This window comes from Ambystoma mexicanum, chromosome 8 (genome assembly GCF_040938575.1).
Source record: "Ambystoma mexicanum isolate Mex_15411 chromosome 8, UKY_AmexF1_1, whole genome shotgun sequence".
In the NCBI taxonomy this organism is placed as follows: domain Eukaryota; kingdom Metazoa; phylum Chordata; class Amphibia; order Caudata; family Ambystomatidae; genus Ambystoma; species Ambystoma mexicanum.
The window spans coordinates 406,543,553-406,831,910 of NC_090929.1; the positions used below are offsets into that span (position 1 = coordinate 406,543,553).

The 288,358-nt window shown below is 47.2% G+C and overlaps 1 protein-coding gene across 2 annotated transcripts; it reads right to left on the reverse strand.

Annotated features, from left to right (window-relative positions):
• Window positions 1–16,240: 16,240 nt before the first annotated feature.
• Window positions 16,241–174,036, reverse strand: MIIP (migration and invasion inhibitory protein). Of its 2 annotated transcripts, none has more exons than XM_069609904.1 (9): window positions 173,911–174,036; window positions 111,891–112,421; window positions 55,643–55,745; window positions 55,361–55,472; window positions 50,568–50,635; window positions 40,192–40,318; window positions 25,304–25,400; window positions 18,161–18,277; window positions 16,241–17,495 (listed from the first exon to the last, which is right to left on the reverse strand). In XM_069609904.1, the coding sequence occupies exons 2-9, from the start codon at window positions 112,293–112,295 to the stop codon at window positions 17,364–17,366; spliced, it is 1,161 nt and encodes a 386-aa protein (XP_069466005.1). In that variant the 5' UTR covers window positions 112,296–112,421; window positions 173,911–174,036; the 3' UTR covers window positions 16,241–17,363. The 2 variants fall into 2 exon arrangements, with proteins under 2 accessions (XP_069466005.1, XP_069466006.1); XM_069609905.1 differs by having other exon boundaries at window positions 50,568–50,632; window positions 173,911–174,018.
• Between the last annotated feature and the right edge of the window lie 114,322 nt (window positions 174,037–288,358).

Here is a 288,358-nt window from a genome sequence, read left to right on the forward strand (position 1 = left end):
CCAGACTAATTTCTTCTGGCCTCGCGTGACATTGGGCCTCATTATGAATGTGACGGAAAGGCAACAATGGCGCCGGTAGCACTACCAGCGCCGTTGTTGCCTTTCCACCACATTCCGAGTTCTGCTTGTGGGTGCCGGACTGCATGCCCGGTCAGACAAGGCATGCAGTCTGGCACCCACAAGCAGAACTCACGATTGCACCAGCACCGTTATTAACGGTGCAACCATGCTCCCGACCCCCATTCTGCCCTATAGGGCAGAATGGGGATCGGGAGGCCGGCCATATCGGCACCTGCAAATGGGTAATTACCGGGTCCGCCAAACTCAGCATTACCCGGTTCTTGCCCATTCGCGGTTGACGGAAAAAAAGGGCACGGCTGCCCTGAGTTGTAATGAGGCCCATTGACTGTATAAGTTAAGTTTCCCCCATGACCAGATCACTAATGTGGTGGCGGTAGTAATGAAATCTCAACTGGGTGAGAGGGCCATGTTGAACTCAGTTAAAGAATGGTGGTAGAAAAACCAGGAAGGGGTTAGCTTAGGAAAGGGCGGGGGCCAAAGGATGGGGGGGGGCAATAAAAATCTAATCTGGTCACTGCTACCAGGAATCCTTACTGGAGGTCTTCCAGAAGCTGAACTGTGTTGAGGAGTTACTTTAGTGGAGGGGATGTTGAAATTCGTGTCTTGGAATTTGCTGGGCCCCAGTTCCTTTAAAAGGGAAACAGTTATGAAATATCTCTTCCAGGACTATGATTTGATCATTTTACAGGAGACATGGCTAGGGGAGCCCTTTAATCTGGGTGGTTTAACAATCTTAAATCAGTTAGCAACCAACACGAATAGGGCTAGGCCCTCTGGCCCTCTGGGGTGGGCTTGTGGTTGCTGTTCGTAACATCCTGGCAAGGTCTATAAAACAGCTTGCTTCTAAAAGACTAGCCATCTTGCCAGTTAGGATATGTTTTCTGACCAATTTATATGTAAAACTATGATATTGGTTAATTTATACTGGAGCCCTGCGCACTCCTATTTGGAGGTCTTCCTGGGGGATTTAGCGGATGTATTGTTTAATATAGGCTCCACTTTCCCAGATGACAATGTGTTAGTGGCAGGTGATTTGAACTCCAGATGTGTGGTGGGGGCTCAGACAAGCTTTTTGGTGGTACTTCATGGCTCAATGGATAAAGACGGTGTCGTTTTTTCGAGGAACGGAGTCTCCGTAATGGAAGTAGTTGCATTCCCAGCGATATTCCGCCGGCCAAAAACATGGAGAAGTGGAGCGTCTGCGACCACTATTGACTATATAATAATGTCGAAGCCCCTCTTTAGGGGAATGTTTGGAGTTACGGGCAGTTGACATTGGTACAAGTGATCACATTCCGCTATCGGCAGTCTTTGGTCAATATAAATCTAGTCTCACAAACTAGCGTATTCAAAAATCAATGGTAAACCAGAGAGGGAACCGATTAATTGCATTCAGGCGAAGAGGGGCTCACCTTAATGCCAAACTGGAACATTGATTAAAGGGCTCTAGCGTCCCAGATGAAATCTTCGAGCCTAAGTTTTTGGTTGACCTTCTCTGGGACATAGATAAACCTGCTATCAAACAAGGTCTTGCAAGGAAAACGTATCCCACGCTTATGATTTAGAGACTGGAGGGTAAAAAAAAAAGTACTGTGTAGTAGTATTAGGAGATTGGAAAGATAGGGTCTTGATCTGGGGACATTCGAGCGAGAGAAAAAGAACACTCCGTAATCAATATAGAAATTGGTCAAGGAGTAAAAAGTTAGAGTGAAACCATTTAGACGGATTGTCCATGCTAAAAGTAGTAACAGAAGGTAGTCTGCGTAATTTCTGGGTCATCATAAATCAGCAAACCTAATGCCAAGGTTTAGCCCAGTCGAATTGAACCTGGAATCGACTTGGAGAGAATACTTCACTGGAATTTGAGGAACCAATCCCATGTGGATGCGGATTAACCGCCAAACTGAAGTGGGAACTGAAAATTATGGAAATCGAGATGGATCACCTTGTACGTACCTCTTTGAGATCAAAGGCATCTGGGCCTAATGGCCTTACAAATTATATGTTACGATCTGCTGTGGGACTTTGGACCTCCATCCTTCTTAATCTGTTTAACAATATGATAAAAACATGTGAATGTCCGGAGTCTTGGCGCTCTGAAAAAATAATTGATTTATAAGAAGTTGACTGTGGCAATCCACTTAACTATTGTCCTAAAGCCTTAATGGACATGGAGAGCACGATTTTTGCACAAATCATTCTAAAGGACCTGGTGAAATGTGCTCTCCAAGTTCCAGACCGGCTTCCAAAAGGCACTTTCAACTACAGTAACAGCCAGGTCCTAAATATCTTAAACACTAAGCAAGACAAAGCTTTTCGTCTCTATGGGGCTTGGATAGATTTGTCCAGTGCCTTTGATACCATAAATCTAGGGACATTGTGGTGCAAGCTAAAAGAATGATGAATCCCTGCCGGTCTCCTGGCTATCATAATTTACATACATGATAAAACAACGATACAGGTTAGATAACATTTTGCAGGTGACCCACTGCTAAAGGTCTAAGACAGGGATGCATTGTTGCACCCTGCCGCTTTAACCTTTTTCTGGCTGATCTGTGGAATAAACTCGCACCACACTCAATGGCACTGCCAAAAATTGGTAATCTTAAAGTATCGCGTTTGGCCTATGCAGATGATGTGGTCCTATTAGATTGAAGTCTGATGGGCCTAGAACGTCCGATTGTAGCCTTCGAAAACTACGTCCGCCAGAATGACCTCATTATTAATCCAACTAAAACCTTTGTCATGAGTTATAACCATCTAAATAAAAAATAAAAAAAACGAACAGGTGCCGTTAAATGGAAAATGACAGACAAGACCCTACCTGTAGTAAATGAAATAAAAAATGTGGGTTTTATGATAAGACCAAACCCCTCAATTGCAGCGCTGGAAGGGGACATAGAGAGCAAGATTAATCAACTTGTTTGCCAAATGAAAAAAATCATCTCTGCCTATTGCAGATTCAACCTCTTACCCCTACTTAAGTTCTATAAAAAGGTATGGCGATTCCCGTTCTTATGTATGGAATCGAAATTGAGACATTGGCATTTAAAATCAATTGGGTTCGAATAGAGGGTTCAATTTGGATACATGTTTTTAACTTACCTAGATCGCGGACTATGGCTAGGCTCAGGTACGAGTTGGGTCTGCAGTCCTTAAAATTCCATGCAGACTGGAGAAGGATTACACTGTATAGGTCAATCCTGCCTATAAATTCCCTCTACGAGGACATTGATGGGCTAATGATAATAAAATACCAATGTCTGCTTACAGGAACTGAAACGTGACGCATTGGGCATAATCACCAAATGTCAATCCACAGAAAGAGAATGAATGGACAACCCATTAAAAACGAAAAAAGAAAAAAGTCCATGCGTGAAACCGACTGGATTGCAACAACGGCGTCAGTTATCAACATGAAATGTTTTGAGAATTTCCAAGGAAATGACACCTCTGGGTTACTTAATGCATTATCTGAGAAGGTTCCAGCATCCTAGGAGGAGGATTAATTTTTTTAAGGTTTTGTCTAAATTTGTACACTACAAGAGTACAACTGACCATCAGGAACAAGGGCACAGTGAAGGCTAGTGTTTGTAACCTCTGTGATACAGGTGCCAAACAGAATGTAAAACATCTTCTACTAACATGTGTCAAGCAAAGGGTTGACCACTTCTCACGTTTTGTCCATAAAGTTCACTGGCTGCACTCAGACGAATTCTGGAATCGAATGTCTGTGGGAAGAGAAACTTTCTGATTGGCGGTCCTTAGATTTCTGGAGGAAAGCAAGTCACTGATTAAGGTCTAAAAATAACCGGGGGTGTGGCTAACTTGCCATGTACGAGGACGTGCCTGATGAGAGCTGCTCCGGTGATCCGACGCTGATCCGAAATAACATGCATTAAAAATGGACAATCCGCCCTAAGTATGGAAACATGGGCGTGTGAATAGATGCCCAGCCACTACCTGAAATATCGAGCAGTTTGTGTGCACTGCGGAGGTGAAAGTGACATCAGAACGTTCGGCAGCCCTGGGACAAAGTATCCAAAATGGCGGATAACAAAGGGCAAGCAGCCGCGAACGAAGGATCAGAGGAATAGACCCAGGCGAGGCAAGAACAAGACTACACTGTTGCCGGGAATGTGTTTGGACCCCTGCCGACGGAACGGTGAGCGGCGACTGAGGTCAAGGTCGCGCTACTGTGTGAAGAACGAGGGAGCGGATCAGCCCAGGCTGTGAGCGCGGTGCGGAGTAAGTGGGGGGCCGGTGACTGGAGTCTGCGCGGCCCCCCACAGCTGCGGAGGGATTTTGTGTGAGTGGCTTCCTGCCGCCCGCGAGTGCAGAGAAACAGAAGGAGCAGGTGCCACACTACGAAGGCGGGCGTATGGCGGACGGCCCGGGCAGCGAACAGCTGCTGTGAGTAATGAACACGGGAGCAGAGGTCCCATTTATGCGTGCCGGGCGCCGCATAATTATACTGGAGTACCTGCGTGGGAGAGATTGCGGGGACAAGACTCGCTGAGTCCAGCGATTCTTGAGGTGCTGGGCCACCTGAACAGAAGAGCTGCGCGGCTCCTCTAAAGACACTTTTTTCTTTCGTTTTCTGCACGAAAAGCGAAAAACAGGCTGCTGCCTTGGAACGAAGCGCCCGGGTGAATGCAGTGCAGAGGCCTGCTGCCTCCAGTGATTAGCAGCATTAAACCGCATGAAGAGAGGAGCTACCTTACCAAAACGAAGCGCCAGCAACATGCAATGAAGGCACTCGCGCTTGCGAGAATGAGGAGTGAAGGCTTGCTGCCTTTAGTGATCAGCAGAATTTGAACTGCATGAAGTGGAGACAGACGCTGCTTGCCGGACACTTCTCCCACACGACAGGCTGAGGTGAAAGGGGAATGATTAGAACAAAGTGCTCTTAACACGCAAGGGGGGGGGGGGGGGTCTATCCTTGAAGTACATGAGGGACTTGGAGTCTGGGGCCAGAACTAATTGTGGCAGCTATTATACATGAAAGATGCCTATAAAGCACCTGACATAAAAGGATTGTACCGCTGGGCTCAGAAAGTAGAAGAGTAGGGGGCAGAGGAAGAGAGGAGGCCTTCCTGCTCCATCTGGACATACAACGGCGTGACCTCTGTGTCACACGACCCCCGAGGCGTCGGGCGGAGGAGAATAGCCCGCAAAACACAAGGCCTGCGCATCAAGAGCTGATACCGGAAAGCACAAGGTACGGAATTGCGCCGAGTAGCAGATGGGAGGACATGACCCACTATAGCATATAGCTTGGCGCACAAAATCCACACAGGACACCCCAAGACAGCAGCCAGGACCAGTAGTGACCCACGAACATTACGGCGACACAGAATAACAGAATTGCTACACCACAGAAGCAGCGGTGTGGGTCACTTGTCCCAGATCACAAAATGACAGGGAGAGTGATCAAAGGCAAGTGCAAACAATCCACGATGGATGCGTTTGCTAAGACGGAGCAGTCCCCAACGACACCGGCGCAGGTGAGCACAAGTGGGCCCACGGAAAGCTCCCTGAAGACTGAAAACCACCAGATATTTGCAGCCATAACGGAACTAAGATTCTTGGGGGATAGCAATGGCAGACTTAAGGACCTCCTTGGAAGCTAAAATAGACGCGGTGGGGATAGACGTCAACCTGCTGCGACAAGATGTCAGGGCGTTGGTAGACAGAACGAGCAACCTGGAAAGTGTGGTCAAAACCAACACGACCACCAGCACTGATAATGCTAAGGAAGTCCATATACTAAAACAGCAGGTGGCTAACCTGGAGAAACGCAGAGGAAACCGAAAGGCGTGCGAGAAGAAACAACATTCGTGTGGTTGGCCTGCCAGAAGGAGAAGAAGGCCAGGATCCCACGGACTATGTGGAGAATATGATCCTGCAGGAGATAGGAGCGGACAAACTCTCACAAGGATTCACAGTAGAGCGAGCACAGAGCCCTCACGAGGAAACCGAAACCCGGAGCCCCTCCCCGCGCAATAATTGCCAAGATTCTGAACTATAAAGATCGTGAAAAGATTTGAGTATTTCAGGAAAGGGGGAACGATAGACAGAGCCTCGGCTACTATTACAGCTTATCCTGACTATACAATGCTGGTCCAGAGGTATAGCTACGTAGCGGTGAAGAGAAGGCTGCGCACGGCTGGCATCAAATATATGCCTCTGTACCTTGCAAGATTGAAAGTGTTGCACAAGAGGCGAATGTTTTTCTTTGACACACCAGAGGAAGCTGCTACATGGTTGGACCTACAGGGCTGCCCGGAACAAGATGCTGAACGAGCCCAAGGAGAACAAGATAAGTGACTAAGACACCCTATGCATACCGGTATATCACGCTGTGAGGTATATTACTAGATGAGTAGGGATGGGCATTGTGGAAGCCAGGTCGAGATATCCCTGATTTTATGGAGGTGCATTGGACTGGAATATAGAGCCTTGTATATAGGAGCAAATTGTATATTAGTATGTGGTTGAATTGTAGCAAACAGGAGCGGCAGAACACAGGCACCTTACCTCCCCGGCCCCCCTCCTCCCCTCCCCTCCCCCTCCTAGTCATAGTCATAGTAGAAGTAGCAGGATAGCTATTAGGGCTACCTCACCCTGCTGAGCTTGGAGTACAGGCTATTGCCAGAAATTGCTAGATGCGGGGGTGCCTGAGATCCAGGGATGGAGCTAGGCAACAGTTGGGGGCTGGGGGGGGGGGGGGGGGGGGGGGGGGGTGAAGTAGGGAAGGGTGGCGGGAGGGAAAATGCAGAGGGGTGTTTGTAGTTGAGGGAAGTTTGAACTGGAGGGGGAGGGTGAAGTTGGGGATGGGAAGGGAGGAGGGTGGGAGAGGGGAGAGGGCGTTTGTAGTTAAGGGGAGTTTGAATTGGGAAACAAGCCTATATAGATTAAGATGGAAGTGGGAACTGGACTGCACCGGTGGGAGGGGGATTCTAATGGGTCATGGGGGACCTTAAAATAATGTGGAATGTCAGGGGACTTAATAGTTATCTAAAAAGGAACAAGGTAATGTTGTATTTGCGCAGACAAAAGATAGATATTGCACTGTTGCAGGAGACACCTGACACGAGAAAAGATGGAGACGGTGGTGAATAAATGGAAAGGGGTTGTGGTGGGCTCGACATACTCTGCTTATGCTAGAGGAGTACTCATCTGGGTGCCGCCGCATGTCCCGTTCCAACTGTTGCAGGTAGTGGCGGATGGGAGGATGGTTCTATTGAGAGGATTAGTGGAGAATAGAGAGATAAGCATTGTGAATACATACGCCCCCAACCAAAATACGGCAGCATATTTCAGAACTCTGTGCCATAACCTCGGCATATGCATGGGTGGGGCGGTGATCTGGGGGGGGGGGAGATTTTAACTGTGTGTTAGACCCCAGGGTAGACAGATCGGATGGGAAGATTGATAGACCTGCCCCAGCGGCTAGATAGGCAATACTCACACTACTCTGCCCCGCAGCACTTACATACGAGGCTGGACTATGTCTTTGCTACGTCGGACGTGGTGACAGAGTGCACTCAAGCAGAATATAAAGTGAGGGTCCTTTCGGACCACTCTGCCCTGGCCATAGGGTGGCAATACTGCCCCCCCCGCCCCCGAGGGCAAGGATTCCGACATGGCGCCTTCGGCAGAGGCACTTAAGGATCCCGTTTTCAGGGAAGATATAAGGGAGGAGATTACTAACTACTTTGAGACAAATACGGGCAGCGTCGACTCGGCGCGCACATTGTGGGAAGCTATCAAGGTGGTGATGAGAGGGGTAGCTATAGCAAAATCAAAAGGCCTACAAGGTGGGATTTTGGCTGATATACACGAAACAGAAATGGAACTGGAAAAGGCATTGAAGGCGGGAGGAGAAGATATGGAACCGATACTGAAACTGCAGCAAAAATGTGCAGAGCAATGGGAAAGATTATGTAACCTCTATTATAAAAAATTGATAGAGAGACAGCATGCGGGAGGGGATAAAACAGGAAGGCTTCTGGCGTGGTTATACAAGAGCGAAACTCCCAGACCCACGATTAGAACGATTGTGAGAGAAGATGGTAGTGTAGCTGACACCCAGGAAGGAGTTAATCAGGAGTTTGCAGAATATTATAGGTTACTATATGGAGATGAGGGGGGGTAGTAGTCTTGGGGAGGTCACAAACACTGGAGGATATAGGACTGTCGAGGATAAGTGTGGAAGAAAGAGAGGAGCTGGATGCACCGATTACCTTGGAGGAGTTAGAGGAGGTGGTGAGGCAGCTGCCTATCAGTAAGACCCCAGGGTCAGACGGGTTCCCGAGTGAATTTTATAAAGTATATAAGGAGGAAGTGCTCCCCCCAATGCTAGAAATGTTAAATGAAGCGTTTGAGGTGGGACAGCTGCCGGAGTCACTCAGAGAGGCGATCATAATACCACTACCCAAACCCAACAAGCCTGGGTATAGTTGCGGCTCTTATAGACCTTTGTCAATGTTGAACCAGGACAGCAAGATATTGACGGCTGTCCTGTCGAATAGACTGCGCAGTTATTGGTAAACTAATACACCCCGGCCAGATGGGCTATGTCCCGAATAGAAATATGATGCATAATCATAGACGACTCCATCGGGTGGTTGAGTGGGGGAGCAAGAACGAGGGCGAATTGGCGATTGTGTCCTTAGACGCGGTGAAGGCATTTGATTCAGTCAAATGGCCATGGCTGCTTGCCGCCTTTGCGAGCTACAGAATGAGGCCTGGATACATAAGGTGGGAAAAGATGCTATACAGTGAACCGTTGGCTAGGGTCAGAACAGGATCGGTGATATCTGAAAGATGGCAATTAAGCAGGGGCACTAGACAAGGGTGCCCATGGTCCCCAATGCTCTATATACTAGCCTTAGAGCCCTTAGCAAAGGCAACAATATGACACTATAGGTATCGAGGTGAGTGGAGAAAGACACCTGATCTCCTTGTATGCAGATGACTTGCTGCTGTACTTGAGGTATCCGGAGGAAAACCTCCAGTACATACTAGAAGTGATGGATAAATATCCGGAGCTGTCTGGCATAGCGGTGAATACTCAAAAATCTAGTATCTTCCCGCTGGGTAGTTATAAGGGAATCCCTGTGGGAAGATTACCGGTGCTACAAACACCATGGGCGGTAGGCACATTTAGGTATCTTGGGATAGATGTGTACCACACGGTGGAAGAGGAGCACAGATACAATACTGAGATAGCCATCAAGAGGATCGAGAAATGTATGAAATTCTGGGAGAAGTTGCCTCTAGCAATGATGGGACGAGGGGCAATGCTTAAGATGGTGGTCCTACCCAGGCTCCTGCACTATTTTGGAAATATTCCAGATCTGATACCCAAGAAATTTTTCACCAAACTGAATAACATGTGCAGGGATTTCCTTTGGCATGGTACCCGGAACAGAGTGGCATTGTGGAAGCTGCAGAACTTTTACGAAAAAGGGGGAATAAAACTGCACAATTATGAGGTCCATTATGTAGCGAGCCAACTGCACTATGTAGATAAATGGCTCTCAGATGAACTGACCCCTGAATCCAGGTTGTTTGGACATGATTGTGCCCCATTTTATCTGAATGAATTGATCTGGCTGCCCAAGACAGAAATGGAAGGGCGCCCCAAGATGATGAAGCTTGGGTGGGAGATGTGGCGCCAAGCGTGCCAGATGATGGAAAACTCATTCCCATGCTCCCCGCAGGTACCACTAGTCGCGCTGGCGGGGGGAGATAAACAGTTGAGGATGACACTTAGGAATCATTGGGAGGCGGTTGGGGTGGTGACAATGGGGGATATTTGGAGGGAGGGGACCAACACAGACTTTGAAGTGCTGGGGGAAGAGACGGGGTTACACACGGGCCAGTATATTACATATCACAGGATGGTCCAGAGAATGAGGAGAACATGGCCCGAAACGGTACTGGAGAAAGAACCAGATGCTACTGTAGACATGATATATGATATGACAGAGGGGGGGCGTGAGATCTCCAGGCTGCATGAGATGATGTCCAAGGTTGGGAAGGAGTTAACACAATTGAGACTAGACTGGGAAGCGGAAATGGGTGCCCCGCTAGAGGATGGGATGTGGAGCGTGCTTTGGGATACCACAAGAAGGTGTCAAGGAATGCAAGACTGAAACAGATACAGCTGTATATTACGCATAGAGCATACATGACACCAGAAAGGATATCCAGGTTCAAGGATGCAGGGAGCCAAGCATGTCCCAAATGCGATTAAGAGAAGGCTGGCATGGTGCACATGTTCTGGGCATGCCCAGTAATTGAGCGCTTCTGGGGTGAAGTGGCACAGAAACTGGAGGAAAAGGGGGGGATCACGATGGTTGTAAATACAGCTTGGGGTTGCTTGCTGGGGGGGGGGGGGCGTTCCCCAGATCGCAGAAACTTAGGCATGTTAGTAAATTGAGGGATTTAGCATATGTGCTCGCAAAAAGGATTGCCATGGGATGGAAGACATGTCATAAGCCACGGGTGGATGTGTGGTGGAAGGATTTGCAGAAGTGGGTGGAGGCAGAAACCATGGTATGGCAAGAGGCGAGTAATGTAGGGGGAGAAGAGGAGGCGGGAAGCTTGATGGCATGGAGATCATTAATAGCAGAATTGTTTGGCACAGCACAAGACCTGACAGAATCCACGGAGTGTGAGACCCCACCACGCGAGGCAGATACAGAATATGTGGAACAAATAGGCTTGTAAGGGGGGTGGGATGGGGGAAGCAGTGACCAGAACAAATTGATGAACATATATATTGTTGATGCACGTACTGCGTGTGTGGTTTGTATGGTTTGTTTTTGAATATATCAATAAAATCTTTTTAAAAAAAAGGCTAAAAATAACCCTTCATTGCTGATTAGGCTGGGATATTGTTTTTTCCTTTGTGCTTTTTAATTCTTTTTAAAAACAAATATTTTCCCTCTTTTTTCTTCTAAGATTATGGATTGTGAATGTGTATTTTAATCATGATGGATTTGATTATTTTAATATTTCAATATCTATTCTTTTGTACTGTGAAAAGTCATGTTGACTAAATAAAAAAAGTAAGCACAGCAATTTCAGGGTAAGAAAATATATGTATTGTGATCAATTTCAATATTTAAAGCTTTCACAGGATATGGTTTAAAAACGTATCCTTTCTTTTAAAAATAGAAATAATCAATAACTATACAGTTGCCTAAAACGTCAGTGTCAACAACAAGCTGCTCTTAGAATTCTAAAACTGAAATTAATACAAATAGAGTTTTTAAATAACAAGGTATATAATCTCAGTTCAAAATCAATCATTGCAATAATCAGCAAAACTTAAAAACCTAACCTAAATCTGCCCCAGATGACCTTGGTCGAAATTAAAACGTCTAAAACATTAATTCCAATACTCGCATCTCTCTACAATGCAGAGCGATATGCTTCAAAAGTCTCCAACAGACATGTCGATTTATGAAGATGACAGAAACGCATAATTTCCAAAGTTAAAAGTAAATTAAAATGAAATCTCATATATATTTATCACACAGAAATGTGCATATGTATAGAAGGAAAAGGTTTTTCAATAGAATTGGTTGCATAACTGCCATGTCTTTCATAAATGAAGGTTTATTATTATAACTTCACAATGTTCCAGAAAAAAATATCCCTGGCAAGAAGCTTCTGTCTTTATAAATCTGATGGGTCAGCAAAGAGTATTTGGCCCAGTTGCCACAATCTCACAATACAATATAATAAGTGTCTTCCAAGAAGTAAGGCCTAGTTCTGCTCTGCTCAATGTGATTAGTAAGGCGGAATTCCCAAGTTAATACCTCAGGAACGGAAAGCCAACTCCATTCTTTGAATACATAAATCTTCAAACCATACTCAGGACTACTTTAAATTTACAGTAATTAACAGGCACGTGATAAGCAGACAAATTTGCGATTTAACTTTTTCATTTAGGCTATTAAAAAAGGAAAGATTTTTCAATGTTACCCTGTGTTTAAATGCAGAGATCGAACACCCACAATCCTTATATTTCCTATTCTGCTTAAAATGTATGGTTTGTGAATTTGTGAGATTGGTTAATCAATGAATTATTATATCTCTAACGATTTTAGGCTCCTTTGTAATCCAAATGTCTTTGTACCCAAAACAATTATGTCGGCATAAGCAAGCCAGTAGAGGCACAAATGGCCCAATGTGAGTGAAAATGAGCTAACGGCTTCCTGTACTTCCAAAATACATAAAATTAAACAAACCTAGGGTGAGAACACAGCCCTGCCGCAAGTGTGTATGTCCTTAATGAGTGTTCCACCTGCATCCAAGCTGCCCTGTAAGCGGGTATTTGAGTCACACAATGTTTTGAGCAGGCCATCTGTGATGCCCCACTTTACCAACTTGGACTATACTTTCAAATGGGTCCATCTAGTCAAAAAGAAAATATTGCTTAATTTAATCGACGCTGGCCTCCACCAAATAGCACCTGCTGCAGACACCTTTGCAGGTCCCTAGCTGTTGCCGTGGACGACAAAGGACAGATGCACTTGTGTGGCCTAAAGAGGCTATGTTCCCCTACCTTGCTCTGTACAAACTACAATCACCTTTGTGGCTTCATGGCCTCCATAAGATGCCATCGCATGCGACCTCCATAAGATGCCATCACATGCTAAGGTATCCACAAGCCATGCACCACTACAAATGCTTGTATAACCCCCGTTTACACATGCAGGGATGGAAAATCCCCATCGAGTTTGTGTGCAAACCTGCAGCAGGGAGGCCGCCTCCGGTTTAACTATATTGGTAGCAAATAATGTAATGTAAACACGTTAGGATTAGGTGATGAAGGCATGAGGCAATGAATGAGAAGACGATATCCAGTAGCAGCCCCTGAGCCAAACCAATCAGAGGGTGTGACATAGCTAATAGTAAAATTCCCTATGCCTCAGGATGGAACAGATGAAAAAAATATAGGAGGTAAATGAAAGTTAATCAACGTGATTTATGGGTTATCTGCTTAGAAACAGGGGCCCAGATTCCTGTGTTTATGTGGGGAAAACATAAACCGTTGGGCAGTTTATTATTGCACATTCCTCAGTGCTGAAATAAGCTCAGGCCAGGGCTCCCACCTCCAACATGGTTGCACATGGAACATTCTGAGCTGACCACCAGGAGGCGTTCAGTTGACAGTTGGGCGAGTGTATGGTCAACTGAGAGGGAGAGCGTAGTCCTGGGAATCCAGTCAAGCCTAGATCCCTCTTGTGTGCCAATAAATAGATGCCATAGTAGTCCTCAAGCCATCCTCAAGGTATTCTCTCCAGCTGCCGATCTACTCCCAATTCAGAGTCTTTAAATACTTCATCCCAACGAGTGGTCTGCTGGTGAGCCACCAGGGAAGCTGTGAAAGCAAATTCCGCGAAACAGTGATATCTTTTGAGATGACCCCAGAGTGGCAGAGTGGTGCTGCCATGTACTCTGAAGCACAGTGTAAGGGTGCAGAAGGAGGAGACTGATGCAAAGGTGGCATTGTTGTTGATATATTTGATTAGTAAAGAAAATACAAAGAAAACCTATCTTTCGCTACATCTATGAGGCATTTCCCTGCCTCAACTAAAGTGCCTATGGATCAGTCAGGATGTCTTAGTAACTTAAAGGGGCCACTGTCCTGTGTCAAAATGGCCCTATCTCTGTCACTTACACTGGTACAACTGTTTATACAAGTTCTTGGTACAGAATGACTCCATCCTCCTGGACCAGGTTGCACAGTTCTGGATGAAGGTTCTTCACCAGGTGGAAATTACTCGCTTCCCCTGGGCTTTCTCAGGCTCTACTTTACAGGTCGCAACACCAGATGGGAATGGCTACCTTTACCGGCCTTTCTTGCAATTTAGTTTCATTCAGTGAGCGTCCCAGACCCTCTCCTGATACTGGTTTTCATCGCCTGCCAAGTACACCCTTGTAGGGGGTGGACTTCCAATATCCTTTTTCGTATGCATAAAATCTTTGTGCAGCCTTTGTACCCCTACCGGTTCCCACTATACACCAGTTACCTTGGGTTGTTATGGGAAATTGCTCCAATAGTTCCTGGGGTCAGGCTTCTCTTCCTGTAGTGCAAGCACCTCTCGTATCTTCTTCTCCTGTTCCGCAAGTCTCTCTCGCATTCCATGGGCCGGCGGGATTGCTCTTGTGGTCATACCACAGTGTCCACCTCCTGGAAAGTCTGATTCAAGTCTCCAGCATCTCCTCGGGCTAGCTTCACACCATTGGATGAAGGACTTTTACTGCCCGCCCTTTTCTCACTACATCAGGCGGCTTTCGCCATTATGAGCAGCATTTCTCTTGCCTTCTTTGAAATTCCCGGGCTGGAAGGGATCCTGTGCATGGCTTTGTTCCTGCCACTGCTTTCCCCAGCGAATGCAGCCGACCACCAGCGCTCTGAAAGCTTTGCCTCTTTGGTACTTCGGTGCAAATTTGAATCTCCCACAGATGGAAAGCCACACAGCTGCAGACTCTCAAGACTGCCTGTGACATACTCTCATTCAGTCCATCATCAAGTTTTATTATGACTTAACATGGATGACTAGAATGCTGATTCTGGGTCTTGCTGTGGCTCTGCATTCCTCCGGAGGGCCTCTTCGTCTCAGTAGTTATCTGGTTGGTCATCTGTGCCTCTTCTTCGTGTAAGTACTTCTAACACCAACCTTCTTTGAGTAGTCCAAGCTCTCCCTCATTTCACTAGATGTCAAGTCTATGGCCCTACTGAGGTACATGGGTTGGTTAGCTATGGGATTCTAATTTGTAGAGTGTTGGGTGAGGGGTGTTTTACCGCGGTTCCCATAGTCATCCCTGTCCCGAGAGATCCTCCCGCTTAGTATAACCCCCAGGGAGACTATCGGGTCCCTGGCCTCATGGGAAGGGGCTCTGCCAGAGTAAGAAGTGACAACCTCCAAGGATTTGTCACAACAACCAATTCCAGCAATGCCAGACCGGGTTGCTGTCCACTCGTGAGGAGAGCAGAGCTCCAGGCGGAGCCCACCTGAGGATATTTGTCATTTCAGGGCACCTAGGTCAAGAGAACATGCAGGCTGGAGTGCCCAAAGTCACCTTTATAACTGCAAGCAAGGTGAAATGTATTATACTGTTAACTATTTTGAAGTGTGCAACATCCACTTTGTTGTTGCCAGGCAAATATCCTCACAAGCTGCAGCTGCGAACCCACTTTGTTTTGGGCCTTTTATATTCCTTGGTAACAGGACCCTAGTTTTACCCATCAGTGGGTGGAGTTGTACTGTCTTGCCTGAGTTGAGGACATAGCCCCCAAACCATAACTGTACCGAAAACTGTAAAAGCAACGAGTTGTAGTCCTGGAAAAGGGATGCAGAAGGTGACGCAGATTTACCTCAAATGGAAAGGGTGCTGCGAGTTATCAAGAGCCATAGTCATTTTCAATGGAACCTGTATATATTTGTTATTAGTTATACTGCAACTACTTTGTTAGGGGTTGTGATATTGAGAGAATAAAATATAACTTTTTTAAACCATGATTCTGTGCAAGTTTACTCATGAGTCAGACCATCCGTTTCTTGCCCAAGGGGTACTGGAAGAGTACCTGAAAGCTCCAAGTTGAGGTCATTAGCTCACTGGTGCAGCGCCAGACCATATCCCAGCCACCAGCAATGGATACGTCAAAGGGTGATGGTTCAAGCAAACCAAATGATACCGAGGGGTTGCAATTGAGCAAGCTGCGTTCCATTGCTGTGGTTTCTATATGTGCTCAAATCTTTGGTACGACTTCCACAAGCCACAATCATTTGCCATGATCTCTACCAGATGCCATATTTTTTGCTGTGAATCCTACATACCAACATTCATTTTAAAAGCCTCCATAACAGTCTCTATGGATTTACCTTGTGTAACATACAATTCCGACTGTGGGAGGCACAGGCAAACTCCAGCCACACTCTAACCTGTATTGGAAACAGTCTTTTCCTAAGGGTCTGGAAGAAATAAGACAACCCCTGAAAGCTAATCCTAACAGCTAAATCCCCTTGAGTGCCAAACCTTGTTGAGGAGCAAAGTAACACAAGATCATCAGAAAACTGTTCATAATCCATAGCCTTCGATTTACCTCAACATTTCAGGAAACTGCTAATTTAGCATACATTTTATTTAACAATATCCATAAAAAATATTTTGATCTTCAATTCAAAACTTATTCAATAAAACAATAGAATGCTCCCCTGTGATAAACATCCTTGCAAACATTTCATAAAACCTTCAAATCATTGCATATTTTCAAACTTATCCCTAAAATAACAGATGCAACATGATTAAAAACAAGGAAAGAAATTCACTCCAATGCATTATAGGACTTTTGTGGCTATGCCGAATTTTGTGGCTATACCGAATTAGCCAGAAACATAGTACTCTGGTAGCTCTAGTGCCAAATATGGTTCTCTGTCCCACTCCCTGCAGACTGCTGCTAACCACTCCTTAAAATTCATCTCCCAACATACTGAATCAAATCATTCCTAGGCAATTCCTGAATGTAAACCCTACCTTCAATTTTAAGCCCAACTCAATACAAGTCCACTCCCAAACACTCCCTAAACTTCACACCTCCCCTCATAAGCAGTTTCTCATTGTACATCCCCAATCAGAGAGGATCCAAACACATGCACATTATGGTTCTAGACCCAAACCGATTCTGAATGCATTTATATGCACCCCTTACCAGACTGAACGGATTCTACATGCCTAAAACATTTCACTAGCTAGTTTGCCAATAGCCAATTGCTAGTCACAGTGAATTGAACCCCGCCAGACAACCCTACCTCGCACCAGTACCCAAATGGCCCTTTTCCCCTCTCAAATCCTATTGATGGTTTGATGACGTCTGCTAGCCATTTCCCATACTGCATCCATTGTATCCTACAGACATCATTGAGCTAATTTCCCCACAGTACCCCTTTATCTTTCCACCATTTATATCCCAATATTCATGCTACCACACGGATGCCATCTCAGATCCTTTCAGTGGACTAGACAGATTGGCCCAGATTGCTCATCCAAGAAGGGCATCGTTTCCTGTGTCTTTCATGGGTAAAAAAAAGTTGGGAGTTGTAAAATAAAGAATTTGGGGGTTCATGATGGCGACTGGGAGAACAGCTGCTACAGTGCAATGTTTGAGAGGACAAAGTCCCATTGTTTGAAGGTATGCTCCACTGATGTTGAGAGAAAAATGATACACGCCATCCAGCAGGATAATCAATTCAAGCCACAGAAGAATTTATAGCTGGAATAAGTCCTGAACGAGTTGCCTTGTTCTGCAGGAAATATGCAGATCGGGATACATTCAGAAGATGGTCTGATCTGGCACTGCCAGATACCCGGGAAACCAAGTCCTAAGTAGAAAGAAAATTACAATGTTAGTTGATCACGTCTTGACTAATCAGCACAGAATGGGTGCTAATGATTATATTTTTCCTGCATTCCAAAATATCACACCTAAAGGCTACAAGTCAAAACCCTGCATTCCACCACAATGTAAAATTGGATATTTCTTCCCCTCATGAGACAGTACGCTGGGCCATCAGATTATTAAAATCCAGTATCACGAAAAAAATCTCTCACTCTCTCTCACACTCTCTCACACTCTCTCACACTCTCTCACACTCTCTCTCACACTCTCTCTCTCACACTCTCTCACACTCTCTCTCTCTCACTCTCTCACTCTCTCTCTCACTCTCTCTCTCACTCTCTCTCTCACTCTCTCTCTCACTCTCTCTCTCACTCTCTCTCTCACTCTCTCTCTCACTCTCTCTCTCACTCTCTCTCTCTCTCTCTCACTCACTCACTCACTCTCTCTCTCACTCTCTCTCTGTTTGGTTTAAGCTCCTTTAATGGTGCCAATATTCCATCACTTCATCCCTTTATTGTGGTCCTTGCTGGGCTGCACAGTCTGTTAAGTGCACACCACTTATGCACACCTTCCCGCTCAGACAGGGACATGGCGATGACCCTGGTGTACTGCTATGCCATATGACAGTTACCAAAAGAAAGAACTTACTGTGTTATGGAGACTGATGCCCTCCACAGGTTTTGGTGCCAGCGATGTCCGCAGGTCCAGGCCAGTAACTGTGTGCTCACTGGAAGGAACTGTCTTTTCCCAGCCAGCTAAACAGTGCTGAGGGCACGTTGTAAAGAAAATGGTAATCACTGTTAAAAAGGGGATGCTCACAGTGCAACAAACATCTACCAAAGAAAAGGAGCACCCAAGTTGGTCCCACAGACAGATATTTCAGAAGATTCTCAGTCAACACTTGCAAATCCATTGGTAAACTGTAAGCTGTTGGTCATGCCCGATGTTCTTCCAACTTCCAAAGCTTCGTACATACTAACTGTCTGGGTAGTATGGTATGCTTGGTCTTCCAAATGAATATGTTCATACTGGCATGCATCCACGTAGCCTTGGGGATGGAGGGATATGCATACAGCTACAGTCATTTTAGTAAAATTCATCCCTACTCAGGCAACATTCTTCGGGCAGCTGAGTATATCATATTCCAGATATATTTACTGGCAAGCTATCAAACCTGTAGCACTTAAATTAGGTTGTAAAATGTGGCACACAAAAAGGTATGCACGTGCTGGCAACATAAAGATGGCAGTAAAAGGACTTCAGAAGTGGTGGGAGACACAGCATAAGAAATTGTATCCTATCACATGCAAATTATGGTGCCCATCTGCAATGGCATATGCAACATCCACCTTATAGAAGATTTAACTCAAAGTTTTCCTTTGCTTTATAAAAAAGTGAACAAAGTCTGTACCATCTTGCAAGGTCTTCAGAAGCGAGACAAGGTCACCTCTACTGCCACCACTAACATGGGACAAGGAGGTTTGTCAGCACTGAACCCAGGGAAATACATTATATCTTCATGTTTATTGCCCAGTGTGATAACAACTAAATTGATTCTTTTGATGCAGAGTTGATTTATACCTTCTTATCCATTAAGCAATGTTAGAAAATATTTCATTTTGCTGCTTTCCCCTCCATAGACATCTATGGAACCCCTACCCCTTTTGTTGTGTTTTCTGCCCAGTCCCGACTTGGAGGCAAGTGGAGACTTGCCTTGCTAAGCTCATCTGCTTTGGGGGCACTGATCAGTCCCTATGGCTATCATTGCAGGACAAATCTGTTCTCCATTGTGAAATTCTCTGTTTATTTTACACAACACTCTTCACGCTACAGTGAAGTGCAGTAGGGATATTTTGTGTTGTTTTAGCTTTGCTTTTGGTAACTTGCATGATGTGTCCAAGATGGGCTGGTAGCAGCGACTATTTTTTTACCAAATATTTTTTCATTCTCGCATGCACATTTGCATTTTACTGCTTAATGCCCTTTAGAGTAGCATCTTGAATATGGCCTTCTTCCTGCCCTGCTAGTACGTATTTGCTATATATGGTAAGTGCTTTCCTGGGCAAAGCCTTAATTTTACCAAGCAAAGCAGTGGGGTGGGTTTGTTGTTGGATGTGGAGGCTATGGCTGTCCGGCACCAGACCACATTCATGTCAAAGTGTGTTTGTTGCTGAGCAGATGTGGTGAACAGAAGAGATCTTTGATTGGACAGCCCCTGCCAGCTTGAATGGTAATGATTCCTTCCTTTGTTGGGCTTGTGGACATCTCCAGCTCAAATCCTGGCTAAAGGAGGGCTTTTGCAGCCATTCATCAGATCCTCATTGGAGCCAAGACCCCTACGAATGAAGATCTCTCTCGAGACCCGGATCTCGTTATTACAGCCAACCAGCATTGTATCGAGCTTCCCGGCGAAGGCCTTCATCACTAGATCAACCCCTAAACTAGTGGAAAGAACCTGTCTCGACTCCTGCTTAAGGAGGGATAGGGAGGTTCCTTTGCTGCACTTTCCATCGGAGAATTCATCCCACTTTTTTTTAATGAAGCTTTGCTGCATATGTGGGTGGGTTAGGGTAATAGAAAATGTTGACGGGGATGTGCTGCAGGGGTCTCCCCCTGCATAAAATTGTGGCAAAATGATATATATATATATTTTAATTAGTTCTCTTGCGATGAAAAAGACTTGATGGAATCATATAGAACCCTTGAAGATCCTGCCATTATTAACATTCCTAGTCGTCCGGAACCATCATGTGGGCCAACCAGCTTCCCTCTTGGACTACTTGCTGCATTGAACACTGTCCAGAGTTCCAACTTGGGACACCACAGATTCGTGCCTTGTGAAACAAAAGCCCCCCCCCCCCCCGGCAGCTGTTGCTCTGAAGCATAAAGAGGGGTCTTGCAGGACCAGCTTCTTTGTTTAATCCAGATCAACTACCACCATTACTTTGCAGTGGCCATTGCAGATCTCCGACCTGCATCATGTAATGGGATCCTCTCAGGTAGTCGACAACATGGGGGTCCTTTCCTCATCACGCAAGGGTTTTCCAGCTTGACAGTGCCAGGAACCTTGTCACCACAGCACAGGAACTGCCAATAGCTGGACCTAAATGCTGACGCCAAATGTAACCTCTGCAATAGCGACACCTATTCCCTTTCCAACTGAACCAAGACATGAGACACGGGGGCCCCCCAAATTCAAGAACCCTGGAGTGGTCCCCCATTGAAGTGGTGAACAGGGTCTGAGTAAACATACATGTTTGTCTCCCCTCCCGCCCCCCACAACTACCTTTATAGTGTTGAACAGACGTACAGTCCTTGCCCTACCTCTGCCTTACCTCACCTTGATCAGCCGAATACAGGTCAAGGATCCACCCCTGGGCGTTCCCATAACTGGTTGGATTGTGGAAGTGTCTTCTAATTTCCTGAATTCGTTTAAACTTTGAACCAATTAAAAACTGCCTGTTGGCTTTGCCAACACTTGTTCAGACTACCTTAGAGACTACTTCAAGGGCACTAGTCCCCCTTTCTATTAGCAAGGAAAGGACTTTTAAAGTGTAGAACTGTATACATCTATGGTTGTATATTGTTCTTTAAATAATTTCTTCTTTACATATTTCTCTAATTTGATTCTTACTTTGTCCTTTATTATTTTTGTTTTGCTACATCACAGATGCCTTAAACTGTTCTAACAAAATTAAAGTGTTACAGCTCTGTAGCCAGAGTACTACCAAAAGTGAATGTATATATAATAGTGTATATTTAGTGTAATACTTACCTGTGTTTTTTAAAATGAACAGAGTGGTCTACAGCCTAAATAAATAATTATATTGTCTGCCTAATTTGTGTTCTTAAGCGATCTCTGTGTGCTGAACTGAACCCTTCGCCACTCTCTTAAGGCTACGCCTTACTGCTCAGTCACACTACTTTCATAGAGTTTGGCAAGACATTAGAGTCTTTCCATGTTCACCAGAATCGGGTGGCCTCTCAGAATATGTCCATGGGGTTGATACTAAAAAACATCTTAAAAATAAGCAAGGGAAAAACATTTTCCATAAACACTTATGGTATTATAAAACCAATGCTGGTTATGACAAAGAGGCAGTAATTTGCCTATTGCCCGAAGATGATTAGAACAAGCTAATTATAGCACTATCATACATGGAGCTAAACAACATTACAAACATGAACCTTGGGAGCATACTTTATATTTGAGTGACCTCCCAGGACTTGAGGAGACGTGTTGATTCAGGTACTGACACCAACATGTTAGAAACATTAGTGGGAATTACAGGCCGTGGACTGGTATAAATGCTATAATCAGATTTTTTTAATTCCTAAGAGTACCCCTTTTACAGAATAACGTTGAGCCTAAGAGACCCTGTTAATACATAAACCTTAAATTGCAGAAGCCATTAGTGGCTTGGGTTCTTTGTACGCCCCAGGCAAGGGGAGATACAAACTATTACATTAATTCTGGTTGCCTTTACTCTTCCCATTACTAGGATACTACCCATCCGCATGTCATAGTAGCGGTATGGTTCACATTTTTAGGTATAGTTAAACATTTTTAAGAAATGACAGATCGGATCCTAAACGCGTTACTGCCCAATATAGCCAAGCAATATTTTGCTCAAGATCACGGCCAAGGTCTTAAGAAGCAGACTTCAGGATATGATTGTTATCCACAGTCTTTTGTAGGATTCCTAGTTCAGTGCATTGCCTTGGCCCGGAGACGCTACGTCTTAATTGGCCAACTATAAGAACCATGGAAAAGGCATATTTTTTTTTTGCTTAATGAATCCGTTGATGGCCTTTAACAAGGTCGATAGGCAGTCAACCCAAGGGCGGCAGAGAGAGGGGTGTGCGGGGTGGGGTGGGGTGTCTGTACTAAGCTACATTATCTATGCACAGCCATGTTCTGAAGTGCTACACTGAATTAGGCTTGGTATGATGATACACTGCGTTATGTTATGCAGGTTCCACTGGTTTTCTCTGCTATGAAGCTGCACATTTGCATTTTGGAAATGCGCTTTTCATTACAGTAGTTCCTTTTGAAGGCGGGGTCTGCATCTAACGCACCACCTACGAGCTCCCAATTGCCCCCCAAACACCCAGCACATATATGTTTAAAAGAGAAAGGCCGATGAGGGTAGCCGAGGTGGGGGCTGTGTGTTCAGGTGTACACGTGCAGTTTCATGGTGGCAAAAACACGGCATACCAGGTCGTGTTTTAAGCTGTAGAAATAGGTTTTGTAATGTCTTACTCTGCTGGGATCGTAGTGTTATTTTCCCAAAGCTAAATGCATGTTACTTAGAATAAACCAGAGTGCTACTGTACGTACTCGTTCACTTCTTTTGGGGCAGAGGGCAGGAGAATATGTCAGTTTCCACACCATTTATATCATGTTGAGGTTTTCATTATAATGTTTCGCTTTTAATGTCACAACATTCACATGATGCCTTCTATTAACGGTACATAGTATCTGCAGCCCAGAGTGAGAAGTCTAGTCAAAGGCTGGATCAGGTAAATAAATTAAAGCCATGTTGAAATCCCACCCTCAGTTAAATGTGCCCATATTTTCCTTCCAGCTTTCCTATATATAGAATCTGGTCGTTAGAGGGCCTCAGGGAGTTACTAGGTAGAGGGGCTTCACACACTGCTTTTCTTGGGCATGGTTTTCTGCATGCCTTAGTACAACACTGTGGAAGGCTCAAGGTCTAGCCATAAGCACTTTGCGCATAAACCTAGGGTTTTGGTTAGGGTTTTGGTAACCATGACATAAATGAGGAAACCAACAAATGTGAGATTTGTTGGCTTGCTTTTCAGGGTGCTTTTGCAAACTTGGAAAATTCAGATTTCTGACATGCAACCTTCAGATTTCTGACATGCAACCCCTCCCAAATGTTGTTGGGTGCCTAAGGAAGTAATCAGAAGGGCTTCGCCACATGTGTTCTCTAGGCTATGGCTTTAACATGCCCCGGTTCAACATGCAGCAAGTTATTTCCAGATATACCCCCTTGAAATGAGAACACCTGCTTTCCAGTCATCTCTTCACTTGGCGCTGCACCACAGAGAATACAGATGAGCCCCATGATAAATTCAGTACAATTGTACACATAGCTCCTCTACCCTTTCCTTCTCATGCCTTCCTGTGCATGTTATCTATTCCTGGTCCACATCCCAACTATACTTTGCTTTTCCCTACCACTACTGGATGTTCCATCAAACTCCTCCTTTGCCTTTCTGACAGGCAAAGCGCTTCAAAGCATTGAACCTCGGCAGGAAGCGCAATACAAATGCAGGGCAACAACATGCATTGGTCAGTCTTGCTGAGCTTCAGAACAGCTGAACAGTTATTGAATAACAACATGCTGTTATGCACAGGAGCAAAGGATTTTGTATTTCATTGAAAGGCAAGAGTGTACACTGAACTGTTCAGCAGTCAACAGAGTCCACCAAGATTGAGCAATGGCTCCTTTGTTGTTCAATCTTTATGTGAATTGTTCAGAAAAAAAACTTTAGATGTACCCTAGGTTTCTGGACAAACCAGCCCTTATTATGCCAAAGATGCAGTATTGATCAGTTTCGCACGTACTGCCCCTTCCCCCTTCAAAGCAGACTGATGGGTATGTCAACTTTATTAACTGCATTCTATGGTGGGGAACACTGGAATCAGCTGTGATATTTAATAGTAAGAGTAATGTGAGTTTGTTATTAATAAATAAGGATACAAGGTTCATTTTTTTTTTAAATTACCTGTGATTTATGTTTTGAGATAACTTCCCTACATTCCAGGTTCATAAAATGTCACCATAAGTTAAACTGGCTACTTCGGGAAATCTCATTTTAAGCTTCAGCTGTGGCAGAAGGCCAGTATTGCCCATGCTCAAAGTAGGAGTATAAAACCTGTGAATTGGCCATTCTGCTACATGAGTCTGGGCCAATACTTCTATATTTCTTCTTGAGATAATGGTGCATACGATCTGTTCTCGGGTAAGTTCCCATCACAGCATGGAAACCTTTGTTTTTGGAGTCAAGCCTTTGTCCTTTGGCCTTTATGCTGAAATGAACCCGGTTTCTACTAAGGCTTTCGATTTGGTTAAAGGATAAACCTTGTCACAGAGGGTTGTAAGGGATTTGTGCTTGCGGGATAATGATTGAGGCTCTCAATGGCTAGTTGATTCACGGACTACATGTAATTGTAATAACTTATATCTGGAAACAAATGCATTGCTCTCGTTTTATCCTTGGTATCAATATAATTTTATAGAATACAGGTGGGCGGGCAGGGGAGGATATCTGTATACAAAATATCTACCCGGTTATTGTGTATGCTGAGGTTTAGAGACATGTATTCTAGTTGCATTACGGATTAGGATGACTAAATGGAAACAGTGACAATGTATTACAGAACAGATTTTAAGATTCTGTATGGTTGATCATTCTGATGATGAATTTCATTTGACATGTGATGGCTGTATTGTAATTACAATGTAATAACTATTGCTTTGTTCTGTTTTATGAATTTTTATTTAAAACAAAGACTGCTACTAGTAAAAGCACATATGTGCCAGGCAGTTTGGATGCATCACCAGCATTAAAGTACTAAATGGGACAAAATTACAATTGTTCCTAAAGGCAGAATGCTGGTATATGACTTGCAATTGAATGCATAGGGTGGGAAAGCGCCACAGAGAGGTGGGTTCAAAGTGGAGAAGAAAGTAGTGATAGCGAGGCATGGCTAGATTAACGCAGATTTCAAATACCCTTAAATTAAAGTTGGTACATTACCGAGGGGAGAGAAAGGCTGTCCGAAGGGTCGAAGCTCCTGCGACGATGAACTTTATATTTATGAGGAGGAAGGAGGGTGGACCTGGGAATGCTGACTCTGCAATAAAATGAAGAATATTTAACTGTGTGCCTTTCACCGCATTGCAGTGTATAATCCAAGAAAAAACAGGTTTCAAAGCAGATATCCGAGGAAAACATCTCCAAGTTATGTCATTCCCTTTGCATGCAAGCAATTAAAGGAGCACACAAGAGAGAAAAAGAAGCTGCACACAAGAGAAAGAAGCTGCAAACAGAGCACACACCACTAGTGACATAAACAGCACAACAGCAGTCACAGGGTGCAGATGTTTCTAAATAGGCACCATTTTTTTGTAAAACTTTAAAAGTACACGTTACTCATTGTTGCGACTCTTGTACACCTAGTCCACTGTGCTGATAAGACTTTTGCGAAAGGCGGAATTGGAACATTATGCACCAATACATTTGAGAAGAGTAGAATTAGTATGCCAAAGCATGCAAAAGGATCCAGGACAAAGTGCCTTATTAGCGGTGATTGCAAATGTATTTTAATTTCAACTGTAGTAAGACAAGTGCCCTTCTAATTACACGTGTTTCGGCCCCTATAGGCCTTTTTCAAATGAATCAAACTGATACAAAATTAAATAAACAGAACAATGTATTTTGTCATACATATTCAAGGCAAAAATATAAAGGAGAAACAATAAATGCATTTTAAAATAACATAGCATAAATATTTTAAAATAACATACAACTGTATTGTTTTATTTATGCTATAAGTATCAAATCACAAAAGTTCATTCGTCAATTGTAAGAAAAAGGTTGTGCGGGGAGAGGTAAAGAGGAGAGACATACAAACAAAACAGGAGACAAAAGGCAAGTAATGCATTAGTCACGATTATTCTATCATTATGGTGTACATAAAAAACCACGGCTACTTCTTGTCAAAACTTCCCCACACCGGGGGTCATTGACTTCTCATTCAGGACTAGTATATTGGGTCAAATCCCATTGTTATCTATACAGTTCCCAAGAGAAAAATGTAAAATTCTCTTTAAGTTCCTAGTTGTTAAAATTAAAAAGATTGCACCCAATACTGTTGGGCTCGAAGTTGCGTTTCATTGTGCGTGTCATATTGTAATAACAATACAAACGCTGTATTGCTCCTCCATTTTATGAGGTATAATGCTGCGCTCTTGTTGGTTTCCATATTAAATGCTGCGCTCAAAAGTACGTTTAATTACGTGTGTCATATTGCTGACACAATACCAACGCGGTATTGCTCCTCCATTAGATGAGGTTTCTGTTAGATTCAATCGCAATAATGCATCTAGTCTGAAAAAAATCATAATTTATCATCTGCCAATTACATGTCCACACATCTTCAAACCCCCTAATGTGAAAACACTAATATGCCCTGGCAGCAAAAACCACTTACTTGGAAAGAACAGTAATCTCTCGCGCCGGCTTCACTGGTCCAGTCGAGCGCCATCTTGGAACTTAATTTAAATGTCCCCATGGCTACCCGACGCCAACGGTGTCGCTTCGCTCTGTTTCTTGGCAACAGGCGTGCAGATACTCCAAACTAAATGCACTGATTGCGATTGCCTGGATTGACTCGTTTTGCTATTCACTTGGCTGTTCCCATGTACCGCTTTGCCCAGTTTCTTAAGAACAGGCGCGTGTGTCCATAAACTAACTACACTGTTTATCTTAGTCTGTATTTGCTCATTTACCCAATTTACAAGTGAAATTACCGACTATATCAATAATTAGTTACATTCTTCAAACTACTTATGAGCGCATTAGAACAGGTGCGGTTTCATTGTTATTATATAGTTACCTTAAAAGGTATAGACTCACTGGTTTATGTATGCTAACACGGACATTGTGTTTCTTGTTAATTTGAAAAGAATCTAGTAGTAATTGTCAATTCAAAAGCTATAAGAAATGTATCAGAAAAAAGAGAAAACATGTTAGTGAATACATTTAGTAATGAATACTGTTACAGTAGGAGACAGTAAGTTCCCTTACAGCTATGCCAAAATATATATATACTAATGCCTATACCATAACAAATCATTATTCGCATATCCAACTGATTTTAACAACATGGGTGAGGTTAAATACATTAAAGTCATTATAAAAATGATGCCATTTCAGTGTCGAGATTTAAGCCGAGTACAGTTGCATTGAAGAAAAATACATTTTAGCTTTTGCTTGGCGTAATGCACGTACACGATCCCCTCCCCTCTTATTCATAGTAACATGCTTTAAACCAATAAAGTGTATATCAGCCTTATTGTCCAACTGGTGATTCGGTTGTCCATGCACTGCCAGGGGTAGGGTCGGGTCTGGGCTCCCAATTTTTTCAAGATGTCCTCGAATTCTGATTCTAAGCTCTCTTTTGGTGCTACCTATATACAGTTTTTTTGCACGTGCATTTGACAGCATAGACAACATACTTTGTTCTGCAGTTAATTGAATGCTTAATCAAAAATATTTTTCCATTATGGCCCTCCAGGCTTTTGATTTTATCTCCCGCAAATTTGCACATTGTGCAGAAGCCACATTTCCTGAAGCCTGGTTAATTTTAGTCAGCCACGTCGTTTCTTTATTTTTTGCTGCATCTGGTAACATGGATGGGCAAATGATGAGTATTGGCTTTCTTGAAAATAATGTTCGGACTCCCATCAATAAATTTGGTCAAATGTTCGTCTGACTGTATTAAGTACCAGTGTTTTTTTAGTGTTTCTGATTAGTTGGTGATCTTTATTGAGTTACAAACATAAGTTTCTTTTGATGAAATTTTGAAACCACGAGCGAGTTAAGTCAAATCTTACTTATGGGATTCTTCCAACCTAATACAGATTCTTCAAACATTAGTTTGGCAGAAATCTTTCTTACTAGCGACACGATGTCAAAGAAATGTATACGTCTATACAACACAAATGGGCATTAGCATCTATTGACTATACCTTCAAAAATGATTCTGCATCATATTATGGCCAAAAAGAAATGGTGAATGAAATGCTTCAGATAACTTTGGACTCAAATTTATTTACTTTCAATAATTGCCTTTTTAAACAACGGAAAGGAGTAGCAATGGGGACCAAGTATGCCCCTTCATTAGCAAACATCTTTATGGGGATGTTGGAGGAATATATAGTATATCAAGACACAGCATTTCAAGATCAAGTCAAACTTTGGACACGCTATAATGATATCTTTCTAATTTGGGAAGGGTCTGCAATTATACTACAAGAAAACACAGAAAGATTGAATCACAATCAATTTGAGATTGAATTTACAGGAGAATCCAATGTACAATCCATTAACTTTTTAGATCTTACCATCTATGTTAAGGAGGATCACCTTGAAACAAGCACATTTCGAAAGCCCACGGAAGTAAATTCGGTGTTACATGCACACAGCTGTCACCAACGCACCACAATCCATAACATCCCCTTTGGTGAATATATCCGTGCAAGACGTAATTGTAAAGATGATCAGGGGTTCAAACAAGAATGTAAACTTCTGAGGAGTAGATTCAAGCAAAGAGGTTACCCTAACAAGTATCTACAAAAGGCTTTTGAAAGAACAAAGAACTTGCAACAAGAGGATACATTGATCACTAAGAAACCTTCAGAGGATAAACGAAAGAAACTTATGTTTGTAACTCATTATAATAAAGATCACCAACTAATCAGAAAAACCCTAAAAAACCACTGGTACTTACTACAGTCAGATGAACATTTGACCAAATTTATTGATGGGAGTCTGAACATTATTTTCAAGAAAGCCAATACTCTTAAATCTATCATTTGCCCATCCATGTTACCAGATACAGCGAAAAATAAAGAAACAACTTGGCTGACTAAAATTGAACCAGGCTTCAGGAAATGTGGCTTCTGCACAATGTGCAAATTTGCGGGAGATAAAATCAAAAGCCTGCAGGGCCATAATGGAAAAATATTTTTGATTAAGCATTCAATTAACTGCAGAACAAAGTATGTTGTCTATGCTGTCAAATGCATGTGCAAAAAACTGTATATAGGTAGCAGCAAAAGAGCTTAGAATCAGAATTCGAGAACATCTTGCAAAAATTGGGAGCCAAGACCCGACCCTAACCCTGGCAGTGCATTGGCAACAGAATCACCAGTTGGACAATAAGGCTGATATACAGTTTATTGGTTTAAAGCATGTTACTATGAATAAGAGGGGAGGGGATCGTGTACGTGCAATACGCCAAGCAGAAGCTAAAATGATTTGTTTCTTCAATGCAACTGTACTCGGCTTAAATCTCGACACTGAAATGGCATCATTTTTATAATGACTAATGTATTTAATCTCACCCATGTTGTTAAAATCAGTTGGATATGCGAATAATGATTTGTTATTGTATAGGCATTAGTATATATATATGCATAGCTGTAAGGGAACTTACTGTCTCAACTACTGTAACAGTATTCATTACTAAATGTATTCACTAACATGTTTTCTCTCTTTTTTCTGATACATGTATTTCTTATAGCTTTTGAATTGACAATTACTACTAGATTCTTTTCAAATTAACAAGAAACCCAACGTCCGTGTTAGCATGCATAAACCAGTGAGTCTATACCTTTAAGGTAACTATAAAATAACAATGAAACAGCACCTGTTCTAATATGCTCATAAGTAGTTTGAAGAATGTAACTAATTGATATAGTCGGTAATTTCACTTGTAAATTGGGTAAATGAGCTAATACAGACAAAGATAAACAGTGTAGTTAGTTTATGGACACACGCGCCTGTTCTTAAGAAACGGGGCAAAGCGGTACAAGAGAACAGCCAAGCGAATAGCAAAACGAGTCAATCCAGGCAATCGCAATCAGGGCATTTAGTTTGGAGTATCTGCACGCCTGTTGCCACGAAACAGAGCGAAGCGACACCGTTGGCGTCGGGTAGCCATGGGGACATTTAAATTAAGTTCCAAGATGGCGCTCGACTGGACCAGTGAAGCCGGCGCGAGAGATTACTGTTCTTTCCAAGTAAGTGGTTTTTGCTGCCAGGGCATATTAGTGTTTTCACATTAGGGTGTTTGAAGGTGTGGACATGTAATTGGCAGATGATAAATTATGTTTTTTTTCAGACTAGATGCATTATTGCGATTGAATCTAACAGAAACCTCATCTAATGGAGGAGCAATACCGCGTTGGTATTGTGTCAGCAATATGACACACGTAATTAAACGTACTTTTGAGCGCAGCATTTAATATGGAAACAAACCAACAAGAGCGCAGCATTATACCTCATAAAATGGAGGAGCAATACAGCGTTTGTATTGTTATTACAATATGACACGCACAATGAAACGCAACTTCGAGCGCAACAGTATTGAGTGCAATCTTTTTAATTTTAACAACTAGGAACTTAAAGAGAATTTTACATTTTTCTCTTGGGAACTGTATAGATAACAATGGGATTTGACCCAATATACTATTCCTGAATGAGAAGTGAATGACACCCGGTGTGGGTAGGTTTTGACAAGAAGTAGCTGTGGTTTTTTTACTGTACAAAAGACTTACCTGATTACCACAGGGGGGTACTCACCTCATCTCGGGTCGGCGCCAGACATGCCATTACGGTCATCACTGATCACCGCAACTTACAATACCTAAAGGTAGCCAAGGCCCAATCTTCACGCCAACTCCGTTGGGCATTGTTCTTCGCAGAGTTTGATTTTGTAATAACCTATCGACCAGGTTGTAAAAATGGAAAAGCTGACGCCCTGTCCCGAATTGGAATGGGAGAAACAGAAAGAGCTTTAGAACCTGTACCCATAATTCCCGAACAGAGGATCCTTGGTCCGACATCTATACACTCTCTGGAGGACATTCAAGAAAGGGTCCATCAACTCTTTGATTCCGATGCCTTACAGGGCTGGGCAAGGAAAGGTCCAGAGTATTCTGTCACCAACAATCTACCTTATTACCAAGGCCGGTTATTTCTGCCACTAGAGGAACTACAGAAACTTGTAATTTCTCATTACCACGACACCTTGATGGAAGGGCATCCTGTCATTGCAAAAACTGAAGCCAAAATCAAGAACCAGTTTTGGTGGCCCACCTGGCGAAAAGATGTCAAGTTGTTTGTCATGTCTTGTGGCATTTGCGCTCAAAATAAAGGGGAAAAGAAAAGACCCGCTGGATTATTACAACCATTAGACATACCACCTACTCCTTGGCATACCTTGTCAGACTTTATCACGGATTTACCCCCGTGCAACGGTTATAACACCATTCTAGTTATTGTAGATCTTTTTTCTAAAATGGCCCATTTCATTCCTTTAAAAGGAATACCTTCAGCTTCAATCCTGGCCAAGGAGTTCCTTGAAAATGTTGTCCGCCTACATGGCTTTCCTTCCGTGTTAATTTCGGACCGGGGAAGTCAATTTCACATTTTTGGAGGAAGTGCTGCCAGCTGGCACAAATTGATGTTAGGTTTTCAACCAGCCACCATCCCCAGACCGACTGTCAAACAGAGAGAACCAACCAGACTCTTGAGCAATACCTACGTTGTATGCTACATCAATCTGAGGGGGATTGGAAAGACATTCTTTGGATCGCCGAGGATGCATACAATAATTCTGTACACTCAGGAACTAAACAAAGCCCTTTTTTTACCATATATGGTCACCATCCTCGAACCTCAGATTTAGATTCTCCCCAGCATTTAGAGATGCCCGCGGTGGACCATCTCCACGCTGTTATCACACACGCCTTTAAAGAGGCGACTGCACATTTACAAATGTCTAAGGATAAATACAAGAAGGATGCTGATCAACACAGGAGTGAAGCACCGCAATACCAAGTAGGGGACCAAGTATGGTTAGCCACCAAGTACTTACCACTCAAGGGAACACAGACTTTTAACCCCAGGTATTTGGGATCTTATTCTATTAAGGCTATAATTAACCCAGTGGCCGTCACGTTGGACCTGCCTGGTCATATGCGTGTTCATCCTGTTTTTCAGGTGTCTCTTTTGAAGCCTGTGCAACCAGGAACTAGGCTAACCACCCCACCTGAACCTATCCTCATAGACGGAGAACCCGAATTCGAAGTCAAGAATATCTTGGACTCTAAAAGGGTGGGATCAAAACTCTATCTCATCGATTGGAAAGGTTATGGTCCACAAGAAAGATCTTGGGAGCCTAGTGACCATGTGCATGCACCTCAATTAGTGAAAAGGTTCCACCAAGAATTTCCAAACAAACCTAGGCTGAGAGGGGGAACAGCTTTAGGAGGGGCCTTGAGGCGGAGTGCTGTCACAATGCCTGCCCCCGGAAAGCCAGACCAGGCCCAGCAACCCCGGAAGCAGGCATCATGCCACTTGAAGCATGCCCAAAAACCCCAGTTAGGGGCTATTTGGCTACAGTCCTGGCGCCTATGGCGCCAGGCTCATAAGAATAAAGTCAGTCCTGGCGCCATGGGCGCCAGGCTCATTACAGAAAACGTACCCAATGCAGACCATGCTGCATACCTCCCTGATGCAGACCATGCTGCACGAAGCCACAAGCCAAATGAGGCTTAGAGGGACTATTTTACCTCAGGGACTCCTTTTCTCTCGGGTGGGGCTGTGGAAGAATACTTACCTGGGACTTCTTCCAAAGCTATTTAAGCCACACCCGGACAGCCACACTTGCTTCGCGTTATTCTGCGTGCTGCAGCGTAACGCTCACCGTGTCTTCAGCAGCTCCAGTCTTCAGCCACGCCCGCTTCAGCCCTGGAACAAGAAAAGGAAAATGAGAAGAGATCAGAACAATACCCTTACCTGAATCCTTGATCCAGCACATCGTCGATCTGGAAGAGAGAAGCCTTCACAGGTGCGTTGCCACGCACCTCGCAGCGCCGCGCTGAACTCACCATCCGGGGCTGCATTCCTTTACTCCATCGCGAACCAGCATCTCCAGGCCATTCTTCAACACCTGGGGGAGACAAGAACAAATAGGTGAGCAAGGGCAATACAACCTACCCCCAAAGACTTACCCGATTACCACAGGGGGGTACTTGCCTCATCTTGGGTCGGCGCAGTCAATTCAGCATCACCGCCGCACCCCGGCCCTTAAGGGGAAAACAAGGACAATACAACCTAACCCCAAAGACTTACCTGATTTACCACAGGGGGGTATTCACCTCATTTCGGGTCAGCGCAGTTATTTCTGCATCATCGCTGTACCCCGGCCCCAAAGGGGAGAACCATAATAGACTTACCAGGATCTTACCAATTGCCACTTTTAACTCTTCTAGTGGTTTAAATCTGCACCCTGCTAGGAATCTGGCAGAGTGAAGATCAGACTTTTGAACTCTTACGAATGATTGGACTTTAGAGTCAATACTGGAACTCGCCAATTCCTCCACGCCAGTGAAGTAACTGGTCGTCTACGCGCCCCTGCGCTCGACACAGGATGGAGAGCTCATCTTTCCAAATCATCAGGTGAGATTAAGAGGGGACTTCAGGAGTGTTCTGTGGGCAGACAAGGGGAGTGGGAAGGCGGGTTAACGCTCAGATTACGGGAGGTTAATTCCCCTTCTCCATTGCAGAAAGATATTCGTATGAGCCCAACAAACGAAGCTAAGTGGGTCTGTCCAGCCTGTCATCTCGGCTCTACGTGTTACTCTGGTGGAAGCAACAGCAGCCAGTCCAGATCGACGCCCCCGTGGGAATCAGGTGAGCGTAACAACACCATAATGATAGAATAATCGTGACTAATGCATTACTTGCCTTTTGTCTCCTGTTTTGTTTGTATGTCTCTCCTCTTTACCTCTCCCTGCACAACCATTTTCTTACAATTGACGAATGAACTTGTGATTTGATACTTATACAACCGTATTGTTTTATTTATACTATGTTATTTTAAAATGCATTTATTGTTTCTCCTTTATATTTTTGCCTTGAATATGTATGACAAAATACATTGTTCTGTTTATTTAATTTTGTATTAGTTTGATTACACCAGCCCTTATTTGAAAAAGGCTGATAGAGGCCGAAACACATGTAATTAGAAGGGCACTTGTCTTACTACAGTTGAAATTAAAATACATTTGCAATCACCGCTAATAAAGCGCTTTGTCCTGGATCCTTTTGCATGCTTTGGCATACTAATTCTACTTTTTTTGACGGGTTTTTCTGTGGCTCACCGTCGGTCCAGTGACTAGCGACAGATCAATAATTGTGAGAAACAGAGGGGCTATTCCTGTCCCCATTTTGGATTTGGTTACAACCTTATTTTACTTCTAATTGATGCTGAATGAGTCGCCCAACAGACCAGCTGTTACTGTAAGCCCAGCACACTTTTCTTCACATTTGAGAAGAGCACTGGCAATGCTGGTGTTCCTGTGATATAACGCCCACACCTGCCCATGCTCCTCACACACTGTGCAGTTTTGCCCAACAGTCCATTTCACCCATGTAGACGATTCAATGGACAGATGTTAATCTTCCTTACTGGGATATTTGGAGGAAAAAGGACAATTGGCCAGGAGTCTAAATGTCACTACCCACTGTAAATGGTTCCTACTCCTGTGCGATGAGAGAATACATAAGAACTCACAGGTGAGGGAGGAATCCTCGAAAAACTCAATAGATTTTTCAAGACTGCTTGCTCAATTTGAACATCATACCTCGACCTTGAAAGCAGAGTAGTGCATGCAGAAGATGCAAGGGGAAGCACATGTGCAGATTGCATCGAAACAAACAAGTCTCTGAAAAGTAAATGACGCTGCTTTACCTTGGACTGACTGAGAATTAAGTCCCCTAGAATGGGCCAATTTCCTAAATGTTATGATACTCCAAAATGCAGACGATGACCCAGCACGCAATAGTCAGCGACGGTCCTGCGACCAAGCTGAGTGCCCAGGTGCACTCAGATGAGTCAGGGATCACCGACATCCTTTATCAATTGCCCTCGTAGCAAGGGCAGTCCAGAATGGAATAGAAGCAAGGAAACGCAGACATCAGCTTGCTTCCGGGTCGCCCAAAAGATCAGTGTCTTGATGTTAATTATGGACTACAAATTCACTTTAATGCAGGGTATGCATCCCAGTCTCTGGTGAATTTCTCCCCCTCCTACTCTTTCACCCACTGTGCTAAATTCCAGCCCCATGAACCGACCAAACCCGCAACCCGCTCTTCAAGCCTACATTCTGCTAAAAATAGTTTAACAAACCTTCGCCAGCCACTTTACACAGCCATCAATACCCAGACCAGATGAACCAATTTCGAGATTCCATTTTGTCAGACTTCAATACTGCTATTGCTGAAAGCATCAACATGTTTGCTTCTGCTACTAAAACACACCTGAAACCCCACACAAACTTAAAGGCATGGAAGACATGAAATGGAAAGGGCAGAAAACTCTAAAGATTATGGATTAAATCACTTTTACAGTCGGACGTCCAACAAGTCCCAAAATTGTTCAACATAAAAAACGAAATCACAAAAAGAGCCAGAAAAACACCACCCAAACACAAAAGTGTGGAAAACGAACAGAAAAGCTTTGCCTCATTCCCGATGAGATGTTATTGCTTGCAGTGCTTCCTTTCCTTGATCCAGTGGGGATAGGTGAATCCCTTCTTCACGGGCCATTTTTGTAACTTGTTGTCTACATCAATGCTCGCACGTGCTTGGTGACCACCTGAACCGAACACGGAGTCCTCCTGTTCCCCTTGCATGACTTGTCTCTACATAATCCTTTACTAAATTACTCATCTGTGTAGCCAGTCCCCAATACCATTGTCCCTGGAGTGACCCATTGCACTTTGCATGAACTTCGACCTGTGATCCGTTGCTGATCTTCGTTCTTCAAATCCCTGAATCACCAGTCCACTGCTAGCACTTCTTCATGGAGACCCTCGGACTGCAGCTGGGAATCCAGGTCTGCTCCTTCAGGGTCAGAGTTCTGCTGCAGAGCTTGTTCCTCCATCTCTGGAAACCACTGCATTCCAGGCTGCTGCTCCAAGGGATCCCTGCAGGTTCTTACATTTGCCAGACTTGTAATCAGGATGTTCTACTCAGGGTCCTCCGATTCACCTGTGGGGGTCTGATCATCTGTGGCTGCAGGGCACCTGCGCTGAGGTAGGACATCCACAAGAGCACTCCGCCAAACACTGCTGATGGCGTCCCATCCTGAAGTTTGGCGAGTACAGCCTTGAGCTGGACTCCCTCTGGCAAGTCATTTGCTCGCTCTCGTGTCTCCTTTTGTTCTGAACTGCTTTTAAGGCCCTGTGTGACGTCCATTTACATACCTACATAGGATAATGCCAGTTGCTATTTTTCTAAAGCACAGACTAAAAATGAGGATTTGGCTGTGTCCCATCTGAACATTCTATTTGAAGTTCTATGAATTGTGGTAACATGGTGCGAGACCACTGTGTTTGTATCCATATTCGGCAAAGTTATTTTAGATAACTGTAGATATCTAAAATAATTACTGTACTATTGAAAAGGTTCCCTCCTAGAGGGATACATTGAATGCTCTGGCTTTTCTACTATTGGGAGAGTCAGAAACTAAAAGGAAAAACCACTGTAAGCCAAGTAGAGGGATCTATCTGGAGCCTAGAAATAGACCGGTCCTCCTGCATTCCCCCCAATATGGATGTCCAACACATGAGGTCTACCACGTGTTTTCAAAGCTTGCTCTCCCGCTCTTGCTGTCCTCAGCACTGCTGACAAATATTACTATTACACTGATGTATACCCTCGCAAGCTATCCATGACCCTTTATGCAATGCTTTCCCTGTTAAAGTTCGCTCTATTTCCTCCTCCCTTAGAGTCAAAGATTTTTCCGCCCCCCCCCCCCTCCTCCTCCTCCACAATCACCAGTATACAGGAACACCCCATCTACCTTTGCACTCTACCATTCTCTCCTACGCCTTTAATCTCTACTATGACTTCTCTAGCCTACTTCTCCCCACATCCATGGTGAGTAGACACCGATCCTCGACTCAGATAACCCATTCTGAACTTCTACTTGATAGCTATGTACCTCAAAAAGCCTGCTCCTGCCACCCGCGTGCCCCGCTGTTTCCTCTTGAAACTTGGTCTATCAGCTGGCATACAATGTGGCCATAGTCATACCCGGTTACATGCGATTTTACTGAATTGAAAAAAATAACAAAAGCTTTTTTAACTAAACATTTTTACAGAAAAAAAATACTGAATTTCTTTATTTTAACCCCATTTTCCCTTAGTTTACAAATCCTACCCCAACCCCCTCCCCACACGTTTTAACCCTATATATAAACTTGTTTTTTTTTCCTGCAAAAATGATTAGATAAAAATGATTTGTTATTTTTCCTTCGGTAAAATCACTACATACCGTCATAACCACCTTGAGAGCCGTCTTCAACCTCTGTCAACTGCCCTGAGTACAACATGCTATGTGATTTCCCCCCCCCCAGCCCTTTTGTCTGGTCTGGGTTTTCGCAAACACTCCAAAGGAAATGCTCTCATCCATGTTTCTAACCCTATTACTAGTGCTTACCAAGTCCAGCTCTCCACCATGCTCAGTCTACTGGATCACTCTGCCACAGCAGATTATCCCTCAAGCTCTCTCCTCCCTAGGCTTAAAGGGCATAGTACTAGATTAGGAGCCTTTTATAATCGCAGGCTGCTTATTCATCTCCTGGATGTCCAGTGAGCATCCTGTAACAATCAGTGATGATTCCACTTCTCTTCACTGTATATAAATCCACCATGGTAAACTTATTTCATCCTTTGGTTCCTACGACATCATTGCTGCGGACACCCTGATCATCTTCTTTTTCCTCCTTTTTCACCAGGCATCTCTGAGCCCATGACCAGCTGCCTCTAAGCCATCCATCACTAGATTGCAGCACATTGCCGGATGTTAAACTCCTCTTGGATAGAAACCATCTTCCTTCTAGCCTCCAATGACAACCCCATTCTCCCATCCCTTTTATCCTTTCCCATGGACCTCCTGACTATCACCAAAATCTCACAAACAATCAGGTACTCCATAAACTGACGTACAAAAAAAAAAAAAGAAAAAAAAATCACTTCATCGCTTAGTCCAAGATCAATCTAATTCATATCAGATCTGCGTGCACCACCCAAAACACTAATCTCCACCCTGGTCCTCAGCAAATAGGACTAAATGACACAAGCATCCTCTACAACCTAATGTGGTGGCATCATGAAGTACGACTCGGACAACAGATTCAAGAGTCAAAATAAAGTAATTTATTAACTTAAATGTCAGGATGGTATAAAGCCCAACTTGCCCTATGCCAAGGTGGGATTTCCCTACCTGAACGAAATTAAGGAACGTCTGAGTACCTTACAATAAGGGATGTAGTGAAAAACAAATACACATGAGTTGCAGAGACCCAGCCCCTTGGTAGAGAATTGAATCCAGCGTGTGCAAACAGTCTGGCACTAATAAAGACAATATTCTACCCAATCTCATGTCCGCACACTTTTTCTAGTATGGTGAAGTGCTACCTCAACCTTCCAAGTACACCAACCTTCTAGCTTTTCGGCAGATGTCTGAAAAACAGATGCATTGAAAGGTCAATTTAACAGTCCAAAGGCTCCAGTCGCTTGGCCTTTTTCTCCTGGGCCGACTTGGTCAATCTCAGAGGATAGTGTGGGGGACATCCTCTACGCCAGTTCAGACTTAAGCACTGCACAACGCACAAGACCGGAGGATTAACACAAGGCAGAGATTGTAAGAGTCTCAGCCCTAGAGATACAGAGAAGCCCATGGGAATGTGAGTAAAGAATTTGTTTTTTGCTACAATAGATATTTGATAGTTCTGGTTATGCACAGTATGGTTTCCGTGGAACTTCCACAAATTAGTCTGGTCCCTCGCTATTTTATTGCACTACTAGTTGAAAAAAAAAAACTGAGTGCTCTGCCCATTTGTGTGGGTGTTTTCATGTGCTGCCTCAACTAAGGCTTTCGTGGCTTAAGCACTGAACAGAAGCAACAGCATACATGAACCATTGATGTACCTTCATTATCATCAACCTTTTGGCTTGAAGAGTCCACAGAGGTTGCAATACATAGGTTTGGCAGTCTAAAGCAAGTTTGTGTTACAACTGGGACAATACCTCAATGGAGGGTTCACCATCACTAGACAATTCTGATTTGAAGGAAAGATCTGACAGAAAATGGAATTTGAAGTAAATGTCATAAGATGCAAGTGTTAACATGTGTTTCTCCCCCACTCCCCACACATTCCTGAAAAACATCAGTGCGCTTTTTTCAATTTTCCTTCTGGTCTTCGCTACCCATGTTTGGGGCTGAATAAGATGGCGGAAAGAAACTGTGTCCAAGGTATGATGCATGGTGTGATATCAGGTTGGCATTACAGAGTCAAGGAATGCACCAGAGGATAGCAAACACCTAAGCAAACCTTTATAATAATATGCAATTTCCCAACCCAACAATTAGAGGATATAACAAAGCATGTACTATAACAGATTCACGGAGCAATCATGCTTAGGTCCATGGCAGATATACTAATCCAGATGAAATAAACTCTCAACTCTATGATCCACATCATCAATTATTAGAGCGATGCCTATTCCTACATGTACCACTACCACCCATTTCTACAAGTTCATGAACATACAAGTCTGTTGAAACAAAGGGTCGATTGGTCACCTGCACTCAGATAAATATTGTGTGTGAAGACAAATTTACCCAAAATAGGGGGATGGTTCCCCTAGGGAGCTATGTGAGGAAATGTTCCAGCACACAAATCTTATGCTGGGCCTTGACAAACACATACTTACCATGGTTTGGCAGAGCTGTGATACACATACAATCCAGGTTAAGCAGGCCAATGCATCAAACGTACCTTACATATGCTGGCTCTGCTACGCTGCCAGACTGTTTGGATCTAGGACTTTTGCAAACAGGGCAGGCACCCTCTGGATTCAGTGGGACAGGAAACAGGCGTTTGTTGACTCGGTAACAGAAAACACCTGGCACACCAGTGGAGGAAGAAAAAGTCAAACTCTGTTCCAAACAGTCAAGACACAAACATTATGCATCCTTTGCCGGCCAGAAAACTATATTCCCAAATTCTTGCCTGTGAAAAAAATCAACATTCAGACATTGCTGGATCACAGAACTAACTTCATTCTAGGGACCCCATCACTGAAACAGAATCATGCTCTATGTTCTAGTGTACAGTACTTGTATCCTGCTCAAATATAAACATCCCAGGGATTGAAATAACTAGCAGATTGGAGCAATTCAGTGCCCGCTTGTAGCCTTGAAAGCTCAAGGTAGACTACTGACCAGAGCTACTTTTGACACCATGACAACTGGAGAAGTTTGTGACATTAGATCTTTTTTTGGCCATTTGGGAATCCCCATAAATATGCACCCTAATCACATTTCTAAATGTTTTATTAACTTTTTTCATATGATTAACAAGTCGCAGATGGTGCTTTTTGAAATGTACAATACAGTAGTTAGATGTTGATCATAGGCACACAAGCAGATAGCTACTTTTTTCCAATAGGTTTCACTGTGCAGCATTTCTAGAACTGGATTAAAAAGTTTGAACTTCACATAGCACATGGCTTTTAGTACTTTCTAAGACTCGAAGTCTAGCATTATCCCAATAACTAATTGTAATTAATGCATCCTGACAATGCACACACACTTTATCTTACTAGTCAATGTCTGTATTAGTGGAATCGGTAGCAAAAGTTAGAGAAATAATCCTTTCGGTTGAGCAAAATAGTTTTCCCCAGACACACTGGGCGATGGAACCTCGAGATGAAGACGCTGTGGGAAAGAAATCTACATCTGGAAGACCACATCTTTGGGAAAGCAGTGGTAATAGAAGATAATCTAGCTTCCAATCATGGCAATCTTAATACTCTGCTTATGTAACCTGTGTTGAAAGGCTGGCTTTTGGCCAAGATTCTTGAATGCTCAACAACACAGGGGCTGACACTACTGTGACAACTACAACAACCAGGTTACACTCTGCTTGCGGACGTACTACAAAGCCCTTGCATGGCCTTTCTGTAACCTGACCGTTTTTACCAATGGGAAAAAGGCTCCAACAGATCACTCTCCTATAACACGTCAATATGAAGTCCTGCATTCCCGTCTGACCGCCAGCCCAGAATCTGATGCCAATTCAAAGGGGCAATCCAACCTAACAATTATGAACTTTTCACTTCATGATTTTGCTCCTGAAATGTTAAAGCTTTGATCAGATTGAGTTTGTGAGACCAACGGGTCAGTCGCTTTTTCAGTTGACCCAATATAATTCCATCTTACCAGTCTATGTCCACCTTGCACCATTAAAGCTCCACATGTTTGCACAGGTCTCCTCTATAGATTCAGAAATGTATCATGGGTGAAGAAGAATACATGAGCCCCAATAGGCCATACTTGCATCATTTCCCCTGACATTTGTTATTGACTGGACCTTTTTTTTTTAAATCAAAAAACACACCCAAGACGAAATTCTGTAGGATGGCTCGTGCCTCGACATTTCCAAGTTGATAGATAATCCCACCCAAAACAAAAAGGTGCATTGCCTCTCAAGCCGCTTTTACTGTACTTCCACTGGTCCGCAAACAAACTATTAATTGTCCAGGTACTAATACACAAGTACACTCAGATTCCTCTCAAATGAGTAGCCAAAAGGAGCAAGACATTTGTGAAAGTCCTTGGAGCTTGTGTTAAAATAGCAGCACCCTGATCTAGCAATGTTCTCCCAAGAACTTGTTCAAGAACTTTCAATGCTTCTTTATAACAGGCACATGAAAATAAGCATATTTTGGTCCCAGAGCACATAAGTAACCTCCTTCCTGAATCAAAAGAAAGACAATGTATGTCTTTTCTTTCACAATACACTCGTTTAACGCCCCCCCAAGTTCATACTGAGCTCATATCTATTTTTTCTTTTTCTTATCATGAGAGCAGTACCCCCCCCCCCCCCCCCGTCTGGCCCTGCACCAGACATACCCAGTTTCGCTCAAGGACAACAGTTACGGGACTCGACAAAAGGCTCCTCCAGTAACTTTTCTCTCATCATTGACATGAAAAGGAATTCCTGGCCCATGCCTGGTGATTAACGTTGGTCACGCTCCAGAGATGAGAATGTTACTTCCTCCACTTCTGGTGGATGCTCAGTCAACTTCACCAACAGTTGTTACCTTCAGCACAGGGCTTTCTCTAAGCAATTGTGGATGGGACACCAAACTCTTCTTCCTCTCTTCTCTGGCAACGCCCCCTCCCAATCCCCCGTACACTCCCCACACCCCCTGAAGGTTGGATTTTCCATACACATAACAAATTTCAAACGCACCAAAGATTCGGACAAGGTCTATAGCCTAGTGGTGACTCATTCTTGTTGAGGACAGATGTTTTCTTCTCTAATACCCCCCCTTATTACTGCAGCGTTTCTTAGGTTTGGGTATGTTTGCCCAAATTGCTTTTAATCGCGGCAAAGTGACCCAAAAATAATTTGATCGGGACTCAATTTAAACGCACATGCATTTCTTTTTGTTGGCCACGCCTCCAATTTTAAGGAAACGGGGGACACCCTTGGCCCCCCCAAAATTGCAGAGTACCAACCATGGGGAGCAGGGGACACCCCCGCAACCCCTGCCCTCCAGGGTTGGTATTTTGCAATATATGCAACCAAATTGCCCCAAAGGCCAAATCACCCATGCAAAATTCAACCAAATTGGCCATTATGTCAATTGTTTTAGGTCAAATAGACTAATACTGTTTCTTAGGGTCCATCTTAGGAGTTTAGCATCTTTCTAAAGAGCAACGCAATGCCTACTAGTTTATGCAGCCATAGCAGATGTCTCCTTTGCAAGCCTTTTCTCATGCTGGTACTCCTTTTACTTATTTTAATTAATAAATGCAGAACCCACAAATGTTATTTCGTAAACACTTTCCACAGGTCCTGAAAAGGGACATTTCCACAGCTTATGTTAAGTGGTCCAACTAGCTAAAAAAATAAAATAAAGGAGGACTCAAACCGACTTCCAAACACTGGAACAGCATGACGGACAAATCAACATACAAAGAAATATTCTACAAGCTCAGTAAATATTTTGGAGCAGCAACTCTTAGAGGTTCCTCTCCTACCGGACAACAAAAAAAAAAGAATTCGAAAAGGCAAACTTGGCATTTGTAACAGATAGCCAGAAGCGATTAGTTAGCGAGGGTCTGGCTGAGCATGTGCCCCTAGAGCACGTTTTTCATTTACAGTGATTGTTGATGAATGAAAAACAAAAAAAATAGGGATTTTACTATGTTAAGTGATAATGCTCATGCGTCAGGGGTTCTCAGCCTCGTAGATTGGCATATATTCAAAAGGTATAAGTCAATATTTCAGTTTGTACCATGTAGATTTACCCCACAGGCCATTTCCCAGAAAGTGACCTAGTCATGCCAGTTTGGCCAACAAGAATATGTGTCCATGGGGGATTCCAAGATGGCTGCCGACCACAGATAGACGTGTCGGCAGCCACTCCTGCTCCTGTATCATTTTAGAAGTAGTTCCACCACCCCCAGAGCACTGGATTATAAGGTCGATATGAGCGTAAAGGAGAGCAGGGCCTCTCGGTGCAACTCAAGGAGCCCGATCGTGGCGATCCAAAAGGGAGCGCCGTTGCAAAGGCGGAGTCAGCGAGAGCCCAATAAGGCAGACAAAGGACAACAGACGGCCCGGGAGGGAGAGAACGGAACATCGAAGGAAGATCAAAACCAGCAGCAGGGAATGATGGATCCAGACCACGGGCCGTCAGAGCACAGCAGGGCCGGAGGGAACTCCGAACAGCAGCCAGCAGTGCTGAAGGGCTAACCCGGAGGCGGGAAAGGAAAGCCACTGCATGCCCTGCCAGAGCCATTCAGGAGGAGGCGGCAGCGTAGGAACCGGGCAGTAGGAGGTGGAGAGTAGAGACGGGAACAAGCAGCAGAGCCGAAGGCTCGACCCGGAGACAGGAGTTGGAGTTAACCGTCCTTGCCCGGCAGAACGACGGAGGAGGAGGAGGCGGCAGCGGTGTCCCAGGAGTGGCACACACAGATAGCTGCACGACTAAAGACCCGACAACAGCCAGTACTGTGGTGGGCCCAAACCGGAGGAAGGCGACTGTAGAAAAAGGCGCTTGCACATTATGCTGGTGCCACGGAGGAGGCGGATTGGGAGCTGCTCAGATAGAGGAAAGGAAGAGACCCGCTCAGGAAAAGGCAACACGATACTACAAGCAGTAGGGAGGGTGTGAGAAAGAGGACATAAATCTCCAGAGAGGGACACGGACCCCGGGGGACCACATATGAAGGAGCAGCTGGCAGAAAGATAGGAAGAAGGGCCCCAAACGGCACAATAGAGCCAGGCATTGAAAATATCACTAGCCACATAAGAAGAAAGCAGTATGCCCCAGGCCCCACGGAAGGAGGTAGCAGGCCTAAGCCCAGGGAGAGGCCTACAATCATTAACCAAGGATAGTAAGAAGGGGCAGCTCAGGGAGAGGAGGCTCCTGGGGGTTGCAACAAACCTGCAAAAGAACTGATGGGGTGTGCCTAAAGGGACGAATCACGGTCATAGTAGATCAGAGGGGTCTGTTGGAATAAGTGCGGAAGCCCCCCCCCAGAACAGCAACATCGAAGGGAGCACAGGGCAAGAACATTTGGGCAAGATGTCATCTAAATTCAAAGTCAGGACCACCAAGCAGATCCCAACAGCGGGGGATATGATGGCCACCCTCCCCACATTGTAGGCACCAAATGAAACAAGGGACTTGGGTAAGAGTATGCAGGTGCTGACGGACCACAGTGACCCCATGGAACTCAGACAAGTATCCCCAATGTCCAGACGGGACTTCCAAAATGATATGTCGTCACTCCAGACGACCCTTAATACAGTTCAAGGTAACGTGCACCGATCTGAATACAGCCTTGGTGGAAAATAACGCAGGAGGTGGGCCGACTGGGTGAAAGGACCGATATCCTTGAAAGGGGCCTGCAGGAGGTCTATAGAGACACCACGTTGAATAGTGAGGCAATTGAACGGCTAAGCGTGGCGACCCAGAACTTATAACTGCAAATGGAGGACATGGAGAACAGGTCAAGAAGGCTTAACATAAGGATTAAACAGTTGCCGTAGGATAGAGACCTGAAGTGGGTGGCACAGAAGATTTTCGTATACTTGATTGGAGGATCGGAACCCAAAACAATAGAGTTGGATCGGATACGTAGAGAGGGTAAGCTAATGAGGGGCTTGAATGCAAGACCGAGGGACATATTGGCAGCATTCACCAGATATGGACAAAAAGAAACAGTCCTTTGAGCGGCGAGGGAACAGGAGCCAGTATTGTACAACGGTCACCAGATTTCCCTATATCAAGACTTGGCAGCGAGTATTCAAGAGGCGGCTTAAGGGCCCAATAGTTAAAGAGCTGGCTAGGCGGGGCATTCGATACAGAAGGTCCTTCCCTTTTGTCCTGTGGTTTGAATGGGAGGGGGTACAAAGGTGCATTGTGTCTCCAAAGGAAGGGGCCGACATTCTACACTTGGACATGGGCCAAGAACGGCAGGGAGAAAGCTCCCCCCAACCGGAGAATCGTGCAAGGCACAGGCCATGGGAATGGGTCACGGCAGGGCGAAGGAGAGTGTAACTACGAGGCCCATGCCCGAAACAAGGTGAAGAGACCAAAGGAGGGGGCACAGTGGATGAATAACAGTGGGCATGACAAGCCCACGAGAGGGGGTGGTGGACTGGGCAGAGGAGAGCAGGTGGACGATTCATTTTGGAACCAGTAACGGTGGAGGGTGCAGGGGGGATTAAGAGGATGGGTTGCGAGATTGATTTTTAAGGTGGGAGGAGTGAGGAACATCCCGAGGTTGAGAGGGGAGGAAGAGGGGAAGGTGGTTAGGGTGGTTGAAGGGGGTCAAACGAATCGGGGAGGATCCATGGGCAAGGGGAGATGAAGGAAGGTTGAGGGCATGAAGTGGGGGGGGGGGGACCACGGGTTACCAGAATGTGGAGAGGGCCAGGAGGGTTATTGCACAGGAAAGGAGGCAAGGGTAAGCATGGAACAGAGAGTCACCCAAATTCAAATGGTCCACACATAATGTGAGAAGGGTGAATACCCCTCTCAAGAGGAAGAAATTGGAAACATTCACTAGGACTTAAGGGCTGGATGTACTGGTGATTCAGGAGACTCATCTCTTGTAGAAGGACCAGGCGAGGCTTAAATTGCAGAGCTTCTCCCAGATATTCCACGCATCTGGACCAACAAAGTCAGGGGGAGTAGCATTGGCTATTAGGAATAGTCTAGAGTTTAGAGTTTCTGGATCCAAGGTGGATAAAGGAGGAAATAATAGTAGGGCACCACACAAAGGCATCTCATATACTTTGGCCTCATTGTACACCCCAAATACCAGACAGGAGGGCTTCTTGAGAGAATTCCTAAACGTGTTGGAAGGATTTGTGAAAGACACATGGTCTTAATGGGTGACTTTAACCTGGCGTGGCATAGGAATCAGGATAGATCTGGGAAAGGAGGAACAGGCCGGGGAGCGGTAGCGTCGGCTGCATTACAGAGAAGGTTTGAGAGTTTGAGGTTATGGGACGTATGGAGGGAGGGGGAGGGCTACACGTCATGTCAAGTGTTCGCGGAACACAGTCGTGAATCGATTACATTTGGGTATCTGCTTGCTTGATGGGGGCAGAAGAAGAAGTAGAGGTGGGTCCCATGGAGTAGATGACCATAAAGTGGTACCAATGACAATCTATGGGGGTCCATACCAGGGGTGTGGAAGTGGAGGGTCCCGCGGGAACTATTGTGTGACCCAGACATAAGGGAGAACCTGGAGGGGAAGATTAAGGCCTTCTTCGAGCAGAATGAGAGATCCGATACGGAGGAGAGCATCCGATGGGACGCATTTGAGGCTACAATGAGGGGAGAATTTATTGCAGCAAAAGCGCAGAGGGAGAGACAGTTGAGGGCCCTCGAGGCTCAGCTTGAGGAGGAGGTTGACAAAGCAAGAAGGCGTGCAGGGGAGGCCCCCTCCAGGAAATCATTAAGGGCCTATGGACAGGCAGTGGGACAGCTAGGTGTCCTCAGGACTAAGGGAGCATTGTTTATCCACAAAGGTTCTACGCAAAGGCTAACAAGGTGGACGCACTACTGGCAAGGCTATTGAGAGGGGGCTGCAGACACCAAAGTAATTGAGGCAGTAAGGGATGATACAGGGACCCGTCACTCTCACACGGAAGACATCGAGGAGTGTTTTTCCAGTTACTACACGTTCCTATACACATCGCAAGACCTCCAGAGTCAACAACAAATAGAATGCAATGCCTGGAGGGAATGGTTGCATGTCATTTCATCTCGGGATGTTTTTAACACAGACTTCACCCCGGAAAAAGAAAGAGGGGCTTTTGGCAATGGCGGGAAGGGGGATGTAGGGCGATTTGAGACATGTACCAAGGACCAACCATCAGATCGTTTGTAGAATGCAAGCAGGTGTTTGGGGTGGATGCAAGAGAGTGGATACGTTACTTTGAACTACAGCATTGGCTGCTAAGCAAAGAGATTAAAGCTGCGGCCAATAGACAATTTACTCAATTTGAACAATTCTTGATAACCCATGATGGGACCAAGGGCCTGGTTTCAAACCTATATAAGATACTGGATGATACCACTCCTCGAGCATCATGGGCATACATGGCTCATTGATAAACGATGATCAGGAGGGAAATTAGTAGGGAGGAATGGGAGAGATTGTGGAGACCGATACCAAAGGCGACTAAGACAGCTCAATTACAAGAAGTGTGGTATAAGATCTTGTACGGTTGGCATCTGAGAATGTTGGAGGCAGTGGGAGAAATAGGCACCGGGTCCCATATATGGTGGCAATGTCCAGAAACTAAACCGTTTTAGAGCGGGGTTCGGGAGGCACTGGGACAAGCCTTTGGGAAGGGAGGGGAAGAGTTCCCTGGAGCTGGTTTTGTTAGGGCTGGGTGGAAAGGCAGAGGAGGGAGAAGGTATGGGGCAGATCAAGGCACGGATAGTGCGAACATTGGCAGCAATTACACTCATAGCCCAAAGAAGGAAAGGAGCCATGGTTCCTACCACACACGATTTGCTCCGCAAAGTGTGGGAGCTGGTGGCGTTGGAATGGGCTACTGAAGCTATGAACAATAACCTCTCCAGATTTGCCAGAGATTGGGGGACGGGGTGACATTCTTGAAAGATGATTATAGAACCCTGTGGTTCCCCCAGAGCCTCAGACTTTTGGACTCGAGCTGAATGGAACCATACGAAATGACCTCACAAGGTTCAAGAAACACTAAGGATCATGGGGGTGGGGGGAGAGAAAATGAGGGTTAGGGAGGGGGAATGGAGACAGTGGGTGGGGGAGTTGGAAGGGGAAAGTATAACTTGTTGTAAAATCAATAAAAATAATACAAAATACAACATTTTTAAAAAGTGTATGTGCCCATATGGACTTATTTAGCAGGTCAGCAACCTTCCAAGCACACGTGATAAGGACATGTGGCCAGCTTACTCTGGATAGCGAGTATTTGCAAACTTCCAGCACTCCAAACTGTAAATAGACAGGATGGGCAGTTGAGTTTTTCAATGTTCTACTACTCCTGGGCAAGGTTTGTCAGAGTGTGTATGTCTCCAAGGAATTGTTATCATCACATAGTAACAAAGTGCAAGTGTCAGTGAGTTCTGCTTCATCAGGGTGGTAGGCATTTGCCATTTTTCACCACAACTGGACTGCATGTTTGGGTGAGGCGGGCAAGAGTACAGTCTTTCAATTGTGGTCAATGAGGCCACTTAGTTTGTTAGAGGATGCATGTGACTTTGCAGTAATGTTGTCGCATATCTTAATAGTTTGGTGTTCTTGTTTAGGTGTACTCATTTTCGTGTGTGGGTTCAGTGTTTTATGTGAAGGCTTTGCAGTGTCTGTATGAGGGATGATTTTGAGGGAATCTATTGTTGGGATTCCCACAATTGTATTATATTTGGGGTGTGGGTGTCTGTGCCCATTTTTTAAAAGGTGCTTGAAGTGTGGGAAGGTAGAACATGAACTGGCCTCTTGGAGTTTGCTTGATGTGTTGTGTGTGTGTAAATTTAACCGTTACTGTTCAATTGACCAGTAGGTGGGCTTTCTGTGGGAGTATTCTAGCATGGATAGGTTTTACACCATAAAACAAGGTAGACCAACATTTGACATATTTTGAGAACTGCTTCAACCACATTACACCCATGGATGCTGGCCTATCTGCTACCTAATATTTGAATGTTGTAACCAACGTGGTTGATAAATCTAAATCAGTTCATAATCTTGAAATATAATTAAAAGACAAACTCTAGCGCCAGGCACAAATTAACAATGTTGAACATTTTACAATCATCCCCCCAACCGGTGCACCTTCCTCAGAGCCAAAACCCACTACAGATTGGAATGTTGAACCTTCATGGCCATCCGACCTCTTTAGTCTTAAACCGCAAGCTTCAAAGCATCCAGCTGCCAGATTCATCCTCAAGTCATACAACCACATCACACTCACTACAATAATTTCACTGCCACTTGGTTTTGTATCGCCTTCAAGACCCTCGGCCTCACCCTTACTGCGGTTAACCTCAACTGCCCTAGCTACCTGCAAGCCTGTGTCAAGATACACCAACCACCAAGGACCCTGCCAATCCATCAGCTCTCAACAACTCACTACGCCAAGATTCTCAAAACACCAACTACATGGCTACAGCCCCATGGCTATGGGACTCTTCTCAAACCCTTCTACAATTAAGTCTACTTCACCTTCAGACTATACCTCAAAACACATTTGTCCCACTCCTCTTACTAAACGCTCTCCCAATATCTCTTCGATCGCTTTCACCCTGCACAATCTTATCCTCTTTGGTTCCTTAACCACACATCCCTATGCCTCATGTACAGAAATGCAATAACCTGTCTTGCATGAGCTGATTCCACATAACTAATACATGAATAACTCCTGGGTTGCTTATGCATTGTGAGTGTAGTTTATATCCAGAAATTAAAAATATCTTATTTGCAAGTTACAATATTTGGGGGCAAAGGATACCTGGTGTGACACGTACAAACTTTGTTGTCCAATGAGGGTGCTACTACCATAACCTACAGTAAGAATAGAAAGGAGACCAGCTCTTTATAGATGAATTAAGAGAGTACAGTGTTACTTACATTCGTGTGGCCCGAGGACAATTTCTTTGTCGTCATCTAGGGACAAGAAATCTGGTGGCTGTGAACTACTGAGGAAAAAGGAAAAAATTGACACTAAAGGATACAAATCAAAAGATAATCTGGAAACAATGACAGTACATCCAGAGTTCTACGATTTACTGCTCTGTGCAAATATAAAGAGAAGGCTAGGTTTCTAAATCAATGTTTGAAACCAAATATTAGTTGTATTAGCAGGTGTGACTGTTAACGCCTGCCTGAAACGGGTCCTCTCTGAGCTGAAACTACCATAAAGGCTTAGAACCTTAACTTTTAGAACAAGCAAACAACTGAAAAGGTTAAAATAATGAAGATTACCTCTTTGGTAGCGCAGGGAGTCTTGATTCTATTAAGGACACAGAGGCGAGCATTATGTTTCAGCTTCTTGATTTCTACTCTTCCAGAGGATTTAAAATCTTCATATTTATTTAATAATAATATTTTGTGTAACTGTAAACCTCAAAACAGGAAAAACACTTTCCAAACTTCATATACCATGAACCCAAGTTTCTCTGGTAGTCTCATAACCATATACTGTCTATTTCCCATGAACCACTTCCTGGCCAGGTCCTTTCCTCTTCCTTTATGCTTTTCAACTAACATCCGATACCAACGTCAAACACTCCAACTGGGCAACAGAACACGCCGATCTGAACTGCGCCTGAACAGACTTCTTCAGATATGGGACTCCTCATGGTCCACACCAACTCCCTTGCTGGCGAAACATCGCTTCCCTCAAACCCTAACCCACTTTTCTGGTCATCCCCTGCCAAGAAAGGAACATATTAGGGAGTGCAATATGATGCAATAGCATAATCTACAAGCATCACAGCTACAGCACCCTATGCTTTGCATCATTTGGTGGGATAATGCTTGCCTCTGTGTCTTAGAATCAAGACTCCCTGCGCTACAGCAGTGGTAATCTACATTCTATGTCAAGACTGGAGGCGAGCATTATGCTTGTTCAAAGCTATTCACTACTGCCGCTGCAACACTCGTCATCAGCTTCAATTAAAAAGTCTTATAAGTGGCGCTGCTAGACCAATCGGCCGTTTTCAGGACGTCCTGAAGCCTAGCCCTGACTTTGAATGCTTTGGAAGCCATGGCGCTGCTAACGGAATGAGCTCTACGCGTCACACCAATGCCTTCCAGAGACATGATCTCTCACACCCATTGCGTAACAGTCACTGCTGCCAGTGCTTTAAGTGGCTTCCTGCACATTGTAAGCAATTGTGACACCCCTGCAGGTCTCACTTCCTCTGCCCTCGCCTCATATTCCTTGATAAAGTTGGCAACGCATAACTTCAGCTGTTCTAAAAAAATAGGGGCACGAGATAACCGCTGAGTGGCATTTAGTCCTCTTCGCAATCGAAAAGGTTACTCCATCTGGGCCAAAGGACTTCCTGTCCACCTCGAGGGCTTTCACATCCAACACTCTCCTACTGGACAATAGGCATAAAAGCATCACCAACTTTCCCGAAAGGTGATGGTCCGAAAGATCCCGGTTATGCAGCCAGCTAATAAATAGCTGCAAGACTGCGTCGACGTCCCATAGTTGTGAAAAGTTAGGGGGGCATCAACCTCACTACAGCCGTGTGCTCCCCCTAGGTGCTCGGTCTAACTGTTCATGGCCTGCTGAAATCGCTGATCTGTAGACCCCTATGGCTCAGAAAGCTTTCTCCCCTGCCCCCCGCTACTAGGGATGCTCGAAAATTCAGCACTTGCACTAAAGGCGCCGAAACGGGATGAAGACTGTGCTTGCTGCACCATAGGCACCATCTCCCCCATGCCGCCTCATGATGAGAGCTTCGAGCGGGCCCAGGACTGTTTAAGGAGTTCTTCAGCTGATCCCAAAATTCTGCAAAACTCCATCTGCTCCTGATACTGGCTGCATGCTAGTAGCAGCAGCTGCCCGGTCCTCGTCAGAGGATGACAATTCCCTGCTGGGTCTGACAGAAGACCCTCCCTGGGAGGAAGCACTCACAGGAAATCCAAAGAACGTTCCATCAGAACTGGAAACCATCCTTGCGACTTCCAGTCTGTGGCTACTAAGATCACAACTACTCCCTCTCTCTCGCATCACGAAGGGGGGAACACATTGTGCACTGCATTTGACCATGCTTGAAAAAAGTGTTCTGTCCCCCGATCCTCCAGGTCCAGCTTCCAGCTGAAAAACGTTGGTAACTGTTTGTTCAAACTGGTTGCGAACAGGTCGGTGTCCAGGGGACCCCAGAGGGCTGTTATCTCAGCTAACACCTCCTTGTGGAGCATCCAGTCGCTGAAGTTGTGCCAGTAACACAGGTTCCAATCCACTACCATGTTCTGCATGGTCGGGCGGTACTCCGTGGTCAAGGAGATCTTCCGATCGCGGCAGTAATGCCAAAGATCCTTGGACAACTGAACTAGCATTCGCGACCAAGTGCCTCCTAGGTGGTGATGTATCGGACCGCCGAGATGTTGTCCATCCTGAGCAGGATGCAACATTCCGCTTTGCCCTTCATGAAGGCCTTGATCATGAAAGAGCCTTCAAGTAATTCTAAGCAATTTATGGAGGGACAACTCCTCCTGTGACCAATTGCCGCCCGTCTCCAGATGGCTGCATCTTGCCCCATAGCCTGCTTTGCAGCTGTCCAACTCTATAATGAGCTCCGGGACGACCCCGAATATGGCCCATACGGTCCAGGCTTCCATGTTCTGAAGCCACCATTCAAGCTCTAGTCTCCCTTCTTGATCCAGGGATACTAGCTGATGGTACCGTAGACCCCCTTGCAAGTGTCAAATATTTTGCCTCTGTAGGGGGCCCGGAAAGATAGCTTGTATGGATGTTGCCAGAAAGCCGACAATTCTCGGTAGGGTCGAAAGAAATATTTTGTAGATGCTCACCTGCTTGGGATCCTGGGTGGCGGTAATAACCTCACCCTCTGCGTCCGCTGTTGCTGTGCCATTGCGCCGGGAAGAACGCATCCCGTTTCTGTGACTCCCAATAGTGAGCTCTTGGGTTCTGAGGCCTCCTCTGCAGCGGGGACGACCAGGAGCACAACCTGTACCGCAACCGTTCCCGGCAAAAACGCTCAATGGGAAAATTTGATGCATGGTTGCGCTTTTTCGAGGGCTGTATATGTGCCCACAAAATGCCCTAACTTCATCAAATAGAAGTCCTTGCGCAGCTTCGCCGGCTTTATAGGTCGCTAGGTCTCTCAGCTTTGAGTCTATCTTTAGCAGTAGTCCTCTTCTCCTCTCGTACGAAAGGGCACAATTTGCATTCCGTAGGAGGCACACGTCTTGGTGTGCCCAATTTTTTAGGGTGTCTGGGTCCATGGCTCCCCGGTATCCTACGCCCTCTCGGCTAGGTCCATGATCTTGGCTGTGGGACTGGTCATGTCCAGTACCTTCTGTTGGCAGCCTTTCCAGGCGCGGTTCATGCCTTTCCTAAGGTCTCTGGAGGCTTTCGATATGAAAGTGATCATCTCCGGATCTAAATTGTGTGTTTCTGGCACTTTTCCGGGTAATTCCGGTCTGGGGCATTCTTACTGGATCCTTAGTCTCACTTCTATCGGCTTGGGTAAACTTTGAGTCATGCAAGTCGCCACTCTTGCAGTGAAGATTGAATTCCCCGAGTGCCAGCGCACATCTAAACTTACGGGAAGAAGCGGCAAAGTGAATCTGCTTCAAACGCCTATGCGGTTGAGAAGAAGTGTAAAAAGTGGCTTTGCTCAGCCGCGGGAAAATGGCACGCTGCTCGGAGTGCTGCCGGGGGCCCACAAAGTGAGTTACTTGTAGGTCCAGCAGCGACTCCGTATTTTGCTTTGCCGTGCTCGCTCTACGTTCGCCGCAGCTTCTAAGGAACGTGGAACATAATCAATCCGCTTATCATGTAGCAATATCTCACAATATACTGCACTTTATACAAGGACAACTTGATCTCAGACATACATAACGGTAAAAATCAGTCAAACCCCACAAAGTACATCAATAAACCTTACAAAAGCAGGAGCTACATATACTTGGAACCGATCTTATTAAAATAGCAGAAATGAAGAGGAAACGACCTGGCCAGTAAGTGGCTCATGGCACATAGCAAGGATATGGTCATGAGACCAGAGACACTGGGGTTCAAGTTTGGAAAGTGTTTTTCCTGTTTTTTAGTTTAAAAAAAAAAGATAAGATTTTATTTATTAAATATCAAGAGTTAAATCTGCTGGAAGGACAAAGAGGTAGAAACATAATGCTCGCCTCCGGTCTTGTAACAGAATCCTGCAGTCGAGAAAGATAGGAAAGTGTAGCTTCAGTTTTTGTGGGGCTCCTGTAGACCCCTCACCAATGTATTAAGTTTATCCGGCCCTATTTTGCTGGAATAGTCAAACACTATTACATGCTCTTGGTTCGGTGTTGCTGCTAACATCTCATTCAAGTAGGTTATGGGCTTGGGATGTGTAAACCTCTTCTCAGCAGTTCTCTCAGAAGAACCAAAGTTGTCCGACTATACAGATTTGACGTATCATCAAAGCAAAGAAACAATTCCAAAAGACAGCAGTCTACTAGAGGATCCACCTGAGACTCAATAGTAGGTTTAGATTGCAGATTGGGAAATTAATACGCGAGATTCAATTAGCACTATGGAGAGAGAGAAGGAGTGTATATTTGTGCCTAATGCATAGTCACGATTTAAAGCGACTGTGAAAGAATGCTGGGGTGTCAGAGTTCAACTATGATTTTCAACTTCAGAAAATGCCTCAAGTCTGACTTTGGTCACTTACTCAGAGTAACACGTGTGGATACACTCCTCCTGGTTAACTCTTCGAAACTCATTGAGTTCAGAGAAGTACTGCTCAGATTTCTCTGCCAAAGAGCAGTCTGTTTCCAACAATCCTGAAAAGTACAAGAAAAAAATAAAATCATAATATAAATGTCTCCAGAATGAGATCGGGAAGACTGTTCAATTTAAACAGCACTGCTGACAACACAACACTACAACTACCAATCAGCTGATGCCATGCCCACTAATAAATACCACTCATACTATGGACACAGGGACTCACCTGCTATCCAGTCATAGCCCAGGAGAGGGCGCACTGTCCAGGGTACAGCATCCATTGGAGAAGGCTCAGGACTACACTGAAACGTCACATGACCAGCACCTTTCTGAATGGAAGTAAACAGTTGTTAGTTGATAATAGTACTTGGGTGATAAACTGAAATAAAAGTTGGGAGGGTCGGGATAAGCAGTTGGGAGAAAATGGCTTTTTATGGGAAGGATGAGTGGCTGAAGTGGAAGAGTTGATGAAGTAAAGGAGACTGCAGCCAAAGATACACACTGGCCCATCGTATACACCTGTATTAACTAGATGTTTCTATGCATTGGACTCCTCATATACACCTGAAAATAACTAATGGGTTCTTTAATTTGACTTTTACGTGTTTTTTTTTTTAAATAAATGTTTGGGTAACATGTCATGGTAGACACTTCCACTGATATGTCACATATGGTAATACACTCGAATTTTACAACCACCAGCATACCCCATCTGCTCAGTGCAGATCCAGATGGGGAATACAGGGTACTATGCTCTTAAAGAGATAAGGGATTCTCCTTGGGTACATCCGTAATGTCTCATTTTGCTAACCCCATGTATGGCTCTTAGTGCTGTAAAGAATCTTCAACTTGAGCATGAAGTACACTGAAAGTTGGAAAGCAAATTAGATGTGCTTCAAAGGACAAAGACTCATCCTAGATGGGATGCTGGGTTTGGATTCACTGAAGCTTCGGTAGGGTCTGTGGAAGAAAACGTAAAGCCCAATTTCCATAATTTAACAGAACGGGCTAATGCTTGCACTGGAATTACTTTTTTGGGAAATCCCAGAAAGAGAAATTCTTTTAAACAACAAGAGAAAATAAAAAAAAAGGTAGAGTGTATAGTGGCACTGAATTGTAATTCTAATGAATGTTCACCCGACTACTTTGAATGGGCATGGGCCAAAGATTCGGGACCACAGGAATACATTCCAAAGATTGCTGAGGGGGCCAAACAAAAGACAACTTCAGTTTCAATTAACCTGCATGTTTTTCATGGCCTATGTTGTGCATTTGTATTTAGTCAAAAAGAAAGGTAGTGGTACCGCAGCAATCTGTACCGTCACAAATCTTCTCTTATTTTAGGAGCCCTCAATCCGCAAGAGAGCACTGCAGTCTTGGAGTTGATCAGTGCTCTAACCACCATAAGAGGATTCTCTGTTGGGATCAATGGCAAGATCATCTTAAAAATCCACATTTATAATGGCATATTACTACAAGTATACATTTGATAGGACAGGAGTCACCATTCTGGAAAATGCCTCGCAAGATTTGGATTGTTTCTATGCAGAGTAATGTTTTCAGCAAATAATGGCGGCACAGTAAGAGGCTCCTTCAGAGTTTTTTTATTTTATCTAACCTGCTCCAAGGAAGATCACCTCTACCTTGATTTTGTTTATCGGTAGCCCATCTCGACATATCGAGATCTTTAATCAGGCAAGGTAGATTTGTATCTAGAGGTAGCGCAGCGTTGCTCCCTACATGGCAGGATACATGTATTTATCATCCGTGCAGATCTGGCGACTACAGCGATGATTTAATTACATTTCAACTCGATTAAACAAACATTTAAAAGTGCTGATCGTCATGGCTGTTAATAGTCTGAGGTCTAGGAAAGAAACTGACATTAGCGCATACCATTGCATACCCGCCCACTGTTGCCAATGGGAAATAAAGGAACAACGAATTGTGAGCTGTCCGCATTCTTAGTCAAAGGCATGGACAGAATAAGCATACAAATCTGCAATGTCAGAGGAAGTGGACAGGCCCAGCAATAACCTAATAATCAACCACATCTGCCTTATTCCAAATGCCATCCCTCATTTGAGCAACACAATCTTGGACCATGGTTTGGGAAGGAAGCTTCAAGCAGGATAGTAAATAATGAAATAAATGACGAGTCTAAATGCAAGTGAAATTGCATGCAGATCCACTGATCCTGGGCGTTAGAATAGTGTTGAATCCCACATTTGGTCTAGGTTTACAGGTCCTCAGCAAGATGGTCTCTTGCTACCAGAATTCCACTACCGGCTCAGGTTGAGACCATCTAAAAAAGTACAAAGGCGCAATAAACATTGCTAATACCAACTAGAGATTAGAAAAGGCAATTCGGGAAGCATTGTGGATACCATTTTACACATAAGCAAAAAGGACTCAAAACAATCTCCCTCACCACTATAAGCATAGGCTTACAGCATGGCATGAAGACGTCATGGGAAAACCTGGTGCTTACCTACACAGAAAGCGGTAGACTTACAGCTGCAGCATCGCAATTTTACCTGCATCAACCGCAATCTCTGTTCCTTGTTAGTGACAAAATAATCGTAATTGATGCCCAGAGAAGGAGGCCTTTGCCTACATTAATCATGTAAATAAAAGGTGTGCTGACTGAAGAACAGTGGCACCCATCCATGAAGCAGCCATCATCATCTTCAGAAGAAAGTTTAAACAAGGGAATGAGACAAAGCTACCCTCCCTTTAACGCACAGGTAGTGCAAAACAACCTAAAGGTGGTTAATGTACATTTCCATTAGCCGTTCATGATCAAAGTAACGAGTTATAATGCTGTTAAAACAAAATGTATTCTAGATGAAATAGCTTGATAAAAACAGAGACAAACATATGAAGTTGTCATTCACAAGGTGATCGGAGGCCCACAGAGGGCATTTAAATAAAGTTGGTGGAACACATGCAGGCTGCCGCCTAGACGCATGCGCGAGATGGTGCGTCGGAGTAGATGAGAGGTAAGCTTTGCCGTCCTCAGTATTTACCTTTTCTTTTGGCCTGAACAGTAAGCCGGCGCCTGAGGCATGTATTAATATACATTTTTGTTAACACAATAGCTACGAACACTGGGGTGCACACACGCCGTATTGCAAGGAGGCATTCTTTGAGCATCAGCACTCGCTGTAACAAGCATAGAGCAGTGCGCCTTCACAAACTGGTCTTCTTCAATTTAAAGCTGTATCGAACAGTACATACTGGACATGCTATAGTGCAGCGCCGCCTCTGCCAGCGTTTTTAGGATATAGGCAACTGTAAACATTTTAGATATGACACCACGCACAATTTGCTGCAATGTGTTAAGCTTTAGCAGAGAGCCCAGCTTTAAATTACTAACCAGGAAAATTCAACTCCTATTATTTTCACCACGCTAAGAGTATTTTGTAGTGATTTGGTTTTATTGTTGCTTTTGTAAGTATGAGTGGAATGTTGGATGAGTGACATGGAATGCTGCCTGTGAAAATGTTGTTGTATGGTTAAGAGTTCTGAGTGAGTGCATGTTGTCTTAGGCTCTGATGAACTTGACAAGGTAAACATAAAAGATGCACTGGAACTTCAATAAAAGGAACAACTAGAATATCAGAAGATGTCAGTCATCACTGGGAACCCAGAGCTTTACAGTGGCCACAAGGATGCTCGCTGTGCTGGAGGGTTGGGGGGGAGGGGGGGGGCCGATACACCACTAAGGAGGGTCCATGCCAACCAAAGAAGATCCTCTCAGGTACGGAGAGCTCTTTAGTCATTAGGCACAGAAGGGTCCATCGCAAAGGGCACAGGCAATTGGGAGCAGCCCCAGGGCTAAGGGCCAGCTCGTCTGCCAGCAGTTGGGCAGGTTAAGCACAGTGAGGACCAAGAGACTGGCAGAAGAACGTTGGCAGACATTGACTGCTTTGAAGGGGTTTGGGAACCCAAAGCTGCGGCATGGAGGGGAGCCCATGGCTGCAGCATTTAGAGAGGCTTGGCGCCTGAGCTGCGCCTTAGAGACTTTGAAGCCATGCTGTGCAGCTGAGGGGCTGGAAGCTTGTGAGTGAGCCCCAAGGGACTAGGAGACTATAAAGAAGCTGTGGACAATACGAGGGCCAATAATGACATTGGTAGGCTTGGAGCCCATTACAGTGCCCGGAGGGGCTTGTAGCCCATATGCTGTGCTGTGGAGGGGCCTGATATGAAAGCTGAGACCTACCTCTCTGTGACACACGCTGGAGACCAAGTAATACTGGGTCACACAACCGCTCTCATATGGGGCCCAAGATGGGCACGTATTTATATCTGATTCACGACAATATGTTCAAGTATCCATAATATACCATACTTCTTAGAGAAAGGAAGATGAGTCTTTCTGATTCATATCAAAAATGATTTATCCATAATAGTTCAAACAAAAAGCTATCACTAATAATCCTTAGTGAGGAAGCAGTTGCCACAATCCACATGTATTAGACTAAAAAAGCCAATGCATTTCGGAAATTATTTCCTTCATCAGGGCGAGTCTAATTATATAAGTCCAGCAAGCAAGTATATAAAACATAACAAATGCAAGTATGTGACATAAATTCATATAATGGTGACAATTCAAACGAAACATACATTGAAAAAAATGAAAGGAAACATACCAATTAGTAGATGTTACATCATGGGTAAATCTCAATAGCAAAAAAAAAAAAAAAAGAAAAAGAAAAATGCCGTAAGTGGTTTATAAGGTAAATAAATGAAACCAAAGAATATTAGGTATGGATTTACCTCATTGGTGTGGTCAGTGGTGAAAAACAGAACGTCCTGCGTTCATGCCCACTCAGCAGTGGGTTTTAAATGACAATATGCACAAAGGCATGGAGAAAATCCACTCGTGCTTACAAGGAAACCAATCTGTGGATCATAAAAGATCCAATTAGATACTGTGTTTTACACTCATACTTGGTCAAAGAGAAGGATTGTAATCAGATTCTTACCTTGTAATACACAGAGAGAAACGATCCTCCACTGTGCAGCTGCAGGGCAGTGACTCAGACTGCAGTGTGAAGCCGTTGTCTAGGCAACGGTTCTTTTGTTTAGCATGTGACCACCTCGTTTCTGTGAGATGCAGGTGGTCACAATTAATGATGTAAAATCGGCCAGGGCCCACAAAAATGACAAACCAAATATTTATGGGGCATCATCAATAGGTGCCCATAATTGTGATGATAAAATCCGAAAGAAAATTAAACATTAGAATAATGAAGATAGAAAAAATACTTTCACAGGTCCTATGGCTATCTGGTCACGAATACTGTTGTAAAGTCGGCCAGGGCCCACAAAAATTAAGTATTTATGGGGCATCACCAATGGGTGGCCATAATTGTAATGACAAAATTCCAAATAAATATATGAAGTAACAAAGTAGTAAAGATAGAAAAAATACTGTCACAGGTCTTTAAGCTGTCTGGACAGCAAGACATAACAAAATTAAGCTAAGGTAATAGTAAGACTATTCAAACGTAGATGAGCAGTTGAAGTACAGTCACAGTGCGTAAGGTGTCGCCCAGGGGCGGCACCTTGGGTCCCAGACATACGTCCGGGACTTGCACTAGGGCTGTTACTAGAATGCTCCAAACATAATTAGACAAAAGGCAACATATGCCAGACAATAATTAAAAAAATAAAGCAAAAAAGGCTACATGAGGTAGAGTGATTCGAACAAGTTAAGCTCAACGGCTGTCAACATGTGGAAATGTAAAAAGAGCAGTATCCAAATGTTCAGAACATCTTTCACAAATTACTCTGAGCATCATATAGAATAGCCAATGCAATCAAAAAGTAATAATTAGAGCACAGGGCAAAGAGACCCCTATGTATGAAAACATGGCAAAGCATACACCTTTAACACAGGCAAAACAGTAGTATCACAATCAAATATAACAGTGGTAATTGATCTCCTCATTCAGACCGCTCGGGACCAAACTACAGAGTTTATCAATCCAAAATGTCTCTCTGCGATTGAGGCGCAGACCTAAATCTTCATGAGGATTATTTCTTCCGAGTACCCCCAGAATCAGAAACTTAATCTGTGAAAGATTGTGATTGTTCAAGGCCCAGTGGCGAGCTACAGCCGAATTAGGGTTGGAATTACGGATACATGACCGGTGTTCGTTCCATCTGATTTTGGCTGCTCTAGTTGACTGGCCGACATAGTATTTTCCGCAAGGACATTTAATGCCATATATGATGTTGGCAGTGTCGCATGTGCCAAATGTCTTGAATTAGGGGTTGTAGGAAAAAATCAATGTAAACACCAAGTGGCTGGTTTATACTGTCCATTCCTGCGACAATGGGTCTGCCAGGGGGTTTGATAGGGTCCTTATGAATCTTTGGCAGAGTGTAGAAATTCAGAATTCTCGGATGTTCATTGAGCAGGAACTTCTGTGTATGTTCATTTACCCAATTTAGTTTGAGTGCTTTGTCCAGCAGAATAACTAAGTTCTGTTTGATTGAGATAGTTGGATCATGATCTAGAGTGGCATATGTGGTCTGATCTTGAAGTTGTCTACTGCACTCAGAATCATAGTCTGTAGTGTTAAGGATGACAAGGGCACCTCCTTTGTCTGCAGGGCGAATAGTGATTTTGGTGTCGCTGTAGAGATCTCTAATAAGTCTCATTTCGTGAGGTTTCAAGTTCTTGTGTGGCGGGGTTCGATAATTGATCCGTTCAAGATCTCGAGTGACCAGTTTTTGAAAAATATCGATAGAGGGGACACTGATGGGAGGTATGAACCCACTTTTAGCCCTAAACTCTTGGAAACCAGGCATGTTGGGAGGTTTATCGTATGTTTCCAATTCTTCAAAGAACACTTTCAATTTAAGCTTCCTTACAAATTTATAGAGTTCGATCTTACTGTTGAACAATGTTGTACTATAGGTCGGAACAAAACTGAGACCTTTTTGTAATGTGTCTTCTTCCCGTTTAGTGAGAGTTCTGTCTGAGATATTAATCACTAAGTTTTCCTTAATTGTAGACCTGTTTGAGGTTTGGGTCTGAGGCTTCCTCCTCCCCCTGCGGGTTCTTTTGGCCGTGCGCCTAAAAAAACAGCGGTGGATGTTTGTGCTGAGGAGCTCGCTGTGTGGTTGAGGTATATGTATCAAAATTCTCTACCCAGAGCAATAAAATCAAACAAACAATTAAGAAACACTGGAACATTTTCAAAAACGACATAAGAGTACAAAACTTGTTTTCTGAATTACCTGTGTTTGCATACCAGAGGAGTAGGAATCTCAGGGACGAACTTGTACATACAAGACCTCCATTGAAAAAAATTATCACACAACGCACTGGTACGTTTCCCTGCCTACACTGCATTAATTGCAATTCCGTCATTAAAGGCAATATAATCTTCCATCCACGCACAGGTAAGAAGATCATCCTCAAGACATTTGGCACATGCGACACTGCCAACATCATATATGGCATTAAATGTCCTTGCGGAAAATACTATGTCGGCCAATCAACTAGAGCAGCCAAAATCAGATGGAACAAACACCGGTCATGTATCCGTAATTCCAACCCTAATTCGGCTGTAGCTCGCCACTGGGCCTTGAACAATCACAATCTTTCACAGATTAAGTTTCTGATTCTGGAGGTACTCAGAAGAAATAATCCTCATGAAGATTTAGGTCTGCGCCTCAATCGCAGAGAGACATTTTGGATTGATAAACTCTGTAGTTTGGTCCCGAGCGGTCTGAATGAGGAGATCAATTACCACTGTTATATTTGATTGTGATACTACTGTTTTGCCTGTGTTAAAGGTGTATGCTTTGCCATGTTTTCATACATAGGGGTCTCTTTGCCCTGTGCTCTAATTATTACTTTTTGATTGCATTGGCTATTCTATATGATGCTCAGAGTAATTTGTGAAAGATGTTCTGAACATTTGGATACTGCTCTTTTTACATTTCCACATGTTGACAGCCGTTGAGCTTAACTTGTTCGAATCACTCTACCTCATGTAGCCTTTTTTGCTTTATTTTCTTAATTATTGTCTGGCATATGTTGCCTTTTGTCTAATTATGTTAGGAGCATTCTAGTAACAGCCCTAGTGCAAGTCCCGGACGCATGTCTGGGACCCAAGGTGCCGCCCCTGGGCGACACCTTACGCACTGTGACTGTACTTCAACTGCTCATCTACGTTTGAATAGTCTTACTATTACCTTAGCTTAATTTTGTTATGTCTTGCTGTCCAGACAGCTTAAAGACCTGTGACAGTATTTTTTCTATCTTTACTACTTTGTTACTTCATATATTTATTTGGAATTTTGTCATTACAATTATGGGCACCCATTGGTGATGCCCCATAAATACTTAATTTTTAATTTTTGTGGGCCCTGGCCGACTTTACAACAGTATTCGTGACCAGATAGCCATAGGACCTGTGAAAGTATTTTTTCTATCTTCATTATTCTAATGTTTAATTTTCTTTCGGATTTTATCATCACAATTATGGGCACCTATTTATGATGCCCCATAAATACTTGGTTTGACATCTCTGTGGGCCCTGGCCTATTTTACATCATTATTTGTGACCACCTGCATAAATCTATCACTACTACTTTGTTTTTTCATAAATTTTTTTAATTTGGGTATTTGTTATTACAATTATGGGCACCCATTTGTGATGCCCTATAAATACCTCATTTTTTATTTTTGGGGGCCCTGGCCGACTTTACAGCAGTATTGTGACCAGACAGCCACAGGACCTGTGACAGTATTTTTTCTATCTTCATTATTCTAATGTTTAATTTTTTTCGGATTTTATCATCACAATTATGGGCACCTATTGATGATGCCCCATAAATATTTGGTTTGTCATTTTTGTGGGCCCTGGCCGATTTTACATCATTAATTGTGACCACCTGCATCTCACAGAAACGAGGTGGTCACATGCTAAACAAAAGAACCGTTGCCTAGACAACGGCTTCACACTGCAGTCTGAGTCACTGCCCTGCAGCTGCACAGTGAAGGATCGTTTCTCTCTGTGTATTACAAGGTAAGAATCTGATTACAATCCTTCTCTTTGACCAAGTATGAGTGTAAAACACAGTATCTAATTGGATCTTTTATGATCCACAGATTGGTTTCCTTGTAAGCACGAGTGGATTTTCTCCATGCCTTTGTGCATATTGTCATTTAAAACCCACTGCTAAGTGGGCATGAACGCAGGACGTTCTGTTTTTCACCACTGACCACACCAATGAGGTAAATCCATACCTAATATTCTTTGGTTTCATTTATTTACCTTATAAACCACTTACGGCATTTTTCTTTTTCTTTTTTTTGCTATTGATATTTACCCAGGATGTAACATCTACTAATTGGTATGTTTCCTTTCATTTTTTTCAATGTATGTTTCGTTTGAATTGTCACCATTATATGAATTTATGTCACATACTTGCATTTGTTATGTTATATACTTGCTTGCTGGACTTATATAATTAGACTCGCCCTGATGAAGGAAATAATTTCCGAAATGCATTGGCTTTTTTAGTCTAATACATGTGGATTGTGGCAACTGCTTCCTCACTAAGGATTATTAGTGATAGCTTTTTGTTTGAACTATTATGGATAAATCATTTTTGATATGAATCAGAAAGACTCATCTTCCTTTCTCTAAGAAGTATGGTATATTATGGATACTTGAACATATTGTCGTGAATCAGATATAAATACGTGCCCATCTTGGGCCCCATATGAGAGCGGTTGTGTGACCCAGTATTATTACTTGGTCTCCAGCGTGTGTTGCAATTATAAGTCCGGGTGTCTCCAGACTTGTCACAGCCAGCTCCTTTTCAATTGGATGTATATTCTTTTTTGAAATATTTGATTTCTACTTGAATATTCTGAACATTTTTGAATACATGGTGGTGCCCACTCTCTTTTCTGTTTGTACCTACCTCTCTGTGAGCAGTCCTCTGCTGTGATTGGCAGCTGTGAGCAGCTTGGTGGGAGCGGTCCTGGTGTTTGGGGAAGACAGCTCCCTGGCTGTTGGGGCTGCAAAAGCACATGTTGAAATGGTGTAGCAGAGCAGGGCAAGCACGAGGCACAGGCACCTTGTGTTGTGAAGCTGTAGCCAGGAGGGCGTAGAGATGAGCAGCGACCGTTGGTTTCGGGAGCTCGGTTTCCCTCGGCTGCTTGAATGTAATGGTGACATCACCCGATGTACCTGGGGTAATGGTGATTGTCCTGGAATTTCTAAGGAGTTACGCAGACCAGTTGCGTTGTTCTGACGTAACAGGACTCTGATCTTTGGTACGAACGCAACAGCGATTACACGGGATGGAGCATGGTTCTGATATTCCGCAGCTTTGTAAGCGCAGGATTGTTAGTGTAAAGCACCCTCACAGTTGGTGATTGTGGTCGCGTTGCGTGTATGAGTAGAGGCAGTGGCGAGATTTCTTACTGGCCGAGTTTGTGAGTGTCATCAACTTTAAACAGGAAGTAATACGGAGCGCTGTCGGAGCAAGCGGCTTCGAAGGAGAGTTGTCTGAGGTACTGCAAAAGGTCAAGCCATTGTGGATCATTGTATATTTGACGGCGTACTGGTGGTTGGGCCGGCAGGTTGCCGGAGATTTAATCCAGCAGCCGGCGGCAGTCAACAAGGGTAATGCCGCCGGCATTTCTGAGGAGCTGGAGAATGGCTCGAAAAGGAAACACGATGAGTTGTTGGCAATATTTGTTGCTGGCAAAGTATGCTGTGGGAAGAAGGGCCGTGTCCCCCAAGGTACTTTTATTCAAGCGCAACTGGGAGATGGGTGCAGCAAAATAAAAAAAATATGTTTTGATGTCCAGACTTTAATTATTTGTCATACCAATGTTACTGTAGAGGTGTTAGGGGTTACTGTGAAGTGCAACTTGTGTGTATGGCAGGAGGTAAGCGTGTAGTGGCTGAGCGAGTCGTGGCCCCTGTTTAGAAGTGATAGAACAGTAATGATGTTGTGAACATGTTTGAATTGGAGCAAGGTAGAGATATTGAACAGTTTTGTTTAACATTTTTTCCACAGATGGACTCTTTTAACCCTTTAAGTGCCATGGGTTTTTCCCCCAGTGCCAAGGCGATTTCGGTATGTCGCCATTCAATGCCTTGTAACTTTTTCGTTACATGAGATATCTCGGCCAAATTTGGCCCCTTTTTTTCCCCCCACACGTAGGCGGTCTTAACGCCACCCAGGAATCCTAGGTTGCTGTAGGGGTTGGGAGAAAATAGCCAAAAAGGGCAAAAATGTTGCGTTTTTTTCAAAAAATGCCAATAAAATGATGTACAAAGAAGCCTGTGTTTTTTCCTTCTAAGAGCTAGGAACAAATGGTTTGATGTGCTGAATGCTCCCAATTTCCTAGCTTTCAAGAATAGGTTGAGTGGAAACGAAAATAAAATACTTTGATGTGGTTATCAACCGTTTTGTGAGAGGTAGGCGATTTTGGCCATTTTTGCCAATTAGACATGCATAGACGGAATGGAAGAAAAGCCTAATTGGGAGGACAGAAAGGCATACATTTCTGAAAAGGAGACAAAATTCAAGGTTAGGAAGGGGTGATTTGCGCAGGTCGAGCAACAACTAGGTAGGGGAAAATGCCAATAGTTTCGCTACATTCCCCAGACTCTTGCAGTTAGGAAAGCACACATTTTTTGTAGTGTTTCACAAAACAATCAATACCACAAGCCAAACACTGAGCCATGGTACACAGGAGTTTTATGCTTACGGCCTGGACAGACGTACTTAGCATGTGTAAATCAGGAAAACCAATGTGGTGAGGAACAGCAAGCATACATTTTTTTGAAAGAGCACAGGCAGACCTTTTCAAGGGTAGGTGACTTACTTGTGCAGGTTACAAAAGTGTATGGTGCCTAAAACAGCGACTAAATGTAGGGCACATTTGGGAAATGAAAGGGGTGTGTGACAGGGCACCAGCAAATGGGTCGAAACATTATGAAAACCACTCAAACAACAAATGTCATACCTTCTCGCATTCCCCCACGCGTCCAGATGAAAACGTTACCTCACATGTGTGGGTGCACCTACCTGCGCGCCAAGGGGAAAGCCGAAAACACCCCTAACCCAAAGTCTTTTCGGACAGCTGAATTTCACGATTTTTCCAGACAGGCACACCATACAGATATGGGCCTCGGGTGTCCAAGCCACCAAGGAAAACAGGGAACCCCATGCATTTCTGAAAAGAGGACACCCGTGGGAATCTGCAGAGGTCTTGACTTGCGCAAAAATCGGCCCAGAATTTATTACCCAGAAACCCAGGCAAATTCCCCCCAAAAAAAGAAATTTCCGCACATTTTACTTGGCTCACCCACCGAAACACGCCTGTGGGGACGGAGGAAGGTAGGCCATGCGTTGTTGGCGGTGTGTTTCAGAGGGTGGCAGAGAATTGGGGGGGGGGGGGGGGCACCAAAAATTGTGGAACAGGCTCCCAGTGGGTGGGGCAGTAAGGTTTTGGCACCCTGGGGCCAGATTGGCACACCAATGTGCCCCTCTGCGCCAAGGCAAAGAAAAAAATAGAAAATGGTAGGCTACACTTTATGGGGGGCAGAGGGGCACCCTAAACCGCCAGGTGATTTTCTAATGTAATGGGGAATGACACTCTCCCCCCCCCCCCACACACACACACACACACCGAATGCAGGGGGTGCATCTCATTCAGCCCTCCCCTTACTAGGAGCAGATATCTGCCCCCAGTGAGGGCTACAAGTGGTGGCCCCCCCTTTCCACTTGGTGGGGGAGGGCCATCACCCTTTCATGGGTAAAAAAAAATCCCCGGCGTCCCACCCCCATCGAATTTCCATTTTTGATCAGCCATCTGCCCCCAGGGTTCAGTCCATATGTGCCCTCATGCTTTGGGGGCCAGGGGGGGGGTGGAGGGGGAGGAAGAAGGCTGCTTACTGTAAGCAGCCCCCGCCGCTCAGACAGATCCCTGGTGTCTAGTGGGCATTGCTGGGTGCGGATCGAGCGCTCTACGCCCTATCCACGCTCAGCAATGCTTTCACAAAAGGTGTTGTTGGAAAGGGGAAATATCCCCACATATCAGTCTTTGTCCTGCCCAGGGGCAGTCCAGCACCGAAATGCTAGGCAATTCTTCCTCTGAACAAGGGTATCACAGCAACACCATAAACGAGTTTCAACCTTGTTGGGCATGATCCGTGCGGTTAATCTTGTTCAGAGGAGAATTGCCTAGCATGTCGGTGCTAGACTGCCCCTGGGCAGGAAAAAGACTGATATGTGGGGATATTTCTTCTCTGTGAAAAGAACAGTGAGCTAAAGACTTGGTTGAGACTCTCCCAGGGGCCATCCACCTAAGAACAAGTCAATGGGCTGTGTTCGTGCTGGTAGAGAGTTTCTCAGAACCCCCCCCCCGTTTTGCATCTTTCTGTATATACTCTGAACTGGAAACACACAATAGTGTCGACAGTAGAAATGTGCAGACATGGTTTACAGTACATATAATCACCTTTGTGTTACTAACATCACCTTTTTAGAACAACATCATTTTACTTTGAATGACAAGTTAAGTCATATGTTTGTCTCTGTTTTTATCAAGATATTTAATGTAGAATACATTTTGTTTTAACAGCATTATAACTCGTTACTTTGATCATGAATGGCTAATGGAAATGTACATTACCTGCCTGTAAGTTGTTTTGCACTACCTGTGCGTTAAAGGGAGGGGTAGCTTTGTCTCATTGCCTTGTATAAACTGATACAACCCTCAAGAGCAAGCCCCCCCCCCCCCCCAATAACAAAAAAAGAGGGTTCTCTCCCATTTCTTTCATTTCCATCTTCAGAAGAGCCAAAAATAATCACACAGACTACCATTTTATTTAAGAAAGATGTAAAGGAGATTCTTTGATTTGGACATAGCTCTACATTGGTGAAGTATGACATTGTTAATCATACAGGCCCAACACATTTCACCCATCACATGAATTATTGGTTCCCTTGTAGGCCACTTAAATGTGCTTCAACATTCAAACTGATACCTTATAAAATCTTATTAGTGAGATTTATACACGACATACAGTTTTCAGCTAAAGACGAGACTACACTTTACTCATACTATAACAGGCAAGGTGCTGGCAATTTAATAATTGAATTTGCAGACTTCATATACTCGCAACTATCCACTGTTGACACCATGGCGACGCCAGTCATTCAAGTTGAGGATAGCGCTCCCTCACAAAATAACTTTACAGCCATTTGCTCCACCACCCAATGTACCGATTCTAATGAAACAGGAATCTTCATCATTGAGAAATTTCTTTCACAAATTGCAGCTTTGTACATGTCTGTAGATTCCATCAACTCCAAGATGTCACACACTTGCAGTGAACTCAAGAACATGCGTGCAGACTTCAACATACAAGAAGGAAGGCCTACGGATGCATAATGTCACTTCAGATTGCAGAAACGGGGTAGGTCTCAAGCAAATGCCATGCATGATTCATGGAGGCTGCAACATCTCCTTGGCTGCCTTTTACTCACCTATTTGAAATCCTGAAATCTCATAGGATTAGTCTCAGGAATCAGTCCATAAGAGGTGCACCAAGGCTTTTTTTCATCTGCCTCTTATGCCACCAACACACAAGAAGGATTATAGACACTGCAAAAAAGAAAAACTCCTTTCTATATAAAGCACCCAAGATATTTCCGACAGACTTCAAGACATAGAATGGACAAGAGGAAATACTTCCTTGCCCTAGGATCTCAATGCAAAATACAGGACTTAGAAATATGGGTTCCTTAAATGAGCTCTAAACGTTGTGGCGAACGGTGGCGAAAAGAAGGACATTTTAGAGGCAGAGGATCTTAGAGAATATCTCAATCAGCAAGACCAAAATGCCAATGATACACTGCTGCAACAACAAGTATCAGCATCATCATCATCATCAGGGGAACCTACATGTACAAAAGAACCATCAAGCACAAAACATCACTGGGGGAAGAGTACGCTACAAACAATGTGATAAGTATGATGTGATATGGCTTTTATAACGCGCCTATACACAAGTGTTTCAAGGCGTGACGAGGCAAGGGAGGGGAACAGGGGGAAGACAGACAACGATCTTACTAGGCCAGGTGACATTGAGATCGCAAAGTGCAGGCGAGGGGGGAGGGGAGGGGAAAAGTGCGAGGGGAAAGGGGGAGGGGAAGTGCAGAACAAAGGATAAACAGTAAATAAATAAAAATAAGAAGTACGGCCAGCTGGTGGCAGGTGCCGGGGTAAATGCAGACATCAATTGTTAAGTGCTTGTAGGGGGCTGTAGGGATACAGAAACAGCCCCAGAGTGCATGGGTTGCAAGGGGGGCAGTTCAGGTGTGCAAATGGCAGGGGGTGGAGGGGAGGGAGGCCTGGGCCAGAGAACAGAGGGTAGCCAGTTGACCAGTGCACTTTCCGTTTCAGCCAGGAGTTCAGCAGGGGAGAGGAGGCGAGACATCAGAAGCAAAGAGGAAGGTCTTGAGGTGCTTCCGTAACTGGAGATAGTTCTAAATTTTCCGAGAGGCAGAGAGGCTGTTCCAGAAGGAAGCCCCATCCGAAGAAAGATCTACCACCAACTAGTTGCTTGGAGAAGCAACTGATCATGAGAGAGTTGGAGGCGGATGAGCGAAGAGCTCGAGAAGGAAGATATTAAGGAAGAGAGAGTTGAAGGTATTGAGGCCCCAGGCCCCAGAAGGCCTTGTGGACGATGCAGAGGGTTTTGAAATTAACCCTCGCCGCCACTTAGAGCCAGTGCAGACCTTTCAGTCCTGGAGAGATACGATCCCTGGGCTTGAGGTCAAGGATAAGTCTTGCTGTCCTGTTTTGGATGAATTGCAGAGGGCGAAGAGTAGAGGCAGGCAGATTTAGAAAGAGGCTGTTGCCGTAGTCCAGCCTAGTGAGAACCAAAGCTCTGAAGACAGTGAGCTTCTGGGGGAAGAAGAGGAAAGAAAGAATACCTCTGAGGCGGTGCAGCTGGTAGTGTGACCTTAGAGACGTCAGAGATGTAAGGAGAGAAGGAGAGTGTGGAGTCGAAGACGACCCAGAGGTTTTTAGCCTCACAGGTGGGAGCAGGAAGAGGGCCAAGAGAGGCCGGCCAGAGGTAGCAAACTCAACTCGCACAGACTATACCACGCGATCAGCTGTACATGAACACACACAAGACATTTCACAAAAAAGTATTGATCATCAATAAAAGTATTGACCACTGGAACACTTTATAAATCAGTCAGAATGATAATTTTCCAGCCAATAATTATCTCCATATTGTTTCATTGCAATGCAATCTATGTTGTTTCACTCAGAGGCTATAAGCCATGTGTCGATGAATGACTGCACCTCCTCCTTGCTTCAATACAAGCCAGAAATGAATATTTACCTAGTTTATATACCTCCGATTTCCTCAACTCTACATCAAAGCACTATACCAAATGCACCCTGTGTTGGTCTCCCATATCATGAACCCTACGAACGGAGTAAAGCGGCAGGTTGGACTACCATTCCAGAACTTAGTTTAGGGACCTTATATTACCACTATGATTTGAATGTGAATTAATGGCCCTACACAGTGCATATTTATTTATAAATGTTCTTGATACATTTGGCTTAACTGTTCAGTTTCTTTTGATACTTTTTTGTTATAATTTTTCTTAGAGAACAATATTCACAAAACTATGGTTTGACGCCTCTGCAATATCTCCCTGTCCCTATGTGTGCAGCATCTAACCTATGCAAGCACATGTCTTCCCAGACATCTTTTCCATCTGGAACCTGGCCGGACATACAGAATTATCATTAAACTAAAAATGTCCTTAACAGCAAAGTCAAACAAATGAAGTTCTTGCAACTCAGCTAAAGACACACATATCCCTTGTTCAGGAAACATAGTTGAATGCTTTTAGAACAGAGGTTGCATATGGATTAGGTTGAGAAGGCAACTTCTTTTTACATGTCATATGGCTAAATACTAACCTTTAACATTAACTACATGTAAAAAACTATGAAAAAGGGGAAATTATTGAAATTCATCAACATAGTAAAAGAATTGACCAAGCATGTTAAAAAGGGAGAGATTATGCAATTTCTAAAGTACAGTATCCAATACACACATTTGATTTCTAAATTACAGCACAATTTCTAAACTGCAATACAGTTTCAAAAGTGCTATAAAGTTTCCTAACTGCACTGTCAGAGTTTAATGACTCCAATTGCAAACAATTCTTAAAGCCAACTACAGCCAGCACTATGGATGTTGTCCAATCAGTCAAGCAGTAGTGCCAAACAGTCACCTCATCGCCCAGATTGAATACATTCAAGAAGATTCATCTTTTACCCTGCACAGCTCTACAAAATAATACCAGATGTTTTTTCTTGGTCTTAGGTTGATTTTCCACTTTACAAATACGACAGAGTGCATGCTCAACCGGCATCATGCTATATCGGACCAAGTCTTCCCTGGTCAGTATCAAGTTCCACATAAACCGTAGAAACCAGCGTCTAGTTTTCCTGTCTGGATAAATGGCAAGAACAACATATTTTGTATGTTCAGAGATTTATAAGCATGCATGCCATCTATCGTAACCCAATCAGCCATTAGTAGGGCCAATTTTGTTCCAGATTAGTAGCCATACCACTGTCCACCAAACCAATTCCCTCTGAGTAGGCTGATGAAAAGCTCATTAACATATATATCCCGCCTTAATTTTCAAAATGGTCAATAGATCCGAGAATAAGGAATCCTTTTGATATAGGCCAAATCCATATCTCACAGCTGCCAACGACACACAACTTGGTGCCCTAAGCAATTTTCTCCATGTTAATCCTTCTAAAAACAGTAAGAAAATCTTAAACGCCAAAAGGCTACAATCTCAATACAATATAAAATCATCTGGACAATCCTTCCCTCGTAAAACCTCAGAATGGGTACGACTGAGAATTTTCCATACTTTGCGTCAACTCTACACAGCTGCCTTGAAAGTGCAACTGTACAAGCCCTTAACCATTAGGCCTTCACAGTGGTTGGAAATCCTAAAATCAAGAAAATATCAACCTGCTCAATTGCATTAGAACATCAAGGTTTTGAGTTTTTCTTCCTGGCAGTACAATGCATAACCTTTGTTTTGTCAGGATTTACTTTTAAGCAATGAGCTGTTGCAAAATCAGAGAAGGCAGTAATCAAATGTTGTAACCCACGCTGCGTACAATCAAAGCTGAGGAAACAGTCTGCACAAGCTGTGAGGAATTCAACCATCTGCACAGGGAGTGTGCGCTCACCTGTCCATTTTTGAAATTTTGTAAGAAAATAATGATGGGAGATAAACCTCGGCAAATGTGTGGGGCATACCCGCACACATTTTCCTATGCTCGCAGCACAACAAAGTCAAGTGTACTCTGGGGTGGGGCACAGCCTACAAGCGCAGTCCTCCCTGCCACATTTAGCTGGAATGTAACAGCCAGGAGTACATGAAAGCAGCTCAGGAAGGGGGGGTAAGGCAACACCTTCCTCCTGCCATTACCAGCCTAATTAAATCTCAAAGGCTCCATTGGGAGGGAGACCGGAGCTTTGATCAGGAGCCACAGAGAGTTCAATTAATCAGAGAGACACTTGGATCCACTCTGAGTCCTTTATGTGGTTCAGTTGTCAAATGCCACCAAACACAGCAACTGTTTTGCCCTTTACCACGTTGGTATCACAATATCACCGAGAGGCAACATATGCAGAAATGCTTACAATTGAATTTGTCAAGAAACAGCCCTAAGCTCCTTTAAATACCATTGTGTCAACACTTCAATGGCCATTTCATAAACTACATATGATGATGCCAAGGAAATGTCCTCAGCAGGTTACAAGCTCCTACATGCAATCTACCATGTGAATATTCCTAATAAATTACAGTTGGGTTGCACGTCAAAACCATTTTTAGCATGAGCATTCTTAGTGTCTTAGTCTAAGGCGATAGTTTGCACTTTACAAGTCCCAATACATAACAAAATGAGACTGTCAATTTAGGGACATTCATTAGGCTGCAACCCTGGAATATCAGAATGATGGCCTAAGCAAATACATGCAGTTTCAAAAATTGGTCCTGCACTGGCCAGGAGGTATTTAATACACACCTGATGTTGGAAGACACTTGGAGATGCAAAAATAATAGCAACCATAACACATACTTTGGTGCTGTGCACATTTGCACCATTATTGGCAAACACTGAATGCAGACTTCACTAATTAATTGGTAGAATCCTTCCTTTAGACACTCAAATAGAGTTGCATTTACTGCCATCCTGGAAAAGCCCAACAAATCACTGGTGCACAGGGTTTGGGACCGCACTGAAACAGGGTTCAAAACTGAAGTGAGCTGGGAGCCATTTAGCTCCTGCTTGTAGCTTAGAAGATCCTGGTTAGCTTGACACGAACACCTACCAGGAACTACTTTTGGCTCCCTGTGCCAACTGATACTGAACAAACGCACCCATTTGAATTTAACTATGTGGATTTGGGACAATCTAGAAAAAAACACGAGGACACATCCGAGCAACATTTAAAGGACGAGGAGTCATAAGAACTGTACAAACTGATAAGGTTGTGTCTTATGTGAAAGCCATTTGCACAACACTGTACTCCTTGTTTCCCCAATGGTAGCTCCTGCTCACTGGTTAATGCTGGATACCCAGGAGCTGCCTTTAGCTCCTGCTTATTGAACATCAATTCTAATCCCTGCTGATGGTGGCAAAACCTTGCATTCTCTGGAAGAAGGGACGGCAAACACACAAAGATTGGCTACAAGAAAAAGTACACAATTGTTCATACAAATGTTAAATGTATAGCTTTGAATGACACAGGCTCTCTTTTTACTGGAGAGGGTTTTTGATGCTTAAATATAACAAAACCACATATGCTGCTTATAATGAATGTATAAGTGGCTAGCCTCCATTATAATAAATGGTGCATGGGATGAACCACATCACGTGCACATCACCGGCACGTCTTTCCTCAGGATTTCATTTAGTTTGGAGAGTCATTCATTTCTCTAGATGCTGCTGGCCTCATTGCTCTACTTGTTGGTTAAATAGATGCCTTCACCGTTCTAGTCTGTTCAATTGAGGTTCCCTACAACGCTAACCTTTTCATATGTACTGTGAATGCATAAAATCCTTTAGAAACAGCACAATATCGATTCCTTCTGACAGCTCAGCTTCGGCTATAAATATTAACAGTGGATAAAGAGCAGTCTCGTACCAGTAAAAGGCTCCAAGAGACGGAGCTTACTTACAGGCCAGTCAGACTGCAGCATATGCAAGGTGTTTATTCAAGATCTGGACATTTTCCATGCAATCATCACTTGCCATGCTCTATGTCCTAGTTATCATGACTATTAATCTACTATAATTTCTGCACCTGTTACTATACCCCCCACAAGGTATTTGTATAGGCACTGATGAATAGTCAACCATCAGCATAATATATAATGCTTTATTTTGTAGCTCATTAAAACCCATACAAAATATATCAAGATATACTGAGATTAGCCTCCGATAGTAGTGCAATAACAGCTTTGAGAATTTCTGCTGCTACTTGTGTTAGACATAATAATGTTGGTGAAAAATAAGGTTATGCCACTGAGCCCTCATAAGCCATACCAGCACTCACGAGAACTCAATACATTATCGATGAAGGGGGTTCACATTGTAAAGACAGTAAAATAATGTCCAAAGTAGGCTCAGATGTATCCAGGAGATTCTATAATTGTGTAGATTACTCAAAACTACACACCAAGGGAGTAAGTGTTTGTACCACCTGTGAAACTAGGAAAGACTCCAGGGGTTCATGGTTTTGATCAAAGACTATGAAATAAAAGGGCGCGGGGGAATGGCTGTCCCTGCACTACAGGGGTTTCCCCTAACTAAAGCCAAAACTAAAAAAGGTCTGTCAATGTCAGAATGTCCAAAGGAAAATCATCCTGTGTCCAAAGTACTATTCTGGGCCTCACACTTTATCCCTTTAACTTAAGAGTTTATTTTGTTAATCTTTTGCCTTGTGTGATGAATAAACGTTCAAAAAGGAAAAGATAGAACTCCAACACAAGTTCTAGATGGAGAGAGATCCTTATCCCAGCGGGTAGATCTTGTCCCCTGGATTTCCCTTCCTTCCGTTGTAGATTCAAAGATATCAGTTTATTGAGTTGCTCTTGTTCCACAACGCAACTAATGCACAAAACAACTATGACGCTTTGTTTTTCGAGTGTCTCTTGTTGCACAGCACAATTGAAACACAAATCCACTTGACTGTCTGTTCCTTGTTACAATACCTGGTGTACTCTGCCAGGTTTGGCTCCCTTTCTTCTTGGTTTCACGTAGCCTTTTTCGTGTGGGCTCTGTACACACTCCCAAAAGTAGGATTTTCTTACGTTTGCTTTATTTAATACACCAGGCAAATACAGTGTTATCTTGCCAGGGCTTTTCCCATATTTGTATTGCATACACTTATCACCTTAAACAGCGAAAGCAAGAAACTTTCAAAGACTAGCTCAGGGCTTCTTTCTCTCTCATATTTCATGCCCCGGTGTCCCAGTTTCCCTTTCTGGGACCGTCAAGGCAAGCCAGTGGTGGGCGTTTTGTGCTCCCCCCAAACCCCATCTCGCCACCTTCATTCGTCTTCTCTGCCTCTCGTGATTGGTGCTGGACTCTTCTGCTTCGTGCTAAGTGTTGGTAATGTGAACGCCGTCTGGTAACACCTGCGAATGCTCAGGAGCCCAGGGCTTGCTTCTGGCGTTCACGCAACAGAATTTGTTCATGCTCGGTCAGCCTTCCTTCTCTTCCTTTGTGAGCTGGTTGGCTCAGTCATACCTTCTTCAGCCTTTCGGTCTCCCGGTCCATCCCAAGAGAAGCAGCTTTCTCTCTCCAGCAGCGTGTCGCAGTCAGCTGTGGTGATGGTTTAAATCTCCCGGTTACAGGTATATATGCTCAGAACAACTAGAGTGCTGCCTGTACTCTTGCTCTTTTCCACTCTGCATTACTCGTCTCATCTTCCAGTATTCCTATGGTAATGGGAATGGTAGGCCATCTTGCTGTAATTCTTTTCAGAAGTCTGTAAAGGCAAGTTGGTTCTGAATAACTTGCATAGTCTGAGAAGGTAGTTTCAAGAATCTTGTGACAAGCCAGATCTTGAAGAGGCACCTCGTCCTTAGCACTATGTTTGCAGGGCTGAGGACGAGACACCTTGTCCTTCATAGCACTTACCTTTGGGGGGGACGGGAGGGGGGGGCAGATCACACCCCCTTGTTGCAGCTCTGATTTCTACGAGCCCCAGACAGTGAAGCTGACTTCCCCTTCCGTGCCTGGGGGTCAGGGGTGGCCGTGGTGAAACTACATGCACACAACGTCATCAGGTTTCAGAATGTAAATATAGCAGACACGCTTTTGAGTGCTGCTCGGGCATTTTCTGCCCCATTTGCAATGGGGCGGGGGTATTTGGAAAGGGGAGACTCCCGCTCGTTCGATCGTACAACAGGGAATTGATTTTGGGTGGGGGGCCCAACCAGACCAAACAGCCCCCCCACCAACAACAATACCACAATGTTTTGCCTTCTTTGGGGGACGATGGGTGCCGTTTTGAAGGCAACACAAAGCCACACTTGGGGGGCATTGAGGGGCTGGCCCAGTGCCTGTGGGCCAGCCCACCCAGATCCCTCCTGGCGAGGGCCAGATTCTTGCTGCTTCCCTTGGGTCGCGGGGGTGTGGGTGACAACATATGTAGGGTCTGACCCCGTTTGCCACCCCAAGGAAGCAGCAAGGACCTCTAGGAACATGATCTTGGGGTGGGCAGGCCAATCAGCCCCTCCCAAACCCCAAAAATGGTAGCTTGCATTATGTTGTTTTGCCTTCCTTGGGGGCAAATTTGTGTAGTTTTGAACCGATTTGCCCCCAAGGAAGGCAAAACAACATTACACTCCACATATAGTGGAACGCTTGGGGGTACCCCTTTAGGATTCCCCCGGCCCCCTGCCAGAGGACAAAAAAAATGAGCAGACCCTTGCTGCTTCCGTGGGGGAGGAAATATTGGGGTTCTGGCCCCATTTTGCCACCAGGTGGAGATCTAGTGAGGAAACTCCAGCAAAGGGAAATTGTATGCATAGATCTACTTGACTGCCTATGATTTGATGTGCTATGTTTAGAGGTTGGTGGATACTGACGACTATACATTTTTATGGGGGTTACCCCTCTATGACGAGATATATCCAGAGTGTGAACTTTTATTTGGGGCCAGGCAAGTTAGTGTCCCAATGACGGCAGTAACATAAGTAGGTCCCCTTTTACTACATTAAGAGTGTGAGCAGACTTCAAACTGCCAGTCCCGCTTTGAAGTGTGAACAGTCCTGAGACTGAGGACCGATTATAAATGATGATCAGTATGTGGTGACTAAATAATGGGCTCTGTGCATGATGTGAACTATTTTTGATTGATGAAGACCCTGATGTTGGGAACACGGTGTAAAGACTGGTAGGGGGTGTCTGTACCTCTGCTCCCTATATGGTAGAAGAGAGGCACAGAAGACCCCAGCCAAGATTCTCTATTACGGTAGCAATGGACGAGCAATCAAGGCCTAGCTTCTCAGGAGGTGATGCAGGCTGGTTCTTAAGTACAGTGTATTCCCCAAGCCCCCACAAAGGAATGTCCACACACTGTATTACTGAAAACACAGTCTTTATATAATTAATTCAAAGGTTATGTACACTTATCACAATAACGCACCTTGTGCTCAGGAAAATCAATGATGGTAAATATCTACAATTCTAAAGTGGTACCACTAATATTAGACCTCATTAAAGTGCATCCACCAAAATGTCACACAGATCAATAAGTGAAACCAGCAATAGAGAGAAGAGAGAAAATAAGGTGGTTGAACAATAGGCAGAATACTGGCCCCTACACTACTAGACACAGTTCTGTGTGGAGATCCCCCCCACCTGGGCAACCTGTAAAATAAAGAGATCTAACACAAGCCCAGTCCATATGTTGTTCAATAGTCTTATTCTCTCCTACAATGTTTTTACCCCCCCAATGTACCTGGTGGAGTCGAGTTCTTCGAGGAGGCGTCGACGGATCCTTCTTGAGCGACCCCCTTTCAAGCGGGACTCACGGATCGTCGAGAGGCGTCGAGGAACTCGGGGTTCGGCGACGGGGAATCGACGGCCCTTCTTGAATGCCTTCCCTTTCAAGCGGGAGGCACGGGGCGTCGAACGTCCGTCGACAAACGAGGTAGAACGATGTCGAAGAGGCGGCAGCTTCGTCCGAGCGGTGCTCTTCGGCGTCGGGGCGTCGGCGTCCTGCAAGGCGGAGGTGTGCGGGGCACCTCGATGACAATAGTTCTGGACCGCAAAGATTGTAGAGACGGAAGCCCAGCAAGGGCGTCGGGTCGTCCGAGTCTTTGAGGTCGTTGGGTGGCGGGAAACCCACCGGCAGGTTTCTCCTCGGCGCGTTGGTCGTCCTCGACTTTCTCCGGCAGGATAAGCGGTCGATGATGCGGTCGAGAGAGTCCTTCGATTCAAATGTTCTTAGGCAAGGAGCGGACGGCTCCGGTCGTCGGCGGCACGGCGTCAAGTGGTTCCCACGGCTGGGCAACAACTTCGACGGGCCTCCAGCAGTTTCACAAACCTGCGAACCCTGGTCGACGGAAATGGACTTCGACGGCGTCGATGTCCGGGTGCTTCACTTCGATCTCCTCGGCGGTCCCGTCTCGGGTCGACAGCCTTTCGAGGGTCTGTCTTCCAGGGCGCTTCGGCGAAGATGGAGCGGTGCTCGATGGTCCCTCGGAGCACGGGAAGAGGGCGCCTTACCAGGTCCTCTCTCGGGTCAGTCCTCGACGAATTCGGCAACCTTCAGATCTGTCGAAGCAAATGCCACAGCAAGCCTTCTTCCAGCTGGACGTCGAGGATCAGCAGTTCCAGTTACTCTTAGAGTGGAGACTCAGCTCCAGGATGCTTCTGAACGTTCCTGAACGTTCCTGAACCTCCTGAACAGTGGTGAGAGGTCCCCAGATATACTATTCTGTCTCATCCACATTGCTGGCATACACTCAGCAGCCAATCATACAGAGGGGCATTCATGCAGTCAGCCAATCAGGCACACAGTGCATTCAGGCCACACTCCTCCCTTTCAGACACTCACAACAAGGAATGTGGATTGGGACAAGTACCCAGCCATTCAACACTACACACTGCATTCAGGCCAGTTTCGGGCAGGGCTGTTTCAGTCTTTGTCTCTCATGCCAGAAACCAGACAACCACAACAAGGAGTGTATATTGGTCACACACTCCATTCACCCAGGTCCCACCCACAGGAGGTACCCATAACATACAGTCACTGGGAAGGCTCCAGTCAGTCTAGCTGGGCCTTCACAACAACACCATATATGGAACTTCCACCCAACAGCCAGTCAGGGGGAAGGGACAGAGTCAGGGCTTCCCAGGACTTTGGGAAAAACAAGATAACAGGCAATAGAAAGCAAGAGGCCACAGGGGCCATCTTGTTTCCTATCAGGAATCAACTGATCCCAATGGCAGGGCCGGGGTATCCCAAAATGGAGGACACCCAGAGCACCTGTCAAATTCAGCATGGAGCTGCCACCAGCCCATACCCTGCTCTGTGGGCCACCCACAGGTGCCCAAAAACATACACTAGGGGCACAGGGTTGTACCCCTACCCATGGGTGCCATAAGGGTATCCCATGGGTCTGTTCACCAAACCAAAAGAGAGCTGCACTGCCAGGAGTCCCAAATGGACTCCTGGGCAGAAAACATGACAGAACACACAGTAAAAAGCAGTAAAGGACAAGGATTCAGAGGCCCTGTCCCCCTGATGCATTTCCAGCATCACAGTCGCCCCCCCCAGACTGAGGGGGAGGGTGTCTAATCTCCCACGGGATAGACACCCTCATCCAGACGGTCAACATACCTCCTGGAAAGGCCATCTGCATTATCGTGACTCTTCCCTGGTCTGTGCTCTATGGTGAAGTCTAGCCCTTGCAGGCTAATGGACCACCTGAGCAATTTCGGATTCTCACCCTTCATCTGCATAAGCCACTTCAGGGGCTTATGATCTGTTTGGACCTTGAAGGTAGACCCCGTAAGGTAGGGCCTAAAACGCCTAAGGCTCCAAACTATGCTAAAACACTCCTTTTCAACAGTAGCCCACCTAAGTTCTCTACCCTTGAGTTGTCTACTGATGAATATGATAGGATGTTCTCTCCCTTTGTCATCTAACTGGGACAAGACAGCTCCAATTCCGGTGTCGCAGGCATCCGTCTGGACGATAAAGGGTCGGCTGTAGTCAGGTGCACACAACACAGGTGCCCTACACAGACTTTCTTTCAAGCCATCAAAGGCCCTCTGACAGTCTTCGGTCCAATTAACCTTCCTAGGCTGTTTGGGTGAAGTTAGAGCTGTCAGGGGTGCAGCTATGGTTCCATAGTCTGCCATGAAATTGCGATAGTACCCAGTGAGGCCCAAAAAGGCTCTCACCTGGGTTTGAGTAGTGGGAGTCTCCCAGTTCTGTACATCCTGTACTTTACTGGAGAGAGGTTGGATTTGACCCCCTCCTACCTCATGACCAAGATAGGTAACTTTCCCCTGAGCTATCTGGCACTTGGTGGCCTTGATAGTGAGGTTAGCCCTTTTCAAGGCCTGCAACACCTTATCCAGATCTGTCAAATGCTCTTCCCAGGTGGAACTGTAGACGGCAATGTCGTCTAAGTAAGCCACACAAAAGGCTTCCAGCCCACTGAGCGCATGGTTGACCAATCTCTGGAAGGTGGCAGGGGCATTCTTCAACCCAAAAGGCATGACCCTAAACTGGTAGAGTCCCTCGGGTGTTGAGAAGGCCGTCTTTTCCTTGGCATGGTCCGTCAGAGCTATTTGCCAATAGCCTGAGGTAAGGTCAAAGGTGCTCACAAACTTGGCAGCACCTATGGTGTCCACGAGCTCATCAGCCCTGGGCAATGGGTGTGCGTCCGTTTTGGTGACGGCATGGACTCCTCGGTAGTCCACACAGAACCTCCAATCCTTGGTACCCGCCTGGGAACTTGCCTTGGGGACAAGGACCACTGGACTGGACCAGGGACTGGTTGAGGGTTCAATAACACCCAGATCCAACATCTTGGCGACCTCAGCCTGGATGTGGTTCTTGACGGTATCTGACATACGGTAGCACCTGCTTTTGACAGGCACACTGTCACCAGTGTCAATTTCGTGCTTACACCACGGTGTAAGGCCCGGTGTCAGTGAAAACAGAGAGGCATACTGCTGGAGCAAAGCCCTGCAGGCCCTCTGCTGCTCTGTTGTCAAATCTGGAGAGAGACGTACTCCCTCCACTGAGCCATCCTGAGGGTTGCTATGCAGCAAATCAGGAAGGGGCTCACTCTCATCCTCTTCTTGCCCTGAAGCTAGCAAGAGACATGAGACCTCTGCTCGCCTGTGGAAAGGCTTGAGCCTGTTGACATGGAATACCTGGGGGGCTACCCCAGAGGCTCCCATGTCAACCAGATAATTGACTTCGCCCATCTTGGAGATGATCCTGAAGGGTCCAGTCCACTTGTCTGCCAAAGCTCTAGGCTTGGTAGGCTCCATCACAAGGATTTCCTGTCCCTGAGTCCAATCCACTTGCGAAGCTTTAAGGTCATGCCAGTACTTATTCAATTCCTGGCTGGCCTTGAGATTTGCTGTTGCCTGACCCATCATTTGTGTCATCCTCCGCCTGAGGCCTAACACATAGTCCCCCACTTGCTTGGCGGGACCTGGAGGGGTGACTCAAAGGGGCTGAAACCAACACCCTCTTGAGGTACCTCTCTGTAAGCAAACAGCAGGCATGGCAGGAGGAGATCCCATTTCCTCCTTAGGGGTTCTTCCAAAGCCCCTAGCATGCCCGAGAGTTTTATTAAATCTCTCAACCAGACCATTGGTCTGGGGGTGGTAAGAGGTGGAGAACTTGTAGGTTACCCCACACTCTTTCCACATGGTTTTCATGTAACCAGACATGAAGTTGGATCCTCTGTCAGAGACAACCTCCTTGGGGAATCCAACACGGGTGAAAATGCCCAGGAGAGCCCTGGCAACCACCTTGGCAGTAACAGTCCGAAGGGGTATTGCCTCAGGGTACCTGGTGGCATGATCTACCAAGACCAGGATGAACCGATGTCCACCTGAAGTGGGAGGGTCAAGGGGACCGACGATGTCGATGCCCACCCTCTCAAATGGTGTGCCAACCACTGGTAATGGCTGCAGTGGGGCAATGACCCTGCCTCCAGTCTTGCCAGACAACTGACAAGTGGGGCAGGTCCTGCAGTGGGACTCCACCTCTACTCCCATCCGTGGCCAGTAGAAATGGGCAGAGAGCCTCTGCTTAGTCTTCTTAGTCCCAAGATGACCAGCCAAGGGCACCTCATGCGCCAACTGCAGTAGGAAGGGCCTGTAAACCTGGGGTACCACCAACCTCTTGAGGGCACCAGGTTCAGGCTTAGTGGGCTCACTAACAAGGAGCTCACCCTCCCAATAAATCCGGAAGGTCCTAGGCACTTCTCCTTGTGCCTGGGACAGGGCCGGTTTCCTCAGACCCTCGAGAGAGTGGCACTCCCTCTCTCCCCTACAGAAGTCTGCCCGGGAGGGTCCCCCTTCAGCTAGCAAGCATTGAAGGTCGGGATGATCCTCCTGGTTGAGAACCTCTCCCACAGGAGAGTCTTCTGTCTCTTCTCCCACAGGAGTTGAGTTTGGGTGTTCCACTGGACCCAGCCCGTCCGGAGCATGGATCCCAATGGGTGCTGTCGGAACAGCAGGAAGAGAAGGTGTTCCCTCCACAGAGGTGGCCTTCTTGGTCTTCCTTCTTCTTGCCTTGGGCCTCGCCTTTGGCTCGGGTACCTGACTCACAGCCAGACCCGGTGTCACCTGTGACCTAGTGACTGCAGCAGCAGTCATGGGAAGACCATCCGAGATCAACCCCAACTCTACTAGATCATTTCCTAACAGAATGTTAGCAGGGACATTGTCCTGAACCAGGACAGGAAGCTTTGCTGTCTTGTCTCCAATCATGAGTGTGACTAAGGCTACAGGCGATAATTTGGGAGGCCCACCAGCTAACCTGGTGGTTCTCAGAGGAGCACCTACATAGTCCTCTGGCTTGTGCAGGGTCCTGTCCACCACTGTCATGCTTGCCCCAGTGTCTCTCAAACCAGTAGAAGGCTGGCCATTCAAGAGGACACTTCTCAAAAACCTACGGGTGTTCTGTGGGATAGTCGCCAGTACTTCTGCATACTGGTCCCAGGCCCCAAGGGACACTAAGGAAATCTCTACCGGAGCACCAAATGTGATCCCGGTAGAGGAGGGGAGGACAGTGGCCTCCACCTCAGACACGGGGTAAGGGTAGGTCAGGCTGACAGCCTGTACTCCAAGTGCCTTACCTTTACACTTGGAGTCACCCCTTTTGTGATCCAGAGCCCCACAGTCCCAACAAGCGCCAGGAGCGCGGGGTACGGTACTGGAACCACTGGGAGCCTGCTTTGCAGCAGGTGGACCACTACTCTTATTCCCACCCCCAGATGACTTATCCCCACTAGATTTTTGGGTCTTAGGAGAGGAAGGTTTTGGTTTACCCGACTGTGACTGCTTGGGGGACTCCTCAGCCTTCTGAGAGGCCCCCTTTTCTTTGTCCTTGTCCTTCCCACTGGAGTCCTTAGGGGACACCCGGTGGGAGACCCACTTGTCAGCCAACCTAGCCAGCTTAAAGGGGTCCAAAATGTTCTGGTCAGCCACATACTGACGCAGCTCCGGTGAACAGGCTTCAGAAAAATGCTCAAAAAACAAGAGGTGGGACAACTCAACAAAAGTTTTCACCTTGTAACCATCAATCCACCCCATCATGTTCATGTGCGCAGTACTCACCCAGTCAACCCAAGACACATTCTCTCTTTTCTTAAAATCCCTGAACCTTCTAAGGTATTGGGTAGGTGTCTTGCCAAACTTGGCAATCAAAGCAGCCTTCATACACTCATACTGACCCCTTTCTTCCACACCCAGCTTCAGAATACAGTCATATCCAGTTTGAGGCACTCTGCTTAACAAACACTTAGCCCAATCTCTTATCTACATCATGAATTGCACAAGCCATTTCAAACGCTTCAATCCATTGGAGGATATCTGAACCCTCCACAAATACACCAACCAAATCTTTCATAAACTTGGTGGCTGGGGACCTGACACTCTCACTGGTTTTAGCTGAAGTCTCCACCCTAGCTTTCTCTAGCTGGATTCTCTGACATTCAGTGTCCTTGTCTTTGAGCGCAAGATCCCTATTCTTGAGTTCCACTTGCTGTGCCAGCTCCTCCTTCTTAAGCTCAGCTTCTATTTCCAACTTGCGATATTCAAAGGCCAATTTCATCCTTAATAACTCAAGTTCCATGGAATTGCTGGGGTTTGGAACAGAGGCAGCAGGAAGGGTGGCATTCCCAGAAACAGATTCAGCGACAACCCCAGGGGCAGAGTCCTCATTGGTTGCATCCCCCCCTTCATCAAGAGTTTCACCATCAGTCTGGTAGTCCACCAGGGCAGCTATCAGCTCAGCCCTAGACTTATCCACAAAGTCTAGCTCCCTGGCTTCACAAGCACTCTGGAGAGCCTCTAAGCTCATCCGAGTCAATTTACCATTTGCAATGGGCTCCATTGCTTGTAATGCAGTTATTTGGTACACACTCAAACCTTAATCTAATAAAGTGCGGATATTTTGTAAGTGGCACGGTTATACACAGTCTTAAAACCATAAGCATCCCACCGCTGCCACCAGCTGTAAAGACTGGTAGGGGGTGTCTGTACCTCTGCTCCCTATATGGTAGAAGAGAGGCACAGAAGACCCCAGCCAAGATTCTCTATTACGGTAGCAATGGACGAGCAATCAAGGCCTAGCTTCTCAGGAGGTGATGCAGGCTGGTTCTTAAGTACAGTGTATTCCCCAAGCCCCCACAAAGGAATGTCCACACACTGTATTACTGAAAACAGTCTTTATATAATTAATTCAAAGGTTATGTACACTTATCACAATAACGCACCTTGTGCTCAGGAAAATCAATGATGGTAAATATCTACAATTCTAAAGTGGTACCACTAATATTAGACCTCATTAAAGTGCATCCACAAAAATGTCACACAGATCAATAAGTGAAACCAGCAATAGAGAGAAGAGAGAAAATAAGGTGGTTGAACAATAGGCAGAATACTGGCCCCTACTACTAGACAGTTCTGTGTGGAGATCCCCCCCACCTGGGCAACCTGTAAAATAAAGAGATCTAACACAAGCCCAGTCCATATGTTGTTCAATAGTCTTATTCTCTCCTACAATGTTTTTACCCCCCCCAATGTACCTGGTGGAGTCGAGTTCTTCGAGGAGGCGTCGACGGATCCTTCTTGAGCGACCCCCTTTCAAGCGGGAGTCACGGATCGTCGAGAGGCGTCGAGAAACGTCGAGGAACTCGGGGTTCGGCGACGGGGAATCGACGGCCCTTCTTGAATGCCTTCCCTTTCAAGCGGGAGGCACGGGGCGTTGAACGTCCGTCGACAAACGAGGTAGAACGATATCGAAGAGGCGGCAGCTTCGTCCGAGCGGTGCTCGTCGGCGTCGGGGCGTCGGCGTCCTGCAAGGCGGAGGTGTGCGGGGCACCTCGATGACAATAGTTCTGGACCGCAAAGATTGTAGAGACGGAAGCCCAGCAAGGGCGTCGGGTCGTCCGAGTCTTTGAGGTCGTTGGGTGGCGGGAAACCCACCGGCAGGTTTCTCCTCGGCGCGTTGGTCGTCCTCGACTTTCTCCGGCAGGATAAGCGGTCGACGATGCGGTCGAGAGAGTCCTTCGATTCAAATGTTCTTAGGCAAGGAGCGGACGGCTCCGGTCGTCGGCGGCACGGCGTCAAGTGGTTCCCACGGCTGGGCAACACAACTTCGACGGGCCTCCAGCGGTTTCACAAACCTGCGAACCCTGGTCGACGGCAATGGACTTCGACGGCGTCGATGTCCGGGTGCTTCACTTCGATCTCCTCGGCGGTCCCGTCTCGGGTCGACAGCCTTTCGAGGGTCTGTCTTCCAGGGCGCTTCGGCGAAGATGGAGCGGTGCTCGATGGTCCCTCGGAGCACGGGAAGAGGGCGCCTTACCAGGTCCTCTCTCGGGTCAGTCCTCGACGAATTCGGCAACCTTCAGATCTGTCGAAGCAAATGCCACAGCAAGTCTTCTTCTTCCAGCTGGACGTCGAGGATCAGCAGTTCCAGTTACTCTTAGAGTGGAGACTCAGCTCCAGGATGCTTCTGAACGTTCCTGAACGTTCCTGAACCTCCTGAACAGTGGTGAGAGGTCCCCAGATATACTATTCTGTCTCTCATCCACACTGCTGGCATACACTCAGCAGCCAATCATACAGAGGGGCATTCATGCAGTCAGTCAGCCAATCAGGCACACAGTGCATTCAGGCCACACTCCTCCCTTTCAGACACTCACAACAAGGAATGTGGATTGGGACAAGTACCCAGCCATTCAACACTACACACTGCATTCAGGCCAGTTTCGGGCAGGGCTGTCTCAGTCTTTGTCTCTCATGCCAGAAACCAGACAACCACAACAAGGAGTGTATATTGGTCACACACTCCATTCACCCAGGTCCCACCCACAGGAGGTACCCATAACATACAGTCACTGGGAAGGCTCCAGTCAGTCTAGCTGGGCCTTCACAACAACACCATATATGGAACTTCCACCCAACAGCCAGTCAGGGGGAAGGGACAGAGTCAGGGCTTCCCAGGACTTTGGGAAAAACAGGATAACAGGCAATAGAAAGCAAGAGGCCACAGGGGCCATCTTGTTTCCTATCAGGAATCAACTGATCCCAATGGCAGGGCCGGGGTATCCCAAAATGGAGGACACCCAGAGCACCTGTCAAATTCAGCATGGAGCTGCCACCAGCCCATACCCTGCTCTGTGGGCCACCCACAGGTGCCCAAAAACATACACTAGGGGCACAGGGTTGTACCCCTACCCATGGGTGCCATAAGGGTATCCCATGGGTCTGTTCACCAAACCAAAAGAGAGAGCTGCACTGCCAGGAGTCCCAAATGGACTCCTGGGCAGAAAACATGACAGAACACACGGTAAAAAGCAGTAAAGGACAAGGATTCAGAGGCCCTGTCCCTCTGATGCATTTCCAGCATCACACACGGGGGCCTGAGCAGACTTGTTCTGCCATCCTCCCCATCTTCCCAAACGGGGGCATTATGAGAAAGTCATCCTTAATTATTAGTTGACAGGAGAGCCTGAGCAGACATGATCTGCGCTCCCCCCGTGCCAACATATCCACAAGAGCAATGAGCAAGCCACACTTTGGTTCGATATAGGGATAGCAAACTTCTGATCTTGCGGTCCGGTTATTGACCTGATCTACAACTCTCCCCATCTCCTCAAGTCGTGGGATATTGAGTATGCCATCACCTATTACTGGCTGACATGGGGGCTCGAGCAGATGTGTTCTGCACTTACTTCGTGCCAACAAACACTAGATATTTCTCGTAACTTTCGATTAGGCCACTTTTAGGTTTGGCACATGGATAGCGAAAATATGATCTTCGGGACTTACCTCCGTCTGTGGATGAACCACGCTATCTACATCCAGGTGGCAAGTTGCAGATATAGTAGTCACAAGCCCACATACGAAAATCCCATGCTAAGATGGCGGAATGTGGTACTAGCACACATTCGCCAGGTTTCCATGGAAACAGTAACATGTGGGTTATGGAGGGGCGTGGCTAACTAGCCATGGAATAGGACGTGCCTTCGAGTGCAGCTCCTGTTGATCCGACACTGATCCTGGAAATAACGCCTTAAAAATGATCCATGCGCTCCAGAAATTAAGATATGGGCGTCTGAATAAGTACCCTGCAGCTATCTCGAAAAGCAAGTGGAACGTGCCTGGTACCCGGGAGAAAATAGAATCTTAAGTATGCAGCCGCACGGATAAAATGTCGCCAAGATGGCGGACAAAGGGATCGCATCTGCAGTTTCGAGGATAACCAAATGCAGCTGAGCGGCGGCGGCGGCAAACGAAAGAGGTTAGCTGCCGCAGGACGCGTGGCGCTCTGCTTCCACGTCTTGCTCTGGACATTTATTTACAATAACAATGTTGCAGTACTTTGGAGCTTGAGTGAGCGAAGCGATCGCCATAATTGGATACAGTTGCCGTGTGACGAAGGACAGGCATCTGCTGTTCGCGCAGCTCCCTGCCGCTCACAGACGTTGATACCGCTGTAACAAGGGACACAGACCGCGGGCGGTGGTGGGATCTTCAAGGAAGACGTCAGCCGCGCGCGGTTTACAAACAATGGCAGCGGGGCCCCAGACGCATTTGGAATGTAGCGGGCGACAGTAGAAGTAATCACGAGTGCGGAGCTAGTAGGAAATGAACGTTATCCCGTTAGGCGAGCCATACTGGGTGAGGGTGTAAATGGAACCGACAGAAAACATCCTCTGATCACAGTGGTGCACAGAAAACACGGACTGGTACGCTGCCCAGTTATAATGCTGCTTGGGAGTAGTGCTCCACGGAATATACTGTTACACTAGTGCTCGGTGAGCGCCGGAAGCCCACTCTTCTATGATAGGGGGCCCAGGAACTGAACTAGCATTGCTGGCCTTCAAAGTAGCCGGGGCCTACATAAGGAAGGATACTGGACCCACACCAAAGCGCTGCCAGGCGACAGACATTTGGGTATACTGGCATTTTAGTATCAGGAGTGAGCAACAATCCAGCCCATCCTGGACAACTGCTGGATGCTGGTATGGTAAGGAGAAAGGCGGCAAGCATTGGGGTGAACACGCAACACCAAACGCATTAAAAGCCTGAGTTATACTGGCGGCGGAGAGGGAGGTGCACCTAGCGACCTATGGGAACAGGTAAATGAGGTGCTGACCACAATAGCCAGAGAGGGTACGTGGGAGGACACAACCCACTCAGAGGATAACAGTGCACGCCACCATAGATGGTAACCCTCTGAAGACAATGTGCTTGGGCCCGAACTGACCTGGTGGTGCCACAGAAATGGTACTGGCACGACACGGAGAGACTGGAACTGGAAACGTAGACAATGCTGCACGATGTCAGTAAAAGGACCCAAGGTCAGGAGCAAACAACCCACAAGGGAGGTCTTTGCTAAAATCCTATGGACCCCCCCACTGCTCCGGCACAAAGCGCAACGGCAGCTTTATTGGAGGGTACCCGGGAAGGAGAGAACAACTCGGTCCTAGCAGCTATAACAGAGCTGAGAACCTCATGGGCGACAACAATGGCGGACCTACGAACGGCCTTGGAGAACAAAACCGATGAGATTGGAATCAAAGTCACCTTGCTGCAACAAGATGTTAGAGCGCTGGCTGACAGAACAAGTAATCTAGAGAGTGCTGTGAAAACCAACACAGATACCAGCACAAACAATGCGAAGGAAGTTCATATACTAAAGCAACAGGTGGCTAATCTTGAGAACCGAGCAGAAGAGGCGGAAGGAAGGGCAAGACGAAACAACATCTGTATGGTCGGCCTGCCAGAGGGAGAAGGCGGCCAGGACCCCACGGACTATGTGGAGACTATGATCCTGCAAGAGATAGGAGCAGACAAGCTCTCAAGGGTTTGCGGTTGAACAAGCACACCGGGCCATGATGAGGAAACCACGGGCCGGGGCCCCTCCTAGAGCATTCATCGCGAAGATTTGAAACTATAGAGACAAAGAAAAGATCTTGGAGTACTTCCGTAAAGGTGGAATCATAGAAAGGGCTTCTACCAACATCACGGCGTATCCTGATTACACCATGCTGGTGCAGAGACAACGATACAGCTATGTGGCGGTCAAGAGGAGACTGCGCACGGCAGGAATCAAGTACATGAATTTTGTACCCTGTGAAGCTAAAGGTCTTGCATAAAAGCGGAGCGTTCTTTTTTGACACCCCAGAGGAAGCGGCGGCATGGCTGGATTTGCAGGGTTGCCCAGAGCGAAATGAGGAGCAAAATCATGTGGAACGTGACATGTGAGGTGGATGTGCCGTGAATGTTGAGGGGGATGGAGGGGGGTGGGGTGAGTCCTAGTAAAAGACCAAGGGACAAATGAATCGCACGGTTGTCATTTTTTTGGGACTTCCTGACCCTGTTGGACTAGAATATAGAGAATTAAATGCACAAGTAAATTGAATAGCGGTAGGCGTAGTGTGCTTGAAGTAATCAGGAGCAGCAAGATGGAACCAACCTCCCCCAAGAATTAGCAGTAAGACAGCCACTAGGGTGTTTTTACACTGCTTAGCCGCGTGTACGGCTAGTGCCAGAAAGGGCAAGAGGCGGGGATGCAGGAGATCAAGGGATGGAGCTGGGCAACAGTTGGGGAGGGTGTTGGGTCAGGGAGGAGAGGCATTTGGATCTGGGCTATACAGGAGAAAGGAGGAGTGGGACTCTACCATGCCATGGGGGACCTTAAAGTAATTACCTGGAACGTCAGGGGGCTCAATAGTTATTTGAAGAGGAATAAGGTCATGCTATACCTACTTAGACAGAAGATATATATATAGCCCTGCTGCAAAAAACACATCCGACACGAGACAAGATGGAGATGATTGGGAAGAAATGGAAGGGGGTGGTTGTGGGATCGTCATACTCTGCGTATGCTAGGGGAGTGATTATCTGGGTGGCGCCACACGTCCTATTTCAGCCACTACAGACGCTGGGAGGATGGTCATAATGAGGGGAATGGTGGTAAACAAGGAGATAAGCCTTGTAAACACATACGCCCCAAACCAAAATATAGCGGCATATTTGAAGACATTGTGTAACAACCTCAGTATGTGTGTGGGGAGTGCGGGGGGACGACTTTAACTGTATTAAACCCTAAGGTAGATAGATCAGATGGGAAAATGGATGGACCTACCCCAGCTGCTAAAGCGCTGCAGATACTGCTGAATGACTTTGGGTTCGAAGATGCATAGAGGGCTCGACACCCCCAAGAGAGGCAATCTTCGCATTTTTCTGCCCCGCAGCAGTTACATACAAGGCTAGACTATGTCTGTCACACCAGAGATCCTGACAGAGATCACGCACGCTGAATACAAAGCGAGAGTCCTTTCGGAACAACTCGCCCTCGATCCTTGGATGGCAATATCGTCCCCCCCCGAGGGCAAGGATACCGACATGGTGCCTCAGAGCAGAGGCGCAGAGAGACCCCCTCTTTAGGGAGGATATGAGAGAGGAAATTGTTAACTATTGTGAGACAAATACTGGCAGTGTGGACTCGGCAGGCACATTGTGGGAGGCCTTCAAGGTAGTGATGAGGGGGGTAGCTATACTGAAATCCGAAGGACTGCAAGGGGGGATCCTGACTTATCTGCGGGAATCCGAGGGTGAATTGGAAAGGGCACTAGAGGGAGGAAATACTAAAGAAGACATTGAATTGATACTCAGGCTGCAGCAGAAATGTGCTGGGCACTGGGAGAGACTGGGTAACCTCAACTACAAAAAATATATAGAGACAGCATGCGGGAGGGGATAAACCAGGGAGGATTTTGGCATGGCTATATAAGAGTGAAACCCCTAGACCTACGATTAGAATAACAAGAGAAGACGGAAGGGTGGTTGATACTCAAGAGGGAGTTAACCAGGAGTTTGCAGACTATTACGAGTGGTTATATGGAGATGATGGGGAGGATAATCGCGTGACGATTGTAGAAACATTGGAGGATAAAGGATTGCCGCAGATTAGTGCTGGGGAAAGAGAGGAGTTGGATGCTCTGATTACTTTAGAGGAGTTAGAGGAGGTGGTGAGACAGTTGCCCACTAGTAAGACCCCGGGGGCTGATGGACTCCCAAGTGAATTTTATAAAGCATTTAAAGGAGAGGTGCTTCCCCCTCTGTTGGATATGTTGAATGAGGCATATGAACTGGGCAGACTGCCAGAATCACTTAGAGAAGCGATTATAATACAGCTACCCAAACCTAATAAGGCCGGGCAAAGCTGCGGTTCATACAGACCCCTGTCAATGTTAAACCAAGATAGTAAAATACTGACAGCTTTTTTGGCAAACAGATTGAGGAGGGTCATTGGTAAATTAATACATCCGGACCAGACAGGCTATGTCCCTAATAGGAATATATCTAACAATCTTAGAAGGCTCCATAGAGTCATTGAATATGGAAACGAGAATGACGGGGAACTGGCAATTGTGTCACTGGACACAATAAATGCCTTTAACTCGGTCAAATGGCCATGGTTGTTGGCGGCCCTGGCGGGCTATGGGATGGGTCCTGGATACTTAGTGGGCTAAAATGTTATACAGTGAATCACTAGCCAGAGTTAAAACTGGAGCAGTGATATCGGAAAGGTGGCAACTCCGTAGGGGCACCAGACAAGGCTGCCCATGGTCCCCTATGCTCTATTTATTGGCCCTGGCACCCTTAGCGATCTACTGGAGGCAACAATATGACATGATAGGCATCGCTGTGGGGGGTGAACGACATCCGATAACCTTATATGCAGATGATGTGTTGCATCTGCGACACCCGGAGGAAAACCTCTAATATATTTTGGAAGTAATGGAAAGATATGCGGGGATGTCTGGTATAGCGGTGAACCCTCAGAAGTCCAGCATGTTCCCATTAGGCGGATATAAAGGGATCCCCTTGGAACAACTACCGGTGTTACAGATAACATGGGTGGTTGGCACATTTTGCTATCTAGGGATAGATATATACCACACGGTGGAAGGAGCATAGATACAACACCGAGGTAGCCATTAAGAAAATCAAAAATTGTATGAGGTTCTGGGTAAAGCTGCCTTTAGCAATGATGGGGCGTGGGGCGATGTTGAAGATGGTGGTCCTGCCTAGGCTTCAACACTACTTTGTGAACATCCCGTACTGGATACCAAAGAAGTTCTTCACTAGACTGGATAGCATGTGTAGGGACTTCCTGTGGCATGGAACACGGAACAGAGTGGCTCTCTGGAAGCTACAGACTATGAGAGAGGGGGTATTAACTGCCTAATTATGACGTCTATTATGTAGCAGGCCAGCTGCAATATGTGGCCAAATTGCTCTGAGGAGAGTACCACGGAATCTAGGTTGTTTAGACAATATTGCGCCCCATTTTAATTAAGAGAAATTATGTGGCTGCCCAAGGCAGAGGTGGAGGGGCGTCCCAAGATGATGGAGGATGTGGCACAGGGCCTGCTAGATGATGGAGAACCCATCCCAGTGTTCCACTCAGGTACCACTGGTAGCACTAGCGGGTGGAGAAAAGCAATTACATATGATAATCAGGAACCATTGGGAACCGGTTGGGATAGCGACCATGGGAGATATGTGGCAAGAGGGGACCATAATAGATTTCGAGGTGTTGCCGGAGGAAACCGGGTTACATACAGGCCAGTATATCACGTATCATAGATTGGTGCAGAGAATGAAGAAAACATGGCCTGACCTGGTACCGGAGGAAGAACCAGATGCTACGATAGACTTCATATATGACATAGCAGAGGGGGGGGGCATGAGATATCTAGAATATACGAGATGGTGATGCCTAGCGTGGGGAAGGAAGTAATACAATTGAGGCAAGACTGGGAAGGAGAAGTGGAAGCCCCGATGGATGATGGGATGTGGGAACGAGCCCAACGGTATCATAGGAAGGTGTCGAGGAATGCTAGACTAAAGCAGATACAGCTGTATATAACACATAGAGCGTATATGACACCCCAAAGGATATCTAGGTTTAAAAATGCAGGACAAGCATGCCCCAAGTGCGATGAAGAGAATGTGGGCATGGTGCATATGTTTTGGTCATGCCCGGTTATTGAGCGCTTTTGGAGTGAAGTGGCACTCAAGCTATCAGAAAAAGGTATTAAGATCGTGGTGGATACAGTGTGGGCCTGCTTGTTAGGGGGGGTTCCCTAGGCCACGGAAACTTAAGCATGTGAGTAAACTAAAAGGACCTGGCATATGCACTTGCAAAGAGAACAATTGCTATGGGATGGAAGACATGCCACAAACCACGAGTTGAGGTATGGTGGAAGGATTTGCAGAAATGGGCGGAAGCAGAAACTATGGTATGGCAGGAAGCTAGCAATGCAGGCGGGGAGGAGGCGACAGACCCTGATGGCATGGAAAATATTAATAGCAGAATTATTTGGGTCAATGCGTGACCCAATGGAACCTATGGAAGAGAACACCCTGGCGCAAGACGCGGGAACTGAGCATTAGAGCAAATGGGCTCATAACGGGGTGGGATATGAGAAGCAGTGAACATAATCAAGTGATGTATAATTGAAATGTTATTGTATGCACTGCAAGTTTGGTTTGTATTGTTTGTTAAATAATTTAAAAAAAAATACATGTGGGTTACAGCGTGGCGCATTCACGTCCGGTGACTGTTTGCAGCGCTTTCCGTGGCGAGTTAAGTGGAAGTTGTGTGACGAACAATCAATGTCTGGGCCCCCCCCAACCCCCATGTATAAGTTGGTCCACCATGACGGCGACTTTCTACACCATTATATTCACTTTCAAATCCTTTGAGAATATATATATATATATATATATATATATATATATATATATATATATATATATATATATATATATATATATGGTTGGTGCCTCTCTTTTACTCCTCACCTTCTGATAGTGCACTTGTGGCTACTTTCCCGTGTACATTGAAATAAGTGTTCCTGTTCTCCGAACTCAAATGCATATTTGTGCCAGCAGATGTCCTCATTCATATATATCTCCGGTCCGCCATTGGTGGTTGACTTGTATGGCGAACTGGGCTTGGCCTTTGATGGAGTTTTTCCACACCTATAAGAACAGTGGTGGCACTTTTAATAACAGCTGTGATATGCATGATAACAGCTTTGCAGTCTTAAACAACGATCAACAGTACACTATATTGGATTTAAAAATCACCTAAAAATGGTTCCTTTAAATTCCAGAGCGTTTGGACCCCATTCGTCTGACACATTCATACTGCACTCCAGTGTACTCCTACACCCCAGTACGGTTAATTCCCAGTGACAAGTCCAACCTGTGGAACATAAAGGTTTGTGGAAGTTAAGTCTACTGGCAAAGATACTGGTTGGTCTGAATACTGTTATCACAGCAATCCCTTCTTACATTTACATTTAGGAATTCACAGTCTGAACAGGTTGACCAGTTGGAACCATTAGCAACTTTAGCCCTGATGATGGACTTATAATTCGTCCAAAACGCGTTGGCAAAACAAAGAACGATTGGTGCCATTTGGGACAATTTACATTCGAACCAAGGGTTTTCTCACATGACTAAATGTGGATGTTGTGAATTGCTGTAGATATGCATCAAAATATATTTTTGTTGACATAATTGTGATTGTCGTCAATGTTGAGATAGACGCCAAGTGAAGGCGGTCCTATTTATAAAAAGATGTTTGTTTGGTTTTTAAATATGTTGGGATGTGCGAATTGCCTAACAGTTGTTAAAAGAAAGATGCTTTGATCATTTGAATTAAATATTTTGTTTCTCTGAAATTGACTTTCTCGTGCCTAGTTAAGTCAAATATACAGATTCAGTATATAACTGTTTTATATATATTTGAACACCCAACTCTACCCTCCTTCTGAGGTTACTGAATTTTTTCTCTTAAGGTTCACATACTATTATTTATATCCTTGACTTTACATTTATTACAATCGGAACTTAGGTTCCTTAGGAGTGCATATGGGGTTATCTTGTGGCGACACACAATTTCGTTTTGCAGCTTTTGAGTGTGCCAGTGACCGTGCGGAGCTTGGAACATTTCATCGCAGACAGGCAGAAGTGAAAAAGGAGCCGTGCAGATAAAACAGACACTTCAAACTCTTATGAAAGTGATTGTGTAATTGAGGAGAGCGTGGAATGAAAGTAGATTATCTCTGACTGTTTGGACAAGAATAGGCCATCACTTTCAAATGAGTCATTGTTATTTTTAATTCGCACACTGTGAAGTAACAAAAGGAAATATTCTGCAATGTATGTGTATATTTTGTCCTTTAGATAACCGCAGCAGTGTTGAGGCTTTGGTAAGAGCACATAACTGTGTAATCATGAAATGTAATGTTGATTCTTTTTATTATGTATCTGGGTCACAAATAATAATTGCAGTAACAAAAGCAAAGTTGGTGTTGCCAGTTTTTTTTCCTTCCTTTCTCATGTGTCTGATGGCCACTATTTAGGTGGGAAGATAATCAAGAGGCACTCTAGTGCTTGCACCACTGTTGTAAAGTAAGAAAATATATAGGCAAGCTAGAAAGCTGGTGTGTTGTAAGAGTGCGTTCAGCCATGCATGTTGGGGCTGCCCGGGGCCCTTCAAGGGCATAAGCTAATGTCATAGATAACTTATGCACAATTCTTACATCATTTATGACATTACTGGGTTCCTTCTAAATGTGCTAAGCCTGGGTGTATGACTACAGTCAACCCTAGTATAGGGCATAGTTATAAAAGAGGGAAGGTTGGTCTTATCATATAGGGCAGTTTTATGAATATGCTCACCACTAATTTGCCACCATAATAAGATAGTGCCAATTTTACCGCCAGAATACCATGATACTAAAATACCACCAGGTTAGGTAATAGCCCAAAGACAAAACCTCCAACAGGACATCTCCCCTGACCATCCTGGAGCTCTGGCCACGCTGCATTACAGCTTTTCCCTCGAGGAAGGGATGGTGACCCTGCCAGGGATCCCTGGGACTGCTGCTGGACTTGGGGACGATCACCCCACATGCGAGTCAGGCACCCATGGCAGTGGTCCGCACCCCCGGCCTTCCTGGGCCCTGGCTTGGTTGCGTTACAGCTTTTCCCTCTGGGGAGTGATGGGGACTGAAATACCTGAGGGTATCTCACATAGTGAGCCTCGAGAAACCCTTATTCAGGTGGCCAGCGAAGGGCTGATCCGCTCTGATCCCAACTCTGGGGGTGGAGCCAGAGGGTTGTACTTAAGGGAATAACCCACGGGAGATGCAGTATTGTATCGGAGAAGGAGGGCAAAATCCTTAAAATCTTCATAGGCTGTACTACATCTGCCTCCCTTCCTCCCATTAGATCTCGCCTATCCCAAACAGACCTTCCCTTACATAACCGGTAAAAACCCTAGGAGCCCAAACCCTGTGGCACTTCAAAACCGCATATCCCAAAATCCCTGTTTTTCTGTTCCCTACCCGCATACTCGCGGTCATTCATTTCCACGCCCCTCTAGTCATTATTTCCCACACTCCCTATCTCCTCAGACATAACACTTCCAATCCCACAATCCCCCTTGTTTATTTCAAAATAGGAAACCTGGTCACTTCCCTCTGCCACATAACTATCAGTTTCACCCTTCTAAGTTCATCAAACCCCCTGGTACAAACATAATTTCATAGAACACCTCTTCCCCTGTCTGTCCCGCAAGATACTGGAACACTAACCCCCCCCTCCCCCCCACCCTCTTTTATGACACAAGCCACAACCGACAACGGACAACGGACTGGTAATAAAACGGTTTACCTGGCATGTCCCGACACAAGGGTCAGGCAATTGACTTAAATCACACACACCTGACGGCCCTTTCTTTTCTCCACAGGGATAAAAGGTGGAGCAAGAGAGCACAGTACGAACAAGGCAGACCACACGACAAGACAGCTATCCGGGTCCTGCAGTTCAAGAGGAGTAAGGCAGCAAATATCAAGAGGCTGACGAAGAGAGATAGGACCTTGCCCTTTGACAGAACCCTGCGAACCCTCCGCTGACAGAAACATAAGACCGAGGACAATAGCCCAAGTGTGCTGCAGCAGATGTCAAAGGTACACAGAGCGTAAAAACACCGATAAGCCGGAGCGAGGGAGTCTCCTGCTTCTGTGGTACCAGCCTTGACTCCAGTGAAAAGGAAAGCTGAGCAGTTCATCAAAGCCAGTGAGTCGATTGGGGGGTGGAGGGCGATAAGAACCGGGCTTTGGTTAATGAAAGTCTCAAAGTGAGAAAGTTCAAAATTGTAAAGGGGAGACCAGCTGCAGTAGGGTACCGCCACCACGTGGGTGCTGCTCTGAAGAAACTCTGATCTCCATCGGAGTAAAAACTACAGAAACCAGAAGGCCATAGGAGAGCCGCCAAGATAGGTCAAAGTGGTCATATAGGAGGTCAAGCAAAATCTGTATACAGTCGAAGGCCTTTGATCTACAAACTATAAAGAAAGCAAGGGAAGTGAATACCACAAACCTTGTAAGTGAATGTAAATATGAAGTTGGCAAGTGTGAACCCGACCGAGGGATGCTCACGAGAAGGGAACAATTCTAAAGTCCCAAGAAACAGTGTGTTGACAAGAGTGAACCCAACCGAGGGATGTCCACTGGAACTGTTTAAAAGGACATTGACATTTGAGAAGGGTCCGAGCCCGAACAAGGGAGATCCAGGGGTGTATCCATCACCTGAAAGAAGCCAAAGGGAAGGGAGGCTGAAATCACAGAGGGGTCTGCGCCCGAACAAGGGAGATCCAGGAGTGAATCTATCACACGAGAAATACATAGAACAGAACTTTATGTTTATTTGCGGTTTTGATTATTTGAGAATCTACGAGGCCTTCGGAACTAGGGGACGCAGCCACTGAGGCCCCGATATCGAGAGGAAGAGGGGAACCCAGGGGTGAGAAATCCTTGCCCAAAGTGAAATCAGGAAACAAACTCATTTTTGTTGAAGGAACTTTTGTCATTCATGTCAGGCCCTCGAAGGCAAGGGACTTTCAAGAGAAACAAGACTTGGCCATTGAGGCCCCCCATAAGCTGGAACGGAACTGTCAACTCATGCTGGGGAAGCTAGAGTGTGTGCTGTGCTCCAAGATACAACCTTACCCAGTGCTCAAAACGTGGGGGAAGGGAGATCCAAGATCCAAGCTACCGCATCATGACATTTTTTAAGAACACTATTTTCCTTTGAAAACCATCCCACACCCTTTCTGTATTAGTTGTACGGTTTGGCAGTAGGCTTCTCAGTATAGGCCCTTTTATTTGGACACAACACCATAAGGACTGCCTTATTTTGGTATTGATGGTCGACGCTTGCTCCCATCTTATATTTAGGCTTAGAATAGGGGTTTTCCAACCTGCATACAGTTTAATAAACACCCTTGAACTGTGATCACTTGTGTCTTTGTTGCCACCATGAGTTTCTTACAGGACCCTGGCCGTGGATGGCCTTCTGCACGGTCAACCCACATGGGAGACAGGCACACAATGCCAGGGGTCACACCCCCGACTGTCCTGGAACATTGGCTGTGCTGCGTTACAGCATATCCCCTCCGGGGAGGGGCAGTGACCCTGCCAGGGCTACTATCCCTCCGGGGAGGGACAGTGACCCTGCCAGGGCTACCTGGGGCTGCAGCTGGACTTGGGGACGGTCAACCCTTTTTCTTTTCCGCCCAGGTAAGCTCACCCACACATGTGAGGTACCGTTTTCATCGGAACGCCTGTTGGAACGCGTTAAGGTATGACATGTGTTGTTGCGGGTGTGTTTCGGTGGTTTCCTGGTGGCAAATGTCTGAACATTGTGTTTTCTTCCCTATATTTTGGACTTTGCCAGGCCTTGTGTGTAACAGATTATAAAGGCGATTCACGCAAGTCAGACCTCTTTGGATTCCTACGGGTGTCTTCTTTTCAGAAATGCCTGGGTTCCTGGTTTTCCTTGGTGGCTGCAACACCCAAGGCCCAAATCTGTGGGTTGTCCACAAGACCGAATACAGTAAAAACGTGGTCTTCCCATGCGCTTTGGTGTACCAATGGTTTAGCCTTTTCCCTTTGCACCCAGGTAAGTGCACCCACACATGCGAGGTACCGCTTTTGTCGGGACACCTGTGGGAACGTGCGAAGGTAGGGCACGTGGTGTTGCCAGCGTGTTACGGTGGTTTACTGGTGGCAAATGTCTGAACATTTTGCGTTTTTTTCCCTACATTTTGGACTTTGCTGGGCCCTGTGGGTAATACATTCCAGGGCGGTTGTGGATAATGATGACAATGCATTACTTACCGTAAAAGCATTTCTGATGGTTGTATCTGCTTAGATTCACATGCTGTGCATAAGTTCGACATCCAGTGGTCACTGCGGAGTATTGCATTTTGTTTTTCGTAGTCGAAAAGGGGACGTCAACAAGGCGTGTCTGTAACACTATCCCTATAGTGACGTGCGTTGTACCCACAATCGCTCACGCGTCGAGGTCCCTCTGTATTTTTTCTGCCCTGAGGGAGCCTTCTAAACGTGAGTGAGTACAGAAAAGAGAGATGTAGAAAGATGTCTATGTTCCTTCCATCCGAGCGGGGAGGAAGGGTGGGCGCATGTGAATCTAAGCAGATACAACCATCAGAAATGCTTTTACGGTAAGTAATGCATTGTCTTCTGAGGTTTGTTAATCTGCTTAGAATCACATGCTGTGCATAGAGTAGCGAGCAGTACCCGGAGTTGGCGGTGGGTTATGAGAAGGAACAGTAGAGAAAAGATGTCTTAATACTGCCTGTCCCACCTGGGAGTCAGATCTAGAGTGTGCATCTAGGCAGTAGTGTTTTGTAAAGGTGTGCACAGAACTCCAGGTAGCCGCTTTGCAGATGGACTCAAGGGGAACATTTGCAATGAATGCTATGGATGCCCCAGTGCCTCGAGTAGAATGTGCTCTTGGCTTGAAGGGTAGTTCTCTCTTAGCAAGAGAGAAACAGAGTGATGCATTGAACAATCCCATCTAGATATAGTGAACTTTGAGACTGCATCTCCTTCTCTTCCTGCTGCCACCGAGACAAAGAACTGATTAGTCTTTCTCAGTGGCCTGGTTCTTTCCATGTAGAACATGACAGCTCTGCGTACATCCAGTGTATGCAGACTTTTTTCTCCCAAGTTGGAAGGGTTTTGAAAGAACGTTGCTAGTTCTATTGACTGGTTTACATGGAATTTCGAGATGAATTTCGGTGCAAACCTTGGGTGTGTGCGTAGAACCACCTTATCTTTGTGAACTGTTACGAAGGGGTCTAGAACAAAAAGAGCCTGTAGTTCACTTACTCTCCTAATGGAGGTGATAGCTATTAGGAAAGCAGTCTTAAGAGTGAGGTCCTTAAGAGTTGCCTTGTGCATGGGTTCAAATGGCGAGCCCACGAGTCTGGAAAGTACCACATTTAAGTCCCATCCGGGAGCTGGGTTAGCTATCGGAGGGTGTATTCTCTTTACCCCCTCCATGAAGGCCTTGATAACTGGGATCTTCCACCACGACACTTTAAGTTGGGAAGTGGTGTATGCAGAAAGTGCCGCCAGGTGGACCTTAATGGAATTGAACACTAGACCTGAATCCAATAAATGGGTCAAGTGCAGAACAATATGTGTGGGAGAGCAGTCAACCGGGTTGATGCTCTTTCCTCTACACCAGATGACAAATCTTCTCCACTTGCTAGAATAGCAGTGGCGAGTATTAGGTTTTCTGGCTTCCCCGAGGATGTCCATACATATCTGCGGGAGTTGTAGATGTCCAAATTCTATGATCTCAGGAGCCAGGCTGCTAAATACATGGTCTGAGGGCATGGATGCAGTGTCTTGCCCTTGTCCTGTGACAGCATGTTGTACGGGCAGAGAAGTTTCACTGGGGGAGATAGGGACATCTCCATCAAGTGAGAACCATGGCTGCCGGGCCCACATCGGGGCCACTAGTATCATGGTAACGTGTTCCTGGTGCATCTTGTGCACAACTTTGTTGAGAAGGGGAGTCGGGGGGAAAGGCGTAAACAAATTTCCCTGACCATTGAATCGACAGACTGTTCCCGTTGGTTCTGGGGGTACCTGGAGGCGTAACTTTGGCATTGTGAGTTCTACAGAGTTGCAAACAGGTCTATTTCGGGGAATCCCCATTGCGTGAAGACATCTAAGACGATGTCTTCGTGCAATCGCCATTCGTACTCTTCGGGCAGGGGAAGTCTCTGCTGAGTTTGTCTGCTAGCAGATTGAGTTCCCCTGGTACGTGTTGTGACAGTAGGAACATGTTGTGTCTGAGAGCCCACTTCCATATATTCTGGGACAGCTTGGACAGTCCTGGAGAGTGGGTGCCCCCCCCCCTGCTTGTTGATGTAGTACATGGCTGTGGTGCTGTCTGTAAGGACCATCACTGTCTTCCCTTGTAGGTGTTCTTGGAAGGCTTTTAGTGCTTTGAACACCGCCAGTAGCTCCAGTAGGTTTATGTGCTTGGATGCTACGCTCGGAGTCCGCACTCCGTGAGCAGTCTGATGGGATAGGTGTGCCCCCCCATCCTGTGAGGGATGCGTCTGTGGTTAGAGTGGCCTCCACCGCGGGTGTGGCAAAGGGTTTCCATATTATCAGGTTTTCCTTTGTCCACCACCGTAGCGAGAGAACCAAGGCCTGCAAGACCACCACTAGATTGTCCCATTGTCCGCTGGCCTGACACCACTGGCTGTTGAGCCACTCCTGCATTGGGCGCAGGCATGCGTGAGGTACCAAATAAATACACGACGCCATCATTCCTAGCAAGCGCATCGCTTTGCTCACTGTCACCTCTCGACCTGCCACATATTGGGGGATCTGAAACAGCATGTTTTGGACCCGCTCGTTGGAGGGGAAGACAAGGCCGTCCTTTGTTCGAATTAGAGCCCCAAGGAATTGTTTGACTTGGCTGGGGTCTAAGCTGGACTTCTTCTCGTTGATGGAGAAGCCCAGTTGGAACAAAAGGTCTACAGTCTTTTGGGTGTTTGAGAGAAGCATGTCTCGTAAGAATCCTCGGTTATGAGCCAGTCGTCGAGGTAAGGGTATACTGGGATGGATAATCTGCGCACATGGACCGCTGCCACTGCCAGTACTTTCGTGAATACCCTTGGTGCAGATGCTATGCCGAAGGGTAGCACTCTGAACTGGTAGTGTTTGCCCTCTATCATAAACCTGAGGTATTTTCTGTGCGCTGGCAACATTAAAATATGAAAGTATGCATCTTTCATGTCCAGTGTTGTCATGTAATGTAATCTCCCTGTGATAGCAGTAGGATCACTTCCTGTAAGGTCACCATACGAAACTTTTGGGGTTTGACAAACTTGTTCGCTGGGCGCAGATCTAATACAGGGCGCATGGTTAGATCATTTTTGGGTACAAGGAAGTACACTGAATAAATACCTTCTGTTACCTGAGATAGAGGCACAACCTCTATGGCTCCTTTTTCCAGCAGTTGGTCCACTTCTTGGAGAAGGATGGCGAGGTGTTCTGGTGTCATGCGGCGTCCCCTCGGGGGTCTGTATGCTGGGGAACTGTTGAACTCTATACAGTAGCTGCGGGTAACGGTGGAAAGTACCCAGCGGTCTGATGTTATTCCCTCCCATGCTGGAAGAAAGGATGCTAACCGGCCCCCGACCGGCGTTGCATGAGAGGGGACGCGAATCTTCGCGTCACTTGGTGGTGTTGGTGGCTTGGGAGTCTCTGGGGGTGGAACCCCGGCCTCTCCCTTTGCCACGGCATTGACCGCTCCGATTGTACTGGCCACTATTACCTTGGTAGTTGCTGGCAGAATATTGTTGTTGGTTTTGTTGCTGGCGTTGTCCACGAAACAAGCGCTTATTACCAAATCCCCGCCTGTTAGGGGGCTTTGAAATTTGGTCTAAGGTCTTTATTGTGTCAAATTCTTTCTTCGCGTTCTCCAGGACGTCATCCACTGCTCTCCCAAAGAGGTTGGACTCCTCTATGGGCTTATTAATAAGGGATGCTTGTGTTTCTGCCTTAAATCCGGAATTGCGAAGCCAGGCGTGACGCTTCAGCAAAATTCCTTGTACCAAAGTGCGGCCAGCCTCTCTGCTGCATCGAGGGTATTCTTGACGATTCTTTGGTTGACCAGAGAGCCCTCGTTAACTGTAGCCAGCAAACGAGTCCTTAGGGGGTTCGGGAACTTCTTCAATGTCCTGTTTGAGCTTTGCCCATTGAACATCAGCGTAGCTTGCCAATAGGGTATTATTATTGGCAATTCTGGTAGAGAATGCTGCAGAGGTGGTGATTCTCTTGGCTAGGGCATACAGCTTCTTCCCCTCTTTATCTGGGGGTGCCTCGCTGGTAGATAGTGGGACTCCTGCCCTTTTCCTGGTGTTGGTCACGACCAGGGAGTCCGGGATTGAATGACCCTTAATATATAATGGGTCTGATTGAGAGGGAGAGAACAGTTTCTCAATCCTCAGATTGACCCCTCTCACCAATGCAGGAGTGGAAAGAGAAGGGGTAATACGTCTTAACTGAGGCGAGGATGGGGATAATTTGGCTAGTGGGGGAGTTTTCCTTGATAATCCTCTCCACAAAATCGGTGTCTGGGGTGATCTCCCCAGTTTCAATTTCAAAACGTGCTGCTGCCTTCTTCAGCAGTGCATTGAAGGTGGGTTGATCAACAACAGGCAAAGGGTTCCTGACTGGTGTAGTTTCAGTAGACCGGATGACTATACTGCTACTGCCTGTGTCCGTCGACCTAGCTGGTGACTGCCAGGGATTTGGGTCGCCCTCGCCTGTGTCCTCCGGGAATCCCTCCTCACCTAGGTTAGTGTCCTCGTGAAAACCTTCCTCTTCTTGTTGGTCTTCAACATAGGTGAACTCATCTTCCTCCTGGAAGAAGGTGTCTTCCTCAGTGAGATTGTAAGAGTACATGTCCTCCTGTATGGGGTTATAAAACTTCTGGCATTTAGCCCTTGGACTCTCCAGGGGTGTCTCCCTTGGTCTCTTGGGTGCCCTGTCTTCTGGGATGGACATGAACCGGTCTAGTTTATCAATACAGGTCTGGAACCTTTCAAAAGGTCCACTGAGGTCGGCCAGGACGGTCTGGGAATGAAAAAGGAGTTTCTTCCTCCTGTAGTTGTCTGGTTCTGTCCCATAACATCAAAGATAGTGATCCTTTGCCTTCTGAGTAGCCTTCTCGCTGGCTAGGGCCTTCCGTCGGCATCAGGAACTGGCCTGATCTGTTTTCCGGCGCTTCGGTGTATCTTTGGCCTTGTGCACGGTTTTCGGCGTCTCACTCGCCGTACGTCTCTGGCCGTCCTTAGATGCTATGCCCGCAAGGCTTTCGGCGATCATTCTCTCTTCCGAGGGATCGGTCGCCGTCGCGCTATGTAACGTCGAGCCTTTGCTCGTCGAGTCCTTGCTGGCAACGTGAGCGCTCTTACGATGCACGTCGCCGGAGGTTTTGGTGTTAGCGCCCTTATTTTTTAGAATGCCCAGTCGCCTGTCGCGGAGGCGGTGGCGGGGAGGGCTGACGACCCTTACGGGTGCCGGCGTCCCCGTTGGCGCTATGGCTGCCTTCGGCGAATGCGTGCCAGGGGGTATGTGCTTTGGTGTTTTTCCATGTGCGTCCTTGTCGCTGGGGTGTTCATCCCCCATAAGCTGGCTTGTCGGGGCCGGGGCCGGACGACGAGGAGCGTGAACGCTCCTTTGAGAGGTCTACAGCCTCCGTTACGGGGACCGTGTAGTTATTGTCCTCGTCACACTCGGCGGCGGCGGCAGCGGGCGAGGAGTCAGGCCTAGACATGGCATAGGCCACCCACCTTTTGACCCTGCGGTCTTTTAGAGTTTTGGGCTTTAGTAATTTACAGGCCGGGTTGCACCGTTTGTGCTCATCCTTCCAGGTATATTTACCCTTGCAAGGCGGGCAAAACCTAAATGGCGTCCTCTCCATAGCGGAGGGCAAAAAGTGTGACTACGACCTTGAAAGAGAGGGAGGGGAAAGAGAAAGGCATTCTTAAAGAGAAGAAAGAAGGACCACAAAACCCCACTATCCCTACTGTGTATGGCCGGCGAGGCCAGGCCACGTGTTCGGCAGCGCCGAAGGATCCCCTCCGCTCGTCCTTCCGTCGAAGATCTTGCTCGGCAGAGAAACAGCTCTGCGTCGAGGGAGGGATCTACGTTATTGATATTAATGACAAACGACCAAAGGTGGAAGAAACTATTTTGCAATGTCTCTCTAGGAGCTCCGCATAAAGGCGACCAGTAGCTGGGCGGAAAAAAACAATCTGAGGGACCTCGACGTGTGAGGGATTGTGGGTACAATGCACGCCACTATAGGGATAGTGTTACAGACACGCCTTGTCAACGTCCCCTTTTCGACTACGAAAAACAAAATGCAATACTCCGCAGTGACCACTGGATGTCAGACCTATGCACAGCATGTGATTCTAAGCAGATTAACAAACATCAGAAATGTCATTTATAACGCTCCTGTACACAAGTGTTTCTAGGCCCAACAAGAGAGGGAAGATCTTATTAGGCCTTGTGTCATTCAGATCGTGCAAGTGCGAGAACGAGAAGTGCAAGGGTAAAGGTAGGGGGTGAAGTGCAAGGGAGAGGGGAGCGGAGGGGAAAACAGGACAGCAATGCTCTGAGTAAGTACAGCCAGGGCAGCGCGGCTCTGGTTAGTGAAAGGAACTCTAGGGTTACAGTTACAGCCCTTAAGTGCGTGGTAGGCCGAGAGGCAGTGCAAGGGGGACTGATCAAGAAAGAGCCTGGAACCCAGTGAGACTCCGAGGGTAGCCAAGCAACAAGTCGGTACAGTAGAAAGAGAGGTCGGAAGGGGAAGAGAGAGAGAGAAAGCAGAGAAGAGGAAGGTTTTGAGCTGCTTCTGGAACTTCAGGTGGTCCAGCTCAAGTTTGAGAGGGGCAGAGAGCCATTCCAAGAGAGGCACCTCCAGAGGAGAGCGATCTACCCCCCAACTCACTGCCTGGATAAGCGTCTAACCCTTAGAGAGTTGGAGGTGGCTGTGCAAAGGGCTCGAGAAGGAAGGCATTTTGGAGGAGAGCGTTGGAATCAGTGTGTCCCCCTGGCCCAGAAAGCCTTGTGGACAATGCAAAGGGTCTTGAACTTGATCCTTGCAGCCACCGGGAGCAAGTGCAGAGATTTCAGGGCTGGAGAGATACAGCACCTGCGCCTGAGGCCAAGAATAAGTCTTGCAGTCCTGTTCTGGATTAGTTGCAGAGGGCATAGAGGAAGGTAGATTGGGAAAGAGGCTGTTGCAGTAGTCCAGCCTAGAGAGAACTGGAGCTCCAGAGACAGTGATCTTCTGGGGTAAGTGAGAAAGGGAAGAGTCCTTTTGAGGAGGTGCAGCTGGTAGTGGGACTTCTTGGAGACGTCCGGGATGTGAGGAAAGAGAGAGAGTGGAGTCGAAGCTGACACCAGGGTTTTTTGCCTCGCAGGAATGCGAGGGAAGAGGGCCCAAGGCGGGCGGCCAGAGTGAGAGAGGGGAAAGCAGGGGTGGGGGTCCCCGTGAGAAGGCTCTCTGTCTTACTGGCATTAATGCAGAGATTGTTGGAGGTGCACCAATCCTGAATTGTGGATAGACAGTCAGGAATGAGCGAGAGAGAGAGAGGAGAGGAGGCTGAGGGGATCCTGAAGGAAAGCCGAGTGTCATCCGCATAACGCAAAGTTAGAGGAGCAGGTAGAGCTCAAGTGGGTTAAAGGGGCCAAGTAGAGGTTGAAAAATCAGGGTGAGAGGATAAAGCCCTGGAGAATGCCACAAGTAGAGAGAGAAAGAGACCAAGTTGGACCTGAGAGGGGCAGTCCAAGAGAAAGGAGATCAGCCACTCCAGGGCCCGATCTGTGATGCCCAGGTTCTCACAGAGTTGATTGATCAGGATGGCATGGTTGACCATGTTGATAGCAGAGGAAGCATCAAGGAGGAGGATAGAAGGAATGCTGGAATCAAGGTTAGAGAGCAGATCTTCACAGGTGCCCAGGAGAGCAGTTTATGTGCCTCTGGCAGCTCTGAAACCAGACTGATGGTCATGGAGACAACCAACAGATACAGTGTGGAGAGTAAGCTGGGAGATGGCCATATTTTCCAAGCGTTTGCCCAGGAAAGGGGTGATAGAGATTTGGTGATAGTTTGCCAGGCAGGTAGATTCGGCAGACAGCTTCTTGAGGAGGGGGTGCACAAGGGAGTGCTTAAGAGGAGAGGGGAGGGGACGTTCCAGTGGTGAAAGAGGGACTACAGAAATCATCTAAGGCTGGAGCGATGCGGTCAACATGGTCCTTGATGGTTCTGGAGGAGCACGGCAGCACCTGTTTGGACGACACTTTCATAGATCGGATTTGTCTAGAAACCTCATCAGGTGTTGTCAGAGAAAATGAGAAAGGAGGAGAGGGAGAGATGGCCAAAGGGGGGCTGAGAGAGGAAGTGGGAGAGGAAGAGGAGATCGAGGACAAGATGTCCTGAGTTTTAGCAGAGCAATGAGAGGCCAGAGCCGTACAGAGAGCCTGAAAGGGAACAGGAGAGGTAGAGACTGCAAAAATATATTTTAGGGTGATGTGCGTAAATCAGACCTCTGGATTCCCACGGGTGTATTTTCAGAAATGTATGGAGATCTCAGTTTTCCTTGGTGGCTGCGACACCCCAGGCCCAAATATGTGGGTTGTCCACAAAGCCGAATCCAGTCTTCCCCAGGGTTGATGTACCAGTGGTTTAGCCTTTTCCCTTTGCGCCCAGGTCGGTGCACCCACACATGTGAGGTACCATTTTTATCGGGACACCTGTGGGAAGGTAGGACATTTGTTGTGGTCTCTTGGTTTTGATAACGTTTTCATACATTTCCTACTGCACTTTGTTACACAACCCTTTCATTTCCCAAATGAAATCCAGACTAGTTGCTGCTTTAGGCACTGCATGCTTCAAGTCATCTATCCTTCAAAAGTTCTACCTGTGCTCGTACAAAAAAAAAAAAAAAAAAAAAAAGTATGCTTGCCATTCTTCACCACATTCGTTTTCCTTATTTTCGAAAGCCAAGTACGTCTGTTTAGGCCGTCAGCATAAAAATCTGATGTACCATGGCTCATTTGGCTCATGGTATTGCTTGTTTTGTAAAAAAACGTGTGATTTCCTAACTGGAAGAGTCGGGGGAATGTAGCAGTGCTTAGCTTTTCTCAATACTCACGGAAGCCATTACCTTGCAAGTGCAAACATGACCAGCACATACTTTGATTTCCGTCACTTTTCTAGTTTCTTCCCAAACTATGGGAATTTTAAGTACATAGTTGTTGCCTGACCTGCGCAAATGACCCCTTCCTGAACTTGGCATCTTGTCTACTTTTCAGAAATGCATGCCTTCCTGTGTTCCCATTCAACCTGTTCTTAAAGGCTTGGAAAATAAGAAATAACCGCATGCTTGGCATTTTCTGAAAAAACACAAAATGTGGTAAATTTTGTGCTACTTTCTCACACCCCCCTACAGCAAAGGACTAATCCTTGTGGGAAGAATAGGGTGCAAACATGGCCATGATAGCACTTGTAACAAAAATGTTACAAGGGTTTGAATGGCGACAGACCGAAAATGGCCAAAAAAAAGGGCCCAGCACTGGGAGGGAAAACCATCAGCAGTTAAGGGGTTAAATGTTGCAGACTGAGTGAATACGTTTGTGGCAAACTGTCCGTTGTCGTGCTCTTATTAGGGCATCGTTCCTAGCATATGCTTTTCCTATAAAACCAGGAAGAGTAGCTTACCTCCTCTAAATCATGCAAATTAAAAGGAATACTTTTATAGGGTCAAACATAACCGCAGAATGTGCACTGTGCTAATCCTCTCCTTCGTTTTAAATTTATAAGTGTCTTCCCCCCAAAGCTCACACCAAGCAGAAGAAATTAAAAACGGTGATCGGTGTCCACTACCCTCCAGAAGGCCACCCATGAATGCCTGCAGCCTCTGCCATAGCCTTGCTCAAGCTCCCAGCCCACAAAGCATCATACTAGGCCCCACCCAATTCTCACAGCAGTACACATGCCCTCGTTACAAAAAAATAAATAAAATAAAAAAAAAAAAGAGGATTCCATGGATGTTGTCTCTAGTGTGGATCACACCCAGGATTCGGTACAGGGGAACTGTAAAAAGCACACGAACAGTCCTCTAGATACTTTGGATTTCATTATTACTGGGTTTTTGTCACAAAGGCTGGCCGTTGGTGCAAAGTACCTACATTAGCCCTCTCTGTATCAACACTCTACAGCTCGAGTGGTCCGAAAGGCCTTATGATCTGCAGTATGGCCTCTCTCGCAACACAATGCTACAGCTGTGAAGGCTGGACATTCCTAGGATCAGCTCCCTGTGCCCCAACAAGGTCATTGCTTGAGGTAGTTAGACAAACCTTAGCATAGACATTTCAGCTCCCTCTGCGATTGTTAGAATTTAACTCCGGTAGCAGGGCAGGACTGAGGTCCCAGATGAGCCTTCAAGGTCTACAGTGATTTCCAGCGCTGTGTGATTGGGCAGATGCGAGTGTGGAGGGGAGCATTATGGGTGATCTGGTCGATTAGCAAACTCTAATTTCAACAAAGCAAAGATCATAAGAGACCTAATATTCTCGCACATGGTCCTTTTTCTCACCTTGGTGTCTGGGCTTCGAGATGGGGCAAGGATAGGCTTTGGTGTACGAATCTCGTTAATCGCAAGTTCTCCTTGACGGTTGTTTCCATTATCCAGTAAACGCCCTGCATAAAGTATCGGCTCCAGATGTGACCGCTCGCCCTTAGCATCTGTAGAATGTTTTAAAGCAGAGGGCTTGGCTTTCAAATCTACAGACTGACTACAACCATACTTTATGGAATCTGCCGTTTCCCTTTGGTCTTGTTTCAAAAGGTTCAACACGCGTGTTCCTATCTTTGGAGGTTTCCTGAATGCCGGTAGGGCTTTCTCTTTGCAGATCTCCTTTCGTACATGGTCTCTTGGTTGTGAAGCTGCCACCTTTCTGGTCGAGTCTTTACACTTGTGAGACACAGGATGCTTATACATTTTCCGATCGGTTTGCCTCAACGAGCAGAGGGCAGTTTTAGCAAGTCTTTCCACACCAAACCAAATTAGGTTTTGCTGATTCTTGTCATTTTCACAAACCCTGGGGCTCAGTTGTTATTTGATGGTCTGGATGAAATGAATATAAACAGATTAGCACCCCAACAGGACGTGGTACAAATAACAGACTTGCACAGTGGGAAATTGAAAAGAATCAATGTTAATAAGATTGAATGTTCTCTCACTGGTTGAATCCTGCATGGTCAGTCTTAACCAAATCAATACACTTCACAGTCGAATGTTAACATTCATTACACTTTTTACATGTTCCCTGTATGCAAGAATGTAAACTTAGCTAGAATAGTTCATCCACAGATCAATAACATGGGGACTACTAGATATTTCAGCCACAAGCCCGAGCAAATAATTGCCAGAATATGCAAACCGAGCGCTGTACAGTGAATAAAATGTATTGCAAGTCAATGAAAAAGATATACAATATAAAGCTGCAACCTTAGTAACATCCACTAGAGGAGAGTGCTGTAAAAGAAGCCAGCCATGCACAATTTCAGTAGGAACGATCATGATTTGATTTTAACATTTACAAAGCGCATACCCCACAGGGTCCAATCAGGGACTGCATCTAGGCGCAGGAGTCAAACAGCAACTTTATCATGGACTACACAGAGCCATCATTTAAGTATTAAGTTAGTTGGTAGGACAAATTACATTAAAAGGTTGCTTCCTGAAGACAGATAGTGATGTACCCCGTCGGAGATTCGGCGGGAGAGAATTCCAGGACGAGGTCCGAAAGAAGAAAAGAGTCTATCACCCCAGGTTGTCGTTTTGACAAATGGGACTGTCACAAGGCACTGATCCACAGATAAAAGTGATCGGTTTGGGCAGTGAGTTTGGATTTCTGAGATCAGGTAAACAGGTGCAAGGCCATGAACACACTTGAAAACCAAGCATAAGACCTTGAACAGGATTCACTGGTGAACTGGGAGCTAATGAAGGTTCCACCGATATTGTGAAATGGTTACCTTCCTAAGCAATGAGAAAATCAGCTTGATTGAGGAATTCTGTGCAACCTGGAATCTCTTGATTTGGAATTTTTGGACACCCATAAGAAGGGCATTGCAATAGTCCAGCTTCAAATTTGTGAGTCTACCCACCATTGGATGGTCCTTTTCAGCAATAAGATTCAAGACGGGATTTATCATTTTGAGTTGGTAGTACATAGATTTAACCGTCTGGTTGACGTAAAGGTTGCAGTCCATACTGGACTGCCAGAACAGACAAGGATTTTTTACTGAATCCGAAAATGTGGTGCTAGCCCCAAACAGAGCAGAACACCAAGTACATTGTAAAGCACTCGCTACCTTTTCTCTTACAGCCGAATACAATGACCTCCGTTTTTGATGAATTTAGCTGGAGCTGGTTTTTCACCATCCAGATTTTGATTGTTAGCACAGGATACAACTCTGCCAAAAAAGAGCCAACTTTAACCTGCCGAGTACAGTTAATTAAAAAGGACACAAAGCATTCCGGGGTTTCATACGATATCTGTGCCACCGATGACAGCCTGGAAATGAGAATCTCAAAAATCGACTGTCGAAGGCCGCCGACAGGTCCAGCATGACCAGCACGCTTGAATACCCTTTGTCGGTGGCCCCCAGCAGATCGTCCCAGACTGCCATAAGGGCTGTCTCGTGCCATTGCCTAGTCTAACTCCCGAATAGAATGAATCCAAAATATTGCGTTCTTCCACATAGCTCTGTAATTGGCTGGTAAAAATCTTTTCCAGGATTTTAGCAGGCCATAATAGACCAGCAATTGGGCGATAATTAGATAGAACTTTATGTTCCAAAGTTGGTTTCTTTAACAAGGGTAGAAGATCGATTCTTTTAGATCTAGTGGAACACAATATTGGGCCAATGAGACATTAATTAAACTCTGAATAGCCCCACCAGGTGCATCTGCATGCCGCTTTGCCAGATAAGCTGGAAGTGGATCGTAACCAAATTTGGTAGGCTTGAGCCTACTCCATAGATTGACAATGTTGTCAATTCCAACAGGAGAGAACATAAACTTTGGACATGAGGTTTCTGTATTCAGTTGAGTATTTGTTTTCTTAAACGCAAGGACAGGATCGGTAAGTTGACTGATATTGCTGTCTCGAATGTTTTTGATTTTATCCCAGAAAAAGAGATTAAACTCATTGGCCATTTGGGTCGAGGCTGGCAGACTGACGTTGGTACATTCTGGATTGGTAAAATGTTCAATGGCCCAAAAGTGCTTTAGGTCTATTATTGGCAAGGCTAATTTGCATTTGCAGAGAGGAGGATTTTGCAAGTATAATCTCTCTTTTACATTCCTCCAAGGCTGATCTAGCCACCTGGTGATCAGCTAGGTCTCTGCTCTTAAGCCATATTTTTTCCTTTTTCTGTAGTATTGCTTTAGGCTTTTCAAATTGTTACTATACCACTGATTACTATTCTTCCGGTTATTCCTCCGGGGATTCTTCATATTTTTTAAGAGGGGCGATATTGTTACAGTCGGTTTGAAGGTGTGACATAAGGTTGGAGTAAAAAACGGTGCACTTAGTGTTAGGTAGCGCATGAGGTAAATCCCCCAGTAGATCTTTACATAAAATGAGATCCAAATCTTTATTTCCTGACACAATTGCATACCGATAGTTGCAGTTTGGGAACAAGATAGATAAGGATTAGGCATTAAGAAACTTACTATAAAATGATCTATCCAACTCACTGGGGTTATTTAATGTTTGCATAGTCTTAGCCCTCGATAAAGCACAGGGTCCAAGCAGTGGTCACCAGTGTTTGTTGGTGAAAAAATATAAATCATGGTTCTGCATTATGTCATGAACAGTGGCGGCCGCTATCATAGGGCGGCAGGGCGCCGCCCCCCCACTTAGGCCCCCCCACCAGGTATGAGTACTAACAAATACAGTAGAAGTTCTGAAGTTCTTCTTCTGAATCTGTTTGTATTTTCCACCTTGTGGGGGCGCTGTGGCGAGACACTGGCGACAATTACCTTCCTATTGTTGCAACCGGCCCATGAATAGGATTCCTTTTCATGGACTGGCTGCAACAGCGGGGCGCGTCCCGTTTTACATTCCTTTTTCTTATAGTAAAGTGCGTGGAGTTCGTAGCTCCACGCACTTTACGTAACACTTTTAATTAGGATGCTGGCGGGGCGCCCGAGGGGTGGCCCCGCCAGTATCACTATGTGCGCAAACAGCGCAGCAAAGATCTGTAATCTGCAGGGAGGGAGGGAGCCTCCGTCCCTCCCTGCATAGATACAGTAATCTCATTGGCTGTTTGCCAATGGCTGGCAAACAGCCAACGAGAATACTGCATCTATGCAGGGAGGCAGCCAATGACTTCAGTGTGGGGGTGGGGTGATGGCCCAGGCTGCATCCACCCACCACACTCCTCTCTGTCTTCCTCCATGTCCTTGTGTTTTCAACGTGTGAGCTGAGCTGCCCTGCCCTGCTGCCCACCAGAGAGAAAGAACAGGCCGCACTGCAGGCGGAAGGAGTTTGCCCTCTCCGACTGCGTCCACCAGAGTAAGTACAACTGTTCTGTGGCCACAGCAACTTTTACTGGTCTTGCCTGGATATATGTGAAGGCCTAGCTCCATTATGGGAGCTGGCACAATGCAGGTCACGCTCAAGTCCCTGCTTTTGATCATGGCGCCTCGCTTTTGTTACCCTGTAAACTTTGATTACTTGCCTTTGATTTCGCCAGCCCTCCGCCTCCCCTCGACTGCTGGAACCTGGGGCCTGCTCATTTTTTGTATGTCCCAGCAGTGTGTGTGTGTGTGTGTGTGTGTGTGTGTGTGTGTGTGTGTGTAAGACACTTCCCCACAGTGCTCCCTGTCCAAGCCATGCTCTGGGAATGCAGGGCCTAGTTGTGATGTTGAGTGAGTCGCTAACGCTCTCTAGGCCAGGTAGGCTCTGCATCAACGCTCGGCTCTCACTGCGAGTGTGACAGATGTGGCATACGGGTTGGTAGCCTTCCTAGCATCCCCTTAGAACGACACAAATCATGTTTACAGAAAGCCAAGCTAACTTATCTAAGTACTGCATTTAGAAGGCTAGGGTAATCGGTAATTGTGTCCACGCCTCACTGAGTACACCTTCCAGAATCCAGACAAATAGGCGTGGAGGGGGGTTGGAGCAATTCACTTTGAGTAGTTTTAAAGCTTATTTTAAGACTCTTAGGCAAATGGAGAGTGGAAGGCTCGTGGGATTGAAATCAGACGCTAACTGTGCAAGCGTGTTCTAGCCGCACCACTCTACCACCACAAATGCCCTCCTGAAGTGGAGAGACCAATATATATGCCAGTGCAGTTTCAATGTATGTTAACTTGAAGCCTGCACGCCATGCATTCCCATGTTTTTTTTAATCACCTTTACTCGAATTTGCTCCTAAGAAATGATCTTCTTATTTTCGAAGCAGACTGAATTATATCTGCAAGGGATTTTAAGTTTAGCTGTCTCCGAAAGAAGGCAAGCAAAGCATGGGTAGCTACTATTTTTTTTTTATAGCACTGCGAGTTTTAAGTGAGCTGGGGCAAGCCCGGGCTGAATCCCGCCAGTCCCTAAGAACTGCTCCTCATCTGGGGCACTGCTGAGGCTCGTTGTCGACCATAAGCAGTCCTGTGGCTCCCCAACACTTCATTTGTGGTAAACAAGACCGAGAATGCCCATCACAAGGGGCTGGCATCTGGCAATGTTCCCTGGGCCTCGGGAGGCGGTGGTGTGCCCTTCCAATTCCATCTCGGATATGCAAAAAAACATCAACTCACACTTGAATATGCATGCACGCTTTTCAGCACGCACGTTACAGGGGATCAGTGCTAGATTGTTGTCGCTATCAGGCTGTTATACTCACTCCCTCGGGCCTTTAACAGCTCATTTCCCTCAAGGAAGGTCAGGCAGAATGTTAGCAGGCTTCAAAAGGAGCGTGTTTGCAGCACCTCCTAGCATGTCACTCACTACGCGTTGCACACTAAGATCACTGCTCTGCTGCTGGTTTAAGGATATGATCATCAGCCTCACTGATGTATTTGCCCCCTCATCCCATTTCTCACTTTTACTTCCCTTTTTTTGACCGCATGCTGTGTATGGCCATCTTATCACCTCCCACCAACGTATTGCGGTTAGACCACTGTACAATAGCTATTGGGGGACTTTTGGTCACTGGTCACATGCAATGTATTTTAGACACCGACGGGGGGGGGTTTACAGCATTTTTCTAATTTTTAAGACGCGCTGCCCGTCCTTAGGAATTACCTCACGTTTTATTCTGTTACATAATCTATGCAACTTCTAATTTGCCTGCATGTAATGCACACTTCCAAACATGGCCAGGACTTGGGGTTTTGCTAATTGATCACAGTGACTGGAGTGGAAAGCCATTGAAAACACATTTCACTCTCCCGGAATATGCTTCCCGTAGCATGTATGCTCGTTGAGGATAAATCAGACCCATTCTGATGCAACACTGGCCACCTGCTGGGTTTGTTATCACATCTGTGTTAAACTGAAGCAGACGTTTTCAAGTGTTAGACTCCCCCACACGATAGCAGTAACAAGGAGATCCACTGGTGCTTGGGGTGAAGCCCAGCACCTCAAGGATGAATGACACCAGCTCCCTGTCCCACTGGGGCCTATCATGTCAAGGACAGCAAGCCATGGGGCCAGGCTGGTCATTGGTCATTTGTCAAGGTGAGAAAACCCTCCTACAAACAGGACAGACATCACCAGATGCTGAGAATATTCTGCCTTCCCAGGCCTGGGGCCTGTCAGCCCCGAGTCCCATTCCTGCATCCTGTAGTGCTTTAATTGGGCTGTTTTACCTAATTGCGTTACATCAAAGCTAAGCCTTATTTTAAACCTCACCACTTTTGGCATTTGACATTCAGAGACAGAGTGGAGCAGAACATCCTTTGCTAAAAGGGCCTATTTTTTTTTTATATGTAAGGCAACACATTTCGGTGGGCAAGGGCTAATCGTTCAAATGTAGGGGGAGGAGGCAACTTCAGGGTGTTTAGGAGAAGGGCAAACTTACTTGTGTGGGGGAATCTAACGTCTTTACACATTCTAATGAGACTATTCTGGTGCAGTTTCAATGTTACAAGCAGTTAACACTCTCCTTCACGTCAGAAACCAGACACTTAAGGACTGCTGTGAGAATGAACTGTCTCCTGTTCCCCAACATTTCGAGGTGGGGGACTAAAGCCCAATCTGCCCAATGGTCGCTACACCATTGTGTAGGGGGATTCTATGACTTAGTATGTCCCTGATGACAAATCTGTGTCCTCAATATAAGACATTAGATGATTAAGTTTGGCCCACACAGTAGATGAGGATGAGGGCATATGAATGCCAGTAACAGCATGACAAAATTATATTTTTCTATCACTGGATATCTAAATAATGAATTTCTTTATGCATACAACATAGTACCAGCTATTCTCAATACCAGCTGCTGTAAAATACACCATTACACTGGCACACGTAAGAATAATGTAAAAACTAATGCTTTTATGTCATATTTCTGTGGGTTTGGACAGTAAATTGCACATTTTGAAAGCCATTTTTCCAAAATGTTCATGGGGAGTGAACCCCTCAAACCCCCTATGGACCTCCTTGAAGTGGGTTGGGCTCGCTCGCACACTTCAAAATTTGCCCGGAGAAATTAACGCCCCACCAGCTTTCAAAGTCACCAGCCGCCACTGGTCATGAAGATGTTTACAGTCGACTTCTTCCAGCACATTGCACCAAATATTTAAATCACCCAAGATAATCAGCTTTGTGTGGTGAAGTGCTTCTGACCCCAAATAGGCATCAAGAGCATCTAAAAAGACCAGCTGAGCCAGGGGGGTTCTATAACAAAGTAGCAGCCGATTAGGGGATGGATGAAAGGTACATGCCAGTACCCGAGATGTTAACATCCGAATCGCCCCCTCCTTTTTGATTCACTCTATTGTACCATTTAATTTGGAAAATATCAGGTACTAGAAGATGGAAATAAGTGGTACTACCATCGGTGAACCATGATTCAGTTATAAAAAGCAAATCAAGTTTCCTAGTGGATACAACTTCACTTAAACCAACAGCAATTTTTATGGCGGAATGTGCATTAATCAATGCTACTTTTCAAGGGGGTAATATATCATGGGATTGCACCGGGAGCTAAATCACCACAAGATGGTGCTAGTGTGTGAAGTTGTACATGATATTTATTTTGGTGTGCATGGGGTTGAGGAGCAGTCAAAAGAGATTACATTAACCAGTTAAGGGGCGGGGGTGGAGGCAATAGCACATAGATCAATTGCTAAAAGAAGAAGGAATTTAAGTAGGAAAGGATTGCACATGAACAGCTGCCCCGCTGTAGTGAGCAGACATGGGTGAGGATCATGGGATGTTGGAGGTACTAGTAGCTAAATTAAGCATCTTGTCAAGTGAAGTAAAGAGTAGAGCGAGAGTTACAAGAGGATGTTGGATTAGTAGTCTAGCTAGCCTTGGACGAGGGTGAAGATAAGGGTTTTAGTGGAGCGAAAGTTGAGAAATGGGTGGATTTTGTGGAGGGAGAACCTGGTAGCAGTAGAAGACGACTCGTTGAACTCAGATTGTAGTCTGAGAAGCACCAAGACACAAGCCATTGGGGATGGGGTGGTAAATGGATAAAGGAGGGGTAAAGCTGCTCACCTCAATTTCGGAGAAGTTAAGCTTCAGAGAGCAAACAAACAGTCATCCAGAGGTGTATGCCGGTCAGGCAATCAGTGGTGCGGAATGCTTGAGACAGGTTAATGAAGGGGGGGGGGGGGGGGGAGTAGAAAGGTGCGCGATTCATTTGGAAAGAGATAAGACCTGATGTTATAGGATGGTGAAGCAAATACAATGTCCTCTCAGGGAGGAAGGGTCTTGTTGAAAGAAATCTTGCCTGGAAATTGCAAGGGTGCTACCCAGTCCGCTTTTGAAGAGAGAATGTTCAGAATGCAGCAATAACAGTAGCCATTGACTGCACTCTAAACATTCTGATTGGCTGAGAGCAGGTCAATAACGAGCTCCATGTGCAAATACCTCTTATCTAGAGATCAGTCGAAAAATGCACCAGAGGGTTCTCACATCAGGGTATCTAAAGGATGGCACACAGAGGTTTGTTTTGCATGCCATTGTGGGTCATATCCAGGGTTCACTGCAAAGTTACTGTCACATTTCGAGCACAAGATTCTCACACCTAGGTATCACAAACAAAAGCCTTGCACTGTTTGACACACAATTGTATTGTGTCTAAATTGTCATGTTTACATATAGGCATCCCAAAAAGCACATTGCATAGCTATATATTGTACCCTGCTTTGTTCCAAATCTAGGTGCTCTTGGAGTGGGCAATTTTGTTTTTCAATCATTTTATATACGGTTTTGTTTCATATGTGGGCGTCACTAGGATGGGGTATTGAATGTTTATGCTTTGTATGCCTTGTGTCCTATAGGAGCCACTGTGAATGGGCACTGCATGTAGGTATCCATAAACACATTGAACTGTGTCTTTTATGCTCTACTTCGATTCATATCTAGATGTTCCTGTGAAAGTGAATTTCATTGTACCGACACCTAGGCATCCCTAAGAAACTGTATTGACTTATTTAATTTTACTATAGCATTGTTTTTTCATATCTAGGTGTCCCCGTGAAGGTACAGCAACACATTTTACGCTTCATGTTGCTTACACATAGATATCTGTAATTAATGCCTTACATTGTCTTAAATGCTGCGTCACATCTAACCAAACTTGAACACGACTAAAACACATGAACACCCATCGCCTCCTCTGCCACCTACTCTACCAAGTTCACCAACTTCAGTAGACACTTCCTCAGCACAGACAACTGCCTAACTCTCGCGAGAGCCATCATAGACAGTAAACTTGACTACTGTAATTCACTACTCATGGGCTCATCAGCCAAGTACCTGGACAAACTACAACTACTCCAAAATACACTACGCGCAACTTGGGGCATGCAGCGACATCTCTAAAGCTAGATGTAAACCTCATTGGCTCCCTATCAAAGCCTGCATGGAGTTCAAAACTCCCACCATGGCTCATCGTTACATCAATGAAACACTCACAAAAGGATAGCTGAGACAGAAGGAAACTGAGCTACAGGCACAATACCAATAATACAAACAAGGCCCAATCTTCCATTAAGTGGCTCGGATATATTAAAAATAAAATCGAGCAACCCACATGCCGCTACTTAGAGAGAAAGGCTAAGATCTAAAAAAAAAGCTCTTAGCCTTTCTCTTTTTTTTTTTTCCACACAACTTCTCTGCCTACAGACATGCCCAGCACCCTTCACAAAGCATATGATAAGAATCCACCCAGGAAACAAGATACAGGTGGACAAGAACCGAAACCTTGGAAACGCTCCTACAGCCAGGATTACACACAACCAATCAAGAATACAGTTTTAGAACACCATCTTCAAAACCGTGGCCCACTCATCACGGTACAGATGCCCGAGACAAGATGAAACCCAAACTATGCACTACCTTCATCACCACAGACCACTCAGAAGCCAAATTCTTGCTAGAATAAAGCAAAACAAATAACCCAATCAGTAACGAAATATCAGACAGTCTGCAGCTGACCACCCGCACAACAAATATACAACTCAGACCTGTGAGGAGTCAGTAATGGGAGGCTCACAACTGAGTTTTATTCCTCAAGGTTTGACATTTATTTCATTCTACTTCAAGAATCCAAATAAATATAATGTCAGCAGAAGTAGATGTTATCAGAACAAAATTCACTTTTGAAGATGGTTGCTGGAAAGAAATTTGTCAAAAATGGGTGCAATACCGTTACTCGCCTCTGTCAGACGCTGGCAATCGCTAAATCTGACAGGTGAAACTTGTGTCTCAAAAGCTAAATATGCCAAAGAAGAGACTTCCATCAAATGCAATATAGGGTGCCACACATTGATTTTCGTGTTGAAAAAGGCTGGAATTGAAGATATGTTTGCTTATTTTAAATTTGTAACTGTAATTTTTCACAAGGAAGAATGTCACAATTGACCATAAGGTAACCTGTCAGCTAAACTCCAAGAGGTTTCCCACACTGAGTTTCAAACACATTCCACACCTTCTCCCTAAACAAAGGAAACTGTTCCCCTGTGCTCCGAGGATCTGACAGGCAAGTGTGAAAGGAAATGGGAGGAGCACTCTTGCATGTTGCTCTGAGTGAAGACAAAGGGACTCCCTTGAGCTGAATGAAAATGCAAATTTGGGTGTGACTGAACCCAACAGCCCTGGCAGGAACAAGCTCATGTGACACCCTGGCTCAGCCCAGCCTTGGAGGCGGGCAGACTGAAAATGTGGATTTGAAAATGAAGAAACTGTACGTTTAAGAAAAAGACTTATAGAAAATGTTGAACTGATAAAAATAGGGAACTTAGAGGTTATTAAAATGAAAAGATCGCTCACAGTTTAAAACTAATCTGGAATCTGTGCGGTATTCAGAGACTGAACCATGAAAAAGTTCAGATTCTAGCAATTGTGATTATGTCCGGAACATGAAAATTTCCAGGAATATGCCCAGATGGTATGTGTATGCATGTTTAAAAATTGGTACATAAATGACAGAGTAACTGCCCAAAAGTGCCAAAAAACTGTCATTTATGAACCAAAACTCGTAGGAAGATAAGATTTGGACAGAAACGTACCTTAGTCAATCTGTCATGTAAATATGTATTAACAAGTTGTGCATATTGGAAATATGTTTTTGGGGAAAAATAGATTTTCTGGGTAAGAACAAAGGGGGGGGATTTTTTTCTGGACCCTCAAACACCATGTCACTTTGACACATCATGACACACTGTTCCCTTCTCAAATCAGGAGAGGGGGAATTCTCTGACCTATCAGATCCTTAGAGGGTTGGGCTTTGTATAATCGGCCTCCCCTCCCCTTTGGAAGATGGATAAATAGGGACTGTTGAGGACCCAGAGGGACACACTCACTTATCACTGATCTACTGGCGAAGGGCTCTGCAGGAAGAACCCATCTCCAGAACCAGACTCCAGAACCTGGAAGCAGAGGCCTAACCCCAAAAAAGATGAACCCTTTTCAGCAGGCCTTTAACATCTGGTAACCTGATTTTAACCCCTAAACTTCCACGGGGCATAAAACATTCAACAGCCTGGCTGAGCCATTTTGCTGCTTCTGGCCAAGAACACTTGATAGAACCCGACAGATCCAGTCCAAGAGGCCGTGCAGACCAGAGTGCCTTGCTGAGAGCAGTCCAGGTGTCCTGAATCCTGTCCGGTGGTGAACAAAGTCAAGCCAAACCTTTGACCAGATCTTTGACGGGACCATTCCATTCCAAAGCCATAGTAGTGAGTATTTAGCATAGAACTGTCCATAGTAACCTCTTAGTATTAAGTAATCCCATCCAACTCATTCCAACATATCCATACTGCATTATTGAATCTTTGTCTATCCTAAATCTTTCTCTCCTCCACATAATCCAATGACAATTGTAGTGATAAGCATCTTGGCGCTAATATTTATTTTCTGGAGCAAGGCAATCGTCTCAGGCAGATAGAAACCATCCAGAGGCGCCTCTGGATAGGTGGCTGTGCTGTCTGTGTAGTTTGCGGCTCCATAGACTCCCTACTGTTAAGAAATCTTTGTTCCAAATCTTCAACAGCGCATCTTTCATTTTGAAATCTTGACCTTTTTGAGAAAAATCAACCTGGACTAAAACCTATAACTTTTGAACAGTATGTGCTAGGAACGTAATTTGCTGTCAAACGGACCCAAAACGACAGTTTTTCCGTAATCGCGTTTCTCGCACGCAGAAAAGTTGCTGCGAATTCAATTTCACCACATGTAAAAACAGCTATTTCTTGCTTTTAACCTCTGAATTCCGTTTTCCATCTGCTAATCATTCTACAATCATTGCTAGTGTTTACCTGAACCAATCCAAAGCAAAGCAACTCTCACTAGTTCTGAATCTTATCTAGCAAGTTAAAATCCATTTTATTTTTCCCCCCCCATTTATTTCAACCCACATTTAAAAGCATTTGACCTGTTTAAAGTCAGCCCTGTTTCTCTCTGCTTGCGGGGGGGGGGGGGGTCAGGGGGGGGGGGATTGAAACTGCAATTGTTGATCGTTATTCCTGAAACCTGTGCGCCCTCATTCCATCTCTTCATATTGCATATTGGGGGGAGTGAGTAATAACAGGGGGAAAGAGTGATCACATTGTCTTTGATTGAAGTCATATCAAGTTTTATTTCTGTGTTGCATTCTTTCCTATCATTGCATTTCCTTGAACCATACAAAGATTCTCTGCTACATTATTCATCCTATTCCTACTCCTAATTGATTAAAGAGATTGTTGATCTTGTAATATTGCTGATCATTGCATAAATATTCATAAGTGTGATATTCAGATATTATTCATATTTATAAAAGTGTGATAAATATATTGTTCAATTCTTCAAATAAATCTTTTAATTTGCAAAACAAACCTACTTCTTGGCTCAGTGAGGCCGGGGGGATTCAAAGAGAGGGGCGTTATATAAGGGTACAACATCCAGAATAAAAACTTTACACATAAAAATATATAAATAAGGGTTTCCATTGGGCATCCCATACTAGGCATTGACTTAGGTGGAGTGCTGGGTTGAAACCGCTTACAGATTGGGGGCTCGTAGCGGGATTTCTGGATTAGATCCACCACTTGTGCAGCTTAATACAGTGTGCTAGCTGACAAGATACATAAATCCTGTTGGGCTACCACGCTGTGTTACACTGTAAAAGCACCCCTCAAAAGGGAACGCTCTAAGGAAACGGTCCGTTTTGCAAAAATAGAATAAACTTCTGTAAATCAGGAAGGAAATTAATATTTCCAAAATGGCGACATTGGTGGACATTAAGATGGCTAGAGAACACCTTTTACACAAGTTATTTATGAGGGGTGAATGGACTGAGCAGGACCAGAATGTGTGGTTGCACACAACAGATCACTGCAACAGGGTTAGATATCTGGAGAGATCAGGGTCCCTTACATGTGGCCCTGAGTAAACTATATATGGCCCCTAAGGCGAAGGATGAGCAAAATAAGATTGCCAAGATAGCCGCATATCTATATTTATCTATGGGAGCCATACAGGACAAATATGCTGAAGGCCAAGATCTGGCAAGTAGGCAACTGATGGCATTAGAAATGGCCCAATCTGATCTGGACTCTTCTGAGCAGGGGCTGCAGAGGAGCCAGAAGTCAGAAAACGAAAGCAGGCAGTATATAGTTAAAATAAAAGAGGATATGGGTATCCTGCAGCAGGAAAGGCAGAACATGATACCAGAATTCTGGCGTTGCATAAGGAGTACCAAGAAGGTTTCGACTCCCTACTGCAGAGCCAGAAAAAGTTGGAGCAACAACAGGACTTCAAGGTGGTATGCGCAGAGCAGGTAGTCACCCTGCAAAGCCACCTAGATAGAGAGAAGGCAGAGAACAGCAAATTAATTCTGAAACACCTGGACACCCAGGCAGAGTTTGATGAAGAGCGCCAGAAAGCTGGTGCCCTTCAAAGACAGAGGGACGACCTGGCGGCACTGAGGCAGGCTCTTCCTCAGGAAATGGACACCTTAGGCCAGGAAGTCTGTCACTTAAAAGGGAAACTGGAAGAAAAATCACCCGGCCCTCCAGGGACTGGGTGACCTCCAAAAAGAGCAGGATAGATTGTTAGAGCACACCAGGAAGGTGGAAGATGCTCTGGCAAGGAAGGAGCAGGCCAGTATGGGCAGGAGGTAACCCTCCTGCAGCAAAGACTGGCCCAGTACTCAAAGGCAAGCCAGGAAGCACAGAGAAAATGAGGCTCTCTGTCAGAACAATGATAGGCTCCACAGGCAGGTAGCCATGCAAGAGAGACTCAGACTAGTAAGGCCTTGATTGAGGAACAGAAAGCTCAGGCTCTTGCATGGCAACAGGGAGCAGGGGCTGATAGAGATGAGGTTCGCTGGGAAAGGGAAACACCCGAGCATAACCTCAGGAACCCTAGTACCAGAGGCCTTCATCTCTCCCATTCCCTGGACTCTGCCACCCCCATGTCCACTGGCGCACATCGAGCCCAGGGCCACAGGGATGGCAGATTACTATCCAGTCAGAAGCATGGGGCTCATAGACCAGCACCTCCCAGGAATGGATGGGTGGGCATCTGGGTATGGGTACCCAAGTACAGTGGAATTTAGTGGGGAACTCCAGGAGAGTAGGCCCACTAAGGGCATCCTAAAAACCTCTGCCCAGTTAGGACAGTGGTGGGGGGGTAACCCATCAAATCCTGGGATCAAGGAGGAATCGAAGACTCCTCTGAGCACCCCAGGACACATGAGACTAGGTCCCCCACATTCTGCCAGCCATCCCCAGGCTCGCAGAATCCGAGAGAACCTAGAAGACCAGACGGGGAGCAGTGCCTCTGAGTCAGAGGAGGATTAGACCAGGGTGACCCGAACCAAGAAGGCCAATAAGGCAAAAAGGGCCTTGCTTAAGGACCCCTTAAAACAAATCAAGGCAATAAGGAGTGTCATCACGCCTCATCATAAGAATGCTAAGTATTCTGTTTGGGAGCACGTAGAGCTCTTTGAGCAGATGATGTAAACTTTCCATCGGAAAGACAGCAGTAGCTGCATTCAGTATGTGAAATGGACCTTCTCACCAGAATACTCCAGTTTCTAGGCGGGGCTGGAGGACCAAAATCATTCAAGGTGGTCCACATATAGGGTGGCCATCTTGAAGCATTTTTCTGTTCACAGAAATCCCCAAGAGGCTCGCAAGGCAGCCTACAACTTGCAATGCGGGGAGGATCAGGCCCCACAAGAATTTGTGCAGGAATTAAAGCGTGCCTTTGCGCAGACCACCAAAAGGGTGCGCACGGACAGCAGAGAATTTGTTCATACTTTTTTTTCACGCTCTACCAAAGTACATCATGACCCAGCTAGTGAGATTTTTATGAGAAAAGATCACTAGACTGCTCATTGAACAGGCCACCCGAATCTATGAGGTGCAGAAGTCCGTAGAAAACAAGAATACTCAAAAAAAAGCCTCAAACCAACCAACACCCCTGCTGCTGCTGCTAAGGTGGCAGAGGTAACCGTTGCCCCCCATTTTGATTTGGAGATGGGGTTGGGGGGGGTGGTTTTAAAAACCCGCCTGCACAGTAGAATAGTCCCAAGCCCAGAAGGCCCTCGGGCCAGTCACAGACAGGGAGCCAAGGAGGGAGTCCCAGAAATGGGATCCCTCACTTCCCTGACTATACAAGTCCCCGCTACAAGGGGAACAGACCCATCCTGGGTTATGTGTGGACTCCTCCAGCCCAAAGGGGGTGGGAGGATTCCAACCAAGCACCTAACCCAGGGAACTTCCCTCCTCACTTCCCCCAGGAGGGCAGAAATTCCCCAAATCCTGGGCAGAACGTTTTCCCCAGGTACCCACAGAACTTCCAACCCCAGAACAATCCATCCTTCTTTCACCACTTTCCGGAGCCCAGACAACCTAATCCAGGAGAGGGGAGGCCAAGGGTGGAAGGGTACCCAAATCTTCTCAACCCCAGGTACTACCAGATAAGGGATAGCTACCCTTCCCCGGGATCAGCCCAGGGGAGAAATGAGAACCCTTTATCAGCCTGAGCGGGTTTCACAGTTAAAGCACCAGATCCAAAACATGGCACAGGATCTGGGTCGCATGCTGAGGGCTCAACAGAACCCTCTGATGGGCATGCCGGCACAGAATACCTCAAACTCTGGACCTGGTGCTCCAGAACAATGACGGGGCAGCACCCCGACAACCCACCGGTTCCCATGGAGGAGGCACAAGGGGAAGGTGGGTGTAGAGTCTTGGAGAAAGCTTCCTTCCCCACTTGTAAACAGCCCCTGGAAACCCAGGAACCGGAAACAAAATCTCCTGCCCCTGAAAGTCTGCCACCCAAGGAGCAGAGGGGGGCTGGGGGGGTAGGAGAAACAAAGAACCCAAACACACCCATTTTGAGGCGGAGGTACGAATCTTCCAATTTGAAGGAGCGGGATCCTCAGAGGATCCTGGGAAAAGGATCTTCTCCTTCAGAGATGGGGGGAGGGGGGGGGCTCCTCCCAAGGAAAAATGGGTCCCAAAGGATTCAATTCCAGACTAGTGGGGTCTGAGCTAGCGCCGCCCATCATCCAATCCCAGAACCAACAGCATAAAAATCCCCTGGTTCAAACCCATCCTGGCAACTGCCTCCAAAAAAGGGGGGGGCCCAGAACTGGAACCAGGGGAACCCAAAACTTCTCCCATCTCTAGTTGCCACCTTTTCTTTGCAGATTCCCCAAGACTCCCCACAGAATTCTGCCCAAATGTCTTCTCTCCCAATGTCCAAAACTAAAAAAAATTACCCACCAGTTGTCCAAAAATGTACATCTGTGCCCCCTTGCGGAGAAGGAGGGAAGATACTATGCCCTGGTTCAAGTACAGGGTCAGGGTACAATTTTGGCAACTGTGGACACTGGATCCCAAGATACACTTCTGTCCAAAAAGGCTGTTGATAAACTGAATTCAGGAAGGGGGGAGGGGAAGGGGGAGGAGGGGGAGAATACCAAATTCCTCTCACCCCTCTTCCTGGACAACTTCAGAACTTTGACGGGAAGGAAATTCCCGATGAGGGGACTGCGGATTTTGACATTAAAATTTGGCGACACAAGGTGAAGCATCCGGTTATAGTTGTGACTCCAGAGGGCACCCCTTGTTTACTAGGGAATGACCTCCTGCAAAGGTTATCACCCCTAATAGATTGTGTAAACAAGGTCCTCTGGACCCAGAGTAGCAGACCAATAAAGTTAAAACAGAGTGTCAACCATGTTAGTTTAAACGGCATATGCTACATGGTTCAACAAAAATCTGACCAAGTAGAATTTCACTTCCAGAACAATCAAATTCCAGACGTGACAGTAATAGCAATAGGAGAACAAACTGGTGATGGGGGGTGTCCTATTTCTGAAAAATCAACCTTCCTTCCAGTCTAAGGTGGTCTTCCACACTGGAAGGAAACACTCTGAAATTCTTTACCAATCCACAATCAGACATTCCCACGCCTATAGTCCAGAAAGAAGAGAAATCAGCTCAGAGCCTGGCTGATATCCAGCAAATTGGAGAGCAGTTCATCCCTGTTCAGTTAAATGAAGGGAAGGACTTTCTCGCCAGAGTGTGTGTGAACAACGGTAAGAGCTTCATCAGCGAAGCCATGTTCCGCCAACTCCCAAAAGATCCGGCCATTCCCACATTTAGACTCAGACAAATGGGAAATGGATCTAGAAACACCCAATTCCAAACATCTCCTGCCAAGCAGGTGCATGCTCAAAATCTCCCTAGGCAACAAGAGCATAGTCCACAATTGTTGGCTTGTGCGAGACGTCACTGCCGCCTTTTACTTAGGCAGTGACATTCTCAATCGCTTTGCCATTAGTTTGGACCTAATAAACTTCAAAGCTTGGTCCCGATTAGCGGATAATCCCATGGGCTTTGATGACCAAGAGAAAGCATTTAGGTCAGCTCAATTGCTGCCTTATGCAGTTGAAATTCAGATTGGAGAGGAAGTCACCATCCCAGAAAGGACCCGACAATTCTCCCTGGAAGTGAAAGTTAAGAGGACAGAAATTGAAAAACCCTGATGCTTATATTCATCTAAATGCTTCTCTCCAACAGCAAGGGTTGGGGGTAAACCCAACACCACTAGTCAATATAGAACATGACACCATTCCAATAGAGGTGAATAACAGCGACAAAGAGTATCACTCTAGCGGCAGGCAACATTATTGCAATGGCGGTTGATGACCGACATTTTTCCATTGATTTAGGAAATGAACTGTTAAGACCAATCCCCAAGGACTGTTTTGACAGCGACAGCGTTGACAACACGACACCAGACAGGATCTTTACCCGGCATCGTGGGGGAGGGGAGGGGGGTACTTCCTGGTGTACACACACTTTCTGCCCTTATGGTAAGGAGGATGTGACTTGTGACTTCAGGAGGGATGAGGTGATTTTCCAGGTCCATGAGGGCTGCCTTTCCCACCTGAAGCCACCAGTCCAAATCAGCACTCTGACCAGGAACTTCTCCGTCCAGCTGGAGGAGGCCGCTGAGATAGCGAAACCAGAAGTCTTTCCAGGCTTCAGGCAGATGGTTGAAGAGAGAGTCAGCCTAGCTGATGCCTGTGAGACTCTGGAGCAGAAGCAAAAGTTGAAACAAGTTTTCTTGGATTTTCAAGATCTCTTTGCGGTGGACTCATGACTGGTCGCACCGACATCCACACAACTACAATTCCCACGAACCCAGGCATTACTCCAGTGTTTGTGAAGCAATATCGCTTGCCTCTACATCAATGGAGTCCCTTACTGAAATAATTAAGAACCCTGAGTCCCGTGGGATAATCCGTCCAGTCCACAGCACCTTCAATAATCCGGTGCTGGGGATATTGAAGCCAAACGGCCAGTGGAGACTCTGCACCGACCTTAGGGAGCTCAAACGGGTCCATACTTCCCAATGGCCTCTTCCCTACATTGACCAAGGGCTAGCCCAGATCCAGGGGTCACAGGTATTCACTGCAATAGACCTGACCAATGGATACTGGACTGTACCTGTCAGTAGGGAGGACCAATACAAGCTGGCCTTTACCTTCAGGGGCCAGCAGTACACATGGACCTGGACTCCCTTCGGATATATCAACTCCGGCAATAAATTCAACATTTTTCTACATAAGGCCATGCCCGACCTGGGTGAGAGGGGTAACCTGGCTTATGTAGACTATGCTCTCATCAAAAGCTCAACTGTAGAGGAACACACAGCAGAGATCCGTTATGTTCTGACACCGTTGAGGGCCGCAGGAGCAAAACTTTCCTTTCAAAAGGCACAGTGGTGTAGAACCGGTGTAAATTTCTTGGGGCATGCGATTACTCCTCAGGGTCTCTGTCCCCAGAAAAAGAAAGTGGAAGCACTCCAGACATTGAAAGACCCCACAACTCTGCGGGAACTCAGGAGCCTCCTTGGACTAATTACAGTAGAAAGTTTATTAAGGGCTACGCAGAGATCACAAGACTCCTGATTCATCTTTTGAAGGGGGGGCGGTCAAGTGGGAATGGGGTCCAGAACAAGCCTAGGCAGTAAGAAAACTCAAAAGAAGCCTCTCACAAGTGCCTTGTCCAACTTATCCCGTCTGAAACAAGGAGTTCTTCTTGGAGGCAGGGTTCTCCAATACATGCTGGACTGCAGTATTATACCAAAAGCAGGACAAGGTCAATAAAGTAATCTACTATGCGAGTAAAACTTTATCCTCTGTGGAGGAAAAATTCAACGATTGTGAGAAGGCACTCCTGGCAACGGTGTGGGCATTGAAGAATTACCGCCAGTTTATCCAGGGTGAACACATCATAGTGGAGACAACACTAGCCTCTGCAATATCTCCAAAGTGACAGAATCCGGCCCGGAAATGTGAGTAATTCCCGAATTAATTACTTCCTGGATTCTGTCAATGCAAGGATTTCCTGTGGAGGTCAGATATGGCCAAAACAAGAATAGTCCCCTCGCGCAAGGTCTGGCTGACTTGCATGATTGTGCCAGAGAAAACTGCCTCGAGGACGAAAGTCTAAAAATCAAGGACACCATGGAGGCATACCTCAATTCCCCACACAAAGTCTTTGAAGAAGACAAGTGTGAGGGAATGCCCACTGTCTATGTGGATCGATGCTCTTACCATGTTGACAACGGGGAAAAAGAACTTGAGGCCGGCGTAGGGAATACTTGGGCGAATGAGACCCCAGAACCCTCCGCTGGGTACAAGATTGGGCCCCGAAGTAGTCAAGTGGCAGAGTTGATGGCTGTGCATCAAGCCATCCTCAATGCTGTCCAACGTCAACTCCACGAACTGGTCATAATCACTGATTCGAATTATGTACCGAACAGGTTCGTGGAGCACCTGGTTAACTGGAAAACCAGAGGCATGCTATGTGCTAATAACAAACCCTTGAAACATGGGAAATTAATTCAAAACATTGATGATCTGGTCACCTCGAATGGGATGACCATCTACTGGAAAAAGATCAAGGGTCATTCCAAAGTAGAGGGACCAGACAAAACTGGAAATTACTTAGCTGATCAGCTGGCAAAAACTGGGGCCATCCAAGGGGATCTAATAGAGATCGAGTCCCTGTTGGGGGAAATCCAGGTCACTGCTATCACTAGGTCCCAGACAAATGCTCACAATGATCTCTCAACTGCACAATGGAGTAAGGAGACCCCAGATGCTGATTTGATTACGGCTCAGAAAGGGGATCCAATAATTGGTAAGTTTTATCAACACATTGAGGACCCTGAGAACTTTCCCCTGACGGATACCGATTACATAGGGAAAGAAGACCTCAGAGTGTTGATGAAATGTCCAAAAATGTTCCGAATCCTAGACGGTTTGTTGGTAAGGAATTCCCTAGCTGGCCATGATCAGTGGGTGGACCCTACCTCATTCCGAAGCCTGATAAGTCACGCCCATGATGCATGCGGCCACAGCCGGTCATAGGGGGTTTTATACAACACTTGAAATCTTAAGAGAGGTTGCTTACTGGCCACACATGGGGCAGGACCTCGACCAATACTTGAATGGGTGTCTTGTGTGTGCACAATTTCAGCCAACATCCCTCACACACCGTGCGCCTCTCCAAAAGAGGGGATGACACTGCCATGGTCAGATTTACAAGTCGATTTCATTGGGCCCGTGATACGCTTCTCTAGGGGAAACAAGTACATGTTGACCGCGACATGCTGGTTTACTAAATGGGTGGAATGTCTCCCGGCCCCAAACTAAGGCAGAAAAGCAGCTGCCCCGATGATCAACCATCTTTTCGCGTTTTGGACTACCCCAAAGGATTGAGTCAGACAGAGGTAGCCATTTCACCAGTGAAGTAATGACAAATATGTGGGAAATACTTGGGGTAAAAGGGAAGCTACACATTGCTTACCGGCCAGCCTCTAGTGGTGCAGTAGAGAGATATAATAGAACAATTGTGAGCATATTAAAAAAGTTTGTGGCAGATTCTGGACCAAGTTGGGATATTCGATTACCTCTTGTCCTAATGGCCATCAGATCTACCCCTTCATCTGCAACTAAAATGTCACCGTTTGAGCTGATGACTGGACGCAGGATGGTGCTTCCCCAGCATATGCTCTACAGAACCCAAGAGCAGACATTGATCAATGCCTCCACAACTCATGAGTATGTTGAAAATCTAAGAAAACACCTTCAACATGCTTTTGCCTATGCTCAGCGAAATCTAGAAAGATCAGCCGACAGCACGAAGACCCACTACGACTTGAAGACTACCAGAAAAGAATACAATGTAGGAGACCGGGTCTAGGTATACAATTTCCAAAGGAACCAGGCCAAACAGCGCAAATGTTTGCCTACCTGAAGGGGTCCTTTTGAAATTGTAGACAAAATCTCACCAGTCGCCTACAAAATCTACATCCCCAAAGGCAGTTTGGCAGAAGGGGAAGATAAGTGGGTCCATATTAATCAACTAAAGTGTTGCCATGCTAGGCGCACACTGCAGCAACTGGAGGAGTTTTCTGGAACTCCAGAGGGGGTCACTCTAGATCTATAAAACGCCAACTCTATACTCCATATATAATCCCTGATTTACCATGTAAAAATGTGTCCCGATTTATCAAAATGTATGTGTCCGCCCCACTACATTAATAGTGGTGGGGAAATGTCTACAAATATGTTTTGCTTTGTCATCCTAGGATTGGAAACCATGGAGTCGGAAACCAAGGAGGACGACCCAGGGACCGGGAGTAAAGATCCAAGGGCCCCGAAGTATCACTCAATACTCACATCAGGACTCACATCAGGACTGGACGAGGAGAACCGGTCGATCCACCCTTGGAGGAAAAGATAATGAAATTTGCCAATTATGGAACCAAAAGAGCCGAGGTTGACATCCCAGTCTTGCGAATTCCCATTGATAGACAATCAACGCCAAATCGCAAGAGGGGGGGCTTGTGGGATGTTTTTACACCACTTGTCCAGGCCCTGCAACATTCCTGTGCACTGCTTGCATCAGGAACATCAGAATGGCCACCGGAAAGCATTCTGCTCGCTAAAATCACTCAGAAGTGCGCAGGAAAAATCTGAAAAATAGGCAGCCATCCACTTTTGCCCATGTCAGTGGTAACACAGAAGACCACTGCCAAAACCCATCATTTGGCTGCCCACAGAGCAAAATGATTTCAAAAGAAACACAGAGCGGTGTGAAAATCCGTTTTTCTTGGTTGTCAAAATTTCCAAAAATCATGGTTCACAAACCACCCAAAAGATCCAACCTCCTTGTTGGGTGCTGAACATCATTCTACTTAAAGAATCCACATAAATATAATGTCAGCAGAAGTATATGTTATCAGAACAAAATTATCTTTTGAAGATGGTTGCTGGAAAGAAATGTGTCGAAAATGGGTGCAATACCATTACTCACCTCTGACAGACGCTGGCAATCTCTAAATCTGACAGGTGAAACTTGTGTCTCAAAAGCTAAATATGCCAAAGAAGAGACTTCCATCAAATGCAATATAGAACACCATCTTCAAAACTGTGGCCCACTCATCACGGTACAGATGCCCGAGACAAGATGAAACCCAAACTATGCACTACCTTCATCACCACAGACCACTCCGAAGCCAAATTCTTGCTGGAATAAGGCAAAACAAATAACCCAATCAGTAACGAAATATCAGACGGTCTGCAGCTGACCACCCGCACAACAAATATACAACTCAGACCTGTGAGGAGTCAGTAAAGGGAGGCTCACAACTGAGTTTTTTTCTCAAGGTTTGAATTTATTTCATTCTACTTCAAGAATCCACATAAATATGTCAGCAGAAGTAAATGTTATCAGAACAAAATTCACTTTTGAAGATGGTTGCTGGAAAGAAATTTGTCAAAAATGGGTGCAATACCGTTACTCGCCAGACGCTGGCAATCTCTAAATCTGACAGGTGAAACTTGTGTCTCAAAAGCTAAATATGCCAAAGAAGAGACTTCCATCAAATGCAATATAGGGTGCCACACATTGATTTTCGTGTTGAAAAAGGCTGGAATTGAAGATATGTTTGCTTATTTTAAATTTGTAACTGTAATTTTTCACAAGGAAGAATGTCACAATTGACTATAAGGTAACCTGATTCAGCTAAACTCCAAGAGGTTTCCCACACTGAGCTTCAAACACATTCCACACCTTCTCCCTAAACAAAGGAATCTTTTCCCCTGAGCTCTCTGCTGAGTATCTGACAGGCAAGTGTGAAAGGAAATGGGAGAAGCACTCTGGCATGTTGCTCCAAGTGAAGACAAAACTCCCTTGAGCTGAATGAAAATGCTAATTTGGGTGTGAATGAAACCAACAGCCCTAGCAGCAACAAGCTCATGCGACTCTCTGGCTCAGCCCAGCCTTGGAGGCGGGCCAGACTGAAAATGTGGATTTGAAAATGAAGAAACTGTACGTTTAAGAAAAAGACTTATAGAAAATTGTGCTGAACTGATAAAAATAGGGAACTTAGTGGTTATTAAAATGAAAAAGATTGCTCACAGTTTGAAACTAATCTGGAATCTGTGCGGTATTCAGAGACTGAACCACGAAAAAGTTCAGATTCTAGCAATTGTGATTATGTCAGGAACATAAACATTTCCAGGAATATGCCCAAATGGTATGTGTATGCATGTGTAAAAATTGGTACAGAACTGACACTGAGTAACCGCCCAAAAGCGCAAAAAACACGTAGGAAGATAAGATTTGGACAGAAACTTACCTTAGTCAATCTGTCATGTAAATATGTATTATTAACAAGTTGTGCATATTGGAAATATGTTTTTGGGGAAAAATAGATTTTCTGGGTAAGAACAAAGGGGAGGGATTTTTTCTGGACCCTAAACACTGTCACTCTGACACATCATGACACACTGATCTTCTCAAATCAGGAGAGGGGGAATTCTCCGACGTATCAGATCCTATCAGATCCTTAGAGGGTTGGGCTTTGTATAATCAGCCTCCCCATCCCCTTGGAAGATGGATAAATAGGGACTGTTGAGGACCCAGAGGGACACACACTTCTCACTCATCACTGATCTACCGGCGAAGCGCTCTGCAGGAAGAACTCATCTCTAGATCCAGACTCCAGATCCAGACTCCAGAACCCTGAAGCAGAGGCCTAACCCAAAAAGCTGAGCCCTTTTCAGCAGGCCTTTAAAATCTAGCAACCTGATTTTAACCTAAGCTTCCACAGGGCCTAAACCATTCAACAGCCTGGCTGAGCTGTTTTGCTGCTTCTGGCCAAGAACCCTTGATAGAACCCGTCAGATCCAGGCCAAGAGGCCGTGCAGACCAGAGTGCCTTGCTGAGAGCAGTCCAGGTGTCCTGAATCCGGTCCGGTGGCGAGTGAAGTCCAGCCAAACCTTTGACCAGATCTTTGACGGGCCCATTCCATTCCAAAGCCATAGTAGTGAGTATTTAGCATAGAACTGTCCATAGTAACCTCTTAGCATTAGGTAATCCCATCCAACTCGTTCCAACATATCCATACTGCATTATTGAATCTTTGTCTATCCTAAATCTTTCTCTCCTCCACATAATCCTGTGACAATTGTAGTGATTAGCATCTTGGCGCTAATATATATTTTCTGAAGAAAGGCAATCGTCTCAGGCAGATAGAAACGATCCGGAGGCTCCTCTGGATAGGTGGCTGTGCTGTCCGTGTAGTTTGCGGCTCCATAGACTCCCTAGTGTTAGGAAATCTTTGTTCCAAATCTTCAACAGTGCATCTTTCATTTTGAAATCTTGACCTTTTTGAGAAAAATCGACCTGGACTAAAACCTATAACTTTTGAACCGTACATGCTAGGAATGTCATTTTGAAGCCAACATCCTCAGCTTTCAAATGAGCCCACATTGACATTCCAATTCCCTATAGTTTTTCCGTAATCCCGTTTCTCGCACGCGGAAAAGTTGCAGCGAATTTGCATTTGGCTCAATTTCACCACATGTAACAACAGCTTTTTCTAACTTTTAACCTCTGAATTTCGTTTTTCATCTGCTAATCATTCTACAATCATTGCTAGTGTTTACCTGAACCAATCCAAAGCAACTCTTACTAGTTCTGAATCTTATCTAGCGAATTAAAATAAATTTTTAGCATACCCCCCCCCCCCCCCCATCTATTTTGGCCCACATTTAAAAGCATTCGACCGGTTCAAAGTCAGCCCCGTTTCTCTCTGCTTGCTGGGGGAGTGGGATTGAAACTGCAATTATTGATTGTTATTCCTGAAACCTGTGTGCCCTCATTCCATCTCTTTATATTGCAGATTGGGGGGGAGTGAGTAATAACAGGGGGAAAGAGTGATCACATTGCCTTTGATTGAAGTCATCAAGTTTTATTTCTGTGTTGCATTCTTTCCTATCATTGCATTTCCTTGAACCATACAAAGATTCTCTGCTACATTATTCATCCTATTCCTACTCCTAATTGATTAAAGAGATTGTCGATATTGTAATATAACCCATTGCTGATCATTGCATAAGTGTGATACTCAGATATTATTCATATTTATAAAAATGTGATATATATATATATTGTTCAATTCTTCAAATAAATCTTTTAATTTGCAAAACAAAACCTACTTCTTGGCTCAGTGAGGCCAGGGGGATTCAAAGAGCGTTATATAAGGGTACATCATCCAGAAATAAAAGAACTTTAGACATAAAAATATATAAATAAGGGTTTCCATTGGGCATCCTATACTAGGCATTAACTTGGGTGGAGTGCTGGGTTGAAACCGCTTACAATAATCCATAGGTAACAGTGTCTTCTTCTCTGGATAAAAAGCTCCCTTTTCAAAGTTCCAAAAAGAAACAGCACCAATGGCAATCCTGGATAAACAAAAATGCCACTTCCACCTTAATAACTTTACTTTCTGCATTGTCTTGTATGCAATTTGTCAGGATCATTCTTTTAAGGAAGGTGCTCAACTTCCTTTTCTCCGTGTTACTGTGAGAGCAGGCTCCTCTGCCTCACAGACTGCTTCTACTTCAACTTTCATAATTCTAGCCAACCACAGTTCAACTTCTGCTGCTACAACTGGAGATTGTGGAAATGTTTTCTGGGCAACTTGAACAAGGCTCTTTGACCTCTACAGGTTGGCAAGGCACTCTTCTTTCCACTCCTACAAGAAAGGGAAGCCCCTTCGCCTTTCCTCCGAGTCTGGTAGCTACCACAGAATCTGCTTCAGCTTTCACCTGCAAGTGTCAGCTTTACAGATGCGCAATTATGTATTATTACAAGCATCCAGTTCCCTTACCCAGCTTCACATGTATCTGTGTCTCCCGGGTTTACAAAGTTGCAATGCCACTCTCAGTTTTATATGTCTTTGGCACCCTTGTGTCAGAGGTCCCTTGGGTAGTTTCAGCTTCAACAACTTCAAGACATTTTCCTCTTTGGAAGGTTCCGTCTACTGGCTCGGGGAAAGCTTGCTCTACCTCAGAGTTCAACAACTTCTGCAACACTTCAATGCAGGATGTTACAAGAGTTAAATGTTTACTTCAAACTCAAACGTAGGCACACGTGATTGCTTCTTAATGGTAAACTTCAACTTGCTACTTGTGTTCCCTTTAACAAAGGCAGAATTCGTCTTTAACAATGATCGGGAAACAAAATCACGCAGCCTCTTCAAAGTGATATTTTCTTGTAACTGAATGGGAAAGCCTGCTACTGCTTAGGAGATCATTACCAAAACAGTTCTTCCGGTTAATAGGAGACACACAACTTCTCTGGTCAATGATTTTATAGTAATGGAAAAAGAAAGACTTTCTTCACACACAAGCACTTCCCTTATTGCAGGATAAGCATGTGATACATTTCCCTTTGTTTGACAAGACTTCCCACCACTACGAATGAGTTCATTCGCTTTACCTTCTATGCAAATGAATTTCAGCTGGCTATAGTTGCCGGCAAGGAGTTTCTTCTGCTTTGGAGTACGGTCCTTCATATACCAGCTCCAGTATTACAGCAGCTGCAGGCTGCCGCGGCTTCCAAACATTTGCTCCGCTACTGCTACAACAGGCACTCCCTGGATCCACACCTCTCAGCTCGGGCGTTTCAGATTGGGCCTCATTAAAGGAGTCTTCCGCTCTTCAGTTTCCCCTCGACTTTCTTCTGCACAGAGGCCTCTGGTAAAACACAGGACTTTAGCTATACAGTCACAGCAATTTGGCGCATCTGGAAAGACTGCCAGATTTCTGCAGTCTCTTCCAATGCAGCCACAGCAAGACAGGGGTTGCGAGCACAGGACCTACTCACATCCTGGTGAGAAAAACCTGAGGGTATTTTCTCCAGTAGACCTCGAGAATCCCATATTCGGGTGGCCAGGCAAGGGCTGGCGCTCTCGGATCCCAACCCTGGGGGTGGACAAGCGAGGGAGGACCACCAGGGTAGGAGAGCCTGGGGTTGTGCTCAGAGGGGTGGGGGGTTTACCCCAGGTGAGGCACGGTATTATACTGGGGAAGAAGGAGAGGAGGACGAAATCCCTGAAGCTTTTGTAGGCTGTACCACATCTACCTCCCTTCCACCCAATGAATCTCCCTTGCCCAAATCCAACGACCCCTCCGTGTATGGCAACTCCCCTAGGAACCCAAACCCTGCTGCACTAGACAACTACATCTCCCAGAATCCCTGTCTTCCCGTTGCGTACACAAATACTCCGTCATTCTTCTCCACGTCCCTCTGATTATTTTATCCCAAACTCCCAATCTTTTGTGACGTCCATTTGAAAGAATCTGGCTGGTCCCCTTTTCTTGTGAAAATTATAAACAGGCCATAGGAAAGGCCAACACAAAGAGGTAAGGTGGTCATACAAGGGTCGAGCCAAAATCCCTTGTACAATCGAAAGTCCTTAACCCATTACCAAAGTTTTGACATTGTAAAACAGGCAGGTGCGCCCAGCTAAGGGAAGGTCAAGCCTGACTGGGGGGCTTAAGAGAAACGGACCACAAAAGTGATGGGTGGAAGGTTTTCAATGAATCTAAACCACTGGCATTGCTCCAAGCAACCTTCCACACCGCTGTTTTTTAGCCGTCTGCGCCATTGCAAAAGGGGTCGAGCCATATGCAAATCAGTCAGGTACTGCCACCAATGGTAGCAGCCCAGCCCGGACTGCTAGGCCAGGTCCCTCTGCACGGAAACACAAGCAACCCCAGACATGTTTTGGCCTACTTCTCACTGATGACGCCCAACAAGACTGAAACATGTCTGGGGATGCTTGTGGTTTTGTGCAGAAGGGATGTGATGTAGCAGTTCGGGCTGGACTGCCCCTTTTGGGGTAGGACCAAGCCTGATTTGCATATGGTTCCCCCCCTTCTATAATGGCTTGGCAGGCTGAAAAAATGATGGTCTGGAGGGTTGCCCAGAGCTGTGCCCGTGGTTCTGATTAATTCAAAACCTTCCAGCCATCACCTTTTTGTTTTGCTAAAGTCACCCCGAGTGGGACAGGTATGCCAGATGTGGGTCCCGAATCTGCCGGGCTTAGAGACCCAAGCTACTCCTCACTGATGACGCCCAACAAGGCTGAAACATGTCTGGGGACGCTTGTGGTCTCGTGCACAAGGGATGTGACCTAGCAGTTCAGGCGGTCTTCCCCAGTTCTCCGTAAACAAGGTTTCTAGACAAGTCTGATCTATGAAAGTCTCGTCGAAACAGGTTCACCCCTGTTCCTCCAAAACTATCAAGGACCACATCCACTCCCTGGCTCCTGCCCTGGCTGATTTCTCCAATCACTCCTCCGCCACTGGAGTCTTCCCATCCCCACTGAAGCACTCCCTTGTGCACTCCCTTCTTAAGAAACCCTCCGCCGACCCCTCCTGACCGGCTAACTATCACCCAATCTCCATCACTCCCTTCCTGGGCAAGCTCCTGAAGAAACTGGCTATCTCCCAGCTTAATCTCCACACTGTATCTGTTGGTTGTCTTCATGACCATCAGTCTGGCTTCAGAGCAGCCAGAAGCACAGAAACTGTTCTTCTGAACATCCGTGAAGACCTGCTCTCCATACTTGACTCTAACACTCCTCGTCTTTCTGATCTCTCTTCTGCCTTTGACACTGTCAACCATGCCATCCAGCTCAATCGTCTCCGTGATAACCTAGGTATCACTGGTCAGGCTCTGGCGTGGCTGACTGCTTTCCTTTCCGAACGACCCTCCCAGGTCCAACTTGGGTCCTTCCTCCCGCCATCTTTTTCTCTACCTGTGGTGTCCCCCAGGGGTCCAACCTCTCCCCCTGACTGTTCAACCAATACCTGGCACTCCTTGCCCACTGCATTGCCGCTCTCTGACCCAACTTTCAGTGCTATGCGGATGACACCCAGCTCAACTTCAGGCTACCCTCAGTCTCCTCCTCTACTTACCTCATCTCTGACTGTCAGTCTGCTATCCAGGAGTGGTGTGCCGCCAATGGCCTCTGCCTTAATGCCAGTAAGACCAAGATCCTCCTCATCGGCACACCTGCTCCCTCCTTTCCTGTAGCTCTCTGGCCAGCCTCCCTTGGCCCCCTTCCGGCTCCCACCTGCAAGGCTAAAAACCTCTGGTTCATCTTTGACTCCACACTCTCCTTCTCTCCTCACATCTCTGACGTCTCTAAGAAGTCACACTACCAGCTGCACCTCCTCTGAGGTATTCTTCCTTTCCTCTCCTGTCCTTCCCCCAGAAGCTCACCGTCTCCAGAGCTCTGGTTCTCTCTAGGCTGGACTATTGCAATAGCCTCTTTCTAAAGCTGCCTGCTTCTACTCTCCGCACTCAGCAACTTATTCAGAACAGGACTGCGAGACTTGTCCTTGGCCTCAAGCCCAGGGATCGTATCTCTCCAGGACTGAAATCTCTGCATTGGCTCCCAGTGGCTGCAAGGATTAAGTTCAAAACCCACTGCATTGGCCACAAGGCCTTCTGCGGCCTGAGGCCTCAATACCTTCAACTCTCTCTTCCTAAATATCTTCCTTCTCGAGCTCTTCGCTCCTCAGGGTCAGGTCGCTTCTCCAAGCAACGAGTTGGTGGTAGATCTCCTTCTTCGGCTGGTACCTCCCTCTGGAACAGCCTGCCTGCCTCACTTAAACTTGAGGAGAACCATCTCCAGTTCCGCAAGCACCTTAAAACCTTTCTCTGCTTCTGCTTTTTCTCCTCCTCTCCTACCCTCTGCTGACCTCCTGGCTGCCACCTGAACACCACCCGATCTCGGGCCCATGTCCTCCCTCGCCAGCGTCTCTCACCTGCACCACCCACCAGGCAACACCCATACTTGGGGACGGTTTCTGTATCCCCTGCAGTTCCCCCCCCCTACCTGCCCACGACACCTGTTGTCCGCACTTGCCACTTGCTGGCCGTCACTTACTTATTATCTTATACCATTGTACTGCACTGTCCCTGCCCCCTTTCCCCACGCACTTGCACGATCTGAATGGCACCTGGCCTAGTAGGATTGTTTATTCCGTCTTCCCATTGTTCCCCCTCCCTTGCCTCATCGTGCCTTGAAACACTTGTATAGGGGCGTTACAAATGCCATTTCATATCATATGGTTTTCCCCCCTTCTGTAATGGCTTGCCAGGCTGAAAAACGCTGGTCTGGAGGGTTGCCCAGAGCTGAGCCCGTGGTTATGATTAATCCAAAATCTTCCAGCCATCGCCTTTTCGTTTTGGGCTTAAGAGAAAGCTAAGGGAAGTAAATCCTGCAAGGTGTTACAACCAAGTGAACCGTGTTCAGCTGGCAAATGTGAACCCGGCTGAGGGATTCCCGTGAATGAGAACAAAACTTAACACCCCGTAAACATTGTGTCGACAAGTGAAACCGGCTGAGGGATGTCCACAGTGAACGGTTGTTTAAAAAGACGATTGAGTATTACAAGTTACGATATTTTGAATGAAAGGCCATATTGAACCAGACTGCGGGAGGCCAACGTTTCAAAAAGGGTCGGAGCCCGGTTCAGGGGGGGGGGGGGGGGGGATACACAGGTGAAGGGAAATCACCCGACAGGAAGATGACTGAAAGGAACTTTGTTTGTTGTTTATAGTACATCAGGACCTCTGAGGCTAGAGACTTGATGTAAAAGGCTTGGCCACAGAAGGCCCTGATATTTTGGTAACGAACTAGAAGCTTGTGCTGGAGAAGCCCAGCAATGAGCTGTGCTCGAGAGAACAGCCTTGCCCCGTGCTAAAAACATGGGGAAGGGAGACACCAGTTATACCATCCTGACATCATTTTGTGAACACCTCTTTCTTTTCTGGTGAACATTTTCCCACACTATTTGTAACTTAGCTGTAAGGATTGGCAATAGTTTTTTTTAGTATAGGCCTTTATTTGACAAGACGCCACTAGGACTGCCTTATTATTTGATGGTTGTAGCTTGCACCCATCTTAGATTTAGGTTTAGATTAGGTGTTTTTTCCTCACCCATTTATACAGCCTTTGAACATATCACTTGTGTCTGCCTTTACTGTTGCCACCATGAGTTGCTTACAGCATGCAGGTGAAATCTGCTTGTTCTTTGCTCCGGCATCCCTTCTGTGGTCACACTTCCTTGTGAACTGCCAGCTTCCAGTTCTGTTCTTTCTCCAACTGCTGTCGCCGACCTTGCAGCTCTTTTTACAGGTTCACCCTGCAATTCTCTCCTACAGCAGCCTTTTATGCCCCCGAGGTGAGTTAATTGGTTTTAGGTGCAGACTCTCAATCTTGATTGCCTGACCTTGCCTTAGGCTATTACGCTTGTCTGCCTGTTCTCTACCTCTGCATGTCTCTTTAGCTCTCTTCTTCATCACAGTCCCCGAGGGATTCTGGGACATGTAGTCCATTTCAAGGAATTTGGTTTACCCACTGCCTTGACGGTTTTGGCAACAATTTCACTCCCCCCAATGTTTTTAGAAGCGGGGCTGTAGGACTTACCCTTTTTAAAATAGAGGGAATAGGAAGGGCCCTTTCGGTATACATTTGATTTGAAAGTGGACACTAAGGGAGAATAAAGAATTGTCATGGGGCTATAACACTTTTAGACTTTACGCCTAGGGTTTGGTCATCTTGGTCTTTACATTAGATGGAAATTCATCAGAATGGCAACAAGCTATAACCTCTTGGAATTCCCTTGGTATCCAATGAACTGTATCATGCTCACCATGCCAACTCTCCCCCCCCCCCCTACACTGAGCCTCGTCTCCACCCAGGTGATCCTACCGCAGTACACCACCCCCAGGATTGGCATCAGGAAGCGTCTGCCCTTTCCTGGCCACCTGGGAGGAGACAGGTTTTAGTGGGGGATCCATGTTCTCCACAGACCGTAGCTCGCACACAGAACATGTAGCAGAATAGGGCATCCAATGACAACACCACATGATCCAGAGGCAGGAGACATGATACCCTGGAGTCTGATCAGTGCCAACTCCATTTCTAAATGTAGAACTGACATTCACAAACTTGTTAGCAAAGGAGGAACCAATATGCTCTTTATGAACAGAAACTTGGTTGTCATCGGACTTGAAAATAGCACACAAATCCATGCTCACCGTATTCAAATTCATCCAAGTCAACTGGGCCGTCAAAAGAGAAGGAGAGATCGCCATGGCACACAAGAACACCTAAAAATCTAATTCTCACAGGACAATGGACTTCTGCTCCAACTTACACAACCAACTTCTCCTTCCTTCTTATTCACAGACCATCATAAATCCCAACCTTCGCAGAAAAATTCAGATATAATTGCTAATCTACCGATACACACACACACACATCTAACTGTACATCTACGAACACTGAACAAAAGGAAATCAAACACTCGAAAAAACATGGAGGAAGCACTATAACTCACAAGACAAGGTTGCCTAACAAATACGGATTCACCCTACAAAGCACGTCCTCCAACTCTGAGGAGTCAGACGCTTCTCCATGCAGAGTGTTGGGGCAGATCCATCTCCTCGGCTGGGGCCTCCCTTTGGAACAGCCTCCCTGCCTCTCTCAAACTTGAGCAGAACCACCTCAAGACCTTCCTTTTTGCTTCCACGTTCCCTCTTTCACTCCCCTGCAGATGCACCCGGCTGCTCTGGGCACTGGTAACCTGGTCACCCTCTGAACTCGGGCTCAGGCTCCTGCATGTCCAGTTGCCCTTGCACTGCCTCCAGGCTCCCCAGCACTTAAGGGTCTGTATCAACAATCCTACAGTCACTTATCTCTGCACTTGTGAGTTAACTGCACATCCCTCCCTCCCGTCCCCCGTGGCACTTCTCCCCTTACCTCTTCCCTGCACTTGCACGATCTGAATGACACAAGGCCTAGTCAGATCGTCATTTTGTCCTCCCTCGTTTGCCCCTCCTTGTCATGTCACGCCTAGAAACACTTGCGTACATTGGCGTTATAAAGGCCACATCATATATCATATTTTACTAAATCGATGAGAACCGTGCTTTTGCAACAAAGTACTTTCACCTACACAAAAACTGTGCGACATCACCAACCATTTCAGAAGCAACATTCTACACATACAGTGATCCATCAACACTACAATAAGGAACAGAATTGGAAGAAAAATTCAAACCTCAGTCAATGACGTTCAGCCTACAACACACTTGATGAACAACTATGAAGCAATATCCGAACCAGACTTAAAACGAAAAGTGGTGAAACACAGCAACTAAGCCAACTCTCCGATTGACCCATGCCACCAAATATCTACAAAAATATTTGTAAGGATTTATCAGCTTTCTACTTTCACAAATTAATGAACTGCTCTCTCGAAAAAGGATTTATACCAAAAGCTTTCAAGACTGCCCATGTCAAACTTCTTCTGAAAAATCCCTGTTAGAGACCCAGAATGGCCAAACCAACTTTTGACCTATCTGAAACATACCTTACCCAACCAACATTCTAAAGAGATAAGTATACAAGAAATTTTTGGAGCGTGTAGAAACAAATAATTTACTAGATCACTCACAAGTTGGCTTACGACCTCTGAGAGGCACTGAATCAGCATGAGTTTCCATTTGGAAAGACCACATAAATCACAGCAGACGACAACCTCTCCTCAGCACTAGTATTCCTCAACTAAAAAGCAACCTTTGACACTATTAATCACAGTACACAAATAAATTAGAACGCTTGAAAAAACCAAGGTATTTTTACACAACACTAGAATGGATGACATCAGTCCCAATGAACCAAAATCGTCCAACCTTTCAGTTCAAAGCAATAACCAGTTCACTATGAAGGTTCATCAGGAATCAAGTCTATCGGTGCTCTCATTCAACATCTTTTTGACCCCTTTGATAAAGATCATAAAAGGGTTCACCTGCTACAACTATGCCGATGACACACAAACCATATGCAAAATGACTGATGATGGAAACTCCAGCACCACCCACAGCAACTGCTTTATGCAAATAAGTGATGGGCAACTAACTAAAACTCAACCCAGAAAAAGCTGAAATAATGATGGTCTCACCACACGTGAAACACTTCTACCATGGTCTTTGGAAATGGTAACTACCTTAAACCATCTAAAATGGTTTAACAATTTAGGTATACAAAACGTAATCGCTGCTGGAACCCTGAGTCAATGCACTAGTCAAAAAGTCCAACAGACTATGTTCACCTTTGCATACAGACCGCTGCCAATCACCCTGATTTTTTTCAAGATTCATCTACGTAAACAGTATTTACCTAGGTATGCTGGACTACTTCACAAATAACTGTGTCAAAGGACAGCAGCAAAACATCTAATGAGACTCAACAGGAGGGAACAAACAGCACAGGCTCTGAGAGCACACGGCTACCAAGCCAAATAAGGGATCCAGTTCAAGGCCCTCTGCGTCTCCCACAGAGCACTTGAAGTTCAAGGAGCAGAATTCTTCCAAAATAAAATCTCGCTCTATGAGCCAACCAGAAAGTTAAGATCAAGAAATGACAGATTAGAAACTAGAGCATTTTGCAAAAAAAGTGACAGGTTTCGCCTTTCCACTATGGTGGCCAAGCACTGGAATCTGCCATCAATGAAAATCCACACCCTACAGGAACACCCGAAATTTGGGCAAGTCTAAAAATCTGGCTCTTCGATGCTTAAAAGACAGAAAGTTTAACCTACAGCCATCAAAAAGCGGAAAAGACATTCCTCAATTTGATTTTCATACACATACACAACCTAAGGAAATGCTATACTGGCTAGGAAATGCTATACTGGCTCCCAACTGTCCTCCTAGAACACAATGCATGAGACTTAGGGACCTATAACAACTAGAAGACATCACATCAACGCACTGCCAAAACCACAAGAGAATGCCTTCCGTCTCCCAGAATACCTAAACCTCAACACAGGACATCTTCAAGCATCAACCACTGAAGTCGAATACCTCTCAGCAAAACAGCACTGACAGAAAGAGCAATGAAAGCACTAAAGAACCCCCAAGAACATTCCCTACCTTTTAACCAACGCCCAATTTCTCCCCACATTACTCGCCAGGCACAAAAGCAAACCAGCCACTTGCAAATGGATTTTTTTTAAACACGCACCCCAAACTGAAAAATCACAAACTGCACATGGATTTAAAAAAATTTAAAAAATACCCTCCCCCAAACCTTGAACATCATAAACTTCCAACTACAACCAACATACTCAACCACTGAACACACCCAAATTAGATTTGTTTAGGTTCACAATCAGCACAGGGCGACACTCTGGGCATGAAACCTTAACTGTCTCCTACACTGCTCACCTAGAAAGCTTACATGCATGCAGAGCTCAGGGTACTCGCGATCTACAACCTCAATACAAAGCACTACAAGCTTACCTTTTCCTCTACTCACAAATAATCCACCCACTCTAGCAGTTCCACCAGAGCATCTGGAAACCATGCAAATGGTATCAGTGCATGGTACACATCTAACAGCAATGCTCTACCTTAAATATATGATATGGAATTGAAAACATAAAGGATGAGTTGTAGAAGGACTCATTATGATGTGGAGTGGAAATGAAATGTTTATATAAAACTGTATCTGCACTGGCACTTTAGCATGCTAAATTATGTGCATTTTGAATGCTTCCAAATATTAAGGTTTTAAATAAAAATCTATTTGTAAATTTTAGGAAGCAATACGTTTAGTGTGTGACATCATACCAGCGAATGAATGAATCAATTCACTCGATAATTATTGAGATGTGAAGATAATGGTGATTAATTAATCTAATTGAACAGGTTGTGTCTGAATGTTTGCTTGCTTTAGGTGGGTTATAGAGACACCCACGAATTGGCTATGAAAATTAAGCTTGTTTAAGATCTTTATAAGTTAATTGTGTTGCTGCATAATGTTGTTAATGTCAAAAAACATCCACAGACTTTGCTACATCAGCAAAATGTTTCCTTCTACCTAAACAGCATCTGAACGTCAACGATTAAATGTGATTATGCATCTTGTGTTTTCCAAACGATACCTACATACCCCTTTCCCTCTTCACTTGGTGCGCATGCAGAGCACTGTCCTCGCCTGCTCCCCCCACCCTCCCAGCAGATTCAGAGTCGCCCCGGAGAACAGATGAGTGCAAATCCAGCATCAGATCCCATGCTGGGAGTGAGCTGGTCAGAGGTGCCTCCCCTACCATCTCGCATCGGGTGGGGAGCTGGATGCCAGCAGAAGCCTTCCTCAGCCCACTCTGCTTGTCGGCCTAATTGAACACGGCTCAGTGATTCAACATTCTAAAATGTCCACCCTATAGCTCGGCATCGGAGTGCCTTTGAGGATTGCCATGGTGCTGGATACACAATGCTTGCGATTGGCCTGCTCAAACTTCTTTAGGCTTAATCAGAAGCCTGCAAGTGACGAAGCCGGCCCCTGGCTCGAAGGCCCACTTCAAAGGCTCCTTTCTGAGTCAGGTAGGGCTTGGAGGGCCCTCTCCTACGTGCACCCCTGCAGCACATCATGGAACAGTCTCCAAGCAGGCAGCCCGTTACCGAACGAACTTGGACCTCTGGAACTTTACGCACCCTGCAGAATACCTGTGAGTGATGGCTGGCCATCGTCATTGACTCTCCACTACTCCTAACAACTGTTGAACTAAGGGGTGCCTATGCCATTCTGCATTCCTTGCCTTACTCAATCTCACTAATTCCTTCTTTCATCACATTTTGTGTCTCTGTTTGCAAATTCGAAGCCTGGTGTGTTTTCTAACATCTCTGCACCTAATTTATTCATTGCATTTTGTGTCTCTTTCTGCTAATTCAAAGCCTGCTGTGTTTAACATCTCTGCACCAATCTGCAGTACTAAAGTTTCCCCAGTGCATTGGATTTTCTTGTTTCCCTTGCCTACTAGGCTGTCTGGTGAGTGCTCCTACTGTGCTGTGCAGCCACTCCTATTGCTTCAAACTAACCTCCGTCAGCCCTATGGCACTCACCATCCCCCCCACCCTCCCCCCCCATCTTCTCCAACTGCTAAGATATCACCTATCCTCCCTCTCTCACAAAGTCTGTAAGATAAAAACCTTTAAAAAAAAAACATCCTGACCACTGATTCTGGTCTACCCATCATAGACACCAATGTTAGTGCAACTTCCAGACAGATCGTCACCGATATCCTCTTTTCTGTCCCCCTCTCCATATCTATGGACTCATCTCATCAATCCGCTCACATCCTCGCCCATTAATGGTGGCACTAGATGGAAGTACTCTTGGCGGGCTTCACATCACCCAGGTGTATCATTAATGTCTATCACATTGGCACCATCTTGTTTCCACCACCACCACTGGTGCCTGCCATCCCTCATTAAATTCCTTCCCACCCCCGCTACTCCTCCTTCCACTAGCTCTGCCCCCACCCCCTCCGACTGGTGTACCACACCCCTGTTCCCCTCCTCGGAAAACTTTCAAAGGTGGTGACATCTAGAAAGTTGATTCATCACACCAGGCACTGCCGTAATGGTATTAATTGGCCATTGATAGTAGCTGGGGCAAAATGGTGTGAGTGCCTGGGTATCTAATAGCAATGCCTGGCAAATTTCTAATACTTATACACATGCCAAAACCATTGGCTTTGCCAATGCTGGTTTGTAACAGGACTAGTGAAGGACATGCATAGTGCTTATAGAACGAGTGGCTGAAAGCAGACATGGTTAAGACATTTCTATTACACCAGTAATAGTTCACATCTCCAATTAAGTCATTAGCTTTCAGAAGACCGCTTTGACAAACCACTGGCAGGCACTTGGGGAGTGAAACGTTTGATGGTAAGACTTGATTAAAGCAAGCTGAAAGAGTTCCAATGAGGTGTTTTGGGTGGAGAGTGGCAGGATCTGGGGAGGAATGGCCACAGGGATTAGCATTGCCATGGACGGGCAAATAACTAAACAATTCCTACAAGCTGTGTCCCTCCTCATATGTTATTTCTTCCCATCTAATGCTCGTTCTGCCATCAAACACTCTGCAGACATCTGCCTCCTCCTTGAAGACCTTGACCCCGATATCCTTGCTCTTACCGAGATGTGGTTAAATGCCAGCTCAGTCACTGCTTTGGACTCCCTTCTCCCCGATGGCTATAAGATCTCCAAGCCTCGCCCTAACCATGTTGGCGGTGGAGTTCCTCTGATCCTCCCTTAGTGGGTCCCTTATTCCCTCATACCAACCCAGCCTTACTCTTCCTTGGAGAGCATGGTTATCTCTCCAACCTCCCCTCTGACCATAGCCATGATCTACAGACCACCTGGCCCTTCCACCCCATTCCTCTATGAATGGGCAGATTTCTCCTCCTCTCTCCTCACAACCACCTCTAAACTGCTTCTCCTGGGCGATTTCAGAATCCACCTGGACTCCTCAATCACAGCATCAACTCTCTTTCATGACCTCTGCACCTCGCTCTCCATTCTCCTTTCTGGCCCTACCCACTCAGCTGGACACTCTTTATGCCTTCATCCACACTGATCTTCGCCCCCATGATCACCCCACTCTCCTCTCTTCTCACCTGGGTCCTTTTGCCCCTCTGACCGCAACTCCCGCAGCCCCGTCAACCTCGTTCAAGAACATCTGTCCGATGAAACGAGCGTCAGCTGCTCCCTTTGTATCTACTTTCATACACCCCCTCTCCCCACTACAGACTGACTCTGCTCTCAGCAAGCTCCCTCTGTTCTCAGCAAGCTCCATCTTGCCATCACTAATACCCTTGACATTCTTGCCCCAGTCATGAGGATCCGCCTGAAATATCCTCCAAGCGTAGCACCTGGCACAACACCGAACTTGCAGCCCTGAAACGCAAGTGAAGAGCTACATAATGGAAGTGGCAGACCTCAGGTTCAACCTCTGACAAACTGGCCTGTCGTTTGCTCCAAAGGCAATCCAGGCTCGCGTCTCTGGTGCATCCAACCTCACAGCTGAACTCTTTAAAATCTACAAGGAACTAGCCAACCCTTTTGCAGGCTCCTTCTCACCTCTTCCCTCCCAGGCCCTCTGCAACGCACTGGACACACTGCAAAAGCTCAGGACATCCTGAACATCCCTATCCCCCCTCCTTGCCCCACCCCACATTCCTCCTATGGCCTCCCATCCCTCCCTGTGCCTTTCTCTCCTCCTTCTCTCGTATCACGCCTGATGAGGTCACCCGAGTGGTCCGCTCCATGAAGGTCTCCTCCGAACAGGTCTCCCCCTGTTCCTCCAAAACAATTAAGGACAATATTGGCTCTTTTGCCCTTGCACTTGCTAACTTCTGCAACCACCCTTTTGTTACTGGATCTTTCCCTCCTCCCTCAAGCACTCCCTTGTATGCCCCCTCCTGTAAACACCTTCTGCAGACCAGTCTTGTCCAGCCAACTACCGCCCCATATCCATCACCCCCTCCCTTGGGAAACTCTTGGAGAAGCTGATGTTGCCCCAACTGATCCAGCATACTGAATTTGTTGGTTGCCGCCACTACCATCAATCTGGATTCCGAGCATCCGTAGGCATGAAAACTTCTCTTTTGAACACCTGTGAGGAATTGCTTGCATCTCTTGACTCAACTCTGCAGCTGTTCTCATTCTTCTTGATCTCTCCTCTGCATTTGATACGGCCAACCACTCCATCCTCATAAAACGGCTCCACGATACCCTAGGTATATCAGAGCGGGCACTGGACTGGCTGACCTCCTTCCTCAATGACCGTCCGTCCCAGGTTATTCTGGGCTCTTTCCCTTCCTCTACCTACACCTGCCTCGTCATGCACGGAATCCAAACTCTTCGCCCTGGCTCTTTACCATCTTGCTCACCTCATTTCCACCTTGTCCCCTAACTTCCAGTGTTGTGCAGATTACACACAACTATTCCTTCAGACTTCCCTCTGACCTTCTCCTTACTTCCTCCATCATTCCCGACTACCTATCTGCCATCCAGCCCTGGAGTACTTCCAACGATCTCTTCTTCAACGCCAGCAAGATTGAGATCCTTCCTATTGGGAATCCTGTTCCCGCTTTCTTCCCCTCACTCTGACCATCTTCTATGGGCTCTTCACCTTCTCCTTCATCTCTAGCCAGAAACCTTGAGTCCTCTTCGACTCCTCGCGTTCCTCCCTCCCTCACATTCAGGACCTTGCCAAGAAGGTCCACTTTCAACTCCGCCCCCTAAAAGGAACTCTTCCTTACTTCACTTTCTCCAGAAGCTCAATGGCTCCGGAGCTCAGGTTCTCTCTAGGCTAGACTACTACAATAGCCTTTATCTATCCTCTTCTTCTCTACGACCCCTTCAGCTAATCCAGAATAGGGCTGCAAGACGTATCCTTGGCCTCAAGCCCAGGAACTGCATCGCACCAGGCCTAAAAACAAAAAATTAAAACAAAAGCCACACACTCCACTGGCTCCCGATTGCTGCGAGGATCAAATTCAAATCACTCTGCATCATCCATAGGACTGTCTGGTGTGGGGGACCACACCATCTACAACTTGCTCTCACTAAATACTCTCCCTCCAGATCTTTACGCTCCTCCAGCAACAACTGTGTCAAGCGCTTCGCTAAACAGCGAGCTGGTGGCCAATCTCTTTCCCCGGCAGGCTACCTCCTTTGGAACAGCCTCCCTCTTCCTCTTTGTTTTGAGCCGGATCTCCTCAAATTCCGGAAGCTAGTCAAGACTGTTCTTCTCACCTCTTCCTTCCCTTCCTCCCTCCACTGCTAAACCCAGCAGTTGCTGAGATTGGTGACCAGGGCCCTTATGTGTCCTCCTGGGTCCTGGCCTCCCACACCCAATCACCTTTAGCATCCGCCCGCTTCCACCATTGGCCTATGCCACCACAGGCCTGCACTTCTTTATTGGCAGCTGACCACTCTCACCCTCGCCTAAAAGGAGGACTTTAGAGACTATCCAAGGTCATCTGATGATCGATCTACACTGGAAGTCATTTCCACATCATCAGATGGTATCACGCTGTTAAAGTCATCAGAAAATGTCTCAGAATGGTGGGGGGATGAGTTTAGGAGGACTTCATGAATATGCCAACATCATCTCCATTTTAGAAAAGTCTTTAATCCTGATGCTTTTAGGATGACTTGCTGAACACTTCAAGAGGTTGCACATTTGCCCCTGCTGATTTGGGGATTATTCTGGGATGACCTCAAGAGTTTGTAGGATGATATGCGGACTAATACAGATTGTCATTCCACTTTTGCTTAGCTGCACTTGTGCTGAATGACCCCCGTTGTGGCAAGGGTAAAGCTTAAGACTATATTGTGCCAAAGCGGAAGCCAGAGGCCTAAACATAGCATGCACCCCTTGGGTAAGAATCCTTTGCCATTCCAGTCAAAAGCAGGCACCCAGCACCCTCACAATCCCCAATGTGGCATGGGTAAAGCTTGAGACTACGTTGGGCCAAGTGGAAGGCGGAGGCCTAAACATAGCATGCACACCCTGGGTGAGAATCCTTTGCCATCCCAGTCAAAAGCAGGAACCAAGCACCCTCACAATCAATAAATGTCCATGCTCACTGCCCCAATATAGGCCAGTATTCACATGCATTCATTTACACAGAAATAATGTTTGCTTTGCGCATAATCCACCAATCAACAACCATAACCAAAAGGACCTCCATGATTTAAAAATAAAGAAAACACATAGGATCCAAAAAAGAAAGAAGCAATAAACAAACAGAATCAAAGTCCCATCAACGGAGGTCTCAACTACCCACAACCAAATACAAGCAACAAACCATAAACACTAAAGACTAAACCCAAAAGACCAGAAAGGATTGTCCACCAGGGGGCGCAGAGATGAGCTAACTGCTCTGCGCAGAGCCTCACCCACGGGTTTGTTCTGGGTTAAGAGCCCCCCCAGAGAGCCCACACTGACAGTAACAGCCCACCCCCGTGTGTGCCATACCGGGCCGCCCCCTCACAGGCCTCCACCCCCCCAAGCTCTGGGGACCGAGGAAGGCAGAGATAAGTCCTGCTGCGGAGAACTAAGGGAGAGCCCTGCTCCTGATCTGGGTACGGGCTCCACAGGAGCGTCACCAGAGCCAGGGCCTTCAAGTGGGGTCAAAGAGTGGCAAAGCTGCGGCGCATGGCCTGCGGGCCTGAAGCCCCCTCCCCACGCCCGCCCGACGCGCAGGGACTAGAGAGGGGTGATCACTGACAGTGGAAGTAGAAGGTGAGGAGTGAGGGACAGCCACAGGGCATCTGAGCCTCTCCCCCCCCCCGCCACCAGACCCGGGACACGAGGTGGCTGCCCCCCAGAAGGCTGAAGTTAACTGGTGGGGGAGGGAGTCCCGGACACAGAAGGAGGGGTGATTGACGAGGCCCGGACCACCGCAGGGCGTAATAAATAAAAAATAAAGGAGACTGAATTCCACAGGCCTCGAGAGGGAGAACTTATAACCGGAGGGTCATTGTGGGCTGCTAGACCAGTGAGAAAGTGCAGTTGAGGGGCGGCCCCCCAGAGCACCCTGCAACCCCCACTCCCAGACGGCTGCCATCTGAAGGAGGACTGCCCTGTCGCGGGACCAACGTGTAGGGGCACTGGGGTCAAAGCCGGGCAGACCTTAGCTGTGCCCCTGTTCCATCCCGCCCTGCTGGAGCCCACCCCACATCCACTCCGGAGGTGGGCTGCAGGAACCCAAGCAAGGCGGGCCCCCCTCCCCAACATTACAGTCTATCAACAGTCCATTACTGAGCCCTAAGGGAACCCAGAACAAGGAGAAGTACCATTTGAGGGCAGGCTCCCTCCCCCCCAAACCAACCTGAGTGCCCCAGGCTGGATTCCACTGCTGGGAGGGCTTGCGCCCCCTGCAAGGAGTGGTGTCCCTCCCTGGTGATTCGGGCCCCCTTGACTCCACTGCAGCTTTAACCACCTGGCACTGGTGTGCTCGACTGGAGCGGGAGACTAATCATCTTCTCCAACATAAGCCGCCACCCTGCTCTTGCGGTTTTCCCTGAAGGCCTGTCACTCATGAATTTGTCTTCGACGCTCCAAAGATTACACCACGGAGCAGTCCCCAGACAGGCCCAGGTGACTACACTCCTCTTGCAGTCTCCAAGCATGGAGGACTCCCAGTCCCTTAGGAAGGACATGACAGTGCTGCTCGAGGAAGGGGCTTCACATCAGACAAGACAAAAGGCTTGACGGGCGTGACAAGAAGGTGGACAATATGGACGACAGAATTCAGGGCTTTGAAGCAAACCAATCATCGGTCGACATCCTGGAGACCCAGAGTGACATAAGAATCTCGGTACTGGAAAGAAGGGAGGAACAGTCTACCTTGAAAATGGATGATTTCGAAAACCAAGAACGCTGGTGCAACCTGAGGTTTTATGGCTTTCCAGAAAGGGATAATAATTAAAGCCATAAACAAAGACGTCAGAAAAATCTTTAATGACCATAACACCATGGAACCCACCATCGATAGAGCACACAGAGCAGGAGGGGGCGCCCAAGGACTGCGATCAGTATTAGCTAAAGTCCATTACTACTCAGAAAAAGCAAAAATACTGGACATGGCAAAAAAAAAAAAAAAAAGTGGCTCGGTGAACCTCCCGTACAGTTGGGAGGGCCGTTTGCACAGGGTTTCACATGCTCAATATTTCAGTTAGGCCTATTCTTCAGAAGGTTGGGTTAACAAGTCAACACGGTTTGGTTTATGACACCAGTTCACAGGACAGGCGGTCCCGATAAAAAGATAGTATATGGCTCAAATTCAGATTTGAATGGCTAATATACTTTGGCACTGGGCTCACTAAATGTGAGGTTTAAACTCCCCAAACAAGAGATCCCCAACAACCCACGAATTCCACCGATCTAGGTTGAACATGTACCTACAGGAAACACACTGGCAGAGAGGAAAGGCAGCCTTTATAGCCAAAGATATATATATGGTCATTGGCGCTTCCAACCAGTCTAAAAAGAAGGGGGTTGCAATTGTGGTGGCTACCAAGCTAAACTTTGTCCCTAAGGCGTAGTTAAAAGATCCCTGTGGTCACTAAGTAATGGTCAATGGGGAGAATAAACGAAAATGCAGTTACTCTTGTCTCAGTGTACTGTCCGAATGACGGACAGGACCAATTCTGGGATTCATTGAAGGGTAGGATTCAATCGCTCGAAGGTTCATTCATTATAGGGGGCGACTTTAACATGGTCCTGGACCGAGCCAGAGAATGAAAAGGGCAGCCCCCCCCGTACACACGTGCACACGCACAACAACACAGCTCTCTGCTTTCAACAGACCAATGTAGAATTTGGAGTGGTGGATTCTTTCTCCCAAGGGAGTGGGTGGGACCACCCCCCCTTTCACTTACTACTCCAAAGTGCACGACATGCTCAAGGATATGCTACCTCCTAATCAAAAGCTCAGTGCTGGAATCAACCACAGAGTTCATAATGTGGTCGTATCACGACATGGTCAGAATTAGAATAGGGGAATGGTTCTCAGTTAAACACAGTACGAAATGGTCATGCAACGACTGGTTGTTAAGATAAGGAGATGGCCCAGACACTGAGGAAATCCATCAAAGAAAGTTTTTGCTTCAATGACTGGCGAGGTGGGGATTCCGGGAGTGTGGGAGGCATTCAAAGCAACTATCCGAAGAGTCTTAATAGAAAATGGGAGCCAAAAAGAAATGAGAAAGAGCAGCACAGGTGTCAGCACTTAAGGGCAAGATAGAAAAACTGCAACTGGGGGGAACTGAGGTCCCAAATGCCCATGGAGACCAGGAGAAACTACAAAAACACAGAGCCGAACTGAAGGCCCTCCTAATCCATCAAACAGAACGTAAATTGGCGTTCCTAAAACAAAAATACATGGAAAAAGGGAAGCAAGCTGACAAAATCTTGGCTTGGAGGGTAAGGGAGCAAAGAAACTCTATAAGAGTAGCCGCAATACAACCAGCAAGAGGTGAAAAACTTCTAGACGACACCCAAATAGGCAGAGGAATTTCCTAAATATTTTGAAAATCTCTATATACGAACGAATATAATGGAGGAAGTTTCCAACATCGACCAATGTTTAAACGCTCTCCCCATCCCTTGTCCGTCTCCAGACAAAGTAGCCGCTCTGGAAGCCCCATTTACTGAGGAGGTTCTCGATACCATAGGTAAAGTTAAGTAGGGCACGGTGCCTGGGGAAGATGGCTTCATGGTTCCAATCTTTAAAACGTTCCACTCTACTCTAGCCCCCTTCATAACCAAACTGTTCAACAATGTCCTAGTATCTGGATCCCTCCCGAGATCCATGCTCTAAGCCCTCATAGTCGTTCTCCCAAAGGATGGCAAATACCCATCACTATGCCAATCCTACCAGCCCATTTCTTTCTTGAATACTGACGTAAAGATCATGGCAAAAGTCTTAGCAAATAGAATTCACCATGCAATGTCCTCCCTGGTCCATGGAGACCAAGAAGGGCTTATCCCTGGCCTCCAGGGTTCAGATAATATAAAAGGGGATCAATCAACTTAATGCACAAGTGCAAAATAAGGGGATGAGTGCTTACTTGGTCTCAATAGATTCCAAGAGAGCCGTTGATCGAATAGAATGGATTTACATGGGGAAGGTCCTGCAAAAGATGGGGTATGGTAACAACTTTAGCAATGGATCTTGGTCCATTATAATGACCCGGGGGCTAGGGTGACAGTTAACGGCACTACCTGGGTCCCCTTCCACCTTACTAGAGGAACTATACAAGGCTGCCCCATTTCCCCCTTGTTATATGCCCTTACGATGGAGCCCCTGGCCATTTCAATTATGGAAAACCAAAATAAACGCAGGAATTCAATGTGGTATCTTAACTCTTCTTGCTTGCGGATGAAATCCTATGCTACTTGACAGATGTAGAAAAGTCCCTGCCTGAACCGCTCTCTCAAATAAACCTGTTTGGACGGTTCGCAGGCCTGAAAATAAACATTCCCAAGTCTAACATAATGCCCATTAGGAGCAATGATGCCGCAACAGAGACAAAAGAACCATAGGTGGGATGAGAATTGAGAACATAGTTACCTCGTACTTGGGAATTAAAATCCCCAGGGACCTTGCAAGGCTGGTAGACCACAACTTTTCCCCAATGTTGTTGAAGATCAAAACAGATTTACCTCGCTGGGCCCCCCCTAACACTCTTGGTTTGGGAGAATGGTAACAGTTAAGAAGAATGTACTTCCCCGGCTGCTTTACCTATTTACTGTCCTTCCTACCCCTCTCCCTGAACCCATTTTTGACAAACTAAAGATAAACAAATTCATATGGAATGGGAAGAGGTCTAGAATTAAAAATTACAACACTAACCCTTCCTAGAGATTACGGTGGCTTTGGGCTCCCCGATGTTTGGTTGTGCTACAAGGGGCCCCAACTTCGAGTCATGTTAGAACACCTTAGACACAGTGGACTTCTATCGAAGACCTATGCACTCACCCAAAGAAAGTTAGGGACTTACTATGGTCCCCAACAAAAGCCATCTCCAAACGCATTAGGAAGCCTCCCACTCTGGCTGTCTTGTGCAGTCTATGGAAAAAGGGTAGCATAATAATAACCTCCTCTCTTCCTGGCCATCCCCGTTGAGTTCGGTGTGGGGGGTCCCCATTGGAGAGAGGGACTTTCGCCACTCACAAAAATGGCCCGACAACGGTCTAGTGAGCTGGTCAACTATTCCCGGAAAGCCAATTTATTGAATTCACTCCCTTCTGAGTCTCTGGGGGCAGATTCTCTGAGCGTTAATGAGTACCGTTGCCTCAAGGGTATCCTGTCCGACCCGAGATGGCTCCCCAAGATGTCTAGACCCCTCACTCCCTTTGAGAAACTCATTAAGGAAGTCAGATCAAGAAAGGGAATCCTGTCCAAAATATTGATTACGTACAACCTGGAAGGGAAACAGAATTGCAAGCGGTTGTGGGCCGAACAATCAGGGCAGGAAATTCCAGAAGAATCCTGGGTAATATGTACAAGCTAATGTTTTCTGGCAGTCTTTACACCTCAGCAAGGGAGCACAACTTCAAAATACTACACTGTTGGTACCTACCGCCCCCCCACCCTTAGACTTTTCAAAATGTTCCCGGGATCCTCCCCAGTCTGTGACGAGACGGGTTCATGGTTCCACAGGTAAAGGTTTACTCGTCTGAAGTCCTCAGTTGGATCAAAGACACAGTGGGAATAAGCCCTCACCTGGAACCTCTCCAACTGCTCCTGGGTGTCCCAGACGAGGATAGAAATGAGACAAGATTCCCAAAATGTATTGAAGCTATGCTGAGAGCGGGGAGAATGGCTTTAGTCCAGAAATAGAAGGGTGTCTCCTTACCCCCCAAAAATGATTGGTTGAACAAACTATGGGACATATTTACGTATGAGAAACTGTCTGCTGTGGTGAATGACTTCCTGGGATCGTCATTGAATGGGGGGACTTTTATGTTAAAATGGGGTAGTGATAAACCTAAACTCTTGACCGCTACGGAGTAATCACGCTATCCTCTGACCATGCCAACGCCAGAAGGGTACACAACTAGCCAATCAAAGGACTGGTGCAGCTATTAACTGTGGCTTACTGCCTCTTGTAACTGGACTACTGTTCATTCTACTAGAAAGGCCGCTGTGATTAACTCAGGGGGTGTGGTGGGGAGATCTGTTCAAGGAAGTTTGACATGTTTATGTGCCTCAATTTTGTGATTTGTATCCTAAAAAATGTCAATAAACATAAGTTAAAAAAAAGACCAGGAAAAACACTAAATCGAAAGGACGCCCACTCAAAAACACAATCCACACATCATGCCTCGCCACAAGACAGACAAAGAAGCCAGAACAGACAGCATAAATAATAAGAAAACCCAAACCACTCGGGAAGGCACCGACCAGCATGATCCCACAACCCCAAAAAACATCCCAGATGGCCTAAGGAGACATACAAATTACAGAGCAAAGAGACTACATTGCTCGCTACTTATCCACATACAACGTGGTAAACAAAAAAATGTCACAGCAACAATGAACCGACAGCCAACAAGCGTTACAACCAGGACAAGTTGTAATCCATCACACACTACACCCCCTACATTACCAAGACTGGAACAACAGAGGGATAGCTACCCTATTTACCACCCGGACGAACAGGCACCAGCCAACCCTGCCATAAACCTCATCGGTCTTCTCGACAAGGAGACTGACCAACAAAGAACAACTCCACACAACAGACTCAACTGGGGAAAACCCACCTGGAACGGAAACCAAACCAACACCACACCAGTCAGAACAAACAATACTAACAAACAACCCGAAAGGGAAATCTGACATGAACTCAGCCTAGTTTAAGACAGCTTTTTCATATCTCATGTGGCCTGTAGCATTAAGGCAAGGAAAGATGTTAATTAAACATACAGCACATTTTAACACAGAAGGTTAGTGTGCTACACTTGCTGAACAAATATTCGTAGGCTCTGCAAGAGCAGTGATGTCCAGGAAGGGGTGCTTTCCTGCACTTGAAGATGGGCAGACCCCAAATGACAGCTAACAGCCTGTTTTAACTGCACACCATTAGGTGTGAGCTTGGACTTACCACCTAATGGTGTGATCTGAGAGCAGCATGGTTGACCTCACAAGGGGAAGTGTTATATCCGATAAGGATTCAAGAACAGGAAATTGACAGACACGAACAGAAACATTGTGCACATTCGCACAGTTAAGGCCCATGGAGTACCATGGAGAAAGATAGGTAACAAGTGAGAGAGAGGTCTCTTGACAACAGATAGCCAACTTATCTAGTAGCCCACAGAAGCATTCCATGCGCAGTGCTGTAGAGCTTCAATAAACAGGTGCAGAAATCCCACTGTGAGGTGCAAAACCCACCCAATGTAGTTTTACATAGGAGGCCCAACTCGAACGAACACAGCGACACACTAGCTCTAGCTTCCACTGCTCCAAACGGCAGATATATGACGAATGCTCAGGTGCAGGGAAACCATGTAACTGGATACATAAAAGGCCCAGCACAAAAAGGGGGAAACCAGGAAGCACAATAGACTTGCGAGTGAATTCAAGGCGGAGGGCCTGGGGAGGAGTGCAGAGCAGCAGCAAAATAGGAGCGAGACAGCCAGGCCAGGCTAAGCAGAAATCGTCAGCCCAAGAAGGAGCCGTCTCATTTGAAGCACACTCCGCTCTAAACGTGAGTGACAGGTGTTGATTGCTGTGTGCATGGAGACTGATGGTGTATAGCATAGTGTAGCATAGCTTCATAATACAGGTTACACATGCTGTTAACTAATAGAACAATTGGTGGTTTTAGTTTATCTATTCAAACATGCTCTTCGCCCAAATGGCAATCTTGTTCATAGGTGTGATGTTATATCTGCTTTGGCTTTAGCTTGCTTAATGAAAATAAGAATCCTCAGAAGATAAGGGGGGCGGGGGTCATATTAAATGCATTAACATGATAACTCCTGTGTCAAGTGTAAGATTCAGATTAATGAATCAGAGTGGTATCTCTTTGATTCTAAGAACTTTACAGTTCCTGACTGCATATGTTTAATCATGTTGGTAAGCACATGAACCTAGGCATGCCTGTCTTTTAGCGCTGAGACACAGCCCAGGGTGAGTTTTGACATGAATGACTGATGACCAGCGGTCTGTTTTCACAGCCTCAAACGAGTTGGAGTTAAGAGGCTCATGGTCACACCTAATCATAGGCAAGCAAGACAAATCAAGCAAACTACATTGCAGCCGCCTCAAAGTTCGATCCATGGCAAAACACTCCGACTTCCTAAGCGAAGGAGACACAGACGTACTGTTCCTTACAGACAACTGGTTATCAGACAACTATAAAGCCATCGCGAACAAAGCAATATCCAACAATTATAAATCAATACACGCCAACAGAGAAAACCGAAAAACCAGGCGGAATCGCAATTATACACAAACACGTCCGAGCATCTCAAATCACCATCAATGTGGAAGACTATGAATCCCTCCTCATCAAGATAGAACTCAACAACTAATCCAACACAGTATTCCTCCTGATCTACAGACCACCTTCTTACAACCCCAACTTTGCAACAAATCTAACGGACAAGGCTGCCATGCTATCAACCCACCACGACAACCTAGTCATAGTGGGAGATTTCAACATATGGTTCGAAAAAGAAAATGGAGTACACAGCAAACTCACTCTGCGCACTCCTGTACACCTTGCAGTTCAAGCAAATAGTAAATGGATCCACACATGACATCGAAGACACCCTGGATGCAATTTTCTGCAGGGAAGGACTATGCACATCAGCACTACCTACACCAATGGTGTGGAGTGACCACTACTTGATACCATTCTACATCACACCCCAAACTGGCCGAGAAGTAAATACTCTATACCAGCAAGAAAAGAAACTGGAAGAACTTGGACCCGAGGCCCTAACAAACCTTCTAGACGCAACCGTCCCAAGCGAAAGAGATCCCGCCGATACAAACATAGATACAACAAAAGACACTCAACAATTGGATCACCAAGGTCCTTGACCAATAAGCACCAGCTAAAACATTCAAAGCAATACCAGAAAAAAAGTGGTAGCAAAATGGTTCACAGAAGAACTGAAAAACAACTCCCAAAAAACTACATGGAGAGAACAATACACCAGACAAGACAAAATAAAATACCAAAGACAACTCAAACTGTACAAAGCAACAGTCCTCAAAGGAAAAAAGAAAATCCATCACCACTACACAAACATCACCACCATCTGAGAGCAAAAATAGACACAATATATCAACCTAGCCGGGGCAAATACAACTGCAACCACTGGACCACAGACACCAGATGTTACAGCAAAACTCATCTGCCTAGAACCAATCACAGAGGAAACTTTTGCCACACTGATCAAGGACACCAACCTTACAGGATCACCAATGGACCCCGGCACCCTGGACGTCTTCAAAGGGCACGCTTCAGGAACCTAATGAATCTATCGCTCAAAAGAGGAATAGTACCGTCCTCATTCAAATCAGCATACATCAAACCACTCACACAAGCAACTACAGACTGATAACATGCCCTACCCAGTGAAGATCCTCGAGAACCACGTCTAACAAATCCATCTAAAACACGTCGACACAAATACTCAACCAATCACAAGTTGGCTTCAGTCCGAGGAGAGGAATAGAATTAGCACTTCTATCAATATGGGACGACCTGAAAATAAACTGAGACAACGACACCCAATCGGCCCTGCTTCTATTGGACATATCAGCGGCTTTTGACACAATCAGCCATGCAAAACTAATAAAAAGATTGATGGCATGTGGCATACAGGAATCTGCACTGTAATGGCTTACCTTATTCCTAACAAATCTACCCAACACCATTCATCTCAAACACCAAGCCACAGAGTTTCAGCCTCTCCCCTCTACGTTTCAACATCTACATGTGCCCACTGATGAAAATCATTCGAACCCACAGATCACCTACAACTACGCAGACGACAACTGATTGTGAAAACAGAACAAAGGAACAAAATAATAACCCCAAGAACTGCCTCACAGACATATACAACTGGATGACAACGAACAACCTCAAACTGAACCCTATGAAAACTGAAATTGCTCTCACCCGCAGGATTCGACGGAGGGAACCAATAATTTCAACTGGCCAATCGGCATGGGAACGCAACCACACTACCAATGTAGTAAACAACCTAGGGATAATCATCGACAATGGACCATCACTGGAACCGCAAGTCAACGCAATCACCAAAAAAAAAAAAAGCTTCTTCCTCTTACAACTACTCATATGTACCTCTCGTTCCCCCAGAGAACCCTTACAATCATATCCCTGATCCTCACAAGAATTGACTACGCAAACAGCCTCTACCTAGGAATGTCAGAAAGACTCACCAAGAACCCCCAAAGGGTGCAAAATACAGCAGCCAGAATCCTACTAAAAGTAAACAGAAGAGACCACATCACTCCAGCACTGAAAATCCTGCACTGGTTACCAGCTAAAAAGTGCATCAAATTCAAAGCACTCGGCATCACCCACAAAGCCTTGCACAGACCAGGAGCGGAATTCCTCCAAGACAAGATTAGCTGGTATCGCCCATCTAGGGAACTAAGATCCAGCAACGACCTACAAATAGAGGCAAAACACTAAGAGAAAAAGGAATTCTGAAGAACTGCGTTCTCACATCTAATTTCTAACACCTGCCCAAAATAATGAGAACCACAGAAGACCACAACACCTTCAGGAAACTGCTCAATGCCTGGCTGTTCAACAGACAATGACAACCTAAAAGGGACACCGACAACAACCACACCACAGACAAACTAGAGAGGAGACGAGAGGGACCAAAGAACCGCAAAGAAGAACCTGGCTAGATGCCGGCAAGCGGCATCCAAAGGGCCACCCCAGAGAGAGACCACAACGAACTGACCAACTTTACTAACCATCTTCCCTTCCTGCTCCTCCTACATAACTGACGCCTCGACACCAGATCTTGGACTAGCCACACTCAAAAATACAGAGAACCATTACTATGCCGACATCCAGAGTGAACCACGCACATAGCCCAATACCATCTAAAATGCAACAACACCCCAAGATGCCGGACTACATAACAGGTACGACCACCGGTGACTCTGAATCCCTTAGGGACACCATCTAACCAGTGCATACGACCAACCCATCGTAACCACGCAACACTAACACCAACACAAAACACTACCACACACCCGAGGCATGGTGACAAATATACCACATGCAAAACAGTTCCTCCTTGTTCTGAACCTATCCTCTCAGCCCTTTCTTCCACTAACCTCTCCGCCCCCGTTTTGCAGAGCCACACGAGCGCATGGACACTGCACCTGGGTGGTAGCGCTGCCCGGTACAAAACAACTTAATATAACATAATGCCAGTAATCATACTAGAAGAAATCGTGCTCACCATGGCTCTGCCACACTCCTGTTGGCTTTGCCTTTAAAAATGTCTTGTCACAATAAGAAAAAATGTCCAAAATGGCTGCACAATGCAGGCGAGTCTAGATGCGTAATAATGATTATTTGCTATCCTTGATGCCCACCACAGTAAAAAAATAAATAAATAAAAATAATAATAATTATTATTTTTTTTTTTTAAATGGCTTGACTGTCCTAAATGCCAATCTAAACACAGAACGGCTTAGTCATAGAATCCCAGTAAAAAAATAAAAAAAAAAAAAAAAAAGAAGAACAAAAATGTTTTGAAAATGTGGCTAGATAGTCCAGTGCAGCCACATTAAAGTACATAAAAAAAAAAAGAAACAGCATTTTGGAATTGCATTTATGATGGATACCCATTACAAAGTGTTTCGTGATTTGGATCCCAAGATGGCCGCCGAAGAGAAAGCAGCGGGACCGTGGAGCTCTCACCACCTGGGGCCATAGACAATAAAAAGAGCCATCCCCAAGCAGGGATTTATCAATGTAGGCTCGGTGGTGGAGTGCAGCGGTGCCGATCGCTGGGGGACTTTGTCAGAGGCGGGTGTGTGGTTTTCGTCTCTGTGGTGTCTGAGGTGCAGAGGCACTGCGCCCGCGGCTGTTGCAGGCCGAGCTCAGAGACACGAGCGCAGACCACAAGCAAGAAGATAAAGACCTGAGGAGGCTATGGGCCCAGTGCAGCTACGAGGCGGGGTAGCGGAAAGCAGCCACTATTGGGCCGCAAAGGAGCCCATCAGGAAGGAGCTGCCTGCGATATTGGAGGCCCACCGGGGCTGGATTCGTGGAGCGGGGGCTCCCCTGCTGGCGAGCACCAGCAGGAAGATCGAGGCGGATCTCTCATTGGAGAAATCAGGACGATCCAGAGGGGCCATACCCGTAGCGCGCTGCTGAGAGCTGCGCAGTTCAGAAGAGCACCGGCGCTGCCAGGAGGCCCGGCAGGTGGAGCACAGCAAAAGTAAAGACGCAGGAATGCAGTAACCCTGAGGGGCTTGACTAACCCCCTTGGGGGAAGAACCATCACAGGTCAGCGTGCGCCCTGGCCCAAGGAAAGGGGGCAAGCAGGCAGTGATGAGCAGGCAGTAATCCCCAGCATTGAGCAGAGCGACGGTGAGGAGTGGGTGAGCGCGGTGGGAGGGCCCCTGCACAAGCTTTGAAGCCAGCACTTCTGCAGAAAAGACCAGGGGAGGTCCTGTGGCGTCATAGTCGGAGAGGCAGGAGGCCCATTGGGGTCAAATTTCGAGTTGCATATAGTGAATCAGCCACCGCACCCCCATCTAGAAGCACAGTAAGGGTGAAAAGGGAGCAAGAGGAGCACCATGCATTTGAGACAGTGACCGGTGGGGTCCTGGCCTCCCCGAGCCAATCCGGAGGCCGAATAGAGGGATAAAGAGTCCATCTACATCGAGGGTGGGCAAGGAAGACAAGGGAGAGGCCATTTGGTCGGGCTCAGGGCTGAGTGATTCTGGCACCAAGGCCAGGACGAGAGTCATTTGAAACCCGAGGAGGACAAACAGTGGCTCACCTGCGCAGAGTTAGAGGGGAGTTCCAACCCCCCCGCACAGTCAAGGGCGGACCCACAAAGCGACAGAGGCGGGGGGTCTTACGCCCTGAAAAAGTGGCCAGAAGAGATCCAAAGGGTGCGACAGGTTATCAAGGAGAAGATGAGGGGGCAGGGCTGCCCCCCCAATCAGACCTGCCTAAACCCTATGTCCAAAAATAAGGGCATGGACATGCAAGATGCCCCTAAGTCGGTGAAAAAAATCTGCAGAGACTCTGGCGCAGACACAGTGAGGTACCGGCTGGGGGAGATAAGGGGCCCGGGGCAGGAGAGGATTTGGGGTGGCGCTGGCAGCCACCGCAAAAGATTGGTCACCCAGGAGGTCAATGGTTTCAGGATTTTGGGGACAAGATAGCGAACACCATTCAATCGCAGTTTAGCATGATGCGAGCGGAACTGCCCCAATCGTTGCAAGAGGTGAAGGAAACATAACTAAACCAGAGGAGCGGACAGATACAGCAGAGATCGCCATACAAGAAGTCACAGGACACAAGGAAGATCCACGAGCTGGTAGAGCAATTAGCAAGGGTCATGCAGAAGCTCGAGACCCAGAGGGAAGACCTTGAAAACCGCTCTAAAATATCTAACTCCAGAATAAAGGGCCTTGCTGAGGAGGTGGCAGACATGGATCTACGCACAACGGCGCAGCAAGTGTTTGCAGACCTGCTTGAAGTGGAAGACTGGTCGGGATAGAGCTGGACCGTATATAAAGAGTGGGGCCAAAGAGGGGAGAGCCAGGGGCCTGACCCAGAGATGTAGTGGTGGCCTTTCACAAGTACGGGCAGAAGGAGATGGTGCTGGCGGCTGCCAGGAGGGCCAGATCAATCAGCTACAATGGCTCGGAACTTCAGCTATTCCAGGACCAAGCCCAGACCACCCCAGTGAAGTGTAGGATGATGGACCCGGTGGTGCGTGCGCTCATGTGAGCGGACATATGCTATAAATGGACCTTTCCCTTTGGACTACTGTTCGAATGGGAAGGAAACAGCAGCGTGTAGCCACCTGTGATGAAGGTACCAGGGTACTGAAGATTGAGGACTAATAATGTCTTGGTTTATCTACATGGGTCTAGGGGGACCCCACAGGTTTACTCTGGGTTGTTACAAGGGCTCAAATCCAGAAATTATGGACGGGGGAGCTAGAGGCGGGTTGAGGCTGCCCAGACGGGGGAGGTGAAGGAAGAGGGGTTTTTTGGGGGTGGGGTAGATCCCAATGGCAGCCACTCATCATTAGTGCAAGCCGCACGGTAAGACGACCATGGGAAAGAGGGAAGTGCTTCGGGTGACCTCCCTAAACATCAGAGGACATAATTCCCTGGTCAAGAGAAGGAAGGTGGAACAGTTCTTGGCAACAGGAAAAAGTTGTCCCCTCTCCCATTTAGCCAATTCTATACAGCCCTCCTAATTTCAATGGGGGCATAAACTTGTTCCTTCCTTGTCACGTATTGAATCAACACTAGATGCTTAGACAAGGGGACTACTGGGGAGATCTTCACATAACTCTGCGGATGGTTGTGGTCTATATCCTTACTTACAAGTCATGCCGAGGCCACTATTTATTAAGGCTCTATATTTGCTGAATAGTATGACCATATGCAACCAACTCTAAGGGAAAAACAATGTGGTGAAAGAAACCACATTATATAATACAAGTGTGTAGTGAGCAATTTACAGTGACACATATATACAAAGGTGAAACAAAATTAAAACAAAGTATAACAATATTGCACTTTAAATCCTTAGTGCTAAACAACCGGTGTGCAGTGAAAGAATAAGCCTAAATCTGGCCTGAATATTTCCTGCAACATATTTTGTGTGACATAATCAGACAGAGCAATTATTGGACTGTATGCAATATCACATGAATCTTGAGGCTGGGCTTCCTCAAGGGTTAGTGGTTTGAGCAGAGTGTTCTTAATAGTTCTCACAACAGTGCTCAGGGTTGACTTTTTAGGGTCTAAAGCCTTGGACTTAAGGGATATCTCTGTATTAAGCCTAGTTCTTGGGGCGGGGGAAGTTGAGAATTTTAGCCCTCCAAGAGACGCACATTCAGAGGAGAGACTGGCTTAAGCTGAAAATCAAGGGATGCTGCCATCTGTTCTAATCCAATGCCCCAGGGAAGACAAGGGGGGTATCGCTTTTCGGGACATCCAAGGCTACCAGGTCATAGCCACAGAGGATAAGTATCTGGCGGCCGCTCTCATTTATTAATTTATTTATTTATAAGTAATGAGCCAGTAACTTGCGAGTATCGGGGCGCAGAAACAAGGACACGAAAGAAAGTCTAAGTGACGGGACAGTTCAACTAGTGATCTCAAGATCAGTGAGTCATAGGTGGCGTTATCAGTCCAAGAGGTAGGTTTTCACTAGCTTACGAAAGCGCAAGTAGTTGGGTTCTTTCCTTATGTTGACTGGCATATTATTCCAGATACCTGCTGTGATAACAGGAAAGGATTTACCCAGGCCCGCTTGTGTTTGTGTGGCGCTACTGTGATCCTATTTTGATGCATAGATCATAGGGTGCGGCTTGGAGCCTAAGACTGTATGCTTTCCAATGGGAGTGGGGGACATAGACAGTGGCAGCAATCTACACCTCCAATATGGGGCAAAATGGGTTCTTGTGGGTGACACTGACCAAATTGGAGACTTTTACCAAAGGGCAGATAATATTGATAGGCGACTTTAATCTGGCGTGGGACCCAAGAGAAGACAGGAGCGAAAGGGTGTTCAACAACCAGGTAGCACCACCTGCCTGCTTGAATGAACACATGGCCCGATTGGAATTGGTAGATGGCTGGAGGGAACTCGGGGGAGCTTCACATTTTAATCCCACATTCATAGATCCTTCTCAAGGATAAATTACTCCTGGATTTCGAGGTCACTATTGGGTAGGTTCGCGGGGATAGAGCTAAGAGTGATCGCCCCGTCAGACCATGCGCCCATAACAATTACCTTAAATAGGGTGCAGAACGAACCAGGCCTATGGAGGTGGAAGTTCCATAGCCACATCCTTAAGGATGGAGTCCTATGTGAGTACATATAAAATAAAATCTTGTGTTTCTCCAGAAGGTGTACTCGACCAGGTGTTGTGGGACGCTTTTAAGGCTACATTGAGTGAGGAGCTCATTGTGATGAAGTGTCGGAGGGACAAACAACTAGGATCTCTTTCAGGAGGAATTAGAAGCTAAACTACACAAATAATGGCGCAAATGGCAAATAACGCAGGGAGTATGCTGCAAAGGGAATATATGCCCATTAGATGTTTTGCAGACTGGAGCTGCAGAGCGTTTATTGCACTACCTCAAACAGAGGTATTATGTCAAAGCCATTAAGGCGGATGGCCCGTTAGCGAGGTTGATTAGGAAACAGAAACGATGAGAACATCCTTAAAATAAAGGCGGGGGGCCAAGAAAGCACTGCTCTACCTGACATAATTTCGTTTTTTACAGAATATTATTCATCCCTGCATACATCGAAATCCCACGAGGGGGGAGCCCAAAGGGAATACCTGACCCAGTGCCCTCTCCCCAAGATTACTCCCGAAGAAGTAAGGGCGGTTATAGCTGCCTTGCCATCAGGAAAGACCTCAGATAACATTAGGCGGGTCAGTCATCGGATTGAAAAAGTAAATAAATCTACAACCCCTGCACTTATACTAGCGTTGAATGCTGAGAAGGTTTTTGACCGGGTCAAATGGCCATTCCTCTTCCATACCATAGAGGCTATGAGATTCGGTTCTAAATTAAGAGCCAACTACTAAACTCCCTCCTTGCGTCTGGCAATCAACGGACAACTTATCCAGCGGGTCACAATCTCACCAGCATTAGAGCCACCCCAGAAAGTAGGGGGATCCCCTTTGGAATAGTCGCAGCGTTTGCTTAGGACATGCTGCTCTTGATCACAGAATCAGAAACCTCCTTCCCAGGGATCTCGCAGGAACTTGTTCTCTATGGGGAGGTGGCAGAGTAAAAAATAAATGGCCACAAGTCAGTTATTAAACGTGACCGCCCCCTCAGAAAAGGTTCAGGAAGCGCAGGGTATAGTACCCTATAGATGGGCGGAAACCGGCTTTAGATATTTGGGGGGCCAGATTACTGGCTCACTGGGTGCTCTTTAGCATGCCAACTACACGCCTTTAGCGGAAAAGCTGCACCGGCTGCTGGCAGAATGGGTGCCCTTATCAATATTCTGGGTGGGGAGGATAAATGCCCTTAAAATGGCGACTTTGACAAAACTCCTGTACTATTTCAGGTTCATGCCAGTGGGGGTTCCCCAAGATTTCTTCAGGACCCTTCAAAACATGTGGGGTCATTTATTTGGAACTGCAAGAGACCCAGGGTAGCTATGCAGATGCTAATGTCTCCCAGAAGCAAGGGAGGGCTGTGAGCGCCAAACTTCTTCCTCCATTTCCTTGCGGCTCAAATCAGAGTGATCCAGGAATGGTTATGGGGCGATCCCAGGAAGGTCGGGTGTCGGATGGATAAATCAGTGGTGGGCTCACCGCTGGACGAGGTGTTGCAGCAACCCAAAGGGGAATAGACCTGCAAACATGTACCGTAGCAGGTTAGGGGCCCTAGTGGGGGAACTCATGGGATGAGCTGTGCGGAGGGTGAACTTGACCACCTTCCCCTCCCCGCTGATGTCGCTGTTTAGGAATCCCCAGTTCACACCGGGCATGGAGAGGGGTGCCTTCAATGGGTGGGAGGCGGCAGGGTGCTGCAAACTATGTGACATGTTCATGGGTTAGGACCTTAAATCCTTTTCACAGTGCAAGCAGGACTTCGGGATAGATTAGGGGGAGAGGTATTACTATTATCAACTGAGGCGCTGGCTTATGAACTCAATAGTCACGTCAGCGGCCACCAGGGATCTCACGCCCTTTGAACAGTTCCTAACGCTGGACATGGGGATAGGCATTTGGTAGGAGTGTTATATGGGATTATAGCAGAAGGGGCAAGGAGCCAGGTATGGCACTATATGGAGCAGGGGGAAACTGCAGTGGGGCAGCCGTTGGGGGGGGGGGGGTGACTTTGGACTCAGTTATGGGCAGATATCCCCAGGCTCACGCAGGCCATCCAGATTCATGAGATGTGGATTAAGATAATGGTCCAATGGCATCTCACCACAGAAAAACGACATACATTCTACCCAACTACATCAGCACTCTGCTGGAGGGGATGTGGGGAACTGGGACTGTAGAAGGATATCTGGTGGGAATGCCCAGTCATACAGCATTATTGGGGCATGATCCGTGCAGCAATGAATAGTGTTTTTGGCAGTCACATGCCAAACAACAGAGATGGCCATCCTGGAAATGGGCAGGGTTCTGGAAAATCTACACTTGAAAGCTCAAAGAAAGACATACGTCTTCCCGATAGTGGGGGCACACAAATGCAAACAAAGAACCCAAATGGATTCGTAAAATCTGGAACTTTGTGGCACTCTAGTCGGTGACCTGTTGGATTCAAGGGGGATCACCAAAGGTTTCTCTCAGACTGAACATTATCCTGCATTGGGACTCACTGACTGCATGGTGGCGGAGGAAAATTAGATTGCTGGTGCGAGTACTTGCTCCACTTGGGGAGGGCACCGTCATAGGAAGCTGTGAGGAGATATGGCTGAAGTCTCTAGGGGAGACGAGGACTATGAGGATGGGGTGGGGTTCTCAAACGGTGCAAGCACCCGTACAACAGCTGGTTGTAGAGCTGGCCACTCACAGAAACTTGGGACCGGGAGCCATCTACAGAGTTTATGACCTTGGGGGCGTGGGAACAGGACTGGGTGCGTTGATGGGATCATGAGTTGCATGTGTTCTTACTGTTGAAAATGCCAATTAATTTTTTTTTTTAAGTGCATTATTACTGTGCTGCCCTCACCAGCCAAAATCAGCTCCATGGCCCAGCACAAACACACAGACACACTCTTCGACTTAACATTCACTCATTGTTTAGAGGTTCAGAAGTGACCTTCTCATACATTTTATATCCCCCTGCACCTGTTCCAAGTAGGTACGGGGAAATGTTTTTTTCCATGTGCTTTGAAAAGTGCACATCTTTTGAAAAGGCTCAGAATCCCTTTACATCCTCTGCCTTGCACAGTTGAGCACTGGTGGGAAAAAGAGCCCCTCAATGTCCACAACTCCGATGCACACATTTAAATGTCCTTTGTGGAGTAGCCCGCACAGGTATGCGAGGGAGAGAATCTGTGTAATAGCCGCACAGCAGTTACTGCGTCTGCGCGCGCATTCCAGAGCCTGAACTGTACCGTAAATGAGATACCAACAACAGGCTGCCCTGTGTAATTTCAAAAAACCAGATGTTTAGAAAGTCACGTACTTACCATTTTTAAATTTCAACGTGATAAGTACAACGACGAATTACAGCTTCCGCTGCAGACTCTCGCTTCAACGTGCAGTAGCAAAAGGGCTCCTCTTACCAATTTAACAACAAAGGGGTGAGAACGATCTAAGTTGATGGATGCTAAAAGAAATGCATATAAAATTCAGCCCAAGAGCTGGATCGCATGCACTCACCTGATGCTGCCTGGAAACGGAAAAAGAGCGTTTGGTAAAGGTAGTGTCTAGTTCCCATCCGAGAAACGGCCATAGCAACGCTCCGCCTCCTCTTCATCACGTGGGCTGCTCGGCATCACGTGGGTTTCAAACGTTCAGTTCGTCATCTTTTATGCTTGAGCGGGAGGGGACAGAGCGGGAAGACAAGACGTTCCAGGAGCGGGAGAGATTGCTCCGTTACAAAACACGTTTCGTATTATAGTTGTTATTTGGTGTTTGAATTTGTTTCACTGTAAGTATTAAAGTTATCGTATGTTAATTGTTACTTTAACTTTAATGCAGAGCGGCAATATTCTGGAGGGAGTATTTCTGTGTATTTTGGGGGGGTTGTAAAGTGCATCAGGGGTGAGATTTACTTACAATACAGGCGGATTCAGTTGTATTCATTTTTCCGTTATTTCAGTGTATTTTGGAGATATGTAATGTACTTCACACGGGTGAGGCAATATATTGGGGAGGAGGTATTTCGGTGTATATTGCGGGTTTGTAATGTGCATTAGCATAGCTCTCAACTCACCCGCTTTTGGCGGGTGTCACCCGCCTTGTAAACAGGTGAGTCACCCGCCAAGCCGTGTGCACGCCCATTCATTTCAATGGGCCTCTCACCCGCCAAACACAAAATCGGGTGATTTCACCCGCCTTTGCATCGAAAAAGGTTGAGAGCTATGCATTAGGGGTGAGATTTACTTACAGTACAGGCGGATTCAGTTCTTTTTTGGGTTTCTCATGCAGAAGGGTGATTTGCCTGGGGGAGATGCGTTTTATGGAGTGGGGCTGGACACACCGCCTTCCCATAGCTCTCAACTCACATGCTTTTGGCGGGTGTCACCCGCCCCGCCTTGTAAACAGCTGCCTCACCCGCCAAGCCTCCTGCACGCCCATTCGTTTCAATGTGCCTCTCACCCGCCAAAAATAAAATCGGGTGTTTTCACCCACCATTGCCACATAAATGGTTGAGAGCTATGCCTTCCTCCCTTCCCAATAGGTTTTCCACTGTACCAGTGAACAGTACAGCCAATACTTAGTTATCCCCACCGCTGGGGGGCATTGGCAGGTTTCGAGGATTTATGTGAGCAGAGGGGAATGTGACAGTCACGTGATTGGTCATGTGAGCGCCATGGCAGTGTTGACCGTTGCGCATGTATATAAAGGGGGAGGACCGGCTCTCGGAAGAGCATGCCGGGAACCCGTGCAAGACATACCCGTGTCCGGCGTATCATTCAAGGTACAGGAGGGCAAAGCCTGGTCACGGGGGTTCTGTGTGCATATTGAAGCTTTTAAAACTGGCGACGAGGATGCCACTGGACAGGGGGGGTTCAATCTGATGCCAAAATCAACATCCACATTGCGATTTTATGCCGTTGATGGTTGCGCCCCACAAGGGTGTTCATGTGCCATCCGCAGCAATTATTGGAGCCTTCCAAGGCTAGAACTTACCTGAGAACCACAGGAGGTTCGGATTTTTCACACAAAAAAAGATTTTTTTGGGGACTTAAAAAAAAAAGTAAATTTTGATCATAAGCCCACAGTGTGTACATAGTGGGACTGTGCATGGCAGTATCTCTAATACAGAGCAATATTTTCTTCTCTTTTTGTTCTTGATGCCAAGGGATAGAGGCATCCTACACTGTGCCTGGTTGCTAATTATACTTCAAAGCACACTGGGACCCAGTAGCCTTCACGTCAGCGGGCTTGCTGCCTTCACGAGAGTGACAGGTGCCTGTGCGGTCCGTGGTCATGAGTGACCCTGCGGACAACGTTCAAGGGGTGGGGGCACTGCCACCAGTCGGGCGAATGCCCAGCAACAAGGCACGCTGGCCCCCTTGCCAGAATTTGACATGTCGCACACCTTCGAAATTGTGCCCAAGATGGCTGCTGTGGGTCAAGAAGTTGGAGATGTATTTCAAGGCCATGGGAGAGACAGACAATGAAGCAAAGTTGGCGACGCTGCAATACGCTGCAGGAACTGAGATACGCTGCATCTTCGAGTCCCTCAACCCCACTGCTGACTCATATCAGGCGGTGTAGAATTGTTTGTTTATTTATTTGTAGAGCGCACCAAACCCTTAGGTAACTGGGCGCACACCATCACAAGAATACTTAAAGTTTAGTTACAGGTAGAGACGGGTACATAGAATGCTTGGAGGCTTAGTTACAAGTGTCGACAGATAGTACAGGTAGGAAGCATATATGTAAACATACAACTGCAGTCGTTAGTCTAATGGTCGTTGAGGCGTAACCAGGTGCGGGTGTAGCGTCTGAAACTGTAATAAGACTGATCCCTTCTGAGCTCAACTGGCAGTGCATTCCATTGCTGGGCTGCTTTTACTGGGAAGCTGTTGCCTCCTGTTTTTTTAAGTCTGAATCTGGGTATTTGGAGGCAGTAGAAGTTGGATGGCCTAGTGGGTCGTACAGAAGTTTTTCTAGTTATTCTTTCCTTCAGGTATGGAGGGGCTGCATTGTTGAGACATTTGAAAGTTAATGACAGTTTTAAAGAGGATCCTATCGCTAATTTTCAACCAGTGATGGTTTCTTCTAGCATTAGATATGTGCTCTCTAGTGAGGAGGTTCGGTGCCGTTCTAAGCGCATTGTTTTGCAATATTTGTAGTATATTAATGATGTATTTATTGGCTTCTAAGTACAGTGCATTGCAATAGTCCAATTTAGATAAGATAAGGGCATTAGCTAAGATAATGCAGTTTGCTAGTGAGAGGAAAGGTCTGCATGCTCTAATGAGTTTGCCAGTGTAGGCCGTGGATGAGGCCAAGGAGTTTAACAGTTTTTTTTTTTAGATTTAGCGTGCAGTCCAGATAGAAGCCAAGTGTCTTCACTTCTTTGGCGACTGTAATTGTGTTACCATCAATGTTGAAGGCACTATAGTTAGTGTCAAGTTTTCTTACGTTATTAGCCGAGCCAAGGATCAGGATCTGCGTTTTATCGTCATTCAGGCAGAGGCCATGGGTTGCCATCCATGCCTGAATGAGGATGTATATTTAATTTACTAAGGCTGTATCTGAGGTGAAATTGCCCGAAAGGGGAATGAGGATCTGGGTGTTGTCTGCGTAATTTGTGTAGGTGACACCCAGTCTGTCCAATTTGTCAAATAAAGGCTTAGTAAAGATATTATACATGTTTGGTGAAACACATGAGCCCTGAGGGACGCCACATGTTGTTTGAATTGGGTCTGCTGATGCTGAGGTGGAAAAGACTTGCATGCTTCTGTTATCTAAAAAGGACTGGACTCAGGCTATGGCTTCACTCAAAAAGTAGGCAGCCAATGCTAGGTGTTTGCATAATACTGCATGGTCCACCAAGTCGAACGCTGCCGACAGATCAAGGAGGAGTAGCATAGCTGTATTACCTTTGTCGTTGAACTTGTCAATTTGAGCTTTAAGGTATATTAGTGCTGTCTCGGTGCCGTACTGAGGTCTGAAACCCGATTGGCGAGAGCCTAGAAGTTGGTTGTCTCAAGGTATCTCTGAATTTGCAGATAGGCTACTCTATCTGTTATCTTAAGGAGGAATGGAACCGTTGTGATGGGCCTGTAGTTTGTAGGGATGGAAGGGTCTAACGTTTGTTTTTTAAGAAGGGGTAGAACCTAGGGTTCTTTTAAGCTACTTGGGACAGTATTGGATGAAAAGGAGGCATTAATGAGTTTAGAGGTAAAGGGGGCTAGATCTCTGGCCGCATCCTTAATTATTTGGGCTGGACAGTTGTCACCTTTACAGTTTGATGGCTTTAGGGAGGCAATCATTTTTCAGTTTCCTGAATGGAGACCTTGGAGAATTTAAATGGAGCTAAATAAATCAGGCTTGTCATTAGGAGTGGTGGTAGTAGGTGTTTCAGCCAAGGGGAGAGAGGCTTTTTTATTGCAATTTTAGTTTGTGGTGTTTTAAATTTGTTTGCTAGGGCATTTTGAATTCTAGTGCACCATTGCTTGTCTTTAGGTACGTTGTCCGGTGGAGGTATGGGCAATTCTAATTCTCGCAGGATCACAAATAGTATGGAAAATACAGAAATTATAATTCTGACCTATTCTGGAGTGATATATTTATGGCCAAGACATCAGTTTTGAGCCACTCAGCCTTTCATGTTTGGGAATAGCAATTAAAAAGATGGCCAAAAAAGAGGAGAGTAACCCTACGCAATAATGGACTAGATGTAGGAGACTTTGAAAATCATCGATGATTGGCCAGTTCATAGATTGGACTGTTAGATGTACCATACACTCCGGAAGTGAAGCAGGTATCTATGTGTGCCAAGAATGTTTGTTAAAATCATGCAGAATTGTTTTTAAATGAAGTTTATAAGAAATGTATATTTTATATGTATATTGTGTGATGTAGTGTGAAAAAAATGCTAGTCGTCTAAAAACGCACTTTAAATTCAATAAATAAATAGTTCCTTGGTTTTGGAGCATGCTTTGGAGATTCTTTCATTGTAGACTTGTCTTTTAGTTTGGATAATTTCTTTCTTGTAATTATTGGCACAGAGTTTTAGTGTTAGTTTATTTTCTACCGTTGGGGAATGTTGCCATGTAGTTTCTAACTTCCTTTTTTCCAGTCTAAGTTCTTTAAGGTGAGGGGTGAGCCATGTGTTTGTGAGTTTGTTTGCTCTTGCGTACTTTAAGTGGGGCAATAGTATCTAGGACCTTAGCCGTAGTGTCATTATAGTGGCCCACCAGGATATCTGGGTCGGAATTGCTTGGCAAGGTAATAATCACAGGGAGGAGAAGAGGTAGGATGTTGTCTGGTATGATTTTTTTCAATCTAGTGGGAAGAGGGGGTGCCATATTTTTTTCTGTATTGGTGTGTTTAAGTGTTAAGCTGAAATCAATTAGATAATGGTCAATCCAGAGTTGGGGTGTAATTTTATTAATCATTGTTCGGCAGTTTAGGGTGGCTACCCAGTCTAGGGTCCTGCCTTTATCATGGGTAGGGTCAAGGACTTTTTGAATAAGTGAAGGAACATTTTCTACCTTTTGCTAACCAAGACTTTGAACGCTTTGTAATGTGTAGCGAAAAACAACACAAAGATGAGTCGTTGGACCAGTTCTGTGGGCGGCTACGCCACCACGTGTCACTGGGAGAATGAAGAGGGGGGATGGTCCGAAACCAGATTCTACAAGGTTGTAGCTCGGGGAAGCTACGTTGACAGGTACTCAGGGAACCGGGGCTGACGCGGACTCATATTCTTGACATGGGGAGGTCCTATGAACTGGCTGACAGCCGTGCCAGACGCCGCAGTCAAATCCGTGAAGAGTGAGGAGGTTTGTGCGATAGGACAATCAGCGAACGCCAGCCCGTCACACCCTGTGTACTCAGAAGAGGACTGACATATCGCAGCCCTGTTCAAAGTGCGGTTACGATCTCCCGCACTCCAGTGACTGTCCAGAAAAAGGGAGAGTGTGTGGGCGCTGCAGGGCTGCAGGACATTTTGCCAGAATGTGCCGGGCTGCTGCCCCAACTGCAATTCCCAGAGGCCCGCGTAGGGCGACCAATACAGGACCACGCAAACTGAGAAATGTAGCCATAGTGGAACAGGAGCTCCAAGAACTGAACATCGCTGAGGAAGAGGATGAGGAGGTGTTCTTTATATCTAACATTGGATCGAAAACAAAGAAAAGGAGGCAGCCCACATATGTGGTGAAGATTTGCAAGACTCCGACTCCAGTACTGATTGACATTGGCGCATCAGTATGTGTACTGGCGAAACAGCATTATGAGTCGGTCCATGGACCACCAGCACTGGAAGATACGGAGGCAAAGATTTACTCATTTGGAGGGGCCCGTCCACTTCCGCTCCGAGGAGTGTTTGTAGCCCAAGTCACCCACACCAACAACATCAAGGCGAGATTCTTTGTGACAGATGTCAGCCCCCACTCACTCCTGAGTTGTGCTGCATCTGAGGCGTTAGACGTTGTACACTTTGCGCTCTCAGTGTACGAAGCGGACATCAAAGACCTTGTTGACAAGTTTGATGACATCTTTCGAGGAATTGGGAAGCTAAGAGGGGAACCCATCAAACTACACATTGATGAAACGGTGCGCCCACCGGCGCTGAAACACAGGCGCATACCCTTCCACCTCCGTGCGCAAGTGGAAAGAGAGCTGGAAAATCTAGTGGGCGCAGACATTATTGAAAAAATAGATGGCTGTCACACTCACCTGTGTCTCTGCAGGAGCGATGGACGAGCCTCCCTTGACCCCGAGTCTTCACATCCCCTGTTTCACACGGAGGAATACCTGTCAAATACAAGGTGTACACTCAGACCTGAATTCACCTGATTCCCCTTGGCCCTTCCCCTCTCTTTACTTTGTGCAGTGATGTCCCCCTATGGGTTTACCTTGATCTTTAGTAGGGTGTGCACTCCACCCTGCATTCGCAGGGGCGCGATTCACTCTTGTGATTGGTGCCAATGTCTGTAGGCTGAGTTCAGATGCCAAACGCTGTTTTATGCTTTCACAGCGAGGCCGAGTGTTCTAGGCGCCGGTTTCTTCACTGGCTAGAAAGTCCTTCCCACAAGTGAACCTTGCGCGGAGAATGTTGAGTGTCCAAAATTGTATGTATTGTCTTTGTTTGCCGGTATTTTTGTGGGTGAGTAGCACTGCGTGTAGAAGCTAGCTTCTGGTAGGTTTGCGCAGCGCCTTCAATTCGAGCGTGCCTGGTAATGTCTCTCCCTTTCCCTTGCAGGAGAAATTATGTGGTATTAGCGCCTCGAGTCCTGGTTTAGCGCTACGGGAGACTTGGTGGTTGGGTAAGTATACACAGAGGCTTTTGGTAAGTATGCGCCACGAATGCAGTGAAATAAGTGTCTGCGTTATTGGGGCGAGAGCAATGAATAATGTCTCTTCTTTCTTTTGCAGGGGTTTGTGCGCTCGTACAACTGACCTAGATTGCAGCGTCGTGGGAAGATTCGGTGAGTATGCGCAGTGTTACTGATGTGCGCGTCTTAACCCAGTTCTTCTTTGTTCTTACAGGTGCCGGTGTAGAAGTCCCCACTTGACTGGAGATAGCTGCGGCGTGGAGTAAGAACGAAGGTTCTTCCGGAGCAGGTAAGCTGAAGCAGAATGATCCGGAGCAGGTAAGCAGAAGCGGGATGATCCGGAGCAGGTAAGCAGAAGCTGGCTGATCGAGAGCACGGCAAGTGTGTTGCTGATAAAGCTCACTGTAAGCAACACGAAGCACTGGAAGAATCTTGGGTGTGACTTATATAGCCAGCCACACCCAAACACTAGAGAGCTCATGAATCATCATGCACTTCCTGTTTGGCAACAGGAAGTGGTAACCAGGAAGTTACTACAAACACTAGGAAGGAACTAAAGGAGGGATTTGCTATGGGTTCTTTGTGTGCCTATGCCAGGCCTGCCAAGCCTCCATCCAGCCTGCCCCAACTACCTGCCTGATACCCATGACAATGGCCCGACCCTGTGGGTATCCCCCATTGTCGTTGCAACTAAACTCAAGGAGCCAGGCTCAGGACGCAACTGCGTGGACATGAGGTTACCCAACCTCGCTATAAAGAGGGAACGTCACATCACGCCAACACTGGATGACGTAGTGGGTGAACTACTGGGAGTCAGGGTGTTTTCCAAGCTCGAGTTGCGCTCCAGATATCACCAGCTTGAGTTGCACACAGACTTACGCTATATAACCACGTTTACAACACACAACGGACTGTACAGGTATAAATGCCTAAGCTTTGGGGTGTCCTCAGCAGCAGAGGTGTTCCAAAAAGTCATCAGGGTCGCCCTCGCTGGCTTGGACGGCATTACCAATCTAAGTGACGATATATTGGTAAATGCAGCATCGGATACAAAACACATGGCCGGCTGGCGAAGGCACTAGAGAGAATCAGAGACTTAGGTTTGACCTTGCATTGTGAGAAATGTGAGTTTCTCAAAGACAGTATAGAGTTATTTGGCGTAATCTTTCACTCCAAGGGCATATCCCCTGATCCCCAGAAGGTGAGAGACATTATAGAGGCAAAACCACCGGAGAATGCCTCAGAGGTGAGAAGCTTATTCGGAATGGTAACGTACTGTGGGAGGTTCATCCAAAACCAGGCTTCTTTTTCTGAACCTCTCCAGGCACTTACAAAGAAAAACATTGCATGGATCTTGTCAGACACTGAACAGACGGCGTTCAACACCATAAAGGCTGCCCTCACGGGTGATGAGACTATGGCATTCTTTGACACACGAAAGGAGTCTGAGCTGGTCGTGGATGCCAGCCCCATGGGGCTGGGAGCTGTGCTACTTCAACCGGATCTCCACGGGCAAATGAAACCCATTGCATATGCCGGCAAGGTGTTGACAGAGACAGAACAGAGATACTCCCAAATCGAGAGGGATGCGCTGGCCATACTCTGGGGCTGCCACCACTTTCACATTTATATTCTGGAGAAGCCTGTGACCGTTATCACAGACAACAAACCCCTCATCACTATCCTGACAGGATCGTCATCCAAGCCACCACCGAGAATAGAGAAATGGATGTTAGCTCTCATGGAGTATGGGGTGAAACTGCAGTTTAGACCAGGAACCCACAACCTGGCAGATTACCTGTCACGTCACCCTAGGGGTGTCGGTGGTCAAGAGGCAAGATCAGTAGGGGATTGTGAGGACTATGTCTGCCAAGTCGTAGACGCCGCCATACCAGTAGCTCTGACGCTTGATGAGGTGGCCGACGCCTCACCCGCAGGTGAATGCTTTCAGCTTGTACACAGTGCCGTGGACAGTGGTGACTGAAGGTCAGCTCTAGCGGACATGTCTCGCAAAGATAAGGTGCCTGAACACGAGGTTCAGCTACTGTGGCGAGTCCGACATGAACTGTCAAGGTCAAATGAAGGCTTGTTACTTCGAGGGAGACAGATTGCAATACCAAGACAGCTGATCGGGCGAGTGATGGAATTAGCCTACTGTGGCCACCAGGGCCCTGCAAAGACCAAGGCAAGACTGAGGTCCAAGGTATGGTTCACAGGGCTGGAAGAAAGGGTCGATGACTATGTAAGTAAATGCATTTGGTGCCAAGCAGCCGCCCCTGTCAACAAAGAGCTGTGCATTGAGTCGATGGAACGAAGCAACAGCCCGTGGGACACAGTACATGCTGACTTTGGATCAACAGGGAAGGGGATGTACTTCTTGGTGCTTATCGGCCAATGGTTGCGTTATCCAGAGGTGGAACTTGTTGAGTCCACGTCATGTGAACAAACCTTACAGGCGATGGAAAAGGTATTCGCAGCCCATATGCTCGGACAACGGGCCGCCGTTTCAAGGCAGGCAGTTCGCAGAATTTATGAGTAGCTATGGCATCAGGCTGGCCACGAGCCAATGGGGAGGCAGAATGCTTCATGCGCACACTCGTCAAATATTCCGAATCTCACAAAGAAAAGGAGGCGTATTGAGGAGAAACTTATATCAGTTCCTCCGAGAGTATTGGGCAACCCCCCCACCAGTCTACAGGGGTACCCTGAGTGGAGGCTTTGTTCAACAGGGGCCTGCGAGGGCTGATTCCGAAGGCAGACGGCCGACCACAGGTCATTGACAACCAAAAAACACTGGAAGACAGACGGGCGAATAATGAGGGAGAAAGCCAAGTGTGGGCTGAGGCCCCCGAACATAGAGGTAGGGGACACCATCCTGGTGAGCAACAGACACCCGGAAGGGAAATTATCCCTCGACTACTACACACGTAAAAGGGTCCATGGTAACGGCAGCCGACCAGAGGTGGGCGGTAACAAGGAACTCGTGTTTATTCAGGAAGATTGCAGGAGACGAGCAACAGCAGGAGCCGGCAGTCGGGATGTCCCCGGCCTGAGTGAGACAAAGGGGAGCCACTCTCGAAGAGGACAGAGGTGACCCCGAACCAGGAGGACACAGTCCAGTGAGTGAACAAAGTGAAGTGAGATATCCTCGCAGAGAGTGTCGGAAGTGTCCGGCCAGGTTCCAAGACTACATCATGGATCCGAGTTGAAGATGACCAGGAGTTGATGGTATCTGCCCACGTTGGGCCTAAAGACTGCTTTGGTTATGTATACACATGTTTATATGTCACGTTGACATAAAGTTAATGATAATACATGATATCTGTTTTGTTATGAAAAAGGCGGGATATGACGTGGTCACGTGAGCGCGACGGCAGTGTTCGCTGTCACGCATGTATAAAATAAATGGGGCGGATCGGCTCTTGGCAGAGTGCGCTGGGAACCTGTGCAAGACGGTCCCGTTTCCGGTTTATCGCTTAAGGTACGGGAGGGCAGGGCCTGGTCACGGGGGTTCCGGGTGCATATAACAGGGAAGATGTGTTTCATGCAAACAGACGCATTTCTGTACGATTTTCCAGCATAACAGTCAAGTTATTTTGGGTATTTTTTTCTCCTGCACAGGCGCGATTTGTGCTTCCCAGGAGGGGGTTATTTTGTGGCCCTCTTCTGTGCAGCAGAGTGGGAGGTGTGTGTTGTGCAGTGGGGCATACTTCAGCATAGATGTTCATTTGTCCCTTTGTAATGCGTGGCAGAGAAGTCTAGTTTTGTTTTGTTGCAGTGGCAGATTTAGGTATTTGTGTTGTGCAGAGTGTTGTTGAAAGTGTGGGATGTGTTGTCTTGCACAGGGGTGTATTTGACCTGTGGGACAAGTGTACTTTACAAAGGTACAGAGTAGGGTGTTTTCTCGATTCAGAGTGGGATTAGATGTCCCTGCCCTGAGTGGGTATTTGGAGAGTTGTCCTGTGCAGTGGGATGTTATTTGTATGGGACGGAGAGGCATGATTCTGCATACATTTGTTCTGGTCCTGTGCAGAGTGGTGGATTTTCCCTGTACAGAGGGGTGAATTTTTTATGTTCCTGTGCAGAGAAGCGAGTCAGAATAAACCATGTTAGTAACACGTTGAAATGTGAAAGCGTAGCAGTGGGGATTTGTAAAGGGGTCACATGGTGTTTATAGGGATCAAAATTAAGATTATATAAGCAGGAGCTAAAAGCAGCTCCTGGGTGTGCAGCAGTGACCAGGAGCTACCCAGCAAATCTAACTTCCACATAAAATGTAAACTTAGTATTTTGTCCAGTATTTATGACCCCTTATGCTTTAAGATGTGTTGATGTGTCCTAATGTTTATTTATAGATGGTCCAAAGCATATAGGAGCTAATTTCATTCATTTACTTTTAATTGTGAGCCCTGCTTGCAAGGCAAGCAGCATTCACTTACACTCAAACCCTGCCCGACATGCAAGCATATCAGTCAGGATTTAATTATACGCGCTGGCTGTGATGCAAGCATGACAGGCAGAATGTACAATATATCCCTATGGTGTCGTCGTGTTTTATGCTGGTGCATAAAGCATACAAACCCATAGCAATCTCCAGCATTTGCGCCTGCATGAAAATGCATCCTGGCACAAATGCTGGAGCATATGTATGGCGGAGAGGAAGGGAAGCGGAAAAAATGCAAGCCTCTTCCGCCCCTCCTCTCCGCCATACACATGTTTAAAATTAGCTGTAACGTGAATGAATGCCAAAAAAACCTTAAGCAAGGCTTTTACATCATTCATTTACGCTACATGCTCATTGAACATGAGCGCCACAGAGTGTTTTATTCAGCACCAGTTGGCCTGCAGAGCCAAACGTAGCGCCTGGTAGCTGTTGATGTAAAGAAAAAGCAGGGTCTTCTTGGCTACAATAAGGAGCTAAATAGCTCCCAGCTCCCCTCAATTTCAAACCCTGTCTTTACAAAGGAGGGTCAGGATGGCGCTTGTAGGGGGGAATTCTGACTGCCTCCAACAAAGGGACATTTGTTTTTGTAGGGGTGTTTTTGAGTGGTGGCACAGTATAGGGTAGCTGCATAGAGCTTGTAGTATAGGGGTCTACATAACACTGTTAGAAATGTTATGGAAGGTGCAATGTAAAGGGGTGCAGAATTGGATCTTGTCATTGCTCTTCATTGGTGTTTTGCAGAGAATGCATTAGGATTTGACTTCAAGGGTATTTGGATGGATCATATAGAGAAGGCATCACCTTTGGATCTTTGCAGAACTGTTTCATATGGTGCTTTGTAGAAAGGGCACCACTATTGGACCGGGCCATAGTGCTTTTGGATGGGTCTTTGTAGGGTGGGGGCAGGATTGGGCATTTTTATAGGGTTTCTGGGTTGGGCTTTGTAGAAGACACCAAGATTGGCCATTTTCAGAGGGTTTTCTGTGTGGCTTTGTAGAGGAGCCTCAGGATTGAACTATTCCTGATAGGTTTTGGATGGGGTTTTATATGTGGGGCGGAGTTGTACTTTGACAGAGGGGGTTTGGGTGGGGCTTTGGAGAGTGGTAATGTGACTTTGCAAAGCAACTGGCTCAGGCTTTTTAGAAGGGGGATCTGGATGTGCCCATGTCAAGGTTGGGTGATTATTTGGGTTGCTATACACAGATTTTAAAAAGGGCATGGATAGGACCTTCTAGAGGGTTCCGTACTTGTATTGAGTTGGATGGGTGGGACTTGTTTATAGTGGTGTCTTCATGTACCTTTTGTAATGTATTTATTAGCAATTTTCACAAGTGCAGGGTTTCTAAAAACAATAGAAAAGACCTTGTGATTATCAAGGTAAGGTTGGAGATAAGGTCTTCAAGCAAACATGCTGGCACTGGAGGTAGCATGGGGTGTAGCAACTGGGGATCTCTCTACTGCCACCATCCACCTTGGGCAGGACTGGCTATGGATCCCTCCCTGGTAGGAATCTGACCCACAGCTGAGAGGGGTTGTTTGAGGATGTTTGCCTAGATAATGTCATCCTAGTAGGTAGTGGGGTTTAGGGAACTTCATGTTTTAGAACAGACCTCAGGCAATAGGAGGGAGAGGTCTGTCCAAGGTTGTAGGGATGGGAATGAGGGGGGTCTAATTACAGAGATGGCTCAATGATGGCCTCTAATTTATCTTGTGAATCTGCGTGCATTGTTGCAGGATACAGTAGAATTTATTTACGTTTTTATAGATATTTTAATGCGTTTTTTTCTCGTAGAACAAACTTCATGGAAATGGAAACTTCTGAAAATGCTGGCATGCCCCAGATTCAAATTAGATATCTGATTCAAAATGAAGAAATAGAAGATTGATCATTGCAGAGGAAACAGGTTTATATTTAACCTGTGTGATGGCGACACCTTGGTGGAGATCGGGATATGGGGGGCTAAGGGTCGGGGGAGACCACCAAGTACATGATAAGACTACTGATGGTTATACATTGAAGATCCACGCATGACTCCCTCGGCCAGCCCAACTTGCACCCTTCAGTAACATTTTCCTAATATGCCTGCCCAACCGCAATGCACTCTTGGTGATAGGGACTCTAGTCTTGCTAATTGTGACAATTTGTGTAGAATTCATCCTCTGAGAGCTCCGTCCCGAGTCTCATGGGAAGACGCGTGCAGACTGGAGCAGACCAGGTGAGTCTCACAGCCCGTCGCTCCTCCTGCTAAGATGCAAAGAAGCCTCCACGCGTCAGCACCCAGCTGGCAACAGTGACTGAACTCCATGCACACAGCATCACATTCCCCAGGCTGCAGTTTACCCATAGACTGTGGTATGCTGGGCAACACCAGTGGACATTATCCCAAAGCGGTGAAACTAACTGCTTTGGCTGCCTGCAGACTCTGTGTCACAACTGTGAGTACTATGTGTGAGACCTCTGTAAATAAAACCCATCATCCCAGCTAAGTGTATTCGGTGATCATTGGGCCACCACACAATCTACTGTCCTTTTGCAAGGTACCAGGGAGGGTGCCCTGTGATGCCATCCGTGGTGCTCCCAGTTTTAAGCATGAGTATTAGTCACAGGATAGAAACATGACTTTTATGCCATCTAGCATTTTTCAGCTTCACATAATTGCCTCTGTGTCACAAGATGTAGGAATAAGCACAGACTTAGATCTTTTTAGTTCACAAGACTGCTTATTATTTTAGAGATTTCTCCAACTCTCGCCCCCTCTTCTGGGACGTTGCCTCACCGCCCGGCTCTCTTCGGCAGTTGCCGGTAGAAAACAGGGCAAACAAAAGAGATGTCCAAAACTGATCCTCAAGAGTTTGTTTCTTTTCCAGAGCTCAGCTTCCCAGCAAAAACAAACAGTGGCGGGAAACTCGAGGAGAGGAACTCCTTCCCTCAGTATGAGCGGGAGTCTGTCAAACTTATCATGGCTGTCCTGCTTCTCTGGATTCCGGGTTTATGGTCAGCATCAAGGACTCCCTCCTCTGTTACGCCACAAACCTCTGCCTTCACATGCTCTCTAAGCAACCTCGACTGCACTCGCTTCGTCCTAACCCCAATGCAGGTTAGTAATACAGCTTCTTGCTCCGCCGCAGGAGAGCTCTCATATCTGTCTGCGCTCTCCCTCAATACGCCCACACAAACATCTCCAGCTCTTCTGTTTCCTACATAGAGGAAAGAACCCATCAGTCTCGCCTCATCATTCCCCAGCTGACCCATCAATCACCCCTTACAATCTTGTCCATCCGCCCTCTCCAGCACAATTGACTTGCTGCTCTGTGCTGCCTTCACCCACTCCTGTGGGTCCATGCTTTCCCTCAGTTGGGTCTTTGTCCTCTACTACTTCCTCACACTCTGCTATACCATATTAATCGTAATTTACAAAACTGAAGCCATTTCTTCTATATTATCCATGTTACCCTGTGCTGTTGGTACAGTGTTGTTTCATTAGTTGCACACCACCTAATTTTTTCCATGCCTGTTCATTTCTTTAACTAGGTGGCATGTTTGCTGTGCAAGCACACAGGCTGCACATGCCTGTGGGCTTCTATGATTTTTTTCAGGGTGTGCATTGTGAACTCCCCACTAGATATTGGAGATTGAAAATGGATTCCTGGCTAGTAAGAAATGTTTTGCTGTGTGCAGAGATTTTAGGGCTTGAGAGATGAGATCCATGAGCTTGAGGCCAAGGATAAGACTTGCAGTCCTGTTCTGGATTAGTTGAAAGGGGCGAAGGGAGGACTTAGACAGACTGAGGAAGAAGCTGTTGCAGTAGTCCAGCCTAGAGAAGCCAAGAGCTTTGGCGACATTGGGCCTCATTACGAGTATGGAGGTAGCGGCATGGCTACTCCCATACCGGGTACGGGTTCCCGAAATAGGAAATTACCGGGCCATGCCGACTTTGGTGGGCCTGGTAATTCCCATTCTCGGGACCCGGACCCGGTACATCCCCATTCCTATTCAGCCCACATAGGGCTCAATGAGAATGGGGAGGATGCCAACAACGGACCCGTTAATGACGGGCCCGTTGTTAGCATCCTGGTCTGCTAGCGGGTCCCGCGAGCAGACCTCGTAATGAGGTGGTAGAGGGTTAACGGCGCCGGCAGCTCTACCAGCGCTGTTAACCCTCTACCGCCTGGGTCGTAATGAGGCACATTGTGTTTTTGGCAGAAGGTGGGGAAAGGGGGAATGCCTCTGAGGAGGTGCAGTTGAGAGTGGGCCTTCTTGACAAGGTCCGCGATGTGAGGAGAGATAGAGGAATTTAAGATGCCACCAAGGTTTTTGGCCTCACAAGAGGGTGAGGGGAGGAGACCCGTGGAGGGCAGCCAGAAAGTAGGATGGAGCTGGGATCCCAATGAGAAGGATCTCTGTATTAATGGCGTTAAGGCAGAGATCAGTAGCAGTGCACCATGCCTGAATAGCAGTAATACAGTCAGGAATGAGGGAGGAAAAAGAGTCAGTGGAAGGAAGTTTGAAAGAGAGCTGTGTGTCGTCAGCATATCACTGGAAGTGAGGATAGAAGGCGGAGATCAAATGGGCCAGAGGAGCAAGGTACATGTTGAAGAGCCACAACGAGAGGATAGAGCCCTGATGGACGCCACATTTGGATAGTGTGATGGAGGAGAGAAAAGGACCCAGTTGAACCTGGGAAGGTTGGTCAAAGATGAAGGAGGTCAACCTATCCAGTGCCAGGTTTGTGATGCCAAGGGTATCACGGAGCAGATTTATAAGGGTGGCATGATTGACCCTGTCAAAGGCAGAGGAAAGATCGAGCAGGAAGGAGAGTTGGAATCAAGATTTTCAGAGCAAGCCTTCATGGGTTTTCAGGAGTGCAGTTTCCATGCCTCTGGCTGCTCTGAAGCCAGACTGGTGGTTGTGGAGACAATCAGCAGATTCAGTGTGATAGATCATCTGGGAGAGGACCAGCTTCTCCAAGAGTTTGGCCAGGAAGGGGTTGTGGAGGTAGGGCGGTAGTTAGCCGACAGGAGGGGTCGGCAGAAGGCTTTTTGAGGAGCGGGTGCACAAGGGACATGATATGATAGGTTATTTATAACACGCTTAATACCCAGAGGTTTCTAAGCACGGACACAGGGATCAAACCTGTGGTGCTACATGTCGTCTTGCTTCCAAGGCGAGCAAGTTGCCCCTGAGCTATCCTCCCGAGGAACAAGATGGGCAAAGAGGAAACTATTTCGTTCACAGTGGACAAAATAAAGAAAGCCATTGGTTGCCAAAGAGGTAATCCAGCACCAGGGCCGGATAAGATCCTGGCAGATCTATTTATTATGGAGCCCGATCTCTGGGCATCATTGCTTACTCAGGGGTTCAACGCTATATGCACGGGTGGAGATATTCCACCATCATGGTCCATGACAGTAATCCAGCCTATCTATAAGAAGTGAACCCGGGGCTTACCTGCCTCATATAGACCGATCTTACTCCTGGACTCAATTCTCAAAATATTGGGTCACACCATATTGTCCCGACTGGAGGACTGGGTGGTGAGTAGTGGAGTTCTTTCTGAGGTCCAGTTGGGTTTCAGGCCAGGGCTGTGCACTGCAGAACAGGCACTGAATCTTTACTTAGTACTGACCAACTCACTTTATCTGAAGGAGGAGCCAATGTACTTGGCATTCATGGACCTGAGCTAATCTTTGGGATATACTCAGGTCCATAAATTGTCCAGGCGCACTGGTGAACCGCATGGCGAGGTTACATGGTAGTACACAGGCCTGTGTGAGGAGTGGGGACAATGGGCGCTTCACAAGTTCTTTTAAAGTAGAGCTGGGGTGTGCCAGGAATGTGTTCTGGCCCCTCTCCAATGCTGCCTATATATAAATGATCTGTATAAACATTTATTAAATGCAACTCCCGATGTCCCAATGATGGGTGGCCGATCACTACCGGTTCTCGTATATGGTAGTGGGAAGGAGCCAGTGGCAAAGGAGTGATTGCAGAAATCAACCAACGCTGGAGCAAGGGAGGCAATGTTGTCCTTGATAGTTCTGGGGGAGCACCTGTTTGGGGGAGACTTTCATATAGAGGACTTGTCTAGAGACCTTATCCGGTGTTGTGGGTGAGAGTGGGCAAGGGAGAAGGGAAGGGTGTAGAGGAGAGTGAGGCCAGGATGTCTTGGATTTTGGTTTCTGCTTTGTTTACTGTCTGGGACCCATGGGGTTTAATCGGTTTATTATCTTTGTCTGGGTTTAGGACCATGTTAAAATCACTGCTAACTATGAGTGTTCCCTCCACGAATAGTTTAACCATACCTCCTCCCAGAAGGGAATCTGCGCTGTGTTCGGGTCGTACACAACTCCTTTGTAATCTTGATTCCTCAGAGTTCCCATTAGGAATAGGCCTCTACCTCCGGGGTCTGTGAGCTTTTTCTCAACCACCATGCATCTGTCACCCACAACCATGGTTACACCTCCCTTCTTTGTACGGCCTGATGCTACACATATTCCGTTCAATAGCCTTCCCTCAAATCAACATTTCCCACCCCTTCTCTGTGTGTTTGTTGTAGACAGAGCACATTCAACATTGAGTGCTTGAAATCTCTGTAGGTCAAAGACCTTTTAGCTGAGGGAATTGAGACCTCTCATATTGAGAGAGCCTATGTTAATTGTCAAGTTGTCGTGAGCCATAATCTAGGCCTTCTGTGCTCCACCATAAACTCCTGAAATCATCAGACTAGTGCCCTTTTCCTTCCATGAATGTATATCAAGTAACCCTCTGACCTCCAGTTCACCCTCACCATTGACCAAGTGACATCTAGGTAACTCCAATGAAAACCCCTTGTAACTCCCTCCGATCCCTTGTCGTTTATTCCAGGGTTGGCTTACTAGATCCGCTTGTACTGGAATGACAAGTCCAATTCCTGAGCCCCTTCACACTTCTGATAGTCAATGGGCCCTTTAGTTCCCAATAAAAGAAAAGTCATCTTTATTATTGTCCCCATTCCACCTCTGATTGTGTAATCCTTTCCCTCCTCTCTGTCCCCTCCATCGTAGCTTCAAGAACATTCCCCCGCCGATTGCTACTTTAAGGAGATGGCCAGGTACAGCGCATGTATTTTCCTCCCTTGCTGGTCTCCTCACCCATTACAGATGATGTTCACTTTTCCTTCTCCCTGCAATGATGTCCCTTCCCCTCCTCCACCCATTTCCTGGGCTCCCTTCTCAAAGTTCCCCCTGTCCCCGCACTTAATCAGAACAAAATCTATCCCCAATGTCAGCAAATTTCTGCTCGTACGTTGAAGAGCATTAAAATCATGGTCTATCGAATTACCAATTTCTTCAATGCCTTGGAATTCTTTTATTCACTCCTTTTACGGTGATGGAATATTCAGCTTTTTTAAAATGTTCTAGACCACAGAACTCTTCTTCTCTCCTTAGGTCTATAGTCTCTAGCTATACATTTCCTCTGCCTGAGCACTTCTTGTGAAGGCTGTACTTCTTCCTACATTAGTTCACTTGAGAGCCTTTGAATGTCGTCTTTAGTAACTAAATTAAACTTTGTACCACTGTATTCAAAAGTTATTGAAGATGGGAACCCCCATCGATATCATACTCCTTTTTCTCTCATCCATTGTGTTAAGGGGCCACATTGACATTGCCTGGCTAGGGTAAATGCTTACAGAATTTGGAAACACTGTAATCTTGGAAGGGCCATAGTCTACCGAGCCTTCCTTCCTGGTCTTTTCCAGTACTTTGGTTTTTCTCAGTGTAATAGTGAAATCATACTAGAATCAACCTAGGTCCCCTCCTCTGCCTCCTGCTCCTTGAGCTAGGTCGATGAACACTTCCTCGCCATACTTTTTTCCCTGCAGGGTTTTTGTTGTTTCTTGAATGGCCTTTATGTTCATGAGAATGGGTTTGATGTGGATTTCCGGTCGACGAGCTTGAAAGTAGAGTCGAGGATGTCTTTGGAGACTCAAGGTCCAATCCATTCCGTATCTGCAGCCTGCACTTTACCCCGGATATGTACGACCAATCGCAGTACACAAAAAAGCATTGACTCGGAACGTCTCATAAATTGCTTCCAAATGCAGTTCCAACTCTATTCATGTACATGCTGCCTCAGGTGAATCCCGGATGATGAATTGCATATTTACCATATTGTATTACTCTGTAACTATACCACATTTTACTACTCATCTGTCCCTGGTTTATGGAGCATTATAGAAAGTAATTATGACCATAGAAAACAATGCCATAGTGCCCATCAAAAGAAGCATAATCTTTTCGTAATCGCGTGCTTGACATGTCCTTTTTTTTTTAGGAGAGCATACTGAATGGAGCACGGACCCTCGCAAGTGACGACTACAGCGGCACGTCCAGTATACCAATGGTGAGACCTACAGATTTGCAGGAGATCATATTATCAAGAGTTGGATCTTCCCACATGTCTAATGCAAATCAAATTTTCCCTTTTGCGACTTTGTGACAATGCACTGAAAATGAAGGAGCAAGAAACTGCATCAATTTCTTTTCCTGAGTCAACAACAGCTTGTAGCGCCTACCAGGTATTTTCCTTTTACTTTTCAATTACGAGAATGCATTATGCTTTGAATTTCAAATAATATGATATTGTTTATTTATCCGGTCGGTTGTTTACACTATGTGTCATTGAAGTGTTTCTCTTTATATGTTCTATTGTCTGCATCCCATTGTCTCTGTTCCATTTTGCCGTTTTCATCCGTACTGAAACAAGTACTGTGTTACAGGGGGATGCTGGTACCTCAACTACAAACTCATCATCCTTTGGAGCTGGTCCAGAGTATGACGTATGCGTACTGACAGTACCCAAGAATGAAAGAAAGCAAATCCTACATAGAATACTATCAGACAGTGACATTCATATAAATGTTCATTCTTTCATACTATTATCATGTCAGTCCCAACGTTACTAATTCTCCCTAATGCTGGCTACATTGCAAAATGTTTGAGGGCAACATTAGAATCACTATGTTTGGCACAGTGATCTCCGATCAAGTACATTTGCCATCAATCAGGTGAAAATCGAAATGTATATTTTGACTAAATTGCATACACTGTTTACAAGGTTATATATGTAAGCCATGTGTGCGATGAAAGGTTTTAATTTAAAAAATGTTTGATTCCTTTTTTTTAATCATTGTTCTATTCAAGGAATGTGTACAAGCTCGGGATTTAGAAGAGGAGGCACATGGATCAGAGGTGGTGGACCAGCTTGCTGCTGCGGTCGTTACAGAGAGGACCACGGTTTCACAGAAAATCAAGAAAACAAGGCTAAATAACAAACTTTTCTTTCGTTTTCTCATAGTGTTTTGGGCCAGTGTTTTCTCCATAACATTCTTTTTAATTTAATTTTTTTTTTATTTAAAATGCTATCTACTGTATGTGTGATTCACATTGAACATGTTTTTACAACCCATCTCCTAGAGGTCCAGAAGGAAAAGGAGCATAAAGACACAGACAACAAATGAAACCAAAGATGCAGCTTGCCAAACAGATTTCACCATCAAGCAACTACTATTTGAGACGCAGCGTTGAGCAGACAATAAGCAGACTCAAGATGCTTATGTTCAATGGCCAGAAAATGAATTGACCGGCGAAGCCAGCGAAGTATTGTTGGACCATTGCTACAATGTGAGAGCTCTACAAGATGAAGATGAAACTGAATATAATGAAGATTCATTGCAATTCCTCGAGGACCACTTGACACAATCTACACCAGCAAAAAAAGGTACACTCAATAAACATTTGTTGTTGACGGTTTCTCAAATTCGTGTGCAAATAACAGCAGCTGAACTAACACAGACTGAAACATCAACGCAATTGTCCGAGGAACTTGCCAAAGATCTTGACTTCAGTTTGCCTAGTTCGGTCGAAATGTCCACCACAGTTGAATCACAATCATGCAGAACGATTCGTTGATAAAAGAGCATAAATACATTGTATTCAACAGCTGCCTGGTGGAAATTATACTGATGCTGAAATGTGTGCATGCAGCGAGGGGCAAAATATGCAGGGAGCCATTGGCAATTGTGACTCGTGTAGTACAAGGCACTAACCTCAAAATCCAAGCCACCTGTGCCCACCTCCATCATACATTTTCATGGTCTGCTCAACCAATGCTGGGCAAAGTGCCAGCTGGAAATCTACTGTGTTCAGCAGCTCTACTTTTCAGTGGCTCTACTTTAAGTAAGTTGTCCAGTTTCAGTGAATTTATGGGACTTCAGTTCCTTGCTAAAACGCAGTACTACAAATATCAAAGAGAATGTTTATTTCCCGCTATTAGTCAAGCCTGGAAAATTGAACAAATGTCAATCGAAAGGAAATTCTCTGGGAAGTGGTTCAGGCTAGCTGGCGATGGATAGAATGACAGCCCCGGATTTTCAGCAAAGTACTGCACATACCACTTTCAGGACATGGAAACTAAAAAAAATGTTAATTTGGAGGTTGCGCAGGTGTCCGAATGTACATCCTCAGTGGCCATGGAGAAACATGGTTTCATAAAATCCATCGAACATCTTTAATCGAGGGGAATGCAAATAGACCTCATAGCCACTGACAGACATGTTTTGATAGCCAAGGCCATGCGAGAGCAGTTTGAAAACATTCACCATCAATTTGATGTATGGCACGTTGCCAAATCAATTAATACAAAAATCACAGCTGCAGGTAAAAAAAAAAGGGTTCTGAAAATATTTGACAGTGGTCCCAACCATCTTTGAGCTCCAAAACCTGTGATGGGTCTGTGGAAATTCTGCTAGAAAAATGGCGCTCATTGATGCACCAGTGGTCCAACGTTCATTCGTGGACAGAAAACCAACATTTTCACCAATGTGCACATGGTCTTTTATCAGAAGAACAGGAATACTCAAAGAAGTGGTTGGTTCCATCTTCACCTCCACACAAGGCTCTTGAGAAGATCGTGTTTGATAAAACTCTTTCAAGAGACCTGATGGGACTCACAGAATTCTGTCACACCAGAGATTTAGAGGTGTTCTACAATATGTGCCTAAAGTACAGGCCCAAGAGGTTGCATTTCGGCATAGACGGTAGGCAATATCGAATATTACTAGCGGTATTAGCGCATAACGAGAACATAGGTAGACAACAATCGAGAACTGCGTGAAACTTTGGGATACTTCGTTACACAATGGCCTTTGCAAAAAGAAGCAAAAATGGGTTGTCAAGCTGAGATACCAGGAAATGGAATTCCATTTTGTGAAAGATCTCACTTTGACTGTATTGGACATGCACACTCATGGAATAGATCATGATTTTGTTCCTAGGACTCATACATTGCCACAAAACATTGCAAGCGTGCCAATGTAACTCTTACCTCTGGGGCCCTGCAGGAGTGCCTGGTCCGGTCTGTCGGCGAGGTCAGGTCCGGTCTGTAAACACCTTCTGATGCTGCCCAAAACACTCCCTCCACTCTGCTCACTGCAGTTGAATTTACCCAGCGGTCAGAGGGGTAGGAGTGGCCTGGAGGAACAGGATCTGGATTACTCTAATGTTGCGCCTCCAAGGCGTAGTACACCAATGTCACTCTTTAGTCTTTTTACTGATTCGTTGATGCTTCTGCCCAGTTTCCTCACTGGACATGTACCAGTCCTGCTCAGCTCCTTCACTGAGCTTTGGCTATTTCCCCAGTACACTCGCCTTCAGTTCCTTCACTGAGGCTAGGCAGTTTACCAGTTGCTCCACTAGTTAGTGGGTGCCCAGGCCTGCTGCAAGCCCCCCAATCCGCCTTCAATTATGTTCTTGTATTTGGTAATGGGCACTTTTCCACAAGTAGTGGGTAATATATCCTTGTGCCTGCTAATGCGCTGTCTTACTCTGTTCTCTGCTTTCTTCCCAGGGTTGGTATGCTGATGGAAGAGGTCGGCGTGGGTGATTGCGGGTTCTGCTGCTGTGATCTAATGTCCAGGTAAGCCAATGCAAGGATGGTGGGTGGGTTTATTTCAGTATGATTAATCTGCAGTATACCATTTGTCTTTTTGTCTTTTTTCAGATGTGGTGGATGCGGCACTCCGTCGCGCAAGGGTAATCCAGCGGGCGTTGCAGAAGAAGTCAGAAATCCAGCGGGTGTTGCAGAAGAAGTCAGAAAAGTTCAGCGATTCAGGTAAGTAACAAGTATTGACCCGCGTAGTGAAGCCTCTGGCTTCCCACGTAGTGCAGGTCTGTGAATGTCACTGCTTGATCCAACCTGGGAGCCATCTTGGAAGGGGCTAAAGGCCTGCATAAGCCTGTGTCTGCACCAGGCAGCCAGTTTCTCGTTCCAGGTGCCTCCCTGAGCCTTGGGGTTTCCTGGAATCATGACAGCCAAGTCCACCAAAAGAGGACCTTGTTGAACAGTTGATTTCCTGTTTTAAATGATTACCAACAGTGTGTATCTTCCACAATGTTTGTACAATGTACATGACCACTTGAAATCTATTTCACTTGAATTTCAAAGCTAATACAACTTCCAAATTGCCTTTTCAAATGTATCCTCTTTGTCCATTTTTTTGTCGTTGTAAGAAGTACCTGTTGGGGATGCCATACAGTGTAACTCTCTGTATTCCTGCTTCCTGCTTTCAGCCCGCTCTTGTGGGTCCTTGACTGATCGGGGCACGCGAGGGTCAGATGGATATTAGCATGAAAAATATGCAAAATAATGACTCTAAGCAAAACACAGCATGAAATAGGTGCATTCTGGCCGTTATTTTTATGGAGGCATATGTTGGGGGGTCGTTGCTTTCGGATGCCTTATCAGAAGGGCTGATCTTTCATTTGCGGCCTTTGGAGTCTTACATTTTCAAACAGAGTGGGTACAGGTGTTAGTGTTACCAAAACATAGGTTCAGGGGACCACAGCCTCGCAGGGAGGGGTTGGAGATGGGATGAGTAAGTCAGCAGAGATGGATGGGGCGGTTGCAGCATGCCTTGGTGTAACATTCCTGGATGAGCACAGTTTGTCAGGGCCCGATAATCGCGACTTGCAAAAATGAATAGCTGCATTTCCGTGAGAACAGGACACGCACTGAGCTGGCAGCGGTGGTGGGGCTGGCTGTGCCCGGCGCTGGGAGAGGGAGCGTGAACAGTTCGCCAGAGGGGCAGAGGAAAAAGAAGGCGGTAGGAAGGACACAAATGGAGTTCAAAGTATACACATTAGCACAGCGTTAATACACTTATATGAAGAATGGGTGTTGCAAATAGGTGTTTGAGGGGTGGAGATGTCTCCCACCTTAGCTTATATATGATTTCCCAGGTACGAGAATGAACGCCTCTCCTCCAACATTTGTTAGTGCACAGGAAGTTCAGTGGCGGTGGAAGGGCACTTGGATTTATAACTTGTCAGTGTCTCACGTTATCCGAAGAGCACATTCCCCTGCGAAACCAGGACGCACACAGATATGACAATGGGGAGGAAAATAACTGGAACTGTTGTCAGAAAATAACTACATCACTATCAATGTAGAAGAGTAAAATAGTATTCACTGTAGCGCCACATTGGTGGAAGCCAGCAAACAATTAGTTTCTTGAAAATATTTCAAATTCCAGTTCCAAATTAGTCGCCAGGCAGGGCTAATCGCTCCCATGGGTGTGAAGGTCACTGCATTTGAAGTTGCTTGTGGCCTGTTCACACTGATGCACCATGTAGAGTATGTTTTTGATTTGTGGCTTTCCTTCACCAAAAGGGAAGTTAGCATGGGCGCTCCTATTAAGGTTCAATTGTTGTTCGTCCTTGTAAGAAAGGGACTATTCGCTTTGGAATGAATGACGGGAGGTTTGTAATACCCACAACAATAACGTTGACCATTTCAAAACTGGAAAAAGTAACATGTCATTTCATTTTATGAAAACCGTTGATCTGAGCGGACACCCTGTGTTACGCCAAGAGTATGGAAATACCAAATATAATGTAGGTTTTACTGTAGACGAGTTCATAGACGAATGAGTCAAGGGTTCATTTTCTGACTGTTATTGCTGGATTACATTGTAATGAGGTGTTGGTTGAGGCAGATTGTGAAGACACACAAACACAACCTGTTTAGCTGTATGTATTTGTCTTTGTCCGGGACACATTGGCAGGCCAGCACCGAAATGCATGTACTCCACGTCTGGGTTCCCCCACGTTGCACCAACGCCAAGTTCGTTGCTAATATTCTGTTAAAATGCTGTCTATGTGTTGTTCTAATTCTTCCGTCACCTTTGCATCCCCATCCCATTGCGAGCTAAACATACTCCACAGCACTAACCTCTCAAGCACATTGTGTACTCAAACTTTCCAGGATGTTTTCTCTGTGTTTCCATTGCTTCTGATTTGTGTTCATCATTGGTTATCACACGGAGCAAAAGTAATGGTTAAATGGATAAATTAGAATAAAGGACGTTTATTGAGACACATTTCTGTTATGTTTTTTACACAGATACATCCTACCATTCTGTGAATGTCATCGTTTCCAGATACCAATTGATGGCTTCTTCAGCAGGCAGATAAACCTAAATGTCTAGCTAACCATCACGCTGTTGTGGGACGATCGTCCCGGGCCGATATGCCCTTTCGTGGTACTAGCGACCACGAGCAACCTGACATTGTTTATGGTGGTTTAGCAAGAACCTGATACCGAAGCCTTGCGATTCATGGTGCGTCTTTTTGTTCATTGACATTCGAACAAAAAGAAATAAAAAATGTGGTTGAATATGGAAATTGTCTGATGTTCTCGGAGCGTTTATAGTGAAATAAAAGCACATTATAAATTGAAGAGTATTAGTGTTACCTTTTTAAAAATAGTGTTTTCTATTCCGATTTGGGACACGCTTTGCTGTGAGAAGATGTGTTTGTTGATATTTCGAGTTCTGCGTCAACTAATGTTAAGATGTAGGTGATGACTTGGCAAGTTTGGCTACGCTGTCCACTAACGTCATGAAAATAGGTGGAGAATATTGCTAGGAATAGTGATCTCAGCTTTAGGGGCGGGGGATATGAATTTGTGCCGCAGGGGCAGTTCAATTTAGGGCAATGCCACAGAGGATAAGATTAGCACAAGATGGCCGTGCCCGCTGCCTGTTTTCGCATGTGTAAAAGTGCGGAAAACTATGGTAATGTGCATAGGAAATGTTTTTACGATTGTTCACAGTTTGCTTAAAACCACATGCCCGAACGCTCGGGGAAATAACATTTTTGAGCACACTATTCCTTTAAAATGTAAGCTCTGTAGTTTGACTTCGGGGGCTGGGAAATGGATATACGAATTAGAGAAAATGACAGGAGGAAATATGCTGGCCATAGGGAACATAAAAGGTCTCCTGGCAGCCATCCTTGGAGAGAGGGCTGATGACATATGGAGTAGAGCGGGATATTCAAGTGTAACTGCACAAAACACAGCGCATGATGGAGTTCCATTCAATAATTGCAGGGCAGATGTTTGGAGGTCTCTCAGGGTACAGTATCCTGACACATCAGATATGGGTGAAATTATGACACGGAGAATGAAGAAAGATGAAGACCCTATTGCTCATATTCAGGAGAAATGGCAACTTGAAACCTGCGATCTGAGGGAAAAGACAGGGCATTATTTTACCATATTTTATGTCATGGGTTACCAGAACCGGTACAGAGACAGATGAAAAAACAAGTCGGAATGGAAGCAAATCCATGGACTGTGATACAGTTGACAATAACACACCATTGCCGGTTATTACAAGAGAAGAACAAAAAGAAAAATGAGAATAGAAAAATTGAGGACGCTAAGTTGGTTCAGAAAAAGTGTCCAAATTTGCCATAGAAGGGACGGTATTGACAAGCGGATAAGGAATGGGAATGGGTACATCACAGGCAAATAATCTGCGCCCGATGGACCAAGGTGGGTATGGGTTTACACCACAAGGCAGAGGTATGGGTTATAGAGGGAAGAGGAGGCAGATTTCAGAATAACCAAGGTGGGTTTAACAATGTACAGAATGAGAACCAGAGTGCTCAGGGAGGATATAACCAATGAGGGATTATCAGAGGGGTTCCCCCAGTGTGTTGGAATTGTGGAATGACAGGACATATTGGGCGTGTATGTGAGAGCCATGGAAATGTACAAAACGGCCAGTTTTCCAGAAGGGGGAAAGCTTATCCTCTGCCATATAGCACAGAGTCCAGAGAGGGCTTTGCCCAAGATCACACATCTTATCAGGCACAAGCAATGTAAGTACAGCAGGTGCCACAGCAGGGACAAGCACAAATGAATCCACCACAAGGGCAATCGTAACAAGCCCCTATGCAGACACAGCAGTATACGAATACAGGACAAGCATTGACGCCTAGAATAGGAGGTGTCACTGTGGTAGGAGGAAATTCTTTCTTGGGGACGGGGATGAGCTTGTACCCACGATAAGACAGCTCACATTGTGACTTGATCTGTTCAGTACTATCTGTGACACCAGACCCCCAGGAGGAACAAAAGCTTGATGTGACGATGGGAGGCAAATCCTTTTATTTTATTTTCTTGTAGACACTGGGGCAACTCGCTCGTATACGAGAGGGGAAAATATATGATGTCTGGTATTGCCATGAATGCTCAAGGGTTCTCTGGAGCTACGAGTCGAGTTCCTTTTACTGATAAATTACCAGTCTCCATAGGAGAATGTGACATGTCTGTTCCTTTATTATATTCACGACAGACACCAGTTAACATTTCAGGGATTTAATGATGAAACCTATCATGACGATGTCATTTACTGATCGTATGGAGTAAGCATTTTGTTGACATGGCTACCTGGCCTAGTAGGGAAGATTGTGAGGATACTTGAGCAGACCACAAATACCTATGGATGAGGAAGGTGGACAGATTATCCCTATAGAGTTGGAAGCAGCTATAGTACGCTGAGAGATGGCAATGGTCGAACTAGACGATGTGGGTACACCATGGAGAACAGTGATGTCTCTTGAGGAGGGATACAGACTGACTGACATAACCAATGACGATATGTTCAGAGAAGACCGAAGCAATGACAAAGTGGTGTTCTTCAAGAGCATTCCATATTGGATAAAGATAGAACAGAGGGAAGTCCTACAAAGAATGGCGATAATGTGGGGGGGGGTGTGGCCAACCGCCATGTAGAGCGGACGCGACTTCGGCAAGCTCCGCACGATGAGCCATTGATAAGCTGTTTTCTAGTATTGTATGCTGTCTTTAGTGCCTGCAAACCACCCTGAGAGCTGCTGGCTGCGGCGGGAGCCTCCTGGACTCCCTACATACGAGGGTGGAAGCCCGGGAGCCGCGCTGGGAAGACCGCGTACCTGACGGAGCGGGTAGCCAAGATGGCGGCCTCCAGTCGCTGAGCCCGGCGTCAGCCTAGCATTCCAGGAGAAGGCCGCCCTACGCTGCCGAGTGGAGCAGGTGTAGGTAGTGCCTCTGCTGGCCCCTCGGAAGCAACCACTACGATAAGCCTGGGAGGGCTCGAGGACGACAGGGCGACCGGAGCGGCCGAGGGTGCCTGCCGGCCCCGCTGCGGGGATCGAGGGTGATTGAGGACCGGCCGGACCCTCCCGCGAGGAGAAAGGAGTGCCGGAAGCGGGCCTGGGGATTGCGCACTATATCGAGTGCGAACGCCGGCTGCCTTGCGCTGCCCCCGGTTGGCTCTACTACGGGAGCCGCGTACGCCATCCGCCCCGCCCGAATTACACCACGGCCCCGGCTCCCTGCGCCCTGGAAGTGGGTTGCTGCGACCGCAACACTCGGAGCGGGCAGGTAATCAAGAGGAGCCCTTGCCTCCCTCCCCCTTACTGAGGACCGTGGCGAGCCGCAATCACAGGCTAGAGAACGGCCTCTACCTGGCGGAGCGTGTGGGGGCCTAGCTGCACAGCACGGCCCACGATCGTGCGACCCTGGGAAAAACTTCCTGCGAACCACCACTGGGGGCCTACTGACCTACACCCAGCGGGTCGTACCCCTCTACTTTACACTGCCTGAGGAAGCAAAACGCAGACCTATTGCACATCGCAGAGCCTGGAGGACCTGGGGGACCAGCGCCGGAGCACTTGACACCCCGCTGGAGGGCCCAGAGCGCGGACTATAGCCCCAAGTGTGCTGGGAGAATCGTAAGCTGGCAATTTCTACAGGGGCCACGACCAAAGTACCCTGGCCTTGCAGCGCTTGATACCCGCTGACCTGGGAGGATGTCCAGCTTGGATAAGTCTACGGGGAGGGGGGCCAGGTCCAAGCAGCGGCAGACCACCCTGGACGCTTACACAGCCCCTGAGCCCCCCGACCCTGAGTGCCCAACCACGGCAACTGCCGGTAAAGACATAAGCCCCACACCAGCGACGTCTGAACCCACCAACTCCCAACTCTTGGAGGCCATCACGTTAATCCAAACAACTATGGTGAATAAAATCGACGCTGTGGCCATAGATCTGGGACTCCTCCGCCAGGACGTCCGCTCCTTGGCTGGTAGAACTGACACGCTCGAGACCCAAGTACGCGAGAATACTGAAGCGAAGACCCAGCTTCTGCACGACATGGAAGGCCTCCAGCAAACGGTCAAGAATTTGGAGGACAGGGTGGAGGAGGCCGAAGGAAGGGCCCGCCGGAACAACATCCGGCTGCTCGGATTACCGGAGGGCATTGAAGGCTCGGACCCCACCAACTATGTTGAAAACCTCCTGCTGCAGGAGATCGGCGCGGATAAACTATCGCAGGGGTTCTCCATCGAAAGGGCTCATAGGTCGCTTGCCAGGAGGCCCCCGCCAGGAGGCCCACCCAGGCCTATAATAGCAAAAGTATTAAACTACAGAGACCGCGAGGTCGTCCTGGCGTACTCTCGGTCAGGGGGCCAGATACTGAGAAATTCGGCCAAGATCGCAATTTACCCTGACTACACCTTTCAAGTGCAGATGAACAGAGCTCAGTTCAGTCACACCAAAGCCAGGTTGAAGGCCGCTGGTTTGAAATACATGCTCCTATACCCTGCAAGGCTAAAAGTAATACACAAGAACAGAGCCCACCTATTCGACACACCGGAACAAGCCCGGGACTGGATGGATGAGCAGCAACTACCAGACATCGAAGACAAGAGGCGCAAGCCGCACTGATACACCTACCAGAGACTGCTGTAGCGAATTACACCTTAAGAGCATAGTAACCTAACCCCAAGAGCAGCTGAAATGATCCTATCACGCGGAACACCGAAGTTTCAGCTCCCTCAACCCCCCTGGAGCTTGTTTTTCTGTTTTTCAGGGTACGTTTACCCGCCCGTAGGGCACCCGAAGACCATGCCTGGTCCTAAGGAGCAGAAACGGGACAGTCACGACGAGGAGTATCTTGTCAGACCAGTTATTTGTTGGGGAAGTTTTTTCTTAGGGAAAGGGGAGCCGGAAACCCGCACCCTAGTTGGGAACCCTAAAGTTGAAATACCGAGACCGCAGGACCCCCTCATTACTGCAGCACCTCTAACGGGACCTCGACCAAGACCGAGGCAGGAGAGAGAACACCACCTTGACTATGGCTGAAACAATAAAAGTGATGACGTGGAACGTCAGAGGCATGAATAGCTATGTGAAACAACGAAGGATCCAGGCATACCTGCGCCGCTGCAAGGTAGGGATCGCCATGCTTCAGGAGACACACCTAACAGAGGTAAAACTGACAGCGCTAGCTAAAACTTGGCGGAGGACCTTGGTGGGATCCTCCTACTCCTCATATGCCAGAGGGGTTCTGGTATGGATTAACCCGACAGTCCCCTTTAAAGTTACGGACACCAAGACGGACGACGAGGGCAGGATGGCACTGGTGCAGGGTACCATGGAGGGTAGAGACCTATGCCTGATTAGCACTTACGCACCTAACCATGACGCCACGACTTTCTTCCACTCCCTGTACTCTAGTCTAGGCCCCTACGTAAATAGCACCATGATATGGGGTGGGGACCACAACTGCACCTTAGACCCTCTCAAAGATAGGTCTGACACCAAACACTCCCGCCCGTCCCCCCCAGCCAAGATACTATCCAAACTGATTTCTCAGTTGTCACTTTGCGATCTGTGGAGGGAACTGAGCCCGGAGAGACGGGAGTACTCCTTCTTCTCTCCGCCACATAGCGTCCACACTAGGTTGGACTACATGCTGGTCAGTCAGGAGCAGCAAGCCACTTTCAGCGAGGCACAGTATTTACCCAGAGTATTATCAGACCACTCACCCTTGTCGGTCACCTGGGAGGTGTACCCGCCCAGACCCCCGGTTCCCACGTGGAGACTGCGAGCAGAGGCACTGCTGGACGCAGCCTTCATGGACCACGTACAAGACAGCACAGATGAATACTGGCTAAACAACCTAGGCAGTGTAGAATGCATCAGCACCGCATGGGAGGCGTATAAGGTGGTTATGAGAGGCGACATGCTGGCTGCAGTGGGAGGGGCCCAAAGGGCCATTATGAATGCTCTGGCGGAAGCAGAAAGGAAGCTGGGGGAGCTGGAGAACAAGGCAGATCCGACTCCTGAGCATGTACGGGAAATAATAACACAGAGACAAGCCTGTCTGTCGCACTGGGAGTCCCTGGGGAAACTAAGCTACGCCAAACACACTGAAAGGACACACGCCCTGGGAGACAAGCCTGGCAAACTCTTGGCCTGGCTGTACAAGAGGGAATCCCCTAGGACCCCCATCTGCCACATTCGTAGATCAGATGGCACTACGGTGCACACCCAGGCAGAAATTAACACGGTCTTCTCTGAGTACTATCAGGACCTATACTCCAAAACCCTGCCCTCGCCGGATACCGGGATCGAGGACGCCATAGACTGCATAGAGTTACCCAAGCTAGACCCACAGTTGGCCGTAGCCTTAGAAGACCCGATTACCCCAGACGAAGTCAAGGCAATCATTAGATCATTACCCTCTGGGAAAGCGCCAGGCATGGATGGCCTCCCTGGGGAATTCTATAAGACATATGAGGAGACCCTTGCCCCACTGCTGGCACAAGTATACAACGAGGCTTTTGAACGCGGTTCACTACCTGACTCCATGAGGGAAGCAATAATCATCCCCTTGCTGAAGCCCGGCAAAGATGGGACGGATTGCGGTTCATATAGACCTCTTTCTATGCTAAATGTCGACTGCAAAATACTGTCGGCACTCCTCGCCAATAGACTACGCAGAGTGATCCCCCTGCTAATTCACCATGACCAAACTGGCTATGTACCCGGGTGCTCTATCACCGAAAACTTACGCAGGTTGCACCACATCATATACTGCACTGAGCGAGATACCCAGAAATACGCGGTGGCGTCACTTGACGCCACCAAGGCCTTTGATTCGGTTAATTGGGAATGGTTATATGCCACCATGGTCAGGATGGGCATTGGACCCGCCTTCCTTAAATGGACCCAATTGCTTTACACCCACCCCGTGGCCAGAGTGTGCACCAACAAGACGTACTCTGACAAATGGCCCCTCCACAGAGGCACACGACAGGGATGTCCCTTATCCCCCATGTTATACATCATTGCTGTAGAGCCAGTGGCCGCGTACATCCGGCAGGAATACGGTGGGGGAGGCATCATACTAGATGGAGTGACACACCTCATCTCCATGTATGCGGATGACACACTTCTCTACCTACATAACGCTGAGCACCTTCTGCCCTACATCTTGGAGACACTAGACTGCTTCCAAAAACATACAGGCATCCAGATAAACAAAGACAAGTCTTGTCTCTACCCCCTCGCAGCACTATATAGCAATGAGTGTGGATCCCTGCCCCCACTAGCCCTCCAGTCGCAGGTGACATCCTTCAAATACTTGGGTATTACCATACACCGTAGCCCGGATACTGAACATATTCTCAACACAGTCAGAGCAAGGGATGCACTCACTAACTCCATGGCTTTCTGGGGGAAACTCCCTCTCTCTGTGGCAGGAAGGGCAGGACTCCTCAAAATGGTAGCGCTCCCACGCTTACTGTACTGCTTTACCAATGTCCCCTACAACATCCCCTCAGCCTTTTTCAGAGACCTGAACAATCTCTGCAGAGGATTCCTGTGGCAGGGAGGCAGGCACAGGGTGGCGCTTGACATCCTTCAGAGGCCCTACGAGAAGGGCGGACTGAAAGTCCCTAATTTCGAACTATATTACCTGGCCAGCCAACTGAAGCACGTAACGCACTGGATGGCAGGTGAAACCACCACTGACACCAGACTTCTCCAACCGGCTCTGCCGTGACTGCTACTTCGAGACTTATTATGGGTCGAGAAAGGGGCTCCACAACGTCACCCATACCTGGCCAAGCTAGGAACTCAGCTCTGGAAGCGGGCCTGCAAAGCTGTGGGGTTGAAGGACCCATACTCCCCACAGATCCCCATCGCTGCAGTCATGGCGAAACCCTCTTGGGGGCACACTGAAACTCGCTCGGTGTGGGAGCCCTACGGTGTGGCAGTACTGGGCGACCTCATGCACGAACATGAACTTTTGACATTCCCCGACCTCTGCAAGTTGACGGGCCTGCCCACCGGGCAGTTCTTGCTCCACAGGGCAGTAACACTGGCCTTAAGGAAAAGATGGCCTGAGGCAGACAATCAATTCACGGAGAACGAAACCATTGAAACACTGCTAGACACTGCCGAAGGAGGCCACGAAACCTCCAGAATATACGAAGCCCTATTACTGGCAACGACAACGAACGAACTAAAATGCAAAAGGAGATGGGAGTGTGAAATGGGCCTTGTATTTGAGGACAACACATGGGAGAAAATAACCCACTACCATAAAAAGACCTGCAGGAATGCTCGCCTCCAATTAATACAGCTATACATCACAAACAGGGCCTACCTTACGCCTGACGCCATATCAAAGTTCAAAGGGGCCTCGCCACAGACATGTCCCAAGTGCCACGCGCCGCGGGCAGGAATGACCCATATGTTCTGGAGCTGTCCCGCGGTCCTGAGGTTCTGGGCCCAGGTGAAAGAGAGGGTGGCGTCGGCCGGGATTGAAGTGGAAACTCATGAACCTGCAGCTTGCATATTGGGGACATAAAGGCGAAGCAGCAAGAATAAGCCCCTAACTAGACTCCTAGACTTGATTTACATAACAGCGAAAAGGCGCATAGCCATGGGCCGGAAGAGCGTACGGGGTCCTAGCGAGGCCCTTTGGTGGTATGACCTCAAGAGATGGATTGCCGCGGAGACGGCGGCTTGGGAAATGGCAATCCAGGTACAAAAACTGGACTCCAGTGCAGATCTTCTCCGCTGGGTAGAGCTGACAGAGCCACTTCTCCGTCCAGCGACGCCGGACAGCACACCGAACAGTCCTAGCAGTCCCTGCTCGGCACGTGAGCCTATTGAGGACTGAGGTTTGACTGCGGTCTCGGGGGGAGGGGGGTGGAGTGGGTGGGAAGGGAATGTTAAGGTTAATGTTTTGTTATTATACATACTACATTGCTCTGCAAATGCGCTGTTTGTTACATGTTATCGAAAAACCAATAAAGAATTTTCAAAAAAAAAAAAGAATGGCGATAATGTGGAAACACCCAGCATTTTTTCAGGAAGATCTTGAAAACGTGCTGAAGGCCCCTATGACAAAGGTTTATTGAAAGGGATAGGGGAGGTTAAAATAAAGCTTTAGCCAGGAGAAATTCTACCCCGGGCAAAAAATACCCCATGTCTCGAGAGGCTGATGAAGGTATAGTTCAGCACTGATGAATCGGGATTCTGGTGCCATCAGAATTGTGTAATACTGCGGTGTATGCCGATTCATCTGGGATTTGAGACCTCTTAACCAGATTGAAGATGCTGAGTTTCCCTTAGTTCCTAATCCTGTGACAATATTGTGTAGTATTCCAGTAGAAGCTCAGTATTTCACAGTGATCGGTTGGAAAAATGCATTTTTCTCGATCCCGTTGCACAAAGACTTTCGGTAAAAAAAACTGAAACACACTTGTTTGCCTCAAGGGTATTGTGAGTCACCATCTACCCTTAACGGCGTCCTACAGATGGATCTAGGCAATATTGTTCTCACACGTGTGGTGATACAGTACGTAGATGACCAATTCATTTGCAGTAAATCAGGATGAGTGTAGGCAGGACTATTCAACTGATGACTATTTTAGCTGGCAGGATATAAGGTGGACAAGGAGAAATTACAGTATTGTCAAGAAGAGGTGTTATACATAGATCAGTTAATTTCACATGAAGGAAAGAAAGTGACACCTGAGAGAGCTGAGGCAATCATGAAAATTGAACACAGTGAGACAGATGCAACAGTTTCTGGGTTTTTGCAATTACGTTAGAGCCTGGGTGTTTGATTACAGCACATAACACAAGGCCACTTCTGCAAGCATTAAAGTAAGCACAAGTTGGTAAAACCAAACTAGAAGGGACCATAGAAATGGAGGAAGGATTTGAGGAGTTGAAAAGAGAAATGTGTACAGCTCCAGTTTTAGGGATTACAAATTATAGCGAGGAATTTTATTTGTTTTCACACAAATGGGTCAGTGATGACATCAGTCCTTACACAAAGGTCAACATTGGGGTATAAACCTTTGGCATATCACAGTGCGATATTACAGTGGGATTCTAGACACAGTTATGAGAGGACACTTCCCTTGCGAACAATCTTTGGCAGCTGCTGCATTTGCAATTGAGAGGCCCACAAGCACTGTCATGGGCTGCTCTATGACCCTTTACGTGGAGCATGCCTTTTTTGTCATTCTAGAGATACCCAAAGGCACTTTGACATCCCAAAGGGCTTTAGCTTATGAGGTAATGATTTCTAACCCAACGATTAAAGCTGCAAAATAGTGAACCCAGCCACATTCGAAGCTTAGCCGGTAGAAGAAGGTGATCATGTGCGTGACTATGGCAATTATGTTGAATTTTATGATGATATACCACGTGTGAAAGAGAATACTTTGGCAGGAGGGGAAATTCTTTTTATTGATGGTTCTTCGAAAAGTGAACTGACTAGTGGGAGAAAACCTTCAGATTAAATGGAGAATTTGAAGTAGTGGTGAGTGCAAGACTATCATCTCACTTTTCAGTGCAAGCAGCACAATTAGTAGCGCTTATTGTAGCACTTGAGAAACATGAAGGACAGGAAGTGATGGTGTATAGTGACTCCGCCTATGTGACGTCAACCGTACATGCAGGGTTAGCACGTTGGAAAAGGAGGGGCTATCTCTGCGCAGACAGCTCTCCAGTGCAGCATGTGTTCTTATTGGAAAGGCTCATTAAGGCACTACAACTCCAGTAGCCATAGCGGTCGTAAAATGAACAGCGCATACTAAATGAACAGACTTTATCTCGTGCGGCAACGAAGATGCAGAAGCCAAACGGGTTGCATATTCTCAAGAAATTTTGAGTTTTGACACTGTTGATAATAAAGAAAAGTCGGCCACTGCTATGCTAGTAATGGAGGGGTTTAATATGCTCTCGATAACCCAATTAATAAAGATTCAGGGAAGCGCACCACAGGAAGAGCAAGAACTGTGGAAACGAAGGGGGTGTTCTTTATCCCCCACTGTAGCTTTATGTGGACAGGAAAGCACTGGGAAGCCAGTAATGCCAGTAACCTTTATTAAAGGTCGCTCTTCAACAGCTGCATTACCCCGTGCATGTAACTATAGAAAGTCTTGCTGCCAATATTGCAGAAGACTGATTCATTCCTAATTTGTGGAACACGTTGCACTATCTATGTTGAATTGCATCATGTGTCAAACGTTTACTGCTTGGCATACACTGATAACGGTTAGAGGAGTAACACCTCAACCGAATGGTCCGTTTCAGCATTTACATATTGATTGTCCATATGCCACAGACATCTAATGGATATAGGTATCTATTAGCGGTGGTGTGCCCCTTCTCTAGGCGGATCGAAGCTGGTCTGTGTGCACACCCTGATGCCACTTGTGCAGCAACGTTTTTAATACCCAAAGTTTTCCTGAGGTGGGGTGTGTGTGAGGTACTAAGATCCGATAATGGGCCACATTTGGTCAATGAGGTATTCAAACAAATAGGGCTTTTATTAAATATAAAGCACAAGTTCTCCTCTGAATATCACCCACAAACAAATGGGATATGTGAGAGACTCAACTGCCTCCTCAAAGAGAGGTTTGCCAAGAGTAAATTGACTTTCAAAAAGGGATGGCTGCATTGCCTACTCCTGACCTTATATGCCCTTCAGAATCAGACATGGTCAGACCACCACCTCACCCCGCAAGCTAGTAACAAGGTATTGAATGAGAACACCCCTTACACCTCCGTCTAGGATTAGAAGTGATGCCCAGAGCGTAGCCAAAACTCTAGGTGATGAGATGCACGGTTATTTGACATGTACGACTACCAGTATTTCTTTCATTTCAGATCAAGTCAAGCATCCAGGGACGGTCTAGGAACACAGAAGAAAATCATTTGGCGACCAATCAAAGTGAACTATTACATCACCTAAGTTATATGTTGGGGACCTTGTCCTGATAAAAAATGTCACCCGGATGTGGCACGAACCTCGATTTAATCGCTTCTTGTTGAAGAAGTTTCCCCTTCAGCTGTTAAGGTTCAGGGAAGACGAGCGTGGTGGGATCTGAAATACATGAAGATTTATAAAGGAGAGACAACCCCTCCCATTGTTGCTGATCCAGAAACAAGACAAGAAGAACAATTTCCGTGTATGCAGATTTGAGTGATGACTAGGAAGAAGGCTGATAAAACAAGTGATTAACGCATACTCCATTTGGACTCGAATTCAAGAGACCCTCCTTATATATATTTTAGCAGACAGTGCAAGGACTTGCAGAGAATTCCAGGGGTTGAAATTAACTTTTTGAAATATATTGAAGAATTGACTAATGCATCAGAATTATGCCTAAACGTCAGTTCTTGATCAAAAATTGGAAGAGAAAACAATATCCAGATTCATTTCTTGGAGAATATCTGTTTTAGGTGATAAAAATACAGGATACCTGCTGACGGTGACGCTCATCGGCTCATGGTTGCTGTCTTTGTGTTCATACTTCAATCTTACTCTGCTCTTGTCAGAAGAGACGTTAATATTCACACTTTTTTTTTTACCAGATTCTAAAAACGATCCAGTGATAAGAAGGCTTCTCATTGCTATAATTGTGCAAATTGTACAGTTGCAAATGTGAAAGAACCTCAATGATTGCATTACAAAGGATTAATGAGGAAGATGACACGATTATAGAGAGTACGAATTCAGCAAGCAGTAGGATGGCACGAAAAATGGTAGTCCAGATTTCTATGCATAATATACATTTGCATGATTGTTCTGGTCATCTTTTTGTTCCTTATTTTTCACAGTCTCTATTATCTTAATGTTTCTGCTGAAGAAAGAACTCCTATGGTTCACCCCATTATGAATACGAATTACGACAGTTTCTTTGATCTTAATAAGTATATTGGGAGATGTAAAAGAGATGCATAGGAAGATAATGAAGGGATATAAATACCTATCTAGATAATTCAGCTCACCTGGGGAATAACATGTGGTACCAACACATGGAAAAGGTGGGGGAAAGAGCATCTAAACAGAGTTGCTATGTCTACTCTCTCATCCCCTATGCCATGAATACAGTAAAAAAATGTATTTCGAAGGAGGTATCAGCATACAATGCGAAATGCCTCCGCCATCTTCATGCATGTACTACTTGAGGACAGTTTCAAGGAAGTTGTGCAACCTTGCGATGGAGATCAAGATAGCCATTTCCATACAGGATAATTATATCAAGATCACACAAATGGAGAAGGAGCCTGGACAGAAAGACAACATGCTTGTGTATCCTGCTGCAGGGCAGGATGAGGTGATCATTGTAGAAATTAAGAGAATGAATTGTCCTGATGTGACAGAAATAGCAGGACCACCTGGATGTTGGGAACAAACTCAACTGTTGATCTATGGGCAAGTGCATACCAAGAAGGAATGGTGTCCTGTGCAGCTAATCTGCTGAAGACGGAATATGTACAAGAGGTACAAAGTGTGATTTGATGGATGCTTAAAGTCATGGGCCAAGCACTCCCAAGTTGCTGACATGGGTAGAAGACGAATCCAGTCCAGTAGTTGTAAACCATTGGTTAAAGCGACAGAATGTTTCCAAAACAATGGAAAGAACCATGTGGGATTTAACAAAGAATGTAAATCCACAATTGACGTTCCTGGAATGAGAGAAGGGACAGCTGTCCCAATGGATTGATATTGGGCTTGTGGATCTAGAGCCTATATGAAGTTGCCCAAGAATTGGGGTGGAGTATGTTCCCTGGTGCCGATACACTGGATGACCATTTAAGAAAAAGATTGCTTGAAATCCTCCGATGAACGAAAAGAGAAAATGATTCCTCCGCCAAGTCAATAACCACGTATGATACCATTCCTAAGGAGCACATTTTGTTTAGACTGCTATGATAATGACAGCTATATTTATGCCTGGAATTCAACCAGTGGCGAATGCCAAGTGGTTGCAAATCACCAGATGTGAGCTTCTGCAGAAAATCAATGCTACCATAAAGGGATTCAACACCATTAAAGAAGAGCTGAGGGCCATACCATTGATGACTCTCCAGAACAGATATGTCCTTGACATGACCACAGCGATGGAAGGAGGAGTTTGCGCCAAAATCGGGCCATCATATTGCACATTTATACCTTCTCACGATAGCCAGAATGGGACCTTGACAGAGGCCATAATGTTGTTGACAGACCTCCATACCAAGATGGAAGACGAGACAGATGACATTGAGGATGACAGTTCATTTACCTCCTTGTTCTCATGGATTCCTCAGTGATTGGCGAATCTATTCAAGGTTATTGGAGTAATACTGGTGCAAGTAATGTTTGGATTCTGTATAATCAGGATGGTGATTGCCCAACGCAACAAAACGGCAAAGAAAGAGGTAGGGATGAAGATCATGATCCATGTCAAACATGAACCAAACGCCAAGGAGCTGACTGATGACGCTGTTAGAAAATGCATAGAGACTGGCATCGTAGCACCTGAAGGAACAAAGTTTCTGTATTCAAAGAATCATAAGAAATATGTGGGACGATGAGTCTATTGTACCCTGAATGGACAATGTAACTACATGACCTGGAGTGTAGATGAACATGTAAAATCAGCAGACACCCTGAGGGGGATGATGAAGATATGGACACCCAAGAAACACTTCCTCAAGAGAAAATACCAGGATGTAGAACTACTAGAGTAGGTGGTCGAGGACTCTATCTGAGGGGGGAAGGTAGAAAAGCAGCTGCATGCCTCTGCAGGAAATCCTGCCCCCCTTCCTCCCATATGTTGGAGACTTGAGATCATGCCATGTTTGACACCTTCCTTTGTGTAAATACTGCAGCATGTGTTTGCAAGAAGATACCTGTTGAGACAACCCTACTGAATGTATCCTCAAAGTGATGGCAACCTAAGGAAGGAACTCCCTGAAGGAATATGAGAAGGAGCAGAGAAAATAAGCCAGTGACATCATAAAAAGTATGTACAACATACTGAGATAGGGACTGAAGAAAATGTATAGACTCTAAAGAAACTAATGACGAAGTAAAGAATCGAGTGAACTCTTAAATGTAAAAGAAGATTACACGTGCACGAAGTGCTGTAGAAAATCAACGGTTCAATAAATGTACAGATGCTAAAACGCAAGGCAGACCAAATCCTCACAGAAGCTGGCTATACGTAGTGAATAGAATCCAAGCGAAGCAGACATTGTATATAAGCGGGACATTGGTATCATGAATTTAGTAAGCCAGGACCCATGAAGCGCATAGGGAAAGTTGTGTCACAGCAAGAATAAGCAGAATCATGGAGCTGCAAGACGAGACTGTCTGGCCTGGAGTCAAGACTGAAGAACCAATGGTTGGCTATCTTTTCTGGAAATTAGCTAACGTGCAAAGGATCATCCCTTGTTAAGGTGCAAAGAAAGAACACCAAGAGTGGCAAGTTAAATTCATTTAAAGCATTTAAAACCAGCAAAATGAACCAAATCGTGGTCTCCTGTCACATGAGCCCAAGATGAAAATAGAGTTCAAACTTGGAGTTCCACAACACGATAGTGAGTGCTCTCACTCCCATGTATTCTAAGAGACGAGGATACTTTGCAAGGCCAAGTTCAAAGACAATATTCATGGCAGAAGGCATGGGCGATGAGAGATGCTGGGCTAATTGGGTAGGTGAGGTTGCATCGTGCCCCATCTCCTTGCACCTGGGTCTGGGCTTATGTGCTGCTATGTGAACCGAATGTTCCAGACTGGGACAAGCGTGACAAGAATTGTAGTAGTCCATATAATGAAGGACCTTATAGTTTGAAAACCAATGAGAAACTGTGTATCTGATGTTTCTAAAGATGACATGGAGGTAGGCATATTTTGTCCACCTGATAGTGAGCAGCCAATCACAATCCTAGTCCTTATAGAAAAGTATACTTAGATGTTCCCCTTTGCCAATCCTGACCCTTGATAGGTTATTCATTATTGCCACATAGTATTCCTCTGTGACGTATTTTTTTTTTAAATTATTTTTGTTGGCAGAGGTTCACAACAAACACATACATCAGCGTGAATGATATCAACAATTTACACATGGGTCTAATGCATCAAATGTGAGAATAATACATCTGTAAGTGGGGTGTTAGTTAAAGAAGGGGAGTAGCGACCTCCAGGAGCCTCATCTCGGTGTCAGGGGGGAGTCACTTCCTGATATGCTCTCCTCCTGACTGATGAGGTAGCTATTGAAGGCAGCCCATATGTCCTTAGGTCGAGATTGTGGAGGTAGCATAGTGAGGTATCCCACTTCACAGTTACGTGACCATGTGAGTGCATTGAGCCACCTCTAGGAGGTAGATGGGGAGGGCCTCTTCCAAGTCTGCAATATACATTTTTTAGCTAACATACAACCAATGTTTAGGAATTTAGCCATGCGTCTGGTGTCATCAGTTTCCCACACCCCAAACAATACCCCCAGACGGCTAGGATCGAGATCAATGTCAGTGATAGCAGTGAGTGTCCTCAGGATCCCGGCCCAGAAGCCTCCCAGTTTCTGGCAGGTTCAGAACATGTGCAAATGATCTGTGATCTCATCCCCACAGCGGGCGCAGGAATGTGTGGTGGTATGGGAGAATTTAGAGATCTTGAGCAGGGTGTAATACAGCCTATTCAGAAGTTTGAACTGGGAATCCCCACACGGGGAGCCATTTGTAGTAGGGTTGGGATTCGGGGGTCGCCTGTAGTAGTCGGTCCCAGGTGCGCAAAGTGGTTCCAACTGGGTCTAGGGGGGAATCAGGTACATAGTGCCGGTGTAGCATGAGGGTCATTATGTTAACCCCAGCTGCAGCCAATGTTTCCAGCTTGACGTGTGGGCGGGTCAGGGAGCTGGGGTACCAATAAGTAGTGTATTGGGCCTGTGCAGCCACCCAATAAAGCGTTAGGTCAGGGGCTGTGAAGCCCCCCCTCTCATATGGAAGTGCCATGTCTGGCCATTTTTTGCGAACCGCACCAGAGTGCCATAGGAACTGTGCGCATGATTTGTGTAGTCTCGTAAAGTATTTCCCTCCGGGCCAGATTGGTACCTTAGTAAATATGTATAGCAGCTTAGGGAGCAATCCTATTTTAACAAGGGAAAGCTTCCCAGTGAAGGACAAAGGGAGAAAGCACCACTGCGCCATTTTCGACTCGGTTAGCTGTGCAGCGGCCTCGTAGTTGTCCGACAGTAAGGCGGTCCTGGATAGTGAGATCCGGACTCCCAGATATCTAACTCCGTCGGCGGACCAACGAAGTGGATATTCAGTAGCAGGATGTTGTGTGGTATTAATTAGCGGGAAGGCCTCAGACTTTGAGTAGTTGATCGTGAATCCTGAGTGAGTGCCCACGTGTGTGATATCACGTAGTATCAGATCAAGATGGGTGTTGGGTTCTCTGATATATAATAGTACATCATCTGCGTACAGGGCGATGATCTCGGGGGTATCCTTCAATCGTATTCCTCTATTGGAGTGGCGCGCTCTGATGTAATCTGCCATTGGTTCTATCACCAATGCAAAGAGGATCGGGGCGAATGGGCAGCCTTGTCGGGTGCCTCTAGAGAGATTGAATAGTGCAGAGGTTAATGAACTGACCCGGACTCTCGCCATGGGGGCAGTGTGTAGCAGTTTAATGTATCCAATCATGTTGGGGCCTATTCCCATTGTTTCCAATACCAGCCACATATATTTCCATGAGACCATATCAAATGCTTTTTGAGCATCAAGTGTGACTGCTATGGCATTGGAGTCCTGGTCACTTCTGGCCATCATGTTGAAAGGTCACCGGATGTTATGGGAGGTGGATCTCCCCGGCACAAAACCCTTGATCTTTGTGTACCAGGTACGTCATGATCGGGAGGAAGCGATTAGCTATCACCTTGGCAAAGATCTTGGTGTCTGTATTCATAAGGGAGAGGGGCCTGTATGAGCCACATTCATCACTGGGCTTGTTGGGCTTGAGCAGCACTGTTATGACAGCTTTGCACAGGGAGGGAGGGCGGACAGACATCTGGAGCGACTCGTTCCAGACCTCCAGTAGTTTAGGGGCAAGAATGGCAATGTACTCTTGGTAGAATTCAGATGTGAGCCCGTCGGGGCCCGGTGCCTTACCTTTAGGGAGGTCTGAAATGGCTCTGACTAGCTCGTCTAGGAGGATCGGGGAGTCTAGTTGGTCCCTGGTTGAGGAGGAGATACATGTTGTTGGAATCTGATAAAGGAGATCTCTCATGTGTTGCTCACTGTGTTCCGGGGGTTGAGTGTATAGGTTCATGTAAAATTCAGTGAAAGTGTCTATTATTTGTTGATCTGACCACCGTGGCATGCCCTGTCGGTCCCTAACGGCTGTAATCTGAGCCTGACCCCATTCGCTTCTTGTCAGATTTGCCAGTGTCTTCACACGTCTTTTCACGAGTCAAATATCTTGAGTTCCTCACTGATCAGTGCAAGTTTGGCGGGGTCAGCTGCTGTCAAGCAGTGCCTCTCTAACTCTCACAGTTTGGATTCAGAGCGATCGAGGTCCCTCCTTATCGTTTTTAACACACCTGCCTCCCTTGATATAGACATCCCTCTGATATAGTCCTTGAAAGCATCTCACTGGACCCCGGTGGCTGTGACTTGGGGGTGTTGCATTCGAAATAGGTTTCAATATCCGCTAGTATGTCGACTTTGAACACAATGTCAGCGAGGGCAGCGGATTTGAAGCGCCACGTGTTAAACGTCGGCATGGGCGTTCCCAGTTCCAGTGATAAGATGATTGGGACATGGTCAAAGAGCCTGCGGGTAAGTATTTGCGCTCCGTCAATCCTACCTATTAAGCCACTTTATAGTAAGAATAAGTCAATCCTGGAGGAGCTATCGTGGACTGAGGAGTAGTAGGTGTATTCACATGCTTGGGGATGGAGGACCCTCCAGGCGTCTCGGATGTCAATTGTTGCGCTGTGCGTTTGGAGTCTGCGTGCTGCACGCGATAGAGACCTGGGTGCAGTTCCCGTCCTATCCAAGCTGGTGTTTAATATTAGGTTCATACCCCCATCCCCCAGATGATTTGAATACCCACATAACCCAAAAGTATGGAGGCGATAGTGTCCACAAACTCCGGGGTGTCTACATTGGGATCATAAGTGTTTACAAGGAGATATTCTCCAATTGCCACTGTGCAGTGCAATATCACATACCTGCCGCCAGGATCTATATAGCTCTTATGGAGTATGAATTTGATAGATTTTTGTATCAATGTCAGTACGCCTCTGGCCTGAGTGGAGTAGGATGTGTAGTATCTGTTGGATCCCCATGATGGTGCAATGCTCGCTGCCATGTGGCCCAGAGAATGTGTTTCTTGCAGCATAAGTATTTTACTGCCGTGTCTATGAGCATAAGCTATGATTTTGGTGTAGTTGCTGAATCCCCGGACATTCCAGGACATTATAGTAGTAGGCATTTCAGTGTTCTATGGTACATCCGAGCTCGTCCATCCCAGTGTGTACTTGTCGCTTGAATGGTTATTGTTAAGATGCCCCAACATAACGTGAAGTGCTGGTTTGCCTCTGCCATTTCCGATAAAATTCCCAAAAATAGTGCCTCCCACCTCCCTCGCCGCGCCATTCCAACTGGCGGCATCCTTACCCTCCCCCCTCCTGCAAATTCCATTAAACACCAACAAACCAGTGTAAGTGGGTAGATCCAAACGTGGACCGGCCGCACTCATAGCCCAACGGGGGCTCACACGGAACAAGTTTACCAACATTGTCATTGCAACTGCAGTGGGGTGAGCTGTTGCCGTGTTGCCAACTGAGAACATAAAAGAAACAATGAAGTATCGGACAGTATTCATGGTCAGTGTAAGGAGATTATGTTCGAGGTTTCATTCACCTATGCGTATGAGGCCGCGGGGCGGGTTGAGGCAGTTGTAGTCAAGGTCAGCAGTTCGTGCTAGCCTCGAGGCCCTAACTCGCGCCTGTGTCTGGAGTGTAGGTACTCATCGCCGCACAGCCGGTATGGGTATGGCCAGGGGGGCCAGCGTTGGTCCAGAAGGCATTGTGAGGTCTATCTCGGAACGTCCTGTGTTCGCATGGAGAAGCACAGATGTATCAAGTGCTGCCACCTACTCAAGGGCTGATGGATTCGTGTTGCCAGGTCATTGGTAAGATCCAAGGGAGCTGAGGCATGGTTCAGTCATTGTCAATGTGGTCTGCAGCAGGGTGGCCGAGGGGGATCTTTGCCTCTATGAACTTCACTGCCTCGTCGGGAACCGTGAAGAAGTAGATTTTACCTTGGAAGGTGAACGTCAGTCGTGCCGGGAACAGTATTGCGTATGGGATGTTGCGTTCACGCAGTAACTACTTTACCCCGAGGAACTTGCGCCTTTCCTGCTGCACTCCCACTGAGAAGTTGGGGAAAATCCTGATTGTTTGGGAGCCAAGGCGTAGCTCTCCCTTTTCGCGTGATAGGCGAAGGATAAGGTCTCTGTCCCTATAATTAAGTATTTTGGTGATGACAGGCCCGGGGAAGTCTTCCAGTTTGGGGCGAGGTGATAAGGCACAGTGGGCGTGCTCCACAGTGAAGAAGGGGGGCATAACAGGATTGTCCAGCAGTTCTTTCAACAGATCTTCCACTGCTAGTTCCATGCGGCCCTTCAGAGCATTTTCTGGAACACCAATTATGCATATGTTTTTCCTACGCGATCTGGATTCAAGGTCGTCACATTTGGCCTTGACAAGTTTCATATCCAGAGTAAGGGAGCCAACTGTGTCTTGAAGGGCATGTAGGCTATCCTCGTTGGCGCCAATGCTCGTCTCCGCCTCAGTAATTCTGGTGCCAGCATGATCTATTTGGAATTTGAGCGATGCAATATTGGCGTTAATATCGTCAAGTTTTTCGTGAAAGGAGGCAAAATTCTTGGCCATAGATTCCATCATTGGTGCAAGGTCGGGTATCGGGGCACTCGGGGGCGAGTTAGGTTCCTCCTGTTTGGATGATGTATGCCCCGGCTCTGATCTGGGCGTTGATTTAGTATATTTGTCCATGGCTCCTGTTTTGTTGGCACTCCGGGACCTCTTAGACATTGCAGTACTGTTGAATGTGTGGTATAACCCAGATGATTGGTGGGTCAGATTGGTGACTGGACAGCAATCCAGGTGTGGTTCAAGGAGTGCTTAGCGGTGGTGGCAGGAGTAAGAGGTTGTCGGTGCAGGGCCCCGGGGATAAAGCATGAGCCAATTAAGGGTTTGTCGGTTGTGGAGAGCCAAGGGCTAAAAGGATATGCGGGGGAGGGGGTTGTAAATATGGCGGTGCGGACCGGCCTGTAGCTCGGCGTGTAGCTCGGCATGTGTGCCGCTGGCACCGTAGACAAAGAGGGGCACACAAGGCACAGTAGATCACGACCCGCACCTCGCCTGCTTCTATATCCTCCTCTTGCAGCACTGAGGGTTAGCAATGTTGTGATAGGTGAGTTGCCCTCCAGTTATAAGCTTGCGGTGTGGGCTTCAGGGTGCGCACAGCAGACATAGTAACTAAGCCCCAGGAGGGCCAATTCGGCCCGGAGCTCCAGCCCAAACCGGATAAAGTTTCATAAGTATGCCCACTAGACTGTGGCGGTCGCTGTAATGGGCCCCGCTGGTGCTGACAGCGGGCATAGGAGCAGGGCAGGTGTGGAGGCGGGCACCACATGGGACAGTCCCGGGGTCCCAGTGGAGCCAGAGTGTGTATCAGGATGTACCTGGGTCCTGTCACCCGTCCAGGCCCCCAAAACCCACCTTCCAGCCTCAGGGGTGGCTGTGCCCATGTCCCCGGCGAGGTCCTCTGTCTGTCCGTTGCTGCAGGTGAGCACAGCTGCAGCGCCGCCTCGGTCTCCCCCGCGTCCCTGGCGCAGAAGACGGGTGTTGAGGTGAAAGCAGGAGACTCCGGAGTTCCCTGTGGGGTGCTCCCCCCGGTCAGGTTCAGTGCAGCCTCAGTGCGGAATAACTGTGGAGCGGCGCCAGGGGCTCCGGAGGGGAATACTGGTCCATCCAAGGGTGGGTTCAGCAGCGCTAGGCAATCTCCGGGCGTAGGACATCCCCAAGCGCCGCAGCATCTCCCGCAGCAGCTCTGAGGCCGCGATGTTCCAGGGGGAGCCGATGCAAGGGGCGGTGAGTTACGGGGGGGTCCCAGAGAGAGTAAATGCTCCGGATGATGGTCCACGGCTCCAGCCCACACAGTGCAGGGGGCGCAGAGCTGCTTCGCCCGCATAGTGTGCACAGCTACGGTAGTTGCAATCAGCTTGGATCTCGCGCGGTACCCGCCGCCAGCAGGGTCGTAGGCCGGGCAGCACCTGTGAGGGCTGCAGCACGGGGGTCCGATTATTGCCCAAATTTGAGGTAAATACCCAGCAGGGTGTCAGCTTACCGCCGTGATAGTGACGGCTGGGGAAAAGCAGGATCTTCGCCGATAGATCAGGATGAAAGTTGGCGATTCATGGAGCGCCAAGGCTAGGCAGCCATTTTGGGCAGCTCAACAGCACCACCTCCTCTGTGATGTATTTTTGATATAAAGTCTATGATTTGTGTGAAGATCGCTGAGAGAAACTGAGCATACGTCCGTTGATGTTCGTTGTAAACTCCCTGTTTTAGATCATTGTTAATAAAACAGTACTTTGCCATCTTCCTGAGTTGGTCCGGTTGTTTGGACTCAGAATTATCTGTGTGATACCATCCATTACAAATGGACGTTCCTAAAGGGCCCTAAGCTTAAGAGGAAGAAGGAGAGCGAAAGGGAGATAGAGAGGAGGAAAAATGAGAGAGAAAGAAAGAGTGAGAGAAAAAGGAAAAAAGAGAAAAAGCCCTCCCAGAAAATGAAAAGTGCAGAGCTAGCAGGTGATCCTTGGCCTGCTACTCGGACGTACCAGTACGCCCGTGTCTCCTCTGGACAGGCTGGTTAGGTGCTCGGGGTACAGGTACTGTTACCTCTGTTATCAAGACAACTGATGCACCACTGTGCTCTCTGGAGGTGCCCTACGAATGTCTGAGAGGTGGGCCCAGTAGTGCAATTCCTTGACTTTAACCGCAAGGGGGGGGGGTTCAAAACACCACATCATACGGTCCTTAAAACCGAGGACTGTTCCAATGGCGCACAAAGTTGAGAACGTAGACGTAATCCCCTGGCAGTAGTAGTCTAGTCATTATGTGCTCAGGATCCGTCCTTGTTGTCTGCGCAGCATCAGGTGCCTCTGTATTTGCAATCCTGGGTGATGCAATCTTTCAGGAGACACATTTAATGGTCTGAGTTAGTGTCGTCAAATATTCCCTGAATTTCTCTCATAACACTGCTGCAGTCCTATGCGCATCAGAACCCCTTCTCACGGGGGACACAGGGGTATATATGCGCCGACTAGTGACCACCTTGTGAGGTGACAGATGATGTCTTTACTTGGCTGCATGCTTAGACTGAAGAGGGCCACGGGCAGACAATACACCCAGTTTTCTGTAGTGCGGTGCACAATGTGGATAATTTGCTCTAAAGGAGATAATTGTCATGATGCCTACCCCCGGGCATCAGGACCAAGGCCCTCAGCTCCGGGAGCAGGCATCCAGACATTTGTTTAAACCTCAGCAGCCCCGGCTAGGGGCTGTCTGGGTTCAGTCCTGGCGCCTTAGGCGCCAGGCTCATCATAGAAATCAATCCTGGCGCCATAGGCGCCAGGCTCATAGACTTTACTTACCTGATGCAGACCATGCTGCAAAAGAGTCCAAGACTACATGAGGTCTGGATGGGACTATTTTGTTACAGGGAATATTTTTTACTCGGGCGTGGCTCTAGGGAACTTCTTACCTGGTACTACTTTGGAGGCTATTTAAACCACACCCGAACAGCAGCACATGCTTCGCGTTATTCTGCATCCAGCAGCGTGGCGCTCACCGTGCCTGCAGCCAGCATCCAGTCTTCTGCCACGCCCGCGTGCCTGCAGCCAGCATCCAGTCTTCTGCCACGCCCGCCTCGAATCCGGATCTCCTAGAATAAAGAAGAAAAAAAGGACAAGGTTATAAAACAAACTTATTTCAAATTCCTCACCTAATTCCGGAACCATTTCATCTCCGGACCTGGAAAGTACATCAGTCCTGCACGTGTCGCTTCGCCAGCTCCAGCATGGCGCCATACTCACCAGTTCTCACAGCATCTTTCGATCTGGCACTGTCTCCATCATTTCTTCGCCGTAATCCGGCACCTAGGGGACACAAGAAAAAACAAGGTGAGCCAAGGGAATCAACAAATACAACCTCTTACCACCATAGACTTACCACCGGCGGTATTATTCCATAACTCTCCACATTTTCATATGCCGCATCTGTATAGAGGGAGAAAAACAACACGTTAATGCATGCAATAGTTACCGGACAGCGTTGGGTAACACAGACTCTTACCTGAACGCCAGCAGCAGCTACGAGACCTTCTTCTCACGAACTCAGTTGCAACTTAAGGAAGGAAGGGGACAAGAGTGAACATCGGGCACATTGAACTCTTTGAACTTGATACTTACCAATCCCGCCAGGGACTTCAGAGTCAATACTTACCGGAACTCTCCCAACGCCTTCAAACCAGTGAAGTAACTGGTATCTACGCGCCCCTGCAAGACACGCAGGATAGAGAGCTCATCATTTACGAACATAAGGTGAGGTGACTAAGGGGATATTGGAGGTGATTAGTGGGGGAGAGCGAGAACAGTTGGGAGGCCATCACTAAACCCACACGTGATTAATCCCTGTCTCCACTTGCAGGAAAATACTTCTTCGGGTCCAGCAGACAAGACTGGGCGGGCCAGTCCAGACAGTCATCTCTGCACTACGCATCACGTTGAAGGAGACCGCAGCTGTCCGGGTCCGATCGACACCCCTGTGGGGTCCAGGTGAGCGTAACAATAATGTATTCTCTCCACAACGCCATTGGCAGAGCGAGTGGTAATCCAAACACATCCGATGCTTGATACCAAATAGTGCTGTAACATGTTCGAATAATGCATTGAAGAAATGTGTGCCATTATCTGATCGCAAAACCTCGCACACACCCCAGCTTGGAAATACTTCCTGCACTAGAAACCTTACAGCACATTTGGCATCCAGATGCATGCATGCCCCTGCGTCCACCCACCTCGAAAAGGGACATACCACCACAATGAGGTACCTAGATCCATTGCAACACTCCCCCATATTGGCGTAGCCTATATGCAATTCCCGGAACGGCCCAATAGGGCAAGGTACTGTCCGTAGTGTCATCCCTGTGCTAAAACCTTGTCATGTTGTGCAGCGGACGACCATACCAGTCGTGCTCTCCTGAATATTTGGTGTGAATAAGTCCTCCTGTATGTCTGCGGCTATGCGTTGTTTTGAACTATGGGACGGGTAGTGCAACTGTTCAAATGCTGCTGCTAGCAATTCCTGGGGCATCACTGTTTCCCTGAGCTCTCCTGTTTCCATAACAGATCTGTCGGAGACTGCTTACATGCTCTCTGTGACCACAACTCCTTTTCCCACTCGGGCGCTCTTCCTTGTAGCTCAATAATCCAGGAGATGGGCAATGCAGTATAAGGCACTGGAGGCTCATCTGTCGATGGGGCATCTACAACCTACTCAGTGGATGTTTCGTCTGGCTGGTACGCCGCCTTTTTGGCTGCTACATCGGTGGCTGCGTTCCCTCTTGACATTTTGTCTAACCCGTTAGTGTGGGCGGTGCACTTCAACACCACCTCAACAGAGGGCTGTGATAACACTCCTATCAGCATCTCTAATAGCGCGCGTGCTGCACTTGCGACCCGTCTGCCCTCTGAAACCCCCTCCTCTTCCAATGGGCAAGACCAGCGTTTACTGTTGTTGTAACATACGCTGAGACAGAATATATCATAACCTGACACCCTTGCAAGGCTCTCAGCACTTCGATGAGCGCCACAAGTTCTGTCGCTTGCGCAGAATAGTGTGTAGGCAACCTTTTCATGACCACTGTCTTGTACTCCCCTCCCTTAAGTCGTACCACTGCTGCCCATGTCTGTCTATGTCCATCCTCCTGGTTAATTGTGGATGACCCGTCAACGAAAAGTACCCCACCCTTGAATCTAATAGTCTCTCCATGAGTACATTATTTACTACATTAAGTTATTTGTGAATCCGCATCTGTGACTTTACAAAGTTTACTTATTGAATGTTACGGAAAGAAAAGCTACATATGAATTTCATGATAATATTTAACATGCCATCTAGATTTACAGGTGGATCCTAAAACAAGAATTTATTGAGGAAAAACAAATGTTCAGCATGGCACACCCATTCTATTCAGTGGTGTTCCATATGCATTTGTTGGATGGAAATGGCTACATTGCCATTTAGGAAAAGACAAAGGATTTAAGAAAAACAAATATGCAGACAGAAATGAAACATGTAAGTAACATGACTACTAATGAGCCACATTTTTGAAGAATAGTGCCTGTGTTTAGGGCAGGCCTTACAATTTGCATTAAACAATTGCTAGTGATAATTGACTCTTGGTGAGTAAGTCATGGTGTGCTGCTTGTATGTGGGGAACCGAAGAGAGCATGTGACATTTTATGGCTATCCAGTAGCTTGCAACTTGAAAGTTTACCCCTGCTTTAGCAGACAATGTAAAATCTTTTGTGCTCATCAAAAACCTAATTATTTGTTTGAATGTATGCTTACATTCATTTGTTGTGCACTTTGCTTTCTACATAGACTTACTTTTATCAAAGTAATTTCAATTTACAATATTTCAACTATTAGCTGATAAATCTCTATTCTTCTTAGATTGCTGGTCTTTTGGGTCTCTGTATTGTACTTCCTGCCTTGAGCAGGTGTTATAGCATGGCCAATGCATAGAAGCTAAGCCAACAATTGTGTGTCCTCCAATGCCCTGCTATTGCATACCACTAAACCTGTGTTCACCGTTTTGTGGGAAGGATGAATGCCATAATGGCCAAGGGATCAACAGAGAACACAAAACGGTTTCTTGATTAAATTATATGTTTAATTCTATTACTGTAGGAACAAGGAAAGCAGTAAGGTCTATGGGATTTCTCTGTGGGGAGTAAAATTAAAGGTGGACTCAAAGTAAAGAATCTGTGGTAGGGGTTTTCAAGTAAATAACAACTAGTGATGGGTCATGTGGTATCTCTTTTCTCTTATTCTCTGTGATCCTGATTCAGCCCCTTAGTCAGATAAGGGCTTTGTTACTCTGTGTAGAATAAACAGTCACAGTTGGTTTGATTTTTAAGTGCTTCTAGATACTTCTTTCTTAGTTATGGTGTTGCTATGACACTTCTTGATCTCAAAGATCTTTCTCTGTCAATGTCATGTTGATCCTCCTGAACGTGCTGCTACTTGACATGACCACTGTCATGCTTTAGGTTGCCTTGACCAGGTAAATCTAGGCAGACCCCAGGGTACATGTTCATGTCCTCACTGGGTGGCATTGCCCCTGACGAGCCTTGGTGGAAGCTGTCGCCACTATTTTCTTGATGCTGCTTTGCACTGGTCTCAACACCCTGGTTCCATCCCCTACTTTTCCTCCTCTACTTTCCTGCCTAGGTTGGTTTGCCATCTGTTCTCGCTTTTTCCACTGCAGGTGTTCTACCCATCTGTCTTGCTCCTCCTTCTTCTCTCTTCTCTATGCCCCCCTCCAGACAGTTCCTTGCCTCTTCTCCTTACTTTCTCTTTGGTCAGTGCCATGTGTTTTCTAGTCTTTCTGCCTACTCCTTTTTAAATGATGTCCTCCTCTCTTCCCTCGTACTCTCCCTCAACCTGTTTTTTTGGCCTCTTTCTCGCTTCCTTTGTGTTCCCTTGCTCTCTTCTCTCTGATACCTGATGGTATGAAGGTTTTTATGTAACCCTTCTGAATTCTCTGTTGGTCCCACAATGTAGTGGAGTTTCGTTTTTATTTTTGTTTGCAGTTACTAATGTTTTGATTACAGTGCTACTCTTTTGATTCATCAAAATGCTTTTATTGTACACATATTGAAAAGTAAATGTTACCTTTTATAGGAATAACAAACTTCTTACTGATTTATTTATTTAAAGGACGATAATCACAGCTTTTTGAGAACGAGGCATTTTGTACAGCACACTAAAAAAATGCACTGTCCCGCTGAGATTTACATTACTTATATAATCGAATATGAAGAATTCAAGTTAAGTGCTTATTAGTTGGTACTTGTAATGTGTATATTGAGGTACTACGTTAGGCATCATAAAAAAAAATAAAGTTGGTCAAACACTGAAATATTTTACTTAAACTATATTCATATACAGAGTTAGCAGGTTGGCATGTATTGCTTTTTTTCTGCATTTGTATCGCAGTTCGTTTTGTCATAAAACAAAGCAATACCCTTCATCAAATTTGTTGAACACAAGTGTTTTGACTTTATCTTCTTTTTTTAGGTGTAGATTCAAGCATGGGTGGCAGTTTGTACATTTCCGAGTGGTTCTACATTTGTGTGTAACCTGCCACCTCGAGGCTCACACCTCAAAGAATGTCCTTTTGGAAGTGCTATCATCTGGAGTGCCAATGATATCGGAACTTGTGAGCATCAAACCCCATTTTCCACTGCTCTTTCTATTTCCCTTTATATATTTTGGGTTGTTTTTTTTCCTCTGTCACTATCCTTTTTATTTCTTTCCCTATTCCCTCTTTCTCACCTTACCAACTGCTCTCCATCATTCTTTAACCTTCACCCCTAACCACGTGTCTTATTTTCCAAGTTCCTTTGATTTCCCTCCTTCCATAACAACTTCCTTTCTCTGCTCCCATCCACTCTGACTCTTTCTCTCTACTTTGTCTCTTTTCCCCCTCATTTACCTCCCTCCTCATGTCCCATAATTATCTGTTGTGCATTACAAAGAGCAAAGCAGTGTTTGGCTGTGGCTATACTGAACATTCAAGCCTCTAAATCACATTTGGTAAATCCGATACTCTCTCTTCTGTATGCACCTGACATACACCTCTCCCACAATATTGTACCCATCACCCTTCTCTTACTATAGCCCCTATTTTTTCTGTCTTTTGTACGTGTTTCCCTTTACTCTTTTACCCTCCTCTCCCTCTCGCCCTCCAGGTGCTGTTAATTTCAAACTAAAGAGGATCAAGACTGGCTGTCGCATACAAATCACATCTCATTCTCTTGGTCTTTCAAGTTATAATACATGGATACTCCAACCAAACAGGGACGCAATTTCATCAAAATGCCAGGGGTAGCGGAAGTGACATCACACAACCTTGACCTCTGATGACATCACAGGACGTGATGTCATTTGACCCCACCCCAAAGTGACATTACAGGAAGCAATGAAACACAACCTTTTACCCCTTGACGAAACAGGAAATGGCATCACATAGCATTGCTCCTAAGAACACGACGAAAAATGTGGTTACAATATGACTAATGTGATATACATTTCATACAAGAATGGACCACCATATGTATCATTCATATCAGTGTGTATAGGCCCATATTACCAAATTACTGTGAATGCAAGCAGACATCCAAGGCCAAAAGATAATGTTCTGTTATTATATAGCACTTAAGCGCTTTATAGAAAACAGATATACATACATTATCACCCAGCCTGCATTGACACTCATTTATCAACCTCAGATGGATGAAAGGCTGAGTTGGCCTTGCCGGGATTCAAACCTGCAAAAGAAAACACACACACACACACACACACACACACACACACACTCTCTCTCTCGTTACCACATACATGCAAACAAACTTACTGAACAGCATGCCATGGAGATAAGAAAGAGACACATTACAACAAAGCTTTATTGTGGCTCCCTTCTGCTGTGGTTATTTTTGACCTGCCTTGAGGCCAGCAAGATTTGTTAGTTCGGTGAGACAGAGCGAAAGACAGATAGAGGAAGAGCGAGAGAGAGAGAGGAGAGTGTGAGAGAGCGATGGTGAGAGAGAAAGCGATACAGTTCAGAGGAATGTTCTCACAGACTTTAATTAACATGCAGACTACACAATGCGAACGCCTCGTTTACATTATCATCCGTCATTGCAAGGTACAGTTACTATACTCATGCTAACACATGCTCCAGTCCAAAGGTTACAGGAGGTCAGCAGAGGTCGCAACTGGGACCCATTCCACCACCTTTGGTGACCCCCAAATGACGTCCCTGCAACGAAACAAGAGAAACCATCTCAGGACCCCTCTGCAAAATAATTTCTTTCCCACACTATTTATTTCATTGCTACGGTTAGAGTAACACTAGTCGCAGTTGCTCACACTTCAACTAATGTGTGAATACCCCCACTCCCTCCCAGATTCCCCACCGGCTCATACTCAAAGGGAAATGTTGAGGAAATTGGCTGTTCGCCAGCATGGGGTCTGGCATGAATATTCCCTGTCGTCAAGCCGGGACTCCTCGGTAAAAGAAAAAACTGTTTCACTTTCACTTACAAACTGTCTTTCTCCTCTAAACCAATCACTGTACACTGGGTCATACTGCCCCCAGCCAATGACTACCATCTTCTGGAGCCTCTCCTCTGGCAGCCATCTTCAGATTTTTACCGCACGTTCAAGTGTTGGGAGTCCTTGAGTTTTGCTCTGTGAGTTATTCTCTGTTTTTCGCGGTTGTGCGAGAAAACGTCTGATTTTTGTCAAACAGATCCCATGTGCTCTTTCTCTCCATTGGCTGACTAGCAGGGATCCGTTTGTGAATTTCCACGTCCCTCAAGGGCAAGAAACGGTGAGTTTCGTCAAAGTTTCCAGAAGGCCATCTGGCCTACTCCGCACTCCGGACCATGACGGAAGAGGGGAAAGAGGGAAGCTGCCTTTTCAAGCTCTGCTCCAGCTGCAGACTGCAGAATGTGTTTGTGGAGGACAAACACCTCACAGGGAAGGAGATTGCAAAATCTCCCTCGGGTTCACCAAGAGAACCATGAAAGATCATCACAGTAGACTGGCAGCGTGGCTCAATGCCAAGGCCTCTGCTCTGTGCCCCAAGCAGGGGTATGCCTCACCCAGGACCGGTAGGTCCGAGGAGCAGGTTTCTAAGTCTTTTGCGGGTGCCCCATCCGTTGGGGCCTGAGACAAGGCCAAGCACAGCAAGTCTGTTTCCATCGGGGACTCCGTGCAAGCAGGTCCGGTGATGGGCAGGGCGCGATCGACCTCACCATCTCCTCCATCTCAGTCATCAATCCAGCTTCTGCTCAAAGAAGAAATTGCCCAACCCAGCTAAGCTGTGGGAGAAACCCAAGAAGCCTAGGATGCAAGAAAAGGCGACCAACCTGCCCAAGAAGGCTCAGGCGTCAAAAGAAAAATCATTCTTGACGATCGAGATGGTAGTGGCTGCTCTCACGAAGGCCAAAGGCCCTGACCTGGTGAAGGTAGCCCTGACTGCGCCCAGACTATCCCTACCCCTGAGGCGGGAGGCCTCGGCCGGGACGGTGGAGAAGTCACCGGAAAAGAGGATGCCATTGCTAAGTCCGAATCTAACCCCCCTGGATGCAAAAGAGGGTGTGGGAGGTTGTCAGGAATAAGCGCACTAAGAAGCATGAAAGGCACTCTGTGCCAGTGAAGGCACCATCCAGAAGTAAGTTGCCACCAACGATAGTTCTTTCGCAAATAATAAGATTGGTGAAGCAACGGCCACAGCATTTATATACGCCGTTCTCCAGCATGGGGTCTGGCATGGATTCACATGCTCATGAATATTCCCCGTCGTCAGGCTGGGAATCCTCGGTAAAGAAAAAACCAGTATCAGTTTCGTTTCTGATCTGTCTTTCGTAGTAATAACCAATCACTGGTCTCTGCGTCATACTGACCACAGCCAATGACTGCCCTCTACCTAAGCACCGCCTCTGGCAGCCATCTTCAGATTTTTACCGCACGTTCATGTGTTGGGATCCTCGTGCTATTGCTCTCGAGCGTTAGTGCTATTTTTTTCACGTTTTTTCTCAAAACATCGTTTTTTCGGTCAAAAAGAGCCTCAAGCTCCACCGATTCTCCATCCGATCAACGGGGACCCGTGTCGGATTCGTCTGCGCCCCTCAAGGGTGAAGATTTCGTCGAGCTACGCTTTTGGAGGACTCCAGAAGTTTCTCAGGCCCGGTCATGGCCCAGGAGAAGGGAAGCTCGACGCCCGGAAAGCTGTTCAGGGTCTGCCCTGGATGCCAGCTGCAGAACGTCTTCAAGGAGGACGAACACTCTTTTTGTCTTTACTGCCTACATGAGGACAAGACGCACGTGGAGAAGGACTGTGCGTTTTGCGGCCACATGTCGGAGCGGACCATGAAGGACCGCCATCAACGTCTCGCCAACTGGCTGGAAGGGAAGAGCCCGTCCGGCGAGAAGAAGAGGAAGAAAGCCGAGCGGTCTTCTAAGACCTTTGAGGACGCCCCGGCGACGGGGGTCCAACATAAGGCCAAGCACCGCGAGTCCGCTGGCACCGGGAGCGCCGAACGGTCGGGCTCTACGGGCGCCAGGCAGGGTGCACTCTCCCCGGCACCATCAACCACGAGCCAACGCTCGGGGTCGGGTAAGAGGAAGGCCGAGCACCCGGCGAAGCTCCTGGAGAGGCCCCGGTCGAGCTCGAAGGCGGAGGGGGAGCGAGGCAGTGTCCCCCCCCTCAAGGATAAGGCGGTGAGCGCACCTAAGGTGGTGAAGGCCTTAATCCATCCGGCCAAGCCCTCTATCGAAACTGTCGCGGCGGCCCTGGCTCAGCCTGTGGGGGCTACACCAGTGGTGGCGACCTCGGGGCTCAGAGTCTCCCTGCCACCTCGGAGGGAGTCCTCTTTTGTGCCCATCGATAGGACCCCCGTGAAATCCCCCGTGGGGAAGAAAAAGGGGGGGCAGGGCGTCGTCGTAGATTCGGCCTCAACCTCGGAGGAGGAGCTAGTCGAAGTCTTAAGCCACGGCCTCAGCGTGGAAGAAGACCGACCCGTCGGGATGGATCCCGACGCAGGTGACGACGACATCGTCGAGGGTACCGACGGGGCCCCTGATTGCCCGTCGGATTCCCCTCTGCCAGCGCCGCGAGACAACTCGGCGGCCATTTTGTTGGCTATACAGTCCTTATGCTCAGAGATAAGGACGAGACTACCGTTGCCGACGGAACCTCTCCCGTCGGGGGACCCAGAACCGGGACCTTCTGGTGTCCCCCCTACCAAGAAAAGAAGGATCCACCCTCCGCCTCCTTTTCAGCCGTCGCGCCCCTTCCAGCCCTCCTCCCCGTCCACCCGAGGGGATGATACGGGGACTGACACGGCAGCGACGGGTACGGACGACGAGGTATACGACGAGGATGTGCCGTCGTCGCCTCCCACCAGGGCTTCTCCGCCCGATGAGATTGGATCGTTCCACTCCATGATCACCAGGGCATCCGAGCTTTTCAAACTCTGCCCTGAGGAGAAGAAGAAGGAAGGCTTCCTTTATCAGCGGCGCGAGGCCAAGAGGAAGACGGTCCTCTCAGTGCCTCTATTGGACGACATTTGGGATGAGGGCCTCACCCTCCTCAAGAACCCTTCCACGACGCCAGCTAGAAGAGACCGGTACGAGAAGAAGTACCGGGTCCCGGACACGGCCCCCCTGTGCCTCCGGGCGCAGCCCACCCCGGACTCCGTCGTCTCCGCGGCGGCCAGGAAAAAAGCGGGGGGGGGGTGCGGCCTCCACATCGACTTCCCCACCGGACGGCGAGGGAAAGAAATTGGACGCTATGGGACGCAGAGTCATCTCGTCTGCGGCGACGACGATTAAAGCGGCCAACGCCTTGGCTATCGTGGCCCGCTACGACAGGGAGCTCTGGTACAAACTGGCTCCCCTGCTGGACTTCTTGCCGGACGACAAGAGGGCAGAGGCCCTGGACATCCTGCAGGAAGGTGAGGTGGCTTCGGACCACGCCATTACCGTTGCGACGGACATCGCCGACACTGGGTTCCGCCAGTTGGGCAACGGCGTTTGCCTTAGGCGGCGTGGATGGCTCAAGGCTACGGACTTCCGTCAAGACGTTCAGACCAGAGTCCTGGACATGCCCTTCGATGGGAACAACCTGTTCGGGAAAACAGTGGACGATTCCCTTCAGGCCATTAAAGCGGACACCGAGACGGCCCGGGCCCTTGGAGTTCTGCAACAACGACGGACGCCCTTTCGGAGCAGCGGAGGCAAGGGCGCCTCCAAAAGTTCCGGCGGCGGTTTCTCCACCTACCGTCAAGCGGGCCGCTCGTCGGCTCAGGAGGCCTACAGAGGACGAGGCAAGTCTGGCGGACCCCGCCATCGTCGCCAAGGAGGTCAAGGCGGCAAAGTCTCGTCGAAGCAGGATTGAACCGGCCGTGGGGTCGGGCCCCCACCGAAGCACCCCGGTGGGAGGCCGGCTGGCGAGCTTCGTCAGCGTGTGGGAGTCCATCTCCACCGACCGTTGGGTGCTGGACGCCTTGGCCCGGGGCCACGCGCTCGAGTTTCAAAGAAGGTGTCTGCGCGTCCCCCCCGTGGCCAGGAAAGAACTTCACATCCCTCAACTTCTCCTGGAGGTAAAGGCGATGCTCAGGAAGGGCGCCATCGAACTCGTCCCAAAGAGGCTTCGGGGCTCCGGAGTTTACTCGAGATACTTCCTCGTGAAGAAGAAGACGGGGGGATGGCGCCCCATCCTGGACCTGCGACGTCTGAACAAGTTCATCAAGGAGCAAAAGTTCCGGATGGTCACCCTCCAGCACGTCCTGGGTCAGCTGGAGGAAGGAGACTTCCTGTCGTCGTTGGATTTGGAGGATGCCTACTTCCATATTCCCATCCTAAAGGGGCACCGAAAATTCCTCAGGTTTGTGGTCCAAGGGCGTCACTACCAGTTCAAAGCCCTCCCCTTCGGACTACGGTCGGCACCCAGGGTATTCACCAAGTGCCTTGCACCGGTGGCGGCGCAGCTGCGCCGCGAGGGGATCCACGTCTACCCCTACCTGGACGACTGGCTCATCCGAGCCAAGACGAGGGAGCTCGCCGTGGATCACACGGCAAGGACTGTCCAACTTCTCACGGACCTGGGATTCTCCGTGAACTACGCCAAGTCCCACCTGGTACCCGCGCAAAACGCACTGTTTCTGGGAGCGAAGCTCGACACAGTGTCCCTTCTGGCCTCCCCGTCGGAGGAAAGGACCAGGTCCATCCTGGGCAAGGTACAGCGGATGTTGGTTTCCGACGCGGCCAAGGTGAGGTCCATCAAGTCCCTCCTCGGAATGATGTCTTCTTGCATCTACCTCATTCCCTTGTGCAGGCTCCGGATGCGCCCGTTGCAGGAGTTCCTGGACGCGCGCTGGATCCAAACGACGGGCGGCTTCGAGGGGAGGATCACACTCGACGAGAGTTTCCGCCGAGCGGTCCGGTGGTGGGCATCCGCGCGCATCTGACAGCGGGCATGGACTTCCAGACCCCAGACCACCAGGAGACAGTGACCACGGATGCCTCCCTGGAAGGGTGGGGAGCGCACACCGAAAATCTGCACGCGAGAGGCCTTTGGCTCCCGACGGAGAAGTCCCTCCATATCAACGTCCTGGAGCTCCGTGCAGTGTTCTGGGCCCTCAGGTCCTTCCTTCCGTCCCTCAAGGGCAAGGTGGTGAGGATCTTCACCGACAACACCACCACCATGTTTTACATCAGGAAACAGGGCGGAACCAGGTCCCCAGCACTGTCCAAGGAGGCGCAGGACCTGTGGCATTGGGCCGTCGCCCAAAGGATGTTTCTGGTGCCGTTTCATCTGGCAGGGATAAAAAACACCATCGCCGACTCACTCAGCAGGGAGCTGCGCTCGTGCCACGAGTGGGAACTACGGCAGGATCTAGTGGATCGCCTCTTCCGACGGTGGGGCACACCCCAGATCGACCTGTTCGCGACGGCGACGAACTCCAAGTGCCGGAGGTTCGCCAGCAGGTTTCCCCAGGCGAGGAGCATGGGCGATGCTTTCTCGTTCCCCTGGGAGGGCCTGTTCCTCTACGCGTTCCCTTCTTTGCCACTGCTAATCCGGCTCGTCAACCAGCTCAAGAGGTCACGGTGCAGGATGATCCTCGTCGCACCTGCGTGGCCGAGGCAGATATGGTTCCCGGACCTTCTGGACTTGTCAGCGTCCCCGCCAATCAAGCTGCCGGTGGACGCGGATCTACTCTCCAGGGAAGGAGGCGCCATCCTCCACCATGACCCGAAATCGCTGAACTTGCAGGCCTGGCTCCTGCAGCGCTAGAGTTTGGAGGATACGACATACCGGCCGACTGCAGAGAGGTTCTTGCAAAGGCCAGGGCGTCCTCGACTCTTAAATGCTACGGACACAAATGGAAGAGGTTCTCTGTCTGGTGCCACGCACAGAAGATTAACCCTCTATGGATTACGGCTCCCCAGGTACTGCCGTACCTGCTGACGCTGGCCAAAGCTGGACTGGCACACGCGTCCATCAAGATTCATCTTGCTGCGATCTCCCGATACACCAGAACCATGGGCCGGACGTCCTTGTGGTCTCATCGTCTGGTGAAAGAGTTCATGAAGGGACTGTTCAGATCGTTCCCGCCGGTGAAGGCTCCGGCCCCGGCGTGGGAGCGCAACGTGGTGCTGACCAAGCTCATGGGACCTCCTTTCGAGCCTCTGCACTCGGCCCCATTGAAGTTTCTGTCGTGGAAAACAGCGTTTCTTGTGGCCATCACCTCCGCACGACGGGTGGGAGAGATCCAGGCCCTTTCCTGCAAGGCCCCGTACTTGACTTTTCACGACACGAGGGTAGTGCTCAGGACGCACCCCTCCTTCATGCCCAAGGTACCGTCGGACTTCCATCTCAACGAACCCTTGGTGTTGCCTGTGTTCTTCCCGTCGCCTTCGTCGCCGGCTGAGAGGACTTTGCACTCGCTGGATGTGGCTAGAGCGCTGAAGTTCTACGTGGACCGCACGAAGTGTTTTCGGAAGACGTCACAACTCTTTGTGAACTTTGGACCTGTCAATCAGGGGAAGGCTCTCTCGAAGGCTTCCATTTCCAGATGGCTCTCCGGCTGTATCATGTACTGTCATCGGTTGGCAAACCGACCGCTGCCTGGCCGTCCGAGAGCCCATTCCACCAGAGCGATCGCAGCTACCACGGCGTTCCTTTCTGGTGTGCCCCTGCTGGACATATGCAGGGCTGCTACGTGGAGGTCCACGCACACCTTCACGAAATTCTACTGCGTCGACCGGGATTCCAGGGAGGAGTCCAGGGTCGGCCAAGCAGTGCTGCGCAACCTGTTCGCCTGAGGTGAGCCTGGTGAGGAGGTAAGATGCTTAATGTTGAGTTTGATGTAATGCTTAATGTTGAGCCTTTGCCACCTCCCGTGGTTGTGCATGTGTGTACTGCTATGTATTCTTTATTCATGAGCATGTGAATCCATGCCAGACCCCATGCTGGAGAAGGAACAAGTTACTTACCTGTAACTGTTGTTCTCCAGCATGGGTCTGGCATGGATTCACATGCGAACCCTCCCGCCTACCCCTCTGCGGCTCTTCACTTGGTCATACTGCCACTTCACGTGCTTCCAAATCTGAAGATGGCTGCCAGAGGCGGTGCTTAGGTAGAGGGCAGTCATTGGCTGTGGTCAGTATGACGCAGAGACCAGTGATTGGTTATTACTACGAAAGACAGATCAGAAACGAAACTGATACTGGTTTTTTCTTTACCGAGGATTCCCAGCCTGACGACAGGGAATATTCATGAGCATGTGAATCCATGCCAGACCCATGCTGGAGAACAACAGTTACAGGTAAGTAACTTGTTCCTTTTGGTCACACTGGAGGTTGCCCTGGAGACGGGTTAAACTGTTCAGTGTTCGTTGTCATGACAGCAAGAGCAACATACATCTCCGTTCATGTGACAATCAATCACGTGACTTTAAAGAAATAAAGACCGCCTCCACCTTCGGTCAGCGCTTCTAACTGAAGTTGATTGCTTCGCTACGTTTCCCTGTTGATTCCTCGTTTTCTCTGGATTTCCAGGACTGTTCAACTCCTGTTCCTTCACTGGTAAGAGACTTGTGGATATTGAGGGATATATATTGGTATTTAGCTGTCTGTGCACCAATAACTATAGTGGGGGTTTGTTGTTGTTCCAGGGCTTTTGTTCCTCACGTCTGTTACTATTACCGTTGAAATTAGTACCTCTCGGTATTGTTATAGCCAAATCCCAAAAGGAGGTCCAAGTAGAGCATACACTAACCTGATCGGATGCCAACTTGTTTGGAGCAGCAATTGCAGAAGAGAAGGATCACCCAGGAATCCCTGCTCCCCCAAACACCGGACATCAAAGAACTGCGAAGGAAAACACGAACCCCAGGGAAACCCTTTGGGGGAAAAAACCCTGGAGGTCTTGACTCGGTCTTCTTGGATGGACGACTCAGGACGTCAGGACTGGCTTTCTCAAAGGATGGCCTTTCTCTAGATGGTGCAATGGAAGCAGTCCTACAGGAAGAGAGAATAACAGGTAAGTTGTGAGAAGGGCAGAAGCAAAGGGCAAATTGTGGCCGTGAGTATGGAAACTAACATCTGATGTGACTGGAGTTATGTCCTTCGAATGGATCTTTCCTGGCGGTTGAAAGCGTTGTAATCCGGAGAGGAGGAGAACAACTGACAAGTTAAGAATAGTGATTATGTTCCTCAACAAGAAGGGAAAGAAAGAATCAAACGCAGGAACGGGACTTACTTCCGCAAGGCGGACTTGCTCTCTAGAGCGTGATATCAAACCGAGAGCCCAGCTCGAAGGAACGGGAGAAACCCACGATCGGACCGAGAGAGAGGAAGCGAGCAGTCCGAGACGGGACACAATTCTACAACAGAAGGAAAGTTAGTCAGAAAGAGAGAGTTAGATAGCTTTCAATAGGATAGAATACGAGGGTCAGATTCTCTGCGAACTTACGGAGCATCACATTCAGCAGAAGCGAAGCGCCGGAGCGGGGTTCCGGGTTCCTTAAGAGGGATCAGGTGATTGGTCACGTGCTCCTGACGGCAACGTGAAACAACTAGACTGCTGACACAGGTCTCCCTTGCCATAACGGAGTTTCCTCGTATCATACCTCCACACAGGGACCAATTGCGCCTGATCTGCCATCATAGGAACGGTGTAACAGCGTCAGACTAAATACCGGGGCACCTTACCACCTAATCCCACCTCCACCCAGTAACCAACCAGGGGTTATTGCTCATGCCCTGAGGTAGGTCACTTACAGTTTCTGTTCTTGGGGAATTAACACTGAGTTGAAGGCATTTACTAATTGCAACTGTTTTTGCTTCCTCAGCAGGTGTGTCGTGGGTCTGTGTCCCGTCTTCCGACTGTTTTATCCCTCTGTCTGTTTACATCCACAGTAGAGGGCTACAACAGTAGGGAGAACTTGTCGGCTACTATGTCTCCTTACCTCCTGGCCAGGAGCGCACTCCATACTGTGAGACAGCATTGGAGGTGAGCCTTAGCAGAGGTAAGGAGGCCTCAGGGCAGGCCGTACTCAAGCACAGATATTTCTTCCTGGGACGAGGAAGACCAGGAGTCCATACACACGATCCACAAGGACATGGAGGAAGACGATGGCGGAAACGCCGAGGGGGGATGACTGTGGAAATTCTGATGACGGTGGAGGGCCTAGTAGACCTACCGCTCCAACTCCAGGCACAGCTGTATCGAAGGACATCATTTCGATCCTGCACATGTTGGTGTCAGAAATCCAGTAAAAGAGGAAGCACCATCCAACACTGCCGCATCAACCTCCACGCCCACGCCATGTGCCTTTCCCTCCAAGGCATCATCATGATGGGCGGATCGCCACAGCCGAGTGCATCCCCATCGGATGAGGTGGGGTCGTTTCATGCCATGGTCGCCAGGGCGTCCAAGCTCTTCAAGCTGACGCTCGAGGAGACCAAGAATTAATGTTTCCTCTACCAGAGGTGCAAGGCCAAAAGGAAGAACATCATGGCGTTGCCTCTCCTAGGCGATGTTTTGGAGGAGGGCGTGGCTCTGTTGAAGAACACAGCCCCAGCTAAGCAGGATAGACTGTCAGAGTCCGCACCCAAGAGCCTATGGTCGCAACTGTTGCCGCACTTGGGTGGTATCAGCGGCTGTGAGGAAGAGATCGCCTAGCCCCTCGTCTTCGTCCTCCGTCCCTCCAGACAGCGAGGGGAAGAAGTTGGACACCATGGGGAGAAAAGTCATCTACTCTGTGGCATCAACCGTCAAGGCGGCAAACGCACCTGCGATCCTGGCCGGCTAGGGCAGGGAACTGTGGTACAAACTGGCTCCGAATCTGGAGTTCCTACCCAACGACAAGTGGGTGGAGGCGATCTCCCTCCTCCAGGAAGGGAAAGTGGCATCGGAAAATGACATCACAGTGGCCCTGGACATCCCAGATACAGGTTTCCGACAGATGGGGTCCGGTGTCTGCCTCTGTCGTCGAGGCTGGTTGAAGGCCACCAATTTCTGCCAGGAGGTCCAAAGTCCAAATGAGGGTATTGCACATGCCCTTCAGGGATAACCTCTTCGGGAAGACCATTGACGAGTCCTTACAGGCCATCAAGACTGATACGGAGAGGGCTCGTGCCCTGGGCACTCTCCAACAGCACCCGCTCTTCCTTTCATGTCTCTGGCTGAAAGTTCAGCATATCGACGAAGGGTTTCGGTGGAGGTTCCTCATCGTACCAACAGCCCTCCCTGTCCACGACCCAGAAGGACTACAGAGGCTGTTCCAAGGTTTTTGGTGGAAGTGGCCAGCACCGTTGTGGCCCCCAAGGCAGAACACAGGTGCCGAAGCAGGACTGAACTGGCCAGGACGTCGGGCCCCCACTCATGCACCCCAGTGGGAGGCCAGCTGGCGGGATTCGTCAGCGAGTGAGATCTCTACCGACAGAGGAGTGCTGGAAGCGCTCGCCCACAGACATACCCTCGAGTTTCAGCAAGTGTCCGTGGATCCCTCCAGTGATCTGGCAGGAGCAGCACATCCTCAGCTCCTTCAGGAGGTACGGGCCATGCTGTGAAAGGGGGCAATAAGAGCTAGTTCCAAGATGACTCCGGAGTCTGCCCAGGGGCTGGAGGCCCATTCTAGACCTCTGACGATCCAACAAGTACCTCAAGTCCCAAAAATTCAGGATGGTCACGTTGCAGCATGTCCTCGGCCAGCTGGAGGAAGAAGACTTCTTGATGTCGCTGGATCTGGAGGGTGAATACTTCCACGTCCCCATTCACAGGAAGCATCAGAGGTTCCTGCGCTTCATAGTGCAGGGAAGACCCTACCAATTCAAGGCCCTCCCTTTCGGCCTAAAGTTGGGACCTAGGTTGCATACAAAGTGCCTGGCACCAGTGGCGGCCCATCTTCGTCTACAAGGGAAACACATGTACCGTACCTCGATGACTGGCACATCTGGACCAAGTCAAGGGAAGTTGCCATCGAGCACACAGAGAGGACTGTCCAGCTGCTGACGGATCTGGGTTTATCCATCAATTATCCACGTCCTGCTTAAAACCATCGCAGAATGCACTGTTCCTGGGAGCTAGGCTCAACACAGTCTCCTGCCTGGCATCGCCCTCAGAGGGAAAGGGTAGCGGCCATACTGGGAAAGGTGCAACGGCTGTTGTCACTGAAGACCGCCACAGTGTGGACTATCAAGTCGCTGCTCAGCATGATGTCTTACATCTACCTTATCCAGCTCTGCAGGTTACGGATGCAACCTCTTCAGGAGTTCCTTGATACAAGTGTCCGGAAGCTTAGCAGACAGTATCCCCCTCCACGAGGAGTTCTGTTGGGCGATAAGGTGGTGGGGCGTCCACTCCAACATCGCCCGGGGCACGAGGTTCCAAAACCCCCCATACCAGGAGACGGTCACCACGAACGTTTCCCTGGAGGGCTGGGGAGCCCACACCGAAAGTCTGCACGCCAGAGGCCTATAACTGCTGGAGGAGAAGGATCCCCACATCAATATCCTAGAGCTGCTAGCAGTGTTCTGGGCCCTCAAGTCATTCCTTCCATGCCTGAAGGGCAAAGTGGTGAGGATCTTCACAGACAACACCACCACAGTGTTCTACATCAGGAAGCAGGGGGGCACCCAATCCCCAGCGCTCTCCAGAGAGGCGCAGGACTTGTGGCACTGGGCTGTTGACCAAGAGATGTTCCTCATCCCCTTTCAGCCTGGCGTGAGTCAAGAACACCATCGCCGACTCCCTCAGCAGGGCGCTCCTTCCACGAGTGGAAACTTTGGCAGGATCAGGTGGACCACATCTTTCTCAAGTGGGACAGACCCCAGATCGATCTGTTTGCGACAGCGGCAAACTCCAAATACCAGAAATTCGCCAGCGGGTTCCACCAGCATTTTAGGTACAGGAGCTCTGCACTTAAGAACGTATTGCCCCTCCAGAAATCTGGCATCCATGTCACCCAACTTGTGTCAGTCTTGATAAAGACTATGGTCGAAACGCGCATCGGCTCCCTGTTTCACCCCTATGGCAACTATTGCCGGAACTTGTCACATGTTTTTGAGTACATTAAACATTTTTTACAGAAACAACCCTTGACTGATGTGTCTACATTCTCTACTCGTCCACGTATAACTGGTGCCAAGACAAACCGCAAAGAAAGTGGACAACCACGAACTGCCAGCGCCAACTACCAACAAGGTTTGTCACCTCATCCAGTACGTGAACTCCTGAGAACCCTGGAGTTTGGTTCTCTGACAAACCATGTGCCAGGCTGCAGGCAACAATCTAATTCAAAACTAAAACGGTGCGCAGGGGACCGGCTTTTCCCAACCAAAACTCCTACCCTCCTGAAAACCCATAGTCATGTAAATTGACTGGGGAACTCTCAGAATATAGTAAGGGTGCCCGTACTACCTTCCCCTCCCTCCCCTATGTCCAACTTCTCAGTTTGTGGAACCTTGGAAATAGCCCCAGAGAATCCCTGCGTGTCAAGATATTTTCCTGATAGTGGGAGGTTTCTTCCATGATACATGCTTTAGTTGCTCCAGAGTCCACCATGAATATGAATTGCGTATTTCTCCAGCATGCGGTCTGGCATGGATTCACATGCTCATGAATATTCCCCGTCGTCAGGCCGGGGATCCTCGGTATAGAAAAAATCAGTATCAGTTTTGTTTCTGATCTGTCTTTCTCAGTAGTAACCAATCACTGGTCTCTGGGTCATACTGCCCCCAGCCAATGACTGCCCTCTCCCTAAGCCCCGCCCCTGGCAGCCATCCTCAGATTTTTACCGCACGTTCAAGTGTTGGGAGTCCTCGTGCTTAGCTCTCGAGCTTTTGCTGCGTTTTCGCGCTTTTTCAGGAGATTTTCTAATTTTTTCGGTTAAATAGAGCCTCAAGCTCCACCGTTTCTACTTCCGATCAACGGGGATCCGTTTCGGAGTTTCTACGCCCCTCAAGGGTGAAGATTTCGCCGAGTTACACTTTTGGAGGATTCCAGAAGTTCTGAGGCCTACCCGGACATGGCCCAGGAGAAAGGGAGCTCGACGCCCGGGAAGCTATTCAGGACCTGCCCTGGATGCCAGCTTCAGAACGTTTTCAAGGAGGACGAGCATTCGTTATGCCTCTACTGTCTCCATGAGGACAAGACGCACAAGGAAAAGGACTGCGCGTTTTGTGGGAACATGTCGGAGCGGACCATGAAGGATCGCCACCTCCGTCTCGCCAACTGGCTGGAAGGTAAGAGCCCGCCAGGCGAGAAGAAGAAGAAGAAGTCCGAGCGGTCTTCTAAGTCCTGTGAGGGCGAAGCTTCTGGAGAGGCCCCGGTCGATCTCGAAGATTCCGGCAGAGGGGGAGCAAGGCTCGGACCCTCCCCCCAAGGTGAAGGCCCCAGGCGTACACAAGGTGACGTTGGCCTTAATTCACCCTGCTAAGACCTCAATTGAGGATGTCGCCGCGGCCCTGGCTCAGCCTGTGGAGGCTACGCCAGTGGAGGTGCCCTCAGGTACCAGAGTCTCCCTGCCTCTGCTGAGAGAGTCGTCTTTCAGGCCCATCGAGAAGACCCCCACGAAGTCCTTGTTGGAAAGGGGGGGAGGGGTTGGTGGCCGTCGTGCATATGGACATGACCTCTGAAGAGGAGCTCATCTAAGTCGTGGAGGAGGCCCAGCCCATCGGGAGGGATCCCGACGAGGGTGACGGTGACGCAGACGAGGCTCCTCAAGAGCCCTCGCTCCCGTCGTTTCCAGCGCCTCAGGACACCTCGGCGGCCATTTTGTCAGCCATCCAGTCCTTATGCTCGAAGATAAGGACTAGGTTGCCCTTTACCCCGACGGAGGTGCCTGAGCCAGACGCGACGGAGGAACCGGAGCCAGGACCTTCGGGGAGCCCACCACTTAAGAGGAGGAGGACGCATCCTAGGCCTCCTCTCCTGCCTCTGCGGCCTTCTCTGCCTTCCCCCCGGTCCACTACCCACGGGGATGATACAGGCATGGACACGACTACGACGGGTACGGATGACGACGAAGGCGACGACGGGACGTGTCCCCCGTCACCCCCTGCCCGGGCGTCCCCGCCCGACGAGATTGGATCCTTCCATGCAATGATCTCCAGGGCATCCGAGCTCTTCCAGCTCTGCCCCGAGGAAAAGAAGAAGGAGGGGTTCCTTTACCAGCGGCGCGAGGCTAAAAGGAAGACGGTCCTCGCCGTACCGCTTCTTGATGACATCTGGGATGAGGGGCTCACCCTCCTCAAGAACCCTGCCACGGCTCCTGCGAAGAGGGACCAGTACGAGAAGAAGTACCGGGTCCCCGACGCTGCCCCCTTGTGCCTTAGGGCGCAACCTACCCCGGACTCAGTCGTTTCGGCGGCGGCCAAGAAGAAAGCGGGGGGGGCATCGGCCTCGACTTCAACCTCCCCTCCGGACGGCGAGGGTAGGAAGCTGGATACGATGGGACGACGGGTCATCTCATCTGCAGCGACGACCATCAAGGCGGCCAACGCCCTGGCCATCGTAGCCCGTTACGACAGGGAGTTGTGGTTCAAGATCGCCCCTCTGTTGGACTTCCTTCCGGATGCCAAGAGGGCTGAGGCCCTGGAAATCTTGCAGGAAGGTGAGATTGCCTTGGACCACGCCATTACGGTGGCTACGGACATCGCCGACACCGGTTTCCGTCAGTTGGGCAAGGGCGTTTGCCTGAAACGACGAGGATGGCTCAAGGCGACGGATTTCCGCCAGGACGTTCAGACCAAGGTTTTGGACATGCCCTTCGATGGGAACAACCTTTTTGGCAAGGCGGTTGATGAATCCCTTCAGGCGATCAAGACGGACATGGAGACGGCCCGTGCACTGGGTGTGCTCCAACAGCGACGGCTGTCCTTTTGGAGCTCCGGACACAGACAGGGTGCCTCCAAGGGAGCTTGTACCATCAAGCGGCAAGGTCTTCGTCGCAGGAGGCCTACAGGGGACGCGGCAAGTCAGGTGGATCCCGCCATCGTCGCCAAGGTGGTCAAGGAGGCAAAGCGGCCTCCAAGCAAGATTGAACCGACCGTCGGGTCGGGCCCCCGCCGAAGCACCCCGGTGGGAGGCCGGCTGACGATGTTTGTCGGCGTGTGGGAGTCCATCTCCACCGACCGTTGGGTGCTGGACGCCCTGGCCCTGGGGCACGCCCTCGAGTTCCAGAAGAGGTGCCACCGCATTCCTCCCATGGCCAGGAAGGAAAATCACGTCCCTCAACTGCTGTTGGAAGTACGGGCGATGCTCAGGAAAGGTGCCATCGAGCTCGTCCCGAAGAGGCTTCGGGGCTCCGGAGTTTACTCAAGTACTTCCTCGTGAAGAAGAAGATAGGAGGATGGCGTCCCATCCTGGACCTGCGACGACTAAACAAATACATCAAGCCACAGAAGTTCCGGATGGTCACCCTCCAGCACGTGCTGGGACCGCTGGAGGAGGGCGATTTCCTGTCGTCGTTGGACTTGGAGGATGCTTACTTCCACATCCCTATTCTAAAGAGGCACCGAAAGTTCCTCAGGTTCGTGGTCAAAGGGCGGCACTACCAGTTCAAGGCCCTCCCGTTCGGATTGAAATCAGCGCCCAGGGTGTTCACCAAGTGCCTAGCACCGGTGGCGGCGCGGTTGCGCCTGCAGGGGATCCACGTCTACCCCTACCTGGACGACTGGCTCATATGGGCAAGGACAAGGGAGCTCGCCGTGGAACACACTGCGAAGACCGTCCAGCTGCTCACGGACCTGGGGTTCTCCATCAACTTTCCAAAATCCCACCTGGTCCCGTCGCAAGTCGCCCTGTTTCTGGGAGCACAGCTCGACACAGTGGCGCGGCGGGCCTCACCGTCGGAGGAAAGCATAAGAACCGTCCTAGGAAAGGTGCAACGTCTACTGGCCACGACGTGGCCAGAGTGAGGTCTATCAAGACCCTCCTCGGAATGATGTCCTCCTGCATTTATCTGGTGCCCCACTGCAGACTTCGGATGCGGCACTTGCAAGAATTCCTCGACGCCCACTGGATCCAGACGACGGCAGCTTCGAGGACAGGATCCCGCTCGACGAAGCGTTCCGTCAGGCGATACGATGGTAGGGTGTCCGCTCTCATCTGACGGCGGGAACAGGTTTCCTAGCCCCGGCCCACCAGGTGACGGTGACGACGGATGCCTCCCTGGAAGGTTGGGGAGCGCACACCGGGGGTCTCCACGCGAGAGGCCTTTGGTGCTCGGAGGAGAAGACTCTCCACATCAACATCTTGGAGCTCCGCGCAGTGTTCTGGGCCCTCAGGTCCTTCCTTCCGTCCCTCAAGGGCAAGGTGGTGAGGATCTTCACCGACAACACCACCACGATGTTTTACATTCGGAAGCAGGGCGGAACCAGATCCCCTGCCCTGTCCAAGGAAGCCCAGGATCTGTGGCATTGGGCTGTCGCCCAAGGGATGTTTCTGGTACCCTTTCATCTGGCAGGGATAAAAAACACCATCGCGACTCACTCAGCAGAGAGCTGCGCTCGTGCCACGAGTGGGAACTGCGCCAGGATCAAGTGGACCGACTCTTCCGACGATGGGGCAAACCCCAGATCGATCTCTTCGCGACGGCGGCGAACTCCAAGTGCCGGAGGTTCGCCAGCAGGTTTCCCTAACCGAGGAGCATGGGCGATGCTTTCTCGTTCCCCTGGGACGGCCTGTTCCTTTATGCATTCCCGCCGTTGCTACTCCGGCTCGTCAACCAGCTCAAGAGGTCCCGATGCAGGATGATCCTCGTCGCACCGGTGTGGCCGAGGCAGATCTGGTTCCCGGACCTTCTGGACTTGTCAGCATCCACACCAGTCAAGCTGCCGACGGACGCGGATCTTCTCTCCAGAGAAGGAGGCGCCATTCTTCATCACGAACCAGAGTCGCTGAACTTGCAGGCCTGGCTCCTGCAGCACTAGAGTTTGGAGGATACGACATCCCGGGCGACTGCAGAGAGGTTCTTGCAAAGGCCAGGGCATCCTCAACTCTCAAGTGCTACGGACATTAATGGAAGAGGTTCTCTGTCTGGTGCCGTGCACAGAAGATTAACCCTCTGCGGATTACGGCCCCTCAAGTATTGCCGTACCTACTGTCTTTGGCCAAGGCTAGCCTATCTCACGCTTCCATCAAGGTACATCTGGCTGCCGTCTCACGTTACACCAGAACTACAGGACGGGCGTCCTTGTGGTCTCATCGTCTGGTGAAGGAATTTATGAAAGGACTGTTCCGATCATTCCCGCCGGTGAAGGCCCGTGCCCCGGCGTGGGAGCTCAACGTGGTGCTAACTAGGCTCATGGGGGCCCCATTCGAGCCTATGCATTCAGTGCCGTTGAAGTTTCTGTCGTGGAAGACAGCATTCCTCATGGCCATCACCTCTGCACGACGAGTGGGAGAGATCCAGGCCCTGTCTTGCAAGCCTCCATACTTGACTTTTCACGACACAAGGGTGGTGATGAGGATGCACCCCTCCTTCATGCCCAAGGTGCCGCCTGACTTCCACCTCAACGAGCCCTTGGTGTTGCCAGTTTTCTTCCCGTCGCCTTCGTCGCCGGCTGAGAGGACTCTGCACTCGCTGGATGTAGCTAGAGCGCTGAAGTTCTACGTGGACCGCACCAAGAGTTTTCGGAAGACATCACAGCTGTTTGTGAACTTTGGACCTGTGAATCAAGGGAAGGCTCTCTCGAAGACTTCCATTTCTAGATGGCTCTCCGGCTGCATCATGCACTGTCGCCGGTTGGTAAACCGACCGTTGCCAGGCCGTCCGAGGGCCCATTCGACCAGAGCGATCGCTGCTACTACGGCGTTCCTGTCTGGTGTGCCCCTGCTCGACATCTGCAGGGCTGCTAGGTGGAGGTCGACGCACACCTTCACGAGATTCTACTGCGTCAACCGGGATTCCAGGGAGGAGTCCAGAGTCGGCCAGGCAGTGCTGCGCAACCTGTTCGCCTAAATGAGCCTGGTGAGGAGGTAAGAGTTGCTTAATGTTGAGTTGTTGTATTGCTTGATATGGAGCCTTTTGCCACCTCCCGTGGTTGTGCATGTGTATACTGCTATGTATTCTGATATTCATGAGCATGTGAATCCATGCCAGACCCCATGCTGGAGAAGGAACAAGTTACTTACCTGTAACTGTTGTTCTCCAGCATGGGTCTGGCATGGATTCACATGCAAACCCTCCCGCCTACCCCTCTGCGGCTCTTCACTTGGTCATACTGCCACTTCACGTGCTACCAAATCTGAGGATGGCTGCCAGGGGCGGGGCTTACGGAGAGGGCAGTCATTGGCTGGGGGCAGTATGACCCAGAGACCAGTGATTGGTTACTACTGAGAAAGACAGATCAGAAACGAAACTGATACTGATTTTTTCTATACCGAGGATTCCCGGCCTGACGACGGGGAATATTCATGAGCATGTGAATTCATGCCAGACCCATGCTGGAGAACAACAGTTACAGGTAAGTAACTTGTTCCTTACTATCTCTGCCCCCACCAAAGGTTTCTCGACAAGACCGGACACACGAGTGCACTCTGTGGGCTGTTCTAATCAGGATATGTATTTGTTCCAGGGAACGAAAAATTATAAGTTACTCACCGTAGTGACTAACGTACTCTTAGTCCTTAGTCCCCTTTCCTCCATACTGCATGGGAGTCGCTTCCAAGGGACGGGATACAAAACCTTTTTCACCACAAAAAACTTCCCCTTTAAATTTAGAGGTGCATGGGGGTGCAGCCCTAGGAGCATGCGCTGCCCTGACCCCACCCTCCAGCGCCACAGCTCAGTCCCCATTGACGCGTTGACAATAGATTTAACATTGCCTAATGACACCAGTTTTATTAGGGGGAGGATAGTGGGACGTATGGAGGAAAGGGGACTACGGACTAGGAGTACGTTAGTCACTACGGTGAGTAACTTACAATTACTGTTACGTCCCGTCCCCTTTCCTCCATACTACATGGGCGATTACAACTGAATGTAGCCCCAGGATGGAGAGGAAACCCTTCTTAAACAAATAGGTTCCTGAGAACCGCCTGTCCGAAAGCTGCATCAGATCTAGAGCCGGCATCCAAACAGTAATGCTTGCAGAAAGCCGAGGGAATGGCCCAAGTGACTGCCCTGCTTATGACCTGCCAAGGGACATTGCGCTGGAACGTGATGGCCGTTGCCTTGGCTCTGACTGCGTGGTTTTCATGTTGGCCGGAAGCGGCTTGTGCTGGCCCTCGTAGGCTTCTTCGATGGCCGAGACCATCCAGCCGGATTTGGAGGCCTGATAGCCAGGTCTTGAGCCTCCGAAAGTGACGAACAGGGCATCCGATTTGCGGAAGCCCTTGGTTCTGTCCAGGTAGAATTTCAGGGCACGCCTGATATCCAGGCAGTGCAGCACTCTCTGTGCTTCGTCCTTAGGATCAGTAAAGGACATAGGAAGGACTATTTCCTTGTTCAAGTTGAAAGCAGACGTCACCTTGGACACAAATGCTGGGTGTGTCCGCAGGACTACTTTGTCCCTGTGAAAGGTTGCATATGGCTCTGAAGCAACCAGCGCCTAGATTTCGCTGACTCTACGAGCCGAGGTGAGGCCGACTAGTAAGGCCGTCTTGATTGTGACCAGCCTGATGTCCGCGAACGCCATTGGCTCAAACGGTTTGTGCACCAGGGCACCCAAGACTATATTAAGGTCCCACACGGGGTGCGGCCTCTTGATGGGCAGGTAGAGCCTTGCAAGCCCCATCAGATGTTTCTTGATGATAGGATTGGCGGAGGAGAAGAACCCCCCCTCCTCCGAGTTCCTGTAAGCCCCAATGGCTGCGAGGTACGTATGGCAGGTGTCAACCTGCACGCCCGAGTGGGCAAGGTGTGCAGAGAAGGAGAGCACGTTGTCCAAAGTACATGCCAGGGGGTCGATTTCCCTGAAGTTTGCCCAGTGGCAGAACCTGATCCATTTACTTTTATACTGGGCCCTGGTAGCCGTGCACCTAGCACCCTGTATGATTTCCGGATTAGCCTGGGAGTGGCTTAGGTGCCTTAGCGTTACCTGCTCAGGCACCATGCTGAGAGGGTTAGCTTCTGTGGAGTGTGGTGGATGACCCTGCCCCCCTGCTGCACCAGAATATGTGCTGGACCCCTCGTTAGGTGAATCAGAGACATCTCCGAGAGGCTGAGCAGCTCCGAAAACCATGGCCTGGCCAGCCACCATGGAACCATTAGAAGGATGTTGAGCTGGCGAGACTCCTTGATCTTGCAAATCACTCTGTGTATCAGCAGAGTGGGCGGGAAGGCCTAAGCCATAATGCGGTTCCTCTGAAGCTGAAATGCGTTGCCCAGGGAGCCGGGGCCCTGTCCCTGCCAGGAGGCGAACTGAGGGCACTTCTTGTTGTGCCAGATGGCAAAGAGATCCACCTGCGGATGACCCCACCTGTTGAAGATCTCCTGAATAATGAGGTCGTTTAGCTGCCACTCATAATTGTCCGCCCCCAACCTGCTGAGCCTGTCCATCTCCAGGTTGGATTCCCCCGGGATGTGGATTGCCGTGAGGTAGATGTCGTTTTTTCCACATGCTGATTTCCAGTCTGCACAGTGGAGGTGATCTGGTGCCTCCCTGCTTGTTGACATAGTACATGCTGGTCGAGGTGTCTGTCTGGATGAGGACAACCTTGCCCCTGAGAAGTGGGAGGAATGCCCTGAGCACTAACCAGATGGCATTCAGCTCTAACCAATTGATGTGGTATTCCTGCTCCTGTCGAGTCCAGGTGCCATGGACCGAGAGATTGTCTAGGGTGTCGCCCCAGCCCTCGAGTGAGGAGTCTGTGGTGATGGTGGCCTGCAGGGAGGGAGGCCAAAAGGGCTTTCCCGTCCATAGGTTGCAGTCCCTGGACCACCATGTTAGGGCCGGGTGGAGAAATGGAGGAACGTTGATAATCTCGGATTGAGAGCCTCGCTCCTGATTCCACGAGGCCACGAAGTGCAGCTGAATCCTCCTCATCCTCAGTCTCGTGTGTGGGACGGCTAATAGGACCGCCGCCAAGAGACCTAGGAGATGCTGGTACCACCATGCCGAGGTCACTTCCCTGCTGAGGAAGTGGGTGGTGGCCCCCTTGATGGCCGAGATCTTGTCCTCCAACGGAAATACTTTTTCGTAGCACGTGTCCCTGATGAGGCCCAAGAATGTCAAGGTCTACGTGGGCTGCAGCTGCGACTTCTTGAGATTGAGCCAAAAGCCCATATCGTGCAGTGTGTTCATAAGGGCATGGGAAGAGTGGTGAACTGCTTCTGGAGATGTAGCCCTGACGAGCCAGTCGTCGAAGTAAGGGCAGATGTGGAAGCCCTGCGTTCTGAGAAGGGCAGCCACAGTATTCATAAGTCTGGTAAAGACCCTGGCGGCCGAGTTGAGGCCAAAAGGAAGGACCTTGTATCGGAAATGGTAGCCCATGATCCTGAACCGGAAGGAAGAACGATGGGTCTGCCAAAACAGGAAATGTAGATACGCGTCCTTCAGATCCAGGGAGCACATCCAGTCTCCCTTGCACAATGTCTCCGCTATAAAAGCTGGCGTAACCATCTTGAATTTTTGTAGGGGTAAGAAGAGGTTGAGGGTGGAAAGGTCCAGCACAACTCTCAGGCCCGCCTGGTTCTTCTTCTGAATGGCAAAAATCTTGGAGTAAAAGCCCAAGCCTCCCTGGGAGGCTGGGACTTCCTCCACTGCCAGGCTCTCTATGAGCGACCGGATCTCCGCCAGAAGAGTTGCTGTCCCAACTTGAGGGAGCGGAGGGGAGGAGGGAGGAAAGGCTGGGATGGATAGGCGGTACCCCGTGGATACTACTGAGAGGATCCAGGGATCAGCGAAATTCTGGTGCCAGAAATATGCATGGAGAGCAAGCCTGCCCCCCACTGGAGACACGTGGACCCGAAGGGGCGTGTCATGTCTTCTTTTCCTCAGAGGCTGTCGTGGAGGAGGGGGACTGGAAAACACCCTTCCCTTAGCCCCCCCCCTTTTTGGTGATTGCACCGATTTGGAGTCAGCGGGCGGTCAGGCTGCCTGGATCTCCGTTCCTGGAAGCCGCTGAACCCTCCGTACTTACGCCCCTTGTCGGAGCGCTGCTGTGACTGGGTGTACGATTTGGGCATGGTCTTTGTCAAAATAGATAAAGACTTGGCCGTCTGTGAGCTGTTTTTCTTCTTGTCCAGCTCTTCATCCGTGGTGGAGTGGAAGAGGTTCCCCCCCTCGAACGTCAGGTCTAATATGTGTTTCTGGACGTCTGGGTTGAATTTCATTGCACAGAGCCAGGCTGTCCTTCTCATGTCCGTGGGGATACAGATGGCACGGCCAGAGGTGTCAATATGGGCCACAGTGGATTCCATGAAATCCTGCACCACCAGCTTGGCCTCAGCCAGTCCCGACTTAAAATGTGATTGGCTCTGCATAGTGAGTTCTGGGAAGAAGTACGCAATTTCCTGCCATAACCTTTGGTTAGCGGCAACCAGCATGACATCGGCGTTGCCTGATGAAGATGCAAGGACACGTTGTAATACAGATTCTTCCCATACGCCTCCAAGATCTCCTCCTCTTTGCCTAGCAGTGTCGCCGAGGAGGAGGCTGAGGACGACTGAGGCTTGGAGTATAGTGAAGCCGCAGCAATCACCGAGGAGTGTGGCTGAGGATGGCTGATAGCAAGAGTGTATCATCCTCCATCTGCCTGTTTTTGGCATCCAGGAGTCGATTGACTGGCTGGACAGAATGGGGCTTGAGCCAACCTTTCTTGGCCAGGGAGACTACATTGGTCTGCAGTGGAATTCCTGTTTTGGCTGAGGGGCGTCACGTGAGGACTTCAGCAAACGCCCCTTCCGCCGGTTGCTCGACCTCGGGTTGAGGTAGGCCCAGAAACTCTGCCAGCCCTTCAAGATGTTTTGTAAGGCACTGGCTGAGGATGGCATGTCAGGATCCTCCTCCTCATCGGTATCCTGTGGGTCCGGAGGATCCTGTGTAGGTGGAGTAGTAGCGGGAGCCGGAGGCTGGGGTATGGGGACCGGAGGCTGAGGTGGAGGCTGGTACGGAACTGCCTGAGGAATCGGCTAGGGAGCCGGAGGCAGAGGCTGGGCTGGGGGCGCCAGTGCTGGCAGAGGAGCCTGTGGTGCCGGTAGCTTCGGAGGGAGCACGTCCCTGATGGCCTCCCTGAGGATAACCCTCTTCTGAAAAAAACTGTCTTCACAGGCCGGAGGAGTGGTAGGGATACAGATGGGGTAGCGGGAGGCTGCTGGAGCCGCTGCATACCCTGCCCATGCGGATGCAGAGGGAACCTGCTCTGCACAAATGAAGGATAGGCTGTAGTCCACGTACCTGGTTGAGGCCAGTCCCACCTTGGCACTCTTTCTTCGCCGAACTCCTGGAATGGTGTCGGGCGGGTGCTGATGTCCTGCGCAGTGGCCATTTTGTCAAGCTGCCTGCCACGTGCCTGCGTCTTGTTGCTCGGTTTGCTGGGCTCAGCCTCTTGCAAGACTCTTGAGTGTGGATCTCGAAGCCTACCCTGCTCCTCGGGCCTAGACCCGGTAGGTGTCACACCCTCGGCCCATGGGTCAGTAGAGCTGTGTTTAGGCACCTACTCGGCCGTATTGCCGGTACTAGGGCATGGCCCCTCGGACATAATGCCCGTAAAAGGGCAGAGCCCCTCAGGTGTAGACCCGGTCAAAGAACCTTCTGGTCCCTCAACACTGTCAACGGGAGGATCCGGGGATCGCCTGGCCAGTAGGCCGGTAGCTGGAGCAGCCTCGGTGCATGTGCTGGTACAAGGACCTGAGCGTCCCTTCGGGGCAGGCGAGTCCTTGGGAAGGAGTCTCCCTTGTGGGGTGCTATCGAAAACAAAGGCCCAACCTTGGGCCTGGCTCGATGTTTCAGGAAGTTCTTGAGGTCCTCTGGAGGGGATTCTGGAAGAGCTCCTTCCATCTGGCTAGTCTGTTCTTCAACGACCTTGAGGGCATGGGAGTCTGAAGTTGGGAATAGCCCGTTGCAGGATGGACCCCTGCTGAACCCTGTGGAAGTCGACATGCTCCGGAGAGGAGCGTGACGCCAAAGGACCGAGCACCTGAATGATAAAAAAGACAAAGAGAAGAAATATTCGTGCATGGAATTACATAGTCAGAGCCAAACCCAGGAGCGCTGGTGAATTCGGCCCGTTCCCATCGATGCGGAAAAGGGGACTGAGCTGTGGCGCCGGAGGGTGGGGTCAGGGCACAGCATGCTCCCAGGGCTGCACCCCTGCATGCCTCTAAATTTAAAGGCGAAGAAGGTTTTTTATGGTGAAAAAGGTTCAGTCTCCCGTCCCTTGGAAGGGACGCCCATGCAGTACGGAGGAAACGGGACGGGACGTAAGAGTAGGGGCTACCTCCTACCACTACTGCTCCCCTAAAGGGAGCAGAAGTCTCACCTGGTACTCTGTTCACCAGGGCAGCACTGCTCTGCTGGCGCTTGTATGTCTGGTGCTTGGGACGGCTGATTATAGGTTTGATATTGCCCCTGTGTATACTTTTGATTCCGATACCCTCAACCCTGTTGCAGGTACCCTGGTCCTTGGGGCACTTGGCCCTGTTGCTGCAGCCCATAAATATACCCCACTGCAGAACTGCTCCAGCATTCCATTGCAAAATGCCCCCACCTTTAACAATTCCAACATTGACACTGTCCAAATCCACCTCCCCTCGGTCCAAACCCTCCTCCAATTGCTCTTCAAAATCCCTGTCTTTCTAGCTGCAGCTCCCCTTGCTGCCACTGTGGGCCAGGGTACTGTTGCCACCCCGCCCCACTCTCTGTGTCCTGCTTCAGTCCAGAGCGCTGCAATAGAGACACTCACAATTTGCTGGGTACTCGCCGTTCCTTCCCCCTGTACTGGCGTCGATGCAGCCACCTGGACTGCTACCATTGCCAACTTTTTCTCCACCAATTTTGCTTCATCCCCCTGACGCCTTTGGGCAGTTCCCCTCTCCCGCTCCTTAATCCTTTTACAATGATGCACTATTATACTCTGTATTTCCGGCCACCCCTTCGCCTCAATACCCACAATTTTATCCAGCACCTTCTGTACAGCTGCCTCTTCAACCCTCCCTTCTCCTACACTCTGATCCTCAGTAAACTTATCAGCATCCCCTTCCTCCACATTCTCTCGCAAGACCATATCCTCCTCTCCCAGGATGATCCACCCACCGACTTGTTTCTTTCTCAACACCTACACATCTTATACCTTCAGTATCCATCTTAAGCAACACTTCCCCTACTTCCATTCTCCAGACCCTTCTCTCAATGCACCTACATCCCTGGCTGTTCCTGGGGATGTCTGCATCCTTCTCAGTTCTGTTATCAATACTTTCAACCTATCCTCAAACTCCCTAGACCTGTAACCCGCTGATACCGGTACTTCAGGCAGGTAAGTATACAGAGGTGGGTGAGCTGTAGCCTGTGATGTTACAGGCACTGCAGGAGACCCTAGCTCAGCAGGATGGGTCCCTATCGCAATTGGTACATAGCTTGGATTAGTATAGCCTTCTGTGGGATATGTTGTCAAGGGATATAATCCCCTTCCCTCCACTAATGCCCCACCTTTTCCTTCTCCCTTTCTGCACTTCCCATCTTTCTGCCTCTGCACCTCCACTCCATCCCCTTGATCCCCTTGATCTTCTGCGTCTTCGAACATGCACCCAAGATCGAGAATTTCTATTCTCTTCTGTAGTTGCTTCCCCTTATATTTTGCTTCCAGAAATGTGGTCATGTGTTCCAAAATACTCTTGTTCTGAGAGCCCTGCCCTGGCCATGCAGGGCAATCCCCCTTCCTCCAGTCTCTGCAATCCATTGCTTATGATATTTCTCCACCCTGTCATGATACAGTGGCAGGGCGATATACATATGTTCTATTGGTGTTCCTCCATCCATGCTTGTGACGTCTGTCTTCTACTGACCTTGCAAAGCCCCTCTAACGCGCTGCGCACACTGCTTCTTGCTTGTGACAACAAAACAAGAAAATCAACCCCCACCCTTCTCTCTCACCCTTCCATACGCACACACCACTCCACAAAATCGTCCAGCACCACACCGCGACGCACACAAGTACTGCCCCTTCAAGGGCCTGTTTTTCACCCAAAAAACACAACCACCATAAATTAAAACTTGCTAAACTAACAACCCCTACTTGTTCCAGCCTACTACTTATACAAGACCACTACTGTTTATTTCCATATACCTCCTTTAAATATTATACTGCCTTGTGGTTCCACCTTCCCTCCCCTTCCAAGGAGGGGGTTTCCTGCCTTACCTTTCCCTTACCTTATAACACTTTACTGAAACACTCCATTCATCATACGAATTTTAACAATAACCCTAACCTTATCCATGTCACATCGATGACCTCCCTCTCCACCTACTCACACCTTTCACACTTCCCATGCATCAGTCCCCTACTTGTTATCTCTTACAAGAGTCTACTCACATGTGCATGCTCATCCGAACTCCTCCATCACGGGGTTCTAACACCGGCCTGCACGCTCCTTGGAGCCGCGCCCCGCTTCAAAGAGCACAGAGGAATTTTCTTAAAATGGCTCCCCCTAAACCACTGAAAACACAGATTATTTCGGGGCCGGTTGATGTAGGTGGCCGCAAAGGTTCACAGTGTCGTGATGACGCAACAACATACAGTAAAAAATGCCCTAGCTGATTGGAGGGACCCTATACATGTACCACATTTATCCATAAGGGATGGCAGTTCATAGGTTCATTGATTTCAACTCTTCCTTTCTCCCTACCTATAACACGCCTCATCGCGCACCTCAATCATCATCTGCTGGCATGTAGCTGCTGCCTGCAGCCCTCGCGCTCTCTGCGTGCATCTTCACCCTTTCAAATCAGCTGTTTTATATGGCGGTAGTGCAGACCTACGAGCACCTTTCGTTTTTCAATTTCTGGTTGCCTCACGCTCTCTGCATGCTTTTTCACCATAAGGACCAGCTGTTTTGCACTGCGGTGTGCAGCCTTACGTGCACCACCCTTCCACAATTGCAGGATGCCTTCAGCAGTGCCTACAGTACTCGCGCGCTTCTTTTGAAGCAATCAGCTGTTCTTCATGCCGCAAGGATTCTCCCGTTGTTCACATCACCGAACTAGAACTTCCTATCAGCTGATCCACTACGACTCCCGGCAGCGGCGCCTGCATTGTTTGTAGGTAAGCCTTGCTGCCCCTTCTCCCTGGCACTGACTGCCATGGTTGGATTGGCCCCTCTGCCTTTCGGCTTGTGGCCGGGCTGAAATCATCCTTGGGTAGTGGGGGCCGGTTTCATTGAAAAAATAAAATGAAAATAAATGTTTTTCAAATATTCTTTTTTTCAAATGTTAAAAAAAAAAAAAACTTTCATCCTTCTTAGGTCAATAAATGAGTACCAACACAGGTTCGGTGATATTGTATGCATATTTGTTCTATAAAAAAGAGCTTAAGCATAAGTGCTATACAATAACATACTATTATGTGGCCTTGGACATCTGCTTGGATTCACAGTAATTTCACAATATGGGCTTGTGATGCCCTGTGCTGATTCGAATTTAGGTGCTGCCATGCGTATTGTAGCACGCCTTTGATGCCCAATTCTAGATACTGCCCTGTGCATATTAGTTTAATTGTGCTGCCTTGTGATGCCCTGTGCTGATTCAAATTTAGGTGCTGCCATGCATATTGTAGCCTGTCTTTGATGCCCAAATCTAGATATTGCCCTGTGCATATTAGTTTAATTGTGCTGCCTTGTGATGCCCTGTGCTGATTCGAATTTAGGTGCTGCCATGCATATTGTAGCCTGTCTTTGATGCCCAAATCTAGATTTTTTCCTGTGCATATTAGTTTAATTGTGCCTCGCGACACCCCAATGAAGCATATAGGCAAACTAGCCCTGGCTATCTGACTAAAACTATCAAACCTTGGTGCTAAAGCATCAGCATAATTGTATCTCAGTCCCTTTTGAGTCAGCCCTATATACTTGTCTCACTGTGTCCTCTTCACCCAACATGCGTACCCTCCAGACCTGCCTTCTATATACGTCTTGGTCCCTAGCCTGGACTACTCTAACCATCTCCATAATAATGGCCCTCACCAACTTCACCCCCTGCAACCCCTGCAGAGGTGAAACCATCACCTCCCTCCCACAAACTCTGCTAGACAGAAATCTAAAACTTCGCACAAGACTCACACAATTATATGAACCACCGAGAAGAACCCTACCACCAACTAACCTAAAAACAATCTACCCTCAAAAACCTTACCAGACTAATAACAAATGCCACTAAAATTAAAAGACAAAAGTACAAGTCCATAGACACCAACTTAACCACCCCTAGCCAAGCCAACATGTCTAAAGAGAGATTAGTACTCAGAGGAGCCCTCCTTAATGCGAGATCCCTTGTCGCACATGCCCGCGACATAGCCGACCTCATTACAGAAAATAATCTGGATTTCCTGGCAGTAACCGAGACCTGGCTACACAATGCAGCTGGTCCATCGCTAATGCTAGCCATCCCAGAAGGTTACACTATAACAAGACAAGATAGGGACGGCTCACGAGGTGGTGGAATCGCCATTATCTCTAAATTGAGCCTCTCTCTCAGAACATCCCCTCCTCAAATCCTTCAATCTTGTGAAAATATCTCAGTTAAATTCCAGATAAACAACACACAAACTCTCACAATCCACCTAATATATAGACCCCCAGGTCCTCTCGGCACCTTTGAGGAGGACTTGCATAGTCTAATCATCAACAACCTTAAACCTACCTCCCAGCTTCTATTACTAGGAGATTTTAACCTTGGCTTTAATGACCCAATGGACAAACAAGCCTTAGATATAGCCAACATCATCAACGCCTCAGGCCTGTCTCAGAAAGTTAACAAACCCACTCACTCTAAAGGGAGAACACTGGACTGGATAGCGGACTACAACTGTACAGCATCCATCACCTCCATCTCTCCTCAACCTTGGACAGATCACTCACTCGTGACCTTTAACTTATCTACAGCCAGACCCTCTCCGACGGTCTCATTGCTAGCACCACCATGCCTAACTCGAAGTAAAAAAAGTATCACAGTGGAAAAACTCGTCCCTGCTATCCTACCTACGCTAAACGCTCTACCTGACAACCTAGACCCCAGTACCCTAGTCCAAGAATACAACAAGATTATGCTCAATATACTGGACAAAATTGCCCCGCTCAAACTTAGAAAAAGTAAACCTAAAGCGCACATTAACAAATGGTTCACGTCCCAATTAAGAGATTTACGACTTCTAAAAAGAAAAAGTGAAAACTCTTGGAGACAATGCCCTTCAATCGAAAATAAAGTAAAACTAACATACATTTCCTCACATTTCAAAAAAGAAGTGCACCTCGCTAAAAAGAACTCCTATGACGAACGGATCACTAACTCAAACTCTAGCATGAGAGAACTATTTTCCATACTGAAAGTATTAGAGTCACCAATAGCCACACCAGACTTAGTTATCAAGGATAAGACCTGGTGCGCAGACATCCAAAATGCGTTAGCAAACAGAATTAATACACTCCAAACTAAAATACAACAAAAAAAAGATATGCTCAATCTACAGTATTCCCCTAATACCTCAACACATAGCGACTTAGCTGAGGCAAACAACAAATTTTACTTCTCCAAAACCTCCCACCTAGAAGTAGAAAAAAACCTTCTCTCACTCAAACCGTCAAACTGTAAGGGCGACATCTGCCCAGCACACTTAATAATAGACGCTGCCAGAGACCTCTCACCATTCATTTCAAAATTAATCAATGCCTCCTTCACATCAGGTACTATCCCAGCTAATTTAAAACACTCCTGGGTGCTCCCACTTCTCAGAAAACAGACCTTAGATCCACTCATCCCGACCAACTATCGCCCCATTACTACTGTGCCATTCCTCCTTAAAATATTGGATAAAGCCGCCTATATCCAGATACAAAAACACCTTGACTTGCACAAGATCTTAGGAGCTAGACAATCCGGCTACCACCCATTACATGGAACGGAAACTGCCCTAATTGACTTAAAGACGCAAATCGATGAGATGAGAGACGGAGGGGGAACAGCACTCCTGCTCTTACTCGATCTCTCAGCCGCATTCGACCTGGTCGACCATAAGGTCCTCTGCAGGCACCTGGACTCCGCTGCCCACTTCTCTCCTGAGGCCATCAAGTGGTTAGAATCTTTCCTTAGCGAAAGAACAATGAGAGTATTCTCCCCTTCGGCTGCAGCTGATCCTATCCCTATATTATGTGGCGTTCCCCAGGGTTCCTGTGTCTCGCCAACCTTATACAACATCTTCACCAAACCCTTGTTCGACGATCTGGACCTTCTGGGTATCACCTACACCAACTATGCAGATGATACACAGTTTCTCCTCCCACTTTCTGGGGATCATAGGAAGGACTCGGAGTTGGTGAACAGGGTATATCTTGTTGTTCAAGCATGGATGGCCACACATGGCCTATGCTTGAACGATGACAAGACAGAGTTGATAATCCTGGGAACACACACAAATACCAAAAAACTTGGCCAGGAATTCTCCTCTTTTAACATCGATGGAGATCCTATTAGCGTCTCCAAGGAAGTAAAAACCCTTGGTTTCTACTTGGATTCCACACTCTCATTCGACAAACAGCTTAAATCCCTGGCTTCCACCACCGCCTACACCTGCAAACTGATAAGAGCAGGTAAACCCTTCCTCTCGAACAATAGCTGTATGATCCTGGCCAGAGCACTTATTCTCTCCAGGATTGACTACTGTAATGCCCTTTACAGTGGTACTAATAAATCAACCATCCAGAAGCTACAAACGCTCCAAGACAACGCCTTGCGAGCAGCGCTTGGCATAAATAAAAGAGCTCACATTTCAGCCACCAGACCTCAACACAAATGGCTATCCACAGACCACAAAATACAATTAAAAATGATCTCCTTGACACATAAAGCTCTCAATAATGCCGCCCCAAGCTACCTCATGAATAAAATACAAAAAAACTTCTATCAGACCTTCTAGAGCTACCAACACCAATTGTCTAGTAGTACCTAGATTTAAACTAACCACGATTGGTGGCAATAGTTTCCCGGTGAAGGCTGCTAAAACTTGGAATCTACTACCAAACAACTTAAAAGCAGATCAACCTTACCCTGTATTTAGAAGGAACGCCATCCAACACTTTATCTCCAACGACCACTAGTCTCCGGCCCACGTTATTCCCAAACGACATTGGTCCCCTTTTCCCCTGCTGAAGTATGATATACTACCCGCACCTTTTCTTCCATGTAATCCACTGACTTTTACAATGCCAGTCTTGTATACATTGTATATTATTACTGTATCTTGTATAATCTGTATAATTTGACTGCATTTTGTATAATTTGTAACTTTATAAGTTTCGCATTATCCTACCTGCTGCGCCCTTCTACCCATGGGTCTGGAGCGCATTAGAAATAAATAAACAAACAAACAAACCTATACACACATATATTAATGATACATATGGTGATCCATTCTTGTATGAAATGTATATCACATTAGTGAAATCATAACCATATTTTTCGTAGTGTACTTAAGAACATTGCTGTTTGATGCCACTTCCTGTTTTGTCAAGGGGTGAAAGGTCGTGTTTCATTGCTTCCCGGGATGTCATTTTGGCGTGAGGTCAAATGACATCCAGTGATGTCATCAGACGTCAAGGGTCCTGAGGCGAGGGGTGGGCCACTTTGTTTTGGGTGACCGGGCCTATTTCTTGTCCAGTCCGACCCTGCTGGCTCCCCTAGGAATTTCAAGCGCATTTGATCTGTTCTATTGTTGCAGTAGGGGAAAGAGGAAATAAGGGGCTTAAAGACTCGCAAATCTGCTTCCATCATTTTTTTTCACACATGTAACATAGCATTTCCAGGGAAGCACGTCTGTGAACCAGGTGTTTTCCGACCAAGACTGTGCTGGCTGTGCTTCTTGAATCTCGAAAATTTGATAAACTTTGCCCATCTTTTATTCAGTCAGTTTACCACTTCCAAGACTGCCGTCCCATTGAGCATTTCAGCCTGAAAAGGTAGACTTCCCTGGCCCCCTGCCTATTGGCTGCCTGTGCAGTATCTACCAATCAGGGTGTCCAGGAGGTGGGAGCCGGCCTGTTGTTCCAAAACCCACATCTAATTCCCCTGTCTGCTCCCTGTCCGCTACCAGGCGTTACATGAGTCTACGATCGCAACCTCCACCCCCTCGGTGCCTCCAGTTCACTCAACCATGATTCTGGACTAGTAAGACTCTTGAACCTTCTTCTCCAGGTGTTAGTTCCTGCCTTCTGCCTACCCACTCCTTTTCCCCTTATTTCCCTCACTTCATCCCTCTGCTTATTTCTAACTGGTCTCAATGGTTTCTCTCAAACGTCTTGCCTCAGCACCTGCCTCTAACTCATACCACATTCCCTTCACCTTTGCTCCTCTAGTACTGCCTTTGTAAGTCACATTTGGGTGTTTCTGTAACTGACATTTTTGGGTGTGTGTTAAAAGTCAAATTTGGGCTGTTTTGTAAGTCAAATTTGGGTGTGTTTTTGGGAAGTCAAATTTGGGTGTGTTTTTCATTTCACTTTGGCCCTAAATTTTAACCTGCTAGCCCAGTGACTGTTCCTTACCGATGTACCTGCATATTTCTCCAACTGCCTCCTCCCTCTACCTGCCCAAGGCATTATCTGTCTCTCCTATCTACTCCAACTGCTCTATCAACTATCCTTCCCTTCTCACTATGTCTGGTAAGAAAAAAAGTAAAAACAATATCCTGGCCTCCAACTCAGGTCTCCCCATTGCTGATACCTATTCCAGCGCCTCTGCCAGACAAACCCTCACTGACATCCTCCTTGTCATTCCTTAGCCAGATCTCTGGACTCCTCATATGATCTCTGTGCTCTGTCCTGTCTCCTCGTCTCCTATTAATGGTGGCACCCGCTGGGAAGTCCTCATGGATTCCTTTAATGTCCGCCTAAATGGCATTGTTAGGGTGCAAGGCCCTCAAGCCAATCTCCTCCTCATTGATAGGCGGTTCCCTCGCCTCATCAACTTTCTCTAATCTCCAGCGGCCCCCTACTCCCCTCCCTTGGTTACCTTGCCCTCTTCTCCTTCCTCCTCTGCCCTACCTCAAGCTCCCTCCACACTTCCGCAGGGTGTACCCCTGATTTGTACCCCTCCCCGGAAGGTCTTTAAGGAACCTTCTTCATCTTGCCACTCTCAACTCTCGCTCTGCTGTCAAACACTCCTCTGACATCTTGCATCTCCTTGAAGAACTTGATCTTGATGTCCTTGGTCTCACTGAGACATGGTTTACGGCCAGCTCTGTCACGAGCTTTGACTCTCTCCTCCCTGATGGCTACAAGATCCTCTCCACCCCCAGATCCACCCGGCCTAGAGGGGGGTAGCCCTGATCTTCCCAGAGTGGATACCTGCCTCTATCATCCCCACTCAGACTTACTCCTCTTTCGAATGCCTTGTCTGCAGGCTCTTTCTCTCTCTCTCCTAGCCACTCTCTTACTGTTGCTACTCTCTACCGGCCCCCTGGTCAAATCACCTCTTTTCTCTCCAAGTGGGCAGACCTGTCCTCTTCCCTCCTGGCCTCAACCACTCAACTACTCCTTCTTGGTGACCTCAACATCCATCTTGATTCTCCCTGCTCCTCATCTGTGCTCTTTCGCGACCTCTGCGATTCACTCTTCCTCTCTATCCTTCCCTCCGGCCCAACTCACTCTGCTGGTCACACACTTGACGTCTTGATCCCCTCACCACTCCTCTCTCCTGGAGTGATCACTGCCTCGTCTCCTCTCATCTTTCCATCTCCTCCCCTCAAGCCAAGCCTACCCCAAGATTGCCACCTACCTTCTCGGACATCCTGCCCATGAAGCTTGTGTCAGTCGAGGCTTTTGCTGCCATCTTCTCCCCCCTCATTCACCCCGGGCTGACTCCCACCCTGACACAGCCCTGTCCCTGCTCTACTCCTCTATTTCTTCTACTCTTGATGCTCTTGCCCCTGTCATGAGGATCAGCTTGAAGTCCAAAGCAAAGTGCAATTCTTGGTATGACTCTGACCTAGCTACACTTAAACGTAAGTGTAGGGCTGCTGAGAGGAAATAATGGGCCTCTTGTTCATCCTCTGACAAACTGGCCTGCTGCCTGCTCCAAAGGCAATACCGACTCTCTGTCCGCACGAAGAAGAGAGTCCACATTCAAGCCTGTGTCTCTGCAGCATCTGACAACTCGGCCGAACCCTTCAAAATCTCTAAGGAGCTGGCCAACCCTGCTGCATTCTCCACCCCTCCTCTTGCCTCCCAGGCTCTTTGCAATGCCCTTGCCTCTCACTTTATCTCTAAAACCCAGGACATCTTGTCCACCCTCTCCTCCGATCCCCCTCCCCCTCTCCTTCGTTGCCTGCTGACCTTCCTTTAGCTACCCCTCCACCCTCTTTCTCCTCCTTTCCTCCCCTGATGAGGTCGCTAGACAAGTCTGATCTATGAAAGCCTCATCAAAAAAGGTCCATCCCTGTTCCTCTAAAACCATTAAGGACCATATTGATACCATCGCCCCTGCCCTTGCCGATTTCTGCAACCTCTCCTTTGCCTCTGGTTCTTTCCCCTCCGAAGCACTCCCTTGTGTATCCTCTCCTTAAGAAACCAACTGCTGATCCTTCTTGCCCGGCTAACTATCGTCCAAATTCTATTACTCCTTTTTTGGGTAAACTCCTGGAAAAGCTGGCCATCTCTCAGCCTAACATTCATTCTGTTTCTGTTGGTTCTCTCCATGATCACCAATCTGGCTTCAGAGCCGCCAGAAGCATGGAAACTGCTCTCCTGAACATCTGTGAAGATCTGCTCTCCAACCTTGACTCTAACATTCCCTCTGTCCTTATCCTACTTGATCTCTCCTCTACTTTCAACACGGTCAACCATACCACCCTGCTCAACCGTTTCTGTGACAACCTGGGCCTCATCGATCAGGGTCTGGCCTGGCTGACCTCGTTCCTCTCTAATCGACTCTCCCAGGTACAAATTGGGTCCTCCTATCTTCTATTTCCCTTTCTACCTGTGGTGATCCCCAGGGGGTTTATCCTCTTGCCCTGGCTTTTTAACCAATACCTGGCAACTCTCCCCTACTGCATTTCCATCTTCTGCTCTAATTTCCAGTGCTATGCTGATGACACCCAACTGATTTTCAGGCTTCCTTCAGCCACCTCCTCTCCTTTCCTCATCTCTGATTGCCTAATCGCCATTCCAAATTGGTGTGCTGCCAACAATCTTTGTCTAAATGCCAACAAAACTGAGATCCTCCTCATTGGTACACCTTCACCATCCTTTCCCCTCACTCTCTGGCCGGCCTCCCTTTGCCGTCCTCCTACCCCTACCTGCGAGGCCAAGAACATTGGGGTCCTCTTTGACTCCCCACTTTCCTTCTCCGCACACATCTCTGACATCTCTAAAAAGTCAAACTTCTTACTGCACCTCCTGAGAGGTACTCTGCCTTTTCTCTCCTTCCCTCAGAAGCTTACTGTCTCCCAAGCTCTGGTTCTCTCTAGGTTGGATTACTGTAACAGCCTCTTTCTAAATCTACCTGCCTCCACTCTCCGCCCTTTACAACTAATCCAGAACAGAACTGCAAGACTTGTCCTTGGCCTCACGCCCTGGGATCGTATCTCTCCAGCTCTGAAATACCTTCATTGGCTCCCAGTGGATGCAAGGATAAAATGTAAAACCCTCTGCATTGTCCACAAGACTTTCTGGGGCCTGGGTCCAAAATGCCTGCAACTATCCCTCCGTAAATACCTCCCCTCTCGAGCCCTTCGCTCCTCTACTTCTAACTCCCTCGGGGTCAGTCGTTTTTCAAAGAAACAAGCTGGGGGTAGATCTCTGTCTTCAGTTGAGGCCTCCCTTTGGAACAGCCTTCCTGCCACCTTGAAACTTGAGGAGAACCATCTCCGGTTCCAGAAGCACCCCAAGACCTTCCTCTTCTCCCCTGACTGTGCCACTCTTCCCTCCTGCTGATCTGTTTTTCTCTGTCAGCATCATGCACTGGCCACCCTCTGTCCTTCGGGCCCAGGTACCTGCTCACCCTGCCACCCTCCTGCACTGCCTCTGGGCCACCCCTTGCACTGGGGTCTGTGTCTGTATGCATACAGCCCCCCACCCACTTCTCTTCTGCATTTATTAGATATACCCTATCTGCTTAACCTAGCACTTGCCACTTGCTGGCTGCACTAACACCATTATTTATTTATCTATTTTACTTATTTATTTATTCTGTTCTCTATTTTGTTTCACACTTTCCACCTCTCCCCCCTCCCATTCACTTTCCCGCGCCCCAGCACTTGCGCGTTCTCAGTGTCACTGGGCCTAGTAAGATTGTTTTTGTTCTCCCCTGTTCCACTCCCTTTGCCTGGTGGCGCTCTGAAACACTTGTGTACGGGCGCAATATAAATAAAATATCATTTAATTGGTCCCAGCCCAGTCCCTCCATCCATCTTCCATCATGTGGGTGCTGCAGGACTCATCTTCTCATGTCGAAGGTCAGAAAACAAATTAATTATACTCCTACTATAAAGCTTGTTTTATCACTCATACTGTGCACTTGGCAGGCCTTAAAATGGACACAAAGGAGGTTCTGGGGCACTCTAACCATCACACACACACACATTTCACTCACTCCTGCCATTCCATCCGGCTCCAAGGTCTACACCCTCGTTTTGAACTTAATTTATCCCTCCCAGCACCATGCAATACAAATCACACGATTGTCACTGTGCCAATATGCCCTGTCCGTCCTCTTTTGAACATTTCAAGACTTGTTACTTTGGGCTTGGTGGTCAAAGGGCACCTGTTGCCATGGAATTCAGGGGTCTTAGGGTTTAGTCAGTTATATGGGCTATAATTCGTAGTCACCCGGGAGTAAGCCGGGTCATGCTTTGGCCTGTGTGAGATAACATGCACACCAGGCGCCGGGCTCTGATCACTGATCATCATTAAAGGGCACATTCCTTTTGGGTGAAAAACACATCTTTGCAACACTTTTGGAATAATGAATAGTGGCGGTTGGGGGTGTGAGCTGTCCTTATGAGAGCCCAGGTATGGCTGGGGATTTCTGTGGTCTCGGGAATTTGGGCCTAGTGCACGCAATGATGCATTTACCGCACAGGCCTTCCCTTCTACCTATGATTACTAATATCTACACAAAATAGCGATGCCGCTCACACCTTATACTGTACTATGTAGTTAAACTAAATTTGGGTATACTGAAGTAGAGCCCTGTTAAACGGGAAGGCATCCGTCTCACCGTCCCGCCTCCCCCCTACCCCATAATAGTGCTTTCAATGTGTCTCCCCTCACTCTAAAGCGCCTAGAGCGGTGGGGTGGGGCTGCTAGGAAAGACTGAACCACCCAGTCACTGACGCTACAATTGTCCTCTGGAAAGTACTTTGAGACTGGTTCTGAGATGGTTTCCTAATAGGTCAGCAACACATGAAAGATCATACTCTGTCTCCTCAATAGTATCTGCTAATAATGTAAATGCATCGGTAATGCCACATCAACCCTCCTCCTACAAAGCTCCAGCTTCTTCTTGAATGCTGATATTTCTGCGGTCATGAAAAATTATGTGGTTTCTGTGCCTTGCAGGGAGAGGTTTAGAAAATGCATCTTTTCAAAGATGTCGCCATGGTAAGCTAACAGTACAAGCCATTGTGAATCACAGAGGCTCTTCTTTCGTCTGGTCTAAACCCAGAAGAAAGTGTCTCACTTTGTTCCTGAGTTCATAAATGCATTTTAAAACCTTTCCCCTGGAGAGCCACCTGACCTCTGTGTGAAACAACAAAGCATCATGTTCAGCTCCCATTTTTGCACATAATGTGGCAAAGGGACAGGCTGTTGCGGGGTGCATTTTGATCAAATGTACAATCGTTACAACAGAAGTCAGCATCTCTGTGAGTTCACTCCCCATATTGCGCACAGGCAAAGCTTTGTGGTGTATCATGCAGTGTGTCCACAATAATGTGTAGCTACTGCCAACACATTTGCTTTTGACCCATCTCTAGCACCACACATTGAAGGAGCACCATCCGTGCAAATACCAACACACGCTTGGTTTACAAAATAAGAAATCCTCCAATATTTATTTTCTATAGTGGTACCCTAACATAAGCAATCAAATGAGATTCTTTTGAAATGTCAGTGGCCTCATCCAACTATAGGGAAAACTGTCTGTGTTTCAAGTGCAATATCAATTCTGTACTGATATCAGAGGACAGGTCAGTGATGCGCCGGAAAATTGTTGTGTCAGACATAGGGATACTTTTGCATTTCTATGCTGCACCGTCACCCAGCATTACCCGGTTGACAGCGAGAATTGTTGGCAGAATCACTATCTCAACATCTGTAAAAGGCTTTTTGGTTTTGCCCAGATAGTACACAATGTGGTAAGAAGCTTCCAAAGCATTTGCAGGTATTGAAGCCACATTTCTAACAGAGCCCTTTTGCTTTTTTATGCCTTGCAGCTGCCATACAAAGAAATCCCTGATATTTTTTGCCAAACCGGTATATTTTGTTTCCTAATGCCCGCTACATTTTGTTGGCTTCAGGCTGTCATTTGGTAATGTAGCACCACAAACCACACACTGCGGCTTAACTTCTCCAGCAACTGCGATCCATGTGAACCCAAGGTCCAAATAAGAGACATCATATTTCCATGTTTTTGCATTTCTTTTGTCTGTCTCCACCTCTCCTTTTGCTTTTCTTTTGCGATTCCTACCATCTTTGGGCACTAGGAAACATTACGGTTCTATGTGATATTTCTGCATTTTAAACCCCAATGCAAAAAAGAACGCAAAAAGAGATGTTTCTAAAGCAACCTTTTTTGCCCATCGGTACAGTGAAAAAGATCTTTCCGATTAGTACCAACGATCCATAAGTCACGTTCATTTTTAAAAACTATTTCAAGTTTAAAAAAATTCAAAAAGCCTAAACAAAAAAAAGAAAAAACACCAGATGCAAAGATTCAAATGGAACCATGTGAAAATGGGTCAGAAATACTGGTTGGATTAAAAAAAGGTGGAAAAAAAAGTCTCAGAAGGCTCCCTTTTTTTTTGAAGTGTGGTCCTGGACTAGGCTCAGATTGGCCGTGAAAACCACACCTGGATGCACATTGCACATGGCCGATATAAAACTTCAGCACTTCTACTTCTAATTATGATGCTACAAGAGAAACTTGGAAACGCCCCAAACCTATTTCACTAATGCCCTCGATGGTCAATCATAAAACATTCAACTTCTCCCCCCTCACGATCAAAGATGTTGATGACTTATGGAGTAACCCATAAATGCGGTGTTAACGCTATCACCGCCACATTTAAGGGTCTGCCAAATCACGGGTTTGACAGGATTTATCCCCAGCTCTGAGCTGGGGGTAAATCTGCAGTGAATTTGCCAATTTTCGGCACAATTACCGCACAGTAATACCGCTGATGGTAGTCACGCTGAAATGGGTAATGGGGAATTCCTGAATGGGCCCAATGCGGAATGGGGAATTCCCGTTCCGCCAAACTCGTGATCCAGCACTAATCGCGCCAGGGGGGGGGGGGTTTGGCGGTAACGCTATTAGCCCCGGCAGTGCCGCTGGGATACCGCTGAACTCGTGATGAGGCCCTTAATCTCTAAATTAAAACCTTTGAAATGTCAGGGCGACATTTGCCCCACTCCAGTCATCAAAGAGGCAGCCAAGGATCTGGCTCAATTCATCACATCCTTTATCAATGCCTCCTTTGAAATGAGCATAATCCCGAACAACCTAAAAGACGCCTGGGTCCTCCCACTTCTAAAAAAAAAAAAGACCCTTGACCCCAATATCCCCATGAACTATAGACCCATCACCACTGTGCCGTTTCTTTTACAAATCTTGGACACAGCAGCCTACCTGCAGATCCAAGAACGCCTAGAAGAAAACAACCTCCTTGGACTCTGGCAATCAGGCTTTAGACCTAAGCATGGGACCGAAATGGCTCTGATTGACCTTAAGAGCCAAATTGAAAATCTCAAGGACAGAGGCAAACTAGCCCTCCTTTTACTATTAGACCTGTCAGCTACATTTGACTTAGTAAACCACAAGGTCCTCGGCAACCACCTCTCCTCAGCAGCACACTTCTCAGACAAAGCTAATAGTTGGATCCAATCCTTCCTCAACAATAGAACAATGAGAGTCTTAGCACCCTCGGCCTCTGCACAACCAGCATCAGTCTCATGCAGAGTCCCCCAAGGATCTTGTGTATCCCCCATGCTATATAATGTGTTAATGAAACCACTGTTTGATGATCTTGACTATTTGGGTGTCACCTACACTAATTATGCCGATGACACCCAAATACTCATCTCTCGCACTGGTGACTATGCTACTGAATCTAAAGCACTGAATTACATTTACATTATCATCCAAGCCTGGGTGGCTAAGCATGGACTATGTCTAAATGATGACAAGACGGAATTACTCCTCTTGGGCTCACTATCTAAACTCAATAATCTTGATGGACAAAAATGATGGTAACAACATCAAGGTCTCAAAGGATTTAAAAACCATAGACATCTACATTGACTGAACTCTGAACCTATCTAGACAAACTAATGTGATAGCTTCCTCAGCGGCCTACACCTGTAAATTAATCACAGCTTGCAGACCATTCTTCACGAGTGCCAAATGCATAACTCTAGCCAGAGCACTAGTCTTATCTAAACTAGACTATTGCAATGCGCTCTATATGCAGACCCTCCAGAAAATTGTGGCATGAAATGGAAAATTTTGCGGCACAAAAAAGAAAACAATTGCGGCACACAACTGCGTTTTTTGCGGCATTTTTTAACGTTGAAAAATACATAATTTAACATCTTTTTTAGCCTAAAACCAAGAAGTAATTGCAAGGCTTTTGTTAGTGAGGTAGTGAGGAACACAATGTTGTGTTCTGTCTGGCCATGCTCTGTAGGACAGCCAGGTCGAGTCACCACAACCTAACATTTTGGATTGTGGTGGGGGAGGGTAGCTATAGCCTGATCAGCTCCATGGAAATGGTGCTGCGCCACTACTTCCAGCAGACAAGTGGAAAGCAAATAAACAGAGGGGCTTGAATTCAAAAGTGTAACCCTGGTTGAAGTCCGTAGGTTTGCTTTTCGCTTGTCCTATGACCCCAAGAGAGAGGGGGAACAACTCTACACTTCTCCATAGAAGGAATCCATGAGGCCCAAGCCACAGGGGCAATGGAGTGGCAGTAACTGCAAGCCCATAATACCTAGCCAAAAAATAAACTCTCTTGGGTGGTCATCATTCCTTGGTTATGCCACCCACACATGGTGACTTAATAAGCCCACAAACAGAAATGAAACATCACAACACTACCAGGGGTCAAGTCCTACAAAATAAAGTGGGGGGACTCATCAACAAATGCAATGGCATGTGATATCATCAGAAATTAGCATATCAAGGTGAAATATGCATATATCATTAAATTGGCTTTGCATAACCACCAACATTGCACAGGACGAATGGCATTTGCCTTTCATACATTTTAACACCCAATTTTGTGCGTAATTGATGTCATACAGCCCAGCCTTGATTCAAGGCTGGGCTGCATGATACAAACGCTGGTAGCTGTATTCGTTTCAAATTGCTTTACAATTGGTATCATGGGCTGCATGATACCAATTGTAAAGCAATTTGAAATGAATACAGCTACGAGAGTCTTCAATTGGTATCACGCAGCCCAGCCTTAAGGCTGGGCTGCGTGATATCAATTTTAGACGAGCGTCAGAAAGCATTAAGTTTATGCTTTCTTTCCGGCGCTCGACAGGAAAGTAATTCACTTTCCTGTTGAGCGCCGGTAATGAAAACAGTCCAGTGGCCTCTTTGGGTGCTCTGAGTTGGGGGCAGATGAGTGGACAGGCCAGTGCTTACCTGTCTACGCTTCACCAGCTCTTTCAGCTCGGCAGGGTGGGCACTCAATGAGCCTTGGAGGTGCCTGGGGTCACAGCCAAATGCTGTGCATCTCCCAGGCCTGCGTGACCCTCCCCCAATCCTGGGCCTGCAACGCGGAGCAGGAGGTGTTAACCCTCAAGCTGCTGCAATCAGCAGCCTGCTGTGTTCGCTCTAAATCATTAAATGAGCGTGAAAAAAGACACACTAAGCTAACGTGTCTTTTTCGTGCTCATTTAATGATTTATAGCGGCAATTGCGGGAAATGGCAAATTTCGTGATTTTTTAATTTTTTTATTTTTTTTGCAAATCGCAAAATCGCCGTAAGGTGGATGGTCTGTCTATATGAGAACTTACCAACAAAACCTGAAAAAGATGCAGGTTGTACAAAACAACGCCATCAGATCGGCACTTAACTTTGCCAGGTCAGAACACATTTTCGTATCAAGACGCAACCTGAGCTGGCTATCGATCAATCAAAGAATTGCCCACAAAACCATATCCTTAACACACAAGTGTCTCGCTAACCAAGCACTCAGCTACCTGACCAACAATATCTCTCGAAACATTTCAGATCACCCTACCAGAGCTGCACAGTCATATTGTCTCAAAATCCAGAGATTCGAACTGCAGAAGGCAGGAGGTATTAGCAGCTAAGTTGTGGAACTCCCTAACCTTAATGCTAAGATCTGAACCATCCTTTCCTATTGCCCCTCCAGAACACCCACCTCTAGTTTTATTAGCGAGCAGATGGAACTAGATGTGAAACAATGGGTGAAAGTCTTGGAGGAATTACCAAGCACCAAGAGACGTTTCACTCCCTAATAGGAAAACAACAGGCAGGAACATCCATAGCACGCCCACTATAAATTAATGATTTTGGGTACAGACAAGTTTCACGAATACTTGCACCATTCTCCTTTCTTTTTTCTTCTTTTAGTCAATAATTCAAATCATGGCACTCCTTAATGTGCTTTTCTTTGATTCCGACAAATATGTGTATTTGAAAGGATGGGGAATTTCAGACTTTGGCAATTCCTGGTGAGGTGAATTGTAAATGGCCTGATGAAAGTGGAAGAGAAAGAACTGAAGAAAAGGATTTCAAAGCAGTAGTGCTTTTCCAATCAGCAGGTAAGCAATGTATTCCCCCCCATCTATTAGATGTTTGGGGGAGGAGGGTACATCTGATGTCCCTACATGTAGGCAATCTCTTTTTCACACATACAGATGAGTGCTGCACAATGCCCACCACTTTACTACAGCATCTATTAACTCTAGACTAACTCTCTAAAGTATACATGGTATATATGATTTCTCGTATGTTATTGGGCATTTGTAGAGCACCTTTTACCATTAGTATGATCTCAAAGCGCTATGGGTTGAACGACCTCGGGGACCGAAGTCCAGGTCAGAGTATGTGTGCAGCTAGACTGAGTTGTGGGTAGCTGCATGGGGAGGGAGGGAAAGCACCAAGAAGCCAAGAAGCACAAGAATAAGCAAAAATGAAACTAAGGAGACAGATACGATCGTGATTGAGGGGTGGGGAGTTGCTTATTCCAGTGTACAGCTCAAGCAAAAAGTCTGTTGTATTGATAGTCGCATTTTGAAGTTTTAACTTTCCTTTTTCATACCCGCAGCCAAGAAACAGTGTATTAAGACACAGAAAACAGTTGATGAAATAATTAAAACCTATTGTGATACAGAGTGACTAATTCAGGCTTTAAAAAGTAAGGCAGTGGAGGAAGAGCAGCTACTGGTGGAATCTGGGAAGCCCTGGAAAACTTAAGAGTGTTGCTTGAACTACAAGAAGATGCACTGAAAGAAACAAAAGAAAACAAAGAGAATTATATAGTAAAAGCTGATGGGTGGAAGCCGACTATTCCCAAACTTAGTAATGGCTGTTCATAGTTATGGTCAATAAAGCTGGAAAACTCAAGTTTTTTGGCAGGGATGGCTAGTGTTCGTCATTCCTCCTACATTCTTTCCTCAGAACCCGCCTGGACAATTGAAAGACACAGCAGTAAATTGGCAGATGTCTCTGTGTAATGTTGTAGTTCACAAACATGAAGCTGCACAACAACTACAAAATATTGCACTATCAAGTAACAGTCAATTATCTGCTACAAATGTTTTGTCTAACATATCTAATTTGACATGCTCAGCTCTATCACCACGTCTTCTCAACAGTGTGTACTTGTTACAGTGTGATGGCCATGCCTGTTTAGACAGTGAAGTGACACCTACACGTTCCCACACACCTGCTCAATTATTCAGATTATGGTCTTTAAAAACAATGAAATTAAAACAACCCCACAACCAAATTTGGTTGCTACATCAGCCGCTGCTACTAATCAATAACATAATTGTAGCTCACATGCTGCTGTGTGAAACTGAAGATGCAAGTGCTCTTATGTGTTTAGATCTATATAGTTGATCTGGTGAATTTGTAGGTTGGCCAACTTATAAATGGTACATGTTTTTGTGCTATTGGGTATTGTCTATGATTTCTGGTGTGGGTCAGCAAGTGTTTTCTTGGGTGTGGTGAATGGTCAAAGTAATTGTTAGCTGTTCATAGTGATATTGGGTGAAGTGACTGTCGGCAGTCTGTCATGCAGGTAGACCTTCTGTTTAGGTCACTGAAAGTGTGTATTTTAGTGCAGTGATTTGTAATTGTGGGAGTTTACTGGGTGTGATGCCATGTTAGCTAGTGGTGAGAACTGAAATGAAGATAGTTTACAGGTTGGTTTGTGACACTGTGGGGTGGATTTGTAGTTTTGTATACTAAATCGGCTTAGTTAACGATATTTCAGTGCTCTAGCATAGAAGGCAAAGATGAAAAGTGATGGCTGCAAATTCCCTTGAGGTTTTCCAGTACACTAGACTCATCCTATAGTAATACCACCCTTCTTACACACAAGAGATACATCCTGGGTTAATCAAGACCCTTTTCTTAAATCTTTTGGAAGCATCATGAAATAATGCCTCCTGGAGTTGTCTGCAATAATCATTCACAATTCCAAACCCATTCTGCAGTTGTCATGGGCTCACCCTGAAGTAATCCCCCACCCATCATGCAGTTGTCATGGGGTCATCCTGGAGTAATCCCCCCATCCTGCAGTTGTCATGGGGTCATCCTGGAGTAATACCCCATCCATCCTGAGGTTGTCATGGGGGTCATCCTGGAGTAATCCTTAACCATCCTGAAGCTGTCATGGGGTCATCCGGGAGTAATACAAGATCATCACTGGAAGTAATCAGAACTCATCCTGGAGTAGTTTCTGTGGTAACTCTAGAGTCATCTCATTTAAATATTTTGACCTATACACATACTTCAGGATGGTTTGGGATGCTCTTCCTGAACTAGCCATGGATGACTTTAGGATGGAGTCACCGGATGACTGCAGAAGGATTCCAGGAAGATCTTCCTTTTTGACTTGGGCACCTTGTTATTTAACAGCTGCTTACTCCCTAGCACTTCCCCACTTATCCCCCCACCCACTTCCTCTTCCGTTTCTGCATTTGCACGTTCTGAATGCTCACAAGGCCTAATAGGGTCGCCTCTATCTTTCACTGTTTTATTTGCTTTTCATAACCATGTTCCCTCCACTATTGCCCTGTGGGTGCTTTGAAACACACAAATGCACATTAAAACTTAACCCCTCCAACCCCCCTCACCATTGCTCAGAATTATCCTGGCTATATGTGAATTAAACCATAAATAGATACAAATCTGATTCAGGTTTCTAAAAGAAATCAGCGATATACGGACACCCATTACTATTTTTAAATAGCATATTTAAAAAACGGCCTGTCGTCCATTACAGGTAGTACTATGCAAACGCAGGGATGGGAAGCAGCGGGGCATCAAGCCTCTTAGACAGCTTCCAATCTTAACCAAGTAAACATAGCTGAATCATCCAGTTTCTCGCATAAACAAGGAACTGCTACCCATTCGATTGATGGGAAACTATACCCCATTTCATAAACACAGTCAAAAAGTGAGGCCACAGGGGACACAGAAGGACAACGTTTTGAGACAGGCCTCTGTATAAGCACTGTGAGACTAAGAAGTGCCTTAAAAATGCCCTGTGTGTAGGGGGGCGCTAGAGAGCCTGACCAAGATGGCCGCAAGCTCTCTACATCTTAAATCTGATCAACATCTGGCCGTTTTACTGACCTAAAGTTACATCTTGAGTGAACGACAAGTTGGCTGAGGGTCCCTGGCAAAGCCGGCTCAAAATGGGAGACCCCAGAGCCCCGTGGGGTGGAGAACGGACCGAAGAGAGCAGAGCTGCATGACCAGAGCGGGGCAGCTCAGGAAAGCAGCGTGTAATGAGGAGGAAGACATTGGAAGAACCTAGCCGGAAAGGACCCCTGGGCCGATATGCCTAACATAGGAGGCGGACCCGGGGCCTCGAGTGAATATCTTGGGGTAACACCCGCATACCCAGGAGTGGATCAGAAGAACCAGGCTGGTAGCTGCTGTGCAGGGAGAGCTGCATTACACTGGGGGAGTCACGCTACACAGGCATCAGCGGGACCATGACAGCAAGGACGGCTTTGAGTGGTGCCATGCTGTGCTGCGGGTCCACCCCCCCCCACATTTCCGGAGGAACGGCATGACCAGCGATCTGGCGCCGGGGTCATTGGAGATTGGCAGACTCCGGAGGACACCTGATGCAGCGGACTCCATCGAGAGTGAAGACGAGTCCTGACCAAGGTAAGAGGGGGCGGAGGCCCTCAGTCAAGCCAGAGAAGAGCTAAGACAGAACCATACGCCCACAACAGGGCACAACAATGCAGTGCTGTAGACGCCTAAACAGACGGAAATGGAGGACTTCCTCCGGAGAAGGCACTGGGACGGCAAGCAGCCCAGGGGAGTAGTGAAGCAGACCACGCCCCTTGTGGTGGGGAGGCAGACACTTTAGGAAGTGTAACCCAAAGCCATCCAGTCAAGAGAAGCAGAGAGCTTCCCGGCCCACAGCAGGACGTGCAGCACTTACTAATTACACGCCTAGCAGGGAAAATGAGACACTCTCTGGGGCTCCAAGGATAATAGCTGTAAAAGGCATCCGGACACATGAACAACGCCTCAGCCCCGTCTCTCTGATCCCCAGAGTCCCCTCCATCATCAGTGACTTATCACTGACTCCAAGGGGGCCAGAGCAAGCGGGGCACTCACCCACTCACGTGAGCCTGCATCTAGACAACAAAGCAAGGTGCTGCCCCAGGCAGGCCACCCATCGGGGGACTTAGCTGCTGGGAACCACCTGAAGAACAACACAAGGTCAAGATAAGAACAGAGGAGTATCCGCCACATATAGCAAGGCATGGAGGCCTGGAAACACCCCACCCTAGAACCGGAAGATAACGTTCCCCCGGTCAAACGCATGCCCCATGCAGGGAGAACATTTACTTACTCAAAATAGCCTGGAGAGGCCCCTGTATTCCCCTGCGTGATAGCTTCAACCCACAGCTATGAGGACCATAGATCCAGGCCGGGGGTGTAACTATATCAAACTACGTTGGCAGGGAAGGACAGGGCACGCTGCATCAACACTCCCCTACGCCACAGTAAACTATCACGATCAAGGAATAGAGGACAGTACAGTGACTACTACGAGGGCACTGCAAGGAGGTGGGGGAGACGCCACCGTTGACACCAGATCCCCCCCGAGCATTTATCATCTCTGGACCAGAATATCCTGAGCACATTGTTGCACGGCTAACGGAAAGAGGCACATAGCCCATGAAGAAAACTGGCCGGGGGGGGGAGTAGCATAAGTAAAGAACAACAGACTGAAAGATGGCCAAGGCAAACAAGAGCGGGAAGCAGCAAACGAAGATCCACTTCGAGACCTCTTCTCAGCCCAAGCATACCGAGACTGTAGACCCCCCTGAAGGGTGTAATCTGCAGACAACTCACAACACTTCAACAGTGTTCCATGATATAAAAGAGATGTTTAGTCAGCTGCAAAGTATTATACAGTCCCTTGATGGGAAGATGGACACGTTAACATGTAAGGTGGATCACATGCAGGTTCGCCTGGACAAACATGGAGAAAGACTAGATGAAGCGAGGGAAGGATTTCAACGGTTGAAGATGTGGCGGCATCGACATCCTGGGACCTGCAACAAATGAAAAGAGCGCTGAATGAACTTATGGAGAAACAAGATGACATAGAATCAAGGTCCAGGAGGTTTTTGAGGCAGTGGATCAGAGAAACATGGAACCTATGGTGGAGGAGATTCTGAGGAATGCACTGGGCCTGGATGGCTTTTATAAAATCTTTGTAATGGAAAGAGCGCACAGAATACCCAGCGGCAGGAAGCCGATATCCGGTGCTCCACATCGACCAATAATCGCACGAATGCGAGACAGGTACTTGAGAGAGAAGGGAGCCATCACGTACAAAGGTGACACAATAAAAATCCTCCTGGATTTCTCTGACAAGGTCCAGGCGTCACGTAGAACTTACATAGATGTGAAGAAGATGATGCGGTTGAGGGGCATTTGCTTATGCCATGATGGTCTCAGCCAAGCTGCGGGTGGAACACGAGGGGCTCACTCGGTTCTTTAGCACCCAGGTCGAAGCCAGTGAATTCCTTGAACGCCTACCTCGGAACCCAAGACCCAGGGGGAACAACGATTGAGACCTCGCCAAAATGAATACAACTATCAGGGACCAGGAGTGAACGCATTACAGAGAAAGAGACTAAGTGGCCAGGAACTGACCATATCGTAGTGAATGTAGAGACATGGTCGGGCCACTAGCTGAAACAAGTTCAATAGAGCAAGATGCTGGCTGGTTGGGGTAGCCAGCCTAGGGAGGGGGAGAGTGTGAATTACTGACAGGTTGGGGTTGTCGGTGGGGTAGGGGAAGGGTAATGCGGAGGGTATATAACGAGAGGAAGCATCATAACACAAGGGAACGCATGGGTTACATAACTGGGAAGGTCCACAACTACAGACTAGAGCACACCCGGGTCAAGAAATGGGGTTTGGAAACTGGAGTGTGACAACTTGAGTTATGGCGGTATCGATTAGATGCCTTACATGGAACGTACTTGGGCCGAACGGCCCATCGAAATGCCAAAGGGTCCTCCTTTGCTGGTAGCGTCACCAAGTTGGAATTGCGTTCCTGCAGGAGACGCATTTCACACCAGAAGTTGAATCGAAAGTCGGCAAAGGCTGGGGCGACCATCGATATTTTTCTTCTTACTCGTCCTATGCGAAAGGGGTGGGCATCCTTGTTCACATTGGGGCAGGGTTTAATTTGAGCTCCACAGTCAAGTACAGTGAGGGGAGGTTCCTAATCAGGACACAGTCACAATTCTGGAATGGTTTCACCGGCACTTGGTGGGGCGCTCCAACAGGAGATATAATCTGGGCAGGGGATTTTAATGAAGTGATAGACCTGTTGCTTGACCGCACAACAGGCCCGCCCCGGCCCCCGACTAAGAGATATAGTGAGCTAAGAGGAATGAGTCAAATGTGGGAGCTAGAAGATGTGTGGAGACTCAAGAACCAAGGGGTGAGGCAATATACCTTTCATTCGTCGGGTCACAATACTGCATCGCGCTTGGATTTCTTTTTGCTTTCTCAGGCATTAATGGGAGTTATAACGGAGGTCACCATCTTGGCCCCGCACGTTTTCAGATCATGCACCAGTATTACTAAATATGGAATTGTTGGGTAGGGTGAGAAGAGGAAACCATGGCAATTTAAAAGTGAGGCTCTGACGGACGAATTGTTCCGTGAAGGCATATCGAAGTCAATAGACACTTTCTTTGAGACCAACCCAGGCTCGGTTGAATCTACCCTTTGGTAGAGTTTTTAGTGTGTGATACGTGGGGAGTGCATTGCTAAAGAGGTGGGGATGTTAAAGCAGATCAGACGTGAGCTGAACGACGTGAAGTCACGCATAAGTGCACTACAGTGGACAGGGGACCCAGCCGCCCCCAGTCAACAGGCAGAATTAAAACAACTCATGGAGCAGTATAAGATGCTGGCACACAGAGAGGTGAAAATGCTGGGGTGGAAGGCGGCCGTGCGACAGTACGGGGAGGGGCAGAAACCGGGCAGATTACTGGCAAGGGCCGCGAAGTTGGAAACACACGGGGAAAGGGTCATATGAATAATAGATGAGCAAGGAGTAGAAAGGTTTGACAACGCTGGGATAAAGCAGGAGTTCTGCCGTTTCTATAAGGACTTGTACCCGTCCCATTTATATACCTACCAGGCAGAGCTAGTGTCATGATGCCCGCTCCCGGGGAGCCGGTTCAAGCCCTGCGTCCCCGAAAGCGGACATCCAGTCCCCAAGGAAGGACCCAGCAACCCCATATAGGGGCCCTTTGGACAGTGTCCTGGCGCCTATGGCGCCAGGCTCATAAAAGACATTAGTCCTGGCGCCATAGGCGCCAGGCTCATTATGGAAGTGCTTGGGTGCACTTACCTGATGCAGACCATGCTGCAGGATCCCGGCCTCCTTGAGGCCTGAAAGGAACTACTTTACCTGTGGGACTAATTTACCATCCGGGTGTGGTCGGGGAAGGATACATACCTGATTGGAGGAAGGATACATACCTGGAACTTCTTCCAAGGCTATTTAAACCCCACTCAAACAGCCACACGTGCTTTGCGTTGTTCCGCATCTAGCAGCTGGACGCTCACTGTGTCTGCTCCTGCATCCTGACTTCTGCCACGCCTGCCAGCATCCTGGATCACCTGCAAAGGAAGAGAAGAAGAGAACAGAAGAAGGAAAAGTCCTTACCTGCTAAAACCGCATCCCGGAGACATCTCGCCGACAATCCCGAAAAGGAAGACTTTATTTAAAAGCTCATCGCGTCGATCGCTGCAGCGCCGCATTCCACTCACCTTTACAGGGCGCCTCCATGTTCAGCAGCGATCATCCGGATTTGCAGTCACGCCCCAGCGCCTAGGGAGAAAAAGACCAGAACAAAAGGTGAGAGAGAGAAGGGAATAAGGAAAGCTAAATCTCCATGTTAAGACTTACCTGTTGATTCATTCCCTCTTCATTTCGGGTCCGCGCCGTATCCTGGCATTTCCGGACCCCGGCCCCTAAGGGGAAAAAGAGACATCAGCGTTAATGAGCGAATGAAAAGACATTACCAAAAAACGCTCATTAAAGACTTACCTGATTTCTACAAGGATTTCACCTCTCATCTCGGGTCGGTGCCTGTTCCCCGGCATTCCGTACCCCGGCCCCTATGGGGAAAAAGACACTAGCATTAGTACATTAATGCATGGACACAAGGGGAACCTCTTATCAAAAAACTTACCTGGAAGCCAAGCAAGTTTGGTTCTCACCAATCCGAAAATCCAGTGAAGTAACTGGATACCAACGCGCCCCTGCATCAGAAGCAGGATGGAGAGCTCGTCCTTCCAGACCCTAAGGTGAGACGCTACGAGGAATCACAGAAGGGTTTCGAGGAGGGTGAGAGGGGAAAGTGGGAGGCTGATTGCATTACCCCGCAGACAGTTAATCCCCTATTTTCGCCTACAGAAGGATACTTCTGCGAGCCAGACAAGCCAGATTGGGGGGCCCGGTCCAGTCCATCTTCCGAACCCTGCGCATCACCTTAGAAGAGGTCACAGCAGCGCGAACCAGGCCAGCGCCTCCATGGGAGTCAGGTGAGCGTCACAGAACGCGAAGCCTTCCGACAAATTCCCACCCAGGCGCTATGGAAAGTTCTGAGACTGATCAGTTGGCCCAATTACTGGGGGAATTACGGGCCGAAGTACATGCCGCTCGTCAAGAGACTAATGCCCTCAGGAGGGAATTAATAATATCAAAGGAAAGAACTGATGACCTGGCCAGACAGCTTTTGCAAGGTCAAGCTGGGCAAACTCCTCTACCCGGTTCCGGAGGGAACCCCGCTCCTGTGGTTTCCAGTAACCCTGTGCAGATAAATCTACCTGGAAACATGCCGCTGGCCCCACCCGAACGCTTTGCTGGGGACCCCAAACGATTCGCCGTATTCATGAATCAGTGTCGTTTGCACTTCCTATGCAGACCTGGGGCCTTCCCTAATGATCAGACCAAGGTAGCCTTTGTATTGTCATATCTCAGGGGCTGCGCTGCCGATTGGTCAGTTCCACTGGTTACTCAAGATGACCCGATTCTCCGTGATTTTCAAAGGTTTCAAGCAAGCATGGAAAGGTTATTTGCTCGACACTCTCAGGGGCAGGCTCTGGATGACGAACTTCTATCCCTGCGACAGGGCAATCAGGACCTCCTATCCTATATTGCAACCTTTAATAGACTAATTGTGGAAACGGGATGGCCAGAGGATAAAAGAGTCACATTGTTTTATCGAGGGCTACGCGAAGAACTTAAAGATGTCTTGGCCCAAGTTGTAAATCCGCCCCAAGAATGCACAGAGTATATAGACTTAGTGGTCCAATTGGATCACCGACTTCAAAACAGAAAAGCAGATCGGTCCAGGTTTGAGACCCGGGTGTTGGTCAAGACCCATGCTAATCCCAAGGGAGTTGATGTCTCTGAGCCTATGCAAATTGGAGGGGTTAAAGGACCCTTAACTCAAAAGGAACGTGAAAGGAGGCGGCAGTTAAAATTATGTCTTTATTGTGGGAATTCTGGACACTTTCTACGAGATTGCCTGGCAAAACCGCCCCGAAAGGCGGTAGGAGCCGCTGATAAAAACCATGAAGACTCTGTTTCGGGAAACGACTCCGCCCGACAAGTGTAGGGGTCCGCTTGCCGAGCTTGAAAACGAACTCTCAGACCTCGCATTTCATTGTGCCAATGGTTCTCGTAGATCCAGAACAGCCTAAGCGGTTGCATGCAATAAAGGCATACATCGATAGTGGGGCTATTGGAAACTATGTGGATCGTGAATTGGTCTCTAGGATTAACCTCCCTCTCCGTCCTAAAACCAGCAAAGATGTCATCACCACAGTCGATGGAACTGAAATTGCCTCTGGACCGGTAACACATTCCACTACTGAGGTGACTCTTATTGGTGTTGTGTTTGATGTAATCAAGGCTCCACAGTTTCAGGTTATTCTTGGAATCCCTTGGTTAGAGACACATAATCCTCGAATTGATTGGCGAGCTAAGAGAATAACCTTCCCGGATTGTACACAAACCTGCTACCCAGAAAACCTGAAGATTAATCTAGCATCTGTAACCTCTGCCTCCACGCAACTACCTCCGGAATACCAAGACTTTCAGGACGTCTTCCAAAAGGAACAGGCCAACACGTTACCTCCTCACAGATCGTACGATTGCCAAATCGATCTGGTGCCCGGTGCACAACCCCCTTGTAGCAGGATTTATGCCCTTACCGAACCTGAGAATCTGCATTTGAGACAATATTTGGATCAATACCTAGCTAATGGTTTTATTCGCCCGTCAAAGTCCCCGGCATCCTCGGCTTTGTTCTTCGTGCCCAAAAAAGAAGGCGACCGTAGAACTTGTATCGATTACCGCGCATTGAACCAGATAACGGTTAAAAACCGTTATCCTCTGCCTCTGATCCCTGAACTCCTTGACCAGGTGAAGGACGCTTGCATATACACCAAGTTAGATCTCCGGGGGGCTTATCATCTGGTACGAGTTAAAGAAGGCGACGAATGGAAAACTGCCTTCCGTACTAAATACGGATTATTCGAGTACCAGGTGATGCCTTTCGGATTGTGTAACGCGCCGGCTGCCTTCCAATACTTCATGAATGATGTCCTTCGGGAACTCATCGATGTTTGTGTTGTCGTATATATCGATGACATTCTGGTGTACTCCTCTTCGGAATCTGATCACAGAAAACACGTCAGGGCAGTACTTGAAAAACTGCGCCAACACAAACTATTTGCTAAATTGGAGAAATGTGTTTTCCATACCACAGAAGTCGAGTTTCTAGGTTTGATCCTGACACCCAAAGGAGTCCGAATGGACTCAAGAAAAGTGGATGCCATCCTCAAATGGCCATCGCCTAGCTCTGTAAAAGGGGTTCAAAGCATGCTCGGCTTTGCCAATTTCTATCGCAGGTTTATCCCGGAATTTTCACGCGTGGTACAACCCATTACTGCACTCTTGAGGAAAAATAAACGTTTTGAATGGTCTGAAGAAGCCGAGCAGGCCCTTTCAGGAATTAAAAGCTAAGTTTACCTCTGCACCTATATTGAAACACCCGCGTCCAGATCTCCCTTATGTCGTCGAGACTGACGCATCCAGCCTAGCTATGGGAGCTGTCCTGTCCCAAAGAGATCCCGAAACCAACCAACTGCATCCCGTAGCATTTTGGTCCAGAAAATTCTCGGCACCTGAGGTTAATTATACAATCACGGACAAAGAACAGTTAGCCATTAAGTCCGCTTTTAAAGCCTGGCGGCATTATCTGCTTGGCGATCGACATACCATCACAGTGATCACTGATCACCGGAATTTACAGTATTTGAAAACCGCCAAGGCTCAGTCATCACGGCAGCTCCGATGGGCTTTGTTTTTCGCTGAATTTGATTTCGTTATTACCTATTGACCTGGCTGCAAGAATGGCAAAGCAGACGCCTTATCCCGAATTGGAATGGGAGAATCTGATACAAACTCAGAACCAGTACCAATAATTCCCGAACAGAGGATTCTAGGCATGACTTCGTTACAGACGATTGAAGACATTCAAGCCAGAGTGAAACAACTCCTGGACCCTACAACCTTACAGAATTGGATACAAAAGGGATCAGACTTTACCATATATAATGGTTTACCTTATTTCCAAGGACGCTTATTCCTGCCACATAAGGAATTACACGAACTAGTTATTTTACGGTTATCATGATGCATTAATAGAGGGACACCCCGGTATTGCCAAACAGAGGAAAAGGTGAAACGACAATTTTGGTGGCCCTCTTGGCGAAAAGATGTTAAATCTTTTGTGATGTCCTGTGGTGTTTGCGCCCAAAATAAAAGTCAAAAGAAAAGACCAGCCGGTCTCCTTCAACCTCTAGACAAACCGCCAGCACCCTGGCACACCCTATCAATGGATTTTATTACGGACCTGCCTCCTTGTTCGGGGTACAATACTATTCTGGTAATTGTGGATTTGTTTTCCAAAATGGCCCACTTTATTCCTTTGAAAGGTTTACCTTCAGCTTCTGTCCTAGCCAAAGAATTCCTCGAAAATATTGTTCGGCTACATGGATTCCCATCTATACTAATCTCTGACCGGGGAAGCCAATTAATTTCCCACTTCTGGCGCAAATGTTGTCAAATGGCGCAGATCGACGTAAGATTATCGACCAGTCACCACCCTCAGACCGATGGTCAGACCGAGAGGACAAATCAGACCCTTGAGCAATACTTACGGTGTATGTTACAGCAATCTGAAAGCAACTGAAAAGACATTCTTTGGATAGCTGAATACGCATATAATAATTCGGTACACTCTGGAACTGGCCACAGTCCTTTTTATACTTTGTTTGGGCATCACCCTCGAACCTCAAACCTAGACCCACCTCAGAACCTCGGAATGCCTGCAGTAGAACATCTGCATTCTACAATTACCCAAGCCTTCAAAGAGGCAACTACGCATTTACAACAAGCCAAGAGAAAATACAAGGAGAATGCTGATCTACATCGGAGTGAAGCACCTCCGTATCAGATTGGGGATCAAGTGTGGTTAGCTACCAGACATTTACCACTCAAAGGGCCTTGAACTTTTAACCCAAAATATCTGGGACCTTATTCTATTACAGCAATAATTAACCCAGTGGCTGTTAAACTTGATTTACCAGCTAGTATGCGAATTCACCCTGTTTTTCATGTATCACTTCTGAAACCAGTGGTACCCGGAACCCGACTACTCAAACCTCCAGAACCTATTCTAATAGATGGGGAGCCCGAATTCGAAGTGAAGAACATTTTAGACTCAAAAATGTTTAGGTCAAAACTGTTCTACCTAATTGATTGGAAGGGGTACGGACCTCAGGAGAGGTCGTGGGAACCCAGCGACCATGTGCATGCACCTCGATTAGTCAGGAAATTTCACCGACTCTTCCCAGAGAAACCAAAACCCCCGGAGGGAACAACCTTGGGAGGGGCCTTGGAGGGGAGTGCTGTCATGATGCCCGCTCCCGGGGAGCCGGTTCAAGCCCTGCGTCCCCGAAAGCGGACATCCAGTCCCCAAGGAAGGACCCAGCAACCCCATATAGGGGCCCTATGGCGCCAGGCTCATAAAAGACATCAGTCCTGGCGCCATAGGCGCCAGGCTCATTATGGAAGTGCTTGGGTGCACTTACCTGATGCAGACCATGCTGCAGGATCCCGGCCTCCTTGAGGCCTGAAAGGAACTACTTTACCTGTGGGACTAATTTACCATCCGGGCGTGGTCGGGGAAGGATACATACCTGATTGGAGGAAGGATACATACCTGGAACTTCTTCCAAGGCTATTTAAACCCCACCCGAACAGCCACACGTGCTTCGCGTTGTTCTGCATCTAGCAGCTGGACGCTCACCGTGTCTGCTCCTGCATCCTGACTTCTGCCACGCCTGCCAGCATCCTGGATCACCTGCAAAGGAAGAGAAGAAGAGAACAGAAGAAGGAAAAGTCCTTACCTGCTAAATCCGCATCCCAGAGACATCTCGCCGACAATCCTGAAAAGGAAGACTTTATTTAAAAGCTCATTGCGTCGATCGCTGCAGCGCCGCATTCCACTCACCTTTACAGGGCACCTCCATGTTCAGCAGCGATCATCCGGATTTGCAGTCACGCCCCAGCGCCTAGGGAGAAAAAGACCAGAACAAAAGGTGAGAGAGAGAAGGGAATAAGGAAAGCTAAATCTCCATGTTAAGACTTACCTGTTGATTCATTCCCTCTTCATTTCGGGTCCGCGCCGTGTCCTGGCATTTCCGGACCCCGGCCCCTAAGGGGAAAAAGAGACATCAGCGTTAATGAGCGAATGAAAAGACATTACCAAAAAACGCTCATTAAAGACTTACCTGATTTCTACAAGGATTTCACCTCTCATCTCGGGTCGGTGCCTGTTCCCCGGCATTCCGTACCCCGGCCCCTATGGGGAAAAAGACACTAGCATTAGTACATTAATGCATGGACACAAGGGGAACCTCTTATCAAAAAACTTACCTGGAAGCCAAGCAAGTTTGGTTCTCACCAATCCGAAAATCCAGTGAAGTAACTGGATACCAACGCGCCCCTGCATCAGAAGCAGGATGGAGAGCTCGTCCTTCCAGACCCTAAGGTGAGACGCTACGAGGAATCACAGAAGGGTTTCGAGGAGGGTGAGAGGGGAAAGTGGGAGGCTGATTGCATTACCCCACAGACAGTTAATCCCCTATTTTCGCCTACAGAAGGATACTTCTGCGAGCCAGACAAGCCAGATTTGGGGGCCCGGTCCAGTCCGTCTTCCGAACCCTGCGCATCACCTTAGAAGAGGTCACAGCAGCGCGAACCAGGCCAGCGCCTCTGTGGGAGTCAGGTGAGCGTCACAGCTAGATGGATACCTAGATCAGGTGGCCCTACATTGGTTTACAGAGGAAGCTAGAGCGGGACTAAATCGCCAAATATCTTTAGAAGAAGTATTAACGGCCATTAGATCTTTCCCTCCGGGAAGGCCCCCGGGCCAGATATTTTTGTGGCAAAATTTTACAAGTACTACGCCACGAAAATAGGCCCCTACCTCTTACAAATATATCACCAAAGTGTCCAAGAAAGGAGGCTTCCGGAGTACCTCAGGGCGGCCTTAGTCACAGTCTTGCCTAAACCTGGCAAGCCACTGAACGATTGCACATCATATAGACCGATGTCCCTTATCAATTTAGATAATAAGATCCTAGCTCAGATATTGGCTTCCAGATTGGCACCCCTGATAAACAAGATGGTGAGGGCTGGGCAGGCAGGATTCATCGCGGGACGCTCCACCTCTTTGGGGATGCAGAGGATGTTTGGGCTGATCTCAGCAGTTAGTCAGGAAGACCACGTAGTCGCAGCACTACAAGATGCCACCAAGGAATTCGACTTGGTGGAATGGTCCTTCTTGTTTACAGTTCTGCATAGAATGGGGTTAGGAGAGCAAGATATAGCCATGGTACTACTGCTATATGAGTCACCTATTGCCAGAGTGTGGGTGAATGGTCAACTTACCCGGGGATAACTCTGAACAGGGGCATGCGACAGGGCTGTCCCCTCTCTCCACTGATGTTTGCACTGGCAATCAAACCATTGGCCAAAAGGGTTAGG

What these genes read in the sequence shown, in the direction of transcription:
- MIIP (XM_069609904.1), bottom strand. Translation starts at nt 112,295, where the DNA reads ATGTATAAGCATCCTGTGTCTCACAAGTGTAAAGACTCGACCAGAAAG. An exon ending in GGGCTATGACTGGATAGCAG is followed by an intron (nt 55,473 to 55,642) that starts GTGAGTCCCTGT and finishes TGTACTTTTCAG; the next exon opens with GATTGTTGGAAACAGACTGC. An exon ending in ATCCACACGTGTTACTCTGA is followed by an intron (nt 50,636 to 55,360) that starts GTAAGTGACCAA and finishes CTTTTTCCTCAG; the next exon opens with TAGTTCACAGCCACCAGATT.